Here is a 274,793-nt window from a genome sequence, read left to right as displayed (position 1 = left end):
AATTTTCCTTTTTTTTGCGCATTTATCATCTATTTTTTGTCGTTTTCGAGTTTTTTTTTAACTCGAGTCTCGACTCGACCGTTTTTCTCAGGAGGTTGGACTTCAGCCTTTGTGCTGGAGGGTTGAACCCTCAGTTCCAAGACTTTCCAAAGCCTCCAGACCTCCCGAGTCCTCAGGACCTGAGCTTTCACACAGTCTGAGGGCTGAAATTTTCTAAGTCCCACAGTAGTTCTCTGTTAGTTTGAACCTTCAGACAGTCCAAGGACTGATATCCTCTAGGTTCCTGAGTAGTTCTCTGTAAGTTTGAACCTTCAGACAGTCTGAGGGCTGAAGTTTTAAAAGTTTCTCAGTACTTCTCTGTTAGTTTGAACTTTCTGGTTAACAGAAGCCTTAAAACTTGTGACCATGAGTCTTGATTTCACATTTAGACCATCCATCTGAGTTCTTCTCAGACTTTCACCTGTGGGTTTTTTAGAAATCCTGAACAAACTTTCTCTTCACTGAACAGTAAAGTTTGTGGAGATCAGAAGGTAACATTAGTTTGATCGATGCCTTCAACTACTAGTAGATTTTATCTGGAAAGCAGTTTTCTGAAATGAGCAGTTAGTAAATCTGTCCACAATCAAACCAAGAACATAGAAAGAGGAAATGTTTGAAGAAACAACTTGATGTTTTCATTTCAGGCTAGAAAACGCTTTAAGACCTTAATGTGTTTCTGCTCTTTTTCATCGTTTTGTCTCTTCTAATTTTATCTTCTAAAGTCTAACTGGTGTCTTTTCAAATGTTTTGTCTTTAGTTTGATTCTTCTTAAACGTTTAGTTTTGCTCTTTTCTCACCTTTTATTCTTTTCTAATGTCTGTTTTGATTTCGAAATGTTTTGTCTTTTTAACGTTTAATTGTTTTTTCAAATGTTTTATCGGCTTGTTTGAATTTTTTTTCTTTCCCAATAATTAATTTTTCGATTCCTATTTGAAGTTTTATTGTCTTTAAAATGTAATTTTCTAATTAAACATTAATTTTCTTAATTAAATGTTTTGTTTTAAAGATTTAATAATCCAATTAAATGTTTTGTATTTTTTTAAATGTTTAATATTCTTCTTGTTTAATTGTATTTTTTAAATGTTTAATATTCTTCTTGTTTAATTGTATTTTTTGAATGTGTAATTATCAAAAATATTTTATCTGTAATTTTTAATATTTCTATTTTAAAAATTTTGTTTAATTTCATACTTACATGTATTGTATCTTGTTTAGTTATCTAATTCAATATTTTGTCTGTTTAATATAGTTAAACATTAAATACAATTAAATGATATTAAACAGACAAAATATTGAATTAGATAACTAAACAAGATACAATACATGTAAGTATGAAATTAAACAAAATTTTTAAAATACAAATATTAAAAATTACAGATAAAATATTTTCGATAATTACACATTCAAAAAATACAATTAAACAAGAAGAATATTAAACATTCAAAAAATACAATTAAACAAGAATATTAAACATTTAAAAAATACTTTTTAATAATAAAACTTTTTAAAAGTTTATTTGTATTAAATTTTTTCCCTTTGATTTAATTGCTTTTTGTTATGTAGTTTATTTCTTTAATCTTCTTTTTCTGTCAAGATTTTAACCCCAACCTTAAAAATGAAATAAACCCTTAAATCACAATGAAAATACTTCTGTTGTCACAATCATGAGTTAGTCAGTTATTCAGTTTATCAATTCAACTTTATTTGTTTAGTACCTTTTACACAGATGACAAAACTAAACAAGCAAAGAGAAAAAAAACATGCTAAAACTATGATTAAAACGCAACAACATTTAAAAAAAATTTAAAAAAAAGACTTAACATGGTAATAAAATATGTTGTGTCCAGGGGATGGAGGGAGTTTATTGAAGTCTTCTTGGGCTCACATGGGAAATCATTTAAAATATAAACTTGATATTCAGTCTAAGGAAACTGCAGAGCGACAGAAGAACCAACAATATCTCCCGTTTCTCCTTTAATGAGTCGACTCTTCTTGTGCTTTCAGACCAAAGAACTACAGACTCTTCACAACCTGCTCAAACTCTTGGTACAGGACCTCACCACACGGGTCAAGAAGGTTTCCATCTCATTTCTACTCTGAAGCTCACCTTCTCCTGCTCAAACTGCTGACAAATGTTTCTGCTGCTCTCAAGTCTGCTCTCCAGAACTTCCTAAAAACTCTCAAAGTCTCTTCTGCTGCAGGTTGCTTTGTAGAACTGTTGCAGAAAACCTCACTAAACCACATGGAGGGGCCTCAAGATAGTCGTCCAAATGAAACCATACAAAAACCAAACTAGCACAACCCAAACGCTAAAGTCTCCTGCAGCCTACCAGAGAAGCTCTGAGAACAGAGAATCAGGACAGGAACTCTTACCTTCTGGACAACCAACGTTGGTTCTCAAACCAGAATACAGAATGTGTCTGACCAAAAACCTCTGAAGACTCACTACAGCCAAGATAAAGACACAACTCAGCTGTACCAAATCCACTAATCACTGCACACATAAGCACCATGTGCTAACTGTGGCTAAAGAACCACATTTACCAAGACAACTATCCAGTACAAAGCCCTAAAACACACCAAGAAACACATTAAAGACGATTTTACTGCTGGAAGCTGCAAGCCAACGCCTGAAGAACAAACTGAAGCAATGGAGCCAAACCCAGTTCAGTGGGGAAGAGAAGCAGAGGAAATGTTTGTCTGCAACCAAATAAAGCAGGAAGATACTGAGTTGCTCAGGTGTTCCTGATAACACCAAGCAGCCACCTGGACAGCCAATAGGAACACAGCTTACTGGAAGTCCAGAGGGCTGGGTGAGTCAAGTAAATTTAGTTTAAAGTTGAAGCAGAAAGTTAACAAAGAAAGTTGAAAACCACCTTCTGATACCTGAAATCTCTGAGTTTTCACACAAAGAACGCCTGAACATGTCAAACTGGTTCCATAATAGAACCATCATTGTAAAAACATCATAGTATGGTGTGTTGCTCAAAAAACAGTACAACCTGGCTGTCTAGGGTCGCCAAGGAGCAACACAAAAACAGGACAAACGCTGGTTTCCAGGGGGTTAGGCGGCTATTTATTTGAAAGAGGAAGTTTACAACAACACAACATGTGAGCATAAAAATCACAAAGTCTGTCTTTAGTTCAGCTGAAAATATTAGTTTTTGTCTTTTTTATTAACCAAACTTTTCAGGAATTAGATGAAGAATAATTAAAGCTCTCATGTAGAAGTCCAACTTATTTTGGATCCTTGTGGAGAGTTTAATCTTAGAGTTTGTACAGCTGTTGAGTTTTTAGAGTCACATGGATTGTTTTGACATTTAATAACCGAGTCCTGAAATAAAATTACAGTTGTGGATTTCTGTCATTTAGTCTGGACTAAACAAATAACAGCAGCATAAATCTCAAATGTCATTATGAGGAGTCTGGATTGAGGTTTCTCACTTGATAATGATCAAAACATGAAATTTAGGTTGGTTTAAAGGAATATTCCACCTTAAATCTTTGAATGTTGACCTAAAAGGTTGGTTTCAGGAAGTATTCCACCGACAAGGTCCTCAAACATCCACCTTAAAGGAACACTCCACCAAAAATCCTTGGACATGCACCTAAAATGTTGGTTTAACAACAGAGTATTCCATCCAAAATCCTCAAAGAGACCTGAGGGGCTGGTTAAAAGGAATATTCCACCTAAAACCTCAAATATAGACCTGAAAGGGTGGTTTAGAAAAAATCCTTCAGTGTAGACCAAAAAAGTTAGTATGGAGGAATATTCCACCTGAAATGTAGACCTGAGAAATGGGTTTGGAAGAATATACCATCCTAAACATCGTTAAATGTAGACTAAAAGACGGTTTGGAAAAAAATGCCACCTAAAATCCTCCAATGTAGACCTAAAAGGTGAGTTTAATGGTATATTCCACCTAAAATTCACTACTGTAGACCTTGGAGGTTGGTCTGATGGTATATTCCACCCAACATCCTTGAACATAAACTTAAAAAGTTCGTTCAAAGGAGTATTTCACCTAAAATCTTTCAATGTAGACCAAAAACTCTTGGTGTAAAGGAGTATTCCACCTTAAATGTAGACCTAAAGGATGGTTTGGAGTAATATTCTACTCTAAAATCTTCCAATGTAGACCTAAAAGGTTGATCTGATGGTATGTTCTACCCAACATCCTGGAACATTTACCTAAAAGGTTGGTTTAATGGTATATTCCCAGAAGAACCCTTGAACATCGGGCTTAATGGTATATTCCACCCCAAATACTTGTACATATACCAAGAAGTCAGTGTAAAGGAAATGTAGACCTAAAAGGATTGTTTAAAGGAATATTTAAACAATTATTTTCATTATTTAATAATCTGTTATCAGTCAGAACCCTGGCAAACTTATTTTCTTCAGTTTTTTTAGTGGAAGTCACAAATAAAGGAGCTCGTGGACCAGCTCGTCCTCGTAGGACTCCTCCTGTAGCCTTGAGGGGACCACAGGAACATTCAGTAGCTGTTGGAGTTCTTCCTGTCAGGCTTGTGGTAGAACGACTCTGAAGTATCTTGTACTTGTCTTATCTGGAACAATCTAACAGCCTAAACTGTTAACAGCGGTGTAAAGAAGCAAACACACAGGCATAGATTAGGACTCAAACTAGATTTATTTTAGAAAACAAATCAACTTAGAGGCATTTGTTCACACATGTGGCTGAATAGGAGGCCGTCCAATCAGATTCGAGGTCTTCACTCTGTAGGTTGGTTGTTCGGTGAGACTCTTGGACCTCCATCAGCTGACGTGGATGTTTGATGGTCTTCTTCTCTAGTGCCAGATGATTCATCCATGAATTCAGCAGCTACAGACTGAAATGAAGCTCATGCTGCCGTTATTGAATTCCTGTTCCAGATCAAATGTTCAGAGCTCACCTTGAATGCAGCCATCTGCTGTCTGATAGTTTTTCTCATTGTAGTCTTCAATAAAGTCTTTTTCCTCATGTCAGGATGTGGTGAGACTCTTTCTCAGTCTCTGCAGACGTCCCTCATTGTGCATCTCCAGAGAAGAATCAGAAAAATTGATCACTGCTTCAGCATCACAAACGCTCTCCAGCACTGAGAGTGTTTTAGGAATTCATTCATTGTGTTGTGAACTTTGAAGGAGCAGAAACTTTACAGCTGCCATAGATCTCCAATTCTGGATGTTTTAGGAAATGAAGTTCATCAAATGAACACTTGATTATTGCTGATAACGCTCATTAAATTACTGAAGAAATCCAGCATAAAAACCTGTAAACTCTCAGGCAGCTTTTGTTAAAGTTTGTCTATAATTCTATCATCATGTTCTGGAACCAGGACTCTGCAGAAGTTCCTTCAAACAGATACTTGTGTGTTTCTATTTAAGGCCTCAGGTTTGAACGTACAGCAGAGGATTAGAAAGGAGTTATTTTAATATTTAAATCAGTCCAGTAAATGTTTGGCGTGAAAATTATTAAAATTTTGATTTAGATAGATTTGTGTTAAATAATATTGTAGAGTCTCACTTAAATATATCCAAATGAGTTCAGTGTATTTACATTTTATAGAATATTTGATTTCTTAATCTCAATACTGTAGGGTCTGACCGTAAATATTATAATAATGATGTCAATTTAAATAATATTTTAGTGCAGAGTCATAAACTTTAATCAGCTAAACTTACATAATAAATATCACTGTACAATCTTAACCTGAACATTCATATTATTGAAGTAAATTTACATAAATCATGATATTCTAGAGTCTTAATTGGAATATTTCTAACATTAATCTTTTTGTATTGTGCTGATAAACAACAATAACCCGACTTTCAGATAATATTTATTGTCTGTGATTGTGAGACTAAATTCCTCCACATTCTGGAACTGGACTGCATTTCCCAAAATGAAACATGGACAGAATTTAACACTCATGTATCCATGGCAATGCTAAAGTTTCTGCTTCTTACCAAAGTTCACAACACAAGTAAAGATTTTAATGTAAAACTTCAGGGATGACTGCTGACCATAAGTATTCTGATCAATACTTCATGATCAATATCAGGACAGATGTTACAACTCCAGCTGTTGCATTAGACTGCAGTTATTCACAGAGAAATTAAAACATCACATTCCTCATAAAAACTAGATGGAACTTTTATTAAATAAAGTGTTGGTGAATAAACAGTGTAAAAAGTGCAAAGCAGCTCCATTAAATCAGGAGATGTGAGACTTCCACAGCATGGATCACCATCTGCTGTGTTGATTCATAGCTGAATGTCAGAATGAACTGAGCTAGAAAAGCTGCTTTGAGCTGCAACATTACGGTCTGACAATCCAACACCATCACAGTTTTCATCTGGTTGTTTTGCTCCAACATGCTGTGAAGTTCAGTTTTTACCTGAATCAATACAGAGATTCTATTTCCAACCAAGACTGGAATAAAAATTAGAATGTTATGAGGTTATTAATGCAACTAAATCCTTTCAGATGGCAGGATTTACTTCTAAGTTCTAATTCAAGTTTCAGTTGGAGCACATTGCATTCACAGAGAAAAACAGCGATACCTTCATAGCAACATTTAATAAACCTAAAGCTTCCCTGTTGGCACATTGGTGGAGTTTGTTACTGAGCATCTGAACCTTAAATCCAGTGAGAGGACCATCTTCAGTCGAGGCCAGTCAGAGAACTTCAAGACCTTCCATCAGCTGGACCAGATGTGGCATCATCTCCCTCTGAACATCTGGATGACAGGAGAAAAGACAGAAATCAAACACAGATCACAGAAATACAATTTATTCACTTTCATCATTTTATAAAAGTAGCATGAACTTTATTAAAACTTGACAACATCAGTAATGAAAGTAAATGTTTTTATCTTGTGTTGAAGCTAAATTTAAAGTCAATTTTAATGACCGTTTATCCTGAGAGGAGTGAGAATGGAGCTTTTCTTTCCTTTTTAGAATATTCCCTCAAAATATTCTGTTTATTATTGGCTTTAGAAGCATTTTTCTTTACTTATTTATTTTTACATACCTCAGACTGATGCAATTTGCTGGTTTGCAGATAATTCCATGTACAATGACAATAAAGATCTTCTATTAGAACATATTTTGCTAAAACAAGAACTGCAAACCTTCTCAACCATCTCTCAGTCTGCAAAATTCCAACTGCGACCAAGAATTATCTGATGTAGTTATTATTATCTTTACTGATCCAGCCCTGGAATTAATAAAAATCTGTATATGGATATGATTTTCTCTGATGGGACCACTAAAACTGCATACAATAAAGTAAATCTCTTCTGCACTGCACACATACTACACTTTTGTATAACTCTGGATGTCAGAGTAAAGGCAGACAGATCCACCGATCAGCCACAACATTCTGACCACTGACAGCTGAAGAGAACAACATCCATCATCTTGTTCTAATGCAACGTTCTGCTGGAAAACCTTGACATTCATGTGGATGTTTGACATGTACCACCACCTGAACACTGCAGGAAAAACAACCCCCTAGTCTCCATGACAACAGCAGTCCTTGATGCAAGCTGCCTCCCTCAGCAGGACAAACTAGAACTGCTACTACAGGAGTGGTCGGAGGAACACGACAGAGCTAAGCTGTTCACCTGGGTTCCACACTCCCCACATCCAGATCTGATTGAGCATCTGTGGGATGGTCCAGGATCAGCCTGGTCTAGGTAGGACCCACCCTGCAACCCACAGGATCCACAGAATCCACAGGACATCCCCAGAGGTTCTGATGAACCACTGGGTCAGAGGAGTTTTAGCAGCATAAAGGGACCAACACAGTATTAGTCAGGTGGTCAGAATGTTCTACTGTTATATTGTCATGCTGATTACATGATCAGTAAATGTTACCATCAATTATAACGTCCACATTGATCAGGAAAAAAAACAACTATCAGTTCATTCAGAAATTGTGGGGTTAAACCTAAAAACACAGACCTCAACAGCAGTTTGTTTCAAAGCAGAACACCAGTCGGTTTTCACTAAAGAAGCTTTCAGAGCAAAAATTAAATGACAGTTTTGTTCTCATTAAGTTCAGAGTCAGCCAAAAAAAATGGATACACACACATCAGGAAAAGAAAAAGTTTTATAAATATTTCATTTGTATAAGTACTTATATACATATAGATACCTCTTTCTAAGTTTGATCAAATCACGATAACTCTGTGTCCTGTTGTACAATGTTTTCCCAACAGATGGCGCTACCCTCATGAATGGAGCATCAACAAGTGACGTCTACAACAGAAATGTCTGGAAGCCAGTGGCCACCACTTTGAGCACCTCTTGTAATTGTAGAGGCCAAAGATAACTTTTATTAATCTCGTGATGTCTGAATAAATTTGGTATTGAAACATTTATGCAAGTTTTTCTTTTCCTAATGTGTGTAAACATTATTTTGGCTGACTCTGTATGAAGGGTTTCTGACAGGTCACCAGGCAACATCTTTTTATAATAATGACAAACATACCTGCATTCTACAGGAGTGATTTTCCTCATGTGCAGGTAAAGATGTGTGAGGAGCTTAGAGATGACAGGAGCAGGAGTCATCCTCACTAATTCAGCTTCCACCTAGAAACAGAAAGACCACAAACACACACACTGATATACTCTCAAACGTTCAATCTCACAACCTCAAAATATCTGTTTAGGAAATGTTGTGTTTCTAAATTCTGCTGAAAGCATTGACAGACATTCTCTTACAAGGTTGTGTAAAAAGCAGCCTGTCCTCTGAGCTACTGAGAAATCTTCCTGAACAAAGTTTCTACGTGTAAATCAGCTCAACAAAAACTAAAGCCTCAGTCAGAGATAACAGGTATCACAAATTATAAACAACTTTCTTTGTTAACTCAGACTTTCTGCTTCAACCTCACAGAAAAAGGGGAGTTTAACTCATCAGGTGACTGAAAATGAACGGCTTGTGCAGTTCTAGATCCAAAAGTAGGATGTTTCAACTCATGTTTTACTACAAATACATGCAATAATAAATAAATACAATGGCTGGCTGTTAGTTTATTCACTATTAATGTCACTTTATATACTGGATTGAACTTGAGCAGTGGAAGAGAGAAGGAATTTAATGAAATTATGGAGATTCAGAGAGGTAATGTTGCGCAATGTTAAGTTAAGCGTTGTTTAATTCAAACCAGCTGAATGTTAAACTTCAGTGCAGCTCAACAGGTTTCAGTTAACCTTAAAGTAAAATAACTTTTTTAAAAGCTAAAATACACAGCAGAGAAATACAGGTTGAGAAGGTCATTCTAATAACGAGGACAGCTGTGGCAGCAACTAACACAGGTGTTCAGCGGTAAGTTAGCCACCTGTGTTAATTAGCCCGCTAGCTAAATTAGCCGCTTAGCTAGCTAACGCGTCCGGATCAACTGCTCAAACACGACAAAAAACAACTCTTCACAAGTCGAAGACTTAACGTACAACAAAACAACGCTGCTGGTTAGAAGTATTTATCTTCTTACCGTGTTTTACTCCAAAAACAAGATCAACAGCAGTCAGAGGTGCTACCAGACGTGCTGACCATAGATACATAGAATACTAGATACGCTAACGCCCTGTCTTCTATATTGTCTATGGTCTGGCCAATCACTGCTCTCTGGTTCCGCCCTCTGAGAATCTTGTTGTCGTTTGGCTCCGCACTTGCTGATGACCACTTCCGGTCTCAGAAAATGAAAAACGGACCTATTTTCGTTTCTGTCTCTTACTGATTTTATTTTTTTGTTATTCTAAATATAAAATGAAAATTTAAACATTTTTAAAATTTCGTATATCCCTTTTTGATCGTGAAAAAGAAAAACGCCTTGTATTTCAATTTTAATTTTTGTATTTTAAAACGAAAATCAAATAACCCCTCGTTTTTTTGTTTTTCAACACCCGTTTCAGAACGGAAAATCCAATTGCCAGATAAATACACGGACCCTCAGCCTATAAGTTACTGTCGAAAGATGGTTCAGTTGGGTTAATACAAAGATGTCTATTTTTTATTTTTTTTTAACATTGCCAGTGTTTCCTGATCCATCAATTAAGAAGAAGAACAAGAAGAATGTTCTATATACCTGAAGTGTTGCATTAATTTTCTTAGGTGCTTCATAGTGCATCAGGTAAACTTTTTTTCCAGAATTTCATTCAACGTGCTATTTTGATATTGCCAGAAGGTACAGAAAGTACATGTACAAAAACATAAACTAAAAAGTAGAATGCTTTGACTATTTAGATAGTTGTATTTTGGGGTCTACCTCTGAAATTTCACCTTACAGTGATGGTGATTGCATTTCAGCTTGTGGTTTGGTATTAAAAAAAATATTAAAAATAAAACAAACATGCAGGCAATTCAGCTGCAACACATTTTTCCAAAACCAGTCTCTGTTAATCTGGACAATCCACATCCCAAGAACATAATGTGTACAGTTTCAAGTATTTCATACTGAAGAAATAGTTGCTATTTCTACTGCTGTATGACCTGTGAGCCCTGACCTCATTGCACCCCCACTCTTCATAAATCCCAATTTAATGTCTTATACCTTTAAATATAGACCCAAATTCATATTTCCAGACATATGATAAGCAATCTTATGATCAAGTCACATTAGCTGACCATTGACTCTCTCTCTCTCTCTCTCTCTCTCTCTCTCTCTCTCTCTCTCTCTCTCTCTCTCTCTCTCTCTCTCTCTCTCTCTCTCTCTCTCTCTCTCTCTCTCTCTCTCTCTCTCTCTCTCTCTCTCTCTCTCTCTCTCTCTCTCTCTCTCTCTCTCTCTCTCTCTCTCTCTCTCTCTCTCTCTCTCTCTCTCTCTCTCTCTCTGCAAGAGGCAGAAACACATGATCTCAAGATTGACTTTTTCCATTTTTTTTACACTCCCCCGTTATTAGCATAGACAAAAACACACCAACATGACCATTTCATATATTATGGTTTATTACTCATCACAAATGTCATCGTCATCATTAATTATAAATACATCAGTTGTAGATCTGAAGGAATGAATTCAATTAGCTATGATTTTATTTCACTTTCGCCAGAGAGAGAGAGTGACATGTAAACTTAAAGACACAAAAGACATAACGGCATTGGGGAGAAAGAACTGAAACACTTATCTTTTAAATATTTGCATCAGTGGAGTCATTCCCAGTCAAATGTAATTGAGAACGACGACTTCAGGATAAATACAGAAATGCACAAAGGACCTGATAGAAATGGATTTTCCTAATTCGTGTTGAATCTACAGCTAGTGTCCGATTCATTTGATCATCACAACATCTCCAGCCATCTGAATAAAGAGAAATGACATTATCATCGAGACATGAGCTGCGAGGACGTATTGCTCGTAAGATATCATAGTCCACGGGCATGAAAGTGTGCGAGGAAAAACACTTGCTGAAGCACAGAATTCAGTTTTCCACAGCACCGCTCGGATCGGCGGTGAAATCAGCGCTACTGTCACCACACACACCCACAGTCATGATGGAGGAAGGTTTGCATAGATGTGTTCAGGTTGTCCACACTAACACTACACTAATCTGTGCCTATAATGCACCGGCGTCAAAACAGAGAAGGGACAGGGTGTGTGTGTGATATTTATATATTCAAATGACCTGAAATAAGTGAAAAAACTATGAATATGGAGGACATGTTGGCTACAATTACACGAAAGTCCCTCTAATCATTATCTACGAAACAGCACAGTTAAAGAGCATCAATGTTTTTTTTTGCCATCAAATGGTTTTCACTAACTACCTGGCACTATTCATTGTATACTGATGGGGTTCAGTGCCATTTAATGTATGCATAAATATGTTACAGTACAGAATAGAGTGTAAATAGGTTAGGGAGTTAGTCCATAAGTCATTATGAATGTTACAACACAACTTGGTGAGACTGACATACTTAAGATCTTCAATTAAAGAACTATTCAAAGCTCATAAATCACCTTTTAGTATATTTTACAGTACGAAGACTTTCCACTCCCAAATATTCTGTCTCAAGTTTGTTCTCTCGGAGGCCCATTTCTTTCACTCAAGTCTGTTTAATACTGCACTTCAGTAAACTGGAGACTCGTGAACCTAAGCTGACCAAACCTACAATGACGGTAAACCATAGCAAAGACATGCATTGAGTTTTGTTGTGTAAAAGCAGAGGACTTAACGTGCAAAGAAAAAAAAGGACGACTAAAACAATTTAAATGATCCCCATGCAACTACACTGCGTAGTCAGCCATCATTCCAGTCAACCAGGTGTCTCTTACTCACATAGAAAAATAGTCAGATCCAAAATAATAATAATAATAATAATTCATAATATACTATATTTGATTAAATTAACCACTTTGTACATAAATACATCAGAGCCCAAAGTTTAGAGGTTAATGCTACATTGGCACACCCGGCACCTCCAGTCAAGTGGCTTCCTATAGGTCCTCAAAGCAGAGATTTCAAACTGTGAAACCGGCCTGTAGAGACTCGTTTTTCTACTTCACCACACTAGCGGAGTGGTCAACTTCAGTGGTGCTTTGTGACAAAATCACAAGTGCAAAAACATCCTTCATTCTCTTAAGATACTTCAAATCACATTCTAATGGGTTAAGGACCTTAAGTTCTTACCCACACTGAAATTTGGCTGAATAAAATGCATACACAATTTTGTTCAATGAAATCAAAATAATACTAATTTTAACAGAAGGACATTTGGTCTGCAGGACTTGTGCACAGATACTCCTTACATATTTTCGCACAAGCAGTTTATAATCATAATGTTATGCCTTCTTTCTGCAAAAATCAACTTCAGACAACAAATTGAAATCAAAGCCGAAATTAAAAACAATACATGCTCCCCCTGTGTTCTTTTCTCTGATAAAAATACACATACATGAACAATTTTTTTAAAAAAACCTGTCACCACTTCACGGTGTCGGTGTCTGGTTGTCCTTCAAATTTTCTCCCTATTTTTGTCTGCTTTTACCATTAGATTTATTCCAGAAACAGAATAAACTAAAGGTTTGTGACTAACCACAGATGGTTTGACATGAGAGAAAACAAAAGCAGGCAGCGGGAGACTAAAAACAGGGAGGCCACACATAGAACATTAACACATTTCACTATACTACTAAGGCACACACTCACTCACAACATTTAACAAGACAATAAATACATCCTCATCAACATTGCTAGCATTTCTGTCTTCAGTGCCTGCGCTTGAGATGACTTCAAAGGGTTTTTGTTTTGTTTTCCCCCTCCCCAACATCCAGATAACCTGGCCACATATGAGAACTGATGGAGAACAGGGAGTGCTAACAGGATCCTATGTACTGTAGGTAGACTTTGTATTTACAAACTCTATGGCACCCGAACCTTTTCTGCAAACGTTTGATTCAACGCTGCCTTGAGCCGATGCTTCTCCAACCACTGCTGTCAATCTGATTTAAAAAAAAAAAAAAAAAAATTTAAAAAACTAAAACAGATAATGACTGTCATCTTCTGAAAACAGATTCACAGTCCGTGCTCCAGTTAACAAAGGAAATGTGTCCTATCTCAATAAAACTCAGTGAAAAAGAAAGCAGTGAGCAGGAGGCAAAAAGCCCCTCGAGGTGCTTTAAAACCATGATCCAGTTTTCTCCATCATAGTCCTCGGACTACATTAGGTCTTCGAAATGATGCATTGCTCAGGAAGCCATCCCGTTTTTTATATTAATTACTCTTTCTGTTTCTGGGGTCTTTTGTGCCCCTGACCTCTTTTTTTGTTCAGCCTCCCTTTTCATGATCCTGGAATGACAGGGTGGAAAACTAGGCCGAATCTTTCGCTGCTGTGGCTCCATTTTTGTCCTCAGCCTCTCCTCCCCCTTTGTCCTTTTTCTTCCCCCCTTTCTTCTTCTCTTTTTCTAGCCTCTCTTTCTCTTTCCTGAGCCTCTCTTTCTCAGCCTTTTCCTTCTCCTTCTTTTCCTTCATTTTTTTCTTCTCATCCTCCTTTTCCTTCTTCTTGTCTTCTTTGCTTTTCTTCTTCTTCTTGCCTTCTTCTTCTCCTGTTGTGGCGTCGGCTGACGGCGCCGCTTCTTTTTTTGAATCTGGACATGGGGGCAGAGGGGCGTTGTTCGCAGTAGGAGAGGGGATAGTGGGAGTAATTTTCTCTGAGACGATCTTTGGGGAGGGGGCCAGAGTATTGGGTGGTGGAGGTGTGCTTTGCGTGGGGGCCGAGGCAGCAGGCTGGCCCTGTGCTGAGGTTCCCTCTGGGGCTTGAGGAGGCTCGCTGGATGAGCCAGTCGAACTCGCGACTAGAGGGCTCTGAATGTGGGGTGCTGGTGCCTTCTGACCTGCCCCTGGAGGAATAGGTGGTTTATGGGCGGGGCCTCGGCTCGGGCTTGATGTCACTGCAGGTGGCGAATGAGGCGGCAGACCCTCTATTCCTGACGGCCCAGAGAAGGAGCCCTTCTTGTGTTGGGAGTGGAAAGGAGCTTTAGACTTGCGGAAGCCAGGGAGCGACAGGAGGCTGGAAGAGGCCCTGAGGGGTCCTGGTGGTGGGACTGGGCTTCCTAGGAAGGAGAAGCTGCCACCGGAGCTGATGGCGGAAGCGCGGCGTTTGTACTCGTAGATGGCTCTTGTACCGTGGAGGCGGCGGCCCGGCTGGTGTGTCAGCTCCCCTCTGGACTCTCTCCACTTTCTCACCTGGATGCTGCACTCCCTCTCTATGAGCGCCTCCGTCACCGGGAGGGTGATGATCTGGACGACATCAGACAAGGACGAGACAGACAGAGGAAGTGAAGAACACTAGACCAGGCACTACATGACAAACTGACTCAGAACTCGTGTCTGAGTAAAAATAGTAGCAAGTTTTGTTTATGTACGTGGTCTGTAAAGCCCAGAGACAGAAAGACTCACCTCCTGTACCAGTATGTCCTCTCTGATGGTGTCGGGTGAGATGTTTCTTAGACGCTCCATGGTCTCATACATGCCCTGTAGTTCCCGAAGTTTATCCACAGAGCCAAGCATCTGCTTCAGCAGCACCAAGCCCACACGAAACACTATCTTTACTCCTACAACCAGATTTTTAGGTTAGGGTTGTGTCAAACTACACAGAAAAAAAAAGAAATAAAACACTGAAGCAGTCAAAGTTCTGTTCTAAAAAGAGTTTACATTTATATTGGATCAAATGTAGAGCGTTGAAAATAATTATGAGACCACCTGCTGTTTTCTTTACAGTCCAGACAATAGGAATTTGATCACAGTGGTTATATAATAACAGCATCTTCTAAAAGACATGAAAAAAGCCTCATAATAATTTAATAGAGGCAATGAATTATGTGTAAAAATATGAAGCATTGAAAATTTGTTTCAAATGTAAATGTAAAGGTTTTTATATTTACACTAGTTGGCTGAAAATCTTTTGAGTCACTTTATAATGTGACTTCTGAGATGCAAAGTCAACAGATGATGCAAACTAGATTATAACTCAACAACAAAAACAACAAAGAAGAGAACTGCGAGAAGATGAAAAGTCAGACATCTTGATGTTCAAAGAATTTTGGTGCTTAACAAAGAGGAATATAGCAGGACAGCCAGCGTTAGCCAGCTTAGGATTAGCAAAGCAGCATCCACTACAACCTTAAGAAGAAAAGACAATATGGTTCCACCAAAAATCCATAAAGGAAGAGGCAGAAAACAGTATTCGCAATTGTCTAATAGGTGGTCTAATAATTATTCCCAAAGCTGGATATAGTTTATCACTAGCTACAGGTACGTGCAGGTAATTTAAAAAAAAAAAAGACAAGTGTTGATGCTGGTAACCATGCAGATTTGAATAATACCTTCACAGAAGAACATGTCCCAAACACGCAGGACACAGGACCATGGTAAGGTGCGTGAGAAAATACACATGAACCACTCTGTCATGTAGAGAATCGGGTCGATCTTGAACTTCTTAAGATGACGGTACGCCATTGGGCATGTACGCCGCAACAGCGAGAAGAAGATCTCACCATCCAGTTGAATTGCTTCCTACAAAACAGAAATGACTTGTTGTTGAAGCTGAGAACACTGACAGGTGGGTTGATAGAGTGCTGGATAATTCACTCACCAGCCCAGCACTGTAGTAACCAGGAAGATACTTCTCACAGATCTGGACGAGGCACCAAAAGGCTTGCTGTGAAACAGAAATATGTGTCAGCGGTTCAGGTAGGTTTAAAAAAAAATGCAGACGAGGTTTGAAAGTTAACATAAAGTATCAGGCTGGAACACAGTCGCATTAACTCTCTCAGCTGCAAAACCCAACAACAGCTTTGAAAAGCATCATAGCTCTACAAAAAAAAAAACACCCAAATATACAGAATACATCAGAGACAGAAACTGTAAAAGCAAACAGTCATTGGATTTCCACTATCCCAGTGATCTACTGATAATGTATGACATTCAGTTTTGTCTGGAAAATTAAACAAATCTAAGCTTGAAATCGGGATATTTTATGCTGATCTGTATATGTAAAATTACACTAACCGGATTCTATAAAATGAAAAAACTAAAAATCTGTTCTCCTCTGTGCAGCTGTGAAGCCATTAGTGACTCAGTTGCAACCAACAGTCACATAATGATAAATAAGGCACTTTACACTTGAACTGGGTGTAACAGCAGATAGGAAACAAATTTTATGATTCATGATATTTTAACTTTGTCACCACTGCAGTATGAAGTTTTACTTTAGCTTCATGATATTTTCTGTACAAGCTGAGCATTGCACATATTCCTGACATTTGATATGCTGGTGTAGCAGAGTAATTTTTGCCTTGCAGTGCTCTGGCCATTTCCTGCTGTCACACTGTATTATCCCATCTCATCTGATATGCCAGTTGGACACACTTTTGATGCCCCATGTCTGAGCAAAATCACGTGGAATGCCAGGTCACTTCTGGTTTGGGGAGGGGTCAGCAGATTGTTTTATTAGGGAAGGGTTGGCCAGTAGCCCCCAGTAATTATGAATGCACTGTTGACCTGTCAGTAGTAAACCCACCACTGGCCAATGCACATTTTCTGTCCTTTTGTACTATTCTTCTATGGGAGAGGAACAGACAGCTTGTTACATGGTGAATTTTTTTTTATCATTTGTTGTTAGATCGCAGTGCATCATAACATCCTCTTTATAAGAAAACAACACAAATGTCCACCAATTATTGCAGCATCAAAAGGCGCAGCACTTAACTTTGGGGGCACCTAAATTATGAGTCGTGCATCTAAATGGAAAAGCTGATGGCAAAAGTGCAACCGATGTAAAAAGTTAATCTGTAGCGCTGGTGATTTTATGAGAAACCATTGTTTGAAAAATAACTGTATATATGTCCTCCTATTACCACTGTTAAGCAGAAACTTGCTGCATTTTAAACTGTGACAACACTTTCAGTTGCTACAGTTTACTACCTGCCTGAGACACCAGAAAATAACCATTACGTCATAAAGGTTTAACATTCACACCGGCATACAATATGCATGTGCTTATTTCTGGAAGTGAAGTACAGTGAATTCAGGTTTCAAACTTTCAGAATACAGATTAGGCAGGTCTGGTGTGGTCTCTCTCACATAAAGAGGCCAGACCAGGCCGTTTCCAAGCAATGACAAGGGTGAGGTCATGGTTGATTCTTTGTATATATTCAGTCAGTTGGTTTAAAATTAGGTCAGTGAGCGTTCAGTCTGCTTTATGTTGCTTTTTTTTAATTTAGAAAATAACCCCAACGAAATAAGAGCCAAAAAAAGCCTTGGTTTTGTTTTGCCTTCTCACTCTGCCCACTCTCTTCTGTTTTGTACTCTCTCTTGATCATGTGTCACATGGGGAGGGATAAACAGAAATAGAGACCAAGTGTGCAAACACGAAAAACAGAAGCTTGTAAAGTGCGACTCGGTGGCATTAACTCATGTTCCTGTGTGCCCATTGGTGTGACAGCAAGTTTCTTTTAGCTCATGTTATATCATACACTGGGTATTATAAAGTTTTGTGTGATGTGGCAATTAGGGTCAAGTAAAGCATAACATATTTCTATTCATTCTGGTCCACTGCTCGCAACAGAATTTCAACACAGCTCAGTATTGGGCCATTTATTTACCAAGCTTTGTAATCTCACTTCTCAGTAATCATTAAAGAACTGGCAGTTTTCTTTGCCCCTCCTGAGATCCTTCCACCCACTGGTTCCACCTCTCACCTCAGCAGGCATATGCATGAGCAGCACTGCAGCCACCGGAGCCTGGGCCTGGCAGTAGCCCTCGTCAGGTCGGTAGATGGTGTAGGCCTTCAGGATTCGGTACAGATCCTGTTGCCTGTAGAGACACGTGTGAAAATTATCCAATGGCCAACCAAGCAGAATTTGGGTGCAAAACCTTCCTGTCTGTGCACTAATCCAGACAAAAGCCTTTGAAATATTTCATTCAGGTTGTAAGTGAAGATCAATTATTTTTATGTTTTACTCGTTCTATCTTTTATGCTCTATTAGTATCAGTCAGTGTTTGATATTGTTGATTTTAGGATTATGAACAGTTCTTCTATTGTTTATGTATTTACTTTCCTCTAATTTAAACTGTTCATGTTTATATCCTAAAATCTGTTACTTTACCAGAAAAACTTCCCCACCAGAATCATGTTTACTAACAAATATATGCACAAATAATGCAGTTGCCAGGCTATTACAAATTATATCTTGACCTGAGAAAGATGTGTTCAGTAATCAGAGAGCAGGTATTACTGTTTCGTCAAGCATGTCATTGTACTCTGGTATAAAAAGCTGTCCGTGTGTGTGTGTGTGTGTGTGTGTGTGTGTGTGTGCATGATTTTACCCATGGCCACCACGAGCGGCAAACATTTCATGAAAGGGGAACTGCCTGTGTAGATCCTTCTCTATAATGTCCAACCATTTAGCCTCTCCCTGCTCTCTCTCCAGCTCCTGCAGTGAGCAAATTAGACAAGCTTTAGATAAATTCTAATTAATTTGTGGAATCAATTATTAATTCATTTAAATTAGACATTCAAGTGGGTTAGACCGCCAAATTGTGCATGGAACGACATTGGAGACACTAAACAATTAATTAAAAGTAAAAAAGCTGGAAGATACATTCTTTCTCTGATAACAAGAACAATAGTAAGCAAACTGCTGGGCCCCAAACCCAGCCAATGCCAGACCCTCCAGTGTGAGGTAGGGCCCTGACAGGGAGGATTACTGGTCCCGATAAGAGGCTTAAAACTCACTAGGTCTGCGCTTGTGCCCCTTTAGCACCTCTGGAGCTCAAATTGCTCTGCTCAGCCACAACTTCCCTTTACAGTGGTCCCCACTTTGAACCAGTTGCTCAATCTAAATATCGTAGCTTCTTCACTGTCCGTGAATGTTCTCAAACCAACCACAGCTTTATAAATAGAAAGAGAGAGAAGTTCAAGAACTAAGAGAGCCCATTTGAAGGATAAAAGAAGTTCAAGTTAAGTTGTATTTTTCTGCTTCTTACATGGAGTAAAATTCAAGACTGTGAGAATCAAAACAGAAGGGATGTTTGCTGTTTGAGGTTTGGTGACGTCTCTGTCGTAAACTACATGCTAACAGTGATACCTCAAATTTCCCAGGGTTGGCGTTAAGAAGCTCTTGACTGTTGGACAGCAGCTGCCAGGCTTTGGCTCTGAGAGAAGATGGAACCCCCTTTCTACAGCGCAGCTTTACCTGTAATGCACAGACACATGTGATATAAACTATGGCAAAGTGTTAAGTATCACAAATTCAAGAACATATCCAAACACTACCTTCTGGAAGCGATGTTTGATCCATTTATCCCAGTTGCTGAACATATCAAGCCATTTCATCTCCCTCTGTCTGGCAACTTCAACTCGGACTTCCTTTTCACTGCAAGATTGAGTAATATAAAATGACTCCATCGCTGACAGAACTGGGAAGTTCTTTTCTTCCTTTCCTACTCCAGAATATTGCACAAATTTGTAACTCAAATCTAATGACACAAATGAATTACCTCAATCTCACTCTTACAGTCATTAGCACCACATTACGCTGAATTGCTCAGTTAAAGAAAATCCCTAACAAGGACCCGAATGCGCTGCCACCACTGATAGCAAATCAATACTATTTTAATTATTCAACAGTGGAAGGGCAATTAGCTTGTCGGAAAAGTAGAAGCAAATCTGACAAAAAAAAGAGAAGAAGAGAGCAGATGGGTATGAGGGGCGATACCACAGATACACAAAGTCAGTACATATTGAGTCACAAAAGTGCTCTCAGCATTATCTGAGTCAGACGAAGGGGAGATAAAGGACAGAGAGATATGTTTAGAGCAGCAGAGAAGAAGAGGAAGGCAGGAAAGAGAGGTTGAGCCCAAGAAGAGAGGAAGATCACTTTGGGTTTGACAGAACAAAGTGGCCAATTAAAAGATAGTAGAGCAGGATTCACATTTATCGCTGTAATGTAATTCTGGGACCACAATCTAATGGTGTCTCATATTGCTAATAGTGAACTGTATGCATGGAAACTTAATGTGAAAAAAAGAGATGTGTCTTCTTTCCTTCCTTTGTACAGCCACACTGAAGGTTTCAGACCGTTTTAAAGTTGCTGGTCGACATAATAAAAATTAAACAGTGAACATGATCAATATGTTCTAGAATAGTTGGGAGTGTGAGTGTTTGAATAATTGTCCTTGTCCTTACCCGCTTTCACTGTACTGATTCCCACCTAGGAAGCCATATTTATCAGTGCGTCTGACGGTCAGGCCATTGATCTCCGAGTCTGATCCCACAGAGCTCCCATCCTCTCCCAGTCCAGACAGAGACTCCAACGTTCCTGACATCAGGCTAGCCGACTCAAGATAGCTGAGGGTGTCGGGGGCCGGCCGGGGGTTGGGGTTGGGAAGGGGAAGGGCAGAGGCTGGCTCGTGAATGAGTGGGACAGTAGGGCTAGGGTGTTCGGCTCTGGTGGGGGTAGCAGGCAGTTCACCCTTCCTGGCTTGGCAGGGAGTGTCAGGCTTTGGGGACAGAGGAGGAGGGGGCTCACTTTGAGCGTTTTGTGCTTGTTGGAGCAGCTGAGGTTTCTCCTCTTCAGCTGCTGATGATGCTGAAGGAGCAGGTGCAGGACTAGAACCTGTAGTTGTTTGGGGTTGGCTTGCTGTAAGCTGACCATCATCCACGGCAGGATTTGGGTTATAGGTGACATGCACACTGGGGTACAGATTAGGACCAGGATTTAGATCAGGAGAGGGAGATGCCTGTGACATTTCACTTGGAGCTGATGGCTCACTAGCCAGTGCTGGGGTCTCTGTTTCATTATTCACGAGCTCCACAGCAGTTGGTACACTGGTCATTGTCTCCTGCTTAACAATGTGAGCTGCAGTCTCTGTGTCATTCCCTGCTGTTTGCTCAGCTTGTGGAGCATCTTCATGTACCGATGATGGAAGAGGGGTCTCAGCTGTGAGGTTGGGAGGACTCGAGGGTGGGTGGGAAGTCAAGGGTGAACCTCCTGACAGTGCTGCAAGAGTGTTTCCAGTCAAAGCTTTGTCACTGTAAAGGGAAGACTTGGGTACAGGTAACTCCCTGGCAGACTCTGGAGCAGGGTTGCTAGGAGCAGCAAGTGCTGATGAAGATGGTGGGACGGATGGAGCTGCATGAGGATCACCTAAAGCAGGTGGTGACGGTGATAAGGTGGATACTTCAGCCATGGTTCCACTCTGATCTCTCCTTTACAAACAAAAATAACATGAAGGTCATTTGTCTTTTGCCAAAGAGCAGCTTTCCATTCAGTCATTACTGTAGTAACAAAAAAAACTACACCTTTTTAAACAATACCTTCAGACCATAAACAATCAGCTACAAGAACACTCCCAGATATTTTAAAGGTCAACACTTTTCATAAAATATAAAACCTCTTGCCATTTTTAGGGAGCATGAGCACAGAGTTCCTCTTCTTAAAATAGGATCAGTGAATTGGATAGAAGAAGCAGCTAAATAAGTGAACTATACTTTGAAATCATGGAAACTTCTGGGAGACATTGTGAAGAAGTACACGCCTCCCCGTGCAGATCTTATAGACTTGTTTTTATTGTAACGTCAGGTGTGGTATTTTGAAGTATTGATTCTGCAGGTAACATTAAACTATTGAAAGCATTAGATGCCGCAAGCTATATTTAGTCTTTTGTTACAGTAAAATGACTATAATATTAATGCGTAATTCAGGAACTTTTTAGTCGAAATCACACTAAAGTTCTCAGGAAACATCACACTAAAAATCAGTAAGGTTGCAATGACAGCGATCTTCCGTTTTAGCATATTTTTACTTAATCTGTAGACAAGCCAGAGAGCCAAAACAGCCATCAAAGCGCCCGGACAGCCACGGGGATCCCGTACTTTGCTGATGAGGCAGGTTTAATCTGTAGTGGTAGTTCCAGGCGGCTATCGGTTACATGCTAACAGCTAACAACACCAGTCACTTTGTTGTCATATCCTCTCAAGAGGCCTCGCTCGAAGCGACTCAACTTCCCGATTCGGTGCACAGGGGCAACGGTTTACTAATAGCTAATAGTCAACACCCTCCCTGTGCCTGCCAGGCCCCGGCCGAGCAGGGTCCACGGCCTTGTCCACCCCGCTGCCCCGGTTAACTACAACTTCAACTCCGCTGATCAACTCACCCACGACCGGCGTGTCACTGCGATCCGTCCGCCTGGATAGCCAGGGGGTTCCTGTCGGCACGTCCCCCCGCCACAGCTCCGGTTCCGCAACCTCCTCCGATGAATACAAAACACGTAAAAAGCGACGCCGGGACAGGAACCGCTGAACGGGGAGAGCCGATGGAAGAGTGAACGTCCTGCAATCGGTCAGCTAGCTGGCTAAGTTAGCAGCTAGCTAAGTTAGCTTATTTTAGCCTAATGTAACTATTAGCATTAGCGTTGAGGGTGTTCTGTTTCTGTTAGCTTCGCTAGCAGGCTGAATGTCCCGGTTACCTCGGTTAAACATGCGGACCAGCTGTAACCATTATCTCCGAATTCAAGTCACCTTCTAAGTATTAGTTTTCATTCTGAAAAACAAGGACTTTCTGTGATTAATTTATCCAAGCACAGCGGCAGGGTGCATCCTATACGGACAGCCTGCATTTCCTACTGACAGCTACGTGCGTGTTCACGTCAATGTCGTCGGGCACGCACACGTACAGGAGCCTCCCTTTCACAGCAGGAATGTGCTATTTATACTACTCTTATATACTTAGACATTTTTCCCATTTGGCCCAAACCATTTTTGACTGGATTTTGCATCACTCACACATTTATTATTATGCCTTCTGTGATTAAAATAATAATATGTGAGGAACTCTTCGTGTGCTTTTTGAAGAAGTTACACATGAATAACTTACTTTAAAATTAGAATAAAACACTACAAAAGATTTCCCAAATCAATGCAATGGATTAGAAGGTGAATCAATCAAATCTCTTGATAAAATATCCACCAACCTGGTTTTTCAATTTGTTGGTGTTTTCTGTTTTACCAGTAGATGGTGCCATAGCCTTTATTTACAAAACTTTTACAGGCCTCGGATACAAGGTTGTGGTGAAAAAATACCAGCTAAACACTTAGTAGGAATCAAACTGAAGAGTGTGTTCTGCCATATTATATTGTGGCATCAGACCACATCATCTTAAGTCAAACGTGTTTATAAAGCACACTTAAAAACAAGAGCTGAACTAAATAATCTACTATTATAGTAGTAACCAGTAAGATCCAATAAAACACTGACTAAAAAGCAAAACTGAAAAACACAATAAATGCCTAAAAAATAAAAGATACAGCACAGGAACGGAGAAAGTCAGGGTGTTACTACTTGGATCACTAAAGAGAAAAGGTGGGTCTTCAACAGTGACTCAACAGTTTCTAAAGTCTGAGCAGCTTTTACATCGTAAGAAAAACAGTTTCTGAGATTAGGAGGAGCAGCTGCAAAAGCTCGATCCAGGAGGATCTGGTTGGTTGGTGCTCTAACCGGGGTATGAAGATGTAGTATGCTGAATTCATCTGTACTTTTCTGTAGGATTATATCAGCAGATATATCTTCAATCACTTATATGTCATGAAAATCCCCACATCTTCAAATTGCTTTGTATAGTTTGGCGAAAGCAGCTGCAAATTTTCTGAGGGATTTGTGAGTCATTCATATGTTTTCACTTTCAGTGTTGTAAGGTTTGCCATGACAAACCTAACCAAAAAATGGGGGACACCCAGGCATGCTGGAACAGTGTCAAGGTATTGCGCAAAGGAACTCCCTTTTACTGCATCTTAGTCATACGTTTAAAGGCTTTCCCACTAGTGCTTCAGAATGTAAACACAATTATTGTTTCTGTGGTAACATAACAATAGTTACCATTCTAAAGTGATGAAGTGAAACATAAATATGGAAATACAAACAGTGATTTAAAATTATGACTCATGTCTCCAGGCTACACCAGCTTATGTAATGGTATATGTTGTGCATCGTAACAAAATATTAGATCAGTATTGGAAATAAAAACATTAGAATGCATCCCTCCCAGAAATCAAGTGAAGAGTCACAAAAAGAAACAAGACGTAGAACATATTAAATATCCTTCTATTAAAAGAATTTAGTAAAAGAAATTAACAAAACAAGAATATACATTTTTTACAATAATTTTACCAACATTTTACAATTTACAAATCATTCAAAATAGAATACTTATATTAGTAAAATACATTTCTGAATTGTGATTCTATTCGTCATTTACTTGGCAACAACAGTCTGTGATGTACAAATTTTTCAGATGTCTGGCTTTTGCTGTCAGCGCCATCAAGTGGCTTTGGAATGAAGCTTATACAGACAGTATCAGAGTAGTATTTAGAAACTGTCATGCTTTTAAAAGTGATGTATAAAAGCACCATTGTATAATTGCACTTCCATGTCAGATGTTGCCTTTTCCCTTTGTTCTCATGTTGAACACTGTTCTCCCTTTAATACTGGTGTTCACACACAGAAATTTGTTCTCAGAGGCTCAATTTAAAACCTATTATAAATTTTAAAATTACATAAAATACCATGAAAACATTCTGATTTTGAGTCTGAGGTGAACAATTATTTGTTCCTAAGCAGGCTTTCTGTATGTATGTGTATACTGTATTAGTTGCATTTGTTGTTCTGAAAGCTCTGTCATATACAATGCATACTACGAGGTTATTTTTACTTCCAAGTATCCGCTAACCCCTCACTTACATACATACCAGGGATCCTGCTTGTCTACATAGTAATCTCTGTGTGCGTAGCAGTGGTTGCGGTTGCACTAGGAGTCTTTGGTTTTACTTAAAGGGAATGTGTCGATCCATTTCTGTGTTCGGGAGAGACATTGATCCCAGTCATACATGGGGCGATACTGGAAATATCGCTGGGCTTTATCTGTGCCCACTGTGAAGGTGGTACTAGCCACAGCTAAGGTGTAACTGTTCAGTAACGGTGTGTAGTTGTATACGGGGCTCAGTATCCAGTGGAGCATGTCATTAAACATGGCCATCAACCAGAGCACCAGTCCTGGGATGCGCTTCTTTCTGAAGTTAAATGAGGAGAGCAGCATCATGTTGAAATTCTCGTAGCTTTTGTAGGGCGAGTCATCGTAGCAGAAGAAAGCTTCGCCTCCGATCTTCTGCGGGTTTTCTCTCAGCGCTCGTGCTGCCAGTAGATGCATCCAGGCCACATTACCTAGCAACACAAACAACTTAGTGAATACCAGAGGGAATGGTGGAAGACGTACTTTAGGAATACTTGAGCAACAAAAAGGTACTTAAGAGTATGTCTCTATGCTGAAGAATGAACACTCAGTGTGTTTTTTTGTCTTTCACATTTTATGGCCCTGTTAGGAACTTTTCTTTTAACAAGTTCCTATCTATAATGTGTAAAAGCTGAACTCAGAGACAGAAAGTACAAAGTAATGTCAGTTATTGTATTGTATACAAGTATATAAGTATTGACCCCCTTCAAGTCAGTATTTAATTTCTGCATTAAACCTGTGTGGATACATATCAATCAGCCCTGCACATCTGGACAACACTGCAATTTCATGTTTAATATTTTTAATTTATTGATAGTAGTTCGCAGAAATCCACTTTCACTTTCACATGAAAGAGTCTTTTGTAAATTCTTGTCAAAAAAAGGTACAATAAACTGTGGTTCAATGGTGAAAAGTCATGAAAGGGGAAAACTTTCAGTGTTATTTATAATTTAAATTTTCCTGAGTGATCCAGCAAAATCAAGACATTTGTTTTCTAAAAGGTTTCTATCCAACAACATCAATGCAAATGCAAAAACTATTGTAAAACTAGAATATAGATTTTTAATAAAGAAACAACTTCTCCCTTTAAAGTTAGAGAGGGAAGTACATCGAAATTGTTCCTCAGAAGAACTCTTGAGTAAATGTGCTGAATTACATCACAGCTGTGACCACATCACACTGACCTCATTGATAACGTGTGCTAACGTGCACGTTTCAGCAACTGACAAAATACCTACAGTGTCCTAGCAGTAAATTTGATTCCACCAGTTTTGTGATACCAGCATCTGGTACGGCCGACATACTCAGGTTAAAATGTCATGTTGGTCATTATTTATGTGGTCAGGACAGGACAGGTGTGGACAAGCGATACCATGAGGATGGTAACTAGTCATCATTACAGCAGGAGATGTTTACTGTGTTCATACAGCTGTTAAAGCAGATGTTGACTGATGGTGTCCATCTGGTACTGTTCAAAAAATCTATAAAACACCCAAGCTGTGAATCTTTGTGATGCTGTTCCATGTATCTGTCTCACGATGTTATAGCAGTAATGCTATGAACTCACTCACTAGCAGGTGTTTAGGAGTTTATCTTACTAGGGGGTGCAGTGGTAATACTGTGTAGCTCTACTGTGAAGATTTATCAGGTGCAGAAACCTTCAAACTTCCTGTGTATTGTGGGGGAAATAACTCTGCGTGACAATTTTACTTCTGCTTTCAGCTCTGGTCTGAACATAAAGGCCTTTACCAGTTGCAGTTTAGTCTACTCGCCTGTGCTTTCAGAGGTAAAAATAGAGCAAATCACATTCAAGAAGTGCTTTAAATTTGGTGGCTGCGACTCACAGGAACAGTCATTTTACCTGCATAGACCCGGCCGTGTTCAACGTGGTCCGGGATGCCACCGATGACCACGCCTCCTCTTTGAACACTCAACTCGTAGAAGTCCTTAATCAGCGGATGGCCTTCACCGTAAATCCCCGTCGGCCTCAAGGAGCAAGTGTACAAACACCTTCCATTCTTCAGCTGATTGGGAACAGGACAATCACTCAGTGTTAGGAATCAGACAGGACAGAAACAAAACTAAGAAAACAGAAAATTGGTCACAAGGAGGGCTTGGATTTTAATTGTGAACAGCAGGAATGACACCACAGCAAAGCCATAAGGGAGGTGATGTGATGTTTTTGTGGCAAAGTTGCACAAGAAATCCCCACACTGTGTTTTTTCCAGGCTGGACTCCAAACGAATACATGATAGCAACTGCTCTCACATTGTGTTGCACAGTCTTCAGAGTCTAACATTACAATAATACACTGTATCTGGGTTAAGTTAATATTTTTTTGCATCATTTTATCATGATTTCAGCATTAGCAAATCTCTAAAGTACACAAAACACTTCAAATATGCTTTTAATATATCTTCCTACAGTTATTTCTTTCCAAAATGTTGCCACTCCTAAGACTGTAAATGTGCAAAGTGTGTTTAACAAGGGAGAAAAAGGAGCATTTATTGGTGAAATGAATTGTAAAACATGCCGTACCTTTGTGCCATTAGCGTCAAGCACTATTTTCTCTGCCTTTGCCTTGGTTTTTGGGTAGGCCATAGTGTGTTTGACGAGGTAAGGCGTATCTTCATTCCCCCTGTACAGACAGAAGTGAAACACTGAGTGAGGCGCTCAGCAGAAAGCAAGCAGGCTGTGCTTTCTTGACCTTGCCACATGTATGAGAGGAATGTGTTTAAACAGGGGCCAAATGGACAGCTCAGAAATGAAGACTGCACAGAGAGAGAGAGAAAGACAGGGAAGATTGTAAAGCAAACAAAGAAAAAAAAATCAGAGTAAGGATCTGGGTATCATGTTTTATTTGAAGCTTTCATCTTAACGTGTTTGCATTTGTAGAGCCTGTGCAGAATCAGTCCTTCCAACAAGAGCAGACAAAGGCTCGTTCTTGGAGTCTGACCTAATGTTATGATGTCAACAGAAACACAACTGCAAAAATTCTTCTGATGCAGCTGGAGTTATGTGCGTGCCAACCTGCAACACGTGCATGCCACCCAACACGATCAGGGGGAGATGCAGTGATTCCTGATACTGCAAACCTTCATAAAAACCATAACTGCCCTTTTGCTGAAATGTTTTAGGCCAGATTTTGATCTATCACAGTAAAGAGCGTCACTTGATTGTAGTTTTTCATGGTAAATAACGCAGGACAGACTTTCCACATTAGTCTGGAATGATTATGTAACATAAATGCCCATGTGATTCTTGTTTCATGCGCTTTATTAAGCTGACTCACAGCTATGCATACTGGTTTTTATATAATCGTGCCTCTAAAAGGTTCCTCTCAAGTACAAGAATTTCAAGGAGCAAAGGTGGTCACATTTTGTTTTGTAAAGTCTTTGTAGTAAATGGACTGAAAGAAGTGGAAAGACATGTTTCAAAGTCACCCTCAACACATATAACTAAATAAACACAACACCAGGTAAAATAATCACAGAGCTCTGAGTCATAGGGGTATGACCTCTTTGTTCGTCATCGTTGTTTCTATTTTGTTAAATTGTCTATGTTATGTTGTCTTTGCATACAAACATAAAAATATTCCATATATAAATTTGAGGATATGTCGCTTCTAGAAGTTTTGTTTTCAGGTGGAAATCCTGTTTCCAACCACATATGATCAGTCAATAGTAGCATCCAAGATGTCATGATCAACAGACAAGACACATTTGTGGATCATTATGAGGTAATAAATCTCCTTTATTCACTGGTTCTTTGGTGAATAACTGCCACTAAACAACAGGACTGTTTTTACGTTGTGTTGTGACAACTGGTAAAGCCTGTTTCAAGTCCTAGACATGTCGCTAAGTGGAACCTTACGTAAGCCTCATCTGTCAAACCAGACAGATTCAGATAGTGGCTTCTGTTTCATGTCTTTTCATTCCACGTTCTTTCTACTGAAAGGACTTAAGACAACACTGATTAGACCACCAGGATACTGTATGTGTTCCTCATCATATCTTTTCTGCGTGGGCCTTGCGTTTTCCACGATGGTGCATTCAAGGCAAGACGAGAGGAAAGACACACGACACTGACCACAGAAAAGGAACTAAAGGAGTCAAAGCATTCCTTCAAACTGGGAGTTTAAATTACAACCATGTGGGCTTGGCGAGGAAAACACTTACACACAGGGTCACTCGGTTGGCATAACAACCTGAATAAACCAGTATATTACAGTAGACAGAAAGATATCTTTGAGTCTTACCTCCTAAAGTGGTCTCCGTTGATGTTGGGACCAATCACCTCCATGCTGCTGGTGTAAACCAGGCACTCAATGTTGCACTCCACACAGGCACCGATGACATTCTCTGTCCCTGACAGGAGAGAAAACATCATTATTTATAGCATAGTGGATGGTTTGGACGGAGCAGAGTGGTTTTTACAAGGAAACACACAAGTTTTTCCTCCAAAACCACATGTCTGAGATTGGCACAGCTGGATTCCTTCTTCATGTCTGAAGGTTCCATTGAAGCAAAACTAACATGATCCTTTAAAGTGAAGTAAACACAGCCTAACATACTTAACAGGATGCAAGTTTTGAAATTAGAATTGGAAGCATAAGGAGAGAATAAACATGCAATTTATTAAAGAGGCAATGCGATCCACGTGTTCTGCTTAGCTGATAGGAAACTATTGTTCTCTCTGTGCCATAAAACCCCGACCTTTATTATCATCAGTGGACACACAGTGGAAAGAAATACGGTCACTGCGTAGTGGAGGAAACTAGATCTCTCATTATTGTATGCAACACTTTTTCCAAGTGTTTCCAGTTTCCCATATTAAGGCTGCTGTTGACTTTAAGTAGGCTGGAGTCAAACTTGAATCGCACAGGACACGGTTCACTGTACAGTCACACTCGGTCCAGTTTGGCTGAGGATGAAAACTCCTGATGAGGATCCGCTGGAATCTGTTTCAAGTGTGATAATTCATAGTTCACACTTTAACTTGCTTATTGTGCAGCTGCTGGGATGTCAAATCAGTCTGAGGGCTCCAACAAGGCAGAAACAGAGATTCACAGCTGAACAGAATGAGTCTGAACATGGTGCAGTGTAACGACTGGAAACAGCACTAATTACCATCCTCTGTAACTAGCACTAATCACCATAAACAGCAGGGATTGTTAAGAATGGAATTACGTTTACAGGTATTTAGTCATGAGTGTTGAACAAAATGAGACTTTGTCACGATGACTGCTCTCAGTGAAGTATTAAAGGATCACCAAAGTGCTCCAACTATTAAATTAATCACCGTTTTTTTTTGGTAATCGCTAAATCGTTTTCAATAATTTTGGACAGGAAAAATGGAAAATCTCTAGTTACAGCTTTTTAAATCTAAACATATTCTGGTTACTTTTTCCCCTATCACAGCACAGTGGAAATCTTTTGGGCTGAGGACAAAACATCTAAGGACATCGTCCTGGCCTTTGAGAAACACTAATCAACTTTTTTCACCATTTTCTGATATTTTATAGACCAAACAACTAATCAATTAATTGAGACAATAATCAACAATAGAAATAATGATGTGGATGCAAATATGTGCATCACAGTTCCTGTCAATCTCTTGTGTTGAGGTAATTTGCTAAAGGAATGAAAAATTTGACCTGCTAGAAAAAAAGATCATGGTCACTGGGATTCATCCTCTGAAAATCATAAATAGTTGTCCAGACATTCAGTTCTGGACAAAAGTGGCAGACTGAGGTTATCAGTATTGCCAGCTGTGGTGTTAGAATTATGAAAAACCAAGCAAATCTCACCTCAAGACAAAAATATTTCACTTATCCAAAAGTATTCAACTTCTAAATACAAGTAAAATCAAAGCATAGGTAGTCAGAATGGTTTGTTCAAAGAAAAACACACATTTAATGATAAAACTGCAGGTGCACTTAACAGATTTTTCTTTACAGAGGAGATTCTGGCTCGTCAAACCAGGAAAAGTACAGATAATAGATAACTGGAGTACATTTAGGTGAGCCACTTCCAAAGTCCTGGTTTTGTGCTCATTGTTATGACTTACTGGGACATCTGATGATCCATTACTGGAATTTGTTCCCACTGGGCTCATCAACATCTACTGCTGGGTAAAATTCAGCCTCTCTGGGACTGTCGTAGCTTTAGATAAGAGGTTAATTCTGAGAAGTACATTTTTATCTCTGAGATGAAGAATAGGGAGTTAACGTCCATCTGAAAAATGATGTGATGCAAGCATAGAAACCCTCTGAGACCAACACAGGAGAAAAAAACATGATATTCTTGTAATATTTCTCCACTGGAGGAAGCCAGACTAAACCGCCGTTGCTGAAGAAATGAAACCGAGTCATGGCCTTGGTTTCTGTGAGAGCTTTACACAGGTGCATAAACTATATGCAGGAATTTGATTGTTTTTGTTGCATGGAAAAAGTACAACATAGTAATTCCTTCTAAAATCATCAAAAGCACTCTGCTCGATCACCTCTGACTTGCTTGAAACGTTTTAATCATGAACTGTGGATATTTAAAATGGTATCTGGGAACTTTTAGCTTGATTTATGAAGGACTTTCCAAGATAATCCTTTTTTGGAAAAACTGCCAGTCAGCCCACTTCAGAATGTTTTTTGCTCACTGAAATTTGAAACTGTATGAACAACAATATGTCATGAACTATTAAAGATAAAAGCCTCAAATCTTTGCTTGTATTCATTTTAATGTCATTGATTAATAATCTGCAGTGTTGGAATGAGTAAATCAAACAGTCTCTGATTATGGGTGAGTTAAAACATGAAAAAAAGGAAATTATCATGAAAATACTCATCTCTGAGCATGTGAACAAAATAAATTGATAAGGAAGAAGTAGACTAGTGATATTTTCTGAACCATATGTAGCTGCATGTCACAATAATACAGAACAGAAAATTTGGATTTTTAAAAAAAATATGAAATACTTGGCCAGAAAAAAAAGCAGACGAAGTTATTGAGCAGGTAAGACAAGTTGTACCACATGTATTGGTAGATATTAGCAACTATAAAATAGTAAAATATAAATTTAAAATTAAATTAAAAGTATTTGATCTGCTTGTCCAATATTGCAGATTCTGAAACAATGGCATGATAAGAAAAAAAATCAGGTTTTTATTTTAAAACATGCTGAAAGACTATAAACACTTTTAAAGAACATTTTATTTCAGAAAGTATTTGACACATAACATTTCCAAAATATCTTCATAAATATCCATATTTTACGTAATAAAAATTTCAGGCAAATCAGAGACGGTCGAGCAGAAATTGTTTGAAAAAGCTGATGATTTGAGATAAAATGACCTGGTGCCAATGTGAAAGAAATCTAAGCCTCGTCTAAACACTAAAACCTCCAGACAGGAATGAGTCAAGTATTCACCCATTTCAATCAACAGTATGAGGTCTGTTGTACTCGTTTTTTTTTCGAAACATTGTTTGAAAAGCCCCCAGTTGACTCGGCTTACAGATGACAAAAGCAGCTTTTGTCTGTTTGCTGAATCACTGCAGATGATTCCCAGTCAAATAGTTCCACCAGAAACCATTTACCTAAAACCAAATGTCAAACTAAATGCATTCACACATCCATTTTTCTATTAATGTGAACGGCGTCGTCAGTTCAGATCAATTAAAGACATGTTTTTTTGGTTTCATAAAGGACATGTGGCATCCTGCTGTCAACAAGATTGTTTCCTGAGTCACTCAAACCTCCTGACCAGAGACACGTTAGGAATTCAGACAAATAAGCTGCAGTATTTCCCGGACATGTGTTGTTAAAGATGAGACTGGCAATATTTTCTGTTAAGCCTTACGCTTAATGAAATCCATTATATCATCAAGCTCAACAATAAGGATTGTGTGTGTTTCCAACACTGGATGAAGTTTATTCCTCTGAGCCATGGAGCTCCATTGTTGTCTAGACACGATTCAATATGAGCTCCTTTATTAACTGAACCTGGGGCTGCGGTTCAGTCTGAGTTCATCCTACATTCACCAACCTGCTGCTGTAAATACTCACTAAAGCACCAAATGTGTATTCATCGTCTACGAAAAAAATGCAGAATTTTCACTTGATTTGCTAAAGACATCATGACCTAGAGGTTTTTTATTTATTTATTTATTTAACTATATATTTGGGCTGCACATTGGCTTGGTGGTTAGCAATGTTGCCTTGCAGCTAGGAAATTCCCCGGTTTGTATCCCAGCCTGGGATCTTTCTGCATGGAGTTTGTATGCTCTTCCAATGCATGTGTGGGGTTTCAACGGCTTCCTCCCACAGTCCAAAAAATATGATGCACTAATCTCACTGAACTTTGGGCTGGCTGTGAAGCAGTTTGTGCGTATCTGCTAGCGGAAAGTCCTTGACTGTCCTTTGATGATTCTAAATTATCCATAGTGTGTTTGTTTGTCTTTGCTGTGATACACTCAAGCCCCTCGGCAAACCTAATGAGGATTAATCGGTGTGTAGATAATGGATGGATGGAGCTATATATTTGTGATCTGATATTGAGGGAGGACAGCAATGTTGTCAGTTTTGATCTCGTCAGTGGATTTGTAAAGAAAAACATACATCGATGAGCCACAACAATAAAACTGCTGACAGGGGAATTGAACAAAATGCTCTGCTGGGAAACTTTGGGTCCTGGCTTTCATGTGGATGTTATCTCGACACGCACTGCCCATCTGAAAATTGTTCCGGTCTACGCTCACCTCCCAATGGCAGCAGGACAATGCCACGCTGCAAAAAGTTCTCAGGAACAGCGTCAAGGGCTTTGACTCAGCCTATAAACTCTGACTTTGCCAACATTCCTGTGCTGGACAGAGTAGGACACCAGCAGAGGTCTGGTGTTCACGCCCTGATGGGTCAGAGCTGCTTTTACTGGCATATGGAGGACCTACGCAGTATTACACAGGCGGTTTTACTACAGTGGCTGGTTCATGTAGGTCAATGATATCATTAGTTTTACCCTTTAAAGACCCCCTCCAGGTGAATATCAAGTTTTTAAACCTTGTTAATATGGCCACGTGGTGATTTTTTTATATGCTGGAGGACGTATCACGTGCAAAATACGCAGTCAAAATCATGATTGAGCATTTTCATCTTGAAACTGCAGAGTACCAATGGCAGTCTAGGAAAACTTCCTGGGTTTTAGACATAGCAAAGCTAAAGCTAAGGCCCATCCTGTCAGCTTACAGGATGGGACTTCTTGTGTCATTCTCCTTCAGAATTAGTTTCAAACATGTACAACTAAATCACTCAAATACTTGCCAGTGTGTATGTCAGAACAACGTGGGTGAGCTGGTGTGCTCGAGCTCTACAGAACTGCAGGAATTAATAGATTCGCACATTTTCAAAAAAACATCAGTGTTGAGTTACATCTGAGCCACTTACAGGCAGGAAGGTTTTCATGGATACAGCTTGGAAATATGTAACTTTGGCACACAGGGATGATATTTGAGAGATTTAATAATTGACTGCAGCTGGAATTTAATAAATCAGCTCTCAAGTCAACAGGATCTCAACAGTGAACTGGTAAAGTGAGAAACTAAATCACAAAAGAACAAGGTTAAATGAACTACACAGAACACCTTTGTCACATAATGCAATGAACTTTACACTTTGCTGAGTTTTAAGGCTCTGTAACATCAGTGCTAAAGGCTCCAGCTGATATCATGGATCATTATTCAATCTAAACATTTTGGTCAGGATTTTTATTTGGCATAGTTGAGTCGCCAACTAACACAATTTAAAACCAGACAACCGCACTGACACACACTCTCTTTATGCCACTCAGGCATCTATAAAAATAACCATGTGGTGCCTGTATTTAGTCATAGTTACAGTTGCGGTGAATGGTGGCACTGTTACTGTGAGGTTCCCAAAAGGCACATCTAAGAGGAAACTCTTGGCTAACACCCAAACTGACGAAACCCTTATATGGATTTCTTTGCATTTTAACTTATTAGCACAGTGACATCATGTTGTGTCCGGCTGACAGTTAAATTCTTGTCTGGGTGGAGAAATGCCTCTCTAATAGCATTAACAGCATCAGGTGACACTGAAATACACACTAATAGCATTAGGCAGCTCGAGTTTCAACTTGGGGAATGCGATACAATAGACCTTTCAGTGAACCATTCATTTAAGAAAAAGACACTAGCTTTTGAGCAACTTCACCCCAGTAATAGCCACTCTCAGTCAAGGAAAGCACTCGGAGACCCTGGCGTGACATTCCCATGAAAAAACATTCATAAAATCTCCCCATCCATTCATGTTTCCTCTCCACCCAGCCACCAGTTTCCCTTGTTGTCACTGGGACCACTCCGCCCTTTAGTGCTCACCTACGACGTTGGCAGAGTAGATGAGTTTCTCTGGGACTCGGTGCCAAACGTCCACCAAACTGGCCGTGTGGATGACGACGTCGACCCCCTCCGAGGCCTCCACCACTCTGCTGTAGTCTGTGATGTCTCCCTGGATGACCACCACCTTCGTCCGCTCTGGGGGACAAACAGGAAGTCACAAAGTCACAAACTCCCATGTGATCCAGCAACAACGTCTTCCTAAGAATTCTAACAGGAAGCATAAACACATAATAAATAAAAGCAGGGAGGAGCTCAGTCACTTTGTTTACCGCACGATTACAAAACTTCCTTTTGAATTTATTACAAAAGTGGTTTTCTCGAGAAACGGCTGTCTGGTCTGAAGATACACCCTGCAACATACTGGCAGTTTATCAGGATCATCTTTTATCTGTGATAAAGCCCTTTCTGTGGAAAATTTATTTTAGAAACAGTGTTAAAAGGAAAACAAAAGGGCCTGCTGGCAGGTTTCAAAGGCATGTTGTCATTACAAAACCGCCAAGATTACACCATGTATCAAAGGTAGAAACTACAAAAAAAAGAATCAGATCTAAGCTTAACAAACTTCATTAGATGTCTCTTTTTTAAAAATCACCGAAACTAAATCCATAAGTTGTAAAAGGTTTAAAGCATGTAGAGTCACTATATTTGTTCCCCAGCATTTGCAACACCAGTGGTCAAAATTTTCTGAGAAAAATAATCAAATAAATTCCACTTCAGATCTTTCTTTTTGTAATTTACAGCATTGTAGCATTGTTATACTGAACAGAAGACTTGTTTGAGCTCTCTCTCTCTATTCATCGTTGTGCTGTTTCTATAGAGGTGCAGGACTTTACAATGCAGTGAAAAATGAGCCCACAGTGAATAGAAAAATGTGACAGGAGTAAAGAAAGAAAAAGAAAAACGCCCAGAAGTGCTTGGAGGCTCAGAGGGTTAAAAACCCGACAAGTTAAGGCACTTCACCACATTGATGCAGAGAGCAGTGCTGCTCCTGCAACATTGTTTTGGAACAACGAGAGACTGCTCCCTTGGTGAAAAATAAATTTCAAAATCCAGTTCGCCCTCCAATGACTGGAACTGTGCCCTTACAATTGGGCAATAAAGTTGTGTTATCTTTCATTGACTCCTAGTTTATCTTTGCTCATGCAGCGTCCTTGAAACACTGATAGGTACTAACAGTGCTGGACTTTTGAATGTCAGGTCAGGGATCCTCACTTGTAATTATGCTTGGGACAGATCGGAAATGTTTCCCCTTATTCAATATTTCATGGAAACCAAACACACCAGAGTCAGATCTCTGCTGCTGCAATCGCAGCAGGCTTCAGTCCCTTCATACAATCAATGGCACAGGCTCATCAAGGCTTTTTCCACTGTGGCAACAGAGGCGTCATTTGTGGTTGTGCATTCCTTGCACTAATGAGGACAGAAGCCTTTTGTCGCACAGTGTAATTAACTGTATTTAATGCAACCATATATTATACACGCCTTCTAAACAGGAAACGAGCGTAGTTAATTACTGCGGGTTTCTTCCAGTAAATAGAACCTAAACATGACAAAAACAGATGGCAGGTGAAGCAGGTCTGCTGGTTCCATGGAAGACTCGACACACCTTTCCACTTTAACTAAAAGTGGTGACAGCAAGCTTCAACATCTACGTCCTGCCAGAGGAAATGTTGGAAAGCTGCCGTCATGACTGCAGGCTGACCCGGTGATGGCACAACATAGGAGGGAAATAAATGCTTGACTATGTTGTTGTTGGGTTGAGACACAGAATCCAGCTTTATCTGAAGATCTTGTCACTGTGTCTCACACTGCTGAAACTAGTTTCATTCAAACAATTGCCTTCATCAATTAACCATTTTCAATTAAGAGATGGACTATACTCAGTTGGTCATCAGTATCACAGTTTAGTAAAGTGCACCTTACACTAATAATGCACCAGACAAAGTGTCACTGTGTTTAACAGGAATCTTCCAGTGTTGTTCAAAAAAGATGACTTTTTTTGGGTTAAATTCCTATGTCCTATTCAACCAGAAAAGTGCTGCAGATGTTGCAAACCAGGAAATAAAAACTGAAGCAATGGCTCTATATTAGATTATGTATTGCCGAATTGAAGAAGAAGTAATACTTTAAGAAACAACCGGGTTCAATTCTGCAAAAAAAAAAAATGTACGTGCGTTTGCCAGCAGAGATAAAACCTTAAACGAGCAGATTTCAAAGTGCAGTTCGCCGAATCAGCCGCCTACCTGTGCTGAGTCCCTTTAAATCGGGGTCGACGTGTTTGTCAAACACTCGCACCTCCGCCAGTTTGTCCTCCTTCTCCAGCAGAACCCTCAGGAGGTGTTTCCCGAGGAACCCGCAGCCTCCGGTGATCAGATAGACGAGACCTTGCTGGTGTTCAGACATCCTGACTGGTGCAGAATCTGCTGCAGCTTCACTGAGAGCTGCACGTCTCTGCAGCCGATTTAAGTCAGAGGAGGGAGGAGAGGAGGCGGGTCACATTTCTGCGCACTCCGCCAAAGAACACAGCAGAGGTGTGTGACTGCAAATGTTGGTTTGTCTGTTAGCAACATTGCTCACAAATGGTTAACAGATTTGGATTTCAGGGAAGGTCAGAAATGACACGTGGACCAAGTGATTAGATTTTGGTAGGCGGCTGAAACTCTGGATCTATGGATTTGTTAAAGACTTCTGTATCATTGTAAGATAGGCACGGAGTCAGTGTAACTATGACAACAAGTGAACACCATGACAACTGATCACGATTGTTATCCTACAACTAATGGACTTATCCGTTGGTAATGATACAAGGAACAACTGACTAAACAAGAAAATATACAGCGGGTGGTGGGAATTGATGGGACTCGGAAACACCTACACAAATTAATCAGTTGTTCCTTGTATGATTTAAGTCTGATTTTTCGTAGGATTGCAATCATGTGATCGTCAGCAGGTAGCTGATGTAGTGACTTGTTGTCATAGTTACAGTGACGCTGTGCCACTATCTGGCAATGATGAAAAAAATCTTTAACAAATCCGTGGATCCAGACTATAAGCCGCATCACTGCCGAAATCTGATCACTTGGTCTGTTTTTGAGTAATGTTGCTAACAGACAGACAAACCTACACGGATCTTCACATTAATAATTAATTAATAAGTAATTGTGGAGGTGTCCCATCAATTCCTGCCGCCCTGCATAGCTACATTTTAAAGTTTCCTCGTCTGCCTTAAATATTAAAAAGCTGCTCAATGCATGAATGAAAATTATCCAATTATGTTAACAAAAACTGTGAAAATAATGCAAAATCCTCATCTTAATGTCCTAATTCATACAATGTGCAAAAATGAATGAATAATAAATAAATTACATTTTCATGATACTATCTGCCGTGACATACTTTGTTAAAACAGATTTTTACAGAAATTCTAAACTGATAGACATAAACATCTTCAATAAAATGAACCACCAAATGGTTTTGCTTTTATTTTTTTTTGATTTCACAGATTTTTCCTGAATTTTACAATTTAACACCTTCAGTAAAGTAGGTGTGACATTTCTGCAGCGAAAGTTTAATTTCACTGATTTTTTTCTGAATTATTATAATCAAATACATTCAATAAACTGATAGACCTGAATGTTAGTGACAATTCTGACAGATGTTTCCCAAATTATTCCAATTAAACACATTCAGTAATTACAACAGGTTCCCCAGTGAAAATTTTTTTTCCAGTTTTTTCCTGAATTGTTATGATCAAAAATATATAGAACTGATAGACCTAAATGTTCTGCATTGAAACACTGTTATTTTACAAGTTTTTCCTGGATTATTACAATCAAACACCTTCAATAAAGTGTTAACAGGTGCTCAAGACTTCTTAAATAACCAATATCTTATTATGGAAAGAAAATAGTTGTACACATCATTAATAACATAGAACTCTTTTGTTAAAACTTTCACAAATAATTCTGCAGTAGAAGAAGAGGGTAAAATTTCAGTGTCCAGATTTGCAAGACTGACTGAAATCACTTATTTTACATTATATACTTTTATTTAATGGAAATGACTTTGTTTTCACTGACATAAAAGAGCCTTTTTGGGTAAATTCTTGTCTAGTGGCCACAACTGAAAGCAATAATAAAAGGCAAAAGCTTCCAAATGGGGTGAATATTTTACTGGTAAGTGGACAAACAGCTAAAAGTTTCACAACTTGGCAACCCAAATGTTTTATAGCTACACTAATGTGACCCCAGTGTTGGAAAAAATAAAAATGGGAGCTATTTTGGTGTCGACACTGAGCGAGGAGCTCTTGTAGAGATTCAGGCGCCGATGCATTTATGATCTAAGAATAACGAATGTGCACTTAAGCTGAGTATGTCGTTGAAACCACAGCTGATGCAACTTCAATGGACCAAACTCACACATTTTATTTTTATACAGAGCAGCCCAAGTGTCTCAAAAGACAAGGACGTGTTCATTGTGAACAAAATATTATATTGTGGTCACAAATCATTACTTCACAGAATTAAGATTTTTGGAGTAGTAACAAGTCATTACTTTATGGAAACATAAGTTGCATAATTAGATGTTCAAAGATGTAAAGCCAGCCTTTTTTGTCAGGGATTGTCAACCCATTGTCACCATTATTCAGAATATTTTCCTCATTTGACTCATATTTCAGAAGGATAAATGTATTTGCTGTTTGGCTAAAATTAACAGATGACAATCTGTTTTCAGCCCACAGTTTACAGGTCGCTTTCAGTCACTGAACTTTAGCCAAATTTGCTATTTGGGCCTTTTTCCAAACTGGTCAAAGTTCAGTGGTTGCTTTTGTGGTGTCATCTGAAAGGGAAGCAGGATTATGTGACATTTAAAGGTGACAGTAAGCACACAAGCTTTGGAGATCTTTGTTCTTTTAAATCTGTAGCAGAGGTAATATTTAAGACCCCCTCCTGTGTTTTATCTTGTTTACATGTCCATATGGGGTTTTTATGTGTCATGACTGAAATAAGCAGTCAATGCCATGCTTCAAGACTTTGTAAAACAGCAGCGGAAAGTCTCAAAAGCATGAATTCAGACTTCCGGGGTTAGGGTTTGTCACAAATCAAATTAATCAATCCTGTCAGCTTGCAGGGTGGGGCTTTCTGTATCATTTTTCTTCTTTGGTCAGTTTCTAGTTTGAACATGAAGGCCTGAATCATTTCAATAGTACAAGTTTCCATTGAGAGGCAGAGTGTAGTTTTACAGTGTTTGAGTCATGGATGAGCTGGTTGGTTTAGCAGAGATGAGTTTTAGGGGTTTAATCAGTGACCAGAGATGGACTTTAACCTTTGTTTTGTCTTAGGGTAAAAAATGACCCGGCCACAATGTTTAATAGCATAGAAAACTCCCTAAATGACCTTTTTTCAACTTGAATTTTCCTAAAGTGACCCCAAAGTTAAAAAAGTGAAACATTGTCTTTCTTTATATTTTCATCAAAGCTGTACATCAACACTGTACAAAGATTGTCTTCAAGTCGTTATTGACCCGGCAGTTAAAAATCAGTCACAGTGGACTAAAACACACACCCACATCACACACACACGCACATCTAAAACCACAACGACACATACAAACACATGCGCACACAAACACACAGAGACAGAAATTGTGTGTTTCTGATTGATCTCAGAAAAACTAAAATTTTCTTGTGCAGGTGCCACATCAACCATCCACAACAAATCTCACGTTTCAACAATTTCAGTCAAATGAAACATTTTTTGAAAGCATGGTTTACTAACAGGGAATGTGTTCGGAGGTTATAAAGGTGCTGCAGACAACAGCGCCACCAATTCTCTCTTTGCTGAAGCCATGAGTTCAGTTTTCGGTTTTCAGTCCTCAGCAGGTCATAGATCAGATTTTTTTCACACATCCAGGAGGAACGACAAAAGCTGTAAAACAAATACTGTGCACTGTACATGGGACAAATACATTTGTAAAGTCCATGGACACACACTAGCATCCCGTCCTACATATGATAATTAGAATTTAATATGTTCTTCATATTTTTTGCACCTTTATGTTTTATGCGCCTTGTGGGTGGAAGCAATGATTCAAAAGATGTGAGAAGACTAGTATTTTGTAGCTGAGTTTTGCAGTTGCTTCCCTTCAAAAATGCATTTAAAGCTACTTTCTGCACATTTCTGGTACTTTCTTAGGATATAGAAGTACTATCTCTTTCTAAACCAATAATGTTCACACCTACGCAGTACCTTTAGCAGCAATAATAGTGACGATAAACCTCTACTCTAGTAAAGAAGACAGTTATAACATGTATGATGTAATAAAAATGAGTGGTGTCCACTGAGTAAATCCAGTCTTTATGCCCTCTGAAGAGGGAAAAACTCAGACATTCACAAAGTGTGTGATGCAGGACAGGTTGTTTCTTCATGTAAAACTGATTTTTGGTTGAAAATTCAATTAAGCTGCTCTATTTTAGAGGCTTAGGGGAGGCAGATCATTTTTTACCCTGGGGACAAGGGGAGTGTCCAAGCGTTCCAAGTCGAGCAAACCCCCAGCAACCCATGGCAACAGCTGTCCTTGATGCCGGTTGCCACACTCAGCAGGACAATGCACCCCGACACACCTCAAAAACTGTTCAGGAGTGGCCCGGGGAACACAACAGAGCTAAGGTGTTCACCCAGGTTCCACATTCCCCAGATCCAAATCTTATTGAGCATCTGTAGGATGTACCAGGATAAGCCTGATCTAGGTAGATCCCTCCCTGCAACCCACAGGACCCACAGAATTCACTGCCACAGGACATCCCCAGAGGTTGGTGTATGTATAGATATTTTAAACTCCATGCCCTATTGTTCTTACTTTACTCATGACAAACTTGACTGGCTGCAAATTCAGCCTCAGATATGAGGAGAGGGCGACAGAGGTCTGGTCAGCTCATTTCTTTTAAACTCCACAACCTCAGAGTTGTTTGCTTTTCTGACTCAAAGTCTTCAGGCCCAACAGATGCTCGTTCTCATGACGTGGCAATTTATCAGACAGTTTGCATCTCCCTCTGAGTCACTAAAAGTTCTACAACTTGTTTAGATGCTGCCTTCTCATCCCTGCATTGCATCTAAACAAGAGGAACATTTGAACGTCATACCATAAAAGGTCAGTGTTTGATGTTGATTTGGTTTTTGAGTTTTTGACCAAAGTATTTGCAAACAATTGTCGTCACCCTTGAAACAATAAGGCAATAAGCTGCTCAAGAGGCTGCGGTTAATAACGTGACTGCACGTAGAAAAGCAATATCCTGCCATTTCCAGTTTCTGGCTGCCGTCTTGTGACTCACAAAAACAAATCATAAATTGCATTTCCCTCCACGCAAGTGCTACTTCCCGGTTCAGTTCTGCTAAAAAAAATGCCATCACGTATGTGATAAACAGAGCAAAGGTTCAACGGATTTTTGTCATCCAGATGTGGATGTTTCAAACTCAGGTCACCATCTGCTCCGTGAGCTCTATTACCTTTCCACTTCCCTCTGTCGTCATCTGGTGACTTACAAAATCTAGGCTTTTTAGGTCAGATTTCAAGCTTCCGCTCACTTCTGTCAAAGGGAAATGTTGCAGATGCGTCGATTTCCGCAACAGTTTCCTGTCGAGTCTGATTGCTATTTATATGTAAGCTTTGCATGACATGCGAAGGCTTTGAATTAGCAGTCATGATGCTTCAGAGGCACAAAACGTCACCTACATACAGTAATCTGAAGCTCAGTGTTTCTAGCAAGAGAAGAGCCGTTAAAAAACAACAGATTATCATTTATTTAAAAAATATTTTAATGCACCATTAATAAAGGGTCCAACGCATTAATACAAGAGAAATATTGCAAATAATATTAAAATAATCATCAAATTAAAAGGAAAAACAATAAAAAATAAATGAATGGAAGGTATGTACATGTTTCCTCCTCATGGAGAGAGGAAAAGGAACGACATATTTACAGCTTGGAATCAGTGTGTTTCTACGAGAAACAAACACCTCTACAATATTTACATGTACTTCTTTGATTTTTTTCCTTTCATCTTTTTGTCCTGTCGTAAAGAGGGTTGGTTTGTACTGAAAGGCTTTCATTGCAACAAGAAATATCTTACACATTTTGTGTTTGGGAGGGAACAAAGGAAATAAAAGGAGTCTAGTTAAAAGTTCAACATGGAAGTCAAACTTGGGACGGCCACGGCCATAAGAAAAACAGGGACAACACGTAGACTAGTCTGAGGCTCATCTGTCAACCAGGCAAACAGACTCCTTCCACCGTCTACGCTGCAAACACTTTGTAAGTCGGACATTTGTTTGCCTCAAGATGATACATTTCTTCAAGGAGGGATGTTTGATCGGGGTGAACGACACACTCCCAAATAAAATAATGCGTTCTGGAAAGGGCTGCAACACAAGAGGAAAATGACAAAACTAAACCTATTACGAGACCAAATCAAACAAATGTGCCTTTTAAAAACATCTCTCACACAGAGCGACTAAGCATTAAAGGAACAAGTAAACAAACACCGTGTGATGACTTGGTCATGCGTAGACCACAGCTGCACAGTCGGCATCATTGCTCACAGACTCGCTTAAGAACTAAAAAAATATATCTGTGAGGGGATATACAAATAAAAGAATAGCAGAAAATGCTTTTGCCAATTGCTGAAATAAAATGTTGCCTGTTGAGACAAAATATGTGGATATAATGGGAAAAAAAAACAACTCTACAGACCGACATCCTACCAAGCAAACGCTCAATAAAAAAAGACCTTTTGTTGATTTAGGTCACTGATATAAATGCCTTTGTTCAACGTGCACATAAAGCCAACATCATTGCTTATGGACTGACTTGTGTACAGAATTAAAAAGTACACTCACATAAGGAAAGATTCTGGTCTAATCACATCCATCTGCAGACAGAATATCTTCCTTGTCAACATAGTTGAACTTTAGCGGGTTACAGTACTGTTGATGCTGAAACTATGGCAGGAAAAATGGAGCATTTCCAAAGTTGCTGTGATGAAAACAGCTGCTGACATTACTTTCTGATACTGTGCAGAACGGAATTTCAGATACTTAGCACAAATTTCTTAGAATGTGCAGGACGCGCAAGGTAGCCACAATGAGCACACAAAGATGTTAAAAGCAAGTACATCAGTGTCCATAACCTGGGGAGAAAATTTTTAAAAAAGGACATGAGCCAGTTCTATGTTTTTCTGATCCTTCAGAAGTCAGCAGCCATGTAAAAAAAAAAAAAAAAAAAAGTAAATTTTTAGCTGAAACTTAACTGACATATATTTTCACGGGGGGTTAAAAAGGCTTCACTCTCATCCAGACGGAAGGTTGGGGCAAATCAGAGAGTAACGAACAGCAGAGGAGAGACGACAGTTTTATAGGGCTGGTGAATCACAAAGCCACTGAGGACAGTGGGTGGGTACACTGAAGCTCATTTCACTGTAAGATACTTACAGCTAATGCAACTAAGTAACAATACCATTAATAACAGCAATAGTAATATTATTATATAATACTATGAAATGAAATTTAAAAAAAAAAAAAAACAGCTCCAAAACAACCTTCACACTTGGAAATCTTGCATAACCCAAGACCAAATTGATTGAAGTTTGTCATCTTAAAAGTGCGCCCGTAACGAGCGCTTTTAAAAACCCTGAATTTGTCTGGTATTCCTGTGCGTCTGTGTGCGGATCTGTATGGAGGGTTGGCGGGTGCAGGAGGGGTTTGACGCTGGAGGAGTGATCCCAGGCTGTGAGCTGACGAAGACACAAAATACCGGTGTTTTTTTGTTTGTTTGTTTGTTTTGTTTTTAGGTGTTGCTGTCTTCCTCCAAAAGGATGTTGGCATTGAAACAGAGATACATTTCATGCCTGGGTTAAAAGGAACAACTTGCTCTGACACATCAAGTCCAACAATACTGCCGGCCTCCTCCTTCAATATTCACAAGCCAAATTACACAAACCCATCAAACACCAGCTTGCGGAAATACCTAGTGAATGAAAAGTGTGCGTGAAAAGTGCAAGTGTGTGCGTCTGTGTTTCCTAGGTAACGTGAGAATGACTGTGAGGCTATTCGGAGGAGAAGCAGGGGGTGTTGGGGGGTCGCTTTGCTTTGAAGGTGGTTTGCATCCGGGGCTGGCTGGCTGGCTGGTTGTTGGCAAGTGACGGAGAGAAGAGTGTTCACTAGTTGAGAGTTCCACGGCAGTTCTCTGTTCCACACAGGCAAGGGATCTTGTTCTCCTCCAGGGGGAATTTGTAGTCGTAGGTGATCTCTTCATTGACGGCGATGGCCTGCTTCGAGTAGATCACAATCTTCTTCTGGGACTCTATTGTGATAACCTTGGCATAGCAGTTTGGCTGAAGGAAGAAAGCAGAGAGAGACTGATAAGCAACAGGTACAGCAATTAACACCAACCAATTGAGTGTAAATTTAACGATTGTGGGCGATTATTGTTGAAGGGACTCACAGTGCAGCAGTGGTTGATGAATCGTGCCAGGTTTCCACACTTGGTGGCATCTATAATTGTGTCGTGGTCCACTCTGAACAAGTAGCTGCTCCCGATGCCCTGCTGCGTGTAGCGCTTCTCTCGATTGTCAGCCACCATCTGAGCACACAACACAAAAAACATGTTAACATCAAACCAATGTCAACATGCGAATATCTGAAAAAGTGCACAAATAAATTTCATTTGCAGGTCATATTTATTTGTGATGTTTGGATTAATTGTTACTATTAAAGTGATTCAAAATATAATAATCGATAAGGAAGACAATGACGGAGATGCATGTCAGAAATTGTACTGTAGCGTTGCTATAGCAGCGGTCTCCAACCATTTTTTTTGCACCATGGACCAGTTTCAAGCAAGACAATTTTCTACAAACCGGTCATCGCACACCTAACAAATAATTATTGTTTGTGTCCTAAACGAATGAAATTAGGTTTTTTGCTGAATATGTATTTACTTTTTCTTCTGTTAAGAGCAACAAGTCTCTCCCTCTTCTCAAAGAAGCTCCCCAGATGTTTGTTTTTTATTAATTTTGGCTGGGGTTAGATTGTCGACTTCATTTTATTAGTCTGGCATGAAAATTGACAGATTCAAGCACAGGAAACAAGCACAGAAGGAAGTGACAGGAAGATGATCTAGTAATTTTTCAAAATGAAACATCCTGCAAACTCAGTCAGAAAAACAAACAAACAAAACAAAAAATGTTTTTATTCTTTCTGTGTGGCCTGACACCAAATGACCCACAGCCCAGTGGTTGTGGATCACTGTGCTACAGTATCTGGTCGCTCCATCAGGTGAAGCCTCTCACTCTTCAATCAGATGGAGATACAGGTCTGTTAGTTTACTGCCTATATAGGTTAATTAAACAAGTGCACCTCTCTGCTGTCTAACTGGTAACTGTGGTTGTTTTGTTGATGAACTTTGCAATATCAAGTTTTTAAAAAGTTGTCTGGCGACTGTCCGGTTTACCTGGCTACCCAAAGCTCATGCTAGCACATTTCAAAAGCTAACAGGCCAGGAGCTGAGTGTCTGTTAGCAGAGATGCGGCAGCAGAAATTTGATTACGTTTTTAACAACACTCAGAATAAAGTGTTGAAGTTGTTGGCAACTGTGCTCTGACTAGAAACACATTTCAGAGGTGGCGGTAAACACAAACAGAAATTTCCTGGAATGATAAAGTCGCTACAACAGTATCTGTTGACATCTGAGTAGCTGCTTCCTTAACTAACTTTGTCATGTATTTCTGTTATAAGGATTATTTTGACATCAAATCATTGTGAATTATTTATAGGTTATTTACTATTTACAGTTTATTTACTTGCTACAGTAACCTAGTGTTTACTTCATTTCTTCTTCAAATCCCTAAAGTAAACAAGTTGATTGATTTTACAGCCAACATGAAGCGTCCGTGGTTTAAAAAGTATATGGAAAGACATCCATGATTATTGATTTGTAATGTTTAGAATCTGTGTCCCTATTCTTTATATCACAATTAGCCAATAAATGTCCTTCACTATGTAGTGCTTAGAGAGGTATTGTGCATGTTTACTGATTGAGTAGCTGGGACTAGAATGACACATTTAACAGAATGACAACAAGCTGAGGAGAATTACAAAATTATCACTGGTTCAACACAAAAGTAAACGTCATACCTGTCTGATGTTTTGACCCACATACTCAATGACCATCTCATCAGCAGCAATGGGCTCCATGGCGAACAGGCCCCACTCGTGGATCCTGCTGCGTCCAAAACGAAGCTTCTTCTTGCGGAACTGCATAAGAACAGAGAGGACGCACTTTAACAATAGTCTTTGTAACAATTTATGAAGCATGTAGGCCTTTACATGAATAGAACTTCAAGTAAAAAGGGCAATTTTAATTACTTCCCTGGGGCGTCGGGTCTTTGCCTTGGGCAGCAATAGATTTGAAGCTTAAGCTAAATTTTCAAAAAAGTTGATGCATGTTCTGTGAACTATGTGAAAATCAGTAAATGTGTTGTTACACAGTGAGCTTCATGTTCACTAGAATAACTAAATGACCTTACACATGCCGTTTGCAGTACATGTAAGAAGAGAATGTTGATTTTAGTAGTTCAGCTGTCTACGCCTTCATTTAGTGCACTTATCACAGTTCCAGTGCAAAATGCCCCCCCACCCAAACACTTGACCACCACCCAGTTTTAGGGTGTTGCTGATGTGCAATACTTATGACTGGTAGTGTATGTTCAACACTGAAGTAGCTCTGTGACTTAGCTTCACGTTGCACAAACATCTGAAGCAAGAAAAACAGATCTTGGGTAAAAACTAAACAAAAAAAAAAAATCACATGCACACTTATTTATGTCTGAGATTTTGTTAGCAAACAAGCTAAAAACCGCTACATCCTAGAGTCAAAAGTTTAGACAAAACATCACCACTTTGAGGACAGCTGCCAGGTCTATTTTTTGTTGGTGGAAAAAAAACACGTGTGTGAGCAAACTGCATGTGAACCTATAAATAGCTGGTGATTGCCGGACAGCAGTTTGCTCTCATTTCTAGTGTTTTTGAACGTTGTATTATGCACAGGACAATGTGCTAGAAAGCTGTGCTTTGAGGAGGGGACATCATTTTTAGCTTCTGATAATATCATAAAGACGTCTGAGTTCTCTTCATTTGCGGCTTCACCCATCTTATATATGCTGTGGATAAACATTTTTTTTGTCATTTCAACTGAAGAAGACATTATGTTTGGTCAGCAAAGACTTATCGGTTTTTTGCTTAGTTTAGTACTGAAACAAATCAAAGTGACAGCCAAAGAGAGCACTTTATTTGTACTCGAATCTTAAGTGCTCCAGTAGAAGGCAGCTGGACTGTTTATGATTCTTGAAGATGTTTCACTTAATCCAAGAGGCCACCTCAGTTTGAACTGGGTGGTGGAGAGGAAAGGATGTTTATAATTATCCATAAATAAATTAATTGTTGTTCATAATTTAATCAATTAAAAATATATTAACTTATAAGGCACAGGACGAAGCACATGCATGTTAGAAAATGCCTGTGCACAAATGTACTGCAGACTAACTGAAGACCTGGTATTACTGTTTAACACCGTAGCGACCCGAGGAGGCGGTCACTAGGACCATGGGTAGTTAGTGAACAGAAAGCGTTATGGAGGTTTAGCTAGCAATGAAGCAAATGACAAAGATTTATTTGCAGGCAATACCTTGTGGCCAGCATTCACATTTTCAAGGAAGCCTTACTCTAAGAGGACATTTCCAACTGTTTGACTGGTGCTATCATGACATTAGTGATGGGGAGGAACTACTGCTACACTGCATTCACATTGTTTGGCTCTTGAGTCTATCTAAATACAGGTCTGTGCACTCATTGGTGCAGTGAACAGCATATACAACACTGTTGAGCTGCTGCTTTTTGGAAAATAAGGGAGCAACAGTTTTTGTTTATGAGTGCCTGTGGGTCTGAAATGCACCAGGATGTTGTGTTTTGGAGAAAATACTTTATCAGACACAACGGCAACACATAGGAGAGCAGTGCTAGGTCTATTGTTCTTTTCTTCTCTGTCTGATGTTGTGTGTTGTTTTTCCCGGATCTCTTTGTTGACTACATAAAAACCCAGCTGAGATATCCACAGGTTTTAAGAGCTTTCCTAAGATGTGTGCATGTCTTTATTTCCCCTCCTTTGTCTTTGGGAAAAAGACGCAGTCAGGAAAGTGGTGTAGGGTTTTGATAACCGCCGGTTTATGATGCAGTGTGTGGCTCCAGTCTAACAGTAGGTGTTAGTCTGTACGTGTGGGTTTCCCGTAAACTCTTCAACACTGAAGTTTACCAGAAACCTACGCCTAATCCTACTTCCCCACCAATCAGAACAGAAGCGGGCCTGTTGGATGAGACATGAAACCTCTTCGACAACCAAAATAGGTCCAGCTGCCTCCTACTCAAAGCGCTTAGGATTCACATAACCTGAAAGACTTAATCACACATCCCTGTCATCTCTACTACGCACTGTACCGTGATGTTTTGTAGTCATTCGAGTATGTTTCAATGCTGAAATATGACCTCATCTTCTTCCTGGAATTACTGAGATCATTTATTGGTAAATGCAAGCATCGAAAGTCTGTCAGGATGGATGGTATGCGACAATGAGCTATAATGCCCAACAATGTGCTGGAAACTGCAGAGTCGGCTTGTGATTCAGTGGCTACATGCAATACCATGGCTGTTGGAGGTTGTACCTTAAGCTGGTTGAGTTTGAGCAGGTCAGAGTCCATGACAGCCGTGGCGCCGATGACGGTGAGGAGGCGCCGCTGCTCTGAACGTCGCTCTGACAGCACTCGATTGGCTCCCTGGCAGGAAACAAACATGAAAGAGCTGTAAAAAAAACAAGTCTCAATATCACTTTATCACATGGCCTTGAGTTGTAGGAAATTCAACGAGAGATGCACCTTGACCTCAATCTGCAATATAAATGTCAGTGTGGCTGAGGTTCATTGGGAAACCAGTGACAGAGATAAGAGTGGAAATGGCATCATCAGAGCTGGAGGAAATTTTCCCTTCTATTTTTGCATAGTTTGCTAAACTATATAGAGACACAACATGTTCATTACTGATGTAGAGCTTTGTGAAGCAACTAAAAAAATGCAAGCAATGCACATTAAGACTAGTGCTTCCTGTACACGACGTCAACAACTATTAAAGAATGTATTAAACTGAGCAAACATTTAAAAACTCTACAAAGTGCTACAACTGCCTCATTATTATGGAAAAATTAAAAAGAAAGACAAGTAGACGCTATCACTGATCAACAGTACAACGGTAGGATAAATGTCAAACCATGACGAAAAGCCAAATGTATGAAAAAAAATTAACAAGTGACGAAATTGCCTGTGTTGCTTGTGTTGTATCTACTCTCAGATGTGAGTCGCTTTGAATAAAAGCGTCTGCCAAATGAAATTGTACAATTATGTTCAGATTCAGCTTCTGAGACAGGTTACTTTAAACCTTTAGTCCTGAACCTGCTGTCTCCTTTTTTCATGTCACGTTTTCAAACTAACATTATTTTATTCTTCAAACTATCACCTGAAGATACCAAAATTAATTTCGAATGTATTAATACTAAACAGATTCCCTGAAACATTAAAAAAAAAAAACAAAACAAAACAAAAAAAAAACATGGATCTGTGCTTTGAAAACACTATTCACTCCTCAGATCACCAGGTACACTAACCCACATCCCTGTGTACCTGTGGCAGGGACAGAATGTACTCAAAACAGTGCTGATGCCACAAAGCTACTGTTACTCTGATCAAGACAAAAGATGTCAACTGATATGGTGTCCAGGCACACAGTGTAACTCACTACTGCACACAGGCAGAATGGAAAACACGTTAATGGCAATTCCATGTTTTGCACTACAGCACAACACAACTATGGTGATTTTCCCCTGAAAACCACACTAACACCAAATACCGGAGAATTATTTCCACTCTCCCTAACAACAGTCTGGAAGAATGTGAAGAAATACTGACTCTACACGAGGTCAATGTTGGTGCATCATGTGGAAAATCTAAACGGGAGTCAAATGAATTCTCTCTTTCCTGATGTGACCTGAACTCTACTTGGCGTCATTATACAAGAGGAACAGATACGTTTAGAAGGAACTAAATACTAAAAAAAAATAATAAAAGTGAAACATGACTAAATATTGGCAGCTTGAGCAGAATAATGTGTTTTAAAAATGTGTGCGTGCGAAAGAGAGACACGGAGAATAAGAACAAGTGAGACCTAAAACTAAAAATGTAAAGAACGATATGCAATTTGCACGGTGAAAACAAACATATTATTACATAGTAATTTAAAAAAATAAGTATATCAAATGAAAATGTTTGTCCTACATATTTGACGAAGCAAACATGGGATTCTATTTGAAACAGTGCCTTTTACTAAAGGTGATATATTCAAACCAAAGACAAGAAAACTGTCACTTTCAAAATTAAGATTAATAAATAAAACAACAAGTGATCTGCCGCATCGCAAACAAAAATACATCCTTACAGTTATCACACATATAAACTCCCTGGAGTGTAAATTCTCTATAAAGTATATTCAGATTTATGATCTAAGATCCGATTTAAAATAGTGTAAAAATAAAATATGTTTTCTGGCTTACAATAAAATTAGTTTTAAAACAACAATTTTTGGCAAGTAAGTAGTAAAAGATAATAACACATTAAATCCTTCTAGCACATTGCATACAGATGTCATATTGGTTGGGGGTTGAAACATACTTCACACGAGAACAAACATGCTTTGGAGAGAAATTGTGGTCGACGGTCAGCATGTCAGCGGTTTCTTAATTCAACATATGCTAAACAAAACTGTGGCATAGGCAAAGGAAATATTTAGTGATTAAGTCAAAAGGGCAGGTTTGGTTTTATCGCTGGCGGAAACAATGTTGAAACCTACTGCTATGTGTTCGTGCGCAATAAACATCTGAACATCTGCCAGACATCTGCCTCACAGAGCAGCTACAGTCCTTCTCCAGTTCATGCCAACTTTGTGACACACATTGACTTATGTTGGAGCTGCAAGTAAAATTTGTGCAAACAGGGTTTTCAAAGATTGAAAATGACAAGTTTCATTTTATCCTATAATATTTATTAACAAAAAACAGGACTTGAGGTTATTACTAATGGTAAAATTCTATGAATATTTCTATTTTTGATTAATCTGCTTTTCTAAGTTTTGCATATTAAAAAAACACACCTTGCGCAATTGATGTATTAACCACAGTATCTTTAAAACGGGAAAAAAAAATAAACTCTGTTTGCAAAGCAGTCAAGTTTTCATCCACCACAGCAAAGATGGTTTGATTTACGATTAAATTTCAGAAAGTTGGAAATATGCAATTCTGGAAAACTTTTAACTAATCTGTAATGTCACTGATTAGGAGTAATACACACATATTGCTTATAAAGTGCCTTGCCGTGTTTTATGTTTATATATTGTGCTACAACTCTGTACTTAGAAGTTAGGAGTTGAGAATCCATATTACTATTCCACATATCTTTCAATGCCCTTCTTTACCTTTTGGAAATATGCAGTTATTATCCCAACTCTCATAATCACCGGTTCAACTGAGCCAAGTGACTGAGGGCCAACAGTTCTTATTTCCCTGCCAGTTCAACTCCTGAGGGGTGTTATCAAGCATCACATTAACTTTATATAATGATAATATTCAGCAACCGCTGGGCCCCCTGAAGACTGTTTACAGAGCCAGCTGAGAGCTAGAAGATATAATTTCTTTCCAAACGATACGGTTATTTGGACTCACATTAGGATTCCTTGCCAACTTTACATCCACACCAACAATTTAATTCTCCTCGTAAGCCTGATTCAGAGGGTTTAGCGAGCCTTGTGTGACTAACTTCACCCAGATTTTGTCCTGTTTTCTCAACATGACATGCAACAACAACTGTAGGACCAAGCACACCGGACCCTGCAATCTCTTCAAGAAGAGGAGTGAACATCATGTCAATAAACTGTCCCAGTACTGCAGTCTGAAACGGGACACACTTTCTTTGAAGAAATGGACAGATGAAGTTTTTAACTGTGTCCTATTGCAACTTTTGTGGTTGTTGCTTTAATAGTACCAGTACAACAGGCCTAAACAAGTTAATCAGAGAACCACATATAGCTTGTTGCTGTTAAACAAATGAAAAAATCAATTTCTCAAATGCGGTATAATGTAGATATACATGTAAATGAATATAAAATAAAAACAGGAGTCTTCCTACCGAGGTGTCGACGTTTTCCACCTCCCGGATGACCTGCTCGGGCAGGTCCAGGTCCAGGTAGACGTCTTTCTCCTTGCGGCTGATGGCGTAGTAGCCCTCACTCCTGGCACAACCGGTCACATGCTCACGGAGTTGTCCATCTGCACTCTTCTTTTTACGCCGAGGGTTCGGCAGATTGGTTAGTGCAGGTCAAAGGTCAAGGGCAATAGCAGGGAACCAAACGACACTATGAATAATTAAAAAATTATCCATGCCTGAAAATTCTGTTAATAAAAAAAAAATTTACACGGGCTACTTACTGATTTAAAGTACTATATTGTGAACACGGTTTCAGCAAATAATACAAGTTCCCCATAGTTTGTCTTAAATTTTTAGCTTAAAGGTGCTAACACTAAGAATTCCTCACATGCTTGCACGTACTCTTGCAGCCAGAGTTAGCAGAAACAGCTGTAAAAAATAAACAAACCTGGTGGATGACGAGGCATCTGCTTATTCTCAATGACTCACCTAGAAGCAATGAGGGGGCAGAAATATACAAAGTTTGAGCTTGAGTGATTAAAATGTTTAACTATTTGTGAGGTCGTGATATGGTCGAATTTTTACTCATTTGTAAACCTGGGAGGCAAACTATTTGTGGGGCGACCTGAGGTATGGCAGAAGCCAACGTCTTCATATCTTAGCATCTTTTACTTTGTACCTCCGAGTTTATAACAACCACAAAAGACAAAAAAAAAAGTCTAGTCGCAACACTGGACCTTTAAGTCAAAGATTCCTTGGACATTGTAGAATTGAAGTGGAAATTATCCCCAGTCACCAGACATATTTAAGTCACTGAAAAGGATATTCGTATGGTTGACCCAGTGAGTGTCATTGAGCCAGTCAGAGCCGTGGTCGTCTTGCAGCAGCTTCTCGTAAGTCTTCTTCAGCAGCATCAAGTCTTCGCCGTCCAGTCCAGAGTTCCAGATGTCATACAGGATGGTCATCTGCTCAAACTCACTGCGGTTGTCAAACTTCAGGGCTGGTGGCTCGGGTGCTGGGACCGGTTTCGGCCAGCGCTGGGATGATGTTACCCCCGCCTCCTGCAGAAAGAGACGCTCACTCTTCCTGACCTCTTCAACCACCTCGTCCTCGGTGTCTGAGCTGGACAGTTCCCCTGACTCAAGCTCCTCCACGTCCACATCTTCCTCAAAGTCTGAGTCCTGTATGGAAAAGGTTATGCAGTGTGGCCTTTTAGTTACACTGACATCAAGGACACATTATTTCACACAGGCCTGGTCACGTGACTAATGACTTATTTACTGGATAGTTTCAGTCCATTTCAAAATCAAAAATGAATGGCAACATCTGGGTACCTATATATCTGATAATGTTGCTAACATTTATGCATATATGCAGGTTCAGGACCTGACTGAGCTCTAACATAAATGTTCTTGGGGTAACAAGGCCTGCGGTGTAAACAGGTAGTCTGTGTTATTTGCAGAGCACCTGTTTGACTTTCGCTTTGAATAACACTGAAGTAGTATCAGTAAGTCTGTGCTAACTGCATCACTGAGTCCGATTATTTTTATTGTGGAGCAATGCTAAGGGCTAAATACATCTCTGCTTCCCTGTCTGTTCCTCTAAAAACATCTTCTGGCCAAAACACAGAGAATCTCACAAGCAGGATGGCTAAAATGAATCTGGTCGTGCCACTTTTTGCTTTTTATGTAATTGAATCTAAATATACTGCTGGTCTTGGTGCATGCACAGGACAGAATAATCCTGTCATTTCTTCATTTCTTCAAGACATTACCAAAAAAAACATCAAAAGTCTATTTGTGTCACCGTTACAGAAACCTAAAATTGGACCTAAAAATTTGTCATATTTCTATTGCATAAGACACCCCTGTGACAGATTGTCTGTGACGCTGCATATGATTAAGACATCCTCAAACATTTATGGGAACAAAGCAGATTAAGTTTCACGTACCTCCAATTTCCGCTTCCTCTGTTTCTTTCCTGGCTGCTCTTTCTGTTTTTTTGTATGATGAACCTCAAGGTTTTCTTTGTCTTTCCTCCTTCTCTTTTTGCTCTTATCCTGTTCAAGTTCCAAACCTTTGCCAACCAGGTTCTTCTTCTTTGATGATGGAGATACAGCTGCAACCTGGCCCATATCTTCAGAGTCACAAAGCACTCCCACTGTAGACAAGTATTCTCCTGTATCTCCCCTGGACGGTAGCGCCTCTCCAATGACTTCCTCTGGTGCTTCAAGGACCCCAGAAATCGCGTTGAGGTCTGCCGGGAGCAAGACAGATGAATCTTGTCTAGAGGAAGTCCTTTTGGTAGTAGGTGGTGCTGAGAGAACAGGAGGTTTGCAGTAGCTGTGCTCCATAAGGACAATTACACCCCCTGGGCTCATAACTAGAGCCAGTGACTCTAGTGAAAAGAGATCCTCCTCCATCTTCTGCTCCTCTGCTTCATCAGATGTCTCCGTCTCCTCAGAGTCCCCAGCATCAGGGTCCATTTTCAAGGCTATGTCAGCCAACACAGACAGGTCAGTGGTTGAAGCAGAGGCCAGCTGCAGGAGGCTGGAGGCTCCCAGCTGCTCTCTGAGTCTCAACCTCTGCTCACTTTCCTCCTCATCCTCGTCTTCCTCTCTGAGGGAGTGACAGGAAGAAGCAGACATGCTGGGTGTCCGAGGTCTGCCTCTGGACCGTTTGTTGGCTGAAGGTAGAGGTGGGGCCTCCTCAAAGGCCATCCTGCACATAGAGGCGTGGTCCAGTGGCAGGTTCTGCACTGTGCGGCAAACCATAATAGGAGGGGCAGCAGATTTGGGAGAGTCTTTGCCTGCACCTCGTTTGCCAGGGGATTTAACAGGGGTGGTCTGGGGAGAAACAGGGGGTCCCTTTCTGGACTCCTCAGAGTCTTGGGTCCGACCAGAGGGGGGCACAATGAGGGCATTGCCTTCACCTGGTTTGGAGGCAAAGGGGAGCAGCTGGATACCCTGACTGGGACGAGATGAGGGGGCAGCAGTGATGGGAGAATCTGGAAGCCTACCAGAGAGGAGGGCAGATTCACCCGCCGCTTGTGATGAAGGTGGGGATTGTGGTGCAGTTGGCAGTTGCGTTTTGCTGTCGTTCTCGTCTGTGGAGAATGAGACGGTCTTCCTGCGTTTTTTGAGAGGTGGCACAAGAACAATAGGGGACGAAGGGCGCGGGTACGGTGGTGATGAAGGGTGCTTGGTCGGTGCTGTGGTTGCATCCGCCTTGCTGTCTTTTGAACCACCTGAGGGAGGAAGAGAGTATTGACAGACTGATCCAAACTAAACATAATTCTTTAATCTTTTTGGCGTTAGTTGATGTGCATTTGATAATAAAACAGACAGTTTTCTACTGCAAAGACTTGGATAGGACAAACGTTTACATGAAATCAGTCATTTAAGGCTATCTGCTTCCATTACTGTAGGATCCAACAGCTTCAACTGCCACGTTAATTCAGAGTGTATGAAAACACCAACAAATAGGTGTTAGTATATGTAACTTGAGTTCTATGAGCATGTAGCAAAAATAACAATGTAGAGCTTGTTAGGTTAGCCTTCCTGATGAATATATAGTCAGTTTTCCATTGTTGGGGGCAATGTTAGAGAGGATAAGACTGCTACTCAATGAAGACATGAAAATGGCAAAAAAATGTTGCTTGATGTCTGTTTTGTCGTCTGAGTTTAACTAATCAGCACCAAGACCCGCAAAGCAGTGTTTCACAGTGGGTCACAGATTCCCACACTGCAATAAAGACTTTTTTTCTCCCCCAAAAATGGACCTGAATGAGCAGTTTTTGCGGTCAGAACATACAGAAAGGTATGAGCCTCCATAAAACAGCGCACACGTTCCTGCTGTTGAAAGCGGCCTGATGTTGCACTATTTTAATGATGCAGCTAATGACTGTTGACTAACCTGTTCTGATCTCTGCCTTTGAAACGGTTGCGGCTGCGTTGTTTTCCCTGAGAAAAACAGAACAAGAATTTGGTAAAGGAAGCAAAAACAGAATGATTAAAAAGCACAACATTCAGTGTTATGTACCGTTTCCAAATGCATTTCTAAGGACAGTTCTGGAAATTCTGGTAGCACTGATGAAAGATAATATGAATGAAACACAGAATACCACGTTGTACCTGTCATCCTCTTTCTCAATTGTGCTGTCCATGGTTGACTCATCCATGGTGTCTGGCCCTTCACTCTCAGCCCGCTCGCCTTCCTCTTCATCCTCATCCTCAGAAGAAGATGAAGATGAGGAGGCTGAAGAGGAAGAGCCTTCAGAGGATGAGGAGAGGCTCTCATCATCACTGTCAGCACTAAGGGCATCATCTTAAAAAAGAGAAAAAAGTCTCACTGCTGTCCTAAATAAAAGCAACACAGACTTAAAGATGTAGTAATGGAATTACTGGTTGTGCTTTACCATCAGACTCCTTTTCACTTTCCTCATCTTCTTCATCCTCCTACACAAGAAAAAGGGCTTTCGTTAAAACACTAAAAGTGAAATGCTGCCATCTAGCTAACAACAAGAATGACAACAATGTGATTTCTGTCAAACTTACGAATATCAAAATGTTAATACAAAATGAAAAAACCTGCTCCGATACTCGTGTCATATGGATTAAAATATATTTATTTGACATAATGCTCAGTCTGCTTTTTAATAAATGATTTTAAAAAGTTTTTACACGCTCATTTATGCTAAGTGATGAATTACTGTGAACCCAAGCAAACAAACTTGTACAACTTGTCGTTTTGTCAGTTGTTTTAAAAAAAAAAAAACCTGTACCTTTTCAGTCGACGAGCCATCAGATGTTTCCTCTCCCTCACTGTCGAGCTCCCAAGGTTTACGAGTTCTTGGCTTCTTTTTCCTCCTCTTGTTGTCCCTTTCAGCTCCATGCCTGTCTGCCTCTGGCATTCTCCCATCAGCAGCTGGAACCAAGACAGCAGTTTGAGTTATTTGCACCAGGCCTTAATATCCAGCCCTTCTGTAAAAGTCTTAATGTTGGCAGAACAAACCTTCTTCATCTTCATCTGGTGGCGTTGAGGGTCGCGGCCTCTTCATGTCTCCCTCTTCAAGCTCCTGAGGTCCTTTCCTTTTGACCTGCACAATTAGACAGGAACATAAAAAAATAATAAATCAGCACAACCTCAATAGTTCTTGTGATGGGATCACAAGGTGATATAGTTCTATTTTCGGAAATCAGCATGGGCAGGAGCACACTGATGTAATCCGAGTGTTATCATTTCAGTATGGAATATTGATGATAAAATAATTTAGTATGCTGCCAATACTATTTTTTTATGTCTATAAATGATTCATCTAATAAAGAGTAATAATAAGTAGAGTGCACTTATTTCACTGTGGCCGAATTAGTTGAGCTAGAGAGAATGTACAGATTTCTTTTTTTTATAACCCATCGATTGGCTGAAGAGTAGGTATGATTTCAGTCGACCAAGATTTTAATTGGTTGCCCTAAACTCCTGCTATTATTATGAATAAAAATCTCATTTTGGGTGCCCCTGTAGCTCAAAAGGTTGAGTGGGCGACCCATAAACAGGGGCTATAGTCCCCGATGCAGCAGTCATGGGTTCGAGTCCGAATCATGGCCATTTACTCCTTTGTCTTTCCCCCACATTTCCTTTCTCTCTCTCTCCCCCCACTGTGCACTATAATAAAGGCAAAAGGCCAAAAAAACAACTTACCAACATAGCCTTCTTTTAAGAGTCAAAACGGAACACTGCTTCAACCTTATGTGATTATGTTGACATATATCTTGGCAAGTGTAAATTACATGCAAGCATATAGACAAAGGAGTGGATCATGTTCTCAATCATACAGTGTGAGCCGTCAGTCGTGGAGATATGGTCTAAGATTGGCCACAGTGCAAGCTTGTACCTTGAAGGAAGGCAGTCGTAGTGTCCCACGGAGAGAAAAGCCCTCCATGCCACCACTTTTTGCCCAATCCACAAGAGACATGTGAGGCTCCCGTGGACGGTTGACCTTTTCCTCTTTTTTCTCATCATCCCGTAAGGCAGACACCCCCCTAACCATTGTCTGGAAAGGCTGGAAGAAGAAGAAAAACATTGAAGATTTAAAAAGATCAATCACATCTTTGTTCTGCCCTTTCCACTTAACAGCGTAACAGTGTCTCTTCCCCTTAGTTTGGTGCCGCATGACTGCTTAAATAAAAGTCAAACTGACACGAAACAGAAGTGACATCTTTGATAACAAAACATCCCCTTGGTAGTTATAAGACAGATGGTGGTAATAAAACATGTCAGTATTTAAATGTAGGAACCACAATTGCACAAGAGAACAAGTAAGGACGAAGACGTTGTTCATCTGATTAAAAAAATACAGTCTGATGTACAGCAGAACAATTGACTTTAAATCTAAATTTGAAGCACTGCACTTATGAAATCACAAAGGCTAAAATGTAGGATATGCATTAGGCAGCCCGTCTGACTCTGTGTTTAAAGTACCTCCACAGTCACACATTTTTATGATATTTCATGTTCATGCTCCATCATATTGTAAATCTCATGAATACTGAACTAAAGCTTGACTGTAAAAAAAAAAAACAACTGTATCACAAATGAAATGCAGCATTTGTCAGATAACTCACAATAACATATTTTCCACACATCATTCAGCCCTTGCCTGGAGGAATGCAATTTTTTAAGATTTTTTTTCAAATATTAATGAAACACACTTTTACATCAATATCTCCAAAAAAAAAAAAAAACTGATAATAAAAGCATTTCTTATATTCACAAACAAGCAGAAACAGCAAGTTTAAAAACAGACACAATCCCATCACCGCTCTGATTACTCTTCCTCACCTTGGCCTTGGTCTCTTTCCTCTCCCACCATTCGTCAAAGGTGGCAAAGGCTACGTTTTCCACCATCTTGCGGTTCAGGTCCCTCTGCATGATGTTTTTCATTTCCTGGATCAGAGTGGCCAGGACCATCTGCACCGTGGCCTCATGTGGATTCTCAGCCAGCATGGGCATCTCCTCTCCTGGGGCCCTGTACTCATCTCCGTCCCCAGGCAGCATGGTGCCGTAGCCAGGTGGGGGCATGTAAGAGGCGTAGTGCGGAGGTAAGACATGTGGCGACCAGCCAGTGTGGGGGGGCGGGATGCTGTGGTGTGGAGGTGGTGGTATTTGAGTACTGTGGGGGTCGGCGTAGGGATAGGGCATGTGCGGGGGCATGTAGCGGTGGTCTTGGTCATAATGAGCGCCTGCACCGCTGCCCTCTTGGTCCATATAGGGGTGGTGTGAGTGAGGTGGAGGCATAGAGTGGAGATGGTAGGAGGTGTAGTCAGCAGTAGCTGCCTCGCCTGGGCCTGGGGTGCCGTTGGATGATGACATGCGCAGCTGGTGTAGGCGACTTAGCATGTGGGTCTGCATTTGGAAGGACATGGGCGTTCCACCACTGTACTGGTTCATCAGCTCCATGGACGTGGCATAGTCATACATGTGGTGGGGCATAGGAGGAGGATATTCTGGGTGCAGCTCCATGTGGGGAAGGGGAGGGATCCCTGGCGGTGGTGGAGGCTGGAGGGAATAACCAGGGGGAGGTGGAGGAGGCAAATGAGGAGGGTAGGAGGGTATGGGAGGGTGCATGGAGGTGCCAAAGTGCTGTGCTGAGTCAGAGATGGGTGGGGGTGAGGACGAAGGGTCCGTTGTTTGTGAAGGCATGGCAGCCTGAGATGAGGATGGCGAGGATCCTGAGGTGACGGATGGCTGATGGGTGGTCACTGTTGTTATGGTAGTCGTCTCCTCCTCCTCGTCTGAGATCTCCATGTCTTCCCCTGAGGAATGAGGGGAGGCCTGAAAGAAAACAGAGTCCTGGTGTAAATTTGGAAACCGCCCGTGTGTTTAAGCAACAGAGATGACCACACTTACAAAAAGAGAAATAACTTCCACAAAACAGAAGAACAAATAAAAAGGGAACATATGAGAGTACAGTAACAGAGCTTGAGTGACATAGTAAGTGATACTATATCACTCCCCACAAAAACAAATGTCTGAAGCAATCAAAGAAGAAAGAGGAGGAATGCTTTGAGCTGGTATGCTGATCATGTCCATATAGCACAGGTGGCAGAAGCAGCCAAATGTGTTGCCCCATGCCCCTTTCTCAGCCTGGCACAGATCTAGAAGTCAGAAGGTGCCATGAGCTGTGTGGATGGGCTTTCCCCGTGGACAGTGATATAAGGCATTATGGCATACAGTTATGCCCCAAACTGGCTGAGAACTTTTTGAAGTATCCTTGTACACACTCTACTTCAACTTGGTGTTACCAGTCCAGTGGTTTTTTTCTTGTTTTCTTACTGTTCCTTTTCACCAAAAGGTCCCTTGTTTGCTCACCTGTATATCCATGTTCATTAGTGGTTTGCATTTTTATTAACTATTTTTAAAAAGACCTTTAACAAAAGCACTGATCATACCTGACTCTGTCCATTATAAGGTGGTGTGTGTGCTCCTGTCCTGCTCCGTGCATCAGCAGATCCGACCTGGGAAGACTCTTCCTGCAAAGCTCCAATCCCAGACAGGACAACCTGGGGCTGGGGTTCTTCAGGGGGTAGGATGTGGGGAGAGTAGGTGGAGGAGGGTGGTGTGGCTGCTGTAAGTACAGTAGGACTCTTCCTACCTTCTCCTCCTTTTCCCCGCTTCCTTCCTCTGTGGCCATCTCTGTCTCTTTCTCCTTTCCTTCTATAGTCCTTCTCCCCATTGTCTCCCACCTGCTCCCCTGTTACATCACCTGAACCACCTCTTCGCTCTGCTCCATCCCCACTTCTGCCCCTTTGCTTCTCCTCTTTCCTGTCTTCCTCATCCTCCTCATCAGACGCAAGAAAAGAAAACTTTGCCTTTTGTTCCTTTAGGAGCATCTCGATACGAGAGTCAAGGCTGCTGCTGTGGTAGACAAATGGTAAACTCTCATTGGTGGAGTCAGGCTCTGGCGAAGAAGAGTCTCGCTGAGGGGGTGGCGGGGAGGTGGAGGAGGAAGGAAGATGGTGGGGAAGGGAGGTAGAGGAAGGGGAGTTCGAGGAGGATGCAATGGAAGGGTGGGGCGGAGAAGAAGGTGGTGGCGTCTTGGGTGGGGCTGGTGGGGTGCTGGGACGGCGTTTTGGCTTTGTCCACTGCTCGTCACGGACCGGACTGTCCTGGTTGAAGTCCAGTGTTCCGAGCGTCTCAGCTACAGCCGCTGCAATAACAGAGGCTGGCGGGAGTGGAGGAGGCGGTGGAGGAGGTGGAGGCAGAGCACTGTGGTGACCAGCGTGGTAGTCTTTGTCAGCACCCGCCGACGGCAGAGGGCCCCTCTCTGCCAGGCTCGTGCACCCTGGACGGGTGGACGCATCCAATCCCTGAGGAGGGGCTGGGGCAGGCTCTTTGGAGGAGGAGTATGCGGAGTAAGATGACGGGGGAGGAGACATGCTGTTGGAAGAAGAGCGGTAGGAGTTGGAATTGTATCTGGGGTCAGAGCTGTTAGAAAAGTCACTGTCTCTATCTCTGTCCCTGTCCCTGTCTCTGTCTCGATCTCTATCTCGGTCCCTGTCCCGGTCATGGCTGCTTCTCCTGCGGCTGCTGCTGCCATGGTGGTTGTGAGAATGGTGGTGGTTGCGGTGTCTCTGGTGGCTGTGGTCACCTGACCGGGAGCCCAGGCTGTCTCGCCGGTAACCCCTTTCATCCCTGCGATCTGAGTGGTGGTGGGAGTGATGTGAATGGTACTTGGAGGATGAGTTTGTGTCCTGCTGGTGATGGTAACTTGACCTTCTGGAACCGATGCCCCCCGGCCCATACCGCCCCCCTGAGTCTCTGTCACGGTCCCTGTCCCTGTCCGACATTGGGAGCTGGTCATATTGGTTGGCGAGGGGAGGTGGAGGCATTGAGGAGTGGTGCACCATGTGTGGCCCAGGTCCTCCAACGTTGGGGTAGGGGGGGTAGCAGGGCGGCTCATTGGGACGGTATGATGCGGTTGGGGGGTACATAGGGCGACCTCGGTGGTACACTGAAGGCTCCTGTGCATCGTCAGAGTAACGAGACACTTTGTATCCTCCGACAGTGGATGAGACTGCAGAAGATGAAGACGAGGAAGGTAACATGTCCTGGGGAGGGTAGCCGCTGCCCAAAGCGCCAGTGTTGTAGCCAGTATGCCTGAAACACAGAGATGAGGCAGAATAAAGTACGATTTAATGGACTCCACAACACTTACTCCACTTACTACCCATGCTCAATGCCAGGTGAGTCAATAATTAAAAGCATAAACCCCAAAATTGACCTCATAAAAACCAAAGTAGGTAACAACAGCACAAATCTTTTGTTGCTACTGTAGTGAATTTAAATGTGATTTCAGTTCCCAGTTTCATCTTGTCTATGCATAACAAATTAACATTAGATAGCTGTTCTGCAATCTAATGGGATGCACTGCATCTTGCAGCTAAACTGATTTTGATTCATACTTCAAATTGAAATGCGATAATGTACTTCATTTCAACTGAATTTTCTGTAAGCTAAATATCAACTGCTAACCTGCTGCCAGTGTAACCAGAGTCTTGTGAGAAAGGAGTTCCCGATCTGGAGCTGTAAGGTGTCCCTCCACCACCCTGAGAAGAAGCAGAGGAGCTTGGGGTAAAGGGGCCTGCCATGGAGGAAGGGGGCGTGTCCAGCCGCTGATCGCTGAAGCCAGTATCTGCAGAACAGGGGGTGATGCTTCCCGATGTGAGGGCCTGGACCCCTGCTGCCAAAACCGCAAGCTCACTGGAAAGCCTCCGCCTGATTTCCGATGACTGTGCAGAAAGAAAAAACACATCAGAATTTGGAAAATCAATCAAGTGGAAAATGTTCCCTTTCTAATTACATAATCCGATTCTCAGGGAGTGTGGCACCACTAATAATACCGATAACACACTCGAATGCATCTTAATATAATTTAAATAACTAAAGACAAAAAAACGCTGCAACAATACCGTGTCAGGTTGTGGCTGTGGCTGTGGTTGCGTTGAGGCCTGAGGCGGGAGCCTTTCTGTCAGAGCTTTGCCTCCCAGCGGCACTGTCTGAGGAGTGTAGGACCCGTTTACTATCAGGTCGTAATACTTCTGCCTTTGTTGACCTGCATCAAAAACAAAAGTTGCAGGAAGATGAATGCAGGGTGTGAAATGAGTGCAGCACTGATATAGACTGTAACTATTTTATAATTAGGGTTTCACAAGAAACTCCGTAACTATTTGATTTTGGTAAAAACTACAACAGGGGCTGATAGAAGAAACTGAAGACAGGACACACTTAAAAACCTCCGAGCTATAGCTCTGTCTCAAATGTAAAAAATGAGCTGATATATTTGTATCACATGCTTGTGTTTCACTGTGTGTCTACAGATCCGGGCACAGAGTAAAAATTTCCTTACCTTTTCAATTATTAAATAACACATTTAGAGGATTGTGCAGCCCGTAGGAGGCATGCATTGTCTGTTTGTAGCTCAATGTGAACTAAGCAAATGAGCTTTTTAGAAATAAACACGTTGCATTTTCGTCTGGGTAAATAGGCCAGTTTGTTAAAGTGTCTTTTGATGAACTAAACCACAGCTTTAAACCAAACTCTCAAATGTATTCCATCTTTTTACTAAGTAGTCACAGCACAAACATTGCTCTAAACAAAACTGTCTGATGCATCAAAGTAAAAACATTTATCAAGCAGCTCATATGTTAACGGAGGTGTTTTTGCTCACCTTTTATGTCCAGCTGTGCGTGAATCATGTTACCCATGACAGAGGTGTTGTGCAGATGCTTGACGGTATCCTTAGCTCCTCTGGTGCTGGTGAACAGCACTCTGGCCAGGCCCAAATGCTTCCTGGTCTTGGGATGAAACAGGATCTCCATCTCCTCCACCTCACCAAACTTGGCGCACATTTCTGCCAAGAAGGGCTCCTTGATGTTGTCATTGAGTCTAGCAAAGGTCACCTCTTTGAGGGGAATGGGACCCACATAAAACTCATCAAGCTGTCAAGAAAAGTGAGAGCATCAGGGAAATGCTCAGTAGAAATGAAGCCTGTGAGATATGGAAAATGAATATAGCCTAGCGCTGCACGATTGTTTCAGCACTGAGTAGTCATATCAAACTAAACCACAGGAAGTGCAGAATGAAGTGAGGAAAATTTATTGAGAATACTCTCACGGTTTTCATTTTCTGTCTCATACAACATAAATTACAGCTTTTGGTGGATTCTTGAATACCCGGTGTTATTGCTTTTTAATTTTATTTACAAGCCACCGAGTTTGTTGACATCCAAGAAAAGAAACACTGAAAAGGAAGATTTGGTTGCAAAAAGAAAGCCAATATCAACTGCATGTAAATATTTCAACTACAGAGAGGATGATACTGATCAAAAACAGGTACTCTCTCGGCTGTGTCTTGCAACTGCTGTAACTACATGAGACAACATGGGTAATTTGCTCGAACATTTAAATCAGCACTACAAAGCTCTGTATAACGAGTGCAAACCAAACATCCCAAAACTATCTTGGATACCAGCGTTATATCAAACCAGACAGCTTCCAAATAGCAGACGGAAATCACTGATACGGTATCTTCTAATTTAATGAAAGACAGGATGGCAAAACACAGTTATCTAAGTGGGTTTTACAAACATGATCCAGTTGCTTGACAAGTGGTATCTAATGCCGTCATGCACCTATATATTTTTTTTTACATTGCCATAAAAATGCAAGGCACAGGTTGAAACAGAACTGTCACAATTGGAACATTCCCCAGCTACAATGGACTCGTGGTCCAGCCAGACATCAGAGCCCTACATGGTCTGTCCATCCACTTTATTAATGAGGGTTAACAAAGGAAAAGTCGCTGTTTGCAAAAAGCATTTTCCTGAATGATCATACAAGTGAGAACATCACAGCAGGGATAAGAAGCGTTGGCTGCAGTTGAGAGACACTGAGTCTATATAACAACAGAGAAAGCAGCGAACATGGTGAAGACTGCAACACAAAACGAGCAGATCAGGCTGCAATGCTTTAGCCACAGACTGCATCTTGCAGTTGGAGTAAGTTGCACCTGTGTTATACTTACTATGCTTTATTAACTATTGCAGAGATGCACATATCACACTGTCATTTCTTTCTAATGTTTTGCAGCTCTTATGTCGACCAGCTATTCTCACCTTAAACTTCGGCACTGGCAGGGACAATTCTGTATACCTGGACCATAGTCTCCGGGGTCGAGGATCGCGCAATTCACCCACAGGAGGAAATCCAGAGTCCTAGAAAAAATAAACAAGATGCAATTCAGAGATACAATTTTGGGTTGACACATGACTGGAAATAAAACAATGCAAATTTACTTACTGGCACACTGAAATGCACTCCATCATATCTATAGATTTTCTGTGTGACCCGCCTGATGGCTGGGTCCTGGACGAGTTTGTAGCTCTTCCACTGCAAACTGACAGCTTTTTGTGTTTCTGCCCCACTGTCTGGATCCATCCTACAACTGAACAGTAAACCAGGATTACAGACTGCGTTGGAGACAGAATCACATCACTGCCAGAGGGAACAAACCTTTCACAAATCAGATGCGGAATAAAGCTGAACTGATCTCAAACATTGTAGCAATTACAGTCCAAGTATACTTTGCTAAACTAACATGATGAGCTGAGTCACGTAAGTTAGCCAAAGATTAACTTGTCAGATCATTGTCTGGTGTTGTGCCAAAACATGATTGTCCACCCAAAGCTGATTGCGGGCTGTGGGGCAGTTACACTTACGATTCTTAACTACTTCACTTGCTCTGTGTGCTAGACTACAAACAATACCTTGTTCTACCTGTCAAAATAGCTCTAAAAAGTGATTCCACTCATATAATGCAGTTTTTCACTCTCCAAACACTGACTATAAGTGCCACAGTGTCACTAAAATGTTATTAATGCATCCAACTGACTTGATTTCATTCATCAAGGTTACATTTTAAAGATTATAGCCCATAGGATAATTGAAAAGGAGATGATTTGTTTCATTTTAGACATTAAATACAGACTAAGAAAGGGTAAAAGACATACCAAAGACATGCAGCCAAAGCAACAAAAACAATACTACTATTATACTGCCTATATTCTTAAGTTTCAATTAACAATTATTACAACTCTTGATAAATCCATTGTTTTCTGGATTAATTGATTAGTTGTTTGGTCAACAAAATCTCTGATCGTGGTGATAAATGTTCTTAAAGGTCAAGATGACAAATGTTTGTTGTCCAAGACCCAAAGACATTTAGTTAACTGGAGAAAAGACACCATAAACAATAATAGCTGACATCTAATCAATCTGTGGTTGCAACTCCAGCGTAATCCTAAATACCATGTCTGATTAGCTTTAAACTGCACACAATTGTTTGGTTGCAACTGTTCAGCGACAAGCGACTTCCACAAAGACAAACCTTCGCTACCACCACAAACATAAAGCTCTGTGTATATGCACGTTATGACCGTTTAATCTAGATAAAAGCTGCTGTAGACGTATGGAATCAGTTTGTACCAGATGATCACTTTTTTGGCACGGCACCTGTTAGAATAATTTTCAAGACAGAGCAAAATTAATAAACTCAGAAGGAAAACAACGAGGACGCTGTCAGCGGCGGTTACGATGCTGTCAAAACAATGACCAGCGTTACGTCACTGACGAGATAGTTGAGCTAGCAGCCTGCTGTTAGCACATGCTAACCGACAAAACGTAAAGAAACTCAGCTTCCCAGCGTGATCACAGACTTCTCGTTAAATGCAGCGAATTCGGGTTCCAAAATATTCCATAATAACAGCATTACCGGCTGCTCTCGACCCAGACAGTGTTAACTGCTGTTAAATTAGTTATGCCTAGTGGCTTTAGCAAGTTAACGCTACCGTTGGCTAATGCTAGCTAGCAAGAACATCAAGTTAGGAGCTAAAACTCTCGTCTCTTCACCCTCCGCCCACATCGGTTGCATTTTCCCGGCGGGATTCACGTTATGCGTCTCACTTCGACGCTCTACTGACTTGCTTTCGCCTAAATTCAGACCCCACCTCTGTGAGACCGACTGCCCGCTCACCCGAAAGTAGCTCCCCGCTGCTACAGTGTAGGCAGCTGCAGCCAGGCCCGGGAGACGGGGCAGAAAAACAGAGTCCCTAACAGAAACGAGACGCCTCCGACCCGACATTAAAGCAACGCTGACGGGCTAAAACGATACCGCTACCATTCCGATGATTAGTCAAGACAGCAACACGCCTCTCGTAGCGACGAGGGCTTTGTTTTCTCTTTAAAATCCATATATTGTTGAGAGAGCGGCCATCGCGTAACCAACCTGAAAGCCTCGCCTGTTCTCCATCAGCGTTTGCAAATGCAGCCTTCGGTTACGCAGTCGCACTTTCTTTAAACCACGGACCGTGTAGAAAAATACAGAAGTCAATATATCGTCTTAAAACACTGCGAATACAATAAAATAGAAACTATTTTAACAAAAATAAATCACTGTATTTTATTTGTCGACAAATTAATATATTTTAAAAATAAGTTGGAATCTGCTAGTATAATTGCAAGTGTAGGGAAGTGATCGACGCGCCCCCTAAAGGCTGATCAGTGACAAAACAGCTAACCCAAAATACAATAATGCATTTTATCACATTTCAGAACCGAAATGCAGATGCTTTAAGCATGACAGGCTAAAGTAGTATATAATTTACATAGTTATAATCATATGTAATTGTGTGTCATGAACATAGGCTTCTGGTTTATGCAAACTGAATATAGAAGAAAAGATGCAGATGTATGTGAGGGACCCAAATTTGCCAAAATCTGAATATCTAAACAAAAAAAGTAAACTCAAAAAAATTCTGTCCACATCCTAAAAATAAATTATTTAACTACAGAAACTCACAATAAAGCAACAAAATGTGTTTTCATCATTACTCGACTACCTGTTGCCATATTTTGTAAATTAATTTAATGATTAGGGAGTTCTGTATATACACTCCCCACCAAGGGTACTGGAACAGTGACGCTAATTATTTTGTTTTTTCTGCAGACTGAAAGCATCTGGGTTTGGCATCAAAAGATGAAGATGAAACAAGAGGTCAACATTTCAGCTTTTATTTCCAGGTATTTACATCTGGATCTAATACACAACTTAAAAGATAGTATTATTTGTAACGGAACACAAATACTTTTAGGTGCGCAAAAGTATTGGAATTGATAGACTTTAAATAGATTAAAGTGAATAAGATTTAATATTTAGTTGCAAATCCTTTGCTCGCAATAACTGCATCAATCCTGTGACCCGCTGACATCACCAAACTTTTGCATTCTTCTTTTGTGGTCCTTTTCCAGGCTTTCACCACAGCCTCTCTCGTTGTTTGTTTTGGGGGGTTACTCCCTTCAGTCTCCTCTCTAGCAGGTAAAATGTAGTTCTATTGGGTGTAAGTCTGGAGACTGACCTGGCCAGTCTAAAACCTTCCACTTCTTGCCCCTGATGAGCTCCTTTGTTGTGTTTTGGGTCATTATCTTGCTACATGATGAAAGATCTCCCAATCAGTTTGGTTACATCTTTCTTAAAACTGGCAGACAAAATGTTTCTGTAGACCTCCGAGTTCATTTTGCTGCTGCCATCATGTGTTACATCATCAATGTTTGTGCAATGGCTCTGATTGATTTTCCATCTTCTCTCAGCTTCATAGTTGCTTGTTTTACACCCATAGACAGCTCTCTGGTTTTCATGTTGGTTATTACTCTAACTATAGATGTAGTCTGCCCAGGCAAAACCCAAATCTGAAACTGAACATCGAGATTGAGCGCTATTTGTTGTTTTAATAATCAGTGTAATAGGACACACCAGGGCAACAAAACACACGTCAGTCACATGTTCCAAAATTTTTGCTCACATAAAAAATGGGTGGGTTCAAACAGAAGGTGCTATCTGCTAAGTTGTGTGTCAGATCAAGATGTAAATACCTGGAAATAAAAGCTGAAATGTTCATCTCTTGTCTCATATTCATTGTTTGATGTCAAACCCAGATGTTTTCAGTCTACAGTAACAATAAAGGAATTGACCTCACTGTTCCAATACTTTTGGAGGGGCGTGTAGTTATGGGAAGCATTTGTACTACAGAACAATATTGTGACTTTAGTAAACAGATCAGACATTTATGAACAGTAAAATAATATCCCAACAGCACTGAGAATACCATATAGTTAAATATACAATCAATATATATTAATCACATTATTTTTGAGGGCTTTAGTGAGTGATCGTGATGACCAATGAATAGATCCAGGCCTTTCTTTTCTTACTTTTGTAAAACAAACCAAAAAATTTGATCTGGGGATAGACTTTTCACATGAAGCAATATTATTACATATTTCCTATTGCATTAACGAAAGCAGCATTTAAATGAGGTAATTTTGAGCATCTGATCAGTTTTTAGCAGTTTAATAACAGTGTAAGAACTTTTATAAGCTGATCATAGCTTTCCCACTTTACATCTCATATAAATGAATAATTGTGAGGAAACAGTTAAAAAAAAAAAAAATTGCACAAATGGAGGCACTCAAAATTATTATTAATTCCAGTAATTGAGTAAATGTAATATTTACTTAACACTGTCACATACAGAAGCCTGGTTCAATCTAACTCTATCTCTATTTAGTTTAATATGACGACCTGCAATAGATTCTTTTCTATCTCTTCATAGGGATTAAAAATGTTCTGTTTTTGTTAAAACTGTTGTTGATTCCACTGAACTGTGTTTTGTGATAGACCAACAAGTGTTTCTTTTACTTTATCTTCCCCATTTATAAAAGTGGGTTTAGGCTAAACAGAAACACTTGTCTATGTTTGTGCTGTTTGTTCAATTTTCTGGTTGATTCTGATTTTACCCAGGTTTACATGTTTAGAATTCCAGTAAAAATTAACATGGATTAAGGCCACAATTTGTAAAAAACACACTGACATGGGAATAAAAACCAACCCTTACGAGGCTGAAGTTTATTGAAAGCCTGTGGTATGGGATGGAATTAGTTTTAGATTGGTGTACCTAATCAAAGTTCACTTGAGTGCATTTTTGCAACATCCAGATTCAATTAATTCAACCGGTGTCATTTTCACCAAACTCCAGAGTAAATGTAATTCAATCCAAAACACCTGCACTAAATGCATTGCTTAGCTTTTGTTAATTTCTGAAATTCTTTGGTTACTTCTTGTGGTTTTGTATTCAAGGATTGCGCATTTAAAAATAAAGGTATATATTTTTGTGTTTCTAGGGGGAATCACGTTTTATTATATCCAGACTTGCATTGTAAAAAAATCTTCTGGCCAGACAAGAGAATTATATCAGTGTGCGAGGAGATGACCACATCGATGAAACCAAATCTCGTTCACAGACTGCTGACACCGTCCACAAGTTAAATTTAGCATGAAGCCTCACCCATTCTGGTGCCTGTTGTGGACCCTCAGTCTTTCAACTACTAACATCAAGTATCAGCTACCATGTCGGACACTACAATTTTATGACCTACAAGCTTCATTGAAACACCCATCATAAATTACACTGCAATTACTTGAAATTTACTGTTAAAAAAACAAACAGTTTTCCAACAGACTCCAGTGCATTTTATTATGTTTGCTCAGATAACAATGAAAACAGCCTGCAAGAAACCAATCTTACTGGATATATAAATTAAAATTTCCTTGACAGCATATTTTACCATTATATTAATTCTAATAAATTTCCAATGAAACCACAGCGATGCTTTCATTCATGTAAAAATGTGGCTCGATACCATTGAATAGTGTGTTCCTTCTCAGTAAATTAAAAAGCTCACTGCTTGATGCAACTACCAAACATAATTTTGTTAAATTTGGAGTGAAAATCCTGGCCTGAATGTTGGTGACACATTTGAAAAGTCCTTGTTTGACACTGACAGTTCACATACGGTCATAAAGGTTTTGCCACGTCAGATGGAGCAGGTGGTGACACAGACAGCGAAGCTCGACACACCTAGAGGACGTCTGTTTGGAGCTGTGAGCGACTGAGAGCTGTGAACGGTGGCGACGGAAGCTGGACAAAACTGAGCTGAGCACTGCTTGTGTGTGTGCTTGTATCTCCCAATGACTGCGGTGATCTTTCACATGGCTTTAACTTTGATCTGCTTCATCTTCATCTGCTTCTTCTCAATCTTCTTCTGCTCACGACGCTGGGCAGCTTCCTGAAAAAGGAACATGAGAAAAAGTAGAAAGACTCAACATTTTGAGAGTTGCAGTGATTTGCTGTCTTGCTGAGCGTTACGATGATAGATTGCCTGCAGTATGTGAAGCTACAGCCAGCAGCTGGTTGGAATGAACAGCTAACCTTGCTATGTTCAAAGCTAACAGTCTGCCTCAGTAACACGGTAAATCAAAGTAGTTTATGTGTAGAAAAGCCAAAGTGAAAGAGTGACAGTTTGCCTGTTTTAGGGGAATTAAGTACCAGACAATGTTCCAGTACCCAAAACACAATACTATTTAATGTGTCAGAGAGGATTTAGGATGTCCCAGTAATTAGTATGTCCCATGCAACAGGCTGTAAAAACAAGGATCTTCTGCTACATCTGCTCAAACGTAGCAGTTTGCAAGCCAGCATGGTTTTTTCCTGGCCATTCTGACTTATAATCCTCTGCACTTGGGAAAATATGTCACAGTACTTTATGCGTGTATAAAGAAGCTTGAGTCATCGGGAGCACACAGATAGACGACAGCTTATTTCGCACTAGTCTGGGACAGACATACAAGCAAGACGGTCAAAGTTGAAACTGCAATGAGAAGATGTTGTAGTATGTCCCAGTTGTATGTTTGCTGCATGCAACAGTGCATACTCAATGAGGGCAGCAGCAGCAGTAAGTACTGAAAGGAAAAAGTGTGCAAATTGGACCACAGGGTATTTGTTGGCTGGTTGCTACACAACCTGCAGAAACTCAAGCTACTTCTCCCAGCCTTAAAAACCTCAGTTAAACCACAACACAGTTTTTTTTGTATGGATCCTGATCTGTGGGTTTTTGTTACCTTGGCATTGAGTCTGGCTCCCTCTTTCTCTCCATTTTTAATTTTTAAATGCCAGGCTAAGTATGTTGACATCATTTATTAAATATCAGCAACGTCCTCAAATAAATACTGACAGGCGAATAACTCCTTTCAGGCTAAAAGTCTATAGCTGATGTTACCTAAAACAAATATAGCATGCTGTAATTGTAAGCTGAAGTCGTTTTCTTGTTTTGCCCAGTGAATGTGTATCGTAAGAGACATACTAAGATGTTAATTCTATCACAGGAGGGGCTTGATGTTTTCTGCAATTAGGTGGAAAAGAAACATATGTGCACCTATCAGCCATCAGCCAAAATCAGTTGGAAAATACTGGCAAGAATCCAATACCGTGCATCACTAAATCTGAGCAGCGTCTGGCCCCAGCTACACATTTACTGTACAGGCACAAGAGTTGTATGTAGCTTGAACAAAACAAAACAAAACAAAAAAAAAAGCACATTTCTGAAGCAGTCAAACTATTCTACGTTATGCTGTGTGGATTTTGTGAAAAATTGCAGACCTCCAGACGACGTTGTCTCTCAGGATCCTCCTCGTTCATGATCCTCTCCTTCTCAGCTCTCTTCTTCTCCTCACGGCGAGTCTGAGCCGCCTCCTGACGCTGAGCGTGAGTTTGCTTCAGGAAGTTCTCCTCCACACGGGCCCTGTTCCTGTCAGCTTTCTGTTTGCCCTGAAAAGACAGAGGATTTTTTTTTTTTTAAAGGCTTTACTTTCGAAGTTTATGCTACGTCCAAACAAATGTAATTTCATTTTTAAATAGATAAAATTATGTTACTCTGTTTACACTAGTGTCCACACTACTTTGGTGCTTTAGGGCCCCTATGACAGACTTGAAAAATGCTGCTGGTCCTGTTTTAGTTTGAACATTCTGAGCTGCGATTTAATCTGTATGGGCACTTTTGGAAACGCTCATCAGGACTCCCATGTTTTCTTTCTGATTCAAATAACTTTTTTCCCCGTAAGAAAACTAGGATATCAGCTTTAACTGGCACTGGTAATTCATCATGAAGAACAAATTACAGGTGCTGCTGACCTTGTGGTCTCTGCTGGTAGCTGCTGTGCATTTAAGACCATCTTTGGTTTTACTTTTTACCATTTCTGTTCTTCTAAGTATTTCTTGAAACTAAGCAACCAACACCCTGTTTCATGTTGACACCAGCAGCTTCATCCGAAGTGTAGGTGACTGGTCATGCAATACAATGGTAAGGAATATTTCTGAAACAGTGCTAAAACTTAATCTTTCTGTGAAACTGCATTAGTGTGGATGTAGGTTCAAATTCCAGTCTATCAATGAGGAGTCACGGTTGGTGCACTACACTCACCTCTCTGTTGAGACGGAGCTTCTTGACTTTATCGATGCTGTAGATCACCATGTTCATGAGAGGAAGCAGAGTGTCCATGTCTTTGGGAGAGGTGTTGCCCATTCCAGGCACTACACACAAAAACATTACGTGTACATAAAACCTTCAGTAAAATCTAATTATGAGGCATAATAAAGATCTCTGGGACAGTAGGAGAGACCAAATGCTCACCATTAAATGTAAACAGCAGTGTCTTCTTGGTCTCAGGCAGCTTTAAAGGCTGACCCTCCCTGAAACACAACACAGGAACTGCTAGCATCACATTGAAAACACTAGCTATTGCACAAGAGAGAGATTAAATGAATACATACTCTTGCATAACTTTTGGACCAGAAAATTGGTCCGAGAAATGGATGGACTCAATCTTGTCAGCATGGTTGGTGATATAATGCACCATCTAAAAATACACACACAAAATGAACTGTAATGGCAAAGCTGCATTTAAAGAAGCTGTTCATCAATCAAAACACCGCGTTCAGTATTCTGAGACCTTGGAGTCCCTTTTAAACTGTGTTAAAACTGTGTGTGATAAAAATGCACCTTGTTGTCCATCACCCCATCCGTGACCTCGCCCATTTCAGTAAGAATAGCCAGAGATTCTGGGAGTCCGTACTTGGCTCCAGACTTCGGCTTGTCCCCGCAGAACTCACTCTGAGGAAGAAGATTAATCAAATCAAATCAAGGTCACTGTTTGAGCATTTATTACAGGCTTAAAAAAGAGCAAATAAGATATAAAAATTTCAAGCTGTGTCTGATTAACTAATATGAACAAAACCTGCAAATATGATCAGTCTAATTGTGTGTAGCAGCAGTAATAATTTGTGGAGGATATTCACCAAGTCCTGCATCTCCTTCTGAAGCCGGGCCATGGCCTTCTTGGTGCCCACAGCAAACACAAACGTATCCATGTCCTCATCATTCAGAGTCACTTTGATTTGCTACAAGTAAACACACGCTCTTTTCATTAGACCGTGCATCTGCAATAATATTCATAAAAGTGCAGACTGCAAACAAACTCATTCAATTTGCCAACTGACTGATTCGTACCACTTGGTCACAGGCCGGCCTCATCATCCTGGCCAGAACGTTGAGCAGGTCCTGCCTCTTCAGGAACTGAACAGAAAACAAACACAAATGCATGTTTAGAAAAATGCGCTGACAACAACAACAACACAAACCTGTGTTTCTCAACACATCACTCATACTTTGAGTTGGATCAGCATGCCTTCACAGCAAACACGTCCGGAGCACCACAGGTTGTAGATGTGTTCGTTTTCCTGATTCAGCTTCCCAGTGCTCACTGCTTCTTTACTGGTACCATCATCGCCTGGAAATGCAAATTGTTCACAATCAATGCCACATATACCTCATTCTATGATCATTAAATCCAGGAGAAAAGCACACAAGTAGTATTTGTTACTCTGCTGTTATGTAGCAGAGATGAAAAAACTCACCCACTAGTGCAAAGTTGCTTTCAAGAAGCTCCCTGTGTGAGTTAAACCAGGCCTGAGCGAGGCGACTGTTTTTGTTCTTGCCGATGATGTAGTTCATGATGTAGGCCAACAGACCGGTCACCATCAGGATTTCCATGTAGTAACTCTCCCAGCTGTTCTGCAGATGTGCAGGAACCTGCAGAGAAACAGCCATCAGTATTACAGCTCGACCACGAAAGAATGGACTCAGTATTTAGGAGGTTTACCAAAATCATCTTCATGTTGACACCATGGATTGTTTCATGTCATGCATTATTGTGACATTTTATAGAAAAGAGGAAAAAAATAGACTTTTCAGTGCTCTTGATGGATGAAAAATGTAAATGTGACACTGTTAAGAAATCACTTTAAACATGGTTTGGCATTTCTGCAGGGGAATTTATTGGTACTTAATACTGGATTTTCAGTGCTGATGCAGATACTAATTTAGGGAGTAAAAAGTTTCAAACCCAATGTATCGGCTAATATTTTAATAGAAAAAAGGAAAATGATTGTGTCTGTATTCGGTAACTCTCCGACAACACATTTCACAACTTACTGTGAAACAGTGCTTCACTAAGCACCACTGTTTGCTCAGATGTAAATCAAATTCTGCTACATGTGCTGCAGAGGATTGTAAAGAACGTAGTTGGAGCTGCTCAGCTCAACTAATTATGTGATGACTTCATTTCTAAATTACACCAAACATCATTTTCTGCAAAAGTTTATATATCAGGCAGTAATGGACAACATATATGCAGATACAGATATATCTGTAATAGGCCAATATCGGCTCAAACACAAGCAACCTTAAAGCTACAAAAAGCTCATATAAGCCTCTGTATCAGTTAATCAATCTCGACTCTAATCAGCATCAGTGTGACTCAAAGTTTGGTGACTTAGACTAAAGTTAATCTGTTGCCAAAGACTACAGTTTCAGTGTTGCCACTGTTGAGCTTCTAGAACAACAACTTATGTAAATTGCGTAAAACCCCTCTAGGCAACAAAATACAAAAGCAGCTACAAAACAGTGGAGAAATCTGCATTTCTGCAGCTTAAATTTACCCTTACAGGGGCCTCTGGCAGCTGCTACACTGAATTTTCATTACAATGAAAACACATATTATGAAACCTGAACAAACATTTTTCCTGCAGGCAGCAGAAATTGTGTGAAGAATCAGAGCCTCAGCAAAAATGCATTCAGCAGAGTAAAATGCACCAGAGATGCTTGTGAGCATATAACAATAAACCCAACTCACCGTGTGGATTATAAGTGGGTCCTTCATGGAGTGGCCTGTCTTTTCCATGTCTCCAACCCCCTCAAACTCCTCCTGGTCATATTTGCTGTACATGTCTTGATCCTAGAGAGACATAAAATTAAATATATAAATAAATAAACATGATTTATTATGGAACTGTGCTCAAACATTAAGCTGTAAACACTGATACAAAGTCTTGTACCTGTGTCTCTGAGTCGTCAAACCCATCCTGGCCATCCTCCAGCTCCACAGTTGCTTCATCTTCATCTTCTTCAGGCTGTGATGACGGTGAGACGCGTGGTGGAGGAGCAGTTTCTGCCTCAGCCGCCAGATCGTCGTTCATGTCCTCAAACTCAGCGAAGTCATTGTCATCGAAGTCCGCGAGGTCCTCCCCGTCATCGAAGTCATCATTGTACCGTCCCCTGGAGACGGGAAGGGCCAGGAGGAGCAGCAGTGTGGGGATCAGGAGGAGACTTCGCATGGTGGGACCTGCATTGAAATGGAGTGACAGAAAGTTGACACAACAGATGGGAAAACAAGGGTGCAGTCAGAAATACTAGACATAAATGGGAAGGAAAAATCTTTCACAACCTTCTGAAAACAAGAAGTGAAAGAATTCAAATCAGTGTAGAAATTTGTCATCTAGTACAGGTCGCAACAGCCAGGTGTGAATGTATTAGCAGAAAATACATGAGATTTATTATCTGTTCAAAATGTTTACTCTAGATCAGGTAAAAGATCTTAGGTTTGAGCCAGTTTTTTCAAGGCAAGATTAAATTTGATCACCCTGATCCAGATACAAATGTTGTAAATAGGATTATGTATCATCATGTAGGTTATTAACTTTTACAGATATTTTTTAACAGTCAGACCTCCTATTTGACCTTCAACAAATAAACACAAACACACAGAGAAACATTATTCACGAATACATCTTGAATACTGTTGCACTTTGGTGGTAAATCATAAATTTCAAAACATAAAAAGGCTAGTTAAGAAAAATGACAAATAAATAAATTCATCAGTTGCAATTACTTTACTGGTAAATAACAGTTAAAATGTAATGTTTAATACTGACATCTGTTTGAGGGCCAAATTTATGGAGACAAGGCTGAATTGGAAGCCTAATGTCTACTTTATTTACTTACATAGTCACTGCAACAGTTAGATAAATCAATGTATATTTACTAAATCATGCAAATGTTGCATTATTTGAACAGTTTTAAAGTTTCATGACATTTTGTTCCTAAAATCCAACCTGAATCCAGCCTTCTGCTGGGATCAGGAAAATCTGGATTTTTGGATCACAGTTATCTCCCGTTTTCAAGATTTGATCTAATCCGACACCCAAAAATGTGATGAGATTACATCTGAAAAAAACAGGCCTTTAGGATTAGTTCAAGATCATAGCAACACTGAGGCATTTTGAAGCATTACAAAGTGCACATGCATAATCTAGCATGTTATTTCTTACTGAAAACCCACTATTTTACAAAACCGATGACTCTGGGAAGCAACAGTTAGCTGTGACAACATCCAGATATTATTTTTACTGTTGATTCATGTGTTGATATTTTCTTGAATAATACATTGTTTAGTTTAGAAAATGTAACTCAAAGGCCAAAATGACATCCTCGAATGTCATTTTCTGCCCACAAATTAAAGATATTTAACCCACTGTCATAGATGAGCAAATTTTACAAAAACATATTCAAATTAAGGAGCTGAAATTAGATGATTTTTATCATGTTTTTTGTCTTAAGAAGTATTCACACCAGTTAATCAATGATCAACATCACTGCTGATTAATTTCATAGCTGGAAAACAAATGATTTACTGTGGCAGCTCTAATCCTGCAACATTAACTACATTGTAAATAATGGTTTGTGTGAAACTGAACTTTAAACTACAATTAAAAATGGCATAGCAGATTGCAGTGTCTCTTATGATCAGAGAGGATTTTCAGGTGACAAACTCCAGAGAGGAAAAGATCCCCACGGAGCTAGACTAATGGGAAAACAATGACTAAGGAAATAAAGCCACTGCTGTTTAATGTCTCCATGTTAGCGCTGTGGTGTCACTTTATCGCTGCTAAAAAACAATAACTTTGATATATAAAGTTTAACAGTGAGATAACATGGCACCGTGAAGGCCACACGAGGACAAACTTAAGCCGCTGCACCTTAAAACAGCTGAACGTCCAACCTGGAAGCTTCCGTTAGCTCCACGGTCAGACCAACGGTTGCTCGCTAACAGGCTAAGATATCGGTTAATGTTTGACTTTCTGTGTTTTATAAGAGGAGTTAGGGTTTAAACTAACTGAGGCCATGTGTAGGATTAAACCATAGTCCAAACCCATCCCCCTTAAAACCAGCTCTCACTCCCTTAATCATTAGCCGTTAGCAAATCAGGGATTAGCACGCTAGTGTGGCTAACTAGCATGGCACCTTGTTGCCACAACCAGAACAGAAAGCAGCGAGGTTCCTCTCCAACATGGCGGACGGATGAGTTATTGTTCATAAAGATAAATAAAATAGAAAAACAGCAGCTCACCTGGAAACAGACGGTGACAGTAAACGTGTCGCTGGTTCAGACTGAGAAACTGTCCTTCTCTTAACACGACTGAAGCTGACACTGGCCGAGACACACACACAAGCACACGACCTTTCACAGTAAAAGTACCGTCACGTTGGCTGTCATTGGTTGGCGCCCCCGAGCGGTCACAACTGGTAACTGCAGTTATTATTAGAGTAGAATTGAATGTGCTTTATTGTCATTATACAGTGTATAACATTATTCTTATTCTTAGTATTATTATTATTGAGAAAGTAATAGAAAATAAAATGTATAATACTATATATAAAATACTATTCACCTGTAGTTCCTGGCTTTAATTTGTAATTTGATAGTGGATAGTCCTCAAATGCAATTCAATAGTAGCTTTGTAATATAATATAATATAATACAATATAATACAATATAATATAATATAATATAATATAATATAATATAATATAATATAATATAATATAATATAATATAATATAATATAATATAATATAATATAATATAATATAATATAATATAATATCTGCAGCAGAGATATTTCTAGCTGGCCAGTAATGTGTTAATATGCCATTAACCGGGGGTTAATGGCATATGTGGCAATGTTATATTGTATTGTATACTATATGAGGAGGAAATCCACTATTAATTATCAAAAATTCAGGCAAGGCACAACAGGTGATTATGAGACAGATTTTAACAAACAGATACCACCATAAAACGTCCCAACCTGATTACTTATTCCAAGATTGTTTGCATATTTAAGATTATATTTACATATGCTAATAACAGCCAGCTTCAATTTTTTGTTTCATTTCATTGACTTACTTGAGCCAAAGATTTATCTTTAAGAGATCTCTCTTTTTTGAAAATCACTTCATAAATCAGAAAGTACTGTCAAAAACAACAACAAACATATTTTTAAAAAATGAACTTTTAAAAAAATGTTTCTTTAAATCCAGCTACAGCTGCTAGAATTAAAACAGAATAGAAATTAGAAAGTTTGCTGTATGTCAGGTCAGCTGAAATGGAGATTTGAGTCTCAGAGCAAGAGCAAAAACTAATTTAGAGAAATATGTATTTTTATTTAAATCTGTGGGTTCAGACCGCAATCAAATGTCCGTTAAGGTCTTAATGTAAAATAAAGAAACACATTGTTTTAGTCTAAATAAAAACTTCTTCATTTTGCTAAAGTTTAGTGAAATAAAGACAGAAATGTGTTTTATGGATACTTTCTTTCCACTAGTCTGAAAGAAGACGTATTATGATCTCAAAACAGATGAAAAGGTGTTTTTTACCTGTGGTGTCTCTTCTTCAGAAGAAAATAAATCACTGCTGAGAAATTAAAATCTTGATTTCATTAAAAAAAATGTACATATATTTCAAAATTCAACAGACAAATGTGGCCACATATTGTGTTTAGTTCCTCAGAAATCACAATACTACACTGATTATAACATTGGAAACAGACAAAAGAGCATTGGCTCTGTGTATGGAGGTACGAGAAAAAAACAGTTGTTCGGCTCCATCAAAAACATGCGGCCATGATTTATAATAGTGAGTTTTTCTGCCACCTAGCGGTCACTGTGAGTAACTACAAATGTTCGTCAAGCTAAACATAACAGCATAAGCACATTTCTGGTTTACACATTCAAGATAAAGCAAACAGGGACAAAAGGTAGTCATTTGCACTATGTAACCACTGGAGAACAATGAACACTCATGAATATATGGACAGATTTATTCAGCACACTTCTAGCATTCAAAATAATGTAGAAAGTTGTGTAGGTTTTCATGTTCTCTCTGTTTTTTAGGCAACAATAAAAGATACTAACTTAAATTTAAGGAAAAACATAAACATTCTATTAGTACAGAGTATGTTCATTACGCACATAAAATAAGACAATGTGAATATTGCTGTGTAAACTGTTTTCACATCAGCTGATAATTCTTTATGATTAGAGCTGCAACTAACAATGATTTTCATTCATAGTTGTTTCCTTCATTTATCAGTTAGTTGTTTGGTCTGTAAAATGTCAGAAAACAGCAAAACACATTGATCAGTGTTTCCAAAAGCACAAGATGACAAATATCCTGCTTTGTCCACAACCCACAGAAAATCATTTTATGGCCATGAAGCAGAAAAGAAACCAGAAAATGTGTATTTTAAGAAGATTGAATGTGAGGATTTTGACTTTGTCTTGAAAAATTATTAAATATTTTATTTATTTATTTATTTATTTATTTATTTATATATTTATTTATTTGTCATAATAGACAAATATTTGCTTAGTAGTTAATAACTAATCACTCACATGCTGAAATGCTTCTAATACCAAACATTAAACGACATTGTTTAAAAAGGTTTGCGTGAGCCTTGATGTTACGCTTTTCTTTTTAGTGGCGTAAAACATTTGAAAGTATGATGAAGTACTTTTTCTTGACAGCTAATTGATTAACCAATTGATTGTTGTTCTAAATTGTTCTCCCTTGAATTTCCCTTGGGATTAATAAAGATAAGTATTGATGAATAAAGTATCTATCTATCTATCTATCTATCTATCTATCTATCTACAACTACGAAAGTAGAATTAGCTAAAATATTCATTTAATCAAAACAATTTTAGACAGAAATTCTGAATAATAGAAGTAACATTAAAAGTACACAATCTAATTTATTCATCATTTATTATTATGGCTGTATTGAAGTGCGAATAAGTCATTTTATGTTGAAAATACGAACCGGAAGTCGCTTGTGTTATGGTTACCTTGACGTCTCTTCTGGTCGTAACGAGCAATGCTACTCTTTGTTAAGTAAAGTGCTGAGAAATTTTAATCTGAGGTGGGATTTGTTTAATTCAATAGTCTTTATCACCAACTCTGCTGACATTTGTTCTAGTAAGTTAACGTCTTTGGTTGCAGTTCTCCTGCGGAGCTACTTATTTCGCAGTTAGCTAACGCTAGCGTGTTAGCTGCGGTTCGGGAGGATGTCGCTTCACGGTAAGAGAAAAGAAATCTACAAATACGAGGCGCCATGGACGGTGTACGCCATGAACTGGAGCGTCCGTCCCGACAAACGCTTTCGCCTGGCGCTGGGGAGCTTCGTGGAGGAATATAACAACAAGGTACGTAGTGTGGTTTTGGTCATTCATCGGCTAACGACACGCTAAAGACGTTAGCGACTTGATGCTAATGCTAGCTCTCCTGCGCACCCAGAGATAAAATAACGATGCTAGCTTTGTTGTTATTTATCAGTTGACAGAAGTACCAACAGTGTCCCTGTGTGGATATTCAGAAAGTCAGATTTAGTGTTTTTACTGATAATATCTCTGAGCAGCTCCATATATAGCTCCTACTATTTTTACCCCGCATGTCAACAGTGGTTTGCTTCATGCTGAAATGAGGTGTTTTGTGGTGCTCAGGTCCAGCTGGTGGGTCTGGAGGAGGAGAGCTCAGAGTTCGTCTGCAGGAACACGTTTGACCATCCGTACCCCACCACCAAGATCATGTGGATCCCGGACACCAAGGGGGTTTACCCGGACCTGCTGGCCACCAGCGGGGACTACCTGCGCATCTGGAGGGTAGGAAAGCTGCTGTTAAGGGACCAACACTCTGGATATTGCTTAGATGTTTTATGATCTTCAAATAGGGCTGAATGACAGGGCCGGAGCAAATAAAGTGGCCACAGAGTAAAATCTGACCACACAACCGACAGTGAAGCTTGTAGAATTGGGAGTTACGTCAGAGCTTTATTCCCAACAGCCCACATTCAAAACACATTAAACCAAGCAGTTCTGACCAACCACAAAATGTTTACGCTGAATCTGTAGCAACTCAAGATTCCATATTATTGTCAGTGGAATGAATCCATTTTTTTTTTTAATGCGAGTAAAGAATCTGTGCAGTCAACCATTGAAACATATCATATTGCAATTATTTCAACATATATCGCGACAGAAGTCAAGATTTTAGTGAAATAGTAATTTTTGCATTTCTTTCCCACAGAGACAAAAAAATGTGGTGCTGTATCAAACAAGCCTGCTCCTTTACATCTGGATAATAGGATTTGTAGGTTTCTCTATAGCGCCACAGTGCTAAATTAGTTAGGATAAAACAACGTTAAAACTGTATCGCAAATCAAATCACAATATCTGTCAATAAAATCACTGTTAGATATTTTGCCTAGATCATTCAGCTCTGCTTCTCTGTATTGAGATTCCTCTAATATTTCAATAAAATCTTCAGCTCCATCATCAAATCCTCTGGAAATTTCAAAACCAACCCTGGAAAGATCGAATCAAATACTGTCTGTGTCCAATGTGACATCTTGTTCTTTGCTGTCAAAGAGCTCCATTGTGATGCAATCAGCCACATCTTCATTCAGTATCACAAAAACACACAATGCAGTTTATTTTACTCAGTCTTTCATTCACTGTCCCACGCAGCAGATCAACAGCTGCTGAAAACAGGGTCTAGCTGCTGTAAAACATCACTGAGCCTTTCATTAACTAAAACCACATATTTGTGACATGTTATTTACAAGTCACTTCTTCAGTAGGAGCTAAAGGACTGAGCCTTGTGTGGCACAGACATGTTGTGAACTCAGGAAATACTGAGAAAATTAGAAATTATTTTGATCTTTTCATGTGATTTGTCAACAACAAAATGGATTTGTAGACTTATTTAACTTGAACTGTGTACTGTAGCGGTCCATGACTTTACTTAAAGTGACTAAAAAGAAGAAATCTGTGTCTGTCAATTCCCAGTCACGCTCAGTTGTAGCATTAACACAAACTGCCCTGTTGTGAGGATGAGATCAGTTAGTTTACTCCTTCAGCTCGGCCAGCTGGCAGCTGTGAAACTGTGACTTTGGCTGGTCTATCGTGCTTGCTTTTAAAAGTCTGCTCACTGCCAAATTCCTCTGTGTTTGTCTCACAGGTCAGCGACACAGAAACACGTCTCGAATGTTTGCTGAATAACAACAAGAACTCAGACTTCTGTGCTCCTCTCACCTCCTTCGACTGGAATGAAGTTGATCCCAATCTGCTGGGTAAGAAACACCTGACATCTATTGAAGCTCTTGTTTGGATTTAGTTCCTCCTTTTCTGATTGTTGTTTTTCTGCAGGCACATCCAGCATCGACACCACCTGCACTATCTGGGGGCTGGAGACCGGTCAGGTGTTAGGACGAGTTAACCTGGTGTCCGGACATGTGAAGACTCAGCTGATCGCTCACGACAAAGAGGTCGGTGCCGCAGAATGCATCCCTATGTGGTCGTGTGTGCAGGAGAATATGTACCTGAAAACCTGTATGTGTCTGCGCAGGTGTATGACATCGCGTTCAGCCGTGCAGGAGGCGGTCGCGATATGTTTGCGTCTGTGGGAGCTGATGGGTCCGTCCGCATGTTTGACCTCCGACACCTCGAGCACAGCACCATCATCTATGAAGATCCTCAGCACCACCCGCTGCTCCGCCTCTGCTGGAACAAACAGGACCCCAACTATCTGGCCACAATGGCCATGGATGGCATGGAGGTCAGTATGCTGCGGAATCCTAACTGAAGCTGTGTTCCCGTTCAGCTTTTCTGTATTAAGATTGAAACGTGGAATCCCTAAAAGGCTTTCTAAGGAATTTTAAAATCTCTACAACACCAGTGAGTGAAAACAACACTATTTTTCGCAGCAAGAAGTCCTGCATCTCTATGGAAACGGCACGACCAAGAAACAGAGAGAGCTCAAAAATGTCTATAATAAACTTATAATGCCATAAGTTAAATTTCTTTGATTAGTTTCCCCAAAAATTTAAATGTGTAATAAACACATACAGCATTTTCCAAGTGCCACCAGGTGTTACGATTACCTGAAAAGATAAATGGTATTAAGATAAATAGTTTACATATTAGAGATATTGTGCGACCTACAGTAGCTGTTTCCATACTTGTCTCCTATAAACACTGCCTGCAGTTCAATGGTAAAAAAAAACCCTGAATTTTTGTCACAGCTGTCAGTCACAGCTTCTTTACTGTCACAGTTGTGTCAAGGCATGCAAATTTGACATTTTTTATGAGAATACAGTAGTGCAAACAGTTTACTTTGGGCAAATTTTCAAATCAGACGCAATTAAATATCTTGATTTTAAGCTTAGGTTTGGTTTTGGGACTCAGAGGGCTAATTTCAGTGTGACCTCATATTTATTACGTGGATAATGTAACTCTTATAATACTGCAGCAGTCTTTTTTTTCTGGTTTTGTTCATTGTAGAGTTTCAAATTCAAATTAAACAGTCTTTCTCAGCAGATAGAGGAGCATAGTGAGGAACGGTGCATGACTTCTTATTTATTTTGGCTCAGATAGTTAGATTAAGTTCATTCTTGACCTCGGAGAGGACAGATTTGCTCATCTACATTCTCATTAGATCTGCTTGAGGAAGATAGTGCGTTACAATTACAAGCTACCACTTCTAAAGTTTTTTTTTCCATTTGCGGGTTACTACGTCAGGAATAACCTTTTTAATCTCATTATTTCTGTGATAGGTGGTCATCCTAGACGTCCGTGTGCCATGTACTCCAGTGGCTCGACTCAACAACCATCGCGCCTGCGTTAACGGCATCGCCTGGGCTCCTCACTCCTCGTGTCACATCTGCACTGCAGGTAAGCTGGAATTCAAACCGTTTACGTAGACAGAGGTGTGCGGCTTCAGCTACCGGTAAAATCCAAGATGGCTGCAGTGTCATATTCATACATTTAAAGACTCATCAGATACCAGAAACTACACAATAATTTCAGTGACATCTGTTTCATCTGTTCTTGTACAAATAGAAATATGGCACTAACCTCACCATAGATGCCAGGTGATGGTGTGTTGCACTTTACAAAAAGCAGGTTGACCCTATTTAGCTGAAAAAGGAAGCGGCGTTTTTTTCAGGCAGGACTAAAATTAGGCTGAACAGGCCTGAGGCTGTTCTCTTCACCTCTAATCATCAACATCTATACACTTCATGCTGCTCCAGTCTCTAATATTTCTTTCAATGTCCCGGGCTGTTTATTCCAGGTCGGCTGGTTGGTCAATATGCTCTCATCCCACCAGTTTATCAGTCTTTATGGCAGTTCAGTTGCTCTTTAATGAAACAGAATCTGAGACGGCAGAGCAACAGATTTCCTGAATTCTGTCTTGATTTGACACTGACTGGGAATTTGGCTCTAGCAGAGGCCACATTTTTAATAACTGGTTTTCAAATAAAAGAAAGCACATTTTCAAACGAGTGATATTTGGGCCTGTAAGTCAGTATATGGATGTCTCCATATTTCCTCCTAAAAATAGTTTTTTGTTGGACATTTGATCAACTTTTGAAGCTTCTATCATCAGTAGAATTTAATGTGTGGCAAATATTAGAAGACAACGTTCCAGCTTCTCAGATAAGGTGCATTTTTGAGTGTAAAATTATAAAAATTTCCCAGGTCTGCAAACGTGATATTCGCAAAATTTTGCCAAAATACTTTACAGAAACAGAATATGAGACGGTGGAGCAACCTAGGTATTTCCTGAATTTTGCCTTGATTTTACACAGACTGGGAATTTGGTTTTAGAGGCCACATTTTTCATTATTGGTCCTTGATAATAGAAGAAAGTACAACATTTTTTTAAACAGGGGTGATACTTAGGCCCCAGAAAGTTCCTTTAAGTTTGTGGATGTATCTATATTTGCTACGAAAAATAGTCTCTTGGGTCAACATTTCACCAACTTTTGAGACCTCTAACATCAGTATCAATTTGATGTGTGACAAATATTATAAGGCAAGGTTCCAGTTTTGAGGTCTGAAAACATCTAAAATTCTCAATCCAGCCCAAAATATTTTACAGAACTTAAGTTTGTGGTGCCAAATAACAAATAAATTACAAAATCTGAGACAGTGGAGCAACATATTTCCTGAATTCTGACTTATTGGACACTGATGCTACAAATACTAGCTTTTCATGTTTCTTTATAATTTATTTAGCCTAATAAGGATGGCCGCTGTGGCCCAGTTAGTTTATCTAGTAATTTTTTTCCCCCTGCGATGAATCGATTAGTTTAAGAGAAAGTACGGTTTTAGTCCTTAAAGTTTTTCTTTAGCTCACTGCAGCCCTTTTAATGTCCACTGTCTGTCCTGTCCCAGCCGACGACCACCAGGCTCTGATCTGGGACATCCAGCAGATGCCCAGAGCCATTGAGGATCCCATTCTGGCCTACACGGCTGAAGGGGAGATCAACAACGTGCAGTGGGCGTCCACGCAGCCGGACTGGATTGCCATCTGCTACAACAACTGCCTGGAGATCCTGCGTGTCTAAAGCGTTGGAGACGGAGCGCTGTTTCAAATTTGGACTTTTTTCAGTCCTCATCCCTTCTTCTTCCAGGACAAGGATTGAGGCCACGAGTGAACTTTCGGAACGTGTTTGGAGTATCACATACCTACTCCGCAATAACCTGGTTTACATTTTGTTTTTGTTTTTTTTTTTGGCCACGTCTCTACTCCACTGTTCTTCTATTAAAAACGTGTTTAAGCTCTTATTTATTTTGCTCACAAGGTAGTGTTCAGCAGAGCTCTGCGCCGTTGTCGATGAAAGTCGGATTTTTATACGTGTAGGTGTGGTTTCAGCCAGCTGTGAGATTATCATGAAGGGTTTAGATGTTGTGCATTTCATCTGTTTTAGTTTGTCAGGGTTGATACAAACTGCTGTAGGTGGCAGAAGATGACCTCTCTAATGCGTCTGTTGTAGCCTTCTTGTGGATACATACCATATTACTGGTGATTCATGGATCAGTATATTCTAGTCTTGTTTACCCTCGTGGCAATTTAAGCTGTTAAATTTGTCAAATGGGTGTGTGTCCAGTATCCTCTCTACAAGTGTCCGGGTTCAGACTCGTGACCTGTGCTACTTCTAAGAATTGTAAAATAACCTGAGAGGGATTCGTGTCGTCACTGCAGTGGTGTCCGTCATCTTATGGTGTGTTTTAGTTTGACTGGTGCCGCTGAGAAGCAACCAGCAACACTGACAACCTACCAGAGCAATGTTGTTCAGCCTTTTAGCTCCCTAATTACTCTCTTCTTCTTCTTCGTTTTTATTTGTAGAAGATTGTGCTTGGAAAGCTGCATTTTTTTCTTTGTTAGAGTGAGTTGTGAAATGGAAGGAAAAAACAATTTTCTGACTGCATCTTTGTCTGCCTCTCTTCTTTTTTTTTTGTTGTTTTCAGTAATTAAAGGGTCATGTCCTTGTAGCATGCCATTACAAGGCAAACTGTACATACATATAAATATATCAACTTAAGATGTTGGTAAGCCAAGTGTTCATGTTGTAGCTTTTTTCATAAAGTTTATTATTGAATTTGCTCTAATAAATTGTATTCCTCCATGTCTTAGAAACTAACTCTGTGTTGGTGTGGGCTTATTTTGTGAAGTTTTAATTGGTGTTAAGGTCACATAGGGTCAATCGTTAAGCCACATTAGGAGTTAATTAACAGTTTTTCTGCTTCTGCACAGCCTCAGGTCAAAGATTAAGAATAAATACACCCAGGGGGCACCCAGATTTGAACTAGGGACCTCTTGATCTGCAGTCAAATGCTCTACCACTGAGCTATACCCCCTCTGGAGAGACCAGGCTGATGTGTTACTCTGTGTTTCCACTGGCCAGTGTTTCTCTCCATATGAGGTGTAAAGCTCCTCCCTCTCCTGCTGTGTTTTACTATCAGTTCCCAGCAGCAGCCAACATTCATGTTCCTCCTGTATAGGCAGAACCACGCAGCTAAGTGTTACCTCTATTTTCCATGAACCAGCAAATGTGCTGACAGTTTATCTGTGTGAATGTTCCTTTTAAAGCTACTTTCCAGCTGTTTAAACCCCATAAAACTTTTTACATCAAAGTTAAATATTTACAAGTTTCTATTCATTAAAGTAATTCCTTCATTTTAAAAGTGGCCTAGATGCAACTCTACACTTTTACCTCTATTAGAATTTGCAGATTTATCTCGAATGTGTTGATCTATAAAGTGCCAAAAACAGTTATTTGAATGTCTACTTAAGGCTGGATCCAAAGGTGAGTCAATCTCCACCGAGCCCCGGGATAAAAAGTCAACTATACAACAAATAAACAGGTTTCAGACTGGTATATAAATACAGGGGGTACATTTTACATATTTGTCCATATAAAGTGTATTATAGTTCAAAGTTATGCATAATTGAGGTTGTGGCTGTTCATCTACATCTCTGCTAAAACACTAAAAACTGCACAGGACAACAGAAAAATAATATTGGAGCAATTCATCCATACATCTTCAAATCTCGAGAACAATAGTGCTGCTGAAAGTCATTCGCTGTATGTAAACAGGACTGATTTATTTGGTGTGTTACGCATGAATGATTTTTACCTAGATATACCTATGACAATGACAGAGAAAGCTATTGTATATGTGCAATATTTGCCAAACCTCCAAGATTCCACACTACATTATTTGTTTAGGTGCAACCCTGGTGGTAGTAACTGGTCTTGAGAGTAAAAAACAAATATAAAAAAAAACATTATTCAAACTACTAGGTAAACATAATGCAAATCTTAAAGGGTCAACAAATGCAAGGGTTTGTCACTCTATCAGTCTCTGTTTTAGGATTTAATTATTCTGTAAAAACCCTTTAGAAAAATAAACTGGATTGGATTTTTCCAGCAGTCAACAGGGTAACAACAATTATTTATCAATATGTGGTTATTTTATAGATTATGTACAGATAATAACTAGCTAAATCACAGAGAAAAACATTATTTTACATGTAGGCAATAAAAAAATAAAACCTTGAACACAGAATAAAACTAAACGATGTCCACATCAAAAATCCCAAACGTTACAAATAATATTTAATTCTTGTACTGTTTGACTGTAATATTGGACTATTTTCTAATGTAATATAATTGTTCAAATTGCTATTATTTTTTACATTTTATATATATATATATATATATATATATATATATATATATATATATATATATATATATATATATGCTGTATATAAGCAACATAATGAGTGAAGTCAAAACATCCGCCCTCCGATGCCCTTTAACGTTAAATCACATTTTCTCTACTTCATTATATTTAGGACTCATGAACCAAAATAAAAGCAGAGACACCTTTCTCAGATGTAAAACATGTCATCTTTGACAGAGTTGCATTTTAAATATATAATGGTGACAAATAGTCTGACACTAATGTTCCTCCATAACAACACTGAGTTGCTGTTACAGCCTGGGTCACTGTGTTCTAGTATTTTCTGACAAAGTAAAACTAAGAGTGACAGCATGACGGTTACAGACAGTAATGTTCATCATTTTAACTTTTTCTCTGAACTGAAACGGGAGACATGTTGAGTCATTGTTAATTTCACAACGTTGTTTTAAACTTACCTGTCGGCTCAGCCCACTCCTGTAATGTTGCCTGGCTGTAGCTTACTCCAGTACATCACTCTGTGCGACTCTGACACTGAACAGCATTTACTGTCTATGAGAAATTAGGGATATATCGGCGTTGAATCGGCAAAACTCCGGCTGATGATGATTATTTTGAAAAGGGCTATAATCTGCCGATAAATCAGTGGGGCCCTAATGTTTACCGTCTTCCACGTGGAGTTGTTTGGTTCTGCCACTACTGGGGCGATTCAACTGCCCATTTACGCATGCGCGACGGCAAGTCTACTTGGACAAACTGACCGAAATGCGTTGCCAGAGACCTTTCAGGGATTTGGAGTCATTATGCACTGCAGATGCGTTAATTACGTTACATTTTTAAAATCAGATTAATCACGATAATAAATTAATCCGTAACGTGTTAATTTTGACAGCCCTATATATAACATTATAGGGCTTTAATCTGGTGAACGTGTATTATATATATCATCTCGTATGTCGTCAGGTAAATTTGTAAATTAAATTATATTGTGGGACATTAATCATAATATTTGTATAATAAATAACGATTAGGTCTTAACCTAGGTATGCTAATTAGTTTGATAAATTTAGATAATATATAATACTGTGGGGTCTTAACTTTCATATTTAAACTCGTTGGGTGAATTTCTAATGTTACTAGTTTTTCCCTACTGGAAAGCACTTTGGCTCAACGTCTGCTGTTTTACATATGCTATATAAATAACAGTGGTTTGACTTTACAAACACAGATATATAGCAGACTCCCGTGTACTATATTTAAGAGTTAGATTTGATTGCTTCATGCTACTTATGTGCCATTTATTTACTCATGTTTAGCGTCTGCTGTGCTCATTCTGCTACTTCACATTCACGGTGTTTCAGTGCTTTGCTGAGTAACTTGGAAAATGAAAGCATTTTGGATTCAGTAACTCTCCAGTGTGTCTTTAATCTAAAAAAAAAAAAAAAAAAAAGATAACAGGAATTTGTGCTTCAAGAAACATTATACAGAATTATAAATGCTTCAAAAGTCATTACATTCACCTCGTGGTTGGAACTGTGAAATCATCTTTACAAGCCTCGTCTCTGAGCCTGCATGTGACCGACAGCCGCCATCCACTTCTCTTGTCACTCAGCTGATCTCTCACAACCTTTTGCAGTTTTTCCCTTTACAGTCGATCCACTGCGAGTCGAAACAACATCCTCCAGCGTTGGCACTTTCAGAAAAACACATCGGGTGCATTATGAAACCAATGAGACCAAAAATAAGTCTGAGCCGAACAGCAGATGAACAGACAGAAACTGGAAAGACAAAAACTGTTTGAGCTACATGTAAATATACAAGAAAGTGAGGTTTTTCAGCACTGTTTGATTGTGTACATTGTAATACTTTCTCATGATCACATGACACACCTAACAAGTATTACTGATTCATGTCAGAAAGTCACGACAGGGAAGATGAGATGAAAATTATGTTGTTTTTCTTAACTTCTCCTTAAACCTTCATCTTTCTCAGCCTTTTGCCTTTTGATATTATTCAACATACACCACAACAACACGGAACCTAACAGTTACATTTACTGTGCTCCTTAAACACATCTCTAATAAAATGAAAATAATCTCCGTTCCAGATAAATGAATACATTTCTTTCTATGCTAAATGTGCAATTCTTATACAAAGTGAACGCAGATCATTTTTCAAATGTGAAATTGTCCTTCAGGGATGCAGTTTGTGTAGCTTTCAGATCCAGTGACTGCTTGGTTTTCACACTTGTTCCGCCCTGCTGGGAGGAGTAATCTCTTCGCTGCACAGGGATTATAGAGGCGGAGGGGTTTTGAGTCTGTGCGTAAGAAACAGGAGGCACTCTGAACCCTCTGTGGCGTGGAAGTCCAGGCGTCCCACGCTCCACAGCAGCATCTGAACAGGAGAGGAGGTTTCAGGGGGAGAGACGAGACGATCTGGGGGAACGTATGGCTGAATCGTCCAGAGACTGGGCGCTGCTGGGTGGAGTTAGCGGTTCTAGCTGCCCGGCAGGACCGGGTCGGACACGTGCCTCTGGATCTCCTGCATCTCTGTGGAGGTCTCCAGGTGCTCGGGGAGGGAGGGGAAGCGCTGGGGGCCGCACAGCAGTCCGGGAGGCTGCTGAGGGGGGGTGAGGTCCACGGAGGACAGGCGAGGAGGGTCGGCCTCCGGCGACATGGACATGGTGTCGTCTGACGCCACAGTGAGGTGGATGCCGCTGGACAGGGAGTCCTTGGATTTGTGCTTGAAGTCAGAGTCTGGACTCTGGAGAGACAAAGGAGAATTCAGTTTTTAACTCCTTGGAAAAATCACACAAAAAAGAATGAATTTAAATGGTCACTGTAGGAAAGAAAAAAAATCCAGGCCAAAAGTGTAAATAACAATCGCATGAATAATGGGATTTTTAAAAAAAAATAAATGGTGATATGTACTTTTACAGCAATGTACCATTACACTATTAAATCAGGAAACTATAGATATCTCCCTTATATAAAAAAAAAATATGTATATTAAAGACTGGAAATTCTGAATAGTCTAATCTGCTATTTTACAGATTTTCCTGTTTGTTAAATTACAGATAATATCTGCTAAATTACAAAAAAAGACTATTTACACGATGACTATAAAAAAATGCAAATGCTTCAAAATTCATTATTTTTATAAATGGTAATTTGTTCTTTTACAACGTGAGGCTGTAAAGTTACAGCAATAAATCAGCAAAAATAAGTACATTGGGGACTGAAAAAATGTCACAAATTTTTAAAATTATTAATTTACATTATATTACACATATTACTAAATACAATAAGCTGCACTTTCATTTCTAGGCCAACTGCTTGTTGCCTCTTGTTTTAAATTGAATTAAGCATTCAGATCCTTTAAATTTTTGCAATAATTCCACTAAATATTATTGCATTTAAGTGTCAAAATTGAAAAAAACCCTGCAATAATCCACTATATACTATTGTAATGTTCCATCAAAATTCCTGGATTCTCCCTGTCTCATCTAAAGACAGGCTTGTACAATGAAATTCCGTTAAAAACAGATGACCAAAAACACCTTATATATGTGCACAGCGCAGTAAAGTTGTGATAATCCTAATCACAGCACCTGTATGAGTGAGGCAGGGCTGTCGATCTGTACCGGCTGCATCGGAGGGACGGTGTGGATGGTGGGAGCTCCGGTGCTGTACAGGGAGGTGGGGTGAGGCGGGTGAGGGCTGGGGGACACAGCGCTGTAGGCTGGAGGCACCGGGGCCATCTGCCTCTGGAGGAGCTGCAGGATCACATTGATGTCTGCAGTCATACGGGTCTCCAGCCTGGACAGGATAGAAAACAGGACAACAGGAAAGCATGACTAAGTTAAAGGACATCATTTGCACAACACAGACAGGTCAGTTCCTCAGTTAGGAAACACTTTGGAAATATTCATTTTGTCCTTAACTGTATGTTTATTATCTCCTTGTCTGCTGTTAAATAAGTGTCCACTAGGTTTCTCTCTTGCTCTCTCTATACTATCTCTCACTTGTACATATATAAATATATACACAGCTAAAAAGGCAGTACATATGACTGACTTTACAGATTTCTCCTATGATTACAGTCTGACCTTTGACCTTTTCTTATATCTGTCTTTCCTTCCTCATCTTTCTCCTCCATTTTTCCTACACTGATGTATCTCACACTGTGTGAGCCTGCAGCTGGGAACTGATATGCAAACACAGACGCATTACAGGGTGGAGCTTTTTACCAAAAAGGAAACTGTGACACTGAAACGGTAAAACTGAAAGCCTCCACCTCCAGGACATTACAGCACAGGGGGTATAGCTCAGTGGTAGAGCATTTGACTGCAGATCAAGAGGTCCCCGGTTCAAATCCGAGTGCCCCCTCTTTATTATCACTCTTGTGAACAAACATAAAAAGCAGTTTACCGGTTTAACTGGGACTGCAGCAGCTCCAGTCTGGACTCCAGCTCGCTCGGCCGGTCCTCAGCGCAGGGTGGAGGGTGAAAACTGGCCCTGACCGACGACGGTCGCCTCTGACCGTCTGAGAACTGACTGGCTCTGCGGTCTGGCCAGTATCCATAGAGGCCGGACATGCTGATAGGAGCTGCTGCTGTGCAGTAGGAAAACAAGAGTTCATATTTCATTTCTGAAACACTTTTTCACTATTATTTGAAGTACAAATGTAGGCAAGAGGGACTGTCACAAGGTTACTAGAGTTCTTATTTCTCTGTTGGCTTAGTTTTGTTTCATTTTAGATGCTCCTTTTGCTTTTGTTTCTTTTAGTTTCAGTTTTACTTCTGCTAGTATTGGTAGTGTTGAAATTTTAAATGTATATTACCTAGTAATGTAAGTTTACATCCTATTTCTACTTAACTTCTAGTTAGTTCCAACAGACACTTTAAATTCCACATGTAAAAATGCGCAAATGTTTTATAAAGTTCCTCTAATTGTTTTCATTTTGGAGCCATTTTCAGATGGCATTTAATGAATTTTAACTCCAGTTTTAACTGTGTGTGTTTTTTATGTGCATTTCATTTTACAACATCGATTTAAACCTGAACTTTGGATATTAATTTAACTCCTCTGGACCTGTTGTGGCACTGAGCTCCAATGACTCAAATTTCCACCCAGAAACTCGCTATAATTCAAATAATTCAAATTCAAATAATAATTCAGAGAGTAAAGAGAAGGAGGAAGGAAGGAGATTCACCTCCTGAGTGTTTTATCCTAATTTCACTGCAGTGTGTCATCACATGAGGTTTACATGTCAACACTGTACTCAAAGAAAGAAGAATGTGGTGTCTAATGCCACTTGTATAGCAGAGAATGACGTGTAGCAGCAAAAGTCGGTTGGGAAACTATGACCTATTTTGGAGACTACCTCTAAAGTGGACACAGATAAAACTGTGTGGTAGAGCACTAAGATGTTTTAGGGTATTAGTGACTAAGCAGACATGAGTGATGAATGGATTGCTGGTCGTCTTTGCCTGAGTATGGAGGACCCCCAAGGTCTACTGGTGGTCCCATCCCAGCAGAGGGTCCGCTGTGAGGCAGCAGGTTGACTACAGCTGGTGGGTAGTCTTTGGTGTCCCCCCCGGGTGGGTACGGCTCTCCTTTACTGTGTCCTACAGGCTTCATTTCCTCATCACTGGACTGCGAGCAGATACTAGCGCTGCTGCAGAGGTCTTCCCAGTGAGATCCTGTCATGGTGCCCCGGTGGTGGTTCGCCATCGGACAAGACTGATCTGGGTAGGAGTCTTCACGATCCATCCCGTCTGTGCAGATAGAGAGTCACCGAACAGACACGATGAAACAATATAGAGACATGTAAACATTTAGAAATGTGCTAAATCATGTCTCTCACCCACCTGGCCTATTTCGGCGACGCAGGGAGCGCCGGTGCCTCGTCAGACGGTAGCCACATTCAGAGTCCCTGCCCGGGGTTGTCTGGTTTACTCTATCTGCCTGATACATATCAGCTTCAGTAATTCAAAAATACAAACCATGCTTAAAGGAACATATATTATCTGATAAGTCTATGATGTTTGTCACAAATTTGGAGTCTGTGTCTTTCCAGTAAAGTACAAGTTTGCATAATTGTGAGTTAAGAGGTGATTTTGTGATCTTTTCACGTTTACTGCTTAACCCTCTGAACCTTAAGCAGTTTCTGGGCATATTTCTCAAAGTTATAGTCAAGTGACTGCTGATTACAGCTGAGTCAGTCATGGATTTTTCAGTTGTGCCAAAGCGTGCAGAATTTAATACTCCGCCAAGGAACGTGGCAGAGTTATGTGACAATTGACGTACGCTTGTTCTTCTGTTCATCTGTTTGTCTGTGTGCAACATGTTTTTATCCTTGTTTTATTATTGCTGTAAAGCCCTTTGTGATTTTGTATCTGTGAAAGGTGCTATACAAACTAATTGTACTTACTTACTTACTAAAATTACGCAAAAATGGACAAATAGATTTGGAGGTAATTTTCAGGGAAAGTCAGAAATGACACAAGAACCACCTGATTAGATTCTGGCAGTGATGCGGCTTACAGTCTGGATCCACACATTTGTTAACGATTTCTGTATCATTGTGAGATAGCGGCACAGTGTCACTGTAACTATGACAACAAGTGAACACTACGTCAGCTGCCTGCTGACGATCACATGATTGTGATCCTAGTACAAATCCACCGCTAAGGACTTATCGGGACTTATCCGTCTGAAATGATACAACGACGGAGCAGTTTTGGTGGAGTATTGCGCTCTATGAGTGCTTTTCTTTTCTTTATTATCATTATTTACAGAATCTAGTTAAAAGAAACACCTTATTTTTATATATATTTTTTGAATTACACATGCAGAAAAAGTTATTTCCAAGAAATACAACAATTTTAATGTCAGATTTGGTTAGGTTTTCCACACGTCATAGATGAGTAGTTTGAGGACTGATGAAAAGTTAAAATTCCCCCAATTTTTTTCTGTCTTGACTATTTCTGACTGACAAATTCTCTAATTTTGATGATGCCATTTAAACCTTTTGTGGTTCAGAGAGTTAATTTTTGTGCGTATGTGTTGTGTTTGTGGAGTCTGAAAAACCCACTCAAAATCTTTTTGCATCCACATGTTCTCACAATAAAAACTCCAAATCATCTATTTAGATTTTCTTCATTCATTGACTCATGAAGTGCAATAACTTGTTTTTTGAGTCAAAGAAAACGCTAGAAGGATGCTGTGTGCAACGTCGCCCTCTGGTGGCACTCACATCTCTCAGGTTGAAGGTGATCTCCAAATTGTTCCAGAACATGTCGGCGAAGTCAGGATACATGTCGAGCACCTCCAGCAGGTCGTCCCTGAGGATCTTGTGAAGGTCGCAGTAGGTCAAAGCCCTCACGTCGGCGCTGGACTTCCCCGGCCTCCCGTACAGACTGATGGGCTCACCGAATATGTCGTTCCTTCCTGCATAAATCACAGCAAAAAGCAAAGATGAGCACAGGGGAAGAGAAACAGTAAATCAATAAATGTTTGACAAAGTGGAAACAGTTGACTGACAACACGATGTATGAATCAGAAGCTAAAAAAAACCCCAAAAAGTAAAATGACAGTGACACTGCCCCCCAATGCTGCTGCAGCTCAGCACAAATTAATGGTCCCCACAAACAATGACCTGTGCAGCCTAGATCTGAGTGCTGACCCTATTGATGATCAATGCCACTGTGGAATGGAAGTGGAGCTGTGCCCAAACACCTCTGGCGACACAACAACAGGGAGAAGTGTGTGTTGTATTTGCGGGGTGTAAAGGCCAATGCCACTTGCAGCTGAGGCTTGGCAGAAAGAAAGCAAACAAAAACAGAAAGACAAAGGAAAAATCCCCAAATGATTCTGAAATAATACATGAATTTGTCACAATTTTCGTTTCACAAATGTTTGTTCTGATTTGCCCATTATTTAAATGAGTAAGCAGCTCACCCAGTATGGCCACCACGACATCGTCCCTGAGGATTTCTATCGAACCTCTGGAGATGAAGTAGACGGCAGTGAGGATGTCCCCGCTGTGGACTAGAGTGTCACCCGGCGGAGCGTGGGTGGTCTTGAATCGCATGGCCAGAGCCCGCAGGCAGCCTTTGTTGGCACCTCGAAACGCTTTGCAGTTTTGCAGCAAACTGCGGTTCAAATGAAGGCAGATGTCGGCCTGCAGACACTCAGGGAAACCCTTTAAAACCTGCAGAAAAACAGAGAATAAGGAGAATTTAAATCCTCCCACAATGTATTCATCGTTTAATGTGCATCTTTTTCTCTAGTAGTTTTCAAACCAAGTCATCTAAAAGTGAAAAATGAATCTGTGAGGTTTGTGATAAAGAACCTGAGGGGTGAGAGAAGGAGAGCGATGTGTGCGATTGATTCAGGCGGGGCTTAAAGGGCAGCAGTGATTATCTACTCTCACATCGAACTGGCAGCCGCTAATGTTGCTCTCCGGCTGCGTCATGCTCTGCCGCTCTGAGCAGCAGAAGCCCAAGCGGCGATGTGACGCACATCATCCGCAAAATATGGGTCTCTCACCGTGGCAGCCTCAGTGGAAACTGCTGGGTCTAAATGAAAAGGGGGCACCCAGAGTTGAACTGGGGACCTCTTGATCTGCAGTCAAATGCTCTACCACTGAGCTATACCCCCTCCTGCATAGCCCTATTTCTGGATCAAAGCAATATATGTATATAGGATGCCTAAAATCTGTTTGAAGATGAGGAACCCCATGAGCTGTTGTCCTTAATAAAGTCCAAAATGCAGTGAACTGAAAAAAAAATTGAGTGTCATAATGGTTTAGTTGGATTTTTTTACAAACTCTGGTTTGCATTGTGACACAGAAAAACTGGTTAAACCTCGGTAAATCAGGTTATCATTGATAAAGTTACATGAACGTTCAATGAGGGAAAACAGGGTCACTGCAGCAGCACAGAACAAGGCAAACAGCCCCTGTAGGTCAGACACAGAATAGCAAAGATAATGCTGAAAACAGGTGAGCAAAGCAAACATTGTAACATATGTTGGTATAGGAGACTGTAATATAGGTTTCATTTATAAAGTCAGCTTTAAGATAAGATAAGGCTTTAACAGTCCCACAGCGAGAAAGTTGCAGCGTTACAACAGCAAAGGGGATCAGGCAAAAACGTACAGTAAAGTAACTTAAAAAGAAGTTTAAAACAATAAAGAAGAAATATACATAAGTACTGTTGACGCTGTACAGCTTCTTCCATAAGTAGAAAATACTGATATTGCACTGAATTTTAAGTATGTAGAGTCTTTAAAATGTATAAAATGCTCATATTACACATGTTTGAATGAACTGACATTGCGCCAGCGTGAACTGGGAGTAGTTGTTGTAAAGTCTGATAATGTGTGCACATACAGTGCTACAGCATCTGTTTCAGCAATAAATGCACACACAAGCACAAATTAAATTTGCACTACACATTAGGGGGCACCCAGATTTGAACTGGGGACCTCTTGATCTGCAGTCAAATGCTCTACCGCTGAGCTATACCCCCACATGAGCCTGTAACTCAGAGATCAAAATAATAATTTTCAATAGAACATTTGTGCATAAACGCATCAATAAACATGCATGTGTCATATTTCTAAGCATTACCAACAACCAAAACATGGAGATCTTCCCCACAGTTAACTATAATATTATACCGTGTGTGTGCATGACTTACAGCGTTCATGTCGATGCCGTTGGTGTAGGACCAGGCGTGTTGGAAATACTCCTCCAGCCGTTGTCTCAGGCCTCCAGGGATCTGGTGGAAACGGATGAACTCTTTGACGCGCAGCATCTGTGTGTGGTAGCGAGCCGTGCCGGAGTAAAGTCTCTGGATGATGGCCGACACGTTCCCAAAGATGCTGGCGTACATCAGAGCTGCACAGAACAGAAAACAATGTATGCTGGGGATGTTCTGGGAGCCACAGGATTCAGGTGTCTACTACAATATCCTAGTTTTAATTAGAACCAGGAGAATCTGTTTCACGTCATATTTCACTGACTCTACCCACAGTTACCCAATGTTACTCCTCCATTTGAAAAATCTCAAAACATGCATGTTTTTAATGACTGGTCTTATTTTAGTCTCTTAGACTGACTTTATTTTAGAGTTTGATCTTAGAAGCTGTTGTCTGTTTGCCTTGTTTTTTAATTATTTCATGGTCAATTTGCAAGTTTTATCCTGTTCAGTCTTTTTAGTGCATATTTTTGTCATTGCCTGTCATATATCACATACAGCACTCATGTTATTTTAAAACATGCTATATAGATAACTTTGATTCAATCAAAGAAAGGCAAAAATAGATAATAGATTAAAATAGATGACTGTACATGTTGGATGTATGTACATAAAAACAAGTGTAATTTTTAAAAGTAAGAATGAATTCTAGCATGCTGAGACCACTTATGTAAAACCTGTTTTTTTTTCCTTTTTTACAAAAGTGATCATTTAAAGCAGAGCTGTCGTGATATTAGATTTTCCCTGCATGATTACTGTTGCCTGGATAATTCACAGTAATGATATTATCTTCATATCTGCAGCAAAATCTGTCAAAATTCTTCTTGAATTTTGAACTCAATTACAAGTTTTATCTCTTTTTGGCAAATGACTTAAACTCAACATATAAGTGCAGGGAGGTGATGCTGGATTGTTTACAAAATCATCATATGTGTATTAGTAACTTGATATCAATATTTCATGCTTAAAATATAATAGTTATTGATAATACCATTATACTGTGACACCCCTTTTTGAAACCAAATTTTTAGTGGAATTTAAGTAGATATTTTATATCATCTAAACTCAATCTGTCACATTTTGGACTAATTACTGAATTTGACTATATTTAAGATTAGTTTTGTTATTTCATTTAATAATAATGCACACTGGCTGACTATGGTATTTTGTCACCACTTCAACAAAGTTGAATAAAAGTCTGTAAAAATGTTTTTTCCTTGAGTATATTTTCACTTATTCCTCATTTTAAAAATACTTTACACCCTACTATACCTGAGAGATGGAACACAAGCAAGAAGAATTCCATTAATTTTAGGTTTCAGAGGCACAAATTTAGCTTCACAATACAAACACAAGTCTTGTAAAAAGGTGGAGTGTCTGTATTTTTACATGAAAGTGTCACTTGAAGACTGAAGCTTTGAACTTTGCTACAAAACCTCTTTCTACACCCTCAGACCCTCTTCCTGCTCTACTCACAGCCGATGAGCATGACGCAGATGGAGAAGATCTTCTCTGGGTTGGTGTTGGGCGACACGTTGCCGAAGCCGACGCTGGTCAGGCTGCTGAAGGTGAAGTACAGGGCGGTGACGTACTTGTCCTTGATGGAGGGTCCTGAGGTGGCGTCGCTGTCGTTGTAGTGTTTTCCGATCTGGTCGGCCAGGTTGTCCAGCCAGCCGATCTTCATGCCCCCGATGCGGGCGGAGCTGGTGCGCTCCACGTTGCCGATGGCGTACCAGATGCAGGCCAGCCAGTGAGCGATGAGGGCGAAGGTGCACATGAGGAGGAAGAGGACGGCTGCTCCGTATTCTGAGTATCGGTCCAGCTTTCTGGCAACTCGCACCAACCTCAGCAGTCTGGCTGTCTTCAGCAATCCAATAAGAGTAGTTGTCTGAGGCTGGAGGAGGCAGTCAGTGAAGAAAACAATGTCAGACTGGTGAAAAAGTCCATTAAACAAGAATCTTAAACATTTTTTTATTGCAGATTCGGTGTATTCACACATGCAAAGAGCTGAGATGGAAATAAAATAGGACAGATTCAATTAATGGATTCACTGCATCTCAAGAACTCTAAATGTCTTAATGTGCAGTTGTTGTATACATGTTTTACAATGTTCTGTTGTTTCTACTTTTGAGAATGTACTTTTTTTACACATTGTTCTTCTATTTTCATATGTTTAACTCAGGCAGTGCTTCAAATTTTTGTTGTAATTGTCTTGCACTGCTGCATGATGGTGGTAAAGCTTCTAATCCACTATGGCTTGGAAATTACATGACCTGCTTGCTGTTGTCAGTTAATTTAACAACCAATTCTAGAGTACAATATGGAGGATATTTTACAACGTTTTGAGATTGGCAGCAGTTTTTAATTCAGAGAAGCCAGTAATGGATCTGTAAATGGTGTGTTTGCTCAGTAAATGTGCAAAGAATGATTCAGAAGACAGCCGACCACTAGCATCTGCAACTCAGGAGGATTTCTGATTGTCTTCCTTGACAATGGATACACATTTCTTCTGTTTACTGTCCACTATTGTCCTGCAATTTCTACTGCACCTTTCAATTAACCTCTTCACCCGAGAGGAACCTGTCTCTGGATCAGGCCATATCTGTTTTAAAACGCAGCTGCTGCAGATTTTAGACGGTTGCCAAGTGCAGCACATTCACCAAAGAAGCCAGATGGAACAACTAAGACTAAAATGCATTTGACATTTGTTGTGCTTCATCATCTGTTGCATCACACTGGGTAGAACTTTTAGATCAGCTATATTAATATCAGGGCCACTGAATCATTCTTATATGGCTGGTTTTACCCACTAATTTGCAGTTTTGATTGTAGGGAAGAAAAATTTTTGCATCAATTTTTAAAATCTCAGCTGTCCTTATGATAAGAATCAAGTTACTTGTTGCATTGAAAGATTCTCTCAAGAGTTTCCTATCCATAGGTCCTGAAGTTGTTCATTTTGGCCATTTACAGTGATGCAGTTTTTGCAGACTAAATTTGAGGATACTTTTTCAGTTAAAGCTGCAAAAAATAGGGTGCTTCTTCTTATTTTATTCCTACATTTGCAAAAACAATGGAGACAAGAAATACATGGGGAGAGGCAGGGGGGACGTCATACAACTAACTTAACCTGCCTGAAGTTAATAAGTTTTTCTCAGAAGAATAGGTGTTGCTTTTCACATTAATAATGGTTCACTGGCTTCACCTGAGGTTTAAATGAACGAGAGCCGCTTGTGATGATATTAGTAGCATGCCAAGACGGATTTTGTCATCTTTTATCTGCTGTGATAAACAGGAAAACATCAGGAAAAGCAATGTGTCGATGACTGAGGTATTTTTTTTCTCACCTCCTCCGAACCAGAGCGAAATATGAGCAGATCAAACGGGATGGCGGCCACGATGTCGATGAGGAACCAGCCCTTGAAGTAGTGCTGCGCGATGCGTCCCGGGTGGCTGACCACCTCGTCGTTGTGGTTGACGTAGGTGGTCCTGAAGTTGATGAGGATGTCCACGATGAACATGATGTCCACCACCAGGTCCACCACGTTGAGCGGGTTGCAGGTGTAGCCGCAGCTTCTCCTGCGGTCCTCCTCCACCTCGTTGAGCAAGAAGGCGGCCGAGTACGGCGTGAAGATGGCCGTGTAGATGACCAGCAGCAGGATGACCCAGTCCCACACCGCTTTAAAGGGGCTGTAGTGCAGGATGGTCCATTTGTGGATGCGTGGAGCCTGAAGCTTGTACTCCGGCAGCACGTCGGCACCGAGGGACAACACCTGAGGAGAGGAGGGAAGAGAGGTTTGTTTAATAACCATGAAGTTTAATTGACTGAACTGAAGCATGCACAGCAGATAGGAAGAAGTTTGTCCATTAGCTGGTTTGTCTGTTAACTTATTAGAGGGTGGAAAGTGACGACACTTGAGCGCTCTGTAATCAGGAAAAACTGGCAACTAACATGATCCAGAAGAACAAAGGTGGCATTGGATAAAAAGTAGGGAATAAAATCGGTATTTGATCAGTCTAGCAAAAATTTTTAATTAGCATTATCATTTAACTATCATTAACTAAATATAGCTTTCATGGCCAAGTTTAATTTTTTAAGAGTTTAAATTTTTTAGCAAGTTCAGCCCTCACAGATGAGATTTAAAATTCTTGCACTGCACCGTAATTTACACTCCACTCTTGATTTGTGTGTAAACGGCAGAGATTGTAAATGTTTTTAAAACCATATACTGATGCAATTTTCCGTTTAATCTATCTTCTGTATAACATGACACAAACAAAAAACTCACTGGTAGTGCTTTTCCTACAGCTACACATACACAAAACTGAGCAACTAAGCTGAAGCTGAGGCACAGATGAAAACAAACTTTGGTATTTCACAAGAAAAGCCTTCAGCAAAATGGTTTTTTTTTAAGCTGCAGGAAACACAAAGCGTAGAGTTTTTGTGATTAACAGCTGCCCGGTTTAAGAGTAGAAATGAAATTTTATATTTGCTTTACACACTCTTTCCTTAAAATAAAGCCCAACTTGTCCCAACTTCTGATTCAATGTTGTCTTGCAAGATAACAAACAGTATCACTTTGCCTGGCAGGGAAAATGTTTCTGCATAAATAAGCAGCTGTGCACATTTTTGGGGTTTCACAATTACTTACACTCAATCAGACTTTAATGGAAAACCCTCTGTGCCAAAGAAAGCTGCGAGTTTCCAAATTGATTCTGAATTTTGGCATGAGGTAATGTCACAGCTTGTTAGCAACACACAGTTTTCCTACTGTGACACATTTTTAATGGAGCAAAACTTTAAAAAACAATTTCAGCCTGTTCTCTTGTAGAGCGCCGATAAACAAATCCTCATCCAGTGCTGCCAAAACATCAAGTCAAGCACCTTTACCAGGCAGAGCAACACAAAGCAGTGAATAAACAGGGACTGAGTCAGTGATGAGTGAGATCCCACTGACCGGTACGACTATAAGAGCCTCCGTGTCCAGGTTTTCATCCTGGTGTCGACCACAGCAGCCGAGGAAGAGGCTCCTCCAGACCCTCTGCAGCCCTACCTGCCTGCGGTGCAGCGGCCATCCCCTTCCCTGCATCACCTTCTCGCAGTAAAATCTCAAATCTGACTTTGACGAACACCACAATCAAGCTTTGAAGTCCCAGTTCTGTCCTCACTGCATCCTCTCCTAACCGCCCTTTTTAATGAGCCTCACCTGCCCCTGCTGCACCACGTGACCCTCCACTTTATCTGCGCCATGTGACCCCTGCTGTGAGCGTTTTGGTCAATCGTGGACCAGAATAAGCGCTGGCATTGACTGAGCGGCACACAGAAGAGTGGTTTTAGTTAATTCTTGTTAACGGCAAGGTCGAGTTGTCATTGTGAATGTGGAAATGCTCCTTTCGCATGCTTCTCCTGCGCCAGCCAACTAGCCAAAAGATGTGGCGCACTGCTGCGCTTCCATCTCCTCACAAACCCTTTCGCGGTCAGACCCTCATTTACATTTTAGTTTGCATAATTATGAGGAAAGAAGCTGGACTTGTCTGACGAGTACGGCTGCAGCCAAACATGCCACTAAGGTCACACAGGAACCACAAGTATAGTCGAGCCAGATAACATCTATTTAGAAAAAAAATCCCCACCAGAAATACATTTTTCTTTTCACTTTCCCAGCTTAAATGAAAACAGTGGCCAGAAATAGTTGGTTTCTCAAGGACTAAATGTGAACTTTGCCATATTTGGTAGAAAAGGTCACGACTTCAGTCAGAGTAACCAAGGTTTCTATAGTTTTCCATTGTTACACAGGGATGTTGACTTCTCTTGCTCCATAGATCTGTTTTAAACAGCACATTGTATTTGGAAACAGGTAAAAGATGGGAAATCCCCAGAATGTATTAAATTCTTAACCTGCAACAACCTGTGGAGCTCCTTCGTGTGTCAGAAACTAAGCACGGTAGCTGAACAGATGTGAAAAGACAACACAGTAATGAGAACGTAAACACATGAGCAAAGGTTCACTCATCCAAGAAATTTTACGTTATTGATGTTGGTCCCCGGCTCTGTTTCATAATGACTTCCACAGGACAACTGCCACCACCAGTTTGCACGCAACCGCTCTCTGCTGGTACTCTGACTTTTCAGCTGTCACAGGAGGAGATCAGCTTTTACAGATGTTCATATGTACAAGGTTGAAAAGAGGGGTAAGGTGCAAAACACAAGGGAAGCTTAACGATGCAACTGCGATAATAATGACATTATAAAGCAAAATATATGTGAAATTGCAGTTTCTCCACGATTAAAAGCTTGAATGTAACTCATTAAAAGACATGTTTGTGGATAAAGCCACAATGCAAAGTGCAAAATCTTTCGCTCATTTTCATTTTGTGCAAATTGCATCAACAAAATTACAATTTTTAGCTACTGCATGCTCATTTTGAGTTTTACTACACTGCAAACACAAACACAACACATATTTATGCACGTAAAACCCTGCAGTTAAGCTGAAACATGACTGAGATGTTATCAAACCAGAACAAGTTAAAGATTCATTGCACCAATATTTGTGTAATCCATCCAAAATGGATACCAGCACAACATGGCATCAGTTTAGCCTGAATAAAGTGGTTGTTTCTCACCTGTGGAGCTACAGTAACGCGGAGAATGAATAAAGAGAGAGAGGAAGAATGAGGAAGGGGACAATAATAGCAGCTAACAAACAGGAATATGGAGCTAAAGGAGAGTTTAAGGGGAACAGCAGGGAGGACACAGTAAGGCTGAAGTACTCACAGGCTGAAGTTTCTGCTTGATGCTCATGCTGGAGCGCAGCACAGGGTAAAAAGCAGGACAAGACTAAGACGAAGACAAAGACAGACAGAGCAGAGGAGGAGGCCAACTCTGTCCATCGGGCTGGATCTCCCTCCCTTCTGCTCCCTCGCTCTTCCTCCCTGCTCGAAGCCCTGCCCTCGCCACAGCATCTCGTTCAAGCTCATAAAAAATGATACAGCCGTTTTATGAAGGACGCCTCCTGCACTGAACAAGCAATAAAAATCAAAGGAGACCCCGTCTGAAGCGATAAAAGCAAGAACCATTTAGATTTTAACTGAATTAGGCCTGAAACTTTTATTACTGGCTGCAGCTTATAGGCAATTTGAGTTATTGTCAGCTGCTGGGGAAATGATTATGAAGGTTTGCATGTTTGTTTGCATGCATTGTGTTACAACCACATTTTTGTTTGGTGCTTTTGCCTCTTTCAGACATAAATCATTGTCTATATTGATGTTGTGGTGCCTCTGAAGAAACTTTACAGTCACGTTTTCAGCAAAAACTGCAGGGATAATGTTACATTACCATCATTTTTCTAAATTGCTGCATTGCTTTTTATATTCTTATCAAATTATGTGATTAAATGCATTTAAATAACTCAGAAAGAACCTCATACTCAACCCTTAAAACAGTGAGAATTTCTATCTTCAGCTATATTTTAATAGACTTGTCAATAACCCACATTGTGAGCATGTTGTTTATCACAAACACACTTTTTTTTTGCTCTGGAATAATGACACACAAACACTTTTTGACACAAATACTGAAAGTGACACTGCCAACTTCAAAAAACAAAACCTCTATCAATTCAAACTACAGTTTTCTCCACACTGTCCTGCTCTATATTCATTCAAAGCCAGGGGGCGCCACATAAACACACTTCTGCTTCATTAAAACACACACACACACACACACAGGCTGTTGATTATAGTGTGCTTCTGCAGGTCACACAGCCAGGTCAATCCTGCTGTGGGCTTCATGTTAAACAGACAAATCAATACAGGCAAAGATCAATGACAACCTTCATTTCCCTTTTTTTTCTAAGGTGCCAATCGAAATCCAATTATAAAGATATTTTTATTGTGTAACGGAGCATAACCAATAGAAAAAAGCAACGCATGATTTGATATTTAGTTACAAGCACATGGTCTTTAGAAAACTCACACTTGGTAATTGACTGATGCTACAGTTTGTTGTCACATGCCAGCAGCAGCAGCAGGAACCACTGTGACCTGAACCTGACGTTTGTCTCTGATCTCTTGATGCCAAGATAATTCCAACCGTTTTAACGGGATAAAAACTTGAAACCGAGATGGTTTTAGAGGGACTGTGATTTAGTGCGCAGCAGGAGGTCGGACAGATGCACAGATATCAGGCCGCTGCCCTCCACTTCCATTAGCTCCAGAGGCCAAGGTCACAGGCAGCATCAAGCCACCGAGAGCCGCTCGATAGCCTCACAGTGGACGCCCTTTGACTCGCTTTCATAACTGAATCTCAATGGGACCCTTCTACACTCCCACAGACGGCTTCACAGACCATCTGCGATCCCCCCACACACCCACACTTTCCCCATATGCATCCTCACACACTCACACAACAAATCCACCCTCATCCTGCACTACTTATAAACCAGTGATGCTCAAACTAAGGCACAAGGACCAAACCGGGCTCACGTTAGAGCGCTGGCTCCATCATTTTCTGTGTCTCACTGAAAATAGATTGATTTATAGCAGGAATTTTAAAGTTCAACAGTGTCACTTGCCTGTTACATGAATTTCAGAAACGATAAAAGAAAAGTTGACTTGTGAACCTTTTAAACGCTTCTTTATTTCAACTGATGAGTGTTTTTATTTAAAGAAGCAATCTGCATCTTCCAGCAAAAAGCAGCTGAAACAGGAGCTTCTCAGTCTCCAGACAGAGGCTAGAACCGAGTGTTAAACTCTCTGCAGAGATGCATTTTGGGTCCAGACTTTAAACACAGCGGATGAATGAAGAACTGAACGTGTCAGGTTTCCTCTAAGTCATCAGATTTGACAGATATTCTACTTGTAGCTGCACTTTTGCACCTTTCATGGCTGTAGCTTTAAGACAAGCTTGTTTTGTGTCTGACAGAATGAATTGCTTGGTTTGTCAGGCTTCCTCTGGACTGTCACCTCTGAAAGATGTTTATTGTAAAACTTCTAGTGCTTGTATCGCTGTAACTTCAGGAGAACTCCGTGTTCCTGAGTAGATGTTGGAGGGGGGACACTTCAATTTATCTTACACTTATCATCCAGCAGGTTTTTTTGTGCTCAAGTGTAATACGAATTTAAAACATGTACACAGGACTTTTCCTGGCTCAGAATGGACATGGACTGCTGTACATGCACATAAATGAAACTTCAGTTACCAAAATTGGTTAAAAAGTTAAAATACTGCTTTAAATTTCCCATTCCTATCCTTTTGGTGCTGGTATTCCTCCTTTGGGGCTGCCTAAAAGGTATTTGAGGGTTCAAAAAATTCATCTATGCATGAAAACCCCTGATACTTGATGATGTCACAACTTATTAGTCATTTAAATACACAAACACACAAACAAGATGTGAAAAACCTGAAACCTCGCGTGGATAAACACCAAGAACGGACTTTTCTATTACGTAGGTGAGATGTTGCATCTAATAGTTTCATTTTGAAGATGAATAATATTTGCATGTGGATTCTTAATGTTCTTAAAAGGGAGAAGGAGTAGATTAAGAACTTTAAATGAGGTAACTGAGTATTTTTCTGTGTTTCTAATATTAATAATCTATCGAAAATTAATCGCAATAAACACATACAAAAGACTGTACAGTGCAGGGTTGCATTATCCACCAAAAGGAAGATCAGTAAAATGTTTTTTAATGTGTTTGTTGTTGTATAATACAACAAAATAGGAGAAATTCTGACTAATTTGCTTCTAGTTACTTCATTTTAGGTTGTAAAATACCTATTGAAAGAAGATGATTTGCACTGGAAAAAAAGGGAACATATCTGTTACTTTCTCTTCAAACAAGATTTAAAAACCCAGATCGACTTTTTGTTAGGATGAAGAAGAAGTGAGGAAGACTGTGTGTGGTCTGTCCAGCGATGGACACAGCAGAGACAGATCGCTGCAATAAGTGCCGTCCACCTTCCGACAGAAACATAACAGAAAGTAAAACAAATCTAAACACTCGCCGCCGCGAACACAGACGAACGCTCACTTTTTATCCAAACTTGCTGGTGACGTCAGCGAGTGGAGATAACAAGTCGAGTGTCCTGCCAGGCCTTTCAGGAGGCCTTCTGTTTGTGCAGTCACTTTTTCCAGGGCCACAGGAGCCACGCTGCTGCCACATTGTGCGCTGAGTCACAGCCGGCTGTCGATGCCACAATCGCTCCCGGCGTGAAGAAGAAGCGAGTGTTCGGTCACAGAGCAGCCGCATAAGGAAACAGGGCTGCTGTGCAAACAGCATGCAGATGTAGGCCCATTATCTGAAACTATGCAAGACAAATGCACTTATGCACAAGCATGGTGAAATTCTGAAATTTAACCGTGTGCTAAAAAGTTGTGGCAGTTTGTGACAGAGAGGCTACACCTACACAAATCTGGTACCAAATCACTGGCATTTAACTGCTCATACAAATATAAGCCAAATATGGGGAAGTTTAGATGATCGATGGTTATAAATGAACTTTAAACTAAATTTTTTAAAAATTAATTACGCCCAATTTCCAGGTGACAAACCGCTTTTTGTAAACTACTTGAGGAGTTATGGACCAAAATATAAAGTTCTTTACAAAAGGCCTCAACCTCGTCCTTGGCTAGTGCTTTAGTTTCACTGAAATCCAAATAGGTTTTTCAGAAATCCTGCTAAATAGGAACCCGACCAGTCAAGCAAATAGATAACTGAGCCCAGAAACTAACCTCTCTGGCTGTGTTTGGTTGGAAACAGGGTCAACTGACCTTCATGGAAACCCCTCTGATAAACTGGGTTAATGTGATGCACTTAGGGAGCCCCAGAGTGTCCGACTGCCAGCATTAAACTGGACCAAACAGGCCATTACAGGACAGTTTGGCATGTGTTTGTGCATGAACAATACTGTTACAATACTTTTAGATGTTTTAGGTCATTGAACTTTTATCCACTCAGTAATGTAAGAGCTACAGTTGGAGCAGTTTGGTAAAATCTTTGTAGATTTTAGCAAATGATAAATGATCTGCATCTATGTTTTTACCAAATGTTTTCTTTACAATTTGCCTCAAATGTAGCAGAAGCTGCTATTTATAGACTTATTTACACACAACCTTCCACACAATTGGCAGTGAGCTACTATTGAAGAACTATGAATACAATTTGACACCTGTATTCTACATGTAAGAAACTTGTGAAATCTGTAAAAAAAAATAATAGTATTAATATTGTATGATTATAGATTGGGAAATATATTTGTTTATTATATTGCAATATACAAAAATTGTTATATTACTTGTAAAGACAATTATGCAATACTCTAATAAAAAAGTATTTCTTAAAGTTCTTCAAAATCTCAAAATTGCTTTAAATTTTTTTTTGTTTCATAAAACATTTTAAATAATCTGTAACATTTATTCAGTATTGCTACTTTTACTTATATGTGAGCATATTTTACTGATAACTGTTTAAGTTTAAGCCAGATTTTAACTTTTATTTCTTAAAGTGCTTTTGAACCTAGAAACTGCCTTTTTTTCTGTATCTTCAAATTTTTTTGACATAATGTGTAATAATTCTGTGGCATTAGTACTTTTACTTATACATGGATATATTGTACAGAGAATTGTTTAAGTTTTAACCATAAACTCTTCACTTGCAGTGGGGTGTTTTTCCATTGTGGTCGTTTTTTCCGATGTTAGAAGTTACACTGAGCCAAAATGTGCGTGGAGGCGCCGCGGCGTGATGACAGGTGGCTGATGAGCTTGTTCTGCTGCTGTTGCCATAGAAGTCGCACCTCAGGTGAGATTATTCGTTCACACTGTCACCCTGTAACTGCTGATGTCGTGTTTGCCATTTATAGACTCCTCTGTCTGAACCATGCGGGGACAGGCTGGATGTGACAGTGTGGCGAAGATCAACAGCAATAATTATTCAGTCTGGATTTATCAACCAGCAGAGGACATGAGAGGAAATGTAATGGGACTGGACATATTGCTTTTCCAGGTCGACAGACTGACACATTTCACTCACAGACAAAATATTGTGAAATTTGGTTACCACAACATCTAAATCCGAGGCTGAAGTTGACTGGAAGGTAACTGGATCATTAAAGCTACAGTATGCAATATATTAAAGGAACTTCTTTTTGTTACTTGTGTTAAGAGTCTCCTTACAGCCCGACACAAGACAATCAATGAAGCTCTGATAACTAAAAGACAAAAATATGTTATATATATGTTTTAGAAATTTGTTGTCAAGCAGGACAAAGTAAAACAAACTCAACAGGTTTGTCGATCAACAAAACCTTCATTTAAAACAACACAAATCTGTTCATTTCAGCCACATTTCCACACTTTTCCCATCTATGTCTGCATGTTCAGAAAGTAAAAATTCAAAGTGGAATTTCTTGATCATACGAATAATGTACTGTGAGTAATTTACTTCACAGTCACACAAGAACATAATACACATGTAACTGGATTTGTGCTGCTCCCTCCTCCTCCATTATTTCCCTTTCCTGTCCATCTGTCTGTTTAGATCATCTCCTCTGTGGTTCTCTGGTGGTCGTATGAGTTACCAAACTCTGTTCAATATGCAGAATCCCTCTCAGTCTTTCAGAAAAGACTAAAGAATCAGCTCTTCACTGAACCCCTTTGCACTGGACAAACTAAAAAAAAAAACAATAATTTGAAAAAAAACCCCAAACAAACCTACTGCTTCCCGCACTGCCTGTAGACATCTAGGTTTTATCACATTTGAATTTGTTTTATGGCACTTATGCAGGTTGTTTTCTCCTGACTAGAGCCTTGCTTGTGTTATATCTACTCTCAGGTATAAAAGCATCTGCTAAATGATATCAGAGAACTGTAAGGCATCTAACTTTTTTATTTTTTTGTTCTGTAAAATAAGCAAAATTAACCTCACAATCGAGGTCAGGATTAAAAATTACGTCCTAATCTGAGAAACGGACCAGGTGGGAAAAAGCACATTTCTATAAGAGATGTGAATGTCAGCAGAAAACTTGGGTACATAATGTTAATAATGTAACTGACAGGTATGATGACACTAAAACTAAGATGAAACTGAATACTAATAAGTGTAAAAGTAGCCCAGGCCAGGATTTGTCACATTTATGTTACAACGGTTACACTGAATTACTGTCGACCACGAGGCCATGCTTATATAACGGCAAAACTAACAGATAAAAGCGGAAAATTCCCTAAAAAACAAAAAAAAAATTGTGTATACCTGACATCAAAGGAATGGATATCAATCAGGGTATAAAAGATATGCATTTTCAACTCAGAGTCAGTGTCTGTGTTCATGAAAAAGCAACAGTTTGCTGTGCTGAAATTACAGTAAATCTAAGATTTCAACCTGAATCAATCTATATTGACTTTGATTACAGAAAACTCTGCAGTTTAGACATTTAGTAGGTTTTCCACAAAACATTTTATCAGATATCATATGCCTTATTACAGGCTATGATGCAGAAAATAGTTAAATTTACATGTTGGATTTAAACTATTTAATCAATAATACGTTTGTGTGAATGTTGTTAAATGTTTGAACTCTGAGTGTGAGAGTAAAGCCTTGAAACTGGTCACATCTGTAAATCTGCAGCAGGACTCTGGCATTGAAACTACAAGAATAACAAAACATTTAGTTCTTTAGCTGGTTCATAGCTCAGATCTTGTAGACAAAGCAGCTGCTCTGTTCCTCTCTGGTGTTTCTGCCTTTTCACCACCGTCCTCATCGTCACCTGCAGTCGGCTTAAATAAATCCATTTTTATCTGGGAACACTTTGAACAATCAGCCAGTCCTTTTCTTTGTTTGGTTCTCTGTCAGCACCGTCAGCCACAGGTTTTTTTTTTTTTTTCTTTCTACCTATGAAGCGTTACTGTGATACTTTGAGTTGTGAAGGCAGCTGCTACTGTGGATTTCACCAGCTGTGATACTGCAACTGAGATGACCTAGTGTTAGAAAAAAAGAAAATCCTGTGTGACACTGGTGACAATCTGGCAGCATTAAAAAAATGGCGAAAATAATGGCAAATATCTTGAAAATTATTATATTTTAGCTGCTGTAAATACAGTGTGATGTTATGACGAGACATTGTAAAAGAACAAATCAGTGTTTGGAAAAATACAAATTTTTTATTCGGACATTAGCGTCTAAATTAATTATGTTTCTGTGATTTTACCAGATATTGTCTGTAATTTAAAAGAGGGAGAACCTGGAAAAAAAAACAGTTTAAATTGATATTTATAATTTTTAATCTTTAATATGCATATTTTTCTTTCAAATACAGCAAATATAAAAACTTTTTCTGATAAATAATAAATCGTAATTTATAAAAATAGGGATTTTTGATGTGGACATTGTGCTGAAAGAGCCCGATTATTGCATCCATTTGTATTTGTGTATCTGTCATTGTGTTTTCCGTTCTCCTCATGTTTGCTACCTGCCTGTATTGTACAATACTTGTCAGCAAGTGTTATCTGATGGGATTTATCATATGTTAGTCTATATTTAAATAAGACATTTTGCAGATGTGGTGGTGCAGCCTGTTTCAGTCACAGAATGCATTCATGTGTTTTTGAGGAAGCCCTGCAGGGAGGGATTGGGTTTGTTTTTGTTTTTTAGTTGAAAATCTAGCATAAAAATCTAACTCTGGCTGTTCCTACGATCCTGCTTACCCTGACTTTAATCATACACTGCAAAACAAATCAGTCAGTCCATTACTAGGTCATTCTTACACCTTAAAACAAGCAAAAAAATACAACAAATCTGCTTGAGATAATGTTGCCCACTAATTTCCAAGAAAAATCTGTTATCTGCCTTCTTCTGTGTCATCATGATATGGACATCTTTCCACCAAACTCCAGAAATAAGAGAAACTGTGCTGGAACGTGGCGTAATCTCACCTAATGGCTGGACTTATTTGTCATTACAGTAAATACAAGTCTTCTAAGTTTCATCTGGTTTCAAATCATTCTTTTCCAGTGAGCTCTATCATTGATGGCTGTTCAGCGGGTGCAGGCACGTATGTTATTAACCTTTAACCGATGGAAAAGACAACAAGAAACTTGGATGCTGGTACTCTTCTGTTAGAGACATTGAGTTTTCTAGCCAGTCTCACAGGTGAGACAAGTTATTTCACTCCTTGAAGATACGATAGCAGCTCACTGGGTGTAATGGATTTTTCAAAAACTAAAAGACGCAGCAATAAAGAATGTCAAAATTAGGACTGCAGTAGTCGTGTAGTGTAAAGAAAGAAGGGATCTGTCTTAACCTGAGATGGTAAAAGACATCTCACCTGTGTTACCTGAGTGACCTTCTCTGTGACGTTCTGGGTTCGATCCTTAATCTTGCTGGGAGCGATGATTTCAATCTCGGTGGGCGACGGAGGTCTCATGCGGTCTGAGCCGAACGTGAGGGTAACCTGAGGGATGCGACCGATGGTTCTGTGTCTCATCAGGTCTGAGTCCGAGGTGGAGTTCAGAACGCTGGGCTTCAGATCTACAGAAAAAAAGGACAACAAGAGCAGTTAGAGGAAAATTTATATTGAGGGGTGCCATCTAAAAATGAATAACTATCATAGTCAGATTTTTAAGAAACTGACAGCGACTCAATTCTTTATTAGTGCAATGACGGTTTCTAAAAACATACATGTACATTTTGATTCCATTTACAATATCTTGAGTTTAGCAGTGGAATCAGGTCACATCATGGACACACAAACATGGTGAAAATCAAAGAAAAAGTCACACAACGGGAGAGATTGAAAACCTGCATCCGGCACAAAATACACTAAATAAAATATTTCCCTCGAGAGAAAAGAAGAACAGATATATACTGATGTGCAACTGTCACACAGGTGTAACACAGAGGAAGTGATTATTGTGTGTCCACTGGAACAAGCATCAGGCGGCTGGCCGTGCTCAGAGAGATGTTCTTTCTGTTATAGAGCTGATCTATCTAACACATCTCATCATGTTTTTCCTTGTCTGATAAGGAATAAGGTTTTGTCAGTGAACCATGATGAGAAATCTACTTTTTGTTGCTTGTAGATCACCTTTTCTTGCATTTTTGTCAATTTTATCGTGTCCACATATAGAAAATAATGGTGGAATAATAGTAGGAGATCCCTTCTTTGTCTTTAAATTAGAGTCTTGTCATTTATTGACACTAAGATGCCACATGAGAATAATTTAGTACTACCAACTGTTGTCTAATCATGCAATCATAACAACTATATATCATTTTGAGAACAGTGATTAACCTGACTAACATCTATCTTAAACGTTCATCTTTTCTGAAACTTGCCAATGCTAATTTAATAGTAGCATAATGATAATTAGCCATTATCCCCTATCAGTGTAATTATCTTTGTTGTAAATGAAAGTGGCAACCAGTGAGGGGATGTGGTGTGTTTGACCTGATGCCTTTTTTTTCCTTTTAGAAGTTTAAACACATTGACTTTCTCTAATATGATGAAAGTATGATTTGTGAAAAACTCAAGCCTCACATTACATCCATATTTTATCCACAATTTCATCTCACTCTGACACTCACTGCTGTTGGTTCGAGGGTCTCCAGGTCGACTGTTCCACTCGGCTCTCATGCCATCGATGTCATCCAGCGACGAGGCTCGTCTGAGGCTGCGAACGCTGTCCCTGGAGCAGCTCCGAGGTATCGTCCCCCTGGGGAAGGCCATGGAGGGGTCCAGCCGGTCGGCCAGCAGGGAGCGCCGTTTGGTGGACTGGGCTGCCGGGGAGGGAGGGTCCAGGTCCTGCTCGATCAGAGCCTCCGTCTCCGACTGCATGCAGCTCTCCTTGGACGGGATCCGAAACTCCTTCAGAGGAACTTCCTCACTGTTTGGCTGTGAAGGACAGACAGCAAGAGGACATTACTTTGAGTACGATAGTATTAAACCGAGAAAGAAGCAGAATACTTGGAATTATTTTTGGCAAACTGCTATAACATTGCAAGGGAACATATACAACAAAACCATGATAAGGACGAGGCTATTTTGCACCTAAAAATCTGAATCTATTGTTAAAAACCTAATTAGATCCATATATGCGACAGCATTTTTAAAATGTCACAGAGTTCCTTAATTCTGTGTTCTCCTTTACATAAGTAAAGACATTGTTACACTAAATAGAAGCAGAAAAGGCACAAACTGGTGCTTAAAAATTCACCAGAATGCAGAAAATCACATTTGACCCAGACTTCCCAATTATTCAAATCAAACTTTTGGCCATGGTATAAGGTCATGCGTCTGCAGTGTCTGAATACTTCATGCCTTTAGAGATGGCTCATTAGCAAGATTTTTTTTAGTTGCAGAAAAAACTCACATACAGTATGTGCTGCTTTGCATTTTGTTTTCTCCTCTAAATGTATTCGGCTGTACTTTGCACTTCAGGGAAGCTGCACTGAAACAGAAAAGGAATGTCACGTCGCTGCCAGCATGTAAATTCCAACAGTCCCAACATGTACATTTGTGCTGATCCAGTACAGTTCCAGTGTCAGGTACGGATCCCGTCAGGAAACACTTTCACACAAGGTGACATTCATCAAAACACCAGAGGAGGATAAACAGAAGTGAAGGAAATATAAACTGAGCAGCGGTTGATTTTTTTCCTTCCATTCTTCCATTTGGTGTCTTTTGGGCAGAGAAATGAGTCCTTGAATTTCAAACACGTCTTGCTGCTTTTTGAGGCATAATGAACGGATGGAATTGCATATGTAATTGCATATACGAGTGAAAAGCCAGCAGCAAAAGACTTTGTTGTTAGGAAATAATTGGAATGCAGAACATGTTTTGTTTTGTGCTTTTTGTACATGTGTTAAGTGTCAGTGTAGAAGCAGTACAAACAGTAAAATTCAGTAATAGCAAAGACCATGCAGAAGAAATGTGCAGTATTCTGCTACATGTCTCTGCGTACTCCAGCAGAATGCAAGGCAAGTTTACATTCAAATGCATGATCTTTTTAGTGTTGCGAATGTGCAGGTGCCACCTCACCTGAAGATAATCCACTACAACGCCCTCAAACTGATCTTTGGAGAGTGAAGGCCGTCGCATCGACCGCAGCACCGGCAGCCTCATCTTCAGCCTGCGATTCTGACCTGAAGAGGAAAAACTCAGCTCAGTAGCTATCAAAAACTCCAGATTTATCTTCTCCAAATTTAGCTCCAACTTTCTTGGATTAGACAAAAGTCACAAAATGCATTCTGCTCGTAAGTCTGTCTGGAAAATGCTAACGAGTATGTGAGCCAGCTGCTCGGTCATTTCCACAGGATTGGAAACAGTTAAAGTGGCAACAGACAAGACTTTTTGCTTTAACTGTCAATCATTATGAAGTAAATGTTGATTGAGCGAAATGACACAAATATTGAGTTACAGACTACAAACGTCTGAGAATTTGGATCAATAAGAAGTTGATATTTAAATATCTCGTGCACACTGATAACAAAATGAGGACAACAAATTAGCTTCCTTTGCAGGCTTATCATATTCAATCAGTACTGGATTATGGTGACGTTTTAATACATGCATTTATCAGCTGTGACTCTAAAGCTCTTGCACACCATGTATCACTCTGCATTAAGATTTATTACTGTGAGTAATTACAATATTTATCACTTATGGGCTGTATGCAGAGATTAAGCTGACAGACACTGGGTTTTATTGATTTATGCGATATTAATTTATTTATATTCCCCCTTAAATTGCTTTGTTGCTTTTTTAAAAAAAAAGGTGGTTCCTTTCCAAACATACTCAAATAATTGGATTACATTGCAGCTGTTTCTACTAAGCTCGGAAAATCCCGTCTTACTCAGTGTGCACCTGCAGTCTAGAACAACCTGTTTACTTTCCTCATTGCAATGTAGGTTTTTAATTCAATCGTATTTTACATTCAGCTGCTCTTGATTCTTTTGGTTTTAACTTATAAATGCTGTAACTGGTGCTACTTTCTGTCTTTATTATTTTCAAAGTTTCTTCTTTGTCTGCCTACATCTTTTATTTTTTGTACTCAGCTACACTGAAAATGACGTGTGCACACCACAATGTACTCCGAGTTAAAGTTAAGGTTGAATGAATCCAATTTTTGCACGATGTAATGGCAACAGAATGATGATAATATCTGAGTTTAGACTGGTTTCCTATAAGACTCACTTTGCAGTTCTGTCTGGTATGAAATCTCCCCGGAAAATGATGACATGATTTACAGCACAAAGACCAACCAGAATAACTGCAAAAACTCCACCCGGCAACAGAAAAAAAGGATCATTGTTGGAGAAAATGATAGAAACTGAACTCAAACAAGCAAGAGTGACCCTCAGACAGGCATTCAAAGTCGTCTATTGCCACTTTAAATCTGAAAACGTGAAGATTATTAATTACTGTAGATTTCTGAGGGAAAATAGATAGAGTTTCCGCTTTCAAATTGAACTTCCGCAGGAGCAGAGAAAGGCTGAGCTGCCCTAAACATGAAACACATATGGAATGTTAAAGGATTTACAGTAAATCCATCCTTGGGTGACTCTCTGCCTGAGGCCTGATTTCTTTAGAGCAGGATCGATGAGCTCCTGGTAGTCGAGGATGAACATGATGACGAGGCCTTCCTCATTTTTTACTGGTACAATGTCCACCAGGCAGGGTCTGCAGGTCCCTGTAGGGGGAAGAAACACAAGGGCTTCAATAGAAAAGCAGGGGGCACCCGGATTTGAACCAGGGACCTCTTGATCTGCAGTCAAATGCTCTACCACTGAGCTATACCCCCTCATGCACTGCAAGTGTACACAGTGTGACATCAGCTAGTTTGTGAGGTTTTTATGGGCGGAAATCACGAGTTACAGGAGAGAGAGAGAGTGAAGATTTCAAACTCCGAAAGCTAAGAAAGGTTAAATGGCAACACGTCTGTCAGGTCTGACTTCACAGTGCAATCAGTGTGGTCTAAAAATAGAAGCAGTAGAGAGGACAGACACACAAACACACACACACACACACACACACACACACATACACAGTGGACTATACATCCACAGGGTCTGCATTCAGTGCTGTGTATCCACTCTGAGGGAACTCAGATTTATTCTGGAGGTAAAGAAAAGGAAAAAAAAAAACCACTGCAGACTTGTTCTAAATCACATTGCATTCACTCTGTGTTCCTGCATGTTCCGTTGGGGAGCCCAGTAGGAAGCAGGAGACAAAACAAATAAACGGCATGCGGATTTGAGCTGGCATGCTGATCGCATTTCCATGACAACAGCACTCCAGACTGCACGCCTCACGCCCCGATGGGTAAAGTAACAAAACCTACACGTGTGTTTCTGTCTGTGCACGGACAGCAAATGTACTTGGGTGGAGTGTTTGCTTTTCTCCAACATGTGGTTCCAGCTCAGTGGCTTAATGCCAACGACAGATAAACAGGTGAAGAAGGATTTAATCGCTCGCAGGTGAAGGAGATCAAGGAGGTGAAACACAGACCTCTGCAGACGACGGTCTGTTTCCTACGGTTAAAATTAAGTCAAGAGGATGTTATTGGCTCGTAAGAGGAGATAACATTTAGTAAATGACTGGTGAATCTGTTGTGAGCTAGTTTTTGTTCCTTGAATATTATTAGCATTTCAGTAAAAGTTACATCTTGACCACTGATCTGCAGCTACGTTGAGCTTATATCAAAGAATAATTTAAAAATAGCTTGGGTCATTTTCACTGCCAAAGATTTAATTAAACTGCCTGTAACCACAACAACAACAACAATGATAATGGTGTTATGTAACATCAACTCAAAAGCAAAGTTTAACCTTCAGAACTAGTCAGTTTGAAAGGCATATTATATATTTTTTTTAAAAATCACCAAAATGACACAATCACTATCAGCCAGAAACTGGAAAAAACACTAAGAAATATTAGACTTTCAATGTTCTGATGATCCGTGAATGAATCATGTGCAGTTTCGTTGGGAAAAATAAACGAATCTAAGCTGAAAACTGTGCTAATTATTCAAAATCATTTTATTATATGTGTCTCGTTTAAAAATTTGCAAAATGTAAACCATTTGGACTAAAACGATTCCATAAAAAACTAAATATTCTACAGTCACCAACGCAACTGTGAAGCCATTAATGACTCAGTTATAAACAGTCACATGAGAAAAATTCAGGGACTTATTGGTTGAACTGCAGGCTGTGTTTACGCAGAGTTGATATGAGATGGAAGTATGGAAACAAGTGAAAAATGTGAGCAGAAACTAAAAAAGGAATTTGCCATTTTCCTTTTATTTTATTAATGTTTAATTTGCAACTGAAAGTGTGAATAGATTGTTTGATTTCATTTTTCAAAAAAAGCAGACTGCCTTTGATTGTTTTTTCATTTTCTGATTCCGACCCCTGAAACAGTTATTCCATTTCTAGTTTTGATACAAAGAACAGAAATAATTGTTTTGTGTGTGTGTATTTGTATTACAAATGAAATACGTTTAATCCAGAGATACGAGGACCCAAACCAAGTGTGCTCCAATAAAAACGGCTTAAGAAGAGATTAGGAATATGATGCTGAGTCTGCCTGCTGTCTCTCTCTGGGTGGGCGACTCTGTGCCCAGAACACACTACATGTTGCTAATTAACTACAGAAACAGGGGGAAGCTGAGTTTTTAAAAAGCCAGCTACATGTTTCTGCCTTGCCTTGTTAATGATCTGTACCAAAATCATCCTTGTGCACATTGCTTTATACCGGTTGCCATCAAAACGAATACACTGATGGACACTACTAAGACATTTTAAAATACCTGAAAGAGAAGCTAATGACTAATCGGTGGTTAGTGTCTGGATCTGGATTCTGTCCAATCAACAGGACCAAACAGTGGGACATATGGGTGATTATGGTGACAGCGTCTTCATAACAGTCAAGCTGTCCAGCCGGCCTGCTTTTCTAACAGCCAGACGGATCCTTCGCAGGAATCTGAGGCTGCAAACAGGCTCCTCTGCCTCCCTCCTCGCTGTGTTTCACCTTCCCTCTCCTCTCCCCTTGTGTCTTACCTTCCTTGGAGTAGTAGAGGATCTCCACCTTGCGCTCCTCGGAGCCCAGCAGAGCCTGACCCAGCTGGGAGAGGGCGCTTTTCATGGTGCCGGGTCCCACCAGGAACTGGCAGGTGCAGGGCTGCTGCATGATCTCCGCTCTGGTGAAGCCGAACATCTGGCAGAAGCCTTCGTTGCAGTAAATGATGCCGCAGTTCTTCATCTGGGCGTTGGCGATGAGAAACTTGCGATCTGAGGAGTTGAAAAAAAGTGCTGTGTCAAGCGATGATTTAAAAAGGTAAGAAATCCAAGTGGCAGTGCAGTCACTGTTGGTTGGAGTTAATCAGAATCAGAAAAACACATTGTTCCCTGCAGGGAAAATGCTGAAAAAATTTGATTGTTAATCCTTGTTTCTTGCTTTAAAAAATGAAACATTATATAGTGAGATAAATCTGATAATAACAAAACAACGTTCATTTTTATGAGATAAATACATAAAATAAACATTCTTGTTTCATATTTAAACATTATAATTCAACATTTACTTGACAAGGATCGCTGAAAGTGATATTTCTTGCTACTACCATGCTGAAATCTACCCAGGCATTTGTATAATACTTTACTACTTTATTAACATTTTATGGTCGCTGGCAATGTTTTATTGTTGCTCTTTTTTTGTAAGGCAACTTCCAATTTCCTTTTTGAAAGCTGCAACATAAATAAAGTTTATGACTAGCATAATAAAATGTCACCACTTCATCATTTTATCCCATTAGACATTGTTGTGAAACCTTGTTTGAATTACCTATGAATTCATAAATTACGGTCGTAAATATGTCCGCTGAGGTCACAGTGATCTTAGCCTTGGACCATGAAATTCTTATCAGTTCATCCTTGAATCTGTTGATGTTTTGTGCCAGATGTAATGAAGAATGTAATGATTTATTGTGCTTCCAAGAATAGGACAGACTAAATGAAAACATAATGTTTCCACACTGGGAGGCATAAAAACATTCAAATTTAGCTTTAGTTAAGGCTAGTTGTAGCTATTTCATCAGGCAGCTTAACTTCTGCTCTGTTTTCTCGCTTTGCAAGCCATATAATGATCATTTCTATGGCAAAATGAGATTTTATGCAGTAAAACATTGTCAGATTCTGGAATTAACTCCCATTTCAATTTTACTTGGCTTTGCAGGGAAGTACTGGTACATAATTAACACAATCACATTTGATCCAGTAACTGAAAGAGAGAATATTTACAGAACATTTACAATGACACTGATTACACATTGTTTAAGACGGAATCAGATCCACTCAGATCAGTGCAGCGTGTTGGAAATCTTGTGCTCGGCTTTGCAGCTGACATTTTAATGAACTATTCTTCCTGCTCTCCACTCCACAATCAGCTCAAGTGGAACTAATGAGGTGCACCTTTCCATGGTGCTAATGCTGTTAGCGTCACAGTTTCTCCAGAGGGGCTGAGAGGAGGCAGGTGGGCTCTTCACCCTGAGAGCCTCTGCATCGCTCTCAGGTAACTTCTGACAATTTACAGCTTGTTGACTTTTGCCAGCTTTAGCCTGATTATCTGAATTTTTAAAACAAAGCTTTAAAAACACGCACTTGTTTCTGATATAATTTAATCATGTTCTCATAATGTCATTCTGCCTGTGTGTACTGAGAGCATACCGGGTATTTTTGTTAAGTTTTTGTATTTTTCATTCTGTGCAGTAGCTGACTGAATTGCAAGCAGCCAATGAATTATCAGCGAACACTAAATGCTATTTAATGCAGTGTTTTCAAAAATAGGAAACTTTTTCATAAACCTAACCAAAAAAAGATGTACATCTATATACAATGTTTTATCAAACACTGATTTCACCTTTAGGCATCAAGTGACAATAAAATTCTGTTATTCTTTACAGTCAAATCAGTCATTTGTGATACTTTTGCATCTTCAACATGATTATTTTAAGGTTTTGTTAGTACAAACACATAATGAAATGTATTTGACAGAATGCTTTCAGCTACAAATTGAAGTATTATTTGGCAAATTAACTCTTTAATGGCGCAAAAGTGACAAGTCCTTCTTTGTTAAATTTAAACCCAGATGATGGTGATTCTACAAAATGCCTGTTTTTTTCAAGATTGTGTTATGAACACAATAATAATAAAAAAAATTTACTTTAAAAATATGACCAAATTCTAACTGTTATGATCTGTTTTTCCAAAATATGGTGAAAACTGTAAAATATGAAACATTGTAGAGGCAAAAACAAGAATAACGATTAACAGCAGACTAATGTAGAAACTGATCATGTAACGAGAACGAAATATTTTCGCACAACAGTTAATGGAACGCTGTTTTACTAATTTTTGCATTGACTTATACAGCTAAGAATATGATTGATAGGCCTGTTATTTATTGTTTTTACAGTAATTAATTTTTCTTTGGTTTCTCAAAACATATATATAGTAGACTTTAATTTGTATTACATTGCTGTCTTTCAATAAAGGTTCCTGATGTATAAAAATGTAACAGTTGCTTTGAGTGTTTTAGTCTGATATGCACCTTAAAATATCAGAGTTTGGATATCTGAATTCTGGATCATAAATATAAAAGGCGAATTGTTATTTATGGTAAATTGCAGGAATTTGCAGCATTGTTTTCTGCTAATGGTTTTAAAAGGAGATAATGTTGTAATTTACAGATGACTATAGTTATTGTTGATTACAGTGGAGAATATAGAGAAATATAGAGAATTATTGCAAAGTCTAGCTACAGTAATAAACAGTAAACCTCATATTCTGCTGTGGAGTTCTGTCATCAGTTAAAGAGTAAGAACTTGCATGAACATTTGAGACAGTGTGTGTTTCAAAAATGCCAATTATCTTTTTTTGTTTTCAGAGGTCACAATGACAGTAATTCGACAGAATAACTATTACGACCAACTGCCTGTCACTAAAAGTCTTTGTGTGTTTGAATTTGTAGAAACCGTGCAAATTGGAGAAAAAGTCTGTAATTGGACGGCAGATCTTGGATGTGCTGCTGTGTCTTTCAGGCAGCAGATGATGATCCTCCCTACAGGAGGTCAAACCACCATCTCCAATCTCTGCTCCTGTGGGAAACGCTGTGGCTCAACACCGTCAGCTACAACAGTAATGGTTCCTCCTGGGCTGTCACACCTTTGACTGAGAGCTTCTCTGCTCTCCTTCATAGTATTTCTGAGCTCACACACCATCCAGCTCCCGTTATTGACGGACTGTGTCACCGGCAAACAGCCACTAGGCCAGAAAACACTGCATGAAGTGAATTAGGACGGTTTTGTTCGAAGGCCGCTAATGGGGGAGTTCAATGAGCTGAATAAAAAGTTCATACGTAACCTCTGCAGCCTCCGACTGACCTCTTTTATTATGTTGAAGTGGGTTAAACAGCTGTTGTGTGTTTGCTGCTGATGAGAGCAGAGGTGGTGGCGGTGGCGTGGGGGGGGGAGACTCTTCTCATGGCTCTTAAAAGTAAGTGGGTGAGATCCTCTGGTGGAAAAGCACATCCTGTCCAAAGTCGTTATCTGGGGCTCAAAGCGGAAACGCTGATCGTCACACCGTTGCTTAGCAGCACGGCCGTGGCACGTGCACTCACCTGGTCACGCATGTGCATGTGGCCGCGCGTGCACGTGTACATTGAGGTACAGTAGAGGTGTTATATAACGCAGGAACTTGCAGCATTACTGGCCCCAGCTTCTAATCAATCAACTGGTTTTCCATGTTTCTAATCGGGATTATTTTCAGTCTTGTGGGTCAGTAAATGACGTTTATGTTTTTAAACGACAAATGACATGAACAAAGACTGTGCAATGTTTGAAGAGCAAGAAATGAGCTTTAGGCAGGAGAGTCATAAAACAAAAGCCGAGGTCAAAGTAGAGATCACGTGCAACATCTGTGTTTTATCAGTGATTGCAGGAGAAAGGCTTTTTTTTTGTGGTGTCTCTTGGCTGCCACTGGAACATGTGAGCTAATGGAACATATTGTAAGGCATGAGGTGAGCAATGACAAACAAACACACATGCAGGTGCAATAACCTCCACAAAAGCAGCAGCAGGGGTCTGATACAGGATATTTAATGTAGCCTGGTGTAAATAAAAGAAAAAGCAGCCTATCAGGGTGCCACCTGTTCAGGTAATAAGATGGACTGAATGAATCTGAAGACTAAATGTGTGAAAAATAAAGGAAATGAAGCCAAACAAGAAGGTTCTAACTACATTAACAAACATAAGACAAAAATATTTTTGGCACAGTGCTTCTGCAAATTGGGAGTAAACTAAATTTAGTTCCTATTTAAACACTTTTTCTGTGCAAATTTATCATTTTAATTCAACATATCAAGACAATCACGGTTTAAATGGCTATGTAGGATGTAAAAAATGAAGCTTGAATATGCATTTTGTAAAACTTCCTGTTTTTTGTTGCCACTTTTTGGAGTTTAATAGTCACCACAGACTCCCAACTTCACTTTCATGCGCACTTACTTTGCTCGTCGAACTTCCTGATGATTGTGTCCAAGTAGGTGTTCTGGAGCGCAACATGACCGCGTCTCACAGGCATTTTGGTGCGGACAGAAAACACTTCTCCGACACATGAACCTTTTCAAAATAAACCAAACAGCAAACAGATCTGAAGTTCCATCGGTGGAAGAAAACGGTCTGTTTCCACTTGGTGCGTAAAAAAGCGGGTCGTTCTTCGCAGGCTGCTGTGTTGAGGGAGCTGGAGGATGATGGAGAGGAGGACCGGTTGCCAGGGCGATGGCAGATGCAGGATGTTGCACGCTGATAATGTTGCGGGGATAACAAAAAAAAAAGTAGCTACGGTGCTGCAAACACGGTGAGCGTGGAGCAGAGAGGAGACCTGCTGGAGGGGGAAGTTGTGCCGCAGAGCGCAGGATCCGTCAGGTTGGTTTATAAACGCAGCTTTCTGCCTCAAGTTTGGAAGCTGAGCGATAAGGACGGTGGAGAAGAAGCTGCTGTGAGCCAGAAGCCCTGATCCACCCCCTGATCCATCCCCCTTCACCGCCTGTCAGCTGCGTCAACCTGCAGGACAGCAGCAGCAGCGTTAGTGTGACTTTCACAATAAAGAGGCTTCACTTCTGGTTACAGGCAAGAAGGAACACACCGTATAAAATGCATTGTCTTAAGTTGTCTTGTGAACAATTAACTGTTATTTGGAAGATTTCTCTTTACTTGGTAAATTACAGATAATAGTGAGTAAAATCACAAAAAATATTGTAAAAAAAAATGTAAAATTGCACTGTTTAAGTGCATTTAAATCTGCCATGATTACAGAAAATATCGAGTAAAATCACAGAAAACCAATTAATTTGCTTTAATATATATGTGTGTGTGTGTGTGTGTGTGTATAGATAGATAGATAGATAGATAGATAGATAGATAGATGGATGGATGGATGGATGGATGGATGGATGGATGGATGGATGGATGGATGGATGGATGGATGGATGGATGGATGGATGGATGGATAGATAGATAGATAGATAGATAGATAGATAGATAGATAGATAGATAGATAGATAGATAGATAGATAGATAGATAGATATAGATATATATTCATTATCCACCATTTTATTTATGAATTGTATACACAATAAAAAAGCGGGTTAAAAAATTGCGGCAATAGGAAAGAGTGCAAGAAAAATACATTAAAACAACTGTGGAACACGGTCAAATTCAAAAGCTGTAAAAGTGATCATATTGCCATAATACAGCTCTAAAAATATCTAGATATTTAGTTGCCTTAAATACACTAAAGTGGTGTCATTTCATTGATGGGGACATTATGTACTTGTTTCTCTTTTTTTACAATCAACAAATTATTTCTCCACCAAGGAATGTGGTGGAGTTATGTGACCATCAGCTTCTGTCTGTCTGTCTGTCTGTCTGTCTGTCTGTCTGTCTGTCTGTCTGTCTGTCTGTCTGTCTGTCTGTGTGCAACATTAGTCAACAACGGACTAACGAATTTGGATGAAATTTTCAGGGAAGTCAGAAATGACACAAGGACCACCTGATTAGATTTTGGCAGTGATGCGGCTTATAGTCTGGATCTACGGATTTGTTAAAGATTTCTGTGACATTGCAAAATAGCGGCATAGAGTAACTGTAACTATGACCATAAGTGAATGCTACGTCAACTGCCTGATGACAATCACATGATTACGATTCTACTGCAAATGAACCACTGCAGACTTATCCATCGGAAATTACATAACGACTGAGCAGCCTCGATGGAGTACTGTGCTCTCTGAGTGCTTCTCTTGTTACTATTTTTTGGTTATTTCACTAGATATTATCTGTAATTTAATCAAAGAGCAAAAAGAATAATTGAATACAACAAGAATGCTGTTAAAAATATTCATATTCCACAATGTAGCTAATTTTGGTTTATGTGGAAGCATAATATAAGGCATTATTGCATGACATGATGCAAATGTGACAGTTGTTCATTATTCAAGACCTACCAAGTAATATTTTGCACTTATTTTTTTGTGCTAACGTTTATTATTCTTAAAGTGTTCTGTTTCTTGTTGTGGTTTACATGCTATATGTCTTATATCTGACTTTGAGGTTTCTGAAGGTGTTTTATTGTGAAATTTGCACCCTGGAGGTATGTTTACTGTATTGTGGGTAACTTGACGGTGGTCTGACACTGACAGAGTGCAGACCCCCATCAGTCTACTCTGCTTCACCCCACATCACAAGTCTCTGAGCTCAAAATAGCAGCATCCTCTTTCTCTGTGGCTGCCGTCACACTTGTGGAGTATTATATCGATATATAGTCACGATAAGCCTAAACTGGCACTCTTATGTGGTTGCGGGTTTATTTACGATGACTTCATCCCCTTTTTTTAAAATCTCAGAAAACAAACACATTTGGTTTGTGTGTTTAAGCAGCTCCCAGGTTGTTTCTGAGACTGAATTTTAGTGGGAGAAATGCAACAAAGGCAGAGCGGGCCAACGTTATGAATCACAGCAAACTGATGAGCTGGACGAGTGCCATTAAAACAGAGAGGGAGCTGTCAAAACAAACGAGAATCAGAAATAAAAAATGAAAACAACCCGACTGTAAAATCTGCCGAAGACACGGAGCAGCCTGGTTTATACAAGCTGCGAGACTGGAAACTTTCAGGCTGGATTTTACTGCAGATGTGAGTGGATTTGAGCTACAAATGTGGTGAATTCAGACGTGACTAAACTCAACTTTACTTCAGTCTTCTAACTTAAAGGAGACGCTTACCTGACAACACATTCAGACACAGAACAGACACAGTTTCTGTTGTGTACCCTACTTAAAGGTCACCTGGATAGCCTCCAAGTGGCTTCTTGACACACTCACATACTGCACGTTGTTAGTTTTGTTTGGATGTAGCTGCCACAAAGGAGTTTCATTGACCAGCCGAGCTGAAAAATATTTATCACTCAGTGCCATTTAAAGGTTTTCTTCTTTTTATCAGCTGATCGTTGTATATTCTCTCCACCAGAACAGGCAAGAATCATTTATATCCTTTAATTCTAAAGCCATTAATGGCAACATCTCTTGCAGTGTCGTTTGGTTCTTCAACGTGCAAAAATCACCAGAAATTCAAGCCTAAATCCCATCACAAGACAAGACTGGTTGACCTGGACAACTCAGGAGTCATCTTCTCACTTTGTCTGGAGGAAAGCAGCTGTTGGGAGCATGTGTTCGGTGATACAGGCAGTCAAAGGTGTTCGGAGATCAGAGGGACGGGCTGGAGGTTGTTGCTCTGCGTTTCATCCCAGTGGTCTCGATGAAATGACGGCTAAAATTAACTGAGGAGCACACATGCCTTCCCGTGACCCTTTGGTGTGAGATCCAAGTAAGACAGGAATGTGAGATGAAGAGGGCAGCGAGACACAAAGAGCAACGGTGGCCACACCAGAGGAGATGTCTATGTTCTTCAAGCAACCCTTGAAGAATATAGACAAGCTGCTGAAAAGCTTTAGCCTAGATGTGCATCCAGTTTTTAATCCACAAATACTTTGTTTACTTCAATGATTTCTGGCACATCCCACATGTCTTTCAAACAGGTGGAACCAACATTCTAATTATTATTATTAGTGTAGGTTCATCTGCTGATCATTTTCATAAATCATCAAATTATTTTCTTTGTCATGGTCTTTGGTTTGCACACTTTTCTTGTGTGTCTTAGTTGTTGTTTAACTCACCGTCTCTGTCTCCTTGTAATTCACTGATTGTTTCCACCTGTTTCCAATCATCTCAGTGTATTCAGCCGTGTGTTTCCATCCTTCCACAATTTGTTTGTTCACTTGCCTATTTACCTGGCTGAGTTCTTCCTGCACTGTAAAAAATAATGTTAATAAAAACATTCTTTTAAAAACTGTTAAAATTTGTAACAGTAACATCAAACATCTGTAAATGAATGATATTTTAGCTGATTTAAATACAGTTAAACAGTTTAATTTTACAGTCACGTATTGCAAAAGAACTAATTACTGTTTGTAAAGATACAGATTCTTGATGTGGCTATTATGTACATTTTAGCATGTTTTTTTTAGATAGTCAACATGCAAATTAATATTTTTTTCTATGATTAAACAAAGCAATGATAATCTGTAACATAACGAAAAAGTATGTACTTTTTTAAAGTCTTCAATATGCATTTTTTCTTTCATATAACAGCAGATAAAAATCAGTATTTTTTTCTGATTTAAATGCAGTAAAAAATAGTGTAATTTAGCTGTAAAATGTTATGACAGCATTTACAGGTTTTTACAGTTAAGACGCAAATTAATACTATTTTGTCTAATTTTTCTGGCTTTATTGTATAAAAATTTATCATATGATATAATATTTCATTTTACAATATTAAATCTATAATTAAATGTAATAGCAGTAAATTGTTCAAAAAAAATTATAGCAGTTTGAAACTCTTAAAAGACAGTGTTCCTCATGCTGGTTTGTACATTTAATTTTTTTGAAGACTTTCTGTGTTACTTCAGTTTCTTGCTTGAGTTTTTCATGCTTTTGTTACCTTTTAGGATTAACCTTCATCCGCTACCTGTGTTTTGATTCATCTTTTGTGCTCGGCCTGGTTATTAAAGCTCGCTTTTGTTTTCATTCAGTCTTTTCCTGACACCCCACACAGCATTCACATCGAACAACAGTTGAAACCCCAAATATCTTCAGTTTGTTGTCACATAAAAGAAACAAAAGCAGCAAATCCTATTAGTTTTGAAGCTTGAATAAGGTATTGTTGCACAGTTTTTTGGTTGAAATGGAAATAAAAGATTAGCCAATTATCAGAAAGCTGCAGATTATCGTCTGTATTAATAGAATTAAAAAGAGAAAGAAGGAACTGTTGGGTGTGAATGGCCCTATAATGCACACCTATTGGATAACAAGTGTTCATATCATGTCTTCTATACATGATACATACGTACATGACAGCTGTTCTCACCTCACACCCTCTATCGAAAGATAATGCGCTTAAAAATGCACATCTCTTTCGTCCTTCCCGGACCTATGGAAAAGGACTGGATGGGAAAGAGCCAGACGTCAGGACCTGAGAGTTTTATCTGCTTGGAATTCCTTCAGCTCAGGGTCGCCTTCAGTGCAGATCTGAGACCCTCCAGTCCTCTGATAAGAGCTGGCAAAATGCATACACGCTGTACTGTACACACTCTGTTAGTGAGGCACACTTCAGTACACACAGCACTCATCTTACCAAGAGGAAAATGAAAAGAAAACAGTGGGACAACATGTTTATCTAATGAAGCATGGTGCGAAAATGAAAACAATGTTCATCCCCATATGTGGCATTAGTCAGCTCACAAGGACTTCCATGTTGGGTCATGATGAGCATTTCTAGCTTCATTTACACAAATGTTTACTTTGGCAAATGACGATGTTTTAGATGCATTTTAGGAGTCTTTTTGACCAGATTGAAAACGTTTCTTTCTTGATAAATAGGCAAGTATCAGATGAAAAAATACAAGACAAACAAAAGGAAAAGCACAACAGACTAACCACATTTAATGAGTTTGGCAAGCTGCTTTGTTTGTCGACTTCTCTTTAATCTAAGGCAACAATAGAATGTATATTTGAATCAAGCGACATTTAATCTTTTTATATTAGACTATAGTGTGAGCCTCCAACTTTGAAATATTTTTCATGCTATATCTGATAACTCAGGACCACTGTGTGAACCCTCAGACAGAGGGACAGTCTGGACCTTGACTACAGCCAACAACACCTGATAAAGTGTTCATTCAGTCAGTTCAATCTCAAACAAATGAGAGAAGCTTCTAGTCATTTTTACAGTTAAGGGACCAAAAATAATCAGAGACTGAAATAACTCTTAAGATAAGGGAATATCACACTTGTAAGTTGCTTTTATTAATGAAAATCAGACCTTCAACAGATTCCAAGTGAATTTTCACACTTTCTACAGCACTGAGATGGTGTCGTTGAGGTTTCCAATGACCTAATTTAATTCTAACTTCTTTAGTAATGTGGGTTTACAATGGTTTGTTTCTTTCCTGTCAAGTAGATCCTCTTTAGTAGAAACTGGTGGAGGATTTTCATTAAGAACCACCTGTGGAGTTCCACAGGGCTCCATTCTGCGTCCTTTACCAGTTTCAATTTATTTACCACAGTTGGGACAAACTATCAGGAAATATAATGCCCATTACCATTCTAACTTTAAAAACAACACTGATTATTTTACCGCCTGGTTTAGCCCCATTAGCTACCCATATTAAGTCAGAGGTCCTGAATCTCAGAGTGGTTTTTGATTCGTGTCTCTCCGGTAATTCTCAGGTGACAAAAGTCTTACTGTCTTGTTTCACTAAGATCAGGCGGATCTCAACGTCAGATCTTTCCTTTCTCTTTTAGACTTGGAGAAGGTCATTCATCACCTCTAGATTTTATTGCTGTAATTCACTTAACTCTGTTTTCAGTAAGGGAAATGTTCAATTGTTTTATTTATTCTAAAGGCTGCTGCTTGGCTTTTACTCGTTACAGTAGAAGTGACCGTTAGGCCAATTCTTGCTGAATTTCACTTGTCACTACTATAAAAAATTATTTTAAGATTTTATCACTTGCATTTGCAGCCCTAGACCAACATATATTTGTGATTGATTAGCTTTCTCTTAAAACATTACTGAAAACCTTCATAAGCCTGTCTGTTAATTCATTAGTTTTATTGTGTTTCTTATATACATTTGGTGTTTTGTCTGCTTGGTCTTATCCCATTTGCTTTGTGCATCACCTTAAATTGTTTTTGAAAGCTGCTATATAAATAAATTTATTATGCTAGCTCTTATGAGTTAAGAGATTTGAGTGTACGTGATGGGGAATCACATCCAGATCTCTCATTCTGTGTAAAAATCTCAGTTCATCTAAGGTTAATCTGTGTTTTCAGCAGTCATGCCTCTTTCCAAATTCTCTTCCGTACAAAGTTCCCTGTCTGTGTTTTGCTGCACAGTGTTTATGTGCTGAGCTGCCATGAATCAACAGTAGCAGTAAACTGTTGGCTTGTCATTTGTCAGATTGACCTACATTAAACTGTGGAACATACTTTTGCACAGAATGGCTGCTATGAATTTTGTCCGTCATCATTTCCAATGTGAGCTACTTCAGGAGAGCATCTCTTAATGGTTAGTATAAACAAGGGGAATGATTCCATCAAGAAAATACGATTTCTTTGTGCATATTAACACCTGGATGATGCTTAGAGATGCAAATCTATCCTTTAAACACTTGAACAAGTCAAACTGAAGTAAGCAAGGAGCAGACTTGTTGTAAACTTGTGTTGAGGTGCTCCGGCGGAGGATTTACTGCACCTCAAGCAGCACTGTTTTTGGTCACAAATGATCTCTCTGCCTGGATATACAGTAACATGATGATAAATGAAGCGAACCCATCTGCTGAGCAGCACGGCCAGCCTGAAGGGCAGCAACAATCAGCTGTGATGAATAGTGTCCGTCTCCTCCTGTCAGGCCTCAAACACCCTGAAGCCGATTGTCAGCAAATATAACAGTCAGTTCACAGAGATGAGAGCTGAAACAGTTCGTGTCAGATTTGAATCAGAGCCGAGGGAGCTAATGAACTAGCATCAACGAAACAAGATCATCTCCAGCAAACAAAAAGGTTTTATTGATGTTAACATGACACCAGAGCAGGTAGTCAAAGCTAATGTTATATTCACATCTTCCCAAAATACTATCTAACATTGACATTCAAAAGAAAAAAAAAGACAACAGTGAATAGAAGAGAGTGCTGTGTGTTATAAAGAGAAACTGGGGTTGAGTTAAGAGTGAGGGTAGAAGGTGGGAGGCACGAATCACATGGTGTCCTTGGCGACAAGCACAGATTCAGCCAGCTTTAGCATAGCGGCGCTCTCATTAGCGGCACTGCCTGTCAGCACAGTTTCACTAAGAGGGGCTTCCAGCAAAAGTCAGGAGGAGGGGAGGGTTTAGATTATAGCGTTTGAGCCGTGATGTCCGTCCATCTTTCCAGGCTCTTTGTCACTCCAATGTCCTCCCCATCTGAACAAAGCAGCGCAGTGCAGTGGGATTTGGTTGGAAGTCACCACAGCGCTCCAGTGTCTCTCTTCGCTGCTACAGAAAGTGGCTTCTGGAGGAGATGGAGGCCGGAGGGCAAAGGCTGCATCAGCTTCCACTCCATCAACCTGGCTCTGTCTGTCCCTGTCATCTCTGTTAGAGAAGCTGACACATCCCAGTGTCAAACATTAGGATCTTTATCAGGCTGTGTTCTACAGACACAGGATGGAGGTGAAGTGATGGAGGAAACTCTGAAGACCCTGCAGACTTACTATGCATTTGTTTTCGCTTCGTTTAGCTGACCAGAGGACAATTTCAACTTTTTGCAGGGTGCATGCACATGGAAACACAGCACAAGTCAACTGCGACACAATCACAGAATCAGCAATTGGTGCCATTATTGGGAGAGAAATCACATATTGCTGAAGGGTAAAGTGAAGAAAATTGCTGGAATTTTTTTGTGAAACTGCATTTTTATGTTAAAAAAAAAAAAAAGGAAAAAAGTCGCCAATCAGCTCTGGGTGTGTTAGGCTTATTTTAGTTGTATTCATCTGCTGTTAAAATAATCACACGTTGCACCTGACTGGATGTTATATGTTGCACAGATTGTTTTTTGAAATGTTCTTCCTGGTTTGGCATCAATGACAGGTTTGTTCTGGCGACTCGGTGAAGTTAAGGTAAAAAATAAAACTGTAATATCAATATATAAAGTTTAATGATATTAGGAATTCTTCTTCCAACAGCTGAGTCTGACTGAAAACACCTGTGCACATGTGTCAACAGCTACAACAAAGGAAGACAAAGGGTTAAAAATCAGCTCAGATTCACTTGTCGATCTGCCAAAAGCTGCTGTAACATGCACAAATCTCCTATTTCTGACCGAAATCCAATTCCGATGCCTGCAGACTCCCTCCTGTACACCACATTTCACATACACATAACCACACGCCAACCTCCACCACGCTACATATTAGTTGAACACGATCACTACATTTCAAGGCCTCTTCTATGGCAGCTAATCGGAATCAGTGCTAAAAAAAAATCTGGTCTGACAACTCAAGTTAAGATACAAACAGGTTACCAGTAATTTCTAGTAGTTCTTTAGGCTATTTAGCTGTACAAAAAGCTAAACTGGGGTGTTTTTGGCAGAAATTTTAAGTGTGTTTGACAATTATGTCACAATTAGCCAGCAGGTGATGATAAATGGAGAGAAAAACATAATGATAGGATGAATCTGATGGGTAGCTTTGGGGTCTGACAACCATAAAAAGAAGAGAGAAAACAAAAAATGCAATAAAATCTGAATCCCCGCATCGCCATTGAGGAGAGCTGCTCTTAAAACTTCAAGGAAGGTCTTTGTGTTCAGTGGTTGATTCCTTAATGATCTGAAAAGAGAAGAGATCACAGTTAAAAATAGAAAAAAAAGCGCACATCTCTGTTGGGGGTTTGTGTTAGTTGCTGGAGGCATCAGGTGTGCACAGTGTGAAAACCTGCAGGAGGGTTCAACATTGCCCTCCAGAGGGAATGACTGAGAGGTGCAATGTGCAGATTATCCTGCTTCAGATTTCTACTGGAGGTGTTAATGCACAAACCTCCCCGTCTCTGGTCTCCACAGTCCGGACCAAGATGCTCCTCTTCACATGGGCCTCTGGGGTTTTGGTGTCCAGATTAGTCTCTAAGCAATAAATGAAGGAGAAAGAGGGGATGTTTAGTGCAGCACAAAAATGCAAAATACGTTTTCCTCAGCCTTTAATATACACAAAATACGAACAATATGACTACAGAGGAAGATTGCTTGTAAGATAAGTAACCTTCTTATCTTCTACCAAATTCCCATTTTCTGATTACAATACAAGATGTGACAAAAAAGAAATCTAACAGCGGTTGCTGATCACGAGTCAGCAGCCACACAGTAATGAAGTACATCATAAGGATCTGAACACTGCAGAAAAAAAGAAACACTTCAAATAACCTATTATCTTTCTTTTCACAAGTGGGTTTCTAGCTCCAGTCCAGTGTCCTTTGTCACAGAATGAAGTTTGAGTTACATTGAGTTCTTGGCTTAATTGGGGAAAACTCCAGCAGTAACCCTTCCAAAGCTTAAGGATGTGTAAATAATGTTCTGTACATGTGTCTATGAGTGGGACAAGAGGTTTAGAATAAGTCAGGAAGACGCTGAAGATGATGCATTAACCAGGACATCCCTCAACAACAAGAACTGAATGATGGTTGAGCAACTGGGGTGGAACACTGAGCTGGTCAGGATCATCTTATTAGGAAGATTTGTGAGATGTTGGTGTCCAAACTTCTCTCAGCCTGATTCCACCCCAATCTAAACCTTGTGCCAGTAGTTGTTTGCTCTCTGTACACATAATTCAGCAGACAAGGACCTTTTTCCAAGATTTGTTAAAGGTTCATCTGTGACAGAGGATCCTTGACTTGGAGTCAGAAACCCACCTGTGAAAAGAAAGATAATAAGTGAAATGTCTCCATGGTGTAGCGACGCAATGATGTACTTCATCACTTCATTGTGTGGCTACTGAAAGGTGAAAAAAATGAATTGCTGCAACTGTGCATTTTTGTGTCTGTTACGGCCAGCGCCTCCTACCCCGGGTGTGTGTGTTAACTAAATATTGTGGCTTATGCAAATAGGGCTGTGTGATCCCCACTCCCTGGTTGGACCGTGACCACAGAGGCGTGGCTGCGGCCGGGAGTCCCAGTGATTGGTGCGGCGCTTACCAGGCTGTCCAACCGAAAACTGCCAACTCCTTTAAAAGAGTTGGCAGTTCCACTGAACGGGGCAGCTGACTCCCAGCGTGCCGTTTTGTGTTACTGTGTGGTCGAGGCAAGATTGTCTGTGTGTGCTAGGAATTGGGCGAGGGCTAGAATTAAAAACTGATACAGCCTCACTTCATTCCAGGTAGTTCCTCCTGTTTAGGTTTCACCAGGATTAGGGGTGCTGACTCCTGTGTAAGTTTTGTTTTGCCAGTTCCTCTTTAGTGAGCCTTTTTGTTCCGTTTTTCTTTTGTCCACCGCGATGGTAGCGTTAAGTTCTCCTTATGAGAACTCTTTTTGTGTTTTGATGTTTTCTTTGATTTGAGCAGCACCCACCAGCCCTCTTCCTCAGTTCTGCCTCAGTTTGTATAGTATTTTGCACATTTTCTGTTCAACCTTTTCTGTAATAAATAATTTGATTTTTTTTTACCATCCACAACTGTTTATGTTGCTTCCCTTTCCCCCCCCGAGCCGGGGTTGTAACAGTGTCAAAAAATCATGTCAGTGTTTGAAAAACTAAAGATTTTCAGACGTTGTCAGGGCTCCTGACCCTTAAAACCCAACAACAAATTTGTTCAGTTGTTAAAGTCAGTTTGTTTCAACCGGGAGGTACTTCAAGAATTAAACTCGTCCCATCTTGAACCCCTTGACGCCTGAATTTAACATTAAATAAAAAGCATTTTTTGTGTGTTTTTGCTTTCCAGCTGATGCTAAAATAAGTGGAAATTGTTAATTTATCTATTACACATAGAACAAGTATATAATAATAATAACAGATATATAACAATTAGGTCCCACTCCGACCAGTCCTTGAGAAACCAGTGCTTGCCAAAGGTTACGAGGTATGTATTGAATATGCACAAACCGGCACTGGGGGAATGGATACGCTATCTCGGCTGCAGTCTGAGTGAAAGCAGTATGTTGGAAATTCATGACAATAGGCATCAAGGGGTTAAGAGATCTGCAAGTATAGTCATTCAAGTTTTTATTTAATCTACACTTGACTACTGCAAGTCTTTACTTAGGTTTTTAGTATATCAGAAACTTATTTAGTATTTTCTATCTGTTGATCTGTTTGGTCAATTTTATGTTTATGTTCCTAAAATACTGTACAGCCCTTTGGTCTACATTTGTTCTTTAAATATGTGCACAACAAATAAGTCTGACTTCCTTCTTGGATATATTCACAGTCTTCAAAATATAAGACATTTTTTCACTTCTTACCAGCCATAATCAGATGAAAAATTCATTTCTACCAACAAAAATCTAATTTATCTTATGAGATTCACAGATCCTAAAAGCAAAACCAGCTAAATCATCTAAGAGAAGGAGTTTGATGCTGACCTCTAAACTGCAGGTTGGAAAAGCTCTGGACTGGAATGGTGATCCTGCAGGAAAAGAGAAGAAAAATCAATATTACATACACTTGATTTGTCACTAATGTCAGATGCAATCATTTGTTCAAACTCTCACCTGCTCTCCTCTCCCTCCAGTAGCTTCCTGTAGGTGGCGATCTCAATGTCCAGAGCCAGTTTGACGTTGAGGAGGTCCTGGTACTCCTGCAGGTGTCTCGCCATCTCCTCTTTCAGCGCCTGGATCTCCTCCTCCAGGCTTCTCACTGTATCCTGGTAACCGGCCGTTTCCATGGCGCAGCGGTCCTCCATCTCTCGCAGCTGGCGTTCCAGAGACTCGTTCTGAAGGAGGAGAGAGAAGAGAGCATGATGAACTCTGCTGCTGAAGACACCAGCATCTGATATTAGTTAACTGAAGTCTCACCTAATGCTCTGCTCACATTAGTTTTAAAGGAAAACTGCTGCCAACACATTTATCTCTGTCTGCTGCTTCTACAGCTACTCTGGAAGTTACTTCTACTATCATCAGCCTGCATTTTGTTTTAACATTGGATGGGATGGTCTTCGTCCAGGACATTTTGAGCATCACATACTTAATTTCAGCTTCAAGGACATTTTTAGCATCAAACACTTATTTTCTGCTTAATTCCCACTAAATTTGAGCTTATTCTCAGCTTCATTTCAGCTTCAAGTAAATTGATAACATCAAACACTTAATTTCTGCTTGATTTTAGCTTCATTTCAACAAAATTTAAGCTTAATATCAGCATAATCTCAGTTTCACAGAAGTTAAGCGTGCATCAAAGACTTAACTTCTGTTTAATTTCCACTTAATTGCTGTTTAATTTCATCCTAAATTTTGGTTTCATTTCAGTTTCATTTCACTTTCAAGGAAATTTTGAGCATCAAATGCTAAATTTACACTTAATTCACATTTAATTTATGCTTAATTTATAAATTTTTTCAGCCTAATTTCAGTTTAATTTCAGCTTAATTTCAGCATCAATGAAATCTTTCACATCAAATACTTAATTTTCAATTGATTTTTACTTAATTTCAGTTTACTTTCAGTTTTAAGGAAATTTTGAGCCTCAAACTAATCATTACCAATCACTAATTTCAGCTACTGTTAAACATCTTATGGTGCAGGTTAAAAACAACGAGGGATTGTGCTTTCACTGTTTTGATCCAAATGATAGGAAACAAGCTCCAAACAAGGCTTCAAAAAAACATACTAGTACAGACAAGCATTTGCATAAAACTCTGTTCTTTCTTGGATGCTCTGTGATTTTTCTTTTTAAAGTGCCACAGTCTTTACTAATGTTTTTCGTGTCTTCTTTAAAAGCTTTTATGAGGTTTTGTACGTTTTGGTCTCGAAGATGTTTTCTTCTTCAAGAAGCTCCTTTAGTTCTAACCGACTGATGGATAGTCTCAGATGTGTGCAGTTACTCAGAACTCCCATGGCAAATAGCTTACTGTACACTGAAGACTAACATGTCTGGAGGTGTGAATGGTTGTGAAGCTGCCAGGTCAGTGGTGACTCAAGATGTTCATGGTGGAGAAACTTTCAGGGGAGAAATCTCAGCACTGCATTATAGGTGCTATATAATTGCTGTTGTCCTCTCTTAAATCTGCATGCCTATGGCTACTATTCTTACAACTGTGTCTATTTGAAAAGAAGAAAAAACGGTAGTTGGGTTAAAACTATCTTCAAGGGTGTTGACATCCATTTGGTAAAACAGTGTAAAATAGTGATGCTACATTACGGGTACAGTAATTAATCATTAACCAAATGACATAATTTTGTTTTCTTGTGTGCTGTTTTGCTAACTAAATAATAAATAGCGCAGCATGGTCATTTTTGCAGCAGAAATCATACCAATTATCATTAAGCTAGTTTTTGTTGTCACCAAACCTCAGTTGAAGTTGCAATTGAGTAAGATTGTGTTTAAATAGCTGAGGTTTTGCTCAGCACTATGGTGAAAACTGATGCTTGCTGAGTTAGCCAGGAACATTATTACTGTTTAGTTATCTGTCCTGTAAAGTGTGTGATTTTTTGAGAGACAAATGCAAGATTGCCTCAAAAGAAAAGAAAAAAAAGAAAAGACAACTCATCACAATAGTCTGACCGAAATTCCAAACCAAAGGTAAAATAGTTGAATGTTTCTGACTGGTCAAGTCAGTCACATGACCTCATTCATGGCCTGAATAGGTGTTTAATTTGTAGAAGACCAGACTCAAGGTCCAGAAACAAGTAAGAAACTGGTTTAGCAGCAGAAAAGGCAGAAGAGAGCAAAGTCATGTTAAGATGTGTAAAAGAACAGATAATAACACTGTTCCCTTTGTAGGGGATGTAAATCCCTCTATACAAAACAACAACTGTGTAGCACATTTTCCAACATGTGGGATGGACTGACAAAGGAAGACACAGGTCTATATATGCACAGAAATCTCATTAGGGAGACAAGACACAGGTGAAATGAATAAGGGCAACTGAAAAGGGAGGGAAACCCAGACAAAAGGGAGAAGTAAAAACACAAGTAACAGAGGAGGAAAGTGGTTTTCAAAATAGAAGAGGAAGTAAACGGAACCAAAACCCAAAGACCACAACAGGTAGCCATCAGCTGCCAGGTCTACTTCCAAAATTGCGCCTTCTACAACCTTATCAGGTTTGGTCGGCCAAATTACCGACTACGTTACTACGGCACCACACTAATGAATACTGAATATTGATTATTGGTGCTATAGTACTGCAAGATTCAAGCTATCAATTCAGTGTAAAAACTCTCTCTAGAGCCATTGTACTGTTTGTCCATTCTGGGCTACTGTAGACACATGGCAGCCTTTGTGGAAAAGTTATCTGTCATGTGGATATGAAAATCTCATACTAAGCTCCCAAAAATGGAGCGATTCATAAGTACAGGAGATTTTATACTAATTTGAATTCCTGCTAATAGATCCTCAAAAATTCTACACTCTGGTCCTTTAAAGCAGAAAGTCAGCGCTTCAGTTGCAGAGTTGTGCTAAAACACACATCCAACCAGGCAAAACTGCAGTATCCTAAAGGTTTCTGAGTGCAGTGAGAGTCGAAATGTCATTTTAAAATCAGTTCAGGTTTAAGGTTCCTTATAGAATATATAACCAACTGGGTTGACTGAAGACACAGAGAGACAACAAGGACTGTTTTCTGATTTTTAGCTGATAAATTAACAAGTTTTCACATGGTGCCTTCTGTGTTTTAGTGGACTCACTGTTCCTCGTAGAGCCTCCAGGTCGCAGGTCACCACTTGGATCTGACGGCGATATTCGTTGGCCTCCTGCTTGGCCTGTCGAAGGGCTTCTGCGTTTCGATTCGCTGCATCTGTCAGGTCAGCAAACTGTGCACGAACACATACAACAGCTTGTTAAGTTTACCAGTAGGAACAAGCCCACTTTCTTGTTTATTCATCTTTATATATTTGTGAACGCACAGTAAAATCATCTAATGTCATTTTGCTCTGTAACATTCTGCTACTCAGACCTGCATGTTTCATAAAACTGAAATCGGCATGTTCTGACCTTGGACCGGTACCATTCCTCCGTCTCCTGCATGTTCGAAGAGGCCATGCTTTCATACTGGACTCTGATGTCTCTCAGAGCAGCAGTCAGATCCGGTTTGGACACATCCAGGTCAACGTGGACCTGCTGGGCCAGGATCTGCTCCTGCAACTCACGCTGCTCCTGAAAAGAAAATCATACTTAGAGTTGCCTCAATATTTGTCATGTTTCCCCTCCTGCTTTAAATTTTTACTCTCACTTCCTCATGGATCTTTTTTAGGAAGTTTATCTCATCCTGCAGGGCTTCGATCTTCCTCTCTAACTGGACGCGATTTAGAGCCGCTTCATCCACATCCTGCAAAGAACGAGGCACACAGAGGGATGAGATCAGACAGCCAGACATATTGAATACCTAAATTATTTAGCTTGTGGTTTTAGGAAGCAGAATCACCTGTCTGAAGCCGTTCAAGTTGTTCTCTGCATCCTGCCGGAGGGAAATCTCGTCTTGCAATCTAATAAGGAGAAAAGGCTTGAAATTAAAGTTATTTATCAACGATCACTAGCAAAAGCAAAGATAGATAGATAGATAGATAGATAGATAGATAGATAGATAGATAGATAGATAGATAGATAGATAGATAGATAGATAGATAGATAGATAGATAGATAGATAGATAGATAGATAGATAGATAGATAGATAGATTCAAGAGAAGGACTCAATATACAAAAGAACATGACAGATATAGGTGCAAAAGTTGTTGGTATTTACAATAACAGAGTATTAGAAAAGTAAAAAAGGTAGAATGGTACAATAATTGATTTCCTCTCAACTATTCAAGAAAAAACCCTCAAAACATACTTGTTTCAGTGCATCTGCTCTATTAACCTTCATAATTGCTTCATCCACAGTTTTTTAATGTTTTTTTGTTTTATGATTTTATATTTTTTGAAGTTTTAACTCATTTCAGGCAGGAACAAGCCCACAGTTTTCTGCAATTCAAGTGAGACTCTTCCACATAATCGGGACTCAAACTGTGAGCTCTGAAAACATATCTGAAACATTTTGCTCAGACTGTTGCTGTGAGCTCCCTGTGCTGCAGAGGATGAGCGGGGCTCAGCTGAAAGGGCGACTTACGCATCATTACACATTCACTCCAATCTAACAGCCAGAGGCCTTTCCCACGGGATGGAGTTCACTCACACACAGGCATAAAAAAAAGATTCATGTAAGCACAGACAGACAAACACCACCCTGCAATCCATCTGCTCTGCACTCACATACAGACGTGGAATCACAAATGCTCAGACTTGGGGTAACATCTGTACAGCTTCACGCAGAGTTTGCTGAATAAAAGTGCTTCTAGGAGAGCAGCAGGAATCACAAAGGCGACCTCTGACCTTCTCAGCCACGACTATCGCTATTCACCCTGTGTTCTTTCAGACCAGCAGCTGGGCGACAATCAGAGGAGTTTAAAGTAGGCCTGTCCACCCTCCAAGACCTTCAATCATTCTCAAGACTACAATTAAATTATAGATTCAAACCACGTGTGCAAAAAAGCGGGATATGTGACGGCAGTGAATCAGTATTTTTTGGAGTAACGGGGGACAAGAGAACATCTGCCCGGCTGTCTGCTCCCCTTTTGTGGAGCGCTGCCATTGTGTTCGCCTCATTCCTCCGCACTCGCTCAATGGCGACGAGGGGTTCAGTCAGGATCAAGTTTGTAAAGAGGGATCCAGGAGTAAAGCTCGGGCAGAGCACAGCGGTCTGCATTCCAACGAATGACAAACAAAACCAGATCTGCATATAAATGCATCTGTAATTTAAAAAAAAAGAAAAGTGGAAAAAAAGAACTTTCACCTATGCAAAGAATCTGACTTATTTTGTGCCAAGATACATAAAATCTAGTCCAAGTGAATCTGTTTTTGTGCTGCTGGAAACCCAAAGCAACCAGCAGCACTAAACCAAAGATAAGTTAAGCAAAAGCTGTTGTCTACACATTTATGTGCAAACTTTGATAGTGCACTTACATTTTGTGCATCGGATGTATTCTGAATGACTTAAAAGAATAAGAAAAAGACAAGAATCCAAATAGTCTTGGGCACTAACTTAAAGTGAAATTCGGTGTATAATGAATATAGAAGAGTTTCTTGCTCCTCCTGCTCCCTTTTCTTAATTCACTTTATTAGTCAGTTTATAGTAGATTTCTGTAGATTGGATTGATAACAATATAAATTCTGACTGTTTCAGCAAATTATAGCTGTAAATGTCAATTCAAGCAACTAAAATGACAGAATTTCTTGCAATTTATATATATAGAAATCCTAAAAATCCTGACAAAGAGTAAACAAAAGACACAAAGGGGTGGCAGGACTGTGAGATCATCCACCAACAGGAGTCCCGCCCAGTTTCCTCCTACACTCAATGTAATAGATGGAACCTGCTGCCAGCATCTAATTAAAAACATGTTGCAAGCAAACATTTCTAATGATTTTTAAAGATTTACATCAAACCTTTAAGTTGCAAACATCATTTTTATGGGCTGGGTTGACATAATAATGTTGGTAATTGCATCAACTTAATATTTCGTGGAATTAAACTCAAAATTCTATTATTTGATTTAAAAACTAAATCCCATAGAGGAAACTTAATAAAATTGGCTAATGAATTATTTTTTCTTTACCTCGAGGTCAAAATTTCAAGTTCCCTTTCCTACCTACTTAACAATGGAGCCCCTTAAATTTACCAACTGAAGAATAAAGTACATAAAACTAGAAAAATCGCTTTAAATAACAAGGAAACAGCAGTTGGAACAATTACATTTTTATGTAGTACCAACCTAAAGACTTGTTTTTGTTGTTGTTTATGCTACCAATCATTAGTGGAACACACTGTAGTTTGGATGTTGTAATGACTCCAAAAGATTGGTGCAAACTGCCATGTTTTGGTGTTGCTGAGTTGTTTTTTTTAGAGAGTACCTCTGCTTCAGCGTGGCCAGGTCTGCAGCCAGGTTGTCCCTCTCGATCTCCAGCCGAGCCTTCCCAGCAGTAAGACCGTCCACCTGCCTCCTCAGCTCCCTCATCTCCTCCTGGTAGATGTCCCCCAGGTGGCTGGGCTCCTTCCCCTTCAGCTGGTTCAGCTCCGCCACCAGCACCTTGTTCTGCTGCTCCAGCAGGCGCACCTTCTCGATGTAACTGGCGAAGCGGTCGTTCAGGCCCATCATCTCCATCTTCTCGTTGGTGCGAATTTCCTTGAACTGGGCCTTCATCAGGGAGTCGGCTGAGAAGTCCAGCCGGTCGGCGGGGCTCCCCAGCAGCAGGGCCGTGCTGGCGGAGCCCATGGAGATCCGGGATATGGGGCTGGAGTGGGTGAGGTTGCGGGGGGTGCCATGCCAGGAGAAGCGGCTGGAAGAAAGGCCACCGACTCGGACTGCGGTGCTGCCGGAGCCCTGGGGCCCGAAACGCTTTCTGTAGGAGGACTGGACTCTCTGACTCTCCATGATGGGGAATGAAGCTCTCTCAGGGCACAAACAGAGCTTTTATAGGGGCAGCCAAACCCCCCCAAGTCCGAGGCAGAGAGGCCACAGGGTGGGGCAGGGGGACGGAGGGTGGCAGCCGGTGAATGGGACAAAAAAGGGAGAGCGAAGGGGTGGTTTACATGACACTCAGAAAGCTGTGTGCCAGGGATTGTCTGTGCTCGTCCACTCAACTACAAATGTCTCTTGGCTTTCTCCCCCTCCTCTCCTCTCCCCCTCCTCTCCTCCCCTTCTCCCCCGGCCTCTGACTCACTCTCTCTCACTCTTACTTTCACCCCCTTTTTGTCTTTCTCGCTTTCTTTCTGCTCCAGCTGAATGAAAAGGAATTTGTGTGACAGGGTCTGGCCACCAATTCAACCTGACCACACATGCACTCTGACAAAAACAGAAACAGATCAGACAAAGGGAATGCTGGGAAGAGCTCGTCACTCTGAAATCAGAAAACACAACTGCAGACTGGCAGATGAAGCAGATGTGGTGGTAGAGCAAATGCATATCAGAAAGGTCCATCTTTTAAGCCCGTAGCATTCAGTTGAATTGCACTTTGGGCTCCAGTGTGTGAGGAGATAAACAGCATGTAGGACAGAACCTCTGAGCTGTTGTCTCTCCTCTTTGGATCACAGTTTAGGGCACAGTTACATAACAAGGACATAACTGTCTGAAATTATCCACCAAACACCTGCTCTAAAGGGAATAATTTATCACAAAATTAGGTTCAGAGAGTTCCGCAGGTGAGTTCTGCTTAAAAATAACAACAAACAGATGATATAAAACACATTTCTAGGGAACTACGCCATATTACATTAAAGTTAAGCATTTCAGGGGCATTTTAGGTGTTTAATATGGACAGTATTGGCATAAAAATAAGGGGGAGCGAGACGCATGTGCAGCTGGGTTCAAACCCGAATGTTGATGTTCATGGTTGACATAAATTTCTAAATCCTCTTTAAGAACATTTTGTGTATTTAAGTGTCATTTTGACTGCATTTGTCTAAAAGAAAAAAGCAGAAGAAACTAAAGATTACAATAAGACTTACCAATATGCACTATTTTGACACTTAGCAAGGCATTAACATTCTAAAAATATCTTAACTTCATTCATGAAAGACATTAAATGATGTGAAAAGCGACCTTGACAGTGAAATGTGTTTTTTTTTTTTTAACTGTAATTTTGGCAAAATGTCACTAACTTTTCATTGCATCTACATTTATTCGACCATGATACTGCAGGAGAACATGCACACTTTTATTAAAAGCAGAAAACACAGAGGATAGAGACTCTGTGAGTCTGAAGTGTTTGCTGTGTTCTGGTTATTGGACGTCTTGCTGCTTCCAGAGGCAGATGGATGGTGGAGATGAGGAGCCGACCTAATCTGAACTCCAGGAGGATGAACAGAGGCGGCGTTTCAGAGACATTTTCACCCATTACCTTGACGACGCTGGAAACATTACAGCACCTCAGCTGATCCTTTCCTGGCTTCTCTTTGAAGAGGACGTGATTTGTGGAGTTCATCATTAGCTACTGATTTCTTTCTGCAAGAGAATATTCCTTAAAAGCAAGAGGAATGACGGCATCAGAGTCTTTTGACACAAAAAACAGTCAAAAAATGACAGGAGTAGTGAAAGGTTATAAGAAAAAGGACAAATATTGCAAAATACATCAACAGATAACATTTTTTGGTTAAATAAAGAAACAATATTTTCCTCTAAATGTGGTGGAGTGAAAGTATAAAACTGCATACAATGTAAATATTGAAGTAGAAGTACCTCAAAATTGCACTGTAGTACAGTACTTGAGTAGATATACTTAGATACTCTCCAGCACTGGCAGTTTTTCAGCTCTTTTATTTCATTTTTTGTTTTATCAGGCTATACTCTACATTATTCTTAACAGTTACATAAACCATGTTCATGTGCTTTACTCTGGATTTATTTTTTTCTTTTCCAATTTAGGCAGATATTGCTTTCTATAATTCTAACAAGCAGCGATAAATCTAACTTTGACAAACAGGCAAAGCAGACATTATAGTAGTTACTGTGATTGAGACAAAGCAAACAGGATTCAAGGGTAAACTAAGTGGCTGCCGGAGTGGAAAAATCAGAAAAAAAGCATCCAAGCTGTTAAATCTATTGGGATTAGTGAGATAAAACCTGCAGAAACAGTAGCGTGGTCATTTAACTGCTGTGTCTCTTTAGGTAGTAAAACCACAACAGCACTGGTGCATAAAGGACGCCTTTGTTGGTGGGTCATAAAATTACAGGGAGTGGAAAGCAGTGGTACTGGGAGACAGTGAATAAAGCCCCAGTGACTCCACTATGTGGCCTCTGAGTGTTGTTGTTGTAACAGAAGAAACACAACAACACAGTGTCTTGAATTCCAATCGGACTCGGTTAATAGAGGTTAAACGAGATGGCACACTGGGATCTGTTGATTTAAAAGGCTCCGTCTCTAAGGAGTAATGGTGAGGTTGCATCATTAAGGTGACACTGATTGTTTGGGCTCTGTGGATTTTTCAGACGGTCGCCGCCGTTGCCTCAGATCTGGTCACTGAGGCAATACGTCCTGATGATTAAACATCCACACAGACAGAAAGGGGGAAGGTGTTGGTGCAGATCTCCAACTCTGCTGCTGCTGGAGGCGGTGGACAGCCAAGTCAAACAGCTGATTCATGTGTCCGACATGAGGAGACTATCTCATCTGCAGGACCGACCAGGCGAAGGGGTGCAGGGCAGAATCTTAATGCTGCTGCACTGATCTCAGGCCAGAGCAACAGGCCTGCCAGCTGAGCCTGACTGCTCTGGCATTTTACACCCAGAATCCCAGTGTGAACCTCTCAGCCGCCATTCTTCAGCCTCACTGATGTCTGAATGTACGTGGCCACATACCAAACTGAATCCTGACCAACGAGCTGGAAACGCGAGTGTCTCAGCCCCACCTTCCCGTCCACTTCAAGGCCAGACAGGGTGATAATTAAACAAGGACTCTTAATCTACAACAGCTCTTGGTTTTCATCTCTTTGGTCTGTCTCAAATTTTAGTAAGCTTAGAATCTTACACTGAATGAACCTTCTAAGCCTGAAAACCTGCTGGTGGCCTTGAAGGCATTTTATGTCTAAAGAAAATCAGCCAGATGACGCCATTTTTCAGAAAAGACACTGATTATTATCTAAGTGATTTTTAACTTTTCACAGTTTTTGGAGAACTTAACCAAATCTAAGCCTAATCTAAAGCCTCATATTTCATCAAAATCACTTCGTTCTACTTGTCTAAAGATAAACCATTTGAAATAACCCAATCCTCTAAAAAACACATATTTTGCAACAAAGAACAAGAATATTGCAATGGCCCATCTCAAATTTTAGTAAGTTCAGATTCTTGCACTAAATCAAACCCTTGAAACCCAAAACTTGCAAGTGGGCTTGAAAGGCACGTTATCTGGAAAGAAAATCAGCAAAACAACACAATTTTGAATGGAGAAAGTGAATTTTCCAACCAAATCCCAACCAAACCTTATCCAAATGTATATTCAAAGTTTACTTGTTTATCAGACATACATGTCATTGGACATTCTACATGTCTATTTAAAAATTCACATTTAAAAGTACACTATTTGAAATAACCAAATTCAGTAAAAAAACAAACAAACAAACAAAAAACTATTTTGAGTTACTCGGCACAACAAAGAAGAAGAAAATTACAGTGGTTAAGTTTGGTAGATTAACTGCAAATGTGCTTTAAAAGTTCCATAAAGTACTGCACAGAAAAACAGTTGCCTCAACTTTCTCAGCACAAAAATACAAAGGCAGGTTTGAAAGGCATTATATCTTTTTAAAAAAAATCTATAAAAATAAATAAATAAATGACCAAAATTTGCATGATTTATCAGAAACGGGAACAGCAAAAGCAGAGAGAATCGTTGGGACTTTTATGGTCCCAATTATGCCAATAATGTGTGACTTCCTGTTGAGAAAATTAACCAAATCTGAGCTTAAAATTATGAGATTTTATCCAAATTACTTCATTCTACATGTCTTATTTAAGACTTCTCCAATGGTACAACATTTACACTAACTAGCTTCTGCTCTCCTTAGTGAAGTCATTAGCAAAACAGCTGCAACCAACAGTCGTGACAAAAAAAATTCAGACTGTTCAGCTGAAATGCAGGCAGAGTTTACAGAGCAGAGAGCAAGCAAGCATGAAAACAAATGAAAATCTAAGTAGTAAAATATCTGTAGTATGCAAAGTGATCCATTTTTTCTGTTCTATTGATATTACTTGGAAAAATGTTGTACATGTTGATCCCAGGTCAAACAGATTCTGCTTTGTTTTGTCTTTCTGATTTTTGACAATATAACTTCAATACATTGCAGGAAAAGTACACTCAGTTCTAAGCTCTCTCTACTTCTAGTCATGGTTGTGCTGTTTCCATAGAGGTGCAGGACTAATAGGTTAATAATGAGCTCTTGGTGAATAAAAATGTGCCAGGAGCAAAGAAAAACTGTCAGGAAACTGCTCGGAGTTCAGAGGGTTAATTAAGATTAATGTCGCCCACCTGTGTTAGTCCTCATTAGTGAGAGAATGTAAACGCTACACTGGACTGAGGCTGCAGGAAAAAGAAACAGGGATGGCATAACAAAAAGCCTGTAACTGTTAATACTAAAAATAGGCAAAACAATGGTAGCAGGAAATAAAAAACCTTCACAAATATGTGATGCAAAATACTTAATGAGTATAAAGTTGGTCAGTTATTTGACATGTGAGACAAAGTTGTTGAAAACTTCAAGATTTTACATTTAGAAAACTATTTGCTCTTGTTCTGTTTTTATGTTAGACACCACAAATAATCCAAATAATGACTGTGACTCCACTGACAAACAGCATTAATCTGAATTTAAACTTCATCTCTCAAGACTGTGTGTAGAATATACATGACTGACATCTTCCTTACATTCTCATTGTTTTTTTTTTTTAACCTATTAGAGGGACAAAATACACTTTCTGGTGACCTCATGTAACCTTCAACACAGTTCAGTCAATATCGGACCTGAACAGGCGTCTAATCAACCAGAATAAGTGAAAATACCTGTGTGGGTTTGCAGGTCCTTGAAGCCATCATTTAGTGTGAGCACATGAGCTGAGTCAGGACTGATTAAGGTGCTTTTAGTAGGTCTAGTTTTACTTAAATCTTAAACTAGATTTATTCTGTGCATGAGAAATCTATCTAGAATGTGTGTCGCACAGTTGCATGATATCGGATTTTTGTTAATATCCCACATACTGATATTATTGACCTAATTTTAACCACCTGCAGATGCAAATATGTGCACATATTCATGCATTGTCTGCTTGTCAATGGTCACTTTGGGTTGATACTTCATTTTAAAGCATTTATTGACTGATACTGATGACAACCTTTCTATACCTGGATTGCATTTATGGTAATCATTAGTGGAATGAAGCTAAATATATTTAATCAATTGATAGACCTTTATAACTTGAGAAGGCCTAGTTATCATGGCTTTTATTTCATGGCTCGTTATCCCTCTACTGCACGAAAATGTCATATATTTAAATTAAATTAAATCAACAGTGCATATGATGCTTAAATTTAGCTCTAATTTGACCAACTCTGCACCAGAAATACTACATTCAAGTTCAGCGGTAGTGAATTTCTAAAAAAAGAATGACCATCACAGGAGCACAGACTGATTTTAGTTTTGACTTTTGATTTCAAGAATTCACTCACACAAGTGTTTCCACTTATTTGCTTGATTAGATCTCTGCTATTTATGTTACTTACCTCTAATTGCTTGTTTTTTACTCTCTTTTCTTACGTCATTGTTGCACTGCCTGCTCTATGTACCTTTTTTTAATTGTCCCCTGGGGACAAACAAAGTTTTCTGAATCTGAATCTCATCTTAAGACGTGCAGATGTGTCCAGACAGCTTGACTCACGTCTGTCTGAACCTCCCATTCTACCCATTAAGGTGGGAAAAGTTGCATCTTACTGGTTCACAAAATTTGCTGACCTGGTGCATTTCCTTGCCCAACTTCAAACTTCCAAGCTCTTCTCACCACTGGCTCTGACTATTTGAACCACTGAGGCTCTTTTCTGAACCCTGAGACTTGACAAAAAAATTAAAAAGCACCACAACTGAATGCTTGTGTGCCACTGAAGCTGCAAGGCCTCATGGGAGAGTGCTGTGATGAAAATCAGGGGGGCTTAACTGGGACAGACTGGCCAGCTATATGACTCAGCAGCACTGGGTCCAAACAGAGCGGAGCCACAAAGAGGGCCGTGGAGAGCCGGTTCAGGCCCGAAGCTCCAGTCTGCCTGTCAGCAGGAATGCTGGGGGCCCAAATATAAAACAGACAGATCTGCATAAAAGCACAAACACGTCACATAACGCACACAGCTCTCAGATACACAACCAGGCTGTTAGCCGTTGGTCAAACTGTAAGAGCGTTTGAATGTTTCTAGATGTACTGGTGGTGATAAAACCCTTAAATCTCACTGATCATGTGCCAGAATTCAGAAAGCACTTCTCACTACTTACTGACTTTTTCCTTCATTAGAAATTGCCAAGTTTCTGCAGACTGGGAGTCATCTTGTCAGACAGTATCTTGGTTTATCCACAAGGATTCATCTATGAATGTCATCGCACAACAACTTTTGCTATCATGCATTTCCACTGTCGTGCTTCACTGTCAAGACTATACATTCACTATGGTAGTCCTGACCAAGTTTCCAAAAATTTACTGGACTCCAACTGATCCAGACTAATTAATCTCAGTCTTATCTGACCAAAGGCTGTGCTTCTAATATGCATCAGGCTTCTTTTCCTGTTATTTCGCTACGTTTAATGATGCAGTTTTGTGCCAAACAGCAAGTAAAGGTGTATTTTTTTGTACACTGTGAGCTGTTACAAAACCTGATTCCCATTGATAGTCCTTGTCACAAGATTCAAACACCTGCAAATAGCACTCTTTCTGTGCCATCACCTTTGGAGAATAGTCTATGCAGCTCTGATTAGTGGTACTATGGCTCCTTCTATACCTCTTGATTAGTCCTGCAACTGTGTTTCCATTGATTTTTAATTGGCCACCGATCTGTTCGCATCCTTTTCCATCTTTGTGAAGTCTTGCAATTAATCAGATTTTTCAGTTTCTTTGGTATTTCTTTTCCATGTGAAGCCATGATACAGACATACAGATAGACCCAGCTCCAAAACTGAAAACATTCTGGTGTTCACACCTCATTTTATAACAATGTTTGAGTTTCTACTTTGGGGCCTATATTTCCAGTGTAGTCTTTACATAGTCTTTGTCTGAAACATTCCAACTTATCAATAATGTGCTCACTTCTGCAGTATACTGTATGCTCCACGTTATTAGTCTTGGGGAAGCTGAAAAAGAATCAGTTAAAGGAAATAAAAGTCAAACCTGTCAAAAGGGGAGGAATGTTTGTTCCAGTTCTAGAAGGCTTTTCATTCCTTACAGTCTGTTTTCTCATCTCACAGTCAGAGACGGCCGAAGAAACTCTGCCTTAATGTGTCTGCCTCCTGTTTTTCCTCAGGAGAAGAGCGAAGGAAGAAACAAAATGAGGGAGACAAAGTGCATCAATCAAGCAGATTCTTGGTGCCGACAATGAGCTCCGTCTCCTGAGACTGAACACAACCGTCTTCCATGTAAACACTCCGACAGACCCAATCTGAATACACATATTTAAAAACTATTTATTTGTTTTCGCGAAAGGGCATGACATATACATTCATAATTATATATATATATATAACATACTATTCTTTTCTTGCTGTAAAATAAATTTGATACTTTAGACTTTGCACTGCAAGTCTTGTCATGATACATATCATACATTTACATATATAGATTTCTAACAACTATTTCATGTTCATTTGCTTATCCCAGGGTCCTTTTTTATTAAAAAGAACCACATCATTTTCAACGCTGAACATATTTTAGCTGCCTTTAGCATGTAGCAGCCCTGTAGAAATACTCCTGTATTACCATTAAGGCAGCAGCAAGCCCTTTGCCCAGAAAATCACTGAATACTGGACTCGTTGTCTGAACCCCGGGATAAACAAAGTCGTCGTCTGGGTTGAACAGCGAACTCTGACATCCAGCGCTGGCTCCGATCCCGCTTGTCTTTGGCTCACACACACCCGTTAATTATGTTTTAATAACACTGAGATCACACATGAAATATTCCCAGCAGTCTCTAAGTTTAGCCTTTAAAAGTTTCATTCATGGGACATCATAGATATGTCGAAGCTCCACGGCCAGTGATGTGAAGTTTCCATAACTTGTCAGGTAATACTGTCATCTGAATGTATAGCTAAGGATGTGTGAGAAAAAAAAAATCTGCGCTGGAACAAGAGCCAGGCAGCCAGAGTTCGTTTTTCCACCCATTTTTCATTTATAAACCCCAATTTTGTAATGTCTGCAAAACCAGCTGCTTTCAATGATTTACTTTTAACAACACTAAGTCCTGAAAGTATCATTAGATTTGACACAGTCTGAATATAAAAAATATATTTATACATTTATATTTACTTATAAAATCAAATTGGAATAGACGTGGGGATATAAATAAAAGAGAACGAATTTTCACATTTGACATTAAAAAAAAGAGAAATTTGAATAAAACCCCACAACATTCATTTTACATCAAAGTGCATCTGATTTGAATTGATCCTGAAGCTAATGCTTCTCAGTTTGGGCCAGACACACATGAACAGGAAGAAGGCAACAGAGAAAATTAAGGCCTTCAGTTTAAACCTTTAAATCAACAAAAAAGCATCATCTGCTTTACTTTTGATATTAAACTGACACCAAGTCTGCAGCATAATGTTTTATCTGCCCGTTTTGGCACTTTGTCGGCTGAGAACTTCTGCGATATTGAACATCTAGCTACAAGAGGAAGATGGTTGTCTGGTAGAAGAAGAAGTCACAGTGAGGTGAGAGGCAGAACAAGACTGGAAGAGCCCAGCTAAAAAGAACATCTTAAAGAGCCCATATTATGCACACTTAGAAGTTTAGAATTTGATTTTTTGGACCTACTATAATCTGTTTACATGCTTTAATTAAAAAAAAAAAAAAAAACATGCTACAGCACCTCTTCTTCCTGTCTGGGCTTTGAAAGGCTACAGATCTTTCACATAAACTAAAAATGTATTCATAATATGAGCTCTTTGGAAGGAAAAATCCACCCCGATTATTAAATTCTTATTTCTAGGCTGTAAGAAATGCACCTGTTCTCTGAAATTTCGTGGATGCATTAAGGCAGTGTGGCAAACTAGGTAGTTGTACAGGTAGACAGACACTGATAGAGATGGCGAGGGGAGTGCTTTTTTTTACATCATCAACATACATCAATCAGCCAAAACATTAAAACCAGAGGCCCAAGATCTTTGTTGTGTTCCTCATATCGTTCCTGAACAACGTTTGCAGTGTGGCAGAGACTTTTATGCTGGTGAAAGAGGCCATTGGGGAATACTGCTGCCATGAAGGGATGCGCAAAGTCTGCAACAGTGTTTAAGTATGTGATACCCAAAGTCTTTCAGCAGAACATTGCATTGTAATGAGATAATGGTTGTCATTCAGGTTACCTTTGGTTTTAATGCCTTGGCTACAAGTCACTGAGCAAAGCTTCTCAGAAAATTAATACTTGATTATCTTTGAAAAACCTGCAAATTTGCTTTCAAAACAATACCTGGATGAAAAAATATTCTGCTTGCTGCACAATAACTCATTTCTCAAGTCATGACTCAGTTTCTTGATCTAAAAAAGGATGGTAGAAATGACACATGCCTTTGTATAATTTATATTCTGTGAATGAAATTGGTCTGAAATTACATTTGTCTTTATTGCTACTTTATGCTATTTCAGATTTCCAAACAAAATGCCACTTTGTATATTTTTAAAAAAGGCTGTCTGGATGAGGAAACAGAGCTGGAACTTGAGAAAGAAGAGGGTTCAAACGTTTTATCATGCAGTGAGCAAAATATTTTTTAGCATTTAAGGATGTAGAAATCCATTTTGTTAAAGAGACTATTGCACAATCACTTTGCAGAGAAATGGATGCTGTTGAAATGTAATGGTAATAACAGAATCACAATCTGGCCCTAGTTTTTATGGAAGATGCTGACTTTGTGGTTGCCATTCTTAAAAACTGTGCTAAACCACACCTGTTCTCTGAATTTGAAGAGGCTGAAACCAAAAAGTGTGTCCCAAATAGCTTAAACAAAAAGCCGAAGCTGAAGAGCAGAGATGTCTTTGTGTAGAAAAATGACACAGATAGAAAAACTGGAGAACAACCCTGTCTAAGTAACGCTATTTTTGCATCAGTGGCGTTCAACATCCACTGGGCAAACTCAGAGCTTTAGGCCTGTTGTAGCTTTAAAATGGTGCGCAGCTAAATGTTTCAAAGTCAAACACTTTAGGGTTTCCTGGTATTTCTCACGACTGCATAACAACTGAATGTAAACACAGGATGACACAACTGGTGCATGAGCTATGACTCCACCCGTGGGGTGCACAAATCCACCTCACGCTTCATCTGTGTTCTGTTTCCCCCTTGTGGAGACTCCTGGAAGAGCACATGCTGGTTTTCAAGGTACCACTGCTGGTGTTAAAACTGTTCTTTGGATTTGCGTGTGAGAATCTTCTTTAACAGTGACTTCCATGTCTGGATTTTCCACCATGGGAAGGTTTTAATGGAAGCTGCAGTTGCTGCTGAAGTTTCTGCGCGACGCTGCGGTTTGCAGTTCAGAAACTGGGCAAGTCCGAGCACAGAATCTGGGAGAAGGGATGTCTGAGCAGCTCCTCGGCGCTGGGCCTGTGTTTGGCCTCCACGAAGATGTAGCGGATGAAGTCCCGCGCCTGATCGGAGGTGTGCAAGGGCAGCAGCGGGTTGGTGGGCTGCGTGGCGATCTTGAAGATGGCTGCCATGGCCTCGTACTCGGCCCACGGAGGCTTTTCTGTCAGCATCTCCACCACGGTGCAACCCAGGCTCCTGCAAACGACGTTCATCAGTTTAACTTCACAATAAAAAGAAACAAATTCCTTAGATCATGTCTCTGCTGGGTTATTCTATATAAATCAACTCAATCTAAAAAAAAACCCCATAATATCAACTGCGATATAAGTATAATAACTTCATACTCATACTATGGATATTTTCCAATTTACAGGCCCTAGACATGACTGTATTAAAACACTACTTTGACCCAGAAGGAATGATGGCTAGAAGATGAGCATGGTATTGAAATGTAGGTAAAAATCTGTACACATTAAAGCTGTACATAGTCTTTATTCTATCTTTAGTTTTAGCCTTCTTCTATTTTTGTATTTCTTGTCTTGTTCTTTCATGCTGCATTTGTATTGAGTGTATCCGATGTGATGCCTGAAAGTTTACCCAGAATGCACTTTTAAGAGTTTTCTTGTGTGAATTATCAGAAAACAGACACACATTCAGGGTAGCAACACTCGTTTCTATGACTCTATGTTATAGCAGTGCATAAACTGGTGCAGTTTTCCTGCTGAAACTATAATATATCCCATAATATTCAGTCAGACCTCACAAGCAGCACTGCTCCCAGTAAACCACACAGAGAAAAACTGACATGTTTCACACAGGTGCAACATCAGTGCATTATGAATATTTTGTACATTTAAAAAGTCTCTATACAATCTTGATTTTTCATTTTACATGCACACTACCAGTCAAAAGTTTGGACACACCTTCTCATTCAGTGCTTTTTATTTATTTGTACTATTTTCTCCATTGTAGATTAATACTGAAGATGATCACTTTTGTGTTTACAACATAATTCCATATGTGTTCTTTTATAGTTTTGATCTCTTCAGTGTTAATCTACAATGTAGAAAATAATTAAATAAAAACCATAGAATGAGAAGGTGTGTCCAAACTTCTGACTGGTAGTGTATAAAAATGTGTGCAATATATGTATATATATATATATTTTGTAGTCATGGTAGTCTTTTCTTTGTATTTTCCTACACATAACATAATCTTGTGCAATACCACTACTTTAATAATCTGAGCAATATCTGAATTTCCACACATGGAAGAATTTGTACAATATCAGCAGTACTTCTATATAATATTTTGTTTATTTTTTTCAACCAGTGTCCCTACATTTTTGCACAATCCCCTATAAATCCGTAGAGTTCATTATAGAAAGATCGTGCTGAACAAAAAACTAAATTTTGTCTTTAGACTGGAGTTGATGTTAAACTGATTACACTTGATTTGGTTGCAGTTTTCCGAACAGAGCTCAAATGTGTTTTCCATCACTTTCAATTTCATGCATCTTGTACATAATTAGTTATGAGGGCTCAAAAATGCTAGGAAAAATGAAGAAGCAACCCCTGTGCAGTTTGAGGGTCTGTAACTCAGAAAATATCCAAAGTATGAAGGTAAAATTTTGCATGGCTTTATTAAATATACATCCAAGTTTTTGTACATAAATAATCAGCTGATGCTGAGGGGGTCGGGTGAGGTCACTGATTGATTTTTGATGGAGCGACGCTGCTATTCGTCTCCAAAGCTCTGAAGGAATGTTTCCAGTGGAAACTCTCTGCCTCCTCCACCTGTCTGGGAGGTACCAGTCCTCCTGGGAGCTCCACTCCCCCTCCAGAACCTGGAACATACCAACCTCCGTAATGACCCGTCTGACTGGCCTCCAGCCAATCACATCACTCGCCTGGTGGGTCGCCACCCAATCAGATTGCATGAGGGAACGTTGTGAGCTCTGTGTGTGGGAGTGTGGCAGGAACTGGGTTACATGCAACAGCCTTCTCACTTATTAAGAGGAGTTTTTCCTTTGGAGAGCACGCTGTTTTTGGCATTTAACGAGAAATTATTTGTTACTTTCCCTTCTTTCACGTGTCTCAACCTGCCAGCCAGTGGTCTTAAGATCCGATTTACAATAAATCTGCCTTGAATTATAGTGTTTCTGCACCATAATGCTATGTACATAACCTCTGTCTTTATTCCAAACAAACTGCTTTTACTGAGAGAAAACAGCTGTTTAACAGAAACATGCAGCTTTTTTTCCACCCTCTGCAAGTTTCTTCTTGTACTTCAGATGTAAAACACCATGATATCTGTCTCAGTCATACAAGTGTTGGTTTCATTCCAGCAGAAATATAAGGTATCATGTTTCTTTGACGGAACAAATGCTCCATTGCCCCAGCTAATGTAATTTGCTTCTAAAGGATTCCTGTGATGGAAAATGTATTCGGTTCGTTTACTTAAAAGTAAAAGTCTTGCAATAACCCTCTGAATGCCAAAACTTAGTAGTAAGCTTAAAAAGCATCTTTGTGTTTTTAAAAATCTCAACAATTACACAGTTTATCTGAGCCAGAAATTGTAAAAACATAAATAATGATTGGATTTTCAACTTTCTGACAGTCTTTGAAGTCATCATTTGTGACATGTGATTTTGTCGAGAAAAATAACCAAATCTAAGCTTAAAATAGTGAAATTTCATCAAAATCCTGGTGTTCTACATGTTGCAGTCAAGATTTGCCATAAACAAACCACGTGCTCAGGCAAGACCCTGCAGAAACAAAGAAATCGGCACTATTAACCCTTACTGAAAAGCCACGAGCTGCAATCAATAATTGAGTGAGAAAAATTCCGATGCTTTTCAGGTGAACTGCGGTTAGCGTTTGCGCTGAGCAGAGAGGAAATGAAAAGAGGTAACAAGAGGGAGGAAAGTGAAACATACACGATCAGTAAAATAAATGCAGCATGACTAAGAAACAGAATACAGGAGGACTAGGTTGTCAGGAAGTTGTTGGTGATACAATCAGCACGGTGAAATATCTTTCTAGACTTTAAAGAAGGCTAGTTTGTAGAGGTAATTGAAATAGCAAGATATCTAGAGATGAAAAGCCACCATTTATTCACACTTTTGGTAACATCAGTGGGACCCTGGAAAAATGTTGATTCCAGGTTTTTTAAACATTGGTTAAACAAACATTCAAAATTCAACTTTCGCTTTTTTGCTGCAACAGTCAGTTCTTAAATAAATCAAGACAAAAGTAAAGTAAATAGACAAACACCTGTCTGTTTCTTCTGCCTTTGATTGAACTAAATTTGAGGCTTCTGAGTAACTCAGACTGCACTGTAAGATTTACTTCACACTTATATTTCCTATTTAACTCCTAAATTGAGTTGAAATTCCATTTTGTATTGCTTTTTGCACCATTTACACTTTGTCTTGATGCTTTAAGTTTTACGTGAAGCCTTTTTTCATTGTATTTGGGAAGAGAATTTTGAGTTCTCTCTGCTTCCAGCCGTGATTGTGCCGTTTCCATAGAGATGCAGGACTTTACGTTATAGTGAAAAATGAGCCCACAGTGAATAAAAACGTGACAGGAGCAAAGAAAACACCCAGAAACTGGAGTTCAGAGGGTCAAAATGTGTGCTTAAGCAAAACCTTATAGTATCAAAGTGTGCTGCTACTGGAGAAACTCAGGGTGTCGTGTGATGCAGAGTTGCCTAAACAGCAGCTACAACTTCTGCTTTCACTGATCTCCATCATGTTTTTGCCACTCCTTAACTCCTCTATTTGGGGAGTGAAAAGAGCAGGAGAGCGCATGCTGCCTAATCCTGCCACTACATGGACTCTCCATCACCCTGCAGCGCCTCCTTGTGGCCACACATGATAACTTGGTCTTAAACACCCTGGCACTCGCCAACCGCTGCCCATCCTACGGGTCAAATAGCAACTCCTACTGCCTTGAGGTTATTCTCTAAAATGGAAAAGGCTGATGGAGCAAACCCTGACCGAAAAAGCAGCTCGGACTCTGTGAGTGTTTTCAAGCATTGTTCTGGCAACTAATGCAGCCGAACTGACGCCAAACGCACTGGTTCACCTTTGCTTTGGATCACTCCCAGGAGGGGAGTCCTGTTGCCGGGGCAACAGCGGGCCTCCACACAGCTCGTCCAGGCTTCTTTAGCCCTGAAGAGGAAACTCCAGCTTCAATATGCAGTCGAGGCACAACACAGAGATCAGCAGTTGTGGGTTGTAAGCCCATTCTAAACTGGCTCAATAGAGACGGCTGTTAGAGGCCTGGACAGCCACCGTCGGCCTCAAGCTTATGTGCCGCACCTCACAGCCGACCTACTTCACTGGATGTATGAAGCTCAGGTATTTTTAAGAAGACACTGTAACGACACCCAGTTCCCAGGCATAAGAAACCTATAGGCTTCTAAGACTGCAATGCTGACTGACGATTATATCAAAAGTGCAGATGGTCATGATAAGTAATAAGCAATGTTGTGCCTTTAGCTTGTGAAAGGTCAGGCAGTTTGCTGTAAACTCAAGCAAGATGCAGCCAAAGTCCTGTCCTGGTGGCTGCAGAGATGTTTAAAGGTAACCCACTGAACACCAAAACCCACTGGCAGGTTTGACAGGCAGGTAATCTTCTAAAAATTGTTAAACTGCACATTTTTATCAGTGGCAGGCACCATGTAAACAGAGAAAATTGTTAAATTTCCAACTTTCCAAAGGTCCCTGAACTACTCATCAGTGATGTGCTGACACTCAATTTTTTCTGCATGTGTCAATTTAAAAAAATCACCAATAATACACTATTTGCAAGAACTAGATTCTGTGAAAAACAAAAAATTTTGCACTCCTGAGCGTAACAATAAAGCCATTTGTAGCTCAGCTGCGACCAGCATATAGGTAACAAAAATTCTGTGATTTTTCAGTTGAACTGGGCTGAAGTGCAGGTTGCGTTTACATGTAGCAGAGGAAGAGTGTGGAAGCAAATTAAAAATGTAAATCATAAAATAGCATGTAAAGTCACCTATTATTTTTCCAGTGCTGGCAAAACCTGTGGGAACTTGGAGAAATGTGTACATAGATGTTGATTCCTGGTTTTTGTTTCAATTCTAAGTAGAAGAATGAATACAAATGCAGCAGTTAAGAAAATTACATTAAAAGTTCCAGCATCATGCATCTGTAGCAGCTTCTACTTCTCCTCTGTCCTTAAAGTCACCTAAACTAGGCGTCGTTGTGTTTTATTACACGATGAAGACATCAGCTTCAGTATGCAGCAGCTGTTTGATCATCTAATAACTGGGGTGAACCTCCTGCTCTTACCAGACATCAGCCTTCCTGCCGTATCCTTCTCCACTGATCACCTCCGGACTCATCCAGTAGGGGGTGCCGGTGATGGAGCGGATGCCGGTGCCAGACATGCAGATGGTCTGAAGCCTCTTGCTGGCGCCAAAGTCCCCGAGCTTCACGTTGCCCGCCGAATCCCGCAGGATGTTGGCACCTGAACATGTAAATATTATATCTCACCAATCATCTCCGTATTCAAACACTGTCTAAACGTTTCTGTAGTGTCCAAACAGTGCGATGTTCGGGCGTCTGCAGTTTAACAGGACCTTTACCTTTAATGTCCCGGTGTACGATCATGTTGCTGTGCAGGTACGACATCCCCTCCAGGATCTGTCTGGTGTACTTCCGGGTCACATTTTCTGTCAAAGCTCCGTAGGCCTTTAGCTGATCTTTGACTGAGCCCTGATAGGAGGAAGGCACAAGTTTTATATTGTAGTGCTTTAAAACATCAACACAACTAATAGTCTGTAAATGTACGCAGGAGTGGAGACCACAAACCTGCTGCCCTAAAGACACAGAAACCAAAGTAGGGAAACTAAAAACATGAGATTTAAAAAAAAATGTAAATGCTTTTACAAAATCAGGAAGGTAACTTCACGTATTTATAGTTTACATTTACATTTTTATGTCTATTTGTTCATTGTTGCTCATTCTTACCATCTAAGAAGAGTTGCGGCAACTGCACTAATCATATAGTTTCACTTTTTTTTGGTGTGAAATCTGAATTAATATCGGAAAGAACACACGCAAAAGTGGAAAAAATAATCTCACTTAGTGTTGTCCACATAATTGGCCCTCTGTGTATATTTAAATTTGATTGTATCTGAATAACTAAATGTCCATCTTAGTTTGAACAGTTTATGACTAAAAGTACAGTTAGATGCACAGAATGTACATTTCTACAGGCTATCTTCAATGACAAACAGAACACGTTGGTGGAGTTAGTCGGCATTGATGCAGGACTGTTGTTGGTTTATAACCCACTTCCACTTCCTCTTAGTTGGTTTGTGAATACACCTAATGTGGTGGACCGTCCACACGAACAGAGTGGAAGTGGGCAGTAAGAGGGTGTAGTTTTCATTTCACTAGTTTTTAGACAATTTTGGCAAACAGCTGTGACTCAGGAACCAAAAATGAGGCAAGATTAACCCTGTGAACCCCCAAACCCACTGGCAGGTTGCAATCAGGTTGTAAGCATCTTAAAAACAACAATTTAAAAAAAAAAAAACAAAAACAAAAAAGCAACAAAAAACCCATTTCTTTGTGTCTAAACAGAGCAAGTTCCACCTTCTGTCAGAGCCAGAAATTGTAAAAACGCAGAGAAATTGTTGGATTTTCATCTGTCTGATAGTCCTTGAACTACTCATCTGTGACTTGCTGTTTGGTTGAAAAATCTGATGACATCTCAGCTTAAAATCATGATGTTTCATCAAAATCACTGTATTCTGTCAGCGTCATTTAAAGAATTGCCAAAAAGTAAACTGTTTTATATATTTATTGTATGTTGAGCCACTATGCTTTTTTAAGTTTTGGTGACAAATGTAGGCACTTAGAACATTTTTTTTACATGTAAACTGACAGTTTTTTTTTAGATTCTGTAAAATAAATAATAAAATAATTAAACTTTTTATTTTATTTTATGTGATTTATGGTACTATAACTGTGCCATAGTGAACAAACTAAATTGCTGAGTTCTCTCTACTTCTAGATATGGTTGTGTTGCTTCCATAGAGATGCAGCATATTTGACATTTTGAGCAATGCAATGGCACTGAGGTTAGAGGATTCTTTTTAATTTGGAGTTGTAAAAAACAATTATTGCTGTGAATCTGTGACATTACAGCTGCTGACACTCACCCCCGGCATGTACTCCATGAAAATAGTGAGCGTCTTCTCATTGTGGTCCCTCAAACAGCCGTAATACTGAACGATGCGCTCGTGATGCAGGTTTTTCAGCAGCTGGATTTCGCACTCTAAAGCACTGACCTCCTGCACAGAAACATGGAGAAATATTATTCAAACCACAGCCAATGACACATTTCTGAGCTGTGCATCCTCACTGATTTACTGTTTTCACTTCAGACGTGGCTAATCCCCTAAAGGCTCGGTCACATTAGTTGCCAAAGATAACAAACAGATGCAGCCGTAAACACAGGGATGACTAACAGCGATTTATGGCTGTGTGCGGTGGCTGCCAAAAGTGAAAACTGAAGCAGCGAGTAAATGAAAGCTGATGGCACAGTTCCCCAAAAGAAGTTCCTGTGTTTACATCAGAGAGGGACGCACAACAGAGAGGGAAGTCGCAAAGTAATCCCAGAGTCCCAACGCAGGAGCCGGTTCAACAGAAGCAACCAGTGGCTCTCATCTGTTACGAGCCGGGGGGCGGGGACTGGAGGAGTGAAGGGGTGATGGGAGGTCAAGGCGCTGCCGACCCGTCGCCCTCCAGCACCACAACACTCGGCCGCTCGCTGATTCGGGAAGTGACAGTGCATGTTTTCTCTGCGGCAGACAGGAAAAGACATTAAAATGGGGAAGAGGGGGGCTGAGGGAGGAAGGACAAACTCCTCGATGCATTCCACGTCTTGAGTTATTGAATTTCTTTCCTGCACATTGATTATTTTCTTTTTGCACCAGGGGACAAAATAAAGTTCTTGAATCCAGAGAGCTTTTTTTTTTTTTTTTTTTGAATAAGATGGTTCACTCATTAAACCCACACTCAGCCGGTCCTGCTAAGTATCTGTGTTCCAGCATAATGCCTCGAACTGATTAATGTGAGGTCATTTATTGGCCTGGACATCGATGCAGATTCATGATTTGTCAATTATAACAAACCTAAGTTTAGTATTTTACAGTAAAAGACAGTGATGTTATCATTCATCAGTCATATGGTAAAAGAAAGAAGGTCAACATCCGATTTCCTGACAAAAACAGCAGAATTTTAATGTGCAACCAGGGGCAGCAAAATGACTAAATGCAATGTCTGCAAAGCAAACGGTATTTTTCTTTTACAACCAAAGCTGTAACAAGACGCAGTAAGCCATAAAAAATAGTGGGAATATTCTGAAGAGTACCGCAGGGAGAAGCGGCGAACACACAAAGAAAAACCCAGCATGGAGTCTCTGTGAAAACTTTCCACGTTGGCGTTACAAGCTGTGTCTCACCTTGCTGGTCTCGGGACTGTCGGGATCAAACTGGACTTGCTTGGCGGCCAGTTCTCTCCCAGTATCCACATCATAGCAGAGGTAAACCCGACCAAACGCACCCTGACCCAGGAGCTTCCCCCGACGCCACGTCACTGGAGCACTGGGCGCTGAAAAAAAACATACAAACACACAGTTGCTTATTTCTGTTTGACATGAATACACCACATGCACTTTTATATATTAACAAAAGAGACAGTGACACCAGAAGCTCAACTATATTATAAGCTTTAACCTTTTCCTGCTCCTAATCTGTGTTTTTTTTTTTTTTTTTACTTCAGTGACTTACGTTTTTAGCAGAGGTCGGAATATAATGATACTATATGAAGCTAAATTCTTACTGCCATTGAGTTTCAGGAACAGATTTTATTGACCCGTGGTTTTCTCAACTCCAAGCACTTTCTGGGTTTTTTAGCCACATTTTTACTCACAGTGGGCTCATTTTTCACTGCAATAAAAAGTCCTGAAACTTTATGGAAACAACACAACCATCATGATGGAAGTAGAGAGAACTTAAAAATGCCCTTTAAGCTGTCTAACAGAGGTTTAATACTGCAAATTATATAAAAAGAAAAGATGAAAGTTGAATTCCCAAACATTGAAAAAAATGCAATCAACATGTACAACATTTTTTCAGTGTCTATTGAAAAAAGAATCACTTCTACATTTGATAGATATTTTATTACAAACTTTTAAAATTTGTTACCATGCTTAACTCATATCTGCTTAGTAGAAACACAGCCTGTAGTTCGTCCCAGTTCAAGTCTTTAATAATTTCATGTAACTGTTGGTTGCAGCTGAGTCACTACTAGATTCACATTTGCAACAAGGAGTGCAGAAATTTTTATTTTTTTTTACAGAATCTGGTTACAACAAATGGTGTATTTTTGGCACATTTTTGAATGAGATATGTTTGAAAAAGTGATTTTAATTTTTAATTCAGATGTAGCTAGGTTTCTTCATCAAACTAGAAGTCACTTATGACTAATATAAGGCCCTTTGGAAAGTTGGAAATCCTTCAATTCTTCCTCTTCTTACAGTTTCTGGCTCTCATAAATGGTGATTTTAAAAGATAACATGCCTTTCACACCCACCAGCAGCTTTCAGAGTTAATTCTGTTCCCAGATTTTTTCATTCCAACTATCAGCTTGAATTGAAAAACATAAGTTCTGGTATTGACCTTTGAAGTGAATCATTTAATCATCTCTTAAGAATGGAAGTCATCCTAAACAGTGAAGCGGATTCTCTACAGGTCATTCTGTTTAGTTATATGAGCACTCACACTTGTGGGCCACAGAGCGATCCTGAGCACGCAGTCTTCCCTGGGCATCGACCAGCTGCCAGCTGCCCAGACTCTCCTCGCTGCCGTTGAGCGACCGCCGTGACGGCACCAGAGTGAACAGGTTCCCCTGCGGACGACGAATCCGTGGAAATGTTCGACGACCTGACGGAGACCAGGAGAGAGTGTGGCTGAGATTTATGTTACAGGATGAACGGGAGAGAGAGGAAGGAGTGCAAAGGGAGAACACAGTTGATTAATTCCGATCAGCTACTTGGAGTTACCTTCACTGTGGTCCTTGCAATGCAGGGAAACGTGGTACCTCCGAGGATAGGTGCCTCCTTTCCCTGCCACCCTGTCATACACATGATTCTCCCTGTCTGAAAACAAACGTGGAAAAGGTCACAGGTCAGTAGGATTACTCTGTAATTCAGCCATGTGTGTGTGCATGCTGGGTCACACTGCATTCACGTGAGCTACTTAAATACTCTCTCTATTAGCTTTAGAACCCAGCAGATATGGACTTGAAATTACCGTTTATATAAGCTTGCAGCTGGTTAACACAAGTATGAATTCACTAACAAGCAAAGATTACCTATGAACAGTAGATAAAATATTTCATAAATAAGTGATGTTGTGCCTTCAGTTTGTAAAACGTCATGAACAAGTTGTGGCCAAAGTATTGTCCTGATGGCTTTAAAAGTGCTTAAAAAGTGACCCTATGAACCCCAAAGTGCTGGCAGTTTATGAAGACTTTTTTTTTAAAGTCAAAATTACATCATTTATCAGAGCCAGAAATTGTGAAAAGAGAGAAAAACATCATATTTTCAATATTCTGTTGATAAATTTCTAATGGAAAATGAACCAAATTGAAGTTTAAAATCATACGATTTCTTTGGGCACTTGGAAAATGTTGCACATATTGATTCCATGTTTTTTCTTTTAATATTTGCAAAATAAATAATCAAAGAAATTCAGTTTTCAATTTTTCTTTGTTCTAGATTTACTGAATAAAAACGTTGTGAGTTCTCTCTGCTTCTAGTCATGGTCGTGCCATTTCCATAGAGGTGCAGGAATTTATATTGTAGTGAAAAACGAGCACACGGTGAGTAAAAATGAAATGAAAAGAAAGAAAAATTGTTCAGAAACAGTTTAGAGTTCAGAGTGTTAAAAAAAAAGCACCACTAGGTAACATGCAACAGAACTCATGCTGCAATAACACAATGTTAACGCATGCTTGACAGGAAAATCAGGAGCTTTTCTGCCAGTTTTGTCTCTCACCTGAGCACTCTTGTCGATTATCTGGGTAACTCTTGGCTCTGTGCATTCGAGACTTCCTCAGTGAGGGGCTGCAACAGAAAGAAGAGTGAGAGATGCTGAAAGCAGTTACAGCTAAAGTAATTCTGCCAAAGCCAATTACAGAGTTGTAATGGAAAGATAATAAAAATGTATAATGAGTCTCGAGCTCCTGGCTGGCGGCTTTAACGAGAGCTTGTTGGTCACCTGTCTGAGTTGCTGTCCAGAGACTGACAGCTTCCAGAAACCGAGTTCTCTGCACTGCTCCAGGGATCCAGCACCTGCACCGGGCACAGTGGAAAATCAATGGTTGCCTTCCAAAAAGAAATATATTTTGAAAACCTTCGTTCTCCGTTAAACACCTCACATGGGCAGCGTCTGGATAAACAAATCTGGGGACTCCCTGAGTAGTTTGTTTGACTTCTTATTTTCAAATTCGTTTAAATTCTTAATAACTCAAACCCCAAATCCCTGAATATGAGCCAAGACACTGCAGCAAAGACCACAGAAGTTCCATTAACGAGCAACACCAGAGAGGATCTGGATTCAAGATTTGGAAAAAAAGAGCTGTTTATGTAGTGCCAAATCACAAACACACCATATGACTTCTATTTTAAGGTGGATTTTCTCCACTAATAGTGAAGCGTTGACTCACACACTGATCGCTGGTCTCGGGGATGAACTCCCCCTCACTGTTTATGCTGGTGTATGAACCTTGGCGGGCGATTCTCTGCTGGCGTTCGGGGACGTAGCCGGGAGGCGGCGAGCTACGCCCTGTGTTCTGAGAACCTGGGATCAGACACAAATTATGAGGGCAAAGGAAAAGATTAGACACATGAAAAAATTTTTAAGAACATATGCACTTTACAAACCCAAGGACTGAAAAGTGCAAGAGAATGTGCTACGAGTGCATCGGCTGATCACATGCCTGCATGGCTTTGCATAACTTCTGAAACTGTTAAGGCTCTTTAAACTCTTCTGGAGCTGATTTTATTTTCCACGGTGCAAAACAAAACATGCAGCAATCCAGACTACACTTCTACAACTCAAGGATGCATTTCTGCAGTAAGATTTGTGACACATTTGTCTCCCTCCTGAGCCACAAAGATAAAGAAAACTGCAAATGAAAGCGCCGGTTGCTGACATTCGGCCTCCAAAGAGCGACCGCGCATAGCGTTTATGGCCTGCTGGTGTCACAAAGTCAAGCTCTAAAGCCTCCTGGAGCCACTGTGACCCCTCCTGCTCCTCCAGCAGACCACTGGTCCACCACACTAATAGCATTCCCTAATCTGATTGGCTGCTGTCCAGCAGGCATCGTCTAGTGATGGTGAACAGGAAAAGGAAGAGGACCCATTGCGAGAAGGGGAAGCAAAAGAAAGAACAGCGAGCGAGAGCGCAGAAGGCGGCGACAGAAGGGAGATCAAGGTAAAAACTCGACATGACAGCCACCGTAACTGAATGTTAGCAAAATATTTAAGGCTTCTGGGAGAAATAACCCAACTAGAAATCCTCTTTGGAGTCAGCATGAGAGGGAACAGTTGAAGGTATGTACCAGTGGATAGGTGGCGTCCCCTGGGTTCGGAGGATTGGTACACTGTGCTGACATCTCCAGTGGACTGAGAAGACTTGATCCTCACCTGCTTGCAGGGCACATGATGGGAGGGTGTGGACGCCTTTAGTTTGAGAGAAAAGAACAGGAGGTTTCAACACATCCAGCAATCATGTCAGCAGCAGGCCAGTCAGCGTAATACAAGTAAATCAGGAACTTCGATTTTTCACAACATGGCTATGTGATGAAGAAATAACAGTGGTGCAACGGTCTTCTGTAAAAGCTCAGAGTGTCTTACGTTGCTGTGCTCCTGAGTGAGGAGCAGAATCCTGATGCTCTTCATGTTGGAGCTTCGGTCCAGTAAGTCGATTGCTTTGTCCAGGTCATCCTGACCTCGCAGAGGGATGGACAGCTGCCAACATACAGGAAAAACAAGCGCTTACACACAAAATCAACAATGCTTATAAACACATGCATGCCAAGATTCACAAGCACACAAAGGCTGTTGGAGGTGTTTTTAAAATGCACAAATATTTAATCAATAAAGGAAACACAGACACGCGTATATATATTCAGAGTAACGGTGCAAGTTACGGTCACACATGTGCAACATATGAGAGCAGTAACTGTCAGGATGTTATATGACATCGTAATATCAACATATTACACATGTGCACTGGAGAGTGCACACCGCATTTTCAGCATGAACCTCAGAGTGGAGCAGAGAAAATATCACGTTCTGTGTCAGTCAGCAGCTGCATGATCCATTGTGGAGATCATCACTGGTGATGAGAGGTGCCCTGCAGCAGTTTTCACAATGGAAGAATGGAATCTCCAACACCGGAGAAGTTGTTTCAGGTCAGGAGTGCACCAAAGTATGCTTGTTGTTTTCTTAAACTTACACATCTGTCATGTGACACAAGCCAAGCAGTTTATGTCACATGATTTGGGCCACTCTGCTAACATGGGCAATCAGCCACTAGCTCAGAGTGACTTTCGCTCATTAAAAGGATGTGGACTTGGATGTAGTCAGAAAGCATGAAGCGTCACAGAAGACTTTCTCATAGTGGCACTGAACGAGCTAAACTCCCACAATGCTCTCTGCTTGCCAATGTGGAACTGCTGAAAGGCCAACTGACTGACTCCTCAGGTCGTAAACTATAAGAGGCTCCACCACGCATGTCCTTTGTCCTTTGCCTTATCAGTTAACATAATATTAGTCAGTTACTAAGGGAAATTAATTAACAACTCACCATTAACATTCCTAGTTACAAGCGTAAAGCACTATTAGATGGCTGCACAAGGAGACTACTTTGAAGCAGAAAGGGGGCCAAATTAAGGTGCAGAGTATAACTTTTATAATTGCAGTCTTGGAAATTTTGACCACATCTTGTGCAACAATTAAGACAAATATGGCCAATGTAGAGTACTTCTAATCTAGTCTAATCTAATCTAATCTATCTACAGATCTATCTATCTACAGATCTATCTATCTACAGATCTATCTATCTATCTATCTGACAAAACATCCATACCCAACATACACACCTACATATAAATACGTCTGTCGAGCTGAAATTTTAAGCCCATTAATCAGAAAACAGCAAAAGGATAGGCAATTATGTTGAAAAATAATTAGCATAATAAGCATTTAAGTCCTTTTTCAGGAAAAAAATAACAAATTAGTTGTAGTTTGTCAAATGAGGATATGGAAGGAAGAGACAAAAAACTTAAAATCTCCAAGTTGTAGATTAAAACAGGTCAAATCTGTACATTTGAAGACACTACAGTAGACAATCTGTTACTTCCACTGAGTGTGTCTGGACTCACTGAACATTGCTGACAGTGGGGAGAGACTGAAGGTAAAACACACACAGAGACCCCAGTTTACCTCATTGTTCATATAATGCAGGTCTAGCTGCTGGCTAAAGACCGTCTTTACTTTCTGCTGAATCTCCTCGAACTGCACGGGCCGTCCAAACATGAGGATCCTGCACATGAAAAAGCAAGAAATCACACAAACAGATTATGAGAGATTTGTACAAGCTGCCGGGGAAACTGCTTTTGAGATACATGCACACGTGCAAACAAAACACACACGAGCTGCTGTGTTGAGTGTGTGCAGATTCTTCTAAGTACACCTTGCATATTTGTGGTTTGTGCTGGCAGCCGCCGTCTAACCTCAGTCCTTTCCCCTTCCACTCTCCAGCTCACATACCAGGCTGAATTAAGTGCTGGAGTGTGTGTCAGAGTCTGAGAAGTGCTCTTTCTCATGAACTGGAACATGTGACGAGAACAGCGAGCCTGAGTCAACGTGTTTATGTCTCCTCTGTGCTCTCCCTGACTCGCATGTGGATGTAAGCTATATGAATGCAGAACACACAGAGACTCAACATGCAAATAGGGCTGAAAGAAACTCACCTCCTTTCTCCTGAGAACTCAAACTTTATCCTGACGTCGTCCTGAGAGAAAACAGAAGGTCAGAGAGTTCTTTAAAACCAACTTGCATGTTGCACAAACATTGTTCGCTCTGTACCTCTTTCCCTGCTTCATCATTCATGAGAACCCAACAACTGCAAACTAAGTTACTGAGGGTGTTTGGATGGCAGAGAAGATGCTGTTCCAGCGAGAAAATCTCTCGTTTTGCAGGACTACGTCTACATTTCAGGAAATACGCTTATTTGCCTTCTTGGAGGAGTTCGATGAGAAGACTGACAATGAGTAAATATGAAGCTACAGCCAGGATCCGGTTGGCTTTGCAAAGGCTGGAAACAGGCAGATCAGCTAGCTCGGCTCTGTCCAAAGGTAACAAACTTCACCTACCAGCACCTCCAAAGCCCACCAATTAATTTAAGTTATTTGCCGTTTCTTTGATCTGCACAAAAACCCACAACTGTAACTTGTGCAAATTGGGGGATTCCTCCGGGTTGGATTTAGGATGCTGACCGTGAACTGCAACGACCTGCTTCAAATCCAGCCACAGAGCTTTTCTCTCTCACGTTCACCTTCCTACTAACACTAAATACTGAGGGCCAAAAACAAGACTTACAGGGTTATGTCCCAACCAAGAAAAATACAGCCCATAAATGCTGTAAAACAGTGAATCGTAGTTTTAACAATTATTTTTTTGTGCAGAATACACTGTGAGGTTTTTCTTTACCTTTAGACAGAACCAGACTAGCTGGTTCCCTGTTTCAAGCTTTTATTTTAAGCTGCTGGCTTCACACATGCTACAAAATTAAAAGCAATGACAGGAAAAGTGTGTAACATCAATCATTTCATTACAAGGAAATGTTCTGCTGGAAAACTTTGGGTCATGCACTGTAAAAAAATTAACTGTAATTTTTAAACCAATTTACTGTTATTTTCAAGATTTTTCCTGTTTTGATAAATTAGTTAATGGCTAGTAAAACCACAGGAAAAATAATGCGCACATCAAAAAAATGCATTTTTATAAATGTTAATTATTATTATTACTATTATTATTATTATTTACAATGAGTGACTCTAAAATTACACTATTTCTAAGTGCATTTAAATCAGCAGAAAAAAAACCAAAAATTATTTATGTTTGGATTCATCAACTACTGTTTTTTCTTTACTAATTTTTCTGTTTTGTTCAACTACATATATTATCTACTAAAATCACTAAAAAAAGCTTAAACTAAATGTTGACTGTTAAAATTGTAAATAATAGCCACATTAAAAAATATGCTTTTTAAAAACTATTTAAATCAGCAAAAATTCTAATTATTATATTTTAAATATATTTGCCATTTAAAAGAAAAAAAAAACACTATTTACATTCAGGATTGCAAAATGGTAAATAATTTTTAAATTGTGATTTTATAGTTTTTACATGTAATATCTAATATAATCTCTGGAAAAAAAAACATTACATGTTGACTAAAAAGACAAAAAAAAAAATGCCAAAAATGAAATCAATCAGTTAAATGAGTGAAAAAATATCACTATTTTACAGATATTTGCCATTATTTACACAATTTCTGAATTTCACAATATATCACTGTATTCTAATGTTTGTTCTGGCACGCTTGCTGCCAAATTTTCAGTTTTTTTTTTTTTTTTTTAATCGCTATGGCATTCATGCATATGTTGACACCAACAACATATCTTAACATTTCTTTCAGGTCAAACAAACCTTTCATGCCATGAGGAAAGTCACCCTGCCGTGCTGCAAAAATGCCTCAAGAAACAAGGATTTTAATGTTGAGGCTGATCTGTGTTTATACTGTACAGATATGAGAGTCATCAATATTCTGATACAACTATTGCCAGAAGGTGCATGAGATTCTTTCCATAATGTTGACTTATTTCTTTAAGCAAACGGCTCACAGTGTCTGCTCTGGCTATTCTGTGTGGTTCCAGCTGTGGTCAAAAGCATGAGTAGGTGGGCTTGTGGGCCAAACTCCCTCACAAGAAGAATATATTTTTAGAGAAGAAGCTGAAAATAACTGGGTTTAATGAGTTTCAGGTGAAAGAGTAACGTAACTGTGGGTGGCAGCGTTGGTAATTAATCCGTCATTAGGCTAAATTAGCTAACGCTGAGGTTCGGAAATTATTAAAGCATCAAAAATATACCTGGATGGGTGGTAACCAATTACACTGTGCTTCACTACAGCAGGTTTCCATACATAAAACTCCATGAATGACAGACCAGCAGTTACTGAGGAGGAAAATGTATATTGTCGACATTTAAGACTCTCCTGAGTTTTAAATTCAGTGGACACGACTTAAAGGAGTCACTCTGTGGACAGAAGATTTTCCACTGACTGGTAGGTTTGATTCTCACCTGAACAAATTGGGATTTCCAGCAATTTATTTTTATTTATATTTTATATTGTTATGGGACATGACAAAACAGATGAAAACATGTCAAATGTATTTAACCCTCTGAACTCCAAGCAATTTAGAGAAGATTTTTGCTCCTGTCACATTTTCACTCACTGTGGGCTCATTTTTCTCTGCATTATAAAGTCCTGCATCACTACGGAAACAGAACAACCGTGGCTAGAAGGAGACAGAACTCAAAAATGTCTTTTGTGCAGTATAGGAAATTTACAATAAAATAAGTCAAAAAAAGAGAAAAAAGTGTCTTTATTTCACAAAAATTGAAAAGATTCAACGTGTAAAACATTTTCCAAGTGCCCAAAACTAGAAAATAATATTACCTCCAAATCGAAATATTTTATACTTACATGGCCTAAAAGTCTCTGAATATTTATCATGTATCTGTTGGTTACAGATGAGTCACTAATGACTTCATGGTTGCACCTGATTTAAGCAAATGTTTCATTTTTGCCAAATTTTTAAATAAGAAATTTTTAAGCTTAGATTTGGTTCAGTTTCCCAACTGAGAGGCATAACACAGATGTTTAGCTTAAAGACCATCAGAAAGGTAAATATCAGACAAGTCTTTCTGTTTTTACAGTTTCCAGCTACAATAAATGTTGTAATTTTGGCGATTTTCTTTTTTTTTTAGAAAGATAGCATGATTTTGAAACCTGCTGGCATGTTTTGGGGTTCAGAGCGTTAATCTTTAAAAAAAAAAACAACTTCTATTTAAACGTGTAACCAAGCTGATTGAGTTTTCTTAATTCACAGCTCGATTGTGATGGACTGATGCTGTACCTGTCTGTTGGCCTGTGCCACTGTCTTGGGTTTCCCGCTGTCGTAAGACAACACAGGCTGGCGCCGCGTCATCTGGAGGGCAACCAGGTCCTTCATTATGGAGTGGAGAGCCTGCCTCTCATCTGGAGAGGATAATGGGTTGGCGAAAAACACACTATTAGAGCGTGGATTGGAAAACGGACTGTGTGTGTGTGTGTGTGTGTGTGTGTGTGTGTGTGTGTGTGTGTGTGTGTGTGTGTGTGTGTGTCAGACAGGATCAAGAGAGATATGAAACCTTTGGCACTTAGCTCAGCACTAAAAGGTGTGTGCAAACAATTAGTCAGCCGTGTTTAACTACAGCCATATTGAGAATATCCTGCGACAGCGTATGAGAGGCAGGAAAGACGTGCAGTGTTTTTGATATGCCTATTCCCATGTTTGATCTCAGGGCAAGCTCTGCCTTGGCTGGACTAGCTCACGAAGAGAAAATATTCCATTTGTGTAGCTTGGACAGACATCATACGGCCCCGGGGCAGCTGAGACAACCAGACCCCCATCTCCAGAATGTCGAAAAGCAATCCTTCACCTGATGTGTCTACTGCTGCTGCTGCAGCACAGGATTTGGCGTCAGTGATGGTGTTTAGTTTGAGTGTGTGTTTTCATCTCATGCTTTGAGTAAACCATGTCTGTGTAACATCAGAACACAGAGGACTCACTCATTGTGGCGTTGTTTGCGTGTCTGCAAACCAGTCTTCAGAAACTCGCTGTGCCAACCCACCGACAGCCTGCGGAAGTGAACACAGAAGTCAATTAGTTAAAGGAACAAAGCACGTAATAACGAAGGTTGACTAACTTTTTTTTTTTGCAGAAGGATGCAAATGATTGAGTCAGACAGGATGTGACATATGGCAAAGGTTATCAGTCTTACAAAACTTGTCGGTGTACAAGTACATCACCTCAAAAAACATCAACAACATGAGGAAAGAGGCTTAAAACCTGAAGGCTGGCATGACAGAGTGCTGTATTACACTCTTCTTATACAGTATTCAGCTAATTCAATTACATATTAGAGTGTTTCTCATGCTGTATTCCTTGCAGGCATGTAACCTAAGCCTGCACAACACAGACCTAAAGGTTTTTCTGATTGAAAGCCTCAGTGAATGAGTGTGTGCAGTGCAGAATGTGTGTTGTGCGTTTGCCCACGAGAAAGAATGACAATTGGAAACGGCTGAAATTCAAGCAGCACTGGCAGCGATCGCTCTGGCCCGTTTCTTATGGGAAGAATGTTCTTTACGAGGAGTTTTCTGCCATTTTAAATATCTACCAGCTTTAGACGACTCTGCTCACACGAGCTGCAAAACCCAAACTCAGCTGTGTCTTAACTCCATTGTTGATGTTAACAAGGCAACATTATCGGTCCTGTTCAAGGCGTCAACAGCGTTATAAACTGAGGCATTTCGTTGAATGGAGAGGGTTTCCCTCAGATTTGTACCAATAAACCATGGAAGTTAAACTAACGCAACACAGGAGAACACAAAGGAGTTCTTGTGACTCGGATGTCATCAAACAAACTTCACAAACGCACTAGAAATTGCTTAGTAATGCAGATACAAGTGACTTACAGCTGGTGAAGCAGGTAATAAAAATCAAGATACAATCCCTACCTTGTCATGTTTGAGACGACTGAAATAACGTTCTACCAGGAATGCATCTGACTCTTTCTCTTTCAGTTCCAGTACCTCAGCTTAGACATCTACAAATACGGTGCAATCAAAAAGTGAGAGGTGGGTCTGCAGCTACCATCAAGAGAAGAAACAGTTTCCAAAACCGGACAAGGTGCGTCAGTTCAGGAGTGTTTCGTCAACATTCACGATATTGTGCCCCAGGAATTCATCCACCTGGGTCAGACTGCCAAGGCTAAGTTCAATTGTAACATCCTAAAGATGAACATTTGGTGGAAAGAAACTGAACTGTGGTGTGATGGCAAGCTGTGTACTCACACAGTGCATTGATTGCACATAAGTTTTTTTGGCCGCAACAACAAAATCGTTGCTTATCAGCTACCCCACTTGTAAGAAATGGCTTCTTCCTCTTCCCCAAAAATGTATTTTAAGTTGAGATTAGGCAATTCAGTGCCCGATACAAATGGTGCTTGACATGTTTACATAACAGGACCTCCAGGGAGCGTTACAGGAGCACTGGGAGCAGTGAATCGCTGCACACGGAGACTACTTCAACAGGGATGATGGCTAAAATAAAATCAGGGCCAGTATTTGATTTTTATAGGCTGGCTTCGACCATTTCAATCACACCCCGCCTTGAATTTAAGTGTCTTTTTCAAACATTTAGAGTCTCTATACCGCACAACACACATTGATTTGAAGCCAAAGATTTAGAGAAGATGCCCAGATGTCACCCTGACAACTTGCTTTAACTTTCCCTGAATTATAATGATCAAAACAAAGCCATCTGCAGAAGACTTACAGTTTGAATCAGGGTTATAGCTTCATCTTCAACATAACTGGCACAAGACAACAGGTCACAGAAGGTCAGAGAACAAGACGAACAGTGTCTGAGGTAGAAGCCTGCAGCAGAAGTCTGTCAGTCTGAAGGCTGTCGCAGTAGAAAACAGGGACGCGGGAAACTTCTGTGCATAAAATAAGCAGCATCGGCACCTGAGGCAGCTCACTGACTTTGTGGATTTCTGGGTAATAATCACCCACAGGAATGCCGGGCACGTCCGTCTGTGGTCTGCGGAGCGTCGCCACATTGCCTCCGAGCTTCCTCCGCTCTCATGTTCCCCTGCCAACGTCGTAGGTGCCAAACACTTTTGTCCTTCAACCCTTCGAACTTCATGCTTTTGGCATTTTCTACCCTATGAAATAAGGTGGAGTTTATGAAGTGTGAAATTCTCACTGCTCACTGAGTGTACAGTCACCTCAGGTAACACAGAGCGCCTGTGTACCGGCCAAATGTTTCCAAAGAGAACACTAAGGGTGCTTCACCTAGAAAGAAAACCTCTAATTGTGAAGCTTGAGTGGTGCTTGTAGTCAACAACAAAACAACTAACCTCTCTGTCCAATCCTCAGGCTACCCTCAGCTCTCTCTCCAGCTTCTCCTGATTTTAATTACCTCCCAAGCGGAATGTGGGGAATTCATTGGAGGACGAGGCTGCGCTCTACCAGTCCAGTCAGCTGTGCCTGCTTTATTTTCCTTGTATCACATTTCCAGGACTAGCAGGATTTACATGGATTTTCCTCCGCCCTCTCCTCTCCGTCTGCGTCGAGAGGTGTTTAGTCTGAAGCTGTTTTTCCCAGCCGCGGTCCTCTCTGTCTCAGGCCACTGATGCATCTGGACTCAGGGCTTCACAGCAAAATCCCCTGGCCTGATGCGTCTCGTTTCAGGTGCACATGTGCTTTTGGTTTAGGGCAACCCACCACATTTAAATATTGCAATCTCGACAAAAAGCCAGTGCTTGCCTTGGCAACATGGAGTTTAAAAAAAAAAGCCCTTTGTGGTGTTTTCACACAGAGAAAGACATTGAAATATAAATTTGAAATAAAGGCGCACATGACAATCTGAGATTTGAAAATCCAGCTCAATCATATGATATAAACCATATGTAAAGTTCTAAAGAGAAGCTGGCTCTCTGTGTTGCACGCCTGCATAAAATTATACAGGTATCGTCTGCAGAAACAACCACTTTCTTCTGAGTCTTATGCATGACATCCTGTGGAAGAATCTCACCAGGAGCCAATCAATTATCAGTGTCACATCTTTGCACCATCTGATCTGTCTCTTCTAAATGCATCATCATGCAGAATCTTGCAAAACTAACTGTGCTTTCCAGTGTAGGTAGTGTATAATATCCCATCTTTAGTTCTAGTGATTTCTGTGATTCTGGTTTGATGTGATATGGCGATTAAAAAAAGCAAGTTTTTTTTTCTTCCCTCTACATTATTAAACACAAAATAATCACATAAACTTATTTGACAGTCAGTAAATTAGCTTTAGCAAATGTGAGGCAAACGGTTTGTATTTACTTGGCAGGTTTTGTAGTTATCTCTCTCCCTTTGATGCTGAATTCATGCCATATATAGGAGCAACTGGAGGGTTTTTCCTGGATCAAAAAGGGCCTTTGGAGAGTGACAGTGCGTGACAGTAACCATGATAAGTCTACATGCAGTAAGGACAGTCAGCTTGTGCTATCTTACTTGCCAGAAATGCATTTCCTTGTTATTTTTAGACTATTTTATTAACAAAAATGTATATTACGCTTGAGTAAATTAAGTCCCAATTAACAAAACGAACCCTAAAACCTCTTTACATGGTGCAAAAAAAATCCATTGTGAAGGAAGAACCAGGAACTGTGTCAGAATTTATGCAAAGATTGAAAGCAGTAAATTATGATTTTATCTCTGTGGGGGTTTTGGCCATTATTTTCTCTTTACTGCTGCTTCATAACTATTAAAATGTAAAAGTTATTTGCATTTTTTGGGGTTATTTAAAGTTTATTTTGTATATTTTCTCAATATTTTTTTCAGCTTACACATAAATGTGCTGACGCGTTGAACACTTTCTAGTATAACATAAGATGACCACTGAACACTTGAGATTTTCTGATAAATAGGATTTCACAAAAGCTATTCTGGCTGATTGCTAATACCAATAAACGCAGATATTTTTCCCACCCAGTTACAGAGAACAAAAGATCTCTCCTGCAATGGAACTAGAACATTATTATGCCTGCTGTTATTGGGATGGTCCACTGACAGGTGCAGATATGAAATATAGCATCATTTAACTGTCAACAGTCACTTGGCAAAATAAGAAAACTACTTTAAGTTATATTTAAAACATGCTATATTTATTTTAATGTAACATTTTCAAACAAAACTGTCAACTTTTAACACAGTCGTTATCGGCCTGTTAACGTTCATCTGGGGCCAATGCTGATATTTAGTTTTATAAATCCTTTACCAATAGATAGATGATGATGCCAGTATAACTGTGCAGCCTGACTGATCAACTTTTCACTGCTTGTTTTGTAAAAGTAACTGCACTTCATCACAGACTGTATCAGAATTTGTCATCTTATATCTGCCAGGTGCTGCTCTGAAACTCTAGTCGATAATATGATTTCAATCAACTCGATTACTTACCTAGTCAAGCCTGTTACTGCTCTAACAAGTTTTGGTCTGTTATGTATTATGATTAATTTATGTAATTCAATGTGTAACTGCAAATGGGTTGTTATGATAAATATTATCATGTAAAAGCACACTAGGGCCTTCCAGAGCGACGTAATGTACAATTGAAAGCCAAAAAAGTCTGGAAAGACCATACTACCTTTAAAGCTGCCATGCAAACAGAGCGATAAATGATGAATCTAGAGAACACGGCTGCTCAAAAGTCAGATGAAAAGTATTTAACAGTGTTTCCCAAAAGAAAACTTAGAAGGGGGACGTTTTCAAGCAGAATGAGGACACAGATAATCACTATTTTCATGTGAAATTGGTGTTTTTAGTAATTATTGAACACAATAATTGGATTCAAACATTTTACACTCTCCATCCTTTAACATTTTAATACTCTGAGGCCTCTAGAATAAATGAAAGTTTCAGGATTCCCTCCAAACTAGAAAATAAACCTTAACTTTACAGGTTTTGGTGAGAAGGTTGGAATAGTAAACCGTGGTTCTGTTTTTCCCGTAACAATTGAACGCCGCGTAATTCCCACCTGTCACTCCCGTCACGTGCGCATGCCCACAACACTCACCTGTCGACTCCGGTCACCGGTGTCTCGCGGCAGAAATGATGACGCAGTAGGTCCAGCCGTCGCTCACGTCCATCGGTGTCCCCGGTCACACCGACACACCGGAGTCTGAGGGCGCCATGGCGGGGCTGACACCCCCCCCCCGCCCCCCCCCCCAGGTACCGGGGGGCTTGTCCTCGGTAACGGAAAGTTGGAGCGCGCGCGCACACGAACCGACTCTTCCCGGGTTGTAGAAACAATCAGACAGATGTGAGCTGAGAATGTTCAGAGAAGCTACATCAAACCGCTCCAGCTGTGGCCCGCAGACCAGCTTTGCGCCGCTGCTGAAGCCCCTTCGGTTCTCTGGAAAACCCACATTTCCCAAACATTTTCTGGTGTGTCACTCTTCAGACTTTTCCGGAGAGAGAACCGTGTCCCATAACCGCGTTAAAGAACTCCCAAAACCAGGTGTAACAGTAAGCGAGTGGCCTGTATGAAATCCATTTGTGCGTAACGGCTCGCCAGAAGGAAACACCGAACGATTTCCGTGATTTTGATGGCCTCTCTTCCTGCTAAGTTTGCAGATTTTCCTCGTCTGCGTTGCCAGGTTTGAGTCCAAAATCCTCTAGGCTGCAGATATCTGCGCTTTTATGACCGAACTGCAAACAACTGCATGGCATCGAGGCGTAAATGTGGATATCACCATAGAAGAATACATACAGGCCTTTGTGGCCTGAATCAAAAGTACACAAGATTTAATTCAGACAGACGTGATGGACGATTGAGAAGCAAAAACAGGACAACGGCAGAAAAAAAAAACACTTTTCCCGTTTGTTAAACACTCCGTTTGTTTTGGATAAATTCCATCGATGTTCGGACTCCGCGGAGCTCCAAATCCAAACTGGAATAATAATAATAATAATAATAATAATAATAATAAAAACACACAAACTGTAACAAGTCAGTCTTTTGTGTCACAAAGTTGCCGAGCGGTGTCCAGAGCCCACACAAGCCTTCTCACAACCAAAACAAAGCAAGAAATGATCTTCAGCCGAGAACGTCAAACTTCCTGACAGAAAAAAACACACACATCGGCTCCGGAACGCGCTTTTACGCGTCCAGTAAGTGATGAAAACGGTGCGTAAAGGTTGTATCCATGTCTCCAAACGTCTCAGCAGCGACCCTCCGCACGTCTGTAATAACACCGACTTATTCCCTGCGGGTTTCTCGTTACTAAACTCTAAATTAGCGCCGTGCAGCCGCGGGCACGCGCTGTTACTCGGTGGAAGTCTTTCTGCTGGAGCGCGCACACGATGTTATTAAAGGGGCGGAGCTGCAGTGACTGTGAGGCGTTTGGGGCCTGCAAAACTATCGGAACAATAGAATTAATAGAAAAGACAATTAGCTAAATAAGAAGTTGCTATTAACTTACTAAATTTAAAGAATTCTTCCGGTGGATATCTACTTTTTTTAACTTTGTTAACATGTTCATATATTGTTTTTTTACATGCTAATAAGGCAAACAGTATAAAGTGACTGCACCACTGTGCAATATTACCTAAATGTTAGCTTATTTAAAATGCTATTGTCTCTCAAAAACTGAAAACTAAAAACTGACACATTAGGTAAACTATTGTTTAAAAAAAAAAAAAAAACAGGCCCTATAGTAGAAACAGTTTGTTACTGAGATTCTTCCTCTGCATGGAGGATACCAAATTTCTGCAGAGATGTTATTTTTTTCAGCGGATTTCAGCTGAGAGTAAGTTGTGTTACTCTGCCTTTTTCTGATTTTCATGGATAGTTTTTGAAGACTTGTTATTTTACCTCTTTATTTGTTTGGTTCATCTTTACAATTACTGTACTGCACAATAATATAAATATATAGGGTCATAGACTTAATATTTATTATATTGAGATCAAGTTGTATTTTCATTTTTGTAGGGTCGGAATTCTTAATAATAGATTTATTCAGGTAAATTCACATCGTGACTACCACTGTATGGCCTCAACTTCAATAAACCTGCTAAGTTAATTGGTAATGGCACATTTTGGCTCAACAGCTATTGCTTTAGCTGTGCTCCATAAATAACAGTAACTTGACTTGACTCTTGAAAGTACCCAAAAAGTGTTCTTTTGGATTCAACTCAGGCAACATATTTGTCCAGGTTGTAGTTTTTACCTTTTTCTTTTTTCGAAACTCTTGTGTGATTTTGTGCTTTGGATTGTTATCATGCTGGAATATTCCTCTTCTGTCGAGTTTCTGCAGACCGGGAGTCGTCTTGTCAGCCAGTATGTTGGTTTATCCAAGGACTTTCATGATTCATCTATAAATGTCATCTTCCCAACGCCTTTTGCACTCATCTCTGTGCTTCACTGTCAGGGCTATGCGTTCACTGTGGTTGTCCTGACCAGGTTCAAACCAAACATGCTGGACTCCATCTGAGCTGAACAAATTTTCTTGGTCTCATCTGACCAAAGAATGTGTTCCCAATATTCATAAGGCTTCTTTGGCAAATTTGAATCTTGTAGTTTTGTATCAAATGGCAAGCAAATGTGTGTCCAACAATCTGGGTCCAATTATTCTTAATGCCATGTCTGTACACATGAAAGGTGTACATAGTCTACATCTGTCTTTATGTTTTTATCTTTATTCTACCTTTGTCTTGCTGTTTACTATCTTTCGTTTTTATCTAGCTGTTGTAATGTGTGAATTTCCCCAGTGAGGGACCAATAAAGCTGATCATATCTCATATATTCTTCCACTATTGCTAATAACACTTGATATGAGCTGCTTGTGGGAGTGATTTCACAATCAATAAATGCTTTTGTAGAATACTACAACTTCTTAAAGTCACATTAACCTCCCGGAACCATCACAAAAAAAGCACACGATCAAAGTCAATGCATTAAACCAACACCAGCAATTTATTTTTTCTCCAAAAGCATGTAAAAAACAAAAATAAAAACAAGAATATGCACAAAATGATTGTGTATATTGGCGTAGAAATGGGGGCGCCTACATTTTAAAATGTTCCAAACCACCACTAAGCAATAGAGAGAAGGGAGAATAGAGGAGAAAGACTGCAAACACAGTCCAAGCATCCTTTTAGCTGTAAGGCCACCTCAATCCACAGGTCAAGTCTGGAATATAGAATACACTTTCAAAGATGCATACATTTAAGATGTCTCGATGACAACAGCATTGACAAGTAAGTCCACATTAAGTTCAGCACAAAAATGAAATGACTCACAGACTTAACATTAAAACGTTACACTGCAATCATTCACCTGAGCCTCTTGGCACCAGTGTAAAGTGTACCTTGTCTGCTCTATTACACTTAGAAGTTGCAATTCACAGATTTCGCAGTTGTACCTTGGCGAACTGCTAACAGAGAATGACAAAGACAGCATTCCTAGATACAATTCTCTTGATTTTAAAGCATTCCCTGGGATCCAGAGGACCATTTTAAAATGACAAAAAGAAAACGTACACCAGAACACATAGTAGGATTATCATACATGTGGATAAAAATGGTTAGATAGGAAAAACGGCTGCTGGTCGAGTGAAGTAATTCTATGTTAGGGAGTGGTAATCTAAAATAAGCAGGTCTGTTTTTGAAAAGGCATGATCAGGAGATTTCTTTGTAAAGATCTGTGCACTCAAAGGTTTTGTTGAAAAAGCAATAAGGTCAGCTATTTATTTCTAAGGCTTCTCTTTTCTTAAAAAAAGTAGCAAATATCCATCTGTTTAAGCTTTCTATTCTGCACAGCGTGCTCAAATTCACAGTAAACCTTCAGTCACAAAAAGTACTTTGTGTCATTCAAGTGTCAGTGGTATTCGGATATTTTCTAAAATGAGATACTTAAATGGCTTTAGACTCATTCTTTGTGTAGAATGAAATATAAACATGGAGATCTTGTCTAACTGGATTCGTTTCTCTTCAGCGTTGCGATTAAATAAGATCAAAAGCGGCTGGAGTGCAGCGACTGCACCGCACACTGAGGCAACGTATTCAAAAACTTTGAATAAAGGCGAAGTTGGGTTTATGGGCAAATCATTTTTCTTCCTCTCACACTAGACACTACTGTCATACTTTCCCCAGCAGGGGGTGCTCTGCACTGGATTTTTGCATGCAGCATGCAGGTGCACATCAGGGGACCAAACACTGTGACAAACTCTCCATCCACCTATTGGAAATTTAATTAAGGAAATTAAGGAAAATAGGTCCAGTTGCTCAGCTGTATTTAGCTAATAAGACAGGAGATGAGAACAGGAAGGCATTAATTTCAAAAGGAAACCTGTCCACGCTTATTGGATGGGAGTGAGGGGAACAAATCACAATGGATGTTCAGGACATGATGATTGGATTGGATCTGTCTGTCCCCGTAAAAACTATCCACTTTATACAAACACACTCAAATACAGCATGGGAAAACTCCTCACAAGACACCAACAACTGACAAGTGTGAAGTGTTTTACTTAAGCTCCGTCCATCAACATCCTCATTTATGACACTTAATGCATTTGTACTATTAAGTTTAACTGTTTGGATGTTTAAAGTTCCTCCTAAAATGCCTCATAGGACAGAGGGAGGGATGTTTGTGGATGAGGCCTCAGTTTCCCTGTGATTATCAACATTTTGTCTGGTGATCGTGTGTGGTCGTATGTGCAAGACGAGAGGTACAGCTTGGTGGGGAATGTTCACTAATCACAAACTACAGCTCTATGTACAGACGGTATACAAAACACAATCCGAGAATTCCATCAAAAAGCTCAGAGATCAACTTATGCCATGACATCGATCGAATCCAAACTCTAAAAAGTGACGACTTCGCTATGAAAACAAAACCATTCACAACACAAGAGATCAATACAGTCATAAGATAAGGCTATTAAGACCCAGTCATACCAACATGCAAGGATAAGACTCCGAGTGGTCATTAAAATAAGAACAATTATGGGATGAAGTGAGCAGTAATAACAGTTAACAAAAAATTAAAATGCGAGAGGTGAGCTGTTGCTGATGTGCACGTTATTTTACAGTACTCTGTACCCTGTTTGCTCCTCAAATATATGAAACCTGACAAACTTCATCGTCACAATACTGAGGACTATTATTTTGACTTGTTTTGTTGCAATGAGTGAGCGAAGCTGTATTTTGTTAAAATCCTTGGGTGAAAATTGACCTGAGTGTATGCTCAACTGCAAAACATTGATGCTCTGTAACCCCTCTGATATGTTCGCCTGAGCATACAGTGTACATAATCCACAAAGAAAAGGGTGCAATTAAAAAGAATTTTAAAAAAGAAAAGTGTTTACACTCCCCATACCAGAGAAGGCTTTTGGTCACAATCAACTACCAATTCCAAGCAAGAAATTGGAAATTAAAGTTATTATCAGATTTGAAGTGGGATGGATCATGACTGTCCAGTCATTTCCGAGCCGTTTGTGCATGTTCTGATGGTATTTAAAAAGCGAGTGAGTGCATGGGTGATTTAACAGTACCCCAGCGTACGAGGCACGTGTTCATCGTGATGTATTGGAGGTGTTAGGAGGAAAAAGAAGAGGCAGGTCTGTGACAGGACACAGGCAGACATGATTATGGTGTCTTTGTTATATTATCTGTCTCCTTGGAGGCCCAGAGCTCTTTGTGCTGCTTGCGTCCGAAACCCTCGTCGTAGTTGCCTTTGCTCTTAAACAGCTGCTGGAAGTGGGGTTTGCAGTAGAATTCGCCTTGAAGAGCTGCAAAGGAGCCAAGGCTGCCAAAGAGGGGAAGAATCAAAGAGTTAGAATACATAAATCAATGAAGACGGGAATAGACGAAAGTCAAGGAATCACCAGGGATGGGTACTGATAAGATACTGAAACCAAAACATATTAAGACCAGGATGAACATTTGCTTCACTCGCTCTCTGTGGTAAATTTTGTTTTTTACTTTCAAGTAAAAAATTGTATGCAGGAGTTTTTCTTTGGTAGTATTTTGACTGCGTGGTATTAATAGTTTCACTTAAGAAAACAGAATGTTTCTTCTACTGTTCCAACATCAACATTCAGTTAGAGAGAGACTGAAAATAAAGCAAGACAGTTTGTCTGCAGCTCCTGAATCACTAAATCCACCCTGCTTTCGGAACAGCAGCTCAGACGATGTTTTCAACTAAAATAATCTGCTGGCTAGTAGTTGTTTAATTCATCAGCTTATGTTTGTATAATTTAGTTAATTCTGTGTGCGGGCTTTAGATTGCAAGCATCATTAATATGCCAACCAGAAGCAAATTATATGCTCGTCAGTAGTAAACTGTGCATTTTATCTGTCTGTATGTGGTGAACTTCCACTGGATGTCTCAACAGACTGATCATGTTTCTGCTTCCACGTACAAAAGACTAACAGCCTTGTCAGCATTGACTCTACTAAAGTGTAACCACATTTTCTACTTCTCTCCACCAACAGTAAGAGCAGTCTGTGTCTGTGTGAACTAGGAACAACAAAAAGGCTTCATAGACAAATTACAAACTGAGATAAAATGTGCAAAATTTATGTTTATGTAGCAATAATAAAAACAATGTTTATTTTCTTAATTTCTGTTCTGCAGATAGCAGAAATGACAAAACTGGAGCTCACTGATCCTCCATTCTTTGATAATTTAGTCCAACGGCCCAATTATTACCAGGTTTTGGTACTCATTTCTTAAAATCACACAGAAAAACTCTATATAGTTACCTGAGTTTGGCGTTGCAGTGCTTGCAGCAGAAACACGTTGAATGGAAGACCAGATTGTTGGCGACCAATCTCTCCATCGGGTACACCGTCTTCTCACATGATGTACACACTTCCTTTTGAGTCTTAAAGCTGAAAGACTGAGCACATAAATGTACTGATTTACTATCAGACGCTCACACTGGTGGCAATAAAAGGCACTGAGCTCTGGAGAGATGAAAGCTAGTCCTTACAAAAGACACAAAATGCAGGAAAGACCTCCTTTGCTCTCTTTGGAGATCAAAGACTGACAAAAGTGAAGTGGGGCACGATGATGAACACAGGACCACGAGTGAAGGACGACGAGGAAAAAAACAGTGTGTATATTTACCTTAGATCGCTGGACAGGTTTTTCCTCAGTGGTGTTTCTGGTGTCCTGGAAAAAGAAACAAATGTATTCAAATATATGTACCCAACAGCTGTCTATGCTACAGCAAATATAAAGTGAAACCAAGAGGAGATTTCTGTCCTGTCAGATTTAAATCAGCACAGAAACTTCACAGTAATGGAAATTTTGCACTGTCCTCTTATTACCTTTACCAGTGTGCTCGTATTGCCAATCTGATCTCTTTCTCTCCCACTCTTTCTGTTCGCTCCATCTGTCTCTTTGCACCCCAGGGAGAGGATCAGGTGCCTTCTGTCTGGTCATGTGAGCCGAGCTGTGGGTCGCTCTGCATGGAAGCTGCCCTCGACATAGCAGAACAACCCAGAACCAGCCTTCCAGTTAAAAAATGTCACCGAACGACAATATTTCTCAGTGAAACAACATATCTGACATCACAGCTTCCAGCTTTTATCTTCTAAATTACTCTAAGTCTTTGCAGCTTGTAATTCCTGTATATAATGGAGCATTTGTTTCACTAAACCCTACAATCACACACAGGTTTACTCTTTCATTTTCCGGCCGCTACAGGTCAACAGAATTCTCAGCTCACTGTAGGTGTTGATGTTTTTCTCATGTAATTACAGCTGGATTCACAGTGACAGAAGCAGCTGAAAGGCTTCCAAGGCACTGTGAAGGTTAAGAAGAAAGATAAAAACCTTGCTGGAGCAAGTGACTTAGTAGTCATGACTGTATCTGCCCTCTGGAGATTTGTCGCGGGTCTCCAGCAGCAACAAGCATGATCACATCTTCAAGCAGGACTAACTGGTAGTTCAAGGGGATAATAAACAGACAGAGAAACATTCAGACACATACTTGGGAACTGCCACAGAGAAACTGTGGTGCAGGGAAGAGGGGCAGCCTCTGGTGAGGTAGGGGAAAGTCCACTGCAGACTTAGCTAAAACCCTGTTATGTAAGGAAGCTTGGCTGGAGCTGGAGGACGAGGTGGAGGTGGGGGGGTTCAAGGGCTGTTACTAGAGTTGCAAGGAGAAGGAGATCAGTACACCCTGATCTAATTTTTCTGCAGGTTTACTGGTTTCACACAAAACAGTCCTGATGTACAGGACAGCATGAATTCTGTGCATGCACTTCCCCTGTAAAAATGCCCAAAGAGAGACTGAAGTGGCTGCCTCCTGTACTGAGTAATGGGGGGTGTGGATAAAAGCTTCTCAGAGTGCATGTCTTTTTATATCCAGATATCAGTATGAATTATAAATGTATTATTTATACACTGAGCTTGCAGCTGATGTGCAACGTGGCTGGAAAGCAAACGCCCGAACAGTCGACACAGGGTTTGTAGTCACATCAATATCAAGGCCCCTCCGGGAGATGTGAGAGCGAGGAAAGGCCAAAGAGCTCCCTGGAGCTGCTGAAGAAGGTAGTCAGTGGTTCTGGGTGAAGAAAAAAGGACTCTACCTGGGCTCCCAACTGAATGAATGGCATCTAGGGGTTGAGCATGCAACACCGAAATTTGCCAGTGCTAACTTGGTCATCCTGCAGAGTTGGGCTGCATGACTGAGGAGTGCAATCAATATGGTCTAGTTCTACAAAACAGAGCTAGTAGAAACCTTGAGTGTCAGGTAATTTGCCTAGGATAGGTGTTACAGCACAAGCCATGCCAAGAGATAAGTCCACGTCAGTAACCTTCACATTTAGCAGACTCTAAATCATGTAGAAGCAACACACACTTGACTATCGTGCAGAGTCTTGGCAGCATGTTATAGGAGAGCAAATCAGAGGTATTAACAGCTAGTTCTACATGACAGATCTATGTCTTTGTGAACCTGCAGGAAAATCATTGAGAAACTGATAACATATAAAATCAACATATTTTTCCCACAGGTGCAAAAAATGTTAATTTAAAAAAAAAAAAAAAAAAAAAGTTTCTAGAAACCTGCACTTTTAGATTTTTGTTAATGTCACAGATTGTAGATTGCCACCAGGTGGTGTGTGCAAGTTCTAGGCTGTATCTGTCATGTGTATTAAACTTCCCAGGAAAAAGACCAACTATAGTCAAAATACAGCTGTTTAAACGATTCAGGTTGTGCTAATTTTCTCTTCTGAACACGTCACTGCCTAAACTTTCAGTGTGCATTAACCACACAACTCATGCTGACAAAGAAGTACTGCTCATTCATGTGCAACACTGCTCACAGTCTAACATAACCAGCGATATTTAAGTCAAGAAGAACAGCACAGTGGACAAATTTACAATGTTTTACAGTGTATATATTGTGATATCACCCTTCTTGATCTGTACATCACTTGAGAGGTTATCTCTGTGACCCTCTTTGATTAGTAATCTAACCAGCGTGAACACTCTCAGTGATTTGCATACTATTTTGGACCTGGTTGCCCTAATGCACCACTCAATAACGGAGCAGGAGGAACAGCAAGGGTGTTGTCTGTACTTATGGCAACCGGATGACATGGTTTTGCAATGATTGGTTCATTAACAGTGAGGCCATGCCGCTTCCTGTAGATGCAATCACAACAATCCCAACAGCCGGCCATCTCCTCCTCATCCCCGATTCCTTTTTGAGCTCTGTTAAACTGTTGTTGATAGCTCGCAGGCAGCTCACATGTTGCTGGTTATCTAGCAACATACATGCTACACCACTTCCTGCTGCCACTGAGCCAACATGACTCTGATCTTCTCAATATTCTCCAACACAACTGAAACTTCAGTTTGAATGTGTAACTCAGTACATTTGTGGAAAATATTGAGTGGAAGGCTGTAAATGCCTTGAACGAGGTCAATAAGGGCTTCAGTTGTGTATAAAATCATGATGTAACTAAAAAAGGAAACCTGATCAGACTGAATGCAGACACTTGCTAATGTTTTTTATGATGAAAAACAAGGCAGCCAGAAAAGTTACCATGTTAGGGGCAGGCATGCATACCAAAAACTAAAACACATGCACAGACATCCTGGAAGACTTCAGATTAGCTTGTGCCATCTTGTCTTCTTTTGCCTTATATGTACATGAGGCTCAGTTGCCACCAAAGTGCTTGAATGTGGCAGGAAGCTGTTATGACACATGTAGCTTCCTCTGTCTCGCAGAGTTCCAGCAGGGACAGTAGTAATGAACCAAGTGTCTCAGTAATTAAATGTAAATAACTGCTTGTTCTGTATAAATCACTGAACTGCAAAGTGAATAAAAAGTGACCTATTTTTAATCCTCAAAAATTAACACTTACTGCTCTCTTTCCCACATTTCCCAGCTCTCCCCACTGCCCTATCTAAATAAAGACAAATGCCAAAAAAAATAAACATGAGACTCCTCCAGACTAATAAAAGAGACGATAAATCAAATGTAGGGATGTGAAACGAAGGGCCGCGGTGAACACAGAAAGAGGTGTTTAATACAAACATAAAGAGGGTTTGTGGTGTGATTAATTAGCTCCACTATGCCTAACTCTGCTTTAACTGTGGAGCAATTTGACACACCAGTGTGTGAGAAGCCAGAGCCAGCTGGAGTGTGGTTATCTTACCAAACAAAGAGCACTTTCACTCCAGCATTCAAGTCTTCTTGCAACAGAGTTTCAACCTCTTGGCTCACAGCGTCAACTCCCCACACTGAGCCCTCACTTCGGTTCTAATCTCACCTGCACGTCGTGTGTGTGTTCATGTTGCAACCACCCAGGAGCTTTTTGGATGATTGCACCGGCTTCCCCTGCGCTCAGCAAATCATAATTTAAAGGGGTAGTTTTAGGAAGAATTAGCGTCAGATTCCTAGGTAGATATCACTTCCACTACAGCTAGGTGACTTCGGTTAAAGACTCGACACACACAAAATAACAATAACAGTCTGGCACATTATCCCTGTTACAACATAACTCATGTTTTTCACAGTTTGTAGTTTTTAGGGACCAACCTAACATGATTTGCTCAGTAGTTTTAGAGTTGTTGACAGGGTGTTTTTTTGTACCTTTTGACAGAGCCATGTTAGCAGTTTCTCCTGTTCCAGTTTTATAGTAAACTATGCTAATTGGCAATAAAATTAATTTAATAATGTGCTACTTCGGCTCTGATGCAGCAGCCTCCCCCTATCTGTCCAGCAATGACCCACCCACATTAAACATTTGTAAAACACAAATACACAATATTTCATTGACATTTTGCTTTGGAGTTTGCTATTCTGAACTTTAACACCAAGATAGTCAAATAACGGTTCCAAAAATCGGTACCTGTTGTCCTTGATTAATAATAATCTCTACAGACCAATAAAAACATATCATACAATCCCTACTATAGTGCATCCTCATCTCTAAACCTGCCAAGATTAATTGATTAATCAATTAGTTGTTAACTAATAAATTAACCACCTCCTATTTTGATAATCGATTAATTGGTTTCAGTCATTTTTTAAAGTAAAAATGTCTAAATCCTCTGATTGTGGCTTCCTAAATGTAAATATTTTCTAATTTCTTTTCTGCTCTATGGCAGTAAACTGAATGTCTTTGGGTTGTTGACAAAACAAGACATTTTTCATCTTGGGCTATTGGGAAGACAGATCATTTTTCACCATTTTCCAACATTCTATAGATCAACAATTAATTAATGTGGAAAATAATGAACAGATGATTCCATGTTGAAGTTAATTGCTAGTTGCAGCCCTACTCATCTGTAAATTAAAGAAACAGTTTAGATTTTAGTCTCTGTGAAAAGGGTTCTCTAAATAACATTTACACCATTATGGTCACAAATCCCACTGCTTTTCCCCAGAGGCCATGGATCATGCATGTGACACGGGAGGTAAACATCAATGAAGTCAGCGATAATTCTTTCAAAATAAGAAGAAGATGTAATAGGGAGAGAATTTAAAGACGCACTTCAGAAAATATACAAACTCAAAATGAAGTGCGTAAGTTCTTTACCGTTGTCGTCAACAAGGCGCCAAAACTACAAACCAGGCCTCTTGTCTATATCTTTGTGTTTACGAGAGCTGTCTGCTGATGTAAATCACAGCTGTTATCCAGCTACAACAATTCTAAAGAATATCACCAGAGTGAAAGGTTAAAAAGTTCAAGAAGTTCAAATAAGGGGAAGTATCTCCACATTTTTCTTCTTGTAGTGCTGATGGACAAAACACAAGAAGACAAACCCCACCGATTCACACTTTATCATCACTGACTGCACTCTGTTGCATGATTCACTGCTACAGACCCCTACAAGGGAAGGCAGGCGCTATGCTAACAAACTTCTTATGTCATTTGTCCAAAATAAGGCTCCCAGTCTCTCTCTCATTCCTTATTTTTAGAAACATGATCATTGTTAAATCGTTTGGGACAGCAGAGTGGGAAAAACTGAAGAAATGTGAAGTACCCCATCCTTCAGATACAGTGTTAATAAGCCCATTTATTGGCTGTCAAGCAGTTTGGCTTTAAACTCATCATAACAAACATTCTGCGAGCCCGTACTTGCAAAATAACCAAGAGCCTTAAGTTGAATATTTTTTGCAGATAGCATCTTGCTATAGGTAACATATTTTTGGACCTGCAAGCCATGGAACTGATCCAGCAGCAAAAACAGCTGCTGCAAGGAAGATATATAGCCTCCCCTTGACAGTAATTTCATATCAGTAATTCTGAACATGCAGAGACCAAACAAGTTATGTGGAAGAGATTCATGGGAAAGGGTAACACTCAAGACAGGAATGGGGTTAAAAAATAACTCCTGTGATAAAAAAAAAGAGCTGAACATGAGGTTTTGACAGCTGACTGGCTGTGGGGCTGATAGAAGAACAAAATGGTGTGATTCGTCAGATGAAGATGCAGCACAGCAGTGCAGAGTAATCACATCTGGTGGCGTGCTGAGGGGTTCAGTCAGCTTCTCTTCCCCTTTTGAACTTCCTGTATGTAAGAAGAAAATGACGGTGCTTTTTTCTGTGAGGATGTCCATCGCATGTCTGCATGTCTCTATGGACAGACACTTGTTTTTTCACTTCCTCGAAGATTCAGACAGAGGTTCATGATCTATTGAGGGTGAAAATAAAGGCTGCAACTAGCAAAACTATGTCTATTAATGTGACAAATATATTCTCAATTAGTTGACTAATAGAATTTTAATAAAAGAAAAGACTAATAACTATCTTCACTGCCAGACAGGTGTTGTAGTATTCAGCCTATTCAGGGTTCAACCATATGTTTTTTTTCAGAGCACAGAGATTATTAGTAAAGACAGAGATCAAAAGGTGGTATACATCTGCAGTTCAAAAGTTTTCAAATGGATATTTAAATTCATTTATTTTGTTTTTTTTTTTACTCTAAAAAATACACCAATACTGACAGTTAGAAAAATACTGAATATCAGTGCAATAATCTGTCGATCTGCAGTCTTGAGACAAAATTCCTCAGACCACATCTGGATCTCGGCATTGCATGTATTCCGACTTGGTCACAAACAAAAATGACTCAGGATTGTATTTCAGAACCACTTAGTTATTCTTACTGAAGTGCTGGTGGATTGTCTGGTGTATTGGTTAACATCAGTACTGGGATTGGATGCAAAACTTAATGTTTCAAACACAACAAATAACTTGACTTATTTTTAATCCAACATTTTGTTAATGGTAATGGCTGTCATTCCTCCGCCATCCTTCACGTCATCTCCAAGTAGGTAAATGCGTAAGATGCGAGAAGAAACTGTGGTTGTCTGGCAAGAGATGTCAGTCAAATCTTGTGTAATAAAATTTTGCTACCTAAACCACAAAGAGTTTGTCTGCAAAACTACAATATGTAAACTCTGCAAAGCTTGCGGACATGTCAAACTCTTATTGGCTCTTAGAAAGTAAGAATAAGAGAAGCTAGCTCTTCATCCCTCACCCTTGGAGATTTAGCGAATATTAGCTGTACACTACTTATTTATATACTGTATGTTTCAGAGCACTATTCAGTGGTTCAATGCAATAGTTTGCATGTTCCACATTTAATTTTATGTGTGTCATGGCAAAGTGGGAGTTGCACTGATCTGGTCCTGGTCTTCACTCAGACTCAACCCCTCCAACTCTTGGTCTGTTCTCGGTACACTGGTCTTGACTACAACACTACTGCCAGGTATAATTCCCAAGAGAACAAGAGGACATCTTTCAAGGTCTTGTTTTGTCTAATCAACAGCTAAAACCCCAAAGTGATGCAGGTTTTTGTTTTTTTTTGGTGTTCTGTGAATTTGAAAGAGAACTAAAGCATTTTTTACGACATACATTTTGCCATTTTTTCATGTACTATTTCCCAGAAGCAGACTGCTCTTATATTGAAAGTGATACTGCCTATTCACTTGTAGCAAATTGTCAGCAGCTTCTGCTCTTTGAACTTTAAAGTTGTCTACCTTTGCAGAAAGAACCCTTATGTTTCCTTTTGTTCCTCTTTTGAAGGGGCTGAATGAAGAAGACACAGTTGACACCATCCTCTGATCATTTTCAGAGATTTATCTAATAACGGGCTAACACAAGATCCTGCTCTGCTTTCAATTCATAAAATCTGATAATAATGATAAAGTCAAAAAGTCAAGTACAACATCTGCTCTTCAAGAAATATGTACTACATGTTTCCTGTTGGTCCAGTGACCCAAAAACAAATGGTGTTAAAGTCGGTGATTTAGGTGAAAACTAATGGTTGGTGCAGGTACGCTGCAGCAGCTGCTCTGTTTATGTTTTCTTCTCAAAACTAAAAAGAACAAATCCGTGACGCCCTATGAAAGAATGCACTGAAGACCCGGAGCCTGTGTTGACTTGACATAGCGAGAGGCCGCTGCGTGCCGAAAACCTCTGTGAAGGAGGTGAAGAAACAGGCATGAGTGGTGCACCTGATCAGACGTTATCATGATCCGGAGAAGAGGGAGCATTTCACAATCAAATTATCCTCCAGCACTGGAATTCAGAAGAGCAAGCCTCGTCCCGCTTTGAAAGAAAAATCTCTGATGCAAATATCTGCTTTGCAATCACAGCCAAGTTTCCATCACAAAGTTAGCTGCAGTCCAGGACAATGAAGGCCAAGGAACAGGGGAATTACTGATTTAGACTTTTTCGACCAATAAGCGGTAGTTAGTTCAAATATAAATGTAATAATTGAAGTAACAGTGAGCAGATTACTCAGACTGCAGACTTAAAATATGGCATCTGCTGCTGATTGATGTTACAGTGGAAACCTCTGTGCAGTATTTCTAAACTATGTTCCCTGAGGTCTTTAGTCATGAGGTCAGTTATCTGTGAATGGATGTTGTTTAGATCAAAATTACAGCTAAGAATGAAGAAGAAAATATAATCATATTATTGCAGAGTTTTTAATCTTCATCTATGGCAATAAAATGACAACTGTTGGCTTTTGTCATCTTACACAAACTGGCTTGCTGGTGTATTATTAGTGCAGACAAGCTCTTATTACCAACCTCACAAATCTGTCTGAGGTCTGATTTACAGGAGACTGCAGAGAACCTTGTCAGGAAAATGAAGTAATTTGAACAAATCAAAGTGAAAGGAATGTCATAAGTCCTTGGCCTGCAATGTGAGACCTGAATACTTCCACACAGGTTTACAATACAAAGTCTAAAGTGTGATTTGTGTTTCGCAGAGGAGAAAAATTCTGCCTTCAAAAATGGGGTGCATGCATGTTTGAGCCAAACTGACAGGGATTTCCCCGATGACTGGAAAATAATGACCTCTACTGATTTGGCTTGCAAAAAGTGACGAGCAACAATACAAAGCAAAAAAAACAATTCACTTCAATCTCTTAAAAGCAGTAAATCACAGTGTGAAAGTTCTACACCTTTCCAGGTCTAACAAAAGGTTCCATTGTCCAAACAACCACCGTCGCTGTATTTCCTATATTCAAAACTGAACCTAACTGATATGATAAATGTTCAGGGAAAGAAATTGACAGGTAGGCAGCTAGTTACAACAATTTCTCTGACCACTTTTCCCTGCAGGTCCGTGGCTTGGACCTGCTGGCGACCCACTTAATTCTGTTCTGCGCATCTGACAGCAGGCAAACACCCCGCCATCAAGCATATGGCACTTCTGACATACCCAACAACTCAGGTTTTGGTGCTGTTAATGGTAATTGTTTGAAAGAAGACCATATGGTGAAACAAATTAAATATTAGCAGTGCTCACTGCAGCTTTGTACTGTACGCTTCGTCTAAAGCTGCATTATTTAGCCGTTTTCTGGGCAAACAAGCCAGTCAAATTGCAACAACAGAAAATCTGCCAGAATACTGACGTAAATCAGCCAACAGAGCAGGGTGTCAATCTGTGCTGTCAACTCTGACTGAAATTACTGTCAGACAGTCCACTGATGATGGCAGGAAATGAAAGCGACCATATACTTACTTAAGCCTTGTCGCCATATGCCGAGGCTATAATTACAGAGTCCCAAAGCTGTGGTGCCTTGGACGGATAAAAAGTGGTTTTAGCAGACCACATAGTGGGTTGAAAACTGCTTGACAACACAAACACAGGCAATAAATTTGAACAAAGCTGAAAATCCAGTCACTCGTCCATTTGGTAGGTAAGTCTGTATGCAGCAGTGGACAATTAAAGGACCATTAGTTTCAAGTTTCAGCGAGCATGTTTGAATGTGCTGCTCTGTAATTATGGGTTATGATCTGGTTTTGGATTATGTGTTAAACACATCTTATCTGACATTAAAACTGGATAACCCTTCTACTCTAGAGAGACCACACTGTGGTAAGCAAACATTTTATCCAAGTTTCTAATAACTGAATGTTTCACTTAAATATTATTGAAATTGCAATATGGTAGAGTGTGACGACCAACTTGGAGCTGAATTTTTTTGATAAAGGTAAAATGTGTCACAACAAACCATTATAAATGAAGCATAGTGGTCTTACCACAGTGAAAAATTCCGTCATTTTTATATTGTTTTGAATGGCAAATAAATGCAAAAATGATTAATCCTACTTAAAATTATGACTTATATCTGTAAAAAATCCACAAAAAATGATATGCTTCAGCCATAGTTCCTAATTATTCGCTAGTCGTACAGAGCCCAATGGTTGGGATGTTGGCAATCACAAACCTAGACACCTGAATGATCACGTATGCAAAAACATGAATGGTCAGGTCTTTAATACTGTCAGGCTTTCTTATTTTAAAACTTCTGTTGAGAAGTCTGTTGAAAACACCACAATGCTGCTATTGTGAATAGTATTTGGTAGCTTCACAATCAACGCGTGTAAATATGTGAAACAACGTCAGCAGGCACTGTGTATCGTTGGAGCAGCGTCACTACAATGTGCACATGTGTGATGGGGAAGTGCAAGGCAAAATAAGATAAATTAACTTTAACACATTATGCTACACATTTTTTGCCGCTTGTTACCAAACAAAATTTCACAAGGTTTTTGTTTTCTATGACTAATTTACAAGAGAAGTCTGTCTAATTGAACAGCGTTTATGCTGATAAAAGTTTTTTTGTTCTTTAACTTTATTTAAACTACACAAAGCTTGTTGATGTGTAGGCTGTGCTGATGTACAGCAAAATGAGTAAGGAAAAGGGAAAGAAACAGTAAGAAGGAAGAGTTGGTTGCAAAAAGAAATGCAACATCAGCTGTGCGGAAATATTTCGGCTACATAAAGGATGACGGTGATCAAAAACAGCTAATCTGTCAGCAGTGTCTTGCTATTGTTGCACACTACATGAAACATCACGTCTGATTTGTTTGACCATTTAAATCAGCACCACAAAGCTCTGTATGATGGGTTCAAAGCCAAATCTGAATGCCAAAGCAAAAACTATTTTGGATGCCCTTCTCTGTGTAACCCCATATGAGCAACGTTTCAAACAGTTCACACTAAAAAAAAAAAGTCGTTCTGTATTCTCTTTTACATGTTGTTTTTGTGATGCAGATTTACTCCCCTTTAAAATCAGGCCAATCCTCTAGAAAGATTAATTCTTTCCTAATAGAGTTTTTCAAGCCCTCTGGTTAAAATTATTGTATTTTTTCATATATATATATATATATATATATATATATATATATATATATATATATATATATATATATATATAAAAATAAATAAACTAAATAGATGTTACCAATATCATGCTGCCCTCGTACTTGAGAGCTAAACAGAACACGTATTGACACATTTTTCACCATTTTCTGACATTTTACAGACAACACAACTAATCGATTATTCGACAGTGAAACTAATATGCAGCCTTGATGTAAACATACTCCCTGAGAACAATACGATATCTATTGTTATCTGCATAATTTTCTTTGTTTACTTCCTTTAGTGTAGGGATTCCATTTACTACAGATCTTTACGTAACACTGGGCAGATAGGGAGTGTACAGACCAGTTATTACACCTATATGCTAATAATCACAGCATGCTATAGCTAGTAAATGCTGCTCAAACAAAACAAGAACATAAATACATGCTTTATATTATTAGAACATAAATCAATTAACAAATTGATACATAGAAATTGTGCATGTTAAATGAGCTATGAGCAGGAATAGTAGGATAAGCAGGGATGCTGTCTAATAATACATTATTCAGTAGATTTAAATCATATTGTTAGTTGATATTAATTAGCCATTAAGCTAGCTAACGAACAGACGTTACAGTTAGCGGCGCATTTTGGGGGAAAACTGCGGCGGGTATTTAAATTCTTCGCTAGATTTAAAGCATAATTCGCGAAATTCCCACAGTGGATAAGATAAATAACAAGGTCCAGGACTGATAAACCTTCCCGAGTGGACGGACATCATCTCTTCACCTCCTCTCACTGAACAGAAGAAGAGGGAGCAGCGGGGAGAGCGGCGGAGGGAGGGAGGGAGGCTGCAGACACACGGTGCAAACGGCCGAGAAAAAGGCACTCACCATCTGCGCTGACGGTCTGGTATCACTCGGTCTGTTCCCTCGGCAGCTGGAGGCAGCTATTCGCTCTCTCATTCACTTCTCCGGGAGGCTTTGTTGCGGACGCTGGCGCCGGTGCCGGTGAGTTTCTACGCTCCGCTTCGCTACTCGTCTCGGTTTTTTAACAGAACAGTTTTTTTCTTCGGCAGGATGTCGCACGCGATTGGTTCTCATCTGCTCCCGACGCGTTCAAGGGGTCATCGGACAAACCGGCACTACAACTGGAACAAGAGGCTTTTGGGGTACGTAAATGTTACATCACTTGCTGTATTTCGAATGGGTTTAAAAGTGGCAGTGAACGTGGCTGTACATTTTGTTCTTTGAGGGTTGACAATAATTTTTATTACTGATTTTATGTGCATTAATTATATACATTAATTTCAATCTGTCTGATAGTAATGCTTTTAGTGTTAATTGTGTTAGGTGTCTTTGAACATGTCATGCATGATTTGGATGCTTTGATGCGTCTAACGTTGCTATATTATCAACGTAATTTTCAGTTTGGGTAAAATTATTGCAATAACTGGCGGTTAATTATGTATGAATATTAATGTTGATAATAATTATAACTAACTTTGGTTCTATAGCACATTTTAAAACTGGATTTATAAAGTGCTTTACAAAATAAAAATAAAGATAATAAGATAGATAAGATAAAGTAAGATAAAGGTAGAAGAAAACAATACGTTGACACTGTTGGTTGTTAATAAGCCGTCCTTATGAAGGGAAACACAGCTTTGAGATACCAGTTGCTTAATTTCTATTTTTTTTTTTTTTGGAGAAATTCATTGAAAGATATTATGCTGATTATTTGTTATCATGATTGTTCATGCCCTCCAGTGGTTACACTAAGAAATCACAAAAGTACATTTTAGTGTCTTTCCATAACTGTCATTAAAGTCAATATTTACACATAAATCTCAACTGGAGACAAAACTTGTTCCAGTGCAACCCCTCTCTCGTCTTTTAATGTTTAACATTAAAAGCAAATCCAGTGCTTCAGTTTTAAAAACACGTTGTGTTCTCTTCCACATCTGTCAGTTGTAGCTTGGTGTGCCTGCTCCTCTGCCTCATGATTTACACATAATAGGACAAAACAAAACCACATTAACTTGAGATAACCGCATGAAATAGCCAATTTAGGAGAAAAAAATCTCAGTGATTAGTGAAAGACAAGACTGAATTTCGCACAAGATCTGTATAGACGAAAAACAGCTCCAAAAGTCGATGCCAAAGGTGTCTTTTTATTCAAAACTTCTCATTTTCCACGTTTGAACGGTTCACTTGAAATTCCTCTCAAACAAAAGCATCTTCTTGAAAAACATTTCAGAGCATAGACAGACTAAATGCCAAGGAAAGGCACTTCACTAAAACTTGAATACAAGACACAAAAAGAGCTATACAGTCTGTTTTCACATGTACTTGTGTTACTGTGACTCATCACAGAGTGCCTTCAATAATTAAACAGTTAGCTTTGTAAATTAACAAAATGCAAACATACAAATACGCTTGGCAAGATCCATTGATGAAAAACAAAGCATGAGGTTTGCAAGCACAAAAGCATGTTAGGAGCTCAGTGAGAGGAAACAACAACACATCTTAACTTGAATTGTTTACTGACAGCAGTTTATTACAACTCTATTGCTCGATCCTATTAACTCACAGTAACAACAGTCTTCAAGGTGTATGTACAGTGACCGCTTCTGAGTCAGTTCTGTTGATCCGAACAAACTCTGGGGGTCCTAACCAACCTGAGAGAGGCGTCACTTCGCCTCCGGCTTATTCAAAATTCCCCTACAGTCCTGTGCTTTTGTCAGCATCTGATTTGCTGCTATCTGCCTATAGAGACAAGCTCATTATGGAGCAGTTGGTTGCAAATATTACTCTATTGATGTGTTTATTTTTTTGCTTTTAGTTGTCCCATCTGCTCTTTCTACGTTTTGGTGGTTCAGGGACAGCAAAGCTATCATCTCCTCTGTCCCTCCCCTCTCCACTGCCCCTGTCTCCCCTTTCTCCCCCGTCCCTATCGCTCCTCCGATCATCTCTGTCTCTCCTGCTTCCATCTCCGTTACGATTGTCACTGTGGCGGCTGCTGCTGCTGCTGCTGCTGTAGCGATCCCTGTCGCCGTAGCGATCTCGATCTCTGTCCCCGTGGCGATCTCGATCTCCGTAGCGATCCTCACCGCTATGCCGATCACTCCTGTCGCTGTGGCGGTGGTGACTGTCTCCATGGCGCCCCCGGTCTTCCCCATGTCTATCCCGTGAGCTGTCTCTCTGCGAGGGAGGCGCGACTGGAGGGTAACTGTGCTGTGAACTGGTCTGAATGGGCTGAATGGGGGGCACTGAGCTCAGGGAGCCGGCGCTGGTGAAACCCGGGATGGACAAGGTGGCACTGTTGGGCCGCTCAGAGCCGTTGGCAGCTTCTGTTGGCACCGAGCTCAGGCTGCCGGCGCTGGTCCAGCCTGAGGAGCTGCTAGACTTGGTGCTGAGCTTTGGGGGGCCACTGGTAGCAGCTACAAAGTGGCTCTTATACTGAGCCTAGAAGAAAAGCAGGCATTGAGAAAAAGTGGTTAGCTGCCTGGGAGGCAAAAGAAGGCAGAACAAAGCTTCACAGTAAGGCTTTTATTGCCTCATACAACAGACTGACCAAACATATCAGCACGGTGGTGATAAGACTGCTGATCAATTGAGTTACTTTGGTGCAAAAATTGCTGATGTGATTGAAAGTAAGTAACCAGTACTGATAACATAGTATAAATACATACAACATCACAGCATATAAAGATTTTTTAGTCTACAAGTATCTGCAGCTGGTTTAAAGAGGTATTCCACACTTACACGTTTTTGCACAGCAAGCTAAATGATGAGTCATACCATCTCAAATCATCAAATTTTTAGAACAATTTCTGCTCAACCACCTCTGATCTGCCTGAAATTTTAATAGCATAAAATATGGATATTTATACAGCTTTTTGTGAAATGCAGTGTCAGCTTGAAATATCAAATGCCATCTGAATTACAATTTTTTAAAAATTGCTCATCATCTCTATGGGCAATTGCCCAATAACCCACTCTGAGCATGTTTATTCGCAGATTGAAATTTGAGGCTATGTTTGATGATGAGAAATAAAGAGAAAGTTCAGCTTCTTTATCCTTAATGGTTCCTGACATATTGTCATTCAGACACAGCCTCAAATTTTAATGTGTGGAAACATGTGGTGACATGGAGACAATCATTTGGGACTTACCTATGTTGTGAAATTTGTATATAAAAAAAATTAAAAAACTAACTTGCATAATTAGAGAAATCCAAACCTCCCTTAGCCACCGTCATTTAATGGTAGTCTGTCAAACCACATTCAATTTGAAATATATCCCCATTATTCACAGGACTATTTCATATTTTTTGCATTGTATTCCTCAGATCAGTATTTTTAAAACTTGGAACAAGAGATTCGACTTTGATGGCTGTAGAAGCCCCAAACAACTGGATCCTTTCCATTCATACAATAAAATGGTATTTTAGTATTAATTTAAATGTTTAAAAACATAAATTACAGGCATATGCAGCCTTACAAAGTAATAATGGAGCAAAACCAAGAATTAAAGAAAAATTTGAAACAGGTAATACCTGGAAGGCCTGTTTCATTGCAGACATGCGATCTCCCATTGCCCCAGTTGTTGGTTTACTGTAGCCTTCATAGCTGCTAGTGGAAGACAACAAGCTGCTGCTGCTGCTGCTACGTTCCTGCAAAGACAATACAATATGAAGTTATTAAAATTACTGCCAAATATCACAACAAATACCTTAGTCATATCTCATTATGCAGCTTGTACTATGTCAGTATTCACATTTAGTCAGGAATATCTGTTAATATGAGCAATTTGTTGATTATTTGACAGCTTTTAGGCAGATTTACAGTGTAGAAATGAATAACTCACAGAACTTTCCGCCCCCAAGCCTGGTCTCTCTCTGTAACCAAGACCACCTCCACCAATGTTCAGCTTCTTTCCTTTACCACCCTTGAACCGCGATTTCCTGAACCAGGGATTCTAAGAAAAACATTAACAGTAAAGTTAAAACACTCACTCCAAAAAGCAATGCACTCAATCCAGTTACTGTATGGTTTTGTGATGATTTCACTTCTTCATCTCACCTGCATGGCTAAATCCATCAGCTCTTTGGACACAGACTGATTAGCTCCCTCCAGATTGCGAACCAGGTCTCCAGCAAATGTGGTGTCTTTGCTGGTGAGGAGGGTGTAAGCTACACCTTTCTCTCCAGCGCGACCAGTTCGACCAATCCTGTGCGTGTGTGTGTCGATGTCTCGCGCCACGTCATAGTTCACCACTGTGCGAATGGATGGGATGTCCAGACCACGAGCTGGAAAACGGGGCAAAAAAAATGGAGCAACAGATGTTAAATGGAAAGAACAAGAAGGAGATAACATCTCCCATCTAAATCACTGCTTCTTCTTATACATACCAGCTACATCAGTGGCCACCAGAATGGGCAGGTTCTTCTTCTTGAAGTCACTGATGACCTTGTTCCTCTCACTCTGGTCCATGTCTCCGTGCAGGAGGCCCAGACTGTAGCCCTCCTGTGTCAGGTTAGTAGCCAGCTCCTCACAGTTGGCCTTCTTGGTGACGAAAATGAGGACCGAGCCAGAGGAGGTGAATTCGACCAGCCGCCGGACCAACCAGCCCCATTTATCCGACCCGCTGAGCAGCAGCTCCACCACCTGAGTCACATCCTCGTTGGCCTTTTCAGAGTGGATGAAAATAAGTATAATGAATTTTTTTTTCCATTTAAAAATATGCTAAAAACATATAATTTTTGCTACCTTCTTCTGTCAATGTTAAGTCTTAAGCACACTTTTAAAAACACACTTTTCTCATTTTTTAGTCGAAGATTTAAGGGAAGTGAAACTTGAGCTTAACTCTCTGAACCCCACACAGTTCTTTTGCATTTTTTGCTCAGTGTGGGCTCATTTTTCACTGCAATATGAAATCCTGCACTTCGATGACAACAGTACAACAATGGCTAGAAGTAGTGAGAACTCAATTAGGTCTTTCCTGCAATATAACACAGTTAAAATGCCATAAATCATGAAAAAAGAAAAAACATAAGTGTAGTTGAGTTGATTATGGCTTCATTTTTGCACTAAGGAGCACAGATTTGTTTGTTTTTGACAGAATAAGGTTACTGCAAACATTTTATTTTTGGAAAATATTTAATTAAGGCATGCAGATTAAAATTATTTTAGTGAAATATTATGATTTTAAACTTAGATTTTGTAAATAAAATGCACATAACAGATGAATAGTTCAAGAACCACTGAAAAGTAAAAAAAATATGATAATTCTTTCTGTATTTGCAGTTTCTGACTGAAAAATAGTATAATTTTGGGATGTTAAAAAAGGAAACATGCATTTCAAACTCGCTGATGGGTTTTGGTGTTCAGAGGGTTAAAATTCTATATTGCTGTATTTATATTTCCATGTATTTCATCACCCTAACACCACACAGGCATGCTGAGGGGAAAAAAAGCACATCTGTGATATACTTACCTCTCCGATGTCTCCCTGCACCACACGAATAGGATCTACCAAAATGTCTCTGGCCAACCTCTCTATCTTCTTTCGAAATGTAGCACTGAACAGAAGGGCTGTGAAGCAAATCACATAAAGCAGCATAAATACGCTCCGCAGAAATTGTAATTATATTTAAAAAAAACATCAAACAAAAAATGACTTACTCTGCCTGTCTGGGCGAACATGGCTGGCAATAGATCTAACCTGATATTCTGAAAAGAAAAAAAAAAGGCATTATAATTTTTTGCAACAATGCAAAAAGCAGCTGTGTCACATCTTTGTTGCAGCGCCGATAACGCTAACCTACCGAAGCCCATATCAAACATGCGATCAGCCTCATCAAATACCAGGTATGTGACTCTCTGCAGGGACGTGGCCTTCTTTTTAACATGGTCAATCAGACGACCCTGTGCAAACATGCATTAGCAGACAACGTCACATTTTTGTGCAGTGAGAATTTGATCTTTAGGAAACAGTAAAATGATAAAATTTCCTTACTGGAGTGCACACCACAATCTCTGCTCCCTCCTGCAGAGCCTTGGCCTGCTCCCACATGCTGCCTCCTCCATAAACAGCTACAGAACGCAATGAGTAGGCTTTCCCAAAACGCTTACATTCTGCATGGATCTAGCAAACATTAATAGTTGCACACATTAGTAAACCAACACCTTTAACAATGTACTTTTAGTTAATACAACACAAATTACCCTCAGATCTCCTTTCAGTTCTTACCTGCTGACAAAGCTCTCTGGTGGGGCACACAATGACTGCAATGGGTCCCTCTCCAGCCTCCAGCTCCTTCTGGTCCATGATGTGAACCAGCATTGGCCAGATGAAAGCTGCAGTTTTACCACTGCCAGTTTTTGCAATACCAATCATGTCACGTCCAGACAGAGCAATGGGGACACCCTAGAAAATCACATTCACAACCAGGACACCCCATGAAGTCATTCCTGATCCAATGTCTAACAATGTGGAAATCTTCAGATTGACTTTTGCTGTACCTGACACTGAATAGGTGTGGGCTGAGTGTACTCGGACTTTCGAATTTGGTGCATTAGCTGCTCATCAAAGCCAAAGTGTGCAAAGCTGGTACAGGGTTTTGGAGGGGCAGCACCAGATACCTGTGAAGAAACAAGAGTTAGGTTGTAGAGTACAACAGTTTGTACATGATGAAAGTTCAACATATTAAAGATCTTTACTTTGCAGACGATGTTGCCGGAAATATTGATGATCCTAGTCAAAACTAAAATATCAGATCAATATTTCTGAAAACTACACATGTATTGCTTCATTACAATTTAAATTCATAAAGAAATGTGAATGAACAGAATAATAAACTTACTCTCAAGTTCAGCTTCTGCCTCAACTCCAACACTTGAGTTCCAGTCAGACTGCTCAGCTCCTCGTGCTCATTGTAGAAATTTTTCTCAAAAGGTGGGTAATCAATCTAACAAAAAGACAGAAGTGACGATAAAAATCACAACAAAATAGCTCATATTATACATAATGGAGAAAATGTTCATGCATTGATGAGACAGCACTCTTAATCTGTCAGTATTGTTAGTCAGTGTTGTCAACTGCACCTCTGAGTGGTCAATAGGAGGAAGCGGCATGATGATTTTCTTAGTGGTTGATGCGATTGGATTCCCATCACTGTCATAATCAATGTTTTCTTCCTCTTCCTCTTGAGTCAACCCGGCTGTGGGATTCTCTGCCATGTAGCGGAAGTAGGCTTCCTGCAGAGAGTACAGCATTTCATGTGAAAAAGTGAGCTGGTTTGTTGCTTCCTAAAGTCTCCAGGCACCAGAAACTGACAAACACCCAAAGAGACATTCAGCTTTAAAACAGAATTATAAATCACAGTTCACAGGATAAATATGGCTCACAATCAGAAATCAGTGGCAGATTTCATATTTTCTAAATAATCAAAGATACTCTGCACAAAAAAATGACTCCAAAATAAAGATCCTAAATGCAACCTGCGTGGTGAGATAGATTGGAAGGCAGGGAAGTCTTTATAAGATTAGAGAGGGAAGACCTCTCTGATCAGCTGTGTAGTGGATTAAGAACTTTGGAGGGCTCACTCACTTGTTCATCCTCTTCTTCAATGTCATCACGAATACCCCTGAAATGACAAGCGGAGAAAAAAAAAAACTTCCCTGCGGCTCGTTCATACACCAAACACAGCCCACATCCCACTCCGGCTAAGCTCGCTCTGCTTACCTGATAATATTTAATCAGCAAAGGTATTGCTGGAAGTTTAACATTTGCACCAATTATTGGAGAAACGTAAATGATACCATCTGTCTAAACCTAAATTGCTTTTTCCAAGATAAACCATATATAAAAATACAATTAAATCAAATACAAACTACCTCAAAATTAGTGGCCTTATACAATTGTTAACATAGCATGAATTCAGTTGTGGGCAATCCTTTTTTTCTGGTAAAATAACTTTTCTAAAGCATATTTTAAACACCTACAGGGGGCTAAAAAAAAACAAGCAAATGCAGAGTCTTACTTGGCTGACTTTTTCTCCTTTTCCTTTTCCTCTAGTTTCCTCATGTCTTTAGCTGCTTGGTTCTGAAACAAAAAAGTACTGTTAGACAACAGATCATTTGGAAACAGATTCTAGTTTTGTCTCTGTCTAACTGGCACAATCTTCTCACCTCAACCTCTGCCATGAAGGCATCCAATGGATCATCTTCACTGTCTGAGCCACCACCAGACTGCATCTGCTGCCGTGTAGGCGAGTTCTCAGCGGGGATGTACGGCAGATCCACGTTGCTGCTGGACTCCTCTTCGTCATCTTCAAAATACCTTGTTGAAAATGACGAAAGGTGGCATTTTACATTCATTTTAATACCACTATTCACATTAAATGCTAATCACAGGGTTAAACTGAACAGTTGAATAACTGGATGTGTAGTATGTGAATGAGAGCGAAATAATACTCACGCATTTTCCTCATCAAAATTAGCCCTTTTGGTCCCTATTTTGTAGAATGATGGGAGCTGCTGGTTCTTCCCATATCCTCCACCTGATCCCGTGGCTCCAAATGATGTGTGAGATTTTTGTGGGAGGCGAGGCTCCTCTTTTTTCCCTGCAAGGGAAAATCCTCCGAAACCAAACCCTCGCTTCACACCTGGCCCACCTTTGCTCCAGTTCATAGTTGTGCTGTGAAAACAAGAGACGAAGTAAACCTTTAGTCTTAAAATTCCTCTGTTACCACTCCAAAAAAAAAAATGGAAAGGTATTTATTTGTCTGTCTTGGTTCTTTGTTGAAGGTACCCCAATAAAATTAGAATCATGTAAATCATGGAAATCTAATGAAAGTCTTACAATGTGTCTTTAAAATGTTTCAGCTCCCAGTACCACAAAGACAACATGTTTTAACATGACTTTATAACGTTTAATTTTAGGGCCGTTCTAAACATGCTGTTTCATTGTCTGTCGCTTTAAATACAACTGAGCTGCTGCTGTCCACACCACCTTCAGGAAGAAGACTCTCATTGTCTCTGTGATTGACAACAACAGTTGATTGCATAACAGCTGCCTGTGATGTGAATGATATTGTGTGACCAAGACTTTCAAACGCTTCAAACATTTCTCTGAGTGATCATTTTACATGGAAATGTCACTGAGTTCACAGTTGTGTTTTCCAAATAATGTGTATGATGAGTTTACGCAGCCATCAGAAGAAAATTTGTCATGTTTTGCTTGTGGCTGAGACATTACAGAGTTAGCAGAAGCATCTCTAGGAAGTAAATAAACCAGGTAGACAGTTAGGGGGCAGGATTAAGCTCATTTTTAGCTACTATTGGTTCTTCAGTTTCTACAGAAAAACTAGTAAAGAAAAAAGTAAAATTCTGACTGGATTGTGAAGCTAGAAGGCTTGAGAAATGGCATCAGTAAACCTTTTCATCTTCTTACAGCTTTTATTTTCCCCCTGCACATTTTAAGGCTTACAAAACACGATATTTACATGGAACATTTGAAATTAACACTGGGTGCTAAACAATATAGCTATGCAGTTGTGCAGGTTAAACATCAGACGAATTTTGCAATGAATATCCGCAATTTATATTCCATTTTTATATATGTAAATGGTGGTACGCATATTTTCCAAAAAGCAAAATTACACTCATTTAACTGGGGTTCCGTGAGTCAGAACATTACTAAGCAGACAAACTGACGTAACCGCGTTAACGTCGGCTAGTTAGCCATTAGCTAAATACGACGGTACAGTATTACAGGACATTATCGAGATTTCTTTTGCTAGCTCAAAGCCACTATTTTGCATTCCACCAATCTGACACCGACATTATCCCGGTAATGATTTATATGTACAAAATGTTAGCGTTAGATCAAGGCCGCGGAAAGGCCGAGAAGGAGGTGTGCGAAACTGGGGTCGACAGTTTGCCGTGACTGTGGTGAATTTAGAGGTCTTTCTCAACCGCCTGCATCACATAGTGCCATTTTAGTTGATGACTGTGTCAATAATTTGCCAAAATATAGAGCAGGACGTATTTATTTACCTGTTTGGGATGCCAGTAAAAGCGCCAGTGTTTTCAGTAGACCCAGCGGGGTTTGCGTCATCAATACGCGCGAGGTTTCTCCGTGGGCGTGTCGTTGTTCGTGTGCGACGCGGCGCTCAGCACCGAGAAAGCGCAGCGGAGAGCTGTCAAAAACATCCTGCTAGAGAAGATGGCTGGCTAACTAAGTTGTCCTGAAATACAGTATTATTCCCACCAGGCCTTGGGCTTCTAAACATCACATAGGTAAGTTATTAAGGCGTTGAAATAATGCAGTTTCTTGTCGTAAAATAAGTCTAGGTAGCCGCTTTAGCTAATGGTAATTTACGAGCCTGCGCCTTCCATCATGGCAACGTTAGCAAGCTGTTAGCAACAACTGAGGTCTGCTTGTAAAAAAACTCGCGATTAGTGAGTTATTTGTGTTTTGTAGGTCTTTTCGAGCGACCTCATGCAAAGGGATCATCCCTGTTAGTATAATAACCTTTATTATTCCAGCGTGTGGATGTGAATGTTGACGGCAATCAGTTTTGGAATCAACATGAACAAAGATCCTAATTCAAACCAGCACTGGCTGCCGAGACTTTAACTAGCTGTTGGTGAACTTTACTTTGCTATACAAGGTTTAATAATCACGTCAGACGGTGATCATACTTATTACACAGAAGTGCTGGGCGATATGGAAAAAATCATATATCACGATATGGATTATTTTATATCACGATAACGATATATATGACGATATACCACAACAAAGTATGTTTTCAGTTATTCTCTGAAAAGTTTGACAAATTTCATTGCTTACTTTTCTCCATGAAACTTTAACCTGTTGCCAGGGCTGGATCCGAATATTCGATCCCCATGGTGGTATGCCGATATTTATTTTGAGATCCGAATATTCGCCCCCTCCTACCTCCACCCCCACCCCCCCGTCGGGCGTTACGAACCGAGCCGAAAATTCGGCTCTTTCCTCCATTAGCTCACCGCCTCTGACCTCACGGACCGAACCAAATATTCAAGTCATTCCTTCGTCCGTCGTCAAATTCCTCCCCCCCCCCGGACGTTAAGGAGGGGACCGAATATCCGGAGCCCAGAAACTGCTATTCGGGTCAGCCCTACCTGTTGCGCGTCCATCGCTCAGCACTCATAAGTCAAAGAACGTAAAGCAGCGTCATGTCGCAAAAACCACAAGACGGAGTTTCTTTGCGAAAAATCTCTTTTTTATTCTACTTTATTTTCACGTATATAAACTTAGAGTATGCATCGTGACAAGAAAACACTAATACAATCGTCGCAGGCTATTTAATGATAAATTTGCTGTAATAATTGATAAAATTAGGTTAGAAACGATAGAAACGATAGAAGAGAAATGGCACGATAGACACTTTTCTATCGTTCTCACGATATGTATCGTCATATCGCCCAGCACTACGCAGAACATACACAAGACAATTTCAAATGCTTCATGATGTACAAAAACAAAAGTCCTTACACACATTTTCACTTAGAATTGTATATATTATTTAATTTCAACAAATGGGTGCTATTTACCAAAGTTTCCAAATTATTAAAAAGTATGACATACCAAAACTAGGGTTGCACAGTATTGGAAAAAGCTACTACTGCGATTCTTTGTTTTTCTGAAATATATATTGTGCTTTGCAAAAGAAGATTTGAATATCTCTGTTTGGAAAGAGGTAATATTTCTAAAATGATTGGGGTGATTTTGTAAGTGCATCTGCATAGAAAATAAGATATTCGGAACCTTTCTCATGTGGTGTAACACTGACAAAGGCATTCTAAAATATATAAATTTTTTGCTTTCAATGGTGTTCGGTCTTCTGGCTGAGCACTCATTACACAGAGCTTTGTGGTACTGATTTAAAAGAACAAACAAATCAGTCGTATTGTATTTTGTCTTGAAAACAATTTCAAAAACACTCAGTAGACACAGAGTATCTGTTTCTGGTCAACATCGAACTTGCTGTAGACCAAACATGTCCATAGAACTGACAATTCATTTCTTATTGCAAACAAATCTTCCTTTTCAATGTTTCTCTCCTGTTCGTTGCTCATTTTGCTGTGCACATGTGACGTCTGCATGTCAACAACCTCTGTGTCTTTATAAATAAATTAAAAAAATCAGTGTATCCAAGAACTGTTCAATCTGAGAAAATAGTTTTTTGTCCGACAGACTTTCCTTGTATATTAGTCATGGAAAATGAGAACCATACAAAGTGTCTTTTTCAAAATAAAATTGCAGCTTGATGTGTTTCAGTTCCTTTAGCCTTATTTTTATTTGACTACTGTGCATGTGCATATCATGATATTGATGCTGAAAACAAAATATTCTGCATTTGTAATAGATCACTACCACAAGTGACTTTTGTCAGCAGCAGGAGACCAAACAGAGACATCTTCTCCATCACAGTTTCTTTATTTACTTGTTTTCACAGATATTCCCTGTGTGTGTTTTCGGCATCACTGTAACACATTCAAGAGGATCCATGTCTTTTCTTGTAAGTGTTTTCCAAGTACCTCCAATTTTAGACATAGGCTTACAGGGCTGGCATCTTGGATAAGGATTTAATCTGATCCTTTACTCAGGAATAAATCTGATTCTATGTTTTTAATAATATCTCCTCTGATGTTTGTCAGTGAACGAATAAAAATGGTCAATTCTTGTCAGGAAAATTATTATTGTATTAATGTGTCTAAAGGTTTTACAGGCCAGAGACCACTTTGCCTGTTGATCCAGCACTGCTTCCTGACAAAAAATACTGCATGAAATTGTACGTTTTTTTAATTTTAAATATAGCTTTCTATGACTTTTTCTTTCACACAATGATGTAGAAAACTTTTACAGCTGCAAATTAGGTTGACAATATTGACCATCATAGTCAACAGCATTAAATATGTCTGTTTCTTGGAACCTTTCCTTATTCTTGCTTGCATTTCTCTCTTTTTTTTCCATGTCTGTTATTAACCTTCTGTGTCTGTCAGCGTTGGGTTTCTGAGAAACTGAGTGTGGAGAGCCTGCGGGATTTGGAGTTATTTGGAGGTGAGGTTCAAGCCAAACCAATTTACAGCAAATGATTCAGCTTTCCTAAACCACTGACTACACATTAGGCCATTCATCAGTACAAGCAGAAAACAACATTCAGTTTTGATTGAACCTTTGCTCTCAGTGAGTATTTGCTTTGCTCCGCTTCTCAGATGTAATCCTGGAATTAAAATTAGAAAAGTTTTCCTTTCATTTTAGCGGTCATATGCTTTGAGTGTTATTGCCTCATTGTTTATCAGAGGACGTTACAAACAGAATCAATTGCTAAATTAATGTCTCATGTTCTTTCATATATAAAAAGTCTCTGCCGTTTTATTTGATGCTTCTTGTGCATTTTTTAACTTCTATGTTAAATGGTTGTGTACTTGTTTTTTGCTATCAAATGTTCTGTTATTGCATCTAAATTGGACTTCAACTTTGTGGTATAGTATGTTACAGTTAAACACATTTGCTTTAAACCTTTCACATCAGTGGTAATTACAAAGAGGATATACGTAGTTTGTGTCCGCTGGTGTTTGTCCTTCATGTGAGTATGAATTACAAAATAATGAATAATATCAATGTAAGGAGAAAAGTGTCCAGTTGTCAGAATGATGCGACTCATTACACAAACGCAGGTATGTAAAGTAAGCACAAAAGGATAACAAATAAGGATAGCGATTAAATTCCCTTTATTAAGTCAGTTTTACCCATTTTATTTTCAACCTGCTATTGCAATAATGCTGTTTTTCCTGACTGCACCTTAAATGTTGCAAACCTTTTTGTCAGATGCAGAGACTTTTGCTAGGAGGCTTTTTTTGCACAGTTCATTGCGTTACATCATCACATATCTAGTTTAATTTACTTGAACTAGTGACTCAAGAAACATCCAAAGTGTTTTCAGCTGGCTGCTTGATCCACAGCTAATCAGACTCCCGAGAGCTGGCAGTGTTGAACTCAGTGGAGCAGCTTTCCCACGTACTTTATCTTACTTCTGACCAACTGACATGTTTACATACATCAGTTATATTGGTACAAAGCATGTGTGTTATGTGTTATGACTGCCATTTATTTGGCAGTGTTATACTTTTGGTCTTACAGTATAATATCAGCTCGCTGCAATTGAAAATATGAGTTAATAAATATTGGCAGAAATTTCTGTATATTTTCTGCTATGTGATATTTGAGATTTTGTGTGCTAAGCAATTGAGACCGCTCAGAAATATAAATATATGAGCGTAATATGATGTGGCAGATTAAAAAGTTAATCCAAGCAAAGCTGATGTAGCTTGTTTTTTAGTCTAAGTACTATATTCACTGTTGGCTTCAGAGGTGCTTCACTAAACAGATTTCAGGTTAAACGTCTTGTACAACAGGCCAATGATTTTAGAATGAGATCTGAGAGATTCTTTTCGCTTTTCTCTCTCTGTTTTTCCCAGTAGCCTGCCAGAACGTTTTGATGTAGACCAACCACTTTCCATTCATAAATCTCTGTCCTTTAGGCTAACTGGGTGGGCTGATTTGATGGATGGTATGCTAACAAAAGTTCATGTAAATAAATGATTAAGTCCAAGCAATTGTGAGTCCTGGAAAAAACAATCTTGTAACAATACTTATTTGGAAAAAAACCCTTGAGGCATGAAAGATTCAGTGCTGTGACTATATGTGTTACTTTAGAGATGGACTGGAACTTTTGAGCTGCATATCACCTGCCAAAATTGCTTTTTAGTGAGAAGCTACATGAATAAGCCCTGACTGATGGCAATCCCACACTTTAGGTTTGTAACTCTTTGAACCCCAGGCAGCTTCTGGGCAACTTCTTTTTGTTCACTTTTTTATTCACTGTGGGCTCATTTTTCACTGCATTATAAAATCCTGCACCTCTATGGAAATAGAAGAACCATGGCCAGAAGGGGAGGAAACTCAGAAATGTCTTTCATGCAGTATAACACAGTTAGAATGCAATAAATCATAAAAGTAAAAAAACTAAACTGTAATTTCTTTGATTTTGTGGGTAGGGATTGTGATTATGCACTATGTGTCTAAATCATTCAATAATCTTTATAATATGGGGCACATTTTGAAGTTGTGTGCATTAAGGAAATATTGTGGGATGGATCATGCCTTCTTTCTTTGCAAGCTTCGCCTCATTTTCATTTTGCAGGTCATTGCTCAGTGTTGCATGTTTTCTCGAATCTATCGTTTCTGTTTTGGTTGTACTCTGTTTCCATTTCTGTACATAACACCTGGGAAGAACCTGCAGGGTTTAGCCAGATGTTATTTGCTTTGGGAAGAAAACGTTTGTTGAAGTCTTGATAACGGCGCGTCACTTTGTGGGTGGTCACCTGAAACACAAGGCTGCTGCCTTTGAAAAGCTCTGGGAAACCGTCGAAGGTCATCTATCAAATTCTGCCGCATGCAGCAAACCCTCAATTCCTTGATTCCTTCCTGCCTTACCAGTTCAAACGCTTCTCTAAACACAGATCCTTCTCTTGTTTTGTTTGTGTACATGTTTTTATGTCATTGATGTGGTTTTTCTACCCCAGAGCAAGCTCAGGGACTCTCTCACAGGAAAGTAAGTGTGGTACTCCTGTCACTGCATCATCATCCCCCACATGTGCCTTTTGTGTATGTGCGTGCATGCATGTATATGTATGTGCGCACACAGACTTATACTTTAGAGGAATCCACGATCCCCTAAGGCTTTGCACATGTCTGTATGCATGAGCGTTCAGTTCATGACACACGCTGTACATGCTCGTAGCTTAGAGGGCCTTTTCACCCCACTCACCAGGACTGCTGTTAGTGTACAGCTTTATTTCCCTCAAATAGAACAAGTGATTCTCTTTATCAGCCTATTTCAAATGTTCTGTCTGAGTCTCAGTGTGCTGTTGACATGCTGTGCTCCAGGCAACTGTTCTGTTTTGGATTTTGATGTCTTTTTGTAACCCCACGTTAAATCTTGACTAATTTTTTACGAGGATACTTTTGCGTTGAAGGTGAACTGATGTAGTGTCACACTTCGACTGCGCATCCCTGCAATCTGCCGATAAATGGATGGATGGAGTTCCATGTGTTCAGCTTTTGCAATGCATGGCAACCCTTTCTAAATCTGATCACAGTGGTAGTGTGAAGCGAACCCGTGTGATTAGATGACGTTTACGAAGCGATGGCTGCCAAAGCATGTTTGGCTTCGCTGTCATGCCAGTTCTAATGTGCGTTTAATGTAAAATGCGTAAATACAAAATCATTTGGACTAACATCCTTTGGAACTATCCACATATGGAGCAACAGCTTGTTCCAGATCTTAACTTTGAAGTCGAACTCATTAGGAATACAGCTATTTTCAAGGAGGTGCACTATTTGAATTTTGAATGTGTGTCTTTATTGTAGTCACCATGGAAACAGTCCAAATATTCATACATCTTGCCTTCATTTGCCTCCACAGCTTGCTACTGCAATCTGTCCATTTCCATCATTTCAGTGGTGATCAATTGATGGAATTAAGGAGTCCTCACTGCCAAGAATATTAACTTTTCTCTATGTATGAATGTGATGCAAAAGTCTTAAAGGATGTTTAACTAAGAAAGATGTAGATTTTGCATTGGCCACACTTTATTATTATTATACATTTGTTTCATCTTTGCTCTGTAGAAATAATAATTGGAGAACTTGTTTATTGAAGAGAAACCATATAAGATTCACTGTCACTGTCTGGGGCCATAAAAACAACATGTACAATTTTTAATTAAATGGAGTTATAATGCTGGAACATGTTTCAACTATTAGACATACAGTAGATCCTTATATTCACTAGATATTTTGCTGGTTATTGTTTGTCAGTGTGTATTACTAATGTCTTCTAATTCCACTAGTGCCTTGGGTCATGCTAACACACCTCAGTCTGTTCTTTGGTGATCTTTTTAACAGATATCACACATGGTAGTCACTCACAAGCCCTTTGTCACAATCCTGCTCTGTAAGAAATGGCGTCTGTGTCAGAAGTGATCTTAATTCGCTGTGTTTCCTCCCGTCCACCTCCAGGCCCATGAGGACAGTCGGGAGAGTTTGACCTCCCTCCCCCGTCGAGACACTATGGGCAGCTTCCTCCCTGACAGCAGCTCATATGAGCTCCTCACTGTTATTGGTACGTAGAAGCAAAGATGCACTTGGACTCAGAGAATATTTTACCTAATAGATTGTACAAGCTTTTAAAACAAGACACATTGATAAAGATTAGTGTTTCCCAATGTTTTCTGACCTTTTTGGCTTCTTGTAAAAAGCAATCTGCAGTCCTGAGGGGGAAGAAGTCAGATTGTGAACTTAAGTGAAAATTACCACGTACCCCAATGTAGAAATACTTAGTTGGAAGTAAACATCATGCATTCTGATTTATACTTCAAAGTACTAGCATCAAAATATAGTAAAATAGTTAAGTAAAAGTACTCATTGTGCAGTGTGGCATATGTCAGTAAAACATGTATTATTTGATTGTAATTGTTGCTTAAATGTGTTTATCTGTTAAATGTTGGAGCTGTTTAAGGTAGTTGAACTAATTTTTATAGTTTTATGTGCTGCTTGTAAATTTCCCTTCAAGGATGAATAGAGTTTTGGGTTAGGGTTAGGGTTACTACATTACTACTACTACTACTATTTTACTACATTTATACAATATGAATTTCAGAAAACTGGAGGATAACTTTGTGAACGTGGTATGAATATTTTAAAAAAATGACGTCTGTGTGTTTTAGGTCGAGGCTTGGACGACTTGATGACTGTGAATCTAGCTCGATACAGACCTACAGGGGAGCATGTCGCCATCCGACGGATCGATTTGGAGTCGTGCACTAATGACATGGTTACCTACCTGCAGGTCTGCATCATCACTCGACCCCATCAATCTGCATGACTCAACTCAGCTCTCTGTCCTCTTTATTTCACCTCAGTGCTTCACTGGGAGTTCTTATGTAACTCTTGTCCTTTCTTCATTGCCCATCCTTGTGTGTCTAATTACATCCAGTCTAATCTTCTCCGCTCTGTCATCTTGACTTAATAAGGTGTAATTTCCTCTCCTCTGCCCCCTCAGGGCGAGCTACATGTGTCAAAGTTGTTTCACCACCCCAGTATTCTACCCTACAAAAGTGTCTTTATAGCTGAAAATGAGCTGTGGGTCATCACACCCTTCATGGCTTATGGTAAGAAATGCACTTAAACTATCATGTTACCTCACATGTAATAAAAGTATGCTAATGATAGAGTAAAGCAGCTCTCTCATTGTGATTATCTGTGTCTGATGATCTTGCAGGGTCAGCGAGAGATCTTATCTGCACGCATTTTACAGACGGTATGAGCGAGCTGACCATCGCGTACATTTTGCTCGGCATGCTCAAAGCTCTCGACTACATCCACCACATGGGATACGTGCACCGGTAAGACGCACTTGTGCAGTGAGTGAATGTCAAAAGAAGGTGTTTTTAACCATCTGAACCCCGATACCACCCGGGGGTTTAAAAGGCATGTTATGTTTTAAAATATCACTAAAATTGCACCATTCATCAGAGCAAAAAATCTGCAAAAACAGAAATAATTGTCACATTTTCAACTTTCTGACTGCTCTTGAGCTAATAATATGTCATGTGCAGGTTCAAATCTAACCTAAAAATAGTAAAATTACACAAAAATCACTTTATTCTACACGTTTGAGTTACAGATTTACCAAAGATAAACTTTTTTCACCAGATTCTGTTAAAAAAAAATCACCAATCCTTTGACTGACTCAGTTGTGAACAACAGGCTTGTAACAAAAGTTCACATACTTTTTGGCTGAACTGCAGGCTGTGTTTGCAAGTGTACTAACAAATTAAAAATCTGCATAGTAAAATATTTATAATATGTACCATCACCTTTTTTCCAAAGTGGTAACACCTTTGGGCACCTGGAAAAGTTTCTACATTAAAAAAAAGTAGTCAAAGAATGTAACTTTTTTTTAATGATTTATGACATTATAACTATTTCATACTGCAGGTAAGACTTCTTTTTATGTTTGCTACTTCTATCCATGTTGTGGTGTTTCAACAGAGGTGCAGTACTTTTTATTGCAGTAAAAACTGAGTCCATAGCGAGTGAAAATGTCACAGGAGGGAAGAACCAACCAACAACAAAGAAGCCATCTGAATATTCAATTTTCCTATTCCATGCCACATTAGAAGGGTTTATTGACTAAAGAAACCTAAAAAACAACAACATTAGACATATTCATGCATAGTTATTGGGATTTGGATATAAACTGCATCACCAACCTTTTTTCTTTATATTTGTGCATTATTAGGAATGTGCTAGTTTGTGGAGATAAATTCTATGCTGCTGATTTATTGTTCTTTGTGTGTTTTTGAAATACAAGCCAATGCTGAATGTTACTTCATAACAAAAACAATGATCAAAAAGACGATATTATTGATGAAACCAGAAAACCAGTCCAACGTCCACTTGATTACAGGCTGATTTGATAATTCTGTGTCTCAATTGTCGTGGTTGTGCAGGAGTGTGAAGGCCAGCCACGTGTTGATCTCTGCGGACGGACAGGTCTGCATGTCGGGACTGCGCAGCATCTTCAGTCTGATCCGACACGGCCAGAGAGCCAAAGTGGTCCACGACTTCCCCCAGTACAGCGTCAAGGTGCTGCCTTGGCTCAGCCCCGAAGTACTGCAACAGGTACTGTGTTAATCCACACTGCAGTTCTACACACTTCCATTTAATACTGTTTCTGTCGTCTTTTGGAGGAGTTTTAGGCTGTAACTTTGGCTGTTATGTGGGGAAAATGGAGTGTGAGATGGACAGATAGATTAGGGCAGCATCAGCGGTAATGCAGGTGTTGTACCAGTCTGCTGTGGTGGAGGGATAGATACACTGGAAGGCTAAGCTCTAGATTTACTAGTTGATCTACATTCCAACCCTCACCTCTGATCATGAGCTCTGGATAGTGACTGGCTAAAAGAATGAGACTGTGAGATATAATCAGCTGAAATGATGTTCCTCTGAAGGGTGGCTGGACTCAGCCTGAGAGATGCATCCAGATAGTTGCTGCCTCTTCTTATCAAAAGAGTCAGGTGGTTCTGGTATCAGATTAAGATGCCTCCTGGATGTGTTCACTCAGAGGTTTCTTGGGCAAATCCATCTGAGAAGAAACCCTGGATAGACCCAGAACTCGCTAGAGGGATTACATCTCTCATCTGGCCTGGGATCACCTTGGGATCCCCCAGGAGGAGCTGGAAAGTGCTGGGGAGGGAAATGCCCTGCTTAATCGGCTGCCATTGGGGCCTGGCTCTGTATAAGCAGAGGGAAATGGATGGATAGTGATGAAGTTTACAGCCAATTTGTTTGTATTTGTTTTTTTCAGAATCTGCAGGGCTACGACTCTCGATCAGACATCTACAGTCTCGGCATCACAGCCTGTGAATTGGCCAATGGACATGTGCCCTTCAAAGACATGCCAGCTACACAGGTGAGCAGAGACATATTAACACTCTACCTGTCACTTTCTGTGCTGGTGCAACTGTAGAAAGTAGTTTTGTCCTAAAAACCATGGTGGGGTAATCTCCATCAACCTATAGCAAAGAGAAATGTGGCAAAGTTCAGTTTATTCAGTTGGAAAAACTGGACATTGAATGGGTTGACTCACATACACTAGAAGGTAAATGTCACTTTTCTCTGAATCAGAAGATTAAAACTAATATCACTGCCCCAGATGCTGCTGGAGAAGCTAAATGGGACGGTGCCATGTTTGCTGGATACTACCACTATCCCTCCGGAGGAGCTGTCACTGAAGCCGTCCCGCTCTGGTGCCGACTCCGGGATCTGTGAGGGTCCAGGAGCTGGAGGGATCCGACACTCTAATGGGGAGCCGTCCTCCTCGTCTGGAGGACATCCATACAACCGGACGTTCTCCCCGCACTTCCACAGCTTCGTTGAACTGTGTCTGCAGCGAGACCCAGAGAAAAGGTTGGCTGAAGTCTGCCTGCATGTTTTAAGATTGTAGTGGAAATGCTTTTTAGAATTATTAAGGATCAAGACACTAATTGTTTTCTGTTTCTTTCAGACCATCTGCCACCACTCTCATTGGTCATCCCTTCTTCAAACAGGTGTGTAAGATGTCAGGTTCATCCTGATATTATCACTTACATCAACAACTACACAGTTTCTGTTGTTTTATAAAGATATGATAAGATAAACTTTATTGATCCCTCACCAGGGAAATTAAAAATTGTATCTTAGGTGTTATTGTATTTTAGGTGTGTACCTAAAAAGTTGCATGTGCAATCCAAATACCATTCCCTTGTCATTTTTGTTACTGTATCTTGCTAAACTTTGTTTTTTACCAGGCTTTTGTGGTATTTTGTTCTGGGAAACCCTTTTGAATGATGCAAAGTACAGCATAAAGACATTATGCAAACATGCATGTAAATCTTGAGGGTCACAAACTGTAGCCACTGCAGTTCTGTCTGAAAATGCTCCAGCCTCCACCTTTCACTTTGAATATAGAAATGCAGAACACACAATGAAAAATGTAGCTACGTTCCAAATTGCATACTTTTTCTTTTGACTTAAAGTGCATGCTGCAGATGCTCTCACAAAGGATGTACTTTTCAATATAATGTGCATACAACTGGGACATAATACTTTGTCAGAATAAGGAACTTATACTTTGACTGTTGCAGTCTGTTTTGTAAAATGAGCTGTTATCTGTTATCTGTGCACTCTTGGTGGCTCAAGCTTGTTTATACTTGTGCAGAGGATTGTGGGTGTATGCTGGTGTTCATACTGCAAAATCCAACCACATATACTAGAATATCTGGGTATTTTTGGCCTACTACATTTGACATACTAAGCATTGGAACATACTAAATCTTGTTCTTGCGTACTGTATAGTATGATAGTGTGGATATTGGAATGCACCTTTAATTTTGTTAAGTAGAGATCTTGTCTCAGTTTGTCCTCCACGTTTTCGTTCTCTCAGATTAAACGGCGACCCTCTGAGGCGCTGCCTGAGCTGCTGCGGCCCGTGTCGCCCATCACCAGCTTTGAGAGCTCCCAGCAGCAGGACTCCCCCTCTGGACTGGCCAGCTTGGAGTCGGGTCTGAGCCACCTGGAGGTGGACGACTGGGACTTCTGACAGCGGAGGACTCGGCGGGGAGACACTCGTAGGATGAGAAACTCTCTGAGCAGACAGGACGAGATTCGTTTTTCTAATTGTCCCCTTGTAAATAACACAAATCTCAGACTAAAGGGAGTCGCTGCTCTCAGAGAGAGGTTAAAAGCCAGCAGCCATCTTGCCTCTTTTTGATGTCTCACACGCTTACGTTCTCTAGATGTGCACAGACTCTTGCACTGCACTGATGGCCTCTTTCTCACCAACACACACACACACACCTGTTTACAGATTGTACATTACAAGCCCCCTGGAGCCAAAACACAACAGGACTCCTCTGCTCCTCTTGCTGCTACTGAGGTGTCAGAGGAGGGTCATTGGATGTAGATGTAGCCTAAAGATTCTCATGAAACGGATCAGTGGGAAGCTGCTACTTAATATTCAGAGGGGACGCTCTACCTCTTGTGTGATCGCGGCCGCTTGATGTGGCCCATCTGCTCGGTGAGACCACCATAAGGTTGCATGACGGTCCTCACGGCTGACTCAGTTAGCCCTCTGCATCACATGGAAGGTCTCATGTAGGGTCAACTAAACGAACAGCATGTACACACATTTCTTATCTCTCTGCCTGTGTTACAGTATAAACCACATCTCATGCTTCAGGCCTCTCTTTTGTTGCACAGAGGTTTAAATTAACACCTGTTAGTTTAACCTTCCAAGCATAGAAGTATGTATTTCCTTGAACTTACTCTGGGTGTTTCTCATGTCAAAAGTGAATGTTTTACTGGTGCTTGTTTTGTCTGCATGTACATTTGATAAAAAGAGGGCAGAGCAAAGTGTTGCAAATATCACACTTGACTTTTAAAAATAAACTTGGTTCGGTTTAATGTTGAAACTTGATGACATCAAACAAAGAGGCTGTAAACCTTCTAAAAACTTATTTTATTCAAAATTTACACAGACAAACACATAAGGGGATGGATGGAGAGGTTCACATGTTGCTAATCTTCCTCGTCAGATGGTGGCTGGTCTGTTGCGGCATGATGTTTCTCCATCTTTGCCATTAACTCTGAAAATGACAAAAAAAAGTTATTAATGGGAATCATTCAGTTGCACTGATTACATGAATTACTTAATGTGTTTTAGTTTCTCTTTTTTTTTTGACTGAGCCTGCTTTATGAAGTTACTTTACTATTTTTTTTTCAGTTTGGGAGCATTGTTCTATCATTTTATGTTTAGATCCTGTAATGCTTTTCCCCCAAACCCGTGCAGATGTGCTCTGCTACTTCTTCAAAGTGTTTATATTCACTCAGATTTCCTTTTGCTGCACAAATGTCCTCTGTTTCAAACTGAGTGAGTCTCCTCGCAATCAGGATGTCTCTGTGCACTCACAGAACTTCTAGATGGATACTTCATCGATCCTTTTCATGAAATTACTTTGCTGCTGCAGCTACAATCACAGTCAAGAGCCCACATTTAACACTGAACACGAAACTTTTCTGACACAGTAACTATTCACAGGAAATGTGCTAAAAACTTATGTATTGTGCCAAATATGTAAAAAAAACAATAATGATATAAGACAGCAGAGCTTTTAGGGAAATTATTACCAAATATGAACGTAAAATAAAGAAATTATGCTCTCAAACTAAAAGATCACGCTTGAGTAAAGACAGGAAAATAGCTTTACACTGCTTACCTTTAGCAGGGTTGAAGACTCCATTGGTTTGAGTGTTGCACACATAGCAGCGCTTGGACTTGCGGTAATGCTGAAGGGCACAGGTCTCACAAAAATAATGTCTGCACCTGAAAGACATTTGACGTGTTAACACACTGCAGCTGGTAACAAAGTTCTGCATGATGCATAAAGAAAACACAAAGAAGAGACTTACTTTGTGACAATTGGATTCTTAAAGGATTCCCGGCAGATGAAGCACCTAAAGGGCATATCCTCCTCATCGCTGCTCACCTCGTAGTTCTCATCATCTGGATGGAAACGCAGTGTAGTTCAGAAAGTGCTTATGTACATGATGCAGAAAAAAAAACACCCTCTTTAACTCACCATTGGCTCCATATCTGCCCTCTTCCAGTTCCCTCTCAATCTGCCAGCCATGTTTGTAGTCTGACCTGTCGTGAAGGAACTTGCAGCTGTCTGAAAGCAGAAAAGAAAGAAAAATTTTAACATGAAAAAGTTGGTTATTCAGCCGACGACTGATCCTTTAATATTCCAAATCTCACCTCCAAAACCACAGAAACCAGTCTCCTTGTAGTCTTTGCATATATCTGGCTGGTAGTCCCACCTGACTGTGGCTCTCAGGTGTTCAGGGGCTCTGATCGGTCCTTTTCTGTTGAAGAGATTGAACAGAATTATCGGTTATAGGGTCCACGGGTGTAGAATGATTTATGAACGCATGTTATGAACATGGCTCAGCTTAGTTCTCACCTGACCATGCCTGAGGAGGCATTTCCCATGGTGGTGTCTTTAGGCTTGATGAATTTTTGGTAGTTGTTGATGCCGCGGTAGATTTTGTCATCTTCTTTACCTGTCAGCTCCTATTAAAGGTTTTGGGTATGATTATTTGACATTTTAGAACTCAAGTTATAATTTGGAGGTGGTCTATGGAAAATACATCAACTGATGATTAAAAACAGGAGCCAAAACAGTAGTTCTATCATAATAAAAGTTACATTAACGTATGTCTTACCTCTTGGATTTTCTGACTCCTCTCAAAAATAGCCTGAGCGTCCTTGTCTCTCTCAGTGTCCAGCTCATATGTAGCAGTTGCACCCATGTCCTCTGGTCCCTCTGGTTTCTTTTTTTTAAACAAGATCAGGAGAACAACAGAAAGTGAGAAAGATTTTATTCTTACAAAGTCTTAACAAGAGGTGGCAAACCAGACAACGAATGCTCAAAAGCAAAACAGCATTGATGCTGCAGGAAAACAGCTTCTAAACTCACCGCTGACCGTGTGGACTTGTAGGCAACAGTGACCTTCTTGTCTTCTTTTTCACCATCACTTTCACTAGAAGACACAGCTTCTCTCTCCACTTTTTTGGTCTGAACAGAGGAAACAAAAGTCAGACATGTTTCAGTATTAAACTAAAAGCTACTCATACATTATTATCATTGTTATCTTATTTTTACCCTTTGAATCATGGGGTTGACTCGAGCATCTTTCTTTTCTCTTCTGACCACAGAGCTCTGGTCCTCGTCACTGTTACCATCTGAAAAAGGAACAAGTGCAACTTATATTTTGGGAATTCCGATAAGCATTTATGGCTGCTACATAAGCACTGCACAGGTGATACTATAGTAATGATTTTCTAAACTATTTAACTGTTTAACGATGCCTGAAAACACTGGAGAGACAAAGAAGAAGCGGTATTGAAACTTAGACCAGATCAGAAAATATCATGCAAAATTCTGCATACATACACATCTCGAATTACAAGTAATATATAGTGATAATTTCCTCAATTAACCGATAATTTGTTTGTTCTGTAACATGTCAAAAAATGGTGAAGTGTCAGTGCAAATGTCTTGTTCACAGCCCAAAGATATTAGATTTTTGTTATGAAGAAAGAAAAATCCCAGAACAAATGTAAAACATTAAGACATTAAAATTAAAGCACTACATTAACTTTGACATTAAAATCATAGAGATAACACATGATTTAAATCCAATTAAAATGCATTTAATATACAAGGTCCGTAAGTGACTAAAAACCACCCAAACATGACAGACTCTTCTAAATTCCGAGCGGCCTTAAACGCAGCACAGATGTGGGAACTACTTTTAACAGCAACGAAAATTAAGCAAGCTGCGCTCAGTTTACGGAGCAGCTCTCATTTTAGCACAGTTCGTTTGGCTCTTCTAGGGTAAATATTGTCCTTCCTAAACCAGAAATAACAGAACATTCGTGAACACTTGCTGGATAGTTTGTGTTTGACATCTTTTCCGTGATTGAGGGTCGATGTCAGAGAGGGTTACGAGCACATAAGGGCTAAAATGGCTGAAAAACAACATAACCGTGAGTTACATAAGATATTACTACCTTTATCACTGTCGCTGGCTTTTCTTTTCCGCCCGGAGAATTTCTTAGTGGATTTTTTGAACAAAAAAGTGCAAGAGCCCGTTGGTTGCTTGTCTGAATCCGCCATCTTTGCTGCAGTATGTAAATAGCTGCTGTCACCATAGCGCCCCCTGGAGGCTCGGAGGAAACTTAACGGTAGTCCTCATAAGAGGATCACTGCTGGTTTTAATTCATTTATTCTAAATCTACACTCATTTTAAACAAGAACAAGGCCAAAAGTTGCTAACTAAATTTACTCAAGGACTTTATCTTTGTAATTTGTAATTTTCATGTGATCTGCTTAAGTATCTCCATGTTGCACTTCTTTTTGCTTCTACTCTATTACATTTTTGAAGCAAATGATATATTTCGTACTCCAGTCAATTTATTGTAAATCTTTGGTTGCTAATATTTTGAAGATATGTATTAATTCATATATTTTATGAATAAATAAATTTTTCTATGCTATTATTTGTAGATCTGCGGGCAGAGATCTTATGTGTTTATTGTGGTCCAGCCGAAAACTAAAATTCTGTCCCCTATATTTTCCACAAATGGTGATTTCATCTTTTACAGTGTGTGTCCATTAGAATTACACAATTACAATGTATTTAAATTATCAAAAAAAATCACAGTTTTACAGATTAGTTTCTGCAGTTATTGAACAGTAGACCATTCCACCATATTTCATATAATTTTTCTGGCACCCTTGATGCTCTATTCACATTTGTGTGTGTGTGTATGTGTGTGTGTGTGTGTGTTTATTTTTTATTATTATTATTATTATTTTTTTTTTTTTACAATAAACTGCACTACTTGAATAGATGACAACCAATTGATTAAATGTTACAGCTGTGATAAACCAAATAATTAAACTGTATGTGTTTAATATATATTAAATATATAATAAAGAAATTTTACTGTACCTTCGAGAAGATTTTTCTGTGTTTTCCTGCTGATGTTCATTTAAAAAATTTCACGAGCTGAAAACAATTTTGAATTTTGCCTTTGGTGCTTTTTTTCTTTAACTTTTTAAAATAATATTCATAGTAATAATCAGATGAAATAAATTAGAAATAATGATTAAACAAAGTGGTTTTGCAAAAATACACGGACGAATGTTTCATCTGATCTCTGCTGTGTCAAGTGCATCACTGAATAAAACTGGAAAATGCGGAAATAAAAGCATCATTTATGGATTTATTAAAAGCGCAATGAACAGGTGATGGTGGTTTTATTTTGAAAGCGGGGACCGGTAGTCATGCATTTAATCGTGTCTGACTTTCCGCTCCTCCTCCTCCTCCAGCATCAGCAGCATCCGTGGCTCCCCGCAGAGGACGGCGGGTGATCGTAGGACGCAGGGCCCGCGGAGGGAGAGGTCCTGGCCTGGGCACGGATCCCGAAGAGGCCCCGGGGCCGCCGCTGGATGGAGTCGGGCTGCATTCAGACAGCAATGGCTATGGGTCTGGCTTCGAAGAAGGCTTCTGTTCGGAGCGTCGGCGTGGAGCGAAAAAACCTCATCACGGTCTGCAGGTACACATCACGACTCCCTCGACGTGCCGTATTTATCTGTCAGCGCGCTGCTCGGATCATGATTTACTAAATCTACCCAGCCGTGGAGGATTTTTTTTATCTAAGAAGCCCCTATTTGCAGCTCTGATTGCCGAGGCGAAACCAAAGCAGCAGGGCTTGAAATAGATGGAAAATAATGCAGAATAATGCACACATTTATAGAAATGCAACGGATGAGGAGGAGGCAGGTGCGTTTTCACCTTCACATACCCCTGTCTGCCTTCAGTTTTCAGTATCAGCGCTTATTTGCTGGATTGTTGTGATATTTATCTATAGCCTCCCTGAAAAGTCTAATTTACTTAACAAATGTCTAATTGCCAGCTTAGATTCAGGCTTCAATATCAAATGCAGCTTCAAATGATAAAAATGTGACCACAGTGGGCTGAAAATCCAGGTTTCCTCCTCCATCACAGTGAGCCTGGATGGGACAAGGGCATTGGGAGCAGAGCAAGGACTCCTCCCCACATCAGTGGCCCTCCGTCCTCCTCCATCCTCCTCCAGTGATGGACGCTGATGTTACACAGCTCTGATCAATCACAGAGGTTCGGACTGTAAATGGTTGAGCTCACAGGAGCCTTTACTCACCCGATGAGAGGTCTTTAACTGCAAAACACGTCCACTTTTATGTAATTTATCCAGTTTATTCACGTCCTTGTGGATGCAGTGTTTAGATGTGTTTACAGTCAGGTTTTGTTTCATATTTAAGTCATCAGCTGTCAGTTGTTTACAACCTTTTTTGACAATTAAGTGTGGGTGAATAGTCTGAATTATTTTCAGGAATCCTAGAGAAAATGACAATAAAATATAAAAAGGTCCAAAAAATACGGCTAGAAATCAGTTTTTCTTTGCTCCTTTTTTAAAACATCAGATCCATTTTGTGACTTCTCGACTTGAGAATAGTTTTGGTAAAGCATGATGTAGAATTAACTTAAAATCTACTGTATTATTTCTGTCTATTTTAAGTTGCACATAAAGAGAAGAATGACCTCAAACTATGCAAAAAATGTAAGTTTTACTTCAGTGAATAAATATCTTAAGTAGAGAACGACCGATCAAATTTGCAAGCTTTTTTATTGGTTTGTTTTTTTTTTTTGTTAGTTTTGTTTTTCTTTTATAACTTATTCCTGATAAAAAATAAATTACATGAATACATCTTTTTTCGTTAAACATATAGAAAACATAATGAAACCAAGGGATATGGACAAAGTTTTGTACTGGAGTTTGTGTTGTTCTAAATATTGACACCAAGATTTTTATTTTGGTTCCAAAAATTGTTTATCAGTCTTCTTCACTGATAATAATGAGAATAATCAGTATCGACCCTGAGAAACATATCAGTCCACCCCTAAACTTACCTTAATATTTAGGAGATAATGTGCAAAATCATAATCAGCCATGAGGGCATGTTGAGCTCCAGTGTGGTGACAATGCAAGACTCCCCAGGTTTAACTTTTATCGACACTTTATCCAGTGTTGACAGTAAAGACAGTAAACTCATGAATTCCCAAAAAACCCAGAAGTAGGATCGGATAATTTTTGTTAAAAGCAGTAACTTTAATAAACTTTTTCAAATTTCCTGAAGTCATTATAACAACATTTTGAGGGCTAAATCCTCACTTGGACATGTGTTAATTTTTTAAATTATTTTTTTGTCCGATAATGTTCCTTAACAGGCAATATAACATAAAATATGCATACATTATATATATTTTTGCTTTCACAATCCTGTAGTATTACTCGCCAGTATGATAAAATTTAAACAGAGATAACTGTGATAGTTTGAAGGTATCCTTTTCAAATGATCTAATCAGTTAATTAATTAGTTATCAACTATTTAAATCAGCAACTGTTTTTTTTTAAAAAAAAACAATCTCCTATTCCAGCTTCTTAAATATGAATATTTATTGGTTTCTTTCCTCCTCTATGGCAGAAAACTTAATATCTTTGGGATTTTCTGCCATTTTTTAGACCAAACAACTGATCACTAATGAAGAAAATAATTGGCAGATTAATCAGGGATGAAAGTCATCATTGGTTGTAGCTCCTCTGTCATGAACTACAGTCATTAATGGTATTCCATAAAGTAAATAATCATTATTATTGTCTCAGAGAGGTCTTTTCTTATAACTGATGTCACTACAGCTCTGGATTAAACTGTGTGTTTGATTTTATACCTGCAGTTTATGTTTATATATAGACTAATTAACTGATGAACCACGTTGTTGCATGTCCACTGAGGCAAACAGAACATCTTTGTATTTCAGTCAAAACCTTAAATATATTTAAATTATTCCCTGAGAAGATGACGAAGTACAATAAATATCGACATTTCATAATGTGGATACAGAGATTTTTTTGACGTTTTAGCCTTAAAATAACTCATTCAGTTAATAAAATCACTGCTGATTAACTAATTATCGACTTGGTTTAGTATACTGAGGCTATGATGACCTTATCCTGCCTCTTAGTACTTTTTTATTATTATGTAATATCCTTTGTAGGACACTTGTAGGAGAATTATAGCTACTTTAATAGTTTTATAGTGCTCCTGTAAAATTTCTTATTGTATTACTCTGCGTCTTGAATTGCAATTTAACTATAATCGTAAAAGGTATTTACAAAAGTGACGTCATGCAGGCTCTTAGCTCTTTTCTTTTTTGTTTTCTTGTAACAAACAGCATCCTTGTATTAAAGAATTTCCATTAAAAATCAAAAAAGATGATATCCAGACTCTGAAATAGACACACAGTCAAGCGTTTTTATTCCAGTACCTTTCCATCCAAGGTCCTGTCTGCATTTTAGTGACACGTACATTGAGGCAAAAACACACGACATCACGTAGAGCATGGCTGAAAAGAAAGAAAAGTTCCCACAATGGACTTACAACACAGAGAGATTAGCAGGGACACAAAAACACGGTTGTGTTCAGTTTGTCCTGAACCGTGCTAAGACAGATTTAATCATTTAAGCATTTTAATGACAAACAAACCCGACAAGACAGAAATAAAACCTCAAACAGCTTTCCATCAGTAATGCTTACTACACAGTTTCGTTCCATTTTTCTAATGAACGACATGACATTGATTAGGTTCACTTCAAGGGCAACTTCTTCTAGGCTGTGTCGCTGCTCTGTCTCCTCGTTCACTCGTGGAGTTTCTGACCTTCGTTTTTGCGTTGTTTTGTGGGTCAGAGTTGATTCAAGTAGTCGTGGGTGGTTGTGTGATCGTACAGTCTGGATGGGGAGAGATCCTGAATCAGCAGTGGCCCTCGGGTCGCACAGTAAAGCAGGCTGGGCGTCGTGTTGGTGCAATATCCAGGCTTGCTTACTTCCACAGCTGAAGGGCTGCCTGGCTACAGTAGCTAAGTGACGTTAGTGCTCCATTAGTACACCAGGCCAAGCTTTTATTTACCCTAACACGTGTGTGTGTGTGTATACATATATATATAAAGTCTGACCGTTTTTCCATCGTACATGTTTAACATACAATCAGCACACACGCAGATTAACAGTTTCAATTCAAAAAGGGCCTGTTTCTGCTCAGTTTTGGGCTTGAAAAGTTCACGTGTTGTTGTCTAAAGTTCCTCAGTTCTGTCTAGGACTTTAAAAAAAAAAAAAACTGGCATCACAGTCCTGTTTAAAAGTTATGATCTGGCATGATGTGGGTCACCAGTACCAGGCACAGACTAATCTCTGCTCAGGGTTTCGGTGCCTTTTCTACTTAGCAGAGCGAGACCATTTTAATTAGAGACACGTACTGTATGTACAGCAAACACATTTGTGTGTCATAAAAGGAAAACCTGATCAAACATTTTCACCACCTTAGGGAACTTCAATTTCTGCACAAGGCCTGTATTGGGGAAATTAACAGAGAGAGAAAAATAATCAAAGACAATGACTACTGTCTGTGGAGGCTACTCTAGTACTTTAGCTTTGTGATGGAGGATTTTTGCCAAAACTCAGATGCTTACGTCAGTTTCCAGATTGAATATAATCAGTGGCAATGTTTTTGTTATTTTTGAGGCCAGATAACATCTGAAAATCTAGTGGAATTTTGTAATAGAGAATGTCCACAGTGGCATCGGTGTCATTGTGATCCACTGTGTCTCTGCACTGTTGCCACTAGCAACAGGTTTTATCTTAGTGTTGAAGGGCTGAGCCTTTCTGCAGCGAATTTTCATGCAACTTTGTGTATCTGTGCTCAATTTAATAGAACACTGGTGGATTAGCAGTCAAACAATTTGTCTTGTGTTTGTTTACAAGCCACATTCTGTGCTATGACGTTTAAAATGGGCCGTTTTGATGCTTTAGTCTGCCTTAGAGCTGTCATGCTGTTGTCCGTGACTGGAGGAACAGTGTTGCTGTGGACACGGGGGCGAACCTAAGGAAAAATAGATAGAGGAAGATGAGTGAGACAGGTCTGATGTGAAGTGTTATCTCTTCAGCCGCTTCCTGGAAACAAAAGGAACATGGAGGGGAAAGAAGGGAGGACGATGTGCTGCGTCTCGGCTGAGGTCTGAGCTTCTTCCGGGGCGTGGCTCGAGAGGAGAGAATAAAATGTTCTGTGGACATTCTTCGACAAGTGGGTTGCTCTGTTTTTTTGTTGTTTTTTTTTTATTCTGAGTGCGACAGTTGCATCATTTTGTGCCACTTTCCACCTCTCTTTCTAAGACAATATCAACAAATCTTTGAATCTGCAGTCACATTGATTTCTAGATCAGCTTCTGTGCAGCCTTCTTTTTGCATTTTCCCTGATTTCGACTCTTATTTTTAGCATCAAGTATGTGAAATTACAGCAGAAGTTCTTTAGATGAGCGTTTGGACACCGCTCTCTCACCATCAGCTTCCCCGCTTTTCCTCATTTTACCCCCCTGTCGTGCTCAAACTTCTGATTTACACTCTCAGGTGCTTCTCAGCCCAAAAGCCTCTACTGTCCATCTTACGCCTCGATCCTCTCTGCACCTCCTCAGACCACAAAACACTTTTCCTGGACGCTTTTTCACAGAGGGGATGGGTGAGAGAGAGACATAGACACACCCTGCTGTAGCAACCTTTTTAAATCTTTATATCTGTGTGTTTTTGGCCTGAATTATCCCAATTTTCATCAAAGCACAAGACATTTTTTTCTCTTTGCGCCAATCCAGTGCAGGACGGGACGTCTCTCCCCCCCGACAGTCCAGGACGATAAACACAACACTGGCTGGTGTTGCACAATGCTGCGGCCAGTGAGGAGTTCGCCTGTGTCATCTGATCCTGCTGGTTATGCCAAGACTGAAGAGAAAGAGAGAGAGAGAGAAAGAAGAAGAAGAAAGAGAAAGGAGTCAGGGAAATGTTTCTGAGGGAGCGAGGAGAGTTAATGCCAGGCTTGGTGTGCTCAGGTGAGGTGTCCCTGCTGATAAATGCAGTTTTTCTGTGTGTGTGGATCAAGTGAAAGTACAGTAGAGGGGTGAGGAGGGAGAACAAGAGGGCATTTAAAAGAGAGCTGAGAGTGGGCTTGGCGGAGATCCAGGCTGAGTGAGAGGGGGCACAAAAGAAGCTTGTCAGAAGGCCCTGCAGTTGTTTTTCAGTGTCAAATCGTACCAAGAGCATGTTGCTATTCCACTCCATCTATTTGCATTTGAGGCACGCCAGCGATCCCCCCTTCACATCAAAGGACTTCAGTTAATTTGCAATCATATGCTGTAATGTTCCTTTTGAGATAACGTTGCTTTATCAGCTCAGAGAGGCATTTTTGCAGCTGTTGACTTTCTTCTGTTATGATTTTAAAAGCTGTCACATCAGCAAACAGATAGCTTAGCCAGTGGTTCCCATACAGGGCCCCTGGGAACCTCTGGAGGTTTTCCAAAAGTTTAGCAATCTGCATAATGAGGAACTGCTGGGTTTCATCCATTTTTCTTTCATTGGAAGCGTGCAGTATTAACAAAATATTCCACTATTTTCTCCTTATCTTAGATTTTCCACAGAATAACACAGTTCATTTCTAATAAAACTTCTTTTCTGAGGAATTCCTTAATACAAAATCATATCACAGTCTTACAAAGAGCATTTTGCAGGGCTTAAACATGACAGTGACTATGAATTCCTGTTTTAACACACGGTTACTTGCAACATTCAGCATAACTGTTGAGGCACACATGCAGAAATCATAATCAACACCTTAAAATGTTGACTGACCCACTTTGCAGAAACATTATCAGACAGATCTTAGATGCCACTAACCTGTTTCCTTGATAAATCCGGCATGACCAAACAAAGTCAAAGCTCCAAAAGTAAATTTAATCCAATTTTCGCTCTCAGTTGGAATAGACCCTGTGCAGACGCTGTGTCCATACGTTCCCCAACCCCAACCCCGCGGTGCGCTCCCCTTTCATCTAGAGCGTCTTGCGTTTGGGGAAGAGGGCTTTCCGAAAAGAGGTGGTGGTGGTGCCCCTGCTGAAGGAGGCGCCCCCCAGCGAGATCTTGGTCTTCCCACTGGTGATGGTGGAGGAGCCCAGGGACGTCGTGCTCCTGCCCCGGGTGATGGACGAGTTCCCCATGGAGAGCTTGGACTTGCCCCTCTTTATCTGGGTGTTGCCCAGGGTCAAGGCCGTCTTCCCCTCTGTGAAGCTGGTGTTGCCCATCTTCCTGACCCAGATTCGAGGTTTGGGACTCACTCGATGCAAAGCATCGCACACTCATGCAGCACACCCTGCTTGGAGAGCCCTCGGCGGTAATAGTAACATCAGCTATGATCCAGAGCAGACCAGAATGCTACGGGTGGATAGTGCGACCCCCGTGTCGCATAATGCCTTCGTTGAGCTGGTCGACGTGGGCTTTGGAAGGCCACATACCACCCATGTGTCCCTGTGAATGGACAGAGGCAGCCGTAGGTGGCCACAGCCTATCTGGGGGGACGGGGACAGTGCAGCGATTGTCCCATCGCCACGACGACACCGAACGGTTGAAGGACACATTGTTGGAAGGGGACAGTCTGTGGTGACATCACTTTCTTCTGAGCCATTGTTCCCTATAGCCTCTGACTGTAAGACATTCCCTCTGTGTGCAATCGTATACACCATATGTGAAATGAGCTGCACAGTGTCAGTTTTTATAAAGGGAAGGCTGAATGTGCTCAAGTTCTCCACATGTATTCGAGGCTTTGATTGCACCTCTCTTGTATTTGTGTCGTCCCTCCGTTTGAAACATGGGTGTGGTCCCTTCAGCTGGTGTTTATATCCATTTGTGTCCCTGCTGAACTTTATCAAGTTGAGTGAGTGTGTATTTTGTTCCATTTAATCTCGTGAGATCTCATAAAAAGTGCATACGAAGCAATGAAGCAGAGCAGTGTTTAGACATGTTACTTTTATAAGCACCGTTACATCAGTCACACTTTACAGTCTGTTGAATGTTACTGAAATGCAGAATAATACTAGTCAGCCTCAACGTCATGCATGAAAAAATACCACATTTATACCACTGATGTAGACATGTTGTTGGCTGTACATGCAGTACAATACACAGGAGAGCAGTGCTGATGAAAAGCACACACATGCTCTCCACATACATCACACACAGCTGCTTTACACTTCCCCTCCCTGTCACGTCAACACGCCATAAAGCCTCATCTCATCAGTGTCACGTTTGCATAACACACTCGGCACGGCTTTGGGAAATCTCACATTCGATTGCAAACCCATTAGATCTGCAAATGGCTCTCACATGGGAAGCAAACAGCTGAGTAGTGTCATGTCTTCTTGAACTGATACACATTGATCACAAACATAGCAGCTCGTTTGTTTTTTGTTTTTTTTATTGACTATTAATACTACTGACCTTCTAAAACTGACCACATAGACATATCCATGGGTTTTTGTGCAGGATTCAAGTGTGAAAATCCCAGTAGATGTTGCTATGCGTTTCTTTGCCCCTGACGAGGGTGGCTTTGACCACAGACACAGACTTGGTCCCATGGGTGAAGGTCACGGTGGTCAGGGAGCTCGTGGTCTCCCCTCGTGTCACAGAGGTGGTGCCCACTGCTATGCTGGTGTTGCCCAAAGTTACGGTGGTTCTGCTCCAGGAGATCGAGGATTTGCCCCAGGAGATGGCGTACTTAGTCCTCAGGATAGAAACCCTGCCTTTGGTGAAGGAGGTCTTGCTTGACGAGAATGTAGTTTTCCACTCATTGTTAGAGTCATTTTTGGACTGCTTGGCTGCTTTGGGTGTCTTGGCCCTGGCCTCGGGGATCCGTTCCATCTAGGTGTTCCGGCGCTTGGACGTCAAGGCTTTGCGGAAGGAGGTGGTGGTGGTTCCCCGGCTGAAGCTGGCCCGTCCCAGAGCCACGGTCGTCTTTTGCCTTTGGATGGTGGAGTCTCCCATGGAGGTGGTGGTCACTCCCCTGAAGATGGAGGACTTGCCTAACGAGACGGTAGTCTTTCCCCTGGCGATGGAGGTGTTTCCCACCGCCAGGGCAGTCTTGCCCTCTGTAATGCTAGTGTTACCCATCGATGCAGAGGCTGTTTGCCTGATCGCCGGCTCCTAACATGCACGCCGCATAGCTGTCCCTCCACCGATGCAGGAGGGTGAGCATGTGCCGTCAAAAGCCAAACTAAAACCGCAGCGGGTGCCCTAAATAGATCACACCACAATGTATAGATGAGGGGGAGGGAGTTATTTGATCATTCTTTGATGCTGGCCGGTCCCTCAGAGAGACAAGACCCAAAAGGACCTGGAAGCACAGCATGCACAAAGGCTGAAAAGACAGGGGGTTAATTGTATTGTTTTCATGATAACACTGCCAAAGCACTGAAGGGATACATTGTGCAGTACACAAGACAATTGGGGTGACCTCAGTGTGATAACATGGCGTGGTTCCCAAAAAAGAAAAAAGTCCCCCTCCCTGCCGTTGTTCAAGTACAGTAGTACATTTGTCCGCTGGGGTACAGTACACGCTTCATGTGCAGCACACAACCAGCTGAAATCCTTCATGTGAATATTTGAATTTGTGTTTTTTTTCCCTTCTATATTGTGTTTTTTTCTAATTCCTCTTTGTCTGTGTGCTTCTGTTTCAGATTCTCTGTAAAGACTCTCCTAGAAAAGTACACAGCAGAGCCCATAGATGACTCATCCGAGGAGTTTATTAACTTTGCTGCCATTTTAGAGCACATCCTCAGCCACCGCTTCAAAGGTAACACTGCAGGTAACATGCAGCTCAGGAAATGATGCACAAATCAGCTAATATGACTGAATGCGAGACAGTAAAGCATATTAACCCTTTCTAAACCAAGGAGTTTCTGGGTGTTTTTTTTTGCTACCACTGAAAAAATGTCTTCCGAGCAGTATGGGACTCTTATAATGCCAGTATCATGTGAAGAACAGAAATAGACTTAGTCAATTTTTAAGAAATATTTTACAAAATTATTCAAAATGATTATGTACAACATTCTTCCAAGTGCCCAAAAATGTTAAAAATATTGGGGGGGAAATTATGTCTTTACATACTATAGACATTTTACTACTTACATTTTAAATTTGTGTCCATACTTGTTATCTGTCTGTATAAATACAGTGGCAGTTTTGCCAAATAGTCCCTGACTTCTCATTACGTGACTGTTGGCTGTAGCAGAGTCACTCATGGTTTGTCAGTTGCTCAGAAAAGTGCAGATTTTTTTTGGTTTTTCACAGAATCTGGTTAGTGTAAGCAGTTTATTTTTTGATCGATTTCTACAAGGGTCTTGGAATAAAGTGATTTTGATGAGCTGTCACTATTGTTTTAAGCTTAGATTTGGTCATTTTTCAGACAGAGCAGTATATCACACAGGATACATTCAAGGACAGAAAGTTGAAAACCCCTGTTTCTTTGTTGAAATAAATGGTGTAATTTATTATTTTTCAAATATACAATGCCTTCCAAATCTCCCAACAGGTTTTGGGGTGCAAAAGGGTTAAATAACACAGAAAGTATAAATCTACTACATATGTCAACATTAACCATTGAGACAAAATGATATTATTGTCAGATGGCCATCAAACAAGTATAATTACACAGTCAGCTGTACTGGTGCTGCTGCGGCTGCATATTTCACAGTTCAGGCTGCTGTCAGAGCACAAATGATTCATGATTGCTGTGCTTTATTCTTGGAACAGGTTCAGGAAGCTGGTTCAGCTCAGATGGACAGCGCAGTTTCTGGGAATATATCCGGCTGGCCTGCAGCAAGGTGCAGAACAACTGCATCGCCAGCATCGAAAACATAGAGAACATCAGCACATCGCGAGCCAAGGCAAGCATTTTTGTATGCGCAAGCGTGTGTGTGGACGATTGTGAGAAAAGGCCTTGTGTTCCCACTCACTTGTTACGTCGTCCTACAGGGTCGGGCGTGGATTCGAGTGGCGCTGATGGAGAAACGTCTGTCTGAATATGTCTCTACTGCTCTGAGAGACACTAGAACAACCAGGTCAGACTGAGTTGTGCATTGCAGCAACATTTTTGGTTTTGAGTTGTCCCTTGTGCAGTTGTAACTATACAAAGTCACTGTAACTTCATTTACAATCTTCATTTGTTTCTGCAAACACCACAGCAGTGTTAACATTTTTTCCCCATAAATACAAAAACACGAACAAAATAAAATCATCCTCAGTATGGCACCTGAAAGTTCAGAATTAATAATTACGTCTCTATCTGACAGGAGGTTTTATGATGATGGAGCCATTATGCTGAGAGAGGAGGCGACAGTGCTCACCGGCATGCTGATTGGATTAAGCGCCATTGACTTCAGGTGAAGTTGTGCACTATGTTTAAGAATATAAGTACATAGACAGACCAGCCCAGGAGTTTGAAAATCAACACAATTACGTGTAACAAAAGTTTGCATACACTTCTAAAAACCATGTATATAATGGCGGTTTTTCAGTTTTCTTGCCAGTTTCCAGTGACTCCTATAACTGGGAATTTTCTATAATGAAATCACTGAAACAAATGTATCTCCCTGGCCTCTTACCTTCTCATGAGTGATTATGATTGACTACAGCTGCTGACTCCTTTGAGCCAATTTAAACAGGACCCATTTGATCCACTCATTGGACACAAACACTAGAGTGAAAAAGTCTGATGAGCTCAGCACAGATCTGAAACAGCAAATCATTGACATGAAAAGGTCAGGAAAGTCACTTGGAGCCATTTCAAAGCAGCTACAGATCTCAAAATCATCAGTTCAAACAATTATTTATAAGTGTGAAATGCATAGTACAGTTGTGTCACTGCCACGATCAGAAAGGAAACATGTCCTGTTATTTCACAGCCTTCTGGAAGAATCACTTTACATTTCCCTGTTTGTCCTGTATGAGCACGTGAGAAATAAACTCTAGAATATTGAAAAGGTAACTAAATAAAAAACTAAATAACTGACTTGAATTAAATTGAATTGCAAGGCTAACGATTACCTTAATGCTGCTCAGGATTAAACTTAAACTTATTTTAGAGCTGCGGCTTATGTTTGCGTACTTGTATTATCAATAATTATTATTTTAGCTGGAAAATCGAAGAATTGTTGTGATGTTATTATTGTGACCTGCCAAGGGACTGCAGATGGAAATTAGCTTAAAGCTAACTCTGGTGCAATACATCAAATGGAAACATTAATGTTTAATATTGTACATGGTCCCTTTTTAAATAAACTGATTATTAAAAAATAAATAAAAGCATTATCACATGTTCACAGAGGCAGACAAATTAAAATATAAGCCCAAAACCTAATCATACTTAAATTCTTACCCTAGAAGATGACAAAATGCAACAAATATTCCCTCTTTATAATCTGAAGACAGAGATATTTTTTACATTGTTGCCTTAAAATAACTTCATTATAACAGCAGTTTTATTAACAGTTATTAAAATTACTGCTGATGAACTAATTGTTTCAATTTAATTTAATATAGCGAGGTCATAGTGACCTTATACTACATTATAGTGCTTTTATTTTATGTGATATTATTTGTAGGACACCTGTAGCTACTTCTTATAGTGCTCCTGTAAATATTTATTATCATATTACTCTGCGACTTGAATAGCACTTTAACTATAAAAGGTATTCACAAAAGTGATATCATGCAGGCTCTTACTCTTTTTTGTTTTCTTTTCCTAAAATTTACAAAATCCTTGTCTTTAAAACCTGAAAAACTCCCACCAAAAACTAAAGGAAAGACCATGTCCAGACTCTGAAATAGACACACAGTCAAGCATTTACATCTAAGAAATAATCAGCATACTCTCACAAGTTCTAACACAAAACTGTTTATCATGCCCAGTATATTTACTGGTGGATAATGTCCTCATTAATAGGGTTTATGACATAAAAATCTTTTTTTTGTTACTTTTTCTGTCTAGTTTTTGCTTGAAGGGCGAGACTCTGGATGGGAAATCTCCAGCTGTGATCGACTACACGCCCTACCTGAAGTTCACTCAGAGGTGAGACTGACCCAGCTGATGTTTATCACTAAATGTATGAGTGATTCATTAACACTCCTGTCCGTCTGCTGTGCAGCTACGACTACCTGAGTGATGAGGAGGACCGCCGCAGCGTGGACAGCAGCAACAGCGAGGAGAGCGTCCCCGAGCATCCCTACATCCCCCTGGTGACCGACGAGGAGAGCTGGAGCAACAAGTGTCGCAAGATGGAGCAGAGGTTCAAGATCGTCTACGCCCAGAAGGTGAGTCGGGACAACCTGAAATCGCTGCTCTTCACTGTCAGCTTCTACACAGAAACTTCAGCCTCACGGTGTGCGTGTTGTTCAGGGTTACCTCGAGGAGCTGGTTCGTCTGAGAGAGTCGCAGCTGAAGAACGTGGAGACGGAGAACAAGCGTCTGAGAGCGAAGGTGGAGGAGCTGACGGTGCAGAGTCAGCAGGAGAAGAAGGAGCTGGAGGCCATCGTGCTGGAGCTGCAAGCACAACTGTAAGAACATAGAAACTTTCAGCCATTTCTCTCATAAATACACAGAAGTATGTGCTCGGTTGCAGAAATTAAATCAACAGTTAAAATTGGAGTTTTAACACAGTTGTTATTTTCATAAAGATTCTCAGCTGAAATAAATTCTGAGTTGCTTTAATGATTCTTTATACGGGAAAAAATATGTCATTACACCAGTTTCTGATACTTATGAAGAGACCATAGGGGGATTTTGTTTGTCTCTTTTACAACAGTTAAGAAGGAAAAGCCTTTATTTGTCACACATACATTAAGCTAAGTGAGTTTGATATGACTTCACTTACTTCTTGGTGTCAGAGCAGACTCAGCTACAGTACAGTGCCCCTGGAATAAACACCACTATCTTTACATATATATATATATATATATATATATATATATATATATATATATATATAAAAACATATAAGTATATGTATGTATATAGATAGATAGACAGACAGACAGAGATATAAAGAAATCTGGAGATTTGACAACAATAAAGGGGGCTTGCCAACACAAAGGTGTATGTATTTTAACCCTTTGAACCTCAACATCTACCAGCAGATTTGAAAGACATTTAATCTTTTTTAAAATGACAAAATGACGCCATTTATCACAGCCAGAAACTGTAAAAACAAAAAGAATCATCGGATTTTCAACTTTCCATCAGTCCTTGGACTAATTATGTGTGACATGCAGTTTTGTCAGCAGAAAGTAACTAAATTCAAGCATGAACTTCAAATTTTATTCAACATATTTCATACATACATTACATTCGCCACAAATAAACCATTTGTAGTAACCACATTCTGTGAAAAATACAAAATTTTGCACTCCTCTGTGCAACTGTGAAGCCATTTGGGACTCAGCTGTGAAAAACAGACTCATGACAAAAATTCAGAGACTATTTGGTTAAACTGCAAGCTGTATTTACACAGTGCACAAGGCAAAGGTTACACAACAGTGAATACAAGTTAAAAATGTAGTAGTAAAATGTTTATCCTATGTGGTGGCACCATTTTTTCCATTGTTGGTAATGCATGAACACATAGAATAATGTTGTACTTGCTGATTCCAGGCTATTTTTGTAAAATAAATAGTGAAATACTTTTTTTTTCTTTTTGACTATTTATGGCATTGCAACTGTACTATACTGCACAGAAGACATTTTTAGTTCTCTCTGTTTCCATAGAGGTGCAGGACTTTATATTACAGTGAAAAATGAGCCCAGTGTGAGTGAAAATGTGACTTATCAAAATTACAACAAACTACAGACATCGTTTCTACTGTATTGTATTATTGTATTAATGCTAAAATTAAATGTGTGTCACCAGAACTTAATCATTTTCCCTCTGTGCTTCCTTCAGCTCTGCCCTGATGCCCTGTGATTCCTCCCATCTGGCTAAAGATCTTTCCATCCCGCTGGTCAACCAGTGGTCCACCATCACTAACAACCAAGGCGATGTCAAACTCTTCCGCAGGTGCAGTGCAGCACATCTACAGAGCCTTTCTGTCAAGTTTTAATGTGAACCACATTTAAAACAGTATTAAAAGTAGATGGCATTAATATACAAAACACTGTGGTGATGAGATATTTGTGTCTTCCAGGAGGAGTTTCCACAGTCTGGAGCAGCTTTCTGCTGATGTCAGTCTGCACTCAGACTCCCAAAAGACCGATGGGCGGCAGAACGGAGACGCTGCCTGGACCTCAGCTGGTAAAAAGTGCTTCTACATGCAGCACAGAATATTTACTGCAACATTTAAATGTGCAGCACGTACAAATTAAATGAGTGGCAAATTAAAGTTAATACATTTTAACTTACGCTCATTATTGAAGACATTAATGGGTTAGAGCACACACTCGTTTGCATTTAATGTTGGTTGTTTTGCATCACATTTTATATCACATATATATATATATATATATATATATATATATATATATTTGCAGCATTTAAATGTGCAACAAGGACTGTTACTACAGTTATGCCACCTTTACTTTTAAATCACTCTTTCAAGTTCAGTTATCTGCTTTTTTTGTACTTCAGCAGAGAAACATTTTAGCAATGTGACAATATTTCTGATTGAGCAGGAATATATTGGTTCTCTTCCCACAACTACATAAAAGCCTTTTAGAGACAGATATCAATGCACATGTGCATACCTGTTAAATGACTACCAAATAAAATTATTATATTTTAACTTACACTTGTTATTATAGACATTAATTAGTTACAACACACACTCATTTGCCTTTAATTCTGGTTGTTTGGCATCACCTTTTAGTAGTTTTATGTCGATTTGGAGCTAAGTTCGGGTGTTTTATGTCTTTTTGCGGTAGTTTTCAATTTAATTTGGGTTCTTTTGTTTTTTTGTAGCTATTTTGCATCACATTTCAGTTGCTTCATGTTATTTTGTGATAGGGTGCATTTATATTCTATTGTTTAGTACCATGATTAAATAAAAATAATAATAATCTGCAGCATTTAAATGTGCAGAGAAAATGTGTTTTCTGTATCCTTAAATTTGAATTATCTGCTTTTTCTACTTCAGCACAGAAAACATATGAGCAATGTGACGATATTTCTGCTTGAGCAGGAATATATTCGCCAGAACTACATAAAAGCCTTTCAGAAGCAGCCACCCATGCACATGTGCATACATATTCATAGAGAAGCAGCCTGTTTATGGTGTTCCATGTGGGCAGCTACAACTATGCACCATCGTAAGTCATATTTTATTGTGTTTTTCTCCACATTTGCTGCTGCAGGAAAAGACAACACTCCCTCCATGCTGGGTCTGTGCGGCTCTCTGGCCTCCTTGCCGAGCTCAAAGTCGCTGGCGAGCCTCAAGTCCAGCGAGTGTTTGGTGAACATCAGCACCGAGCCCAGCCCTGCTCTGTCTCCCAGCTAGGAGCTCCAGACCAACTACAGCCACGATTTAACCCCCAGCCTGTCTGCCTGGTGATGCTGCGTTGTCCAAACACCCGACCAAAACCACCAACCCTCCCCGGCCCCCAACTCTGAGAGGAAACAACAGGAAAGTCATGACAGCACATCTGGATTTTTGTACATGAGAGTGAAGTGGTCATGAAGCTGAAAGGATCCATCTGTTTTGGTTCTTTCCTTTCTCCTCGCCTTATCCATTCGACTCTTTGCTCTCCAGCCGCCTCTTCTTTGTACTATCTGTGAATCCCTTCTTCCAGAATCATGCAAAGCCTCCAGAAACACCTTTTCCAAAGCATCCCATCTCGCTCCTTATTGATCATCCTGCCATGGCGTCATCTGTGTGTTATTGCACCTGTTTTATTCTGTTCTAAGACAGCACTCGCAGCTCTTTGGATGCAGCCACTTGCAAAGACGGATGAGATATTCATTTTAAGAGATGCAGCGATAAAGTCATAAGGTGGTTTCTACATAGAAGTGTGTTTTCTGAGTGTGACTGAATGGTATCAGGGCCTTATAACCCTTGAAAGTGTGGATTATTCCTGCTCGATTAATCAAGCACCACAAACTCTTGCAATATCTGTGCAGCTACTGATTCTATCAAATCTTCAGCTACCACATCTGCTCATTTATCTCATTACAATCCAGTACTGCAGTATGTTCTTTTTACATTGGGTTGTTTTGTTAGTTTTGTGTTGCAATAAACTGCCTTTTTCCATTATGTGTGTATGTATGGCTTTTTTTAGTGACGAAACTAACAAGTGGAACAAGCAGAGATTGTGAAAGTGGTTGTTTGTTGCATTGCTGTGGCTCCACCTAGTGGTTTAATGCAACGTACTGTGCTCAAGGAAAATCTCATCAGTTTTTCAGTTTTAGACTTCTTCAGAAGACAAATGTGAGAGACTGAATTATAAAATAAAGCCAACAACACCAGGGTCACATATATCTGAACTCAGACAAACTCCTCCTCCACATGGATCAAAATATTTTGAGCACTTTGCCAGAATTTATGGCACAAGTCTTCATAATGAAAATGATTAGACCCAATTACCTGCATGAGACACTGTAAATACAGCAGTAACAGAATCTGAGGCCTTTTCAGTGTCAAATACAAACTTTATCAACATCTGCACACTTAATTGATTTAATGCCGTTTTTCCTAATGATGCAACTCACAGGGTGAATGGGATTATATGCTGTTACAGTATTAAGCTGTGGAGCCATATTATTGTAGATCATTTGTTCATATTCATATATTATATTTCATATCGGTTGGCACTAACAAATATACACTCTTATATACAGTCATATTAAATAATGTAAAAGTGTGTTCATCATTGGTTAAAGTGCACTACAAAAGACCCAGACACAAATTAAGGCTTTTGTACTTTCTCATGACAAAATATCATTAACAGTTATAATGATAATGCATTCAAGCAAGGAATATTTTATTTTATATTGAAAAGTACATTGTTATGTGTTATGAACATATATTACATTCAGTCTGTGATTATGAACTAAGCAGGCACATTTTGGGAAACCACACTGAAAATTGGATGGTATTAATAATAGATTTGTTTATTTTAGTTTAGTTTTTGAGCAATTTTCTGTCAATTCAACAATATATATATTCTTATATCCTAATAGTGACCTGCAATGGTTCGCGAACCACAGTTTGAGACACGACCACATACAAACACACACTCAGGGACTAGATGAGGGTTTTAAGGCAGGAGGGGGAAACCTCACCACGGTGGGAGGAACTTGTAGTTTTGGGGGGGTTTCCTCTGAGGAGACAGATGGAAGTTAGGGCCAATAAAAGCTCAGTAAAGTTGTGAAGCAGCCAACCACCAGCAGGCTGCGGGCAATTATACGCTGCACAGATAGTTGCACAGGTTGAGCTGTTGTGTTGTCACTTTGCGCACAAGAGAAACAAGCTGCAGTATGTGAGCTGCAGCCTGAAGGAGCTTCTTACGTTAAACTGCCTCTGCTCGCCTCTGCGCCTTTTTCCCGGAGCCCAGTGTCCAACTGGGAGCAGCTCAAGCCATGCTCAGCATCACAAAAGAGAGCCCGAGGCCCGATCGCAGCTCTGGGTGAATTGAATGTGCTCAGAGGGAGAAGCAGCGAGCGACGAGGAGGAGGAGAAGAAGAAGAAGAAAAGTTTCCAGGAGAAGCGGAGCTCGGCTGCGGGTGTCGGGGGGATGTCGGGCCGCAGCGGAGCACCGCCCCGGGGGAGCAGCACCCCCAGCCTGCAGCCCCTCAGAGCCACGGTGCCCTTCCAGCAGCTCCACAGGGGCCCAGCGCTGCTCTGCAGGGAGGTCAAGACGGGTAAATAGTGAGAGGAGGAGGAAGGGGGCTCCAGCAGGCACTCACTCACCAACATGTGCTGCAGGCTTCAACTGTGTTTGTGTCACTTTATCTGCCTCAGAAATCAACATGAACAGCTGCCAAGAGGTTCAGTTTGGGTGGTTGTGAGATGTGGTGGGTTTTAATTCAGCTTCTCTCCAGTCATCCCACTGGGAGAGCAGAGCCAACATGAGTAGCTGCAGCTTGTCTTTGTCAGATGTCAGTAGAAATGTAGGTTTTTTGGAAAGCTGGCCAGACAAAACCCAGGGTTCTGTGAAACACTTTTGAGTCTTTAAAGATTTTTTTTGACATTTTTATAGGCAAAACAGCTGATAAAGTAATCCAGGTGTCATTCAGCTCCTATATTAGTTATGCCAAGTTGTCATTTGCAGCTCCAAACTAAACATCAACACTGGGTATTCACACATACAATGGCTGCTATATTGAAGTTCTTACATTTCAACTCACACACATTGTTTAAGACATGTATAAGTTACTACACTGGAACACTTGCACATTGTAATTTGGACATTTTGCGTCCCAGTTTTAGTTCATTTTGTCGTTGTTTGCCTCACATTTTGGTTGTTTTGTTCCATATTTGGTGACTGTGTCTTTTTATGGTAATTTGTGCTTAATGTGAGATGATTCTCGTCATATTTAGGCAGTTTTATGTCCTCTTTTTTAGTAGTTTACATTTCCTTTTTGTTGTTTTATGCCACATTTTCACTCTTTCTGATCTTGTTGCAGTCATTTGTATTCAATTCTGGCTATTTGAGGCCACATGTTGGCTCTCGTGGCTTTTTGTTGTAGTTTTCATGTAATTAAGGTTGTTTTGTGTCACATTTTGGTTGTCTTATGTCATTTTGTGGTAGTTTGCATTTATATTTGGTTGTTTTTTGCCACAATTTGGCCAGTGTTGTGTATTTTTGTGGTAGTTTCCAATAATTCGTTTGACTTTTTCCGTCACATTTAGGTAGTTTTTTGTCTTTTTGTGGTCATTTGCATGTAAGTCTGGTCTTTGAGCATCTCATTTTGGTTGTTATATGTCTTTTTATGATGATTTTTAGTTAAATTTGGTTGGTTTGTACCATGTTTAGGCCGTTTTAGTTCCTTGTGTATTAGCTGATGTAATATTAGTTATTTTGTCCCACATTATGGGTATTTTATGTGTTTTTATGTTGGTTTCTATTTACTTTCGGTTGGTTTACGTCATGTTTTAGTTTTCTTATGTTTTTTTTGGGTTGTTTGCATTATAGTTTGGTTGTTTTGTACATCCTTTTGGCCATTTTATCTACTTTTATGTTTGTTTGACTTAGATTTTGGTCGATTTGTGTTACAATTTGCTGTCGTTTGCATTTAATTTTGTTGTCTTGTGCCACGTTTTTAATTTTTTAGGTCTTTTTTTGGTAGTTTTCGCTTAGTTGTAGTTGCTTTGAGTCACTTTTTGGTTGTTTTGTTTATTTTTCTGGTAGTTTATGCTTTATTTCAGTTATTTTTTGTCACATTTTGACTAGTTTATAAATGCAGAACCACAGTTTCATTGAATTCAACGAAAAAGGCCAATTGTTCTAAACTGAGGGATGCAAGTAATGATTGTTTCCACTGTCCATTAGTTGTTTGGTCTATAAAATACCAGAAAATGGTGACAAATGTTCATCAGTGTTTCCCAAACCACAACCCAAAGATATTCAGTTTACTGTCATGGAGGAGGAAAGAAACCAGAAATATTCACATTTAAGAAGCTGGAATCTCACTTAAAACTTCAAATGATCATTTATCAAGACAGTTGGTTGATAATTTAAGTTGACAACTAGTTGATCAGCTCTAGAATGAACTGCATCCCTCTGCTCTCTCTCTCCACTGTCGTCTCTACTCTCTACTCTCAGCTCACTATGAGAAAGTTAAGTCAACAATGATGCCTGCTAACCCTGAAACATAACACTGTTCTCATAATGTTATTTGGACACTCTGCTGCCCCTTTGCACTCTGACCTGCGGGATTTCTGCTGCGTGCTTCACGCAAACACAGCAGCAGCTTTCAAGGCCTCTTTGTTCCACTTGGAGCGCTCCTTCTTCAACTGTATCCATCAACATCTGCATGTTATTTATGCGTCCTGCAACCTGGGCTGAGGACAACACGCCGCCGCTGCGCATAAGGGTTGGGCGGTAAATAAACCTAAGTAGCCTAAGTAGCCTGTGGAGCGCGTTGCCAACGTTGCATAGCTGCATGGCTGTGCTCCAGGTCAGAGGATCGGTCCACACCTGCCAGAGATGCAGTGAGCTGCCAACACACAGCCTTGAAGCAATGCCGTGAACACTGGTGATAAAATACGGTCAAGCCTCTTAAACACTTATTTACACATGTGTGCAGTGTTACTAGAGGCTAAACGTGAGCACACGGGCAGGAGGAAATGGTTTTGACATGTACTCTATGACACAATCCTAACACAGACTTTTATTTGTGTTCCCACAAACAGCAGACAGAACCACAGCTCGACCTCCGAAGCCCACCATCCGCCGAACCCTTTCTCTGGACGCCATCGTGGCTCCCTACCTGCAGGGGCAGTGGCCCAAAGAGACCGAGAGCACGGCGGTTACCTGTGTGAATGACAAGGCCACTCAGGTGAGCATTAAGACATAAGGACACTGTGAAATCAGTTGGTGTAATAACAGTAATTAACAGAAAACAAGATAAATGCCAGTGCTTCTGCTGCTGCTGCTGCTGGAACACATTTCCCATAAAACCTGTTGCTTCTTGTTGCGGGACAGAAAAGACACAGAGCAGATGAGACAGATTAGACTGCAAATGTTGCGATTTCTACAGAGGACCAGATATCTGATGCTGGCTCTGCAGGTGTCTGGTGGTTCCAGTTCGACGCGGCGGGTGGAAGGCAGCCAACTGGAAATAGTCGTTTTTGTTCTTCTTTAAACTGCGCTGCTTCCCCCCCGCCGCCGCCGTATATCTGCGCCTAACTAGTGCACAAAGCCCGGAGTAACATCACCAAGCTCCGCGGCTTCGCTCCTGACACAGTTTAAACCCGAACGAACCCCCTTCGCCTCCATTGTGAGGAGCAGACCCCTCCTGACCTCATTATACAGACACCCCATCCCCCAGCACTCCTCAACCACACATGAACACCAGCGGCAGCAGCAGCAGCAGCAGCACACCCTCCTGCCATAGTTCCTCTGCTTTATGTCACATGATATAACCAGTGGTTTGCTTATTTAACCCTAATGCTGAGAGATTACTGACGTGAATTTTTATTTCTACCATCAATTTTGGCAACTGTATTAGGCATTTAACTCACTGTAATCTACAGTCATGCTTCTGGCTATTTGAGGCAGCGCATAGTTATTCTGTCTCAAATCATCAGGGGCTTCTGCTTGATGGTCTCTGATTTGATCGAAACTTTACCAGCATAAACTGTAGATATTTCAAATTATATCTGAGAAATGTTAGACTGATACTTCGAGCACTTTTCAAGATAAACTTGTATTCAGAATTGCTAGTCGACACGCTTCCACACAGCCCGTTTTTTTTTTTTTGCACATGGAAATGTTTGAACCACAATATCAATCAGTGATCTCTTAGCCTGAGGAAAAGAATTTTTAATGCCTGTGAACTCAAGTTCAGCGTTCACGGTGTAATAGATTTCAAGCACATGATGGAGTTTCACCACATGAGACACCGTCAAAAGCATCACAAGGAGGAAGCCGTGAAGACAACGCTGCATTATGCGCTCCCTAAATCACAGCCGATGATTTTGGTGTTGAAATTGATTAAGTGTTCACCCCTAATGTGGACGGGATTGTGTGTGTCTTTGCCTCTTTTCTTTTAAAATCAACAATCAGCTGTGCGGTTCCACTGACTAACAGACTGAGATCCTGATGTTCGCCATCAGTTTAGCAGATTGGCACAAAAATATGGCACAGCTGTGAGCTGATTGAAATCTCTTTAGTTTTTGAAGATTCTTGGCAAAATGCTGTGAAAACGAAATCCTAAGAAGGACGTGAATGTCTGTACCAACTTTAATGAGCCATCCTTTGAATATTTTTTAATTCATTTCACTCAAATGTCATTGTTGCACGAAAGGAAAAGTCAGAGGATCACTAAAATGAGTTGGATTCACCTTCAGGGCTTCATGAATGTCTGTAACAAAATCTCCTGTAATCCAATAGTTGTTCAGATATTTCAAGTCTTTCAGGTTTTACTGATGTTGCCATCAGTGCACTTTAAAAATTGTAATTTTTAATGGTAAGTTTTAAAACAATTAATGGTTATTTTATAGCTTTTCCATGTTTTGTTAAATTACAGATGATAACCAGTAAATTCACCAGAACTAAGTAATAATTTACATGCTAATCATAAAAACAGGCCAAAACTGTAAATAATGCTGACATTAAAAGCTGTGTTTATATAGTATTTTTGGGCTGTATTTATGTAAATGGTAATTCATTATTATATAGTATTAGACTGTAAAGTGATGCCATACTGCATTTAAAATCAGACAAAAATACTGTTATTTTACAGATTTTTGCTTTATTTGAAAGAAAAATGATGCATCATAAAAATAGCTAATTTTTAAACTATTATTTAACAGATGTTTTGTTTAATTCATTCAAATAAAACCACAGAAAAAAATATTGATTTAATTTATTAATTTACATGTTGGCTTTAAAAAACGCAGGCAAAAACTGCACGTAATAGTAATAACAGTAACTTGTTCTTAAATAATGTGTGAGCATGAAGTTTCTCTGTTTTTTCTTTATATCAAGTAAAATACTATATATATATATAATACTATAATACTATACACACACACACACACACACACACACACACACACACACACACATGCACACACACATATATATATGATGTTACGTATTATATTTCCTGCTACTTTCACAGTTTTTAGTTTCTGAACATTACATTTTTCCACCCTTTATCATTTTTTTCTGACATGTTTGCTGCCACTTTTTTTTTCTTTACAGTATGGACTACTACAGTATGAAAACTACAACCTGCTAATGTAGCAAAAAAGCCACAATTTTGAAATGTCATAATTTTGGTTTCATATGAAGGTAAATTGAATAGTTTGGACTTTGCAACAACATAACCAGCATTCTAAAGATTTGACCTTGGGTGTGGGTAAACTTACTACTTTCTTTTTAGATTTTCTAGACTGATAAAAGCAGTGAAATAACTGAAATCGTAGCTAACAGATATTCTGAGTTCTCGTTGCGAGCCAGAATTGAGCTCACATTAATGAGCCGTCCGAACTGGAAACATTAGCCACGCAGAGCTCTGCTACCTTTGAGTCTTTTTATAGGTTTGTGTCCCATGATGTCCTGTTCATGTTTTGTGGAGGGTGGGGTCGTCGGTGTTGGATGATGGGAGGGAGGGTTGGTAGCTGAAACTCTACACCGATGACACTGTACGACTGACTCATGCTGCATTCTGACTTATTTAGCCGGCTGAAGGGCTGCCTGTGAGGTGGCCGAACTGACCATGATGTTGGTGTTTTCCTGCAGACTGTGAGTTTTCTGAGTGACCCAAAGAGCAGGTTGAGTTTCTAGGACGGAAGGATCCTGATGCGATGATGCCGCAGTGATGATTCAACGTATGGGTAGCTGAGGCCTTCATATGAATGGAATGGACACCTGCGGCTGGATCAGTTTGGTTGCAAGCGTGTGAAGCAGTTGAGTGCAGAGGCACTAGAACTTTAGAGCATCTGATCCTGTCGGTTTCACCCGGCGATGATGAATGACCAGTCAGCTTCTCATAGCCAAGAGATTAACCAGGCTCCTGCTGGAAGGAGATCAAGAGTCAATGTGAAGAAATTGGTACGGATATACGAGTGAAAGTAAGAGGTTCTGGAGTTACACAAGAAGAAGAAGAAGTGCAACAAAAAGTCGCCTTGTTGGTTGTTTTTCCTCCACTGACTTTGTGAATAACAGAGTCACTGAGCTGTTGAATGCTGATAGCTGCTCTGTATTTATAGGCTTCACAACGATGTGGTTTGGATGTTTTCTTGTGCGTGTGGAAGTGAGGCTGTTTTGCAGCTCTGGGTGGTTTTCTAGTCGCCTTCCTCTGTACAGCTGTTGAGGCAGGTGTGTGAAGCAGCTGTGTTGTACTCTCACACTGTAGTTTGCTGGTTTAGCAGAAAATGTCTCCAAAAGGTCAACGCTGCTGACAGCCAGAACTACTGCCAAAAGGGAGATTTTCCACAAGAGTTTGATAGACGAAACACTGGACCTCTTGTTCACCACGATGTGATGTGTTTTTCTTAAAGACTCCAAGTTCGTGGGCTGAGGAGACCCGAGGGAGGAGGAGTGTTGGCGGACACAAGCGCTCGGCATCGTGGGGCAGCGCTGAACACCTGAGGGAGGCGAGTACAACACAGCAGATCATTAATCAGTTCTTTTACTCCTGCAGACTCCCATTGATAGCATGAAACATTAACAGCCCCCGAGGGCAAAGCGAGTAACCTTCCCCCTTCACAATGAATCATTCTCCCCTCCGCTCTGCCCTCAGGTGGCCAAGCTGAGGCACCAGTTGCAGAAACGCTCCCGTCACGCCCCTCCGTCGGCAGGATGCGAGCAGCCCCACCACCCCCTGCCGGCAGGTCACACAGCCGGCATCACTCAGGTAAACCGCTGCTCTTTTTCCTGTCAGGATGTGCAAGTTAGAGACAAGTTTTCCCCACTGCTGCCAACTGTCTCACAGGCAGACTAGGACCAACTTAGTAACAGGGATATAAAAAAACTCTGATTCTTTTCTTAGGACAGGCTGTCATCAAGCCTCCTGTGTTACTGCCAAAGATACCAGCATGTCATACTGTACAATCCAAACACGCAATATAGAACCAGACACCAAAGCGCAATTCTGCAGCTTCTAACTGTGCCTGTTTTTGACCTGTTTGTCCTCAGACGATGCCCCTGATGCCACTAAACAGACTTGTTCCGCGGCTGCGACGGAGCGTTGAAGGTCTGAACCTGGAGCTGGAGGAGGTGTTTGTGTTGGAGAAACAAGACGATCAGCATGAGGTTAGCTCGCTGGGTTCTGCTTAAAACTGGAGAGACTAGAACAATCAGTATGGAACATTTTAACATAGAACATAGAGGTTATTTATTGCATGTTTCTTGAGTTGTGTGTATTTTCAGTCAAATGTCTGCATACAGATGTTCATGACTTTCCTGACTGTCACAACAGATTGCAAAAGTGACCAGATCCTTCAGAAACACAATTTTCAATCAGTAGAGAAGGAAACAAGAGCATGGTGTTTTCTCTCATTTTTGGTGTCTCTAGACTAACTGGGGATGTGTAATTGTGTTAAAAAAACAATGAAAAGCTGTTTTTTGCATGATATGGCCCCTATAATGTAGCTGTCTCATATGTAATTCATGTATGTCATAAATTATGCTGACACTGGAAGAGTCTAAGTTATTTAAGGCTGGAGAGACCATTTTCTCACAATAATAAAGACAAAATCATTCCTGTTATTACAATTTTGATACTGAGACAGACGCCAAACCTCTGCTCAAGCACCGACAGAGCAACTATAAAAGCTTCAACAACGTAACATTCATCTATCATGTCCCACAAATTCTGACCTAATGTCACAGACTGTAGATTAAACATGGATGCAGCCTTCAGGTCTGAAAAGTGAAACCAACATGGAAGGGCCTTATATGTGTTTTTTTTCTAACAGCCAGCAGGGGGCGACTCCTCTGGTTGCATAAAGAAGTCAGTTTGCATAGAAGTCTATTAGACATGACCATACTTGTCACGTGATTTGCTACCTCAGTAAGCATTTTTCTAACAACTTTATGGTTTCAATCGGTAGTTTAAAGTCTCCTTCAATACAGCATGATGGTCATTCTGTCAATTATGGTCCCATTTAGAGTAAAATAGACAATACAGTGGGGTGTGTTTTTGGGCATTCCTACCCTGTGATTAAAAAATTGCGACAGTATGGACCTGCAAAGTTTCCACTCCTCAGTCATTAGATCCAACCAAGACATCAGATCAAATTCCAAACTCCAGCTTCAAAATGTCAGTCCTTCAACTCGTGGGGAACGTCTCGCAAAAGTTTTCTACACGGTAGCTGCGAACAAATGGATTACTGTTTTGATATCAGCTTGAAAACCTTTGTATGATGAGCTCCTTATCATGAAACTATTTTCTTATAATCACATTAAAGTGACATTTAATAAAATCTACATTTATTGTTGCCTTTTTAATCGTAAAATTGTTTTCTCCTGAATATTCCAGATTCTGGATATCCCAGATGGCCACAGGGCTCCTGTTCCTGCCCAGAGATGTAGCAGCGGTTCCCAGAGTGAACCTTCACCGGGGCCCCTGGATCCGTCCCTCCTCTCTCCATCTCAGTCTCCTTGTCCTCTCGACCTGTCGCTTCTGTCGCCTTCAAGTTCCCCTTTACCACTGAATCCATCACTGTTATCTCCATCACAGTCTCCCTGTGCCATGGGAGAGCCAGGTTAGACAGCTTTTTGTGGTCTTCTCTTAAACCGATATATCTTTCAGATATTGGTTAAAGTTCTGGCATCATTACTAAAAGTATATTTCTGTCTTTCTGTGCAGAGCCTGTGGACTGTGAGACTTTGTGTACGTCTCCGTCAACGCTGCTTCCGTCATTTGCACTGGATCCTCCTCTGCTGCAGAGCTGCTCGTCTTCGCCTCGACCCAGCAAAACCTACTCATTCCAGCGAGAACCGCCAGAAGGCTGCGAGCGGGTTCGAGTATGTGAGGAGGCGATGTAAGTACCAGTTTTTAGTTTTTATGTTGACAAAAACAGCATGCATGCATCAGTTCTAGTCAATATGGCCTGCATAGTATGAGGATAATCTGCTGTGTGCCATTGCATTTTTCATATTCTGAGGACGATATCACTTATAATAAATAAACAAATGCATTAGCAATACAGTTGTTGTCTTTTCGGTAGAGGAAAACAAGATAGGGCTACAGCTCCACATCAAGATCAGATCAAACCAAATGTCACACAATTCTTAAACTTTGGGGAAAAAATTCTGACTACCATTTACAAGATTTTGTAACTGCTACACATGGATCAGCAGTCCATTTTGAATTTACAGTTGTTTGCCCCCAAATCCTGTTAGGTCAGTGTGAAAACAGAAAGAATAGTCAGATTTTCAACTGTCTGACGGTTCTTAAACTAATCATCTGTCCCGTGTTCTGGAAGGCGACATAACTTAAACTATTTCATATGCCTCGTTTAAAATTTTGCCAAAAAATACAGTTTGCTTTAACTAGATTCAGGAAGGAAATTAAAAATTCTGTGCTCTTCAACACAAGCTATTCGTGACTAGCTGCAACCAAGAATCATGTGCCAAAAATGTAGGTGCTTTTCAGCTGACCTACATTAATTGTGCAGCCCTTCAGCTAATGCTGGGTTTGTTTTTTGCAACCAAATCTGCCTTTTTCATGTTTGTTGCTTATTTTTGCTGTGCACATGTGGACCATGCATGTCAACAAACCCTGTGTCTGGTGAATAACTGTTTAAAAAGAACTTAGTGCATCCAGGAGACCTAAAATCAAAGGGAATTATACTCTATCACACAGACTTCTCTTGTAGGTTAGTCATCTAATATGAGATTGTGTAATGTCCTATTTGTGTCAAGCAAAAAAAAAAAAAAGTTGCCTTACTTCTCATTGAGGTGACTATTGCATGTCACAACAGTCTATGTTGACACCACGTATTGTGCAGTGCTTCTCCACACCTTCATTTATTCACGTGATGGCTATTTTTCGCAATATTTTGAAAATATATTGCGAGACATTTTACCTACAAAATTATTACTTACAATTGGTGAAAATGACCATGGAAGCCTTAGCTGCTGTTATGTTGTGACAAAAATGCAAAGCTACATACAAAACTGTGACTTCTGGGGCCTTGATGTTGCAGTATCCATGGTTGTTTATCTGTTTTCCTCCAGGTCTGCCTGTCAAGACGAACCTCTCCTCCAGCCTTCCTGCCCTGATCCCAATAAAGTCAACTTCACCCCCCATGGAGGCTCCGCTTTCTGCCCCGTCAGTCTCCTGAAGCCCCTGCTGCCCTCCATGGACCTCTTGTTCCGCGGCCTGTCGGTGTCTCCGGTCACCGGCTGCTCCGGTCAGGCTTCTCCCACCAGACACCTGGGCATGCAGTAGGTGGACCTCAGGACTAAACCACGTTTCACTGCCAGGACCTGCAGAATCCGGATGTGTTTTTCAGGCAGCGTGAGGACGGATAGCTGAGCTCATCGCTGCTGTGACGTGTCATGAACTAACACAGACTTTGTGGCTGCAAGAATTCATTCTACTTTAGAATAACTGTGGCCTAAAACCTGGCTAATTGGTTGTTTCCAATTGTGGGAGGCTTTTAAATCTGCTGATATTTTCCTCATCAGCGCTTACATTCGCCCCAGGGTTTCCCCCACATGAGGAGTGGATGATTGGACTGCAGGACTTCAGCTGGAAAATATTCACACATGCCAGAGTTCTTTTTGATAAAACAGTTTTAGTTATGTGCCAGTCTTTCAGGGATGTTTTCATTTTTAGTGAATTCAGTCCAAAAGCCAAGCACTTGGAACACACAAGTATTACTTCCTGACTATCCCTAAATGTTGATTAATATGCTAGTAGAGCATTGTTAAGTTTAGATACACATTTGAGAGGCTTAATTGATGAAGCATTTGTTGGGTTTGTTCTTTAAATTTGCTTAAAAAAAACACACAAAAAAAAACAACTGTTGATTGAAGAGGAATATTTCTGGCCTGTAGTTTCCATTGGCTTCCTTTTTTAACAAATGTGTTTCTATGTAGGAAGATCTATATTTTTGTATCTTTGTAAGGAGTTATGAAGCCGAAATGTCTTTCTGTTTATATGCAGGAACGGACTTTTTTAGTAGCTTTATTTGCCTACAGCAGGCGTTGTTACAACCAAACTGTTTTTGGACTGGGTCTCTCAATCTGAGCCTATTTTGGACCCTGTGGTTCTGACCACAAAGTGTTAAAGAAGAGGTTGATTCCACTTATTTGATTCAAATGCATAAAACATTGTCTTTGTCAACATGTTCCTATGCAACACTGATTTTAAAAAAAACTTCACCTACATGAAAAATATTGAGCAGATGCGAATGAAAAATATGTGATATTTGTCAGCTATGCTCTCTCACACTTGATTATTTCACCCTCTTTTTATTTTTAGAGTGGTAACAGTTAAAAATGTTTAGTATGCTGTTGTGTAATAAATAAAATTAAAGCTGCAAGCAGCGTTGGACGGGTCATCGCATCCATGCTGGTCGTCGAATCCACGCACGTCCACCAGGTGGCGCTGCGACCGAGAGTGCATGTCGGCCTATGGATGTGATCACGTCCGCACTCTGATGACACATATAACATTTCAGGCAGTTCGGACCATGTACAGGCTAGTTATAGAGCTTTTCCTTCTATCCACCAGGTGGCGCTATGACTGTGGCTGTATTTCAGCATGTGAATGTCATCAGGGCGGGACTCTGATCATACATGTAAAGTTTGAGGCAGATTAGAGTATGTTTAGGGCAGTTACACAGCAGTTGATGTGTCATGTCGAAGCATCAAAGTTCAGGAGCCTGCCATGGCCACGCCCTCAGACTTTTGCGGAGCATTTTGATAACTTTTGATCACCCATGCCTGGAGTACATCCTGGCTGAATTTCATATCTGTCGGTGTTACCCTGTTTGCTGATAGCTTTTCAAAATATCAAAAAATGACCCAAAATTTAAGGTTGGTGTAAAATTCTAGAAAGAAGAAGAAGACTAAAGAAAGAAAATACATAAAAAAGAAGCAATTAAATATATGGGAAAAAGTTAAGACAATTAAACTTTTATAAAGTATGGGGGGAAAAAAGATGTAAGAAATTAAAGAATTGTATTTAATAAAGAAACAGGAAATTTGTAAAAAAGTGTTGTAGTCTTTTGCAGTTAATTGATGGATAGGTGTAGTGAGAGACAGCCAGACAATGGGGTAGAAATAAGAAAGAGAACAACTAATATAGCACGGGGTTGCGAGCGAGAATCGAACCAGGGCCTTAGCGTCGAGGACCTACTACATGCGTCAGTGGCTTAACCCGCAGAGCTATATGGACACACGTGTTATGTGCTTTAAAACGTGTATTCATCCAATAGAAAGTCTAGGGGTAGGGTTAGGGTTACAGAGGCAGGTCCTGACAGTAGCAATGTACCAAAAAAGGAAATTAAATTTTACATATTTTCATAATTTAATATTAAGTCAAACTAGCCAAAAAATCCTTAAAATGAAGTTGGGGTTTTCCCGGTGAATTTTGGCCGTGCTATATAGACCGGCCAAAATCCAACGGGAAAACCGGGAATTAATTTCTCTTAAGATTCGGCTGCTTCGTTTGGACATTAAAAATATTTTTGTGTAATATTACTTTAACCCTATTTTTGCTTTACAACTGTAAGGACCTTGCTCTGTAACCCTAACCCTACCCCTAGACTTTCTATTGCATTTATACATGTTTTAAAGCACGTCACACGTGTACCCATATAGCTCTACGAATTAAGCCACTGACATATGTACTAGATCTCCACCGCTGACGCCCGGGTTCGATTCCCGCTCGCAACCCCGTGCTGTATGATTTGCCCTCATTCTTATTTCTACCCCGTTGTCTAGCTGTCTCTCACTACGTCTATACAAACAAAAAGGGAAAGACACTACTACACTTATTTAAATAGTTAAAGGTTTATTTACAAATAAACACCTTAAAGACAATAACACTTTTACTAGGAATTAAACACAATTTACTATAAAACCTTTATATATACAATTACACATTAAAATCTACTACAAGTTCTTAACATTACAAACTACAAGAGTTTAAACATTTAATATTGAAAATAATATTTTTACTCATCACATCCAATAATACTTTTCACTCAACAATTACACATTAAAAACACAAAACAGTTGTACATCTAATCTAATATTATAAAATCATGAAGAATGACAAAAGACCAAGACTAAACTTTTAAGATGAATCTAAATACAGACAAAAAATTTGAAAAACACCAGTGACACTTTTGAATATCTAATTACACAGAAGACACAATAACAAAATCCAAAAAAAAAATTAAATTGACATATCTTAAAACGTTTTCTATTCTGAAACAAAAACATCTGGTTGTTTCTTCAAACACTTCCTCTTTCAATATTCTGGGTTGCACTATGAATAGATTTACTAATAACTCTTTTCTCAAAACTGCTTCCCTCATAAAGTCTACTAATAGTTGAATTCATTGATCAAACTAATGTTACCTTCTGATCAGCACTTACTATACTTTTCAGTGAATACAATCAAAGTTGCTGGACCAATTCTAAATAGCACACAGGTGAACATCTCACCAAAACTCAAATGGATACTCTAAATGTTAAATCAAGACTCATGTTCACAACTTTTAAGGCTTCGATTAAACAGAAATTTCTAAATAACAGAGAAGTACTAAGACACTTTGCACATTTCAGTCCTCACACTATCTGACATTTCAAACTAACAGACAACTACACATGGACATAGAAGACACGAGTCCTTGGACTATCTGAAGGTTCTACTTTACAGACAACTACTGTGAAACTTCGAAAATTTCAGCCCTCACACTGTGTGAAATCTCATCTCCTCAGGACTCAAGAGGTCTGTACACTTTGAAAATCTTGGAAATCAGGGTTCAGCCCTCCAGCATAAAGCCTAAAGTCCAACCTCCTCACAAAAACTGTCGAGTCAAAACTCAAGTTAAAAATTAAAGCTGCAAGCAGCATTGGACAGGTCATCGCATCCTTGCTGGTCGGCGAATCCACGCACGTCCACCAGGTGGCGCTGCGACCGAGAGTGCATGTCGGCCTATGGATGTGATCAAGACTGGACTCTGATCACACCTATAAAGTTTGAGGCAGATTGGAGCATGTTTAGGGCAGTTACACAGCAGTTGATGTTTCATGGCGAAGTATCAAAATTCGGGAGGCCGCCATGGCCACGCCCTCAGACTTAAGGTGAGCATTTTGATAACTTTTGATCACCCATGCCTGGAGTACATCCTGGTCAAATTTCAGCTCTCTCGGTGTTACCCTGTTTGAGTTTATAGCTTTTGAAAATGTACAAAAATGACCCAAAATCGTCAAAACATATGACATATAATTCAAAATGGCCGACTTCCTGTTCGGTTTTGGGCATGGGTGTCAATTACATTTTTGTGTGTCTTGACGAGTTACATATGCCTACCAAGTTTCATAATTCTAGGTAACACGTACTGGCCGTAGTAACTGTTTGAAAATTTCCAGGTGGCGCTATGGAGCCATTTTGCCACACACATGTGCAGTTTCCCCAAAATATCAAATGGGTTGCCCGTCCAGATATGTGTGGTAATTTTGGCGAGCATTTGAGCATTTTTAACCTGTCAAAAAGTACTTTGTTTATTACGGCAACGATGCGTTGCCACGGCAACAGTGTTTTATGAATCGTCAAAATCTTCACACTGTGGCTTCGTCTAGGCATAACCAGTCAGCTGACCAATTTTCAAGATGATATGACAAAGTTTCTGGCAATGGTAGGTGCAAATGTAATGACAATTACTTCCTGTTGCCAATAAGTGGCGCTATGAGTATTTCTAAATTTATCAGTGTGGATGTGTTCAGACCCGGACTGGTGTCCACCATGTCAAGTTTGGTCCAGATTGGACCCTGTCCAGCTGAGATATTAATACTTCAATTTTCATGGCAAGAAATCAAAATTCGCCACGCCGCCACAGACACGCCCTTTGGTGACGAGCCACCATTTTTTCTGGGAATCATCATCAATGTGTTCTGGCTTATGTCACCAAATTTGAGGTGAATCTGATCAACCTGCTAAGAATAGTACCTCAAAATGTAAAAAATATCAATTTCCTGCTACCACAAGGTGGCGCTATGACTGTCAATGTACATGACTACATGGATGTCGTCAGAGGTGGACACTGATGACACATGTAAAATTTCAGGCAGATTGGACCATGTACAGCTGAGTTAGACACCACTTCCTGTTTCATGGCGAAGGGATCCATTTGTTTGGGAGTCGCCATGGCCACGCCCTTCGAAATGAGATGAACATTTTGATAACTTTTCATCAGGTCGCGTGTTTGCATATATTGGCCAAATTTGACATCTCTCGAACTTATCCCCGATGAGTTATTAATTTTAAAAAATTTACAGTTAATTCAAGATGGCCGACTTCCTGTTGGGGTTAGGGCGTGGCCATGATTGACTTTTTTGGGTTTCCTGATGTGCTGAATATGCTTACAAAATTTTGTAGCTGTAGATGAAACACTTTGCCAGTTGGCCTAATGACCAAATTTTCAATTTTCCAGGGGGCGCTATGGAGCCATTTTCCCACACACATGCGCAACTCCCATAAAATATCAAATTTTTCGCCAGTTCTGATGAGCATGCCAAGTTTGACGCGTTTTGGGGTATGATAAGGCCGCCAAAAATGGCGATTTCCCGGCGGGCAAAGAATAATAATAAATAATTCCTTGCATTCCAATAGGGTCTTCGCACCATTCGGTGCTTGGACCCTAATAATCATGTTTTACAGGGCGTCTACATGCCTTCCATCTTAATTATCATTCCTGTGGTTCCTTGTTGTTGTCTGCCTTGGACACGTGGATTTGTGGTTTTTAAACCTAAGAACCGCCTCTCTCCCCCAGATCTGCTTTGTGATTGGCTGCAGTGGCTCTACATTGCCTTACATGGACCAATCAAATTAATCCACATCCCAGGACGCCAAAAAGGCACGCGACGTTTTTCAGGAAGGACCGTAAGTGTTTTTGAAATAGTTGTCTTCACATTTGCCAGCTGAGAAATCAGAGTTTAACCGCCACACTGCACCACTTTGATGTTAGGTCTGATTAAGATGAATATAAAAGGTGAGATAAAAATAAACTCTTATTAAAAAAAATATTAGATTTACTAACTACATCATTTTATTTTCAAAGATATTTTAATGTATGATCAGAGTGTCAGATAAATAGATGAAGAAAACATCCACATACAAAAAAGTTAAAAAACAAAAAAAACAAAAAACACAATAGAGCTGGGCGAGTTTGTATTCTTATTTTTTTTCTTTTTTAAAAGCAGACATTCATAGCCTAATATTACAAGCCTACCATTCTTTCTTTTGTGAAAACAACAAAAAGCCCCAAAACAACAAACAAAATAACATGCCATTAATTTTTTCCCCTTATTTTTGTGGAAAGAAAAGATTCAGGACAATTTTTTAAAAATGATTCTCATTTTTGTAAAAGCAAGCAAGCAGAGATTGAGGGCATTATTTTTTATTATCTCTATATTTATTCATTAAAAAAAACTAACAAACTAACACAAACCTGTCCCAGACTTTTTTTCTATCATTCTTACCCTTGTAAAAAAAAAAAAGAAAGAAAAAAGAAAAAAAATTAATTAAAAAATATATTTATATATATTGAGCTATTTCTTTTTTCATAAACATTTGTAGGACTTGTCAGGAAAGACAAATAACAAATAGATGGTCAATTTTGTATAATTTTTTAAATAAATAAATATCAAGAGCTCAACAGTCTCAATTTTCAATAAATGAATCAATATAGTAAGAATGAAAAACAATCTGTCAAAAAAGAGAGAAAGAGGAAAAAGAAGAGAGGAAAAGAGAAGCAAACGTTTGTGGTTATAGCTGCCTGGGACTGACAAAGTCCCTAATTCAAGACTATATATTTGCTCATTCAGTACTGTTTTTCTTTCTGGTAACACCATCATGTTTTTATAACCAGGATTCAGTAATAAATTAAATATAAAGCTTCAGGCTGGGCTGTGGACACCTATGGGGTCCTTGTATAAAACGCGACGTCTTTTCCCTGTAAATGCAGATTTTGATTTCTTAATGAAAACCTCTTCAGCTCTCACCCTAAAGGAGCTCCTTTACGGTCACCCCGGTGTTTACGGGATGCTTTTGACTCCGCAGGTGTCCTGGAGGTGATATCTCTCATTGAGACTGTACTAAATAAACAACAATGACCTGATATTTACCTGCCTGAGCGGCTCCGTACGGTTCAAGACTCCGTTAGCAGACTTCGGTAAATAACAGACACTTCAGGAGGGTTTGGAGGTAAATCTGCAGCTGATTCAGTCCTCAGCTCAACGGGAAAAACTCGAGCGCCATCTTCGGGCTCGTCTCATCGGCTATAGTGGAGCGGGACGTCGGTGCGAGAGGCGCCGGGAGCGGAGCGGTGTCGGTTAACATACCGGGGCTGCTGGACGACGGGATGGCTGCGGGGAAGGGAGTCGGGAAGCCCGCCTCGATGTGGGACAATATGCGGATACGGTTCATCGTTTGCTTCTTGGGAGTCTTCGTGTGTTACTTTTATTACGGAATATTACAAGAGACGATGTAAGTGGCAGCTAGCCGCCGTTTAAACTGTGCTTTTATCCCGCACCAAAGTCCATTCAGAAATCTGCTAATTTACACCGAACATGCTAATGGTATGTTCAGGAAGCAGGATGTACGTGTACGTAACTGTATACTGTAACTGTTCACGAAACAGCTGCTTTTTTTTAAAAAAAACTCGCTTACACACACCTGTACTGAACTGTATTAAAAAATGTGCTAATTTAAACGGAGTATGCTAATGGAATATTCACGAAGCAGCTGAATAAACTCACTTACTAATACCTTGAGTAACCTTCATTCAACAATCCGCCAATTTAAAGCTGCTTTTGTAGTCGACAGCTCAAAAAGCAGCGTAATAAACTTTCATACAGATGTCTGTACCAAATTCAATTCAGAAATCTGCTAATTTAAATATAACATGCTCATAAAATAGCTAGATAAACTCTCATACGGATATCTGCACCAAACTCCATTCAAAAATCTGCCTATTTAAAGACGACATTCTAATCGGCAGTTCACTTAGCAGCTACGTGTTAATTTGTTATAGCTATACGTTGTGCAACTCATAGACACAGTGTGACACTTGAAGCTACTCGTTATGTAACCTCATGTGAAGTTTATACCGTTGGCACTACGAGAGCAACAGTGACTTTATTATATTGAAATTGTCAGATTTTTGAATGGAGTCTGGCATTTGTCTTTGTCCTCCTTTGAGAGCTGAAAGATGTTTGGGGAAAGATATTTGTGATTATATTCCGTCTGTTTAAAGTCAAGCTTCAGCTCAGTTATCACAGTATAGAAGATTTAAAATGTGATGACGCATTAAGGCATGAAATACCCTGAAAATGTGACAGAAATGAGTAGGAATTTATAAAACTATTGACATGACAGTTTAAACCTCTCCTTAATTGCAACCTTTGTGATTTGCTAATTGGATTCTTCCTAATTGTGATTTTAAGTCAATCAACTGTGCAGCCAGGTTGAAATTAAAAAATCCAAATTCTTTGCCCTCATAATGTGGAACAGATAGTGTGTTATTTTCTCTCCTACATCGGTTCATATTTTTGTAATGTGCCTACAACAAAGAAAATTTTGTATTACATGTAACTAACAAACTATTCAGTCATAATTGCTATTTGTAGTTGTGTAGAAAGTGTGAGTAAAGCAAAGGGAGCTCTGGCTCTGTTGCATGTCACGCCAAGGCTTGACACACATGGTATGTCAGTCACTAAAGGGGACAGGGATCATATCTGGTTTCAGAATGATGACTGGTGTCTGGTTAAGAAGCATTTTTGCGAACCTGAACTTCAATTACTTATTTTATTACTTTTTTTAGTAAGAGTTCTTGACAACAATTGCAATCTGACACCAGCAGGAAAGGAAACAATTAAGGCAGCTGCTAAAAAAGCGTCTTTGTCACCCTCTCCACTCCACCACTCTGTGACCCAGTTGTAATTTAATGCATTCAGGACTTATGAGTGGCTTTTCACAGCTCGGAGACTCATGAATGCACCCCGCTCTGTAACCTTTCTACCCGTGCTCTGGTCAAGAAGGTCCGATTTCAGATTCATTGTCTGTCGCGTTCAACACTCTGCCGTCTCTCTGACTTTTTCAGCACTCGAGGTGATTATGGTCAGGAGAAGTTCAAATTCGCCCGTACCTTGGTCCTCATCCAGTGCATCATCAGTGCGATATTTGCTAAGATCTGTGAGTATGTGCTGAGCAGAAGACACACATATAGTTAAAATACCTCAACACCTCCAGAAAGTCATGATCGAGTGTCTTACATTTAAACTTATCAGCCTTATAATGTAGATTCTCTAAAATGATGGTGTCTTGATGTGCTTTTAAACGTGCTGCTTTCTAATCAGTGATCCAGTTTTTCGAGGGCTCCAAGCCGGATCACACCAAGAGCTGGCTCTATGGCCTGTGTTCCCTCTCTTACCTTGGAGCAATGGTGTCCAGTAACTCTGCCCTTCAGTATGTCAACTACCCCACACAGGTGAGTCTACCCCTTTTACATAAAGCAAAGTTAATTGACCATGATAATGCTTCTGATGCTGCAGACTGATTCTAAAGCTGTGTTTTTGTTCTGACAGGTGTTGGGGAAATCCTGCAAGCCCATACCAGGTAAATCTGATAATGCCTTTTTAATTAACCTTCTGTTTTCTGCCTGCATATCACATCCATATTATGATATTACAAAAGAGGCAATATTATCACTGGGACTGCACTGAACCAGAGCAGTAATGAATTAAAGTAATAAGACAGGTAGTCCTTGCACATTCATGATGTTAGTTAAAGTATGTAAATGTATTTTTTGGGAGCATCACTAAATGATCTGAGCTCCAGGGCTGAGAGAGATTCAGTTCTGCGTGATGATCCCACACTTTGGATTTTCTTCTCTACATATATAACTACTTGCCAATAACAGTGTTTTTTGTCTGCGACCAATCAAAGCTCTGTCACCTAAGACTGTGCTCACCGATTAAAGCTATCAGAGCGCAGTCTTAATAGTTATACGTTCTCTGCTCATGCACTTAGCTACAAAATTACCTCAATCATTTTATATTGATTCATTATTTCCAAGTAGTTCTTCAAGTCATGTGATGAAAATTCCTGTGTTTTTTCATATTGCAGTATATAGCACAGAAAAGCTAAGTATTACAGTTTACTACGACTGTGCAGCTTGAGCAGTTATATTCTGTATGGTACAAAATCTAAAAGTGTCCTGAGATAATAATCAGGTGTTTTCCAGGTTCTTCCGCTGCAGATATTAAGTCCCATTAATCAGCTGTAGATTAGTAAGTTTGTGCTCACCACTATGTACTTTTGTCACTGCTTATCTACATCAATCAGGCATAACTCTATGACCACCTGCATAATATTGTGTTGGTCCCCTTTATGCTACTAAAACTCCTCTGATCCAGTGGGCCATGGACACAGGACCTCTGGGGATGTCCTGTGGCAGTGAATTCTGGGCATCCTGTGGTTTGCAGGGTGGGATCGACCTAGATCAGGCTTATCCTGGCACATCCCACAGGTGCTCAATAAGATTTGGATCTGGGGAGTGTGCAACCTGGGTAAACACCTTTGCTCTGTCACGTTTTTTGGGCCACTCCTGAGCAGTTTTTGTGGTGTGCTGGGGTGCAGATGGCATCAAGGACTGCTGTTTTCATGGGGGATGAGGGCTGGAGGGGGTTGCTTGACCTGAAATGCTTAGATGGATGGTACATGTCAAACATCCACATGAATGTCAAGACTCAAGGTTTCCCAGCAGAATGTTGCATTATGACAAGTTGATCGATGTTATTCACTTCACCTCTCAGTGGTCATAATGTAGTGGCTGATCGGTGTATGTGTCAATGGGCATTGTGCGTTTAAGGCGTCTCAGCAGTACTCTCTCATTTTTGACTAACTCAGAAACTGCACTGGATCGTAATGCAGTGTTTTTATCTTTCAAGTAAGCCTTTCTACCACGTGGAGCGTATGTGAGCATATGCAGCAGGTTACATTATATTCTGTTTGTACATGAAGGTCATGTCTCGCCTCTCACAGCTTGGTTATCTCTTGTTCCATATGTTTGGCTCTCAGGGTTGAGGGCCTGACGCTGCATTCAGATTGGTATCGACAAGTAAAAACCATCCATCCTTTTGTTGTCTGTTGCAGTGATGATCCTTGGCGTGACGATACTGAGGAAGAAGTATCCGCTGGCGAAGTACCTGTGTGTGCTGCTGATTGTGAGCGGCGTCGCTTTGTTCCTCTACAAACCCAACAAGAGCTCAGCTGTTGCAGATGATCATATTTTTGGCTTTGGAGAGATTCTCCTGGTGAGTTATCCCATTTATTGCCATATGTTGCCTATGGTTACCGTGACATTTCTGCGACACTCATGTCCTGGCGATGTGTTTTGCTGTCGTAGCTGGTCTCTCTGACTTTGGACGGTCTGACCGGCGTGGCCCAGGACCACATGAGGGCTCGTTTCCAGACGGGAGCCAACCACATGATGCTGAACATCAACATGTGGTCGACTCTGGTGCTGGGACTCGGTGAGTCTGTGACACATGTTGCCAAACTCACATCTCACAGAATAGCAGCCAGCAGCGTGGAGGGTTTGGTTCCATTCAAAGCCACATCAGACCGATTCACTGATTCGCTCACCTGCAGCCAGAAAGGAGACACTAATGAGCAGAATCACCTTGGCTTGGTTCAGGGCTGCCAAAGTATCACAGAATGAAACAAACTCTAGTGTAGTATTGCAAAGCTTTAATTAGGCTTTTTTTTCGTTAATGGTTTCTTGAAACACTGTAGTGTTTATAAATTAAATTAGATTTTTAATGAAAGTTAACATGCTCGTTTTGCTCAGTGGTTTACCAAACTCCAAAAGTCATTCAACACTTTATGTTATATTTGAGCATTAACAGCTGAATTATTACGTTGCTGTTTGTAGTTTAATTTGCTGTATTCTTAACACTCAGCCAGCAAGTTTGAAAGCCAAGTTGTCTTTAAAATGTCACCCAAATTGCACCATTCTTCAGAACCAGAAACTGTAAAAACAGAAAAAGATTGTCAGATTTTCAACTGTCTGACAGTCCTGATAGCTTCCATCAGGAAATTTGACCAAATCCAAGCTCAAAAGCGTGATATTTCATCAAAATCACTTTATTTTACATGTCTCATAGATAGATAGATAGATAGATAGACAAACTTTATTGTCTGTCCCAAGCGGTGACAGAAATTCTTCTTGGACAGGCTCCACAATAAAACCAATACAGAAAAACACACTAAAAACACAAGTTCGCAAAGTAGATGTCTAAAAGAAATGTTAAAAAGAAGCCACAGCCGATAAAAATACATAAATAAATATATAGTGCTCAGTGTCTTATTTTATTTTGTTCAGGGTGGTTATTTCAGTGGGAATAAAGGATTTTTTGTAGACATTTTTGCGGGCCAGTGGGACTTTGTAACGTCTACCTGATGGCAGTAACTGGAAGGAGTGATGAAGGGGGTGAGAGGGGTCCTCTGTGATCAATTGAAAATTTACCAAAAATCTACCATTGGCTCTAACCAGATTGTGTCAAAAACGAAAAATTCTGCACTTCTTGGTGCAACTGTGAAACCATTAGTTACTCAGGTGTGAACAACAGTCACGTGACAAGAATTCAGAAACTTTTCAGCTAAACTGCAGAGCATTTTGACAAGTATGAAAACAATAAAAAATGTAAATTGTAAAATATCTACAATATATGTAGTCATATTTTTTTCTAGTATTGGTATCACCTTGGACAAATTTTGCACCTGCCAATTCTAAGATTTGTAAAATTTGGAGAACAAAGACAGTAAACTTTTTTTGTGACATTATAGCATTGTTGCACTGTACAAAAGACATTGAGACAATAAATAAAAATGTGACGGAAGCTAAAAGAAAACTCCCAGAAACTGCTTTGGGTTCAGAGGGTTAAAGGTTAAGCCATTATGAGCTGCATAGGTTTGTTTCATCACACTTGGACTCCGGGATGAAAAGGTGCTGTGATGCAGTGGCTAATGGCAATTTTAATGAGTAAAAAAAAGCCCAACAGATCCACTAGCAGCTGCACTGGAAGGAGAAATGTGCTGTTCTCTCAAGGGCCAAGAACTCATTAATTCAGTCAAGGAAAAATATTGAGTGTTATCTTTATAGATAAGGAATCCTGCACCTCAAAGGCCTCAGTTCTGCGAGGAGATTGCTATAATATGCCGAGGAGAAAGGCGCATAAAACAAACACACTATAATGAGGGCTTTTCTGAGGTTAGGCACTAATGGGCTGTAAGATAAAGATCAAAAGGTCAAAGCCAATATGGGAACTGAGAAACTGTTAATCACTCTTTTAACAAACTAACAGTGTCTGCTGGTGTTTTTATCCTTCCTGAGCATGTGCTTCCCACTTTCATAATCCATATTGGATTTTAAGAAGCTATTTTGTATATTGTCAGTTCTAGTTTGCATTAAAATACCTTCAGAAGTCTTCAGTATTTGCTTCAGTGTGTGCACATATGCAGTTATACTCGTGTTTCCATCATACACAGCCTGACTTTTGCTTTGAAGTCTGTTATTTCCCAAGATGCAAAGGTATTCTTGTCCCTCCACTCCTACGAGTCCATTACACCCCCACACCAAGCGTCCTTTAACTGTTCTTACTCTGTGAAACCACTTGGTGGAGCCGCACACTCACACGATGAACCCATGTCGGATTTGCTCAGCATGTTGGTGTCAAGGAAAGGCATGGATTAAAATGTGATAGAGTTGTGTTTCTGAAATGGCGTTGATGATGTCTTTTTCTTCTCTGCCCTCAGCGGTGTTGTGGACCGGGGAAGTGTGGGAGTTCCTGAGTTTTACTGAACGCCACCCGAGCATCCTGTACAACATCCTTCTGTTTGGACTGACCAGTGCTCTGGGCCAGGTGGGTGGATGGATGGATGGATGGATGGATGGATGGATGGATGGAGGACCGATGCGGCCTAACTGGAATGGAAAATGTTCTGTTATGTTCTGAGAGGAAATGCAGTGCTTTGAATTCTTCCTGATAGCATGCATCTCAACCACAATCTTGTTTTTAATCCTTTTTCTCAGACCTTCATCTTCATGACGGTTGTGTACTTCGGGCCTCTGACCTGCTCCATCGTCACCACCACAAGAAAGTTCTTCACCATCCTCGGCTCCGTTATTTTGTTTGGTAACGTCATGAGCACCATGCAGTGGGTCGGCACCATCCTGGTGTTCCTCGGTGAGAGTTTTTCTAAAGCTCAACATTTTCATTCATTCGGTTTATCTCTGTAGAATTGGTGAATGATTATATTGCTTAAAAATCCTGGCAAAAACATGGTTGAAGACAGGGATAGTTCTGTGAATGTTTGTAAAACAACAGCAAACATCTGGATCCAACTAGAGACAACCAAGGCTTCCATCACACAGAGAAAGAAACTCACCATGGCCAAAATAAGGAGAATTGAGAATAAAAAGGGACTTTTTTTTTTTTTTTTTTTTTTACACCAGTTTTGTTAAACCTCTAAACTAGTTTCCGAACGTTTTCAGCTCTTGGCTTATTTTTGCTCACTGTGGGCTCATTTCTTACTGCAATATGTAGTCCTGCACCTCGATGGAAATGGCACAGCCATGCCATAAATCAGAAAAAGAAAAAAACTATTATTTAACTTCTTTGATTACTTATTTTACAAAATTGTTAATAACCTGCAGTCTACATGTGCAGCATTTTTCAAGTGCCCACAGGTTTTACCAAAACTGACCAAAAAAAATGGGGGCTCTACCTTCTGTAGATACTTACGTTTTTATTTTCCTTCCATAATCCTATCTGCTAAATGTAAATGCAGCTTGCAGTTCAACCCATTTCAGCCAAATGTTCCCTGAATTTTTGCCATATGACTGTAGGTTGTAGCTGAGTCGGTCACTGCTTCTCAGTTCTGCCTGGAAATGCAGAATCTTTTTTTTCCAAGAGAATCTGATAAGAGAAAGGGTTTATTTGGAAATTTTTTGTAACATGACATGCAGAATAAAGTGATTTTTTTTTTTTAATGAAACATAACAATTTCAGCATTTGATTTAGTTAAGTTTATTAACCAAACATCACAGATGAGGAGTTCAAGGTCCCAGAAAAAGTGCAAAGTCTGATGACTGCCTCTGTTTTTTGTAGTTTCTGATAAATAAATGGTGTAATTTTAACAATCTTTGCCTTTCAAACCCGCTGTATGGGTTTGAGCTTCAGAACGCTGATCTCATTTACTGACGCATAATAGACATATTTGTTATAAAATGGCCAAAAACAACAGGGAAAAAGCATACTTTTCTGTCAAATAACGTAATGGAGACTAATTGCCTGCGTATACGCCGTTTGATAATGCTTGCTGTCATCCCTTAAAGGCACACTGTGATCCAGGAAAAACTTTGATAGCGAAAGTGTTTAAATTTGACTCATGCTTATGGCAAAATGTTAAAATTTGTGTCATGTTTCATTGGTTAAATTTGTGAAATCTGTAGTGTAAAATGTCTGTCTTATCTTTGCTCAACATTCACATCTTTGGTTTCTCCCTTCAGGTCTTGGATTGGATGCTAAATTTGGCAAAGGCCCCAAGAAGACAACACACTAAAACATCTGGAGCCCGCTGGAGGAAGAGGCACAGTGCAGATAAAGCAGAAACACTATAGCCAGTATCGTATTTGCATCAGGCATACTGTATGTGCCTGTGATTTGCTCAAGTACTTAACTGTATTTAAAAGACAGCCGTCATAGTTTTCAGCTCCAGCTTCTGTTCTGCTCTGTTGATTTACTGAAGAGATGTTTTACTTGGGATCAAGTCCTGAATGAAGTGGGATGAGCCATTTACATAACAACACAATCATGAGCTACGATGCTTTTACGGAGGAATTTAAACCGACTGAGACACACAGATGGAAAAATTACTGTATTTAGACAAATCGTTGTTTCTGAAGCCAGCTCTTTGGATGTATGTTGAACCAAACAAGGCCTAAGAAATACATTTCCAGCATTTCACTCGTGAACTTAACCACTGACTGGTTTACAGATTGATGCTTGAATATGTGTAATTATCACATATGTTGTTCATCTCCTGGAAAACAATTAGCCATGCCATTTATAGCATTTAAACGGTTCTATGTAGCCTGTTGTGTTACGTCCAATCTTTCAATTGAATTGTTTTTACTTTTATTTTCTACGAGTTGAAAATAACTGCAAATAAAGGGAAATTGTTATATTTAATGGTTCCTTTTTTCCTCTTTTTTTTTTTTTACACCTACTTGATTAATTCGCATCATCTCTAACTGGCTGCAGCATGATTTAAATGGCTGTGAAATAATAATGAAGCCTTGTTGTTCAAGTTAGTGTAAATAATAATCCTTCAAGTGGAAATCATTACCACCAGCTGCTTATGAATTTGTTTGCCAGCTTACTGTGCGCCCACTCAACTTTGTCATTAATAATATTAGAACAATGTGAGGATTATATAGTTCTTTTCATGATAAAGACACATACTTGTGTGGCTGCATTAAATAATAGTAATTAAATGCATTTTGGTAATCGGAATGCACCTGAAAACATTGGATTTATGGGAGAAATCAAAATATGAAGCACCTCTAAATAGAATAGAATAGAATGTGCTTTATTGTCATTATACAGTGTACAACGAGATTGGAGAAATCAACATTTAACGTTAAACATAACATTTAAATCAACATTTCCAAAAGAAACAGAGAAAAACTTTTGTAAAACGTGTAATATTGATAATACTTTATATAAAGATCAAACTTAAAATAAATTCAATAATAATAGTAATATATACATTAGTTAAAAATATAAATAAATAAAAAATTTAAATAATTAAAACATACATATTTATATAGTTTATTGACAGAATAATGTTGAGAATCAATCCAAGCACCTGCAACAAAAACACAGAAATTGAGCTGTACAGTCTAAAACAATGTATTAAATATTGAAATTAGGAGGAAACATAGGAATAAAATACAACTAAAAAAATGAATAATATTGCTAAACAACTTTAATAATATGACAGTGTTTTCCACAGTGTTTCTCAACAAATTAGATATTCAAAAGAAAAACTGCAGACAATCATAGAATGAACTTTACAAAAAAAAATGATGTTTCATGATCAGGAAACTGAAGAAATCTGGTTTTGCAAATATAAAATTTTCCCAGAAGACACAACAATTTTACAGGTTATTCTTGTTGTTAGTGTGTGAATCCA

The 274,793-nt window shown here is 39.8% G+C and overlaps 15 protein-coding genes, 3 long non-coding RNA genes and 5 other non-coding genes across 36 annotated transcripts; 7 read left to right on the top strand and 16 right to left on the bottom strand.

Annotated features, from left to right (window-relative positions):
- Positions 1-4,672: 4,672 nt before the first annotated feature.
- LOC129347650 (uncharacterized) lies at positions 4,673-9,599 on the bottom strand. 3 transcript variants are annotated; one of them, XR_008599848.1, is made up of 5 exons: positions 9,541-9,599; positions 8,538-8,638; positions 7,669-7,810; positions 6,680-6,780; positions 4,673-5,077 (listed from the first exon to the last, which is right to left on the bottom strand). It is a non-coding gene; the product is annotated as an uncharacterized LOC129347650 (long non-coding RNA). The 3 variants fall into 3 exon arrangements; XR_008599847.1 differs by lacking the exon at positions 7,669-7,810; XR_008599849.1 differs by lacking the exons at positions 6,680-6,780; positions 7,669-7,810.
- Positions 9,600-10,969: 1,370 nt separating this feature from the next.
- Positions 10,970-23,178, bottom strand: LOC111588890 (TBC1 domain family member 10B). Its single transcript, XM_023299488.3, has 10 exons — positions 22,703-23,178; positions 20,733-21,755; positions 19,821-19,920; positions 19,633-19,740; positions 18,872-18,978; positions 18,244-18,358; positions 16,137-16,202; positions 15,868-16,057; positions 14,942-15,096; positions 10,970-14,782 (listed from the first exon to the last, which is right to left on the bottom strand). The coding sequence occupies exons 2-10, from the start codon at positions 21,734-21,736 to the stop codon at positions 13,853-13,855; spliced, it is 2,775 nt and encodes a 924-aa protein (XP_023155256.1). The 5' UTR covers positions 21,737-21,755; positions 22,703-23,178; the 3' UTR covers positions 10,970-13,852.
- Positions 23,179-24,624: 1,446 nt separating this feature from the next.
- Positions 24,625-38,185, bottom strand: hsd3b7 (hydroxy-delta-5-steroid dehydrogenase, 3 beta- and steroid delta-isomerase). The gene is made up of 6 exons (XM_023299506.3): positions 37,980-38,185; positions 35,716-35,871; positions 29,589-29,697; positions 27,869-27,968; positions 27,192-27,354; positions 24,625-25,761 (listed from the first exon to the last, which is right to left on the bottom strand). Exons 1-6 carry the CDS (start codon positions 38,137-38,139, stop codon positions 25,349-25,351), a joined length of 1,101 nt encoding a protein of 366 aa, XP_023155274.1. The 5' UTR covers positions 38,140-38,185; the 3' UTR covers positions 24,625-25,348.
- Positions 38,186-43,532: 5,347 nt separating this feature from the next.
- setd1a (SET domain containing 1A, histone lysine methyltransferase) lies at positions 43,533-69,464 on the bottom strand. 3 transcript variants are annotated; one of them, XM_023299483.2, is made up of 21 exons: positions 69,425-69,464; positions 67,441-67,585; positions 67,257-67,355; positions 65,811-66,081; positions 65,053-65,195; positions 64,616-64,872; positions 62,533-64,240; positions 60,923-61,915; positions 59,976-60,143; positions 59,096-59,180; positions 58,866-59,008; positions 58,500-58,539; positions 58,216-58,408; positions 57,998-58,044; positions 56,035-57,329; positions 54,910-55,264; positions 54,066-54,247; positions 50,505-50,615; positions 47,926-48,045; positions 46,235-46,372; positions 43,533-46,124 (listed from the first exon to the last, which is right to left on the bottom strand). In XM_023299483.2, the coding sequence occupies exons 2-21, from the start codon at positions 67,576-67,578 to the stop codon at positions 45,951-45,953; spliced, it is 6,660 nt and encodes a 2,219-aa protein (XP_023155251.2). In that variant the 5' UTR covers positions 67,579-67,585; positions 69,425-69,464; the 3' UTR covers positions 43,533-45,950. The 3 variants fall into 3 exon arrangements, with proteins under 3 accessions (XP_023155251.2, XP_023155254.2, XP_023155255.2); XM_023299486.3 differs by lacking the exon at positions 69,425-69,464 and adding an exon at positions 69,173-69,301; XM_023299487.3 differs by lacking the exon at positions 69,425-69,464 and having other exon boundaries at positions 67,441-69,129.
- A 3,237-nt stretch (positions 69,465-72,701) lies between these two features.
- ccdc47 (coiled-coil domain containing 47) lies at positions 72,702-80,988 on the bottom strand. The gene is made up of 13 exons (XM_023299499.3): positions 80,834-80,988; positions 78,483-78,769; positions 78,281-78,382; positions 77,004-77,178; positions 76,755-76,876; positions 76,597-76,662; positions 76,386-76,487; positions 76,090-76,200; positions 75,861-75,946; positions 75,721-75,779; positions 75,511-75,620; positions 74,691-74,858; positions 72,702-73,320 (listed from the first exon to the last, which is right to left on the bottom strand). Exons 2-13 carry the CDS (start codon positions 78,759-78,761, stop codon positions 73,240-73,242), a joined length of 1,461 nt encoding a protein of 486 aa, XP_023155267.1. The 5' UTR covers positions 78,762-78,769; positions 80,834-80,988; the 3' UTR covers positions 72,702-73,239.
- Positions 80,989-83,609: 2,621 nt separating this feature from the next.
- dcaf7 (ddb1 and cul4 associated factor 7) lies at positions 83,610-90,251 on the top strand. Its single transcript, XM_035943484.2, has 7 exons — positions 83,610-83,970; positions 84,268-84,426; positions 85,784-85,895; positions 85,972-86,090; positions 86,171-86,380; positions 87,378-87,495; positions 89,002-90,251. The coding sequence occupies exons 1-7, from the start codon at positions 83,833-83,835 to the stop codon at positions 89,172-89,174; spliced, it is 1,029 nt and encodes a 342-aa protein (XP_035799377.1). The 5' UTR covers positions 83,610-83,832; the 3' UTR covers positions 89,175-90,251.
- Positions 90,252-90,396: 145 nt separating this feature from the next.
- Positions 90,397-90,468, bottom strand: trnac-gca (transfer RNA cysteine (anticodon GCA)). The gene has a single exon. It is a non-coding gene; the product is annotated as a tRNA-Cys (tRNA).
- A 2,743-nt stretch (positions 90,469-93,211) lies between these two features.
- kcnh6a (potassium voltage-gated channel, subfamily H (eag-related), member 6a) lies at positions 93,212-128,671 on the bottom strand. Of its 3 annotated transcripts, none has more exons than XM_023299482.3 (16): positions 128,143-128,671; positions 123,641-123,871; positions 121,120-121,269; positions 119,619-119,722; positions 118,166-118,472; positions 116,916-117,109; positions 104,932-105,357; positions 103,064-103,481; positions 101,528-101,727; positions 99,783-100,035; positions 99,079-99,272; positions 97,691-97,787; positions 97,310-97,597; positions 96,249-96,432; positions 95,429-95,636; positions 93,212-94,581 (listed from the first exon to the last, which is right to left on the bottom strand). In XM_023299482.3, exons 1-16 carry the CDS (start codon positions 128,216-128,218, stop codon positions 94,315-94,317), a joined length of 3,597 nt encoding a protein of 1,198 aa, XP_023155250.1. In that variant the 5' UTR covers positions 128,219-128,671; the 3' UTR covers positions 93,212-94,314. The 3 variants fall into 3 exon arrangements, with proteins under 3 accessions (XP_023155250.1, XP_023155248.1, XP_023155249.1); XM_023299480.3 differs by having other exon boundaries at positions 116,907-117,109; positions 128,143-128,670; XM_023299481.3 differs by having other exon boundaries at positions 96,249-96,429; positions 116,907-117,109; positions 128,143-128,670.
- Positions 96,135-96,206, top strand: trnac-gca (transfer RNA cysteine (anticodon GCA)). The gene has a single exon. It is a non-coding gene; the product is annotated as a tRNA-Cys (tRNA).
- Positions 100,413-100,484, bottom strand: trnac-gca (transfer RNA cysteine (anticodon GCA)). Its single transcript has one exon. It is a non-coding gene; the product is annotated as a tRNA-Cys (tRNA).
- trnay-gua (transfer RNA tyrosine (anticodon GUA)) lies at positions 101,285-101,356 on the bottom strand. Its single transcript has one exon. It is a non-coding gene; the product is annotated as a tRNA-Cys (tRNA).
- trnac-gca (transfer RNA cysteine (anticodon GCA)) lies at positions 121,309-121,380 on the bottom strand. Its single transcript has one exon. It is a non-coding gene; the product is annotated as a tRNA-Cys (tRNA).
- LOC118469623 (uncharacterized) lies at positions 123,778-126,963 on the top strand. The gene is made up of 3 exons (XR_004846555.2): positions 123,778-123,917; positions 125,026-125,150; positions 126,609-126,963. It is a non-coding gene; the product is annotated as an uncharacterized LOC118469623 (long non-coding RNA).
- Positions 128,672-135,799: 7,128 nt separating the features above from the next.
- gfap (glial fibrillary acidic protein) lies at positions 135,800-147,522 on the bottom strand. Its single transcript, XM_023299477.3, has 9 exons — positions 146,870-147,522; positions 144,344-144,404; positions 144,152-144,247; positions 143,914-144,075; positions 143,607-143,732; positions 140,477-140,697; positions 140,348-140,391; positions 137,821-137,903; positions 135,800-137,613 (listed from the first exon to the last, which is right to left on the bottom strand). Exons 1-9 carry the CDS (start codon positions 147,388-147,390, stop codon positions 137,572-137,574), a joined length of 1,356 nt encoding a protein of 451 aa, XP_023155245.1. The 5' UTR covers positions 147,391-147,522; the 3' UTR covers positions 135,800-137,571.
- A 7,620-nt stretch (positions 147,523-155,142) lies between these two features.
- Positions 155,143-183,614, bottom strand: map3k3 (mitogen-activated protein kinase kinase kinase 3). The gene is made up of 17 exons (XM_023299509.3): positions 182,349-183,614; positions 177,287-177,355; positions 176,592-176,713; positions 173,361-173,401; positions 172,831-172,930; positions 171,238-171,351; positions 170,943-171,063; positions 170,046-170,179; positions 169,598-169,671; positions 169,376-169,443; positions 168,379-168,474; positions 168,098-168,259; positions 166,777-166,925; positions 165,473-165,604; positions 163,889-164,018; positions 163,593-163,770; positions 155,143-158,461 (listed from the first exon to the last, which is right to left on the bottom strand). The coding sequence occupies exons 2-17, from the start codon at positions 177,288-177,290 to the stop codon at positions 158,215-158,217; spliced, it is 1,872 nt and encodes a 623-aa protein (XP_023155277.2). The 5' UTR covers positions 177,291-177,355; positions 182,349-183,614; the 3' UTR covers positions 155,143-158,214.
- Positions 183,615-185,226: 1,612 nt separating this feature from the next.
- On the bottom strand, positions 185,227-201,482 carry limd2 (LIM domain containing 2). Its single transcript, XM_023299514.3, has 4 exons — positions 201,317-201,482; positions 189,411-189,455; positions 189,044-189,180; positions 185,227-188,084 (listed from the first exon to the last, which is right to left on the bottom strand). The coding sequence occupies exons 1-4, from the start codon at positions 201,386-201,388 to the stop codon at positions 187,925-187,927; spliced, it is 414 nt and encodes a 137-aa protein (XP_023155282.1). The 5' UTR covers positions 201,389-201,482; the 3' UTR covers positions 185,227-187,924.
- A 1,094-nt stretch (positions 201,483-202,576) lies between these two features.
- Positions 202,577-211,591, bottom strand: ddx42 (DEAD (Asp-Glu-Ala-Asp) box helicase 42). Of its 2 annotated transcripts, XM_023299489.3 has the most exons (18): positions 211,489-211,591; positions 209,909-210,127; positions 209,620-209,770; positions 209,472-209,533; positions 209,039-209,075; positions 208,534-208,686; positions 208,293-208,397; positions 207,952-208,071; positions 207,680-207,856; positions 207,446-207,574; positions 207,255-207,354; positions 207,112-207,159; positions 206,924-207,021; positions 205,839-206,115; positions 205,510-205,736; positions 205,295-205,405; positions 204,984-205,100; positions 202,577-203,890 (listed from the first exon to the last, which is right to left on the bottom strand). In XM_023299489.3, exons 2-18 carry the CDS (start codon positions 210,118-210,120, stop codon positions 203,264-203,266), a joined length of 2,751 nt encoding a protein of 916 aa, XP_023155257.2. In that variant the 5' UTR covers positions 210,121-210,127; positions 211,489-211,591; the 3' UTR covers positions 202,577-203,263. The 2 variants fall into 2 exon arrangements, with proteins under 2 accessions (XP_023155257.2, XP_054861247.1); XM_055005272.1 differs by lacking the exons at positions 209,039-209,075; positions 209,909-210,127; positions 211,489-211,591 and having other exon boundaries at positions 209,620-209,680.
- Positions 211,540-226,253, top strand: strada (STE20 related adaptor alpha). Of its 3 annotated transcripts, XM_023299492.3 has the most exons (13): positions 211,540-211,731; positions 213,939-214,001; positions 214,486-214,543; positions 217,072-217,100; positions 218,570-218,672; positions 219,277-219,398; positions 219,612-219,720; positions 219,831-219,954; positions 221,065-221,236; positions 221,922-222,026; positions 222,270-222,523; positions 222,621-222,663; positions 223,539-226,253. In XM_023299492.3, the coding sequence occupies exons 2-13, from the start codon at positions 213,990-213,992 to the stop codon at positions 223,692-223,694; spliced, it is 1,287 nt and encodes a 428-aa protein (XP_023155260.1). In that variant the 5' UTR covers positions 211,540-211,731; positions 213,939-213,989; the 3' UTR covers positions 223,695-226,253. The 3 variants fall into 3 exon arrangements, with proteins under 3 accessions (XP_023155260.1, XP_023155261.1, XP_054861248.1); XM_055005273.1 differs by lacking the exon at positions 217,072-217,100 and having other exon boundaries at positions 211,697-211,731; XM_023299493.3 differs by lacking the exons at positions 214,486-214,543; positions 217,072-217,100 and having other exon boundaries at positions 211,551-211,731.
- Positions 224,594-227,859, bottom strand: rnf113a (ring finger protein 113A). The gene is made up of 10 exons (XM_023299496.3): positions 227,727-227,859; positions 226,816-226,895; positions 226,630-226,728; positions 226,376-226,483; positions 226,114-226,223; positions 225,909-226,015; positions 225,733-225,822; positions 225,563-225,656; positions 225,370-225,476; positions 224,594-224,739 (listed from the first exon to the last, which is right to left on the bottom strand). The coding sequence occupies exons 1-10, from the start codon at positions 227,830-227,832 to the stop codon at positions 224,672-224,674; spliced, it is 969 nt and encodes a 322-aa protein (XP_023155264.2). The 5' UTR covers positions 227,833-227,859; the 3' UTR covers positions 224,594-224,671.
- Positions 227,860-229,050: 1,191 nt separating this feature from the next.
- rundc3aa (RUN domain containing 3Aa) lies at positions 229,051-245,919 on the top strand. Of its 4 annotated transcripts, none has more exons than XM_035943491.2 (11): positions 229,051-229,277; positions 238,362-238,477; positions 239,437-239,570; positions 239,659-239,744; positions 239,976-240,065; positions 241,673-241,753; positions 241,830-241,995; positions 242,081-242,238; positions 243,621-243,734; positions 243,862-243,968; positions 245,024-245,919. In XM_035943491.2, exons 1-11 carry the CDS (start codon positions 229,171-229,173, stop codon positions 245,164-245,166), a joined length of 1,302 nt encoding a protein of 433 aa, XP_035799384.1. In that variant the 5' UTR covers positions 229,051-229,170; the 3' UTR covers positions 245,167-245,919. The 4 variants fall into 4 exon arrangements, with proteins under 4 accessions (XP_035799384.1, XP_023155258.1, XP_035799383.1 ...); XM_023299490.3 differs by having other exon boundaries at positions 238,362-238,489; XM_035943490.2 differs by lacking the exon at positions 229,051-229,277 and adding an exon at positions 234,558-234,692.
- Positions 232,055-237,541, bottom strand: LOC118469621 (uncharacterized). Of its 2 annotated transcripts, none has more exons than XR_008599777.1 (2): positions 237,127-237,541; positions 232,055-234,585 (listed from the first exon to the last, which is right to left on the bottom strand). It is a non-coding gene; the product is annotated as an uncharacterized LOC118469621 (long non-coding RNA). The 2 variants fall into 2 exon arrangements; XR_004846553.2 differs by lacking the exon at positions 237,127-237,541 and adding an exon at positions 235,534-235,678.
- A 1,162-nt stretch (positions 245,920-247,081) lies between the features above and the next one.
- On the top strand, positions 247,082-258,853 carry fam117aa (family with sequence similarity 117 member Aa). Its single transcript, XM_023299512.3, has 8 exons — positions 247,082-247,526; positions 250,021-250,166; positions 253,840-253,935; positions 254,082-254,195; positions 254,477-254,593; positions 255,822-256,047; positions 256,152-256,326; positions 257,525-258,853. The coding sequence occupies exons 1-8, from the start codon at positions 247,301-247,303 to the stop codon at positions 257,736-257,738; spliced, it is 1,314 nt and encodes a 437-aa protein (XP_023155280.2). The 5' UTR covers positions 247,082-247,300; the 3' UTR covers positions 257,739-258,853.
- A 5,609-nt stretch (positions 258,854-264,462) lies between these two features.
- On the top strand, positions 264,463-273,787 carry slc35b1 (solute carrier family 35 member B1). The gene is made up of 9 exons (XM_023299511.3): positions 264,463-265,016; positions 266,632-266,723; positions 266,888-267,018; positions 267,116-267,146; positions 268,686-268,846; positions 268,939-269,065; positions 271,350-271,456; positions 271,627-271,780; positions 273,106-273,787. The coding sequence occupies exons 1-9, from the start codon at positions 264,892-264,894 to the stop codon at positions 273,156-273,158; spliced, it is 981 nt and encodes a 326-aa protein (XP_023155279.1). The 5' UTR covers positions 264,463-264,891; the 3' UTR covers positions 273,159-273,787.
- Positions 273,788-274,793: the final 1,006 nt, after the last annotated feature.

This window comes from Amphiprion ocellaris, chromosome 19 (assembly GCF_022539595.1).
Source record: "Amphiprion ocellaris isolate individual 3 ecotype Okinawa chromosome 19, ASM2253959v1, whole genome shotgun sequence".
NCBI lineage: Eukaryota > Metazoa > Chordata > Actinopteri > Pomacentridae > Amphiprion > Amphiprion ocellaris.
This window is presented reverse-complemented; position numbering and strand designations above follow the sequence as displayed.

Bases quoted from the DNA above. Each gene is read 5' to 3' on its own strand.
- LOC111588890 (XM_023299488.3), bottom strand. From the start codon at position 21,736: ATGGCTGAAGTATCCACCTTATCACCGTCACCACCTGCTTTAGGTGAT. The intron at 19,741-19,820 runs GTAGTGTTTGGA...TGTGCATTACAG, and splicing joins TCAAACATCGCTTCCAGAAG to GTAAAGCTGCGCTGTAGAAA. The intron at 16,058-16,136 runs GTGAGTGAATTA...TCTGTTTTGTAG, and splicing joins GTTACTACAGTGCTGGGCTG to GAAGCAATTCAACTGGATGG.
- hsd3b7 (XM_023299506.3), bottom strand. From the start codon at position 38,139: ATGTCTGAACACCAGCAAGGTCTCGTCTATCTGATCACCGGAGGCTGC. The intron at 27,355-27,868 runs GTACGGCATGTT...GTTCCCAATCAG, and splicing joins TTGACGCTAATGGCACAAAG to CTGAAGAATGGAAGGTGTTT. The intron at 25,762-27,191 runs GTAAAATGACTG...TTGTGTTGCTAG, and splicing joins ACACGGCCGGGTCTATGCAG to GTAATGTGGCCTGGATGCAT.
- setd1a (XM_023299483.2), bottom strand. From the start codon at position 67,578: ATGGATCCAGACAGTGGGGCAGAAACACAAAAAGCTGTCAGTTTGCAG. The intron at 65,196-65,810 runs GTGAGCAAAAAC...TTTTTGATGCAG, and splicing joins CGCACAGCTGGACATAAAAG to GTCAACAAAGGCAGAAGTAT. The intron at 46,373-47,925 runs GTATGACGTTTA...TTGTGTGCTCAG, and splicing joins TGGGTCAAAACATCAGACAG to ATGGTGGCTGACAATCGAGA.
- ccdc47 (XM_023299499.3), bottom strand. From the start codon at position 78,761: ATGCGAAGTCTCCTCCTGATCCCCACACTGCTGCTCCTCCTGGCCCTT. The intron at 76,488-76,596 runs GTACGAATCAGT...GTTTACTTGTAG, and splicing joins GGCCGGCCTGTGACCAAGTG to CAAATCAAAGTGACTCTGAA. The intron at 75,780-75,860 runs GTATGTATTCAT...GTTGTGTTTCAG, and splicing joins GGTCCAAAAGTTATGCAAGA to GGAGGGTCAGCCTTTAAAGC.
- dcaf7 (XM_035943484.2), top strand. From the start codon at position 83,833: ATGTCGCTTCACGGTAAGAGAAAAGAAATCTACAAATACGAGGCGCCA. The intron at 83,971-84,267 runs GTACGTAGTGTG...TGTGGTGCTCAG, and splicing joins TGGAGGAATATAACAACAAG to GTCCAGCTGGTGGGTCTGGA. The intron at 84,427-85,783 runs GTAGGAAAGCTG...TTTGTCTCACAG, and splicing joins ACTACCTGCGCATCTGGAGG to GTCAGCGACACAGAAACACG.
- kcnh6a (XM_023299480.3), bottom strand. From the start codon at position 128,218: ATGCCTGTGAGACGCGGTCATGTTGCGCTCCAGAACACCTACTTGGAC. The intron at 97,788-99,078 runs GTGAGTGCCACC...GATATGTATCAG, and splicing joins TCACCTTCAACCTGAGAGAT to GCAGATAGAGTAAACCAGAC. The intron at 95,637-96,248 runs GTAAACTGCTTT...TATCCTGTCCAG, and splicing joins CTGCAGTCCCAGTTAAACCG to GCTGGAGACCCGTATGACTG.
- gfap (XM_023299477.3), bottom strand. From the start codon at position 147,390: ATGGAGAGTCAGAGAGTCCAGTCCTCCTACAGAAAGCGTTTCGGGCCC. The intron at 143,733-143,913 runs GTCAGAACATGC...GTTCGTGCACAG, and splicing joins AGGAATGGTACCGGTCCAAG to TTTGCTGACCTGACAGATGC. The intron at 140,698-143,606 runs GTGAGTCCACTA...CTCCTCCTTCAG, and splicing joins TGGAGGCTCTACGAGGAACA to AACGAGTCTCTGGAACGCCA.
- map3k3 (XM_023299509.3), bottom strand. The intron at 173,402-176,591 runs GTACAGCATCAG...GTTTTCTCTCAG, and splicing joins TGGCACAGGCCAACAGACAG to GACGACGTCAGGATAAAGTT. The intron at 171,352-172,830 runs GTAAACTGGGGT...GTATGTTGGCAG, and splicing joins TGCATTATATGAACAATGAG to CTGTCCATCCCTCTGCGAGG.
- limd2 (XM_023299514.3), bottom strand. From the start codon at position 201,388: ATGAGAGAGCGAATAGCTGCCTCCAGCTGCCGAGGGAACAGACCGAGT. The intron at 189,456-201,316 runs GTGAGTGCCTTT...TTCTTTTTCCAG, and splicing joins CCAGACCGTCAGCGCAGATG to GACACCAGAAACACCACTGA. The intron at 188,085-189,043 runs GTAACTATATAG...CCTCTTTGGCAG, and splicing joins CACTGCAACGCCAAACTCAG to CCTTGGCTCCTTTGCAGCTC.
- ddx42 (XM_023299489.3), bottom strand. From the start codon at position 210,120: ATGAACTGGAGCAAAGGTGGGCCAGGTGTGAAGCGAGGGTTTGGTTTC. The intron at 207,857-207,951 runs GTACAGCAAAAG...GTGATTTTCTAG, and splicing joins CCACACCTATTCAGTGTCAG to GGTGTCCCCATTGCTCTGTC. The intron at 203,891-204,983 runs GTATTACCTGTT...CTTTTCTTCTAG, and splicing joins CAATGAAACAGGCCTTCCAG to GCTCAGTATAAGAGCCACTT.
- strada (XM_023299492.3), top strand. The intron at 214,544-217,071 runs GTGAGGTTCAAG...TTTCTACCCCAG, and splicing joins GGATTTGGAGTTATTTGGAG to AGCAAGCTCAGGGACTCTCT. The intron at 222,027-222,269 runs GTGAGCAGAGAC...TCACTGCCCCAG, and splicing joins AAGACATGCCAGCTACACAG to ATGCTGCTGGAGAAGCTAAA.
- rnf113a (XM_023299496.3), bottom strand. From the start codon at position 227,832: ATGGCGGATTCAGACAAGCAACCAACGGGCTCTTGCACTTTTTTGTTC. The intron at 226,896-227,726 runs GTAGTAATATCT...TTCCTTTTTCAG, and splicing joins AGCCAGCGACAGTGATAAAG to ATGGTAACAGTGACGAGGAC. The intron at 224,740-225,369 runs GTAAGCAGTGTA...TGTCATTTTCAG, and splicing joins AGTCTTCAACCCTGCTAAAG to AGTTAATGGCAAAGATGGAG.
- rundc3aa (XM_035943489.2), top strand. From the start codon at position 234,577: ATGCCAAGACTGAAGAGAAAGAGAGAGAGAGAGAAAGAAGAAGAAGAA. The intron at 238,490-239,436 runs GTAACATGCAGC...TTCTTGGAACAG, and splicing joins CTTCAAAGGTAACACTGCAG to GTTCAGGAAGCTGGTTCAGC. The intron at 239,571-239,658 runs GCAAGCATTTTT...GTCGTCCTACAG, and splicing joins TCAGCACATCGCGAGCCAAG to GGTCGGGCGTGGATTCGAGT.
- fam117aa (XM_023299512.3), top strand. From the start codon at position 247,301: ATGTGCTCAGAGGGAGAAGCAGCGAGCGACGAGGAGGAGGAGAAGAAG. The intron at 247,527-250,020 runs GTAAATAGTGAG...TCCCACAAACAG, and splicing joins CTGCAGGGAGGTCAAGACGG to CAGACAGAACCACAGCTCGA. The intron at 254,196-254,476 runs GTAAACCGCTGC...GTTTGTCCTCAG, and splicing joins ACACAGCCGGCATCACTCAG to ACGATGCCCCTGATGCCACT.
- slc35b1 (XM_023299511.3), top strand. From the start codon at position 264,892: ATGGCTGCGGGGAAGGGAGTCGGGAAGCCCGCCTCGATGTGGGACAAT. The intron at 268,847-268,938 runs GTGAGTTATCCC...TTGCTGTCGTAG, and splicing joins GCTTTGGAGAGATTCTCCTG to CTGGTCTCTCTGACTTTGGA. The intron at 269,066-271,349 runs GTGAGTCTGTGA...CTCTGCCCTCAG, and splicing joins GACTCTGGTGCTGGGACTCG to CGGTGTTGTGGACCGGGGAA.